This window comes from Embiotoca jacksoni, unplaced genomic scaffold (assembly GCF_022577435.1).
Source record: "Embiotoca jacksoni isolate LCO1_2020_lvr unplaced genomic scaffold, fEmbJac1.0.p SCAF_2, whole genome shotgun sequence".
NCBI classification, from domain to species: Eukaryota; Metazoa; Chordata; class Actinopteri; family Embiotocidae; genus Embiotoca; species Embiotoca jacksoni.
The window spans coordinates 22847958-23114866 of record NW_027185340.1 but is presented as its reverse complement, the minus strand read 5'-3'; the positions used below and the strand labels follow the sequence as shown (position 1 = coordinate 23114866).

Sequence of the window (266909 nt, the reverse complement as noted above, 5' to 3'; positions counted from 1 at the left end):
AAAGTGACACAGGAGTCGTCCCCCCTCAGATTTCTAAGAAACAAAGGTGTGTCAGGGTTAGGAACTGGCTGAGGCACGTTGCATGGACCTCCAGGCCTCTGGGTGTTCCTCTGGAGAGAGAGGTGACAGATCCCTTTTCACCCGTCACTCAGCTTTGGAGAAATTGCTGCTACCAACACCACGCAATTTCCACACACCACATAGCACTGCGAACACTGGCTTTCTATTTCCTCCCATCTTTCTCTCCCCGTATACCTTCTTCACATATAGTACATGTGCTGAATAGAGTACAACACAGGCACAGGGTCCAGTGTATGTGAAGCATGTGTTTGTCTTATGTGTGTCTTCCTCTTTTTTCTTCTTTTTTTTTTTTAATTGAAGTTTCTTAGACCAAAGGGTTGTGTATGATGTAAAGATTGCAAAGCACCCTGAGGCAATTTGTGATTTGTAATATTGGGCTATATTAATCAAATCTAACTTGAATTGACACGCACACAAAACTCGAACCTGATAAGTCAATAGGAAACTGTTTAGTGGCTTACAGCATTGTTTATAGACGTACATGTCTAATGAGGGTTGGACCTCTTCTTCACTCGGGGATTGTGAGTGTTGGACTGAAGCATCAGAGTACGAGGAATGTGTGCTGGTGAAAAACCTGGGCTGAAAACTGTAAATGTAAGGAAGGGAAAAAACAACTTTCCATATTTCCATGTTTGTTTGTCCACCGCCGGCTCCGTTCACCGAATGTCCGTCTTTCACGACTCGCAGGCGTCCCGTCCCCCTTGCAAAGCTGGACATTCAATCAGCCAATCAGGCTCCCCTGTTAGCCCTGGAGAATGCCATGTTTATGAGAGCCAGTGGCGTTTACGATGACCAGCCTGTAAAACCAAACGTCTGCCGCTCTGAGAGCAGAGCCAGCGAGTCCTGTTCTAATCATGTCTGTCTGTCCGTCTCCGTCTCTTCTTAGGCATGTGACACAGAGGCTCACAGTTGGCTTGGAGCATAGCCATGAGGGACGGACGGAGTGGAAGTCTGGAACCCCCCCCTCCTTTGAGCAGTTAATATGCACCTGCCCCCCCAGCCCCCCCCCCCTCACACTGAAAACCACCCAACAGGATGCAGCTGGATGGCACAGCAACTGCCGCGCTGCTCCAGCACGGCATCAGGCCAGCTCTCCTAAAGTTAACCTGCTAGCGTCCTACTGACTCCAGACCACATGGCTACTGGGCTGCAAGGACTGCAGGGTCAAAATCATCCTCAGCAGCCATGAGGTAATGGACTCCATGAAAAATTATAAGGAGTGCAGACGTGGAATATGTGCCAGAAAGAGTCACTGGAATTATAAATCCTCCCACCACACAGACCCGGTTACACTCCCTCATCCAAAACTTGAGCTGGAAGACTATTTAAAAGTGGCTTTTTATAATAGAAAAATATTTGTAATGTTATAGAGCTTCTTGTAAATTTATCACTCTTTTTGTGAAGTATATTTTTGTATCATATGTAAATAATAATTGTTTCAAATTATATTTGCCTTGGTATTGACAGGACAGTCATTAAGATTAAGATTTGACACGTTGACTGGAATAAAGTTGATTAAATGTGAACTGAAAACTTAATCCGCTCTGAAAAAAACTGGAAAGCAATATGTGTATTTAATACAGCTAATGCCTGCCAGAGATGATATTAAACTATGAAATATTGTTCTTTTAGTAACCACTGCCTCTTGTCTTCATTTTTCACTTGCTTCTCTGGGGTTCAGTCACACATCTGAATATAATGTGGACTTCTGTTTTGTCCATTACGTTTATGTACCGTACATTCTGCAATATTCAGTAAATAATAACCAGCTAAATGTGCAATAACCTGTTTTAAATAGAACTTTGGAAAGTCCTCATATCTGTAGCAAAATCAAATCTCACAAGTTGGTATTGATTTCTTCCAGAGTCCAGTGAGCACAGGAGGAGCTGCTGAATTGGAGCGATAGCACAGCGGGGATCTGTAAAAGACAGCCAGCTCCTCACCACCTCAGCACTTTATTAACCCACCGACACCACAATCCTGGTGTGTCCTTCTCCCCGTCTCCCTGTGTGTTTCAGTGACCGGCTGATCTCCCAGTTTTCAGCTTCCGTCTGTAGGATGTATGTAGGATCATTGCCAACAGTCAGTAGAGCTGCAAACACAGTCAGGCAAACCAAGTTAGATCTACATAAAGTGTCAGATGGATTTTTTTAGTCAGGCCTCAGAGTTATTTTCTTGAAAGGTGGTTGCAGTTCTGAACTGTAGTCCACTTAAGATAAACAGTCATCAAAGTAGACTCCATGCAGCAGTGTTGGAAGAGGTGGGACATCCACTTCCTTCCAAGAATGTAACTCATACATGCAACAACACAGACACACTAAAATAGGCAGTACACGTCTCTTACCTTCTGTGCTCATTAATCAACCACTCGACAAAACAGGACTTATGTAACTTCTTTAGCAACAGGGTCTATTTCCAGAGGTGGAGGGAGACAGCAGGGTGTGACCCCCTTCTGGCCCAGCAGCAGCTGTGACTGAAGTATTCTGATGTCACAGGCACCCCTCTGTCTGCTGGCCGCCAGAGGTCAAAGGTCATTAACTATGGGTAGACCCACTTCCATATAGGTTCCATGTAGTGGCAGTGCAGCAGGTGAAGACAGACGAGGAAACACAACAAAAAATGGGTTTCTATTCTGGATCCTACATTTCCCAGAGTGCAACGCAACTTTTTCAAACTCCATGCTACAAGTTTGTAACGCAGGCTGTCTGTTTGAATTCCTTGTCTGCAAGCCAAAACAACCCAGTGCACATCACTATGACATCATCAGTGTTTCTTTCGCTGACCCTCCTGAGCCAGAACAGGCATTACTTAACAGGTTTCACAGGTTCAGTTTCCCTTTTAAACATTGATGATCTTTAGTGCGACTTCATAGTTCTGTGCAAAACTGGAAGGCACTAAAATCAAAGCAAAGATGCTTTCAAAAATAATGTGGTGAGTTGATGTTATTCACTAAGTAACATCCTACAAACTATATGCGATGTTAGTAGAAAAGAAAAAAGAATAAAATTAAGCCTACATTTGGTGTGAGCACATTGTACATTTAAAACAGCACATATTCACCTCGGTACTCTACAGTTTTTCAAGGTATTTAGCATGCAAGTTGTTTCAAGCATCTCTCTTTAAATGGTATTGGGTCACAAACAAGAATGTTTACCATCTAAAGTGCCTGAAAGTTTTACACAGCGCAGTACTGTCAGCCTGTAGCTCGATGTAAAGACTGATGCTCAATGTAAAACAGAGATCATGACCCTCCTTTTCATTCACCAGTTAATTCAATTTAATTCAGTTCCTGGTTGCATCTGTGCTGATTTGAGCTGCAGCTTTTGATTTTGTTTCACATGAAGCCTGATGTTTTGAAGTGTTCAAAAAAACAACAACTTCAGCCCACAAACTGAGAGTGTCTCACAGCTGTGCTGATCACAGTCTGCAGATCCGGCCGGCCCACTCTCACTCCATGCCAGTCTCTATTAATGTGATGGCAGGAAGCTGGCACAGAGACCCCCGTCTCCGGCTTGTTTCTTCAGTACAGTTGTCAGAGAGAAGCTGTGGGTACAATGTCACTGGGAGTCCACCTATCTGCGATGTCCTGCCCTATGGGTATGGTGTTTGCAGGGCGCCTGCCTGAGGCTGGGCAGCTGGTGCTAATCTGAGGGAACATGTTGACATAACACATGATTCTCTATTGGCAGCCGTGGGCATCTTTTTGGCCGCATGGGTCAGTCCACTGAGAGTGTTGGCCTTGGCAGTCGACAGACAGCGTACACACACGGGACTGGAAGTGTGGGAAAGTGGGAGAGTCGGGCAGAGAACACAGCTGGTGGAGGAATTGTTCATAGACGATACAGGACATAGGACAGAGAATTAATCTGGAGCCTTGAGAGACAGAAAAATCAAGGTGAGGGACAGAAGAGGAGGCTGACGACAACCAAACTAAATCTTTCAACCATGTGTCAGTCTTTACATCGAGGTGGATTCCCATGGGAGGCCCCTGAAGACTGCTCAAGTGGTCGTTCTATGAATAGGCTGTGCAGAGATGCACAGATGTGTGTCCACATCACAAAGAGACAAAAATACCCAGTGACAAAATATCAGGTTTAGCTTTCAGCTGGGTTTTTACTGGTGTCCAGATGTCCCTGCTGGCAGTGCAGGACAGGGGGACATCAGTGAGTGTGTTCCCATGTCTTTGTCTATAATCTGCTCACCTTGTTGTTGAAGGTCTGACTGAGGGGTGTTCGCAGGTTGTCAAGTGAACTAGTGATTTAACCCGCCCATCTGTATGAAGAAGAGTCCCAACCTCTAATGCCAGAGGTAACCAGGTTTACTTTGGTCAGGGCTGTCTTAAGTGGTTGAAACCATGACAGAAAGGCTTCACAAAGTTTATTGGCAATCTAGTAATTTGTCAGACGTGAAATGTTAAAGTTTGGAGATAAAAGGAAGAGGATCTAAAAGGATTTTGAGTTGGTTTTAGGAGGAGCTTAAACTTTTGAAAGGCCGAGGGTGCCTCAGTGGGGAGCATTTCATTAATAATGTTAACCAAATTGGGTACAGTTGTAGCATTTCTAAAAAGTATGTTGGGTTTTATTCAACAGCAGCCTGCTGACCAACAGCAGACCAGACTCACTCAGATGTAGATCGACAGGCAAATTTAGCTGTCATGTAAGTAGTTATTATTGCCTCTCACTAATAATGATCTCCATCCCCACTATCAGACTGACTTATCTATGACCTGACTGACTGTAACGTCGACCTCTCATAACTGATTCTGTACCGGAGCAGCTGCAGTACATTGATCCGTGATAACATCTGTCTTCAAATGTAAAAACACTGGAGGATAAAGTATTAGTGGGCTAATGATTGTTAATGCTAACAAAGACGCCTCCGTTCCTCTGATCATCTCTGACAAAGTTTCTGACGAAGTTTAGCCCCATCTACACCTCTTGAAATAGGTCACACTGCTCTAAACGGGCAGATGCTTCACACACACACACACACACACACACACACACACACACACACACACACACACACACACACACACACACACACACACACACACACACTGGGAAATATGGACAATGTGTGGTTGTGCTGGATCTGACAGTGCGATGAATTTACTGCTGTGGATGTCCATGCAGGGAATAGAAAGCTCAGGAGCATTTGGGAGATGGATTCATTACTTGTTTGGTTACCAGGAAACATTGTTTAATGAAAAAGAAAAAAAAAAAAGGTTAACATTTCAAATCTGCACTAAACACAACACTGGTTGTTGTGACAACAGAATGAAGTCTGTTAGTTATGTAATAGCTGTGGCCTTCTTCTCCTTTCATCAGAGTCAGAACACTCTTTCATAGGACTTTGTAAAAAGAGGAATCTTGTTTCTATGATTTTCTGTCCATCTTTGAACACAAACTGAGTCTGTTACTGTACTTTTTGGTTGGTTCTGGGTCAGCTGGCTGAAAGGTTTCACCATTTATCTTTGTCTTGTTTCTTTGAACCCAGAATTAATTTGTAGAAATGCCTGTAAACAGAAAACACTGAATCCCATGTTGCTCTCAATATCAGGACAATGTTACAAAAGTGAAAGTATATGTAATCTTTGGATGAATCCATCTGGCAAACAAATGTAATGCAGAATTAAAACGCTTCATCATTTAACTCCCATCATTTTTACATCCTGGGGGAGTTACAGTAATAACATGTTACATATATCATTGCCACATATTTTGATCCAATAATCATTCAGGAAGTAATTACATAATTCATTATTTCATGAAAACTTTGATCAATCCGAGCTCGTCCAAATTCCCCATTCATGTAATGTGATGGAAAATATTCCTGCGTTTGTCACAACAGCTGAGTGACAACAGAGCTGTTAGGATTAAAACTACTGTTCCTTGACAATAGTACATTATCTAAGTTTGTTTAATAATTACATGGACATGAAACGACCCTATGTGTTTTTTAAGCACTGTACAATTATTAAATGCTAAGTACAGTATAAGTGTATATCTCAGCTAACAGAAACGTTTCCCAGTCGTAGACTTTTAAGTTGAAAACTATGGAAAGTGGACAACTGGTAAAAATGTTGGACTTTGATACGACATCATTGTGCTATTAGCCAATAACATGCTGTCAAAGCTTCATGTGAGCTGTAGTTATTTAATGCTGACAATTATGTTATCTGTGCAGTAGTTGACTCTCATTTAGGCTGAATGTGGATGAACCAGCTCCGATGTCACATTTGAACTTCCTCAGACTGAATAAAGAACCACACTATAAAACCATTGATTACAGTAGGCTACTGCACTACAGCAAGGGTACAGGATGTCAGTTTTTTCACAGTTTGGTTTTACATGCAACTAATTTAGTTTAATTTTAACATGAAACTGTTTACAAATGTGTATTACGCCATGTTGTTAACATTTTGCTCGTCATTGCAAGTTGCACGTGTCTGCAGCAGAACACATCCAGTGGGTCACAAAATGGGAAAATGCTGGTATCCACTGAAGAGAGGTGGTGACATCATTAGGATTTGAGCTGGTTGAATTCCAGCAGCATGCTCCTCACAGCTGTCTAACTTGGCCACTCTTAACTCTGCCTGCACGTGTAACAGGACAGGAAGTACAGGACTCAACAGCACGACTCAGAAACACAGTTTTGGTTAAAAAACGTTCCAGAAGTCAAAACCAATAATCAATCCACTCAGGCAAGAGTAGAGGCAAGGGGAAGGCAAAGACAGATCCAAAAAGACAACAACTCAGGTCATACATTAACAAACTCACAGATAGGAAACGCTGGAACGGAGAGCTAAGAACTGCAACGAACAGGCAAAGAAGTGAGGAGAGAAACAGGTATATATACACAGGAGGACAGAGAGACATCAGGACGGGCTTAATCTTGCTCACGTGGAAGGTGGAATTAACTTTCATGGAGGCTGGGAGCTTGAGACGGACGGCGACGGAGCTAATGATCTTGGAGATGGGGAAAGGTCTAATGAAGCGGGGAGCCAGTTTCCGACACTCAACTCGAAGGGGGAGGTCATGAGTAGAAGGCCTCACCTTCTGGCAACCTAGGTAAGTCGGAGCTGGAGAACAAGGCACTTGCTGCGAGTGCCACTCTTTTGAAGGTTCTGCCAAGCCTTAGACCAGATCCTACGATACCTATGAATGAGGTCGTGGGCGAAGGGAATGTTTGATTCCTTCTCCAGCACTGGGAACAGAGGTGGATGAATGACTGGCACGGGGATTCTTGTGGTCTGTCCAAACCAGAAATGGCCTGCTCAGTCCCCTCCAACTAATGACGCCGCTTCTCCAAGGCGACTTTGATAGCCAGCAGCTCCCTGTTTACCACAGCTTGCAGGAGAGGAAGGTGCAGGGGTGTAACTTGGTATCCAAGGGAGAGCGCTGGGAGAGAATGGCCCCCACTCAAGTATCAAAGGCGGCGACTTTAACCATAAACTGTAGCAAGTAATCTGGGATACTGAAGATGGGAGCCGAGGTAAAACGGTCCTTGAGATGGGAAAAAGGCTCCTCGGCGGCCGGGGCACAGGAGAATCTTACTGAAGGCGACGTGAGAGAGTGGAGGGGAGCAGCGATGGAGCTGTAATTCCGGATGAATCTCCGATAAAAGTTGGCAAATCCGAGAAAACGTTGAAACCCCTTACGAGTGGAGGGAATTTGTCAATCCGAGACCAGCTTGACTTTGACTGGGTCCATTTCAATGCTCCCCAGAGTGATGATATATCCCAGAAAAGAAACAGTAGAAGCGTGGAACTCACATTTTTCAGCCTTCAGCCAGCTTAAACAACTGATTCTGAAGGAGTCTTTGGAGAACCTGACGAACATGATTGATGTGAGTGGAGAGATCCGGGGAGAAGATCAGGATATCATCCGATAAACGAACGCTAAAACATTGAGTATGTCCCTCAGAACATCGTTGATGAGGCCCTGGAAGACGGCTGGAGCATTAGTAAGTCCAAATGACATAACCAAATATTCATAATGCCCACGAGCCATGTTGAAAGCCGTCTTCCACTTGTCGCCTTGTCTTATCCTCACCAGATGGTAGGCATTACAGAGATCCAAATTGGTGAAGAACTTGGCGCCCTGGAGGAGCTCGAAGGCGGAGGACATCAGAGAGAGAGAATATCTGTTCTTCACTGTAATGTCATTTAGCCCTCGATAGTCGATGCAGGGACGCAGAGACTTCTCCTTATTTTCGACGAAGAAAAATTCAGCCCCAGCAGGAGACAAAGAAGGTTGAATTATTCCGGCTACCAAAGATTCTTCATTGTATTTCTTCATCGCCTCTTGTTCGGGAGCTGAAAGGGTGTACAGCCGACCTCGAGGGGGAGCAGAACCAGGTAGAAAGTCAATGGTGCAGTCGTAGGGTCTCTCAAGGAGGGAGGGAAGTAGCTTGTTGAAGACTTCTTTTAGATCCATGTAGCATTCATGTAGAGTTTCAGAATGTCCGTGAGTTATGAGTAAAGTGACAGGTTCTGTGCGATAAGTGACCTGGTACAAAAGCTTTCAAACCAGAGCATTAGCTTGAAGGACCTGAGTCAGAGGGTGGATCTGCAGACAAAGCTTCTTAGCCAAACCCCAGTCCAAAAAGCTCTGATCTGCCCCAGAGTCAATGAATGCCATTAAACTGACCAGTTGAGAGGGGGGGACCACGTCCAGAGGAGTAAAGGAGCGAGGAACATGGGCTCCTCCAAGGCAGAAGGGTGCGCAGGAGGGATCGGCGTCAGTTCCACCGGAACAGGAGAGCGAGGAGCAACCAGAGCTGGGGAGCGAGGGAGTGCACGAGAAGGTTCTCTGGTGGACGGGAGGTGGACTGTCTGTAGAAAGATAAACACCTAAAGGAGAAAAGAAGAGCGACAGGGAGACAAAGTACAATGCATTGTATTGTACTATATTTGTCACACCAATGTTTTATCACCATGAAAAAAATAGACCAGCAAAGTCATGTACGTATTCTATTCAGTGACCTGAATAGCCGGACGTCTACGTGGTCTATGAAGCAGTTGGCAGACAGACTACGTGAGTACGATCCATTAGCATGGAGTGTGACCTTATATTTCCAGATGATGAGTCAGTGCAGTGTTGCACATATGATGGATGTGGTAATCTAAAGAGGAAGATGGTTTCAGTCAGCATTTAGCTGTGTCAGTTAACTGAGCAAACATTTGCGAATTCTATTTTAGAAATCATCCTGTCTAATCATGTGTGTGAAAACAAAAGAATCATGAACATGGGAACACAACAGAAAACAACACACACACACACACACACACACACACACACACACACACACACACACACACACAAACAATAGCCAGGCAGATCCAGATGGGCCTCTGTTGTGAGGCAGCCCTTCTTCTCCTTATTGTCAGTTCAGGCTGTCTGGTTCCCATCTGTTGTTCTCTCCACTTCCTTCCGTTTATCCATCTGTCTTTCTGCATTATCTTAATTGCTCCTTATGATCACATCCATTATATTTAACAAAACCTCCATTACTGCCCTTCTCCAACCCACTTCATCTCATCTGTCACTTCTCTTTTTTATATAGAAGAAAAGTGATCAGTCTTCTCAGGGTGGCAATATTTGGTATCTTTCATTAATATCTAACCAATGAGGGCAGTCAGAAGCATGTTTTATCATTCAGTGTTAGGATGAGCATTAAAGGGCATCACCATGTTTACCCAAAAGATGTGAGGTTGTCTGTCAAACATTAGATTAGATCAGTTTAAGTGGTGGGTTTAGATCCTGCTTTGTTACAGATAATTCAAAATTATTCTAACCGGATTTCCTTGCTACCATCTTGCAATGTGGAGACACTGCTACAAAAAAAAGCCTGATGAGGCAAGAAAAAACAGTGGTGGGACCATCGGAGTTTGGAAGAGAAAACAAAGGTGACCGGTAGATTATTACCCAACGTTGCTATTGAACACTGTTGTAAACGTTACAATTTTCAGACACATTTCCTGGTGAAGCTTTGCTTGGTCATACTTGCAGTAATTGTGTGCAAACACAGCTTTCCTGTGCTGTAACTTATTATATTATGAATCTACACAAATTCAATTAGTCTATTTTTCTATTCAAATACATGGTTTTCCACAACCTGGTTGACCTGCAGGCTTGTTCCCAAACTTGAGCCTCTGTCTTTGGATTGGGGGATGTTACTGTGTTTTAGAAATTATGTTGGCCAGTACAAAGTTAACAATGACTAATAGAAACAATAACAAAAGCTGTGAAAGTAAACCCTTTAAAGGAAAGTAAACTCCAATAGACCATCAGATAAGAGTCATGACAGTCATTTCTGTCCCCTCGGGTGTGAAAAAGATGACTCATCTACGTATGAACTGCACTGATAATGTCGAGGCGGTCGACACCGTAACGTATCAGTCATTTTCAAAGAATGCCATCCAGTGATGCAGTTTGTCCCCTCTTAATTCCTTAATGGCTCCCAGCGGAGCTACAATGAACTCTCTCTTCTCTCAACAGAGCTCTCTGTGGTGCACACTTATCTGTTCCAGTGGTGCCAACAGGCAGATTAAACACAGAGAGAGGGGGGTGGGGGGTGGGGGGGGGGTGTTTGGGAGAAGGGCGGGGGGATGGGGGGGGGGGGTCAGAGAGGCCCTGGGAGAGCTGGAGAGGGAGTGGCTGTCAGGGCAGGAGGATTCCCCCGGTTACTGTGTGCAGATCAGATTCAACATACAGTAGACTCCACTTCCACCAGCAAGGACAGAGACACCCTGAAATGCCAGTAAATGGATCAGTATCCATATACAGTAGCATATGGAGCCCTCGGACAGAGGAGTCGGGGGTAGTGGAGGTTCGGAGGGGGCCGTGGTTGAACGTTCTGCTGAGACAGTGAAAGACAAGCTGTACTTCACAGACCTCCGTTTAATTACATCCTAACCACGATCTTTGGGAACACAGAGCCTCTCACAGAGCTGATAAACAACTCAGTCACTACACTGATTCATTCACCTCGACATAAAAAAAAAACAGCTGCTGCAATCCTCAACATCTCAGAGAAATGAGAAGGGGAATCTACTGTGAACCTCTGATGAAGACTCACTGCTTCAAGCTTTAAATGGACAAACACATGTTTTCCATGGTTTGAAGTTTCAGCTTTACTGTCATTACGCAACACTGGTTTACGCAATGCAATGCAGTTTCTCTCCCTCCATGCTAATAGTGTTAATGCAAGCCAGTATCACGGCAAAGCGTGAAATAGACACGCCTGTCCACGATAGCAAAACGTGAGATAGGCACGCTTAGGGCTGTCTATGCGGGAAAGGTACATGTTTTGTCAGCGTGAAACTTAAATGCATATAAATGTGGCGTGACAAAGGGTCATGTGACAAGGGTACAACAAGATGGGTATTGAAACACAGTTTGAAGAGGAAGGAGAGTGGCTGTATGGCATTAATCAGACTGCCATGCAGGACAATGAAGTTCAAATCCAGAAGGTACAAATTTTGTCCTTCAGTTGTTTTTTCCCCCTAACCTCAACCATGTGCTTTTACTGATAATTTATTTTTCCTGTAAATAAATTTTTTTTTTTAAACTTTCGTACACTACCGGAAAACGTGTAACTGCCACGCTTAGACATCACCAAGCGTAGCTATTTTACGTTTTGCTGGAGTGGACAGGCGTCTATTTCACACTGTGCTGTGATACCGGGTGGCTACAATAAAATAAAATAAAATAATTAAATAAACCAAGACAGAGAAGGAAAAATTCTTAAAAGATAATGGGCCATAAAGTACAACAATGCAAATTTCTCACGTTGAAATTGGCAAAGTATATATAATAAATTAACAGGGACAAAATACAAAATCATAACTATGTAGAGCCCATTGATTATGAATAGCTCCTTAGCAAATGGCAGCTACCCATCGATTTTTAAACATGCTATGGTCCAACCTCTTTTAAAGAAACCCAAGCTTGATCCTTCTGTTTTTTCCAATTTTAGGCCAATTTCTAAACTTCCCTTTTATCAAAGGTTTTTAGAAAAAGTGGTTTCAACACAACTCTTAGCTTTTATGAATCATAACAACATCTTTGATACATTTCAGTCTGGTTTTAGAGCACTACACAGCACAGAAACTGCCCTCCTCAAGGTAACTAATGACCTCCTTTTAGCAGCAGACAGGGGCGAGAGTGCAGTTTTAATTCTTTTAGACCTAAGTGCAGCTTTTGACACTGTAGATCACCATTTTAATCGATCGCCTCAAAACCTGGGTTGGCATCAAGGACGCTGCACTTAGCTGGTTTTATTCTTACCTTTTAGGAAGTCACCATCTTCCACGACACACATTACCTGTGGTGTACCACAAGGTTCAATTTTAGGTCCAATTTGATTTTCTATCTACATGTTTCCACTCGGCCAAATCCTCCAACGACACGATGTATCTTTTCATTGCTATGCAGACGACACACAGATATACCTTCCGCTGAGACCTGGTGACCTAAACAGCCTGGATGCTGTCTTAGATTGTCTCTCCGACATTAACTGTTGGATGGCACAAAACTTTCTTCAGCACAATAACTAAAAATCAGAAGTCATATTGTTCATTAAGAGTCAACTTGGTCCCCTGTCTGCTTATTTAAAACCTGTTGCCAGAAACTTGGGAGTAATGTTTGACTCTCAGTTAAGCTTTGAAACACAGATCAAAAAAATTGTCCAGTCCTGCTTCCTTCAATTAAGAACCATCTCCAGAATCAAACCCATACTGTCACACTCTGACCTGGAAAAAGTAATTCATGCACTCATTTTCTCTCGACTCGACTAGTGCAACTCCCTCCTTTCTGGCATAAACCAAAAATCTCTCTCCCGCCTCCAACTAGTCCAGAATGCAGCAGCCAGGCTTCTTACTGGTCTTAACAGACGACATCACATTACTCCAGTTCTGGCCTCTCTCCACTGGCTCCTGATTGGTTTTAGAATTGATTTGAAGATTTTGTTGATCACTTTTAAGGCCCGCCAGGGTCTGGCCCCGAGCTACATTACTAAAATGTTAGCCCCATATGAGCCAACTCGCAGCCTTAGATCCTCCGGAATCACTTCTTAAAACACATTTTTATAGAATTGCTTTAAAGTGATGTCGTCCTTTTATGTCTTTTTATGCAGTTCTTTTGTTCCCCTGTTTTTGTTTGTTTATTTTATTCATTTATTTATTTGTTTGTTTTCTATTCCATTTGCTCGTTTTGGTTATTTGTTTGGTTTTGTTGTATTCATTACCTTTATGGTTTGGTCTTTTTTGCCTCCTGTTTTCTTAAATGTTTACCGGTTTTGACGTTATTTATGACTACACTTTGCTTCTCTGCAGAGCACTTTGTAAACTCTGTTTTTAAAGGTGCTATATAAATAAAGTTATTATTATTATTAGTATTATGCTGTGTGCAAAATGTGTTTCAGTGGTCAAAGTTCCAATTGTATGACATCAATAATAAATGGAGAGACGCTGTTTAAATCTGGATAAATCTGAGCCAAGTTTTCATTATTTTAACAGACAGGCCATTGTTAATAATTAAGATCCAACAGATGTTGACTTCTCTAATCCCTGCTTCTGCTTTCAATTCTCCTTCTGTTTTATCTCTCCACCCCCCCCCCCCCCACCCCCCTCCACCCGGCTAAGCCTTTCTTCTCCACCCTCCTCCTTTATCTGTGCATGTCTCCTTTTCACAGCTACTGTAAACTGGCTCCAGTCTATTGTCTTTCATACCTTTCTCTGTCTCCTACCGCACCAATTGACTTCCGGCATTTCTTAGAAGGGCGGGTTGACTTGACTACTGTTTCTCCCTTTCAGTTCTCTTCCCCCTGTCAGTCTCTCTGTTCCCTGCCCCGTGGCCGGGTGAGAAAGGTGGGTCAGCGTTTAGCTGTGGGCCAGCGAGCAGCACCCTGTCATTAAGGCCGAGTTTACACGTGACTACACTTTCCATGGGAACTGGACCTCGAGGGGGAAAACCTTACCTTAGCTCACCTGAGTGACGAGGAGACCTTTCTTATTGTGATTCCTGAAGTCATTTTATAGACACAGAAGAAACTGTCCCTGTCAGTGTGTTTTAAGATGTATCTCAAACTGCACCGCCTCCTCTAATAACTCAGCTGCTGTGTACAGAAAAACGTTCCCTTGTACATATTAATAAATCCTCCAGAGTGGGATGAACCATAGCAATCCAGTTCCATCATAACAGCTGAGCCATGTGTAAGTTCAGAATAATATTAAGCTGTTTGCAACAGTTTTTTAATAGCAGCCATATCTTAGGTCCTCCAATAAAACTGAATGAGGGCATTTCTTCAAAGCGCCGTATTTTATCCTTGTGACAATTCATAGAAAACATGTTAATATAACAAATAATTAAAACCTTAATTTTCTGTCCTCTTAGATTAAAAATCCTTCTCAAAAGACACAGATTCAGTGTACACAACAGTATTTTTGCTGGAAGGTCTGAACCGTGTGTGACTTAAATCAAAACAATGCACTAAAAGAGGCTAAAAACACCAGCACTATTCATCTGGTCGACATAACTATCAGTGTTAATGGGTGCTTTCACACTACATTTGATTAGTTGCCTCTTTAGAAACGCTAATGAGAGAAGTTTGATGATATTGAGCACTTAACAAACTGTTTGTTAAGCACAGTTTGAATAGCAGCAGTCATTTCAACAGAGAGCCGAGCAGTTTCTTTAAAGCACTTCTGTCAACACTTTGCATTTACCTACAGAGTTACTGCTTCAGCTGCCACCTCAGGGCAAAGTCTACCATTTTATCCTCGACTGTTTGTTTCATCTTCAGTGGAGCCCAGAGGGCAGCAGGGGATCAGCCCACTTAATTACTGCCACACAAAGGCCAAACAGTGTCCTCTCTTACAAAGGACAGAGGTGCTCGAGGTCCTTTGTTTTAGCCGTCTGCCTGATGTGTGTGTGTGTGTGTGTGTGCGCGTGTGTGTGTGTGTGTGCGTGCGTGTGTGTGTGCGCGTGTGTGTGTGTGTGTGTGTGTGTGTGTGTGTGTGTGTGTGTGTGTGTGTGTGCGTGTGTGCGTGTGTGCGTAGATTTATCGATTTTACTGTTTTCCTTCTATTAGACAATACATTATTGTAAGACAGGTCTTATTAAAATGTGCACGAACTTGAGTTTAGAACAGTAAATCCAGCTGACAGTTACTGTGTGCCGCTCGTCATTCTTAAATCAAACCCCTGGTTGGTAGCCAGGAATTAATTTTTCTTTTTTCAACTCAATGGTGATTGACACTAAATTACTGTGAAATCAAAACATTTAACCACCCATCCTGTGAAAGACAAGATCTCAATCAGCCTGTCCTCCCTCCATAGTGCTAATACACAGTAGAGCAAGTTCCAGAGAAGACCTGAACAAGACACTGCATGCTTCATCCTCTCTGAACTCTCCTGAACAGGAGCAGAAATATATCAACTGACAAAGGTGAGTCAACTTTCATTGCTTATAAAGATTAAAACCTAGCTAGATCGATTTACTATAGCTTCAAGAAAACGTTAGTCGGCAGAGCAGTTTGTTATTTTTCTAGAATTATACTTTAGATTTAACACATAGAGTATACATGCAGTGTACATTCATAACATATTTGATCATTGCTATTTGCATTGTCTCAAAATCGTGGCTCACACTCTCACGAAACATGAATTCAGCACATCATTCCACATCCAATTTCCTGACAAACATCAACATGTGCGTCTGCGGTGTCGTCGACTCGTGTCGAGGCATCTGGGAGTAAAAAAAACCTGCTTTGACCAAGTCAGTTGGCAGAGACGGAAACCGTGCTCATTCAGAGAGGCATTTCCTGACCGTTGGACTAATTAGACCCATCAAGGTTCAGACGCACAAGAATAACCAAATCTAAGTGTGGACACACTAATTAGAGCCATTAGTGTTCGTTCTCTCGTTTTCAAGTTGCCTGCATTTATTCAGTAAATGAGGGAACAGGAAAACCTGATTACTGCTGTACTCCAATGTTTGTCATTTCCCAGGTCCATTAGGCAGGAGAATAATATTGCTGACAATTATTAGATAACAAGAAATCATCGGTGGCAATCATGTGGATAACGACATTTAGAGAGGGAAGCGGGGAGGTGACGGGGAAAGAGAGAAAACGTCTGCCCTTGTTATTCCAAAACAGGCCTGACTGCACTTCCTGTCCTCAGTGGAGTAAGGGTCAGGAAAGACACACACACACACACACACACACACACACACACACACACACACACACACACACACACACACACACACACACACACACACACACACACACACACAGAGAGAGAGAGGTAAAGGAGGAATGTGTGGGGATGGGTGTGAGGTAAACTTTAAGTCGTTTTCAGAAAAGTGTGTGACTCAGCCTTTGTCACGCCACAAATCTCTTTCTACCTGTCACCATTTGTGGCATCATTTATCATCATTAAGGTCATTACTGTTTCTCTTCTAGGGGCTAATGTTGAGGTTAAAAGCTGGCTGAGACGCCGTCTGCATGACTATACAGTTCTGAGGTCAACAGCTCCACCCTTGTTTTGTGGTGTGAGCAGAAAGAGAAAAGTAAAGCCAGATCAACAGTAGAGCAAACCCAATTAAAAACACACAAACAGCACGTAGGCAGAGCGAGGCAAACTTTGCTGCTGGTAGCATCATTCCTTTCGTCATCATTCTTTATGACAGTAATGCAGAAGAGGACGTTCATTTCCACTGGTCTGAGCCGGCAGAATTATCCCACTTTATCTCAGACGTACACTGGAGAGCAGCCGGAGGAGAAAAAGATGAAGAGACGGAGAGAAAGCGTGCGAGATGGGGGTGATTTAAGGTCCTGCCCACAGACCAGCTCGGTTCGACGTGGTGGTGTGAGAGAAAGAAGCAGAGAGGAAAGAAATGAGAGTAATAGAGGGACAGACAGAGGGAAGCAATCTGCAAAACAAATCAGCGCTGCGTCTGTTGTGCAGACACACAGTCCAGTAAACACTCAGATCACCGCACAGGGAGCGCAACACGTCACAAACAACAGTGATGACAAAAAAGACTTGTGCTGTCAGTCACAGCCTGTAGCCACGGCAACAAGTCCCTGACCAGATGTGTGTGTGCCAACATGAGCGCACAGTCAGCAGGAATGCAACATCTTCTCATGTGACTCAGCTTCTGTGGCTTTGAGAAGTCAAGCATTCACAAAACTAACAGCACGGATGGAGGATTTCACCAAAGACGCCCACCTTCAGCCAACCAGGCGGAATGTATGAGGACATTTTACAAATAAATACAACCAATGTGAAATAAATGTCAGTAGTCTACACATATTTTATATTTCCAACTTAAAGTTCAGGAATCTGATAACATTTCCTTTTATAAAACATTCCTGTGCATATAAATGTCAAACAATATTTATGTACAGATTATTGTATGTGTGTGCATTGATCAGTTCCTTCATGTGGGTTTCACTGTTTTTACAGTCTCCAATGCATACATGCATGTTGCATTTAAGTGCTGGTAGAAAACTTTTCAAAGCATTCATGGGAAATTTACCATCAAAAATGGGAAAGGTCCAATTTTTAACAGCAGGAATTTATCACAAAACCACCAAATAGTGCAGCGGTTGGTTGGAGCCACAGCGCTGCCTCGGTTGCAGCTAACGCTGAACTAACGGTGTTAAACATCGGGCCTCCGTTCAAAGATTCGAGGATAGAGAGTGTCTAATATCTTCCAGGACAAAAGTCAAATTTGTGCTGTGTGATTAGGGGCTACATAAATAAAACTGTCCCGTCTTGATTTGACGTTGGTTCGACAGCAAATGCAGGCCGAGGCAGAGGAGACAGATAACGTCAGCAGAGCCGAGAAGGTCACGGGATCTGTCGGAGCCGTGTTGCTTCCTGCCCAGCATGTCCTCTCGGTGTGTCTCCTGGACAAATGCTGTCAGAGGGGAAGTCCCTCTGCACCCCCCATAAATCAACGTGTGTGAAAACGCACATGCACGTAATCACACAAGTGTTGAAAATAGAGCACATCCTCCAAAAATGCCCCAAACTCTTAAATCAGACACCTTTTAGTGTCAGTGCTAAAAGCTGCGTTCCAAGTGAGTATATTTATGAATAAATAACTTTATTGATATTTAAGTCGAGCTCTGGCGACTTCAGCATTTCATACGTCTGTACAATAAGTAGCAAGTGACTCTAACAACTAAACACGAGCACATCAGCAGATCAGCAAAACACTGTTTACCCGTAGTCAAGGACGACAGCATTTTCATATCTGTTCTGAGAGCTGACCTCAGTGAGGCCGTGCCAAAACCACATCTTCCGCATGATGTAAGACTCATCACAGGACTGTATGAGAGCTGCAACTATCTGACTGGGAAGCATTAGTCATGAAGCATTCACTGTCTCTGATGTCTAATTTCAGAGAATGTAATCGCTGTGTAATGGAGAACTTTACAGAACTTCTTTTCCACAAGTTGGCTTATAATTTCACAGCATTTTTTTTAATTTTATTTTGTAATATGAAATAGCAGTAACTAGAGGCAGACATGGGGAGACTCCTAAGAGGAGTCTGTAGCAGCTTGTAAACTGTGAGAAAACGAATGGTGCTCGAGCTCGGTTAAAAGCCCGACATTACACGCATGCACACATAAACTGGTGCTACCTCGATGAGAATTAACCACCTGGGTTGGTTGTCATCGTTACAAATGTTCCACTTTGGCCTGGAGAGGCTTACCCGAGTTACTCAACAACTAAGCACATGGTTTTCAGTCGGAAAAAAAAGACTTTTCCAGAGAGACCGTAATGTGTTAATCTGTTGAAACTTTAACTGCCTGGCAATGACAAATAAAAGCACAGAAAGGCAGAATGTGTGTGAGCATTAGAGTTTTACACATATGTTCTTTACGCTAATGAAAAAAAAGACTCTTAAAGACCTTAACTACAAATTTATTCTTAAAACAAAAACTTATAATATATTTTAAAAAAAACATCACAGTGTCCCTCTTCCAAAATAGATCTTCTAGATTTCTACATTTGTGTTTCATGTTGGTGTTTCTTGGCCAGTTGGAATATGTTTACATCTATCTTCAGGTTCTGTCCTGGGGCTACCTCCCACTTAGTCAGTCCTCCAGGAGGCTTCCCGATTGGACGCCTCAATCATCTGGTTCCCTTCGGCTCTGAGCTCCACACGTCCAAGCTCCTGTTGCTAAAATCCACCAATGGAAACTCTTTGTCCACCTAATTTATGATGTCATTCTTTGGTTGCCACTCACAGCTCATGACCATAGACGAGTGTTGCAACATGGATCGACTAGTCAATAAAAACCTTCCTGTTCAGGCCCAACTCACGCTTCAGCACAACAGTCTGGTACAATTATCACAACATACCAGTCCGTCTGGATGTTTTCATGTTACATCTGCTTCTAACTTCTGAACAAGTTCATCGACACAACTCGGAGGGGAAATCCTATTTGACACCAGACTTGGAGGTGCTGACTTTAAACGCATCTGTCTCCCACTCGGCTGCAAACTGTCCCTCTAATTCAATTAGTTGAAATCAGAGGTGGACAAAAATGTAATCTCCAGCTACCTGGGGTCAAACCTGAAGTTACCAAGCGGACTTAAAAATCTATAACATGTCCCTGTTCTTGGAAATAGCAGGTAAGGCAGGACCAAAGCCTTTAAAGCCAAAGAAGAAATTCATGACCTGACCGATTTCATGTTCACAGTCTTTTTGGGCTCCCAAAACTTCCTTAGGCCTCCAAAGCACAAAAGCCTCCTTCTTTGGCCGAGACCGTCGGTGTTGCTGTCATGAAGGGCACGGATGACACCTGTGCTTTGTTGGGTTGCATTGAAAGTTCTTTCAGAGGTAGGAGTTGAAAACTCGGCTGTCGGAGACCTCTGCCAGACATTTTCTTTTCACCCTCACTACATATTTAGGTTCACTGGGTCTGTCCGACAAATTACCTGCCATCTTATGTGACTCACCAGTGGACGACGGTCTCGAGGCACCAAGTAATATTAGAGTAGATCGGACGATACAACTAATATTCTCTGTTTCAGGTCAGGAGTCCAAAGATCTGTGCAGCTGGAGCCATTCAAATCCCCAAACCTGTGGAGACAGTCCACGCGCTGACCCTTCCTCTGTGTCACGTAGACACTCTGTCTCATTGCCAATGTAAAACCTCACTCTCCTGGTTATCCTTACACTCCTAAGCCTGTGTTTGGCAAAGCTGCACCATCAGTTGCAGCTGAACTCGGATGATGTGCTGAAATATCGTCTTGTAATCCTCTCTATACAGTAGTTTGCTTTTCATCACTCCTCCAACAGTCTGACCCGCTGCCCGTTCATCTGCGGATCAGCATTTCTGTGTGTCAGGTGCTCCGCCACTCTGTCTTTGGGTCTGTCAGCAGCACGGCTCATAAGGCTCCTCGCAGGATTTAATGTGCAACTCAACTAGGGGTTGACAGGGGCAGGTGTCAGGTGGTCACTCTGTGTGTGTGTGTGTGTGTGCGTGTGTGTGTGTGTGTGTGTGTGTGTGTGTGTGTGTGTGTGTGTGTGTGTGTGTGTGTGTGTGTATCTAAGACGTGGTTGTCTGCCAGACCCAGAGAGAGATCTCTTTTAGTCAGATGAGGCCAGTCTCTCTCGGTTTTCTTTTTCAGCTTTGCGACACACACTTTCCCACTGATAGGACCATGCAGCAGCCTCACACACACTCACACACCAACCACCTGGTGATTAGTGAGCACTATTGACTCTGGACTTTTATTACCACCTAATGAATTAGCCATAAAGCTTTGGGACTGCCCCCAGCTGTCTGAAGCCGTTGTGTCTGAGCGGAGTGACCCTTCAATGCTCCTTTCCCACTCGTAGACATCCCAGTGTTGGGATGAGACTTCTCTTCATGTCTGTATTGTATCATGATGTATCTCATCAGCCTGACAAAAGCTTTGTTTTGTTTGCGGAAAACTCTCACACATGGCTGCACACACAAACCGACCCGGTATCACGGCAAGGCGTGAAATGCACACGCCCGTCCACCGCAACAAAATGTGAGATAGCCACGCTTTGGTGTCTCTAGGCGTGACAATTTTGCATTTTCCTGTCGTGGATGAAAATGAAACCTAGTGGATGCATATGGCCGTGTCATCGATAGGAAAATGAAACTTTTAGAAAGAACACATGGTTGGGGTAAAGAAACAAACACAATATACAAACAACGTTGTCACCTCCTGGATTTGAACCTCAGCCTTCCACATGGCAGTCTCTGATTAATACCCCCAAGATACCTCTCCGACTAATACTGATAAAAAATGTCCTTAGTACTTGGTCACATGATCCTTCGTGACGTGACATTTACATGCGTGTTAGTTTCACACAAACAAAACATTCCTGCATTGTGGGTACAATCTGACATACGGTGACAAACACCAGAGCGATCACTCTGCCTCGTCTGTCCTTCTGGGTCGCCACGGGATCAGCAATCAATCACAGTGTACAGTCAATTCCTCCCTGTAGCGTTCAATCATGCTGCAGTTTGGCCCTTGCTCAGCACGAAATGGTCACATTCATGTAACAAATGTGGTTGTGTGTGCTGCTTTGTCAGACACAAGGTCCCGACTGAAACGTGATGACATCAGCCAAAAGCAGCCAAAAAGAGTTTTCCACATGAGGAGTCACCAGCTGACTTTTCCACAAGTGCAAATAAAGAGAAACTGACTCACTCAGAATCTGAACACGTAAGAGATGAGGGGGACACAAAACCAACACACACCAAACACTGACTAATGCACATAATACCCTGCTAGTCTAGACGTCTTATCCCCCTGTTGTAAACATACAGGGATTTTTGGGATAGGCAGAGCAGGTGTGCATTACAGGTAAGTGTGCGTGAATGGGTGCCTTAAGTCAAGAGTGGGTTTGTCGTTGTAAATCCAGGGTGCTAAACAGTGAGTCAATAAAACAAGGAAGTACAGGAAGCAGGGGAAGAAAGTGGAGCAGACAGCAGTATGTAATTATCACCGCAGCACTCGGTCCTTACGGCAGAGAGGGCCGAGGCAAAGGCGGCTGTACACAAACAGTACGTTAAGTGAAGGAAACCATCTGAAACACTTTCATTTAAATGCCTCTGTTTTACAGCTTCTGATATTTTGAGGGTCTAAACTTTGACACGAGTTGATCTTTCAGGTAAAAAAAAAAATCCTGCAACCTACGGGAAGGGATCCTGATGTTAGAGAAAGGTGCGATAACCAGTGTGATTGAACACATAAATAATAAAAACAGATTTACAAATGATTCCTGAGGTGTGACTTTAAAAACCCAACATCAGCGTCAACGCAGCAGCAGAGCGAACAGCGTGTCGTCGTGGTGTGGACAACGTGAAGCGCTGTTGGACATTTTCCTGAAGAACAATGTGAGCATTGGAATTGCGAAGATTTGCATTGTAAGTGTGGAGTTGTTTTGGCTACAGTGAAAACAGTGAGGGTGGGCCGGGCGACTGTGGTCGAGTGAATGGATCATTACAACACATGGAAAAAGTGAGGGAAGCTGAGCTGTCTGGGATTCTGAGAAGTCGCTGACTTTCTAAGAATGAAATGCTTCTTGGACTCCTGCAGAATAAATTAACACAGTATCTCACTCACATAATGCACACAATTATTGGTTTTACTAATAACACTAAGTATGTCGTCGACGTTCAGTATGACTTCATAATTGTTGACACATATTGTAAACACAGAGCGTCCTTTTATCTCTACAATTAACTTATATTGTGTTATTAGCCATTTATTAGATATTTGTAAACTATTAATAACTGTCAGGTGCTAAAAAAAACTGGGAAGCGAAGGCTTTAAAGTGCAATACCACTGAGGGCCACTAGGGGCTGGGTCCAAAAAAGGCCCTGGCTCCATAGACTCCCATTCAAAAATCAGCAACTTCGTTCATGAAATACAAAGTCAGTAAATTTTTTCCACAGGTCATTATTGTGTCATTTGCTAAATTCCCTTCTTCTGACCATTGATGTATTGGTACTTCTGAATATAATGTCATAATTAGTTAAATATTAGGCCTTAAAGAGAGGTATATTTAGAGGCATACCTAGTTTAATTGACATGCAGTCATGTTTCTGGTATCGGTGGGCGGGGCGTATTGTCCATGGGTTCCCAGTTAGCTCCACCCCTTTCTCCTCCTGGTTTGTCCAAGGTCACTTCTGGCTCCAAAACACAAAGATGGCGATTCCCAGCATGCCACAGTGAAGGCTTCAAAACAGCACTTCACAAACCAATGAATGGGCTGATGCCTGGTCTCCACCTTGAAAAAAATACTGTTTTAGTTCATCTGAAATTTTGTTTTTCACATCCACTCTGAAGGGCGGACCAATCAGCGACCAGTGCCGGCGGTTAACCGCATTTGTCCCACACCTTCACTGTGATTGGATGGCTGGTGACAGTGACGAGCGCAGCTCTAATAATTTTCAACTCTCTCTGACTGGAAAAAATTGCCAAACATTCAGTGTGCAGCGCAGAATAAAGGCTCAGCACCTCGTCAAGCTGCTGGCGTTCATTAAAACAAATATGCTGTATTCAGGAAAAAACACTTCGGTGAACACGGCTCTATGTAGTTAGTTACAGAGGTGGCAGAGTGTCGGCCAGTTTCGGTGCATGCTGATTGGTTAAAATGAACCTACGCCCAATAGTTCTCTATGGAGGGTGACAGACCCATATTCACACAATGGAATTGGGTCTGGTTCGCACCAGGCTGCGTTTGGGGACCAATTCGTACAAACTGATTATCCATGTAATAATCAGGCAGCAGCAGAAATCTGATTCAGTCGACACCTGACAAAACAAAGACTGGAGTAATGAGTTAACTTGTTTTATTAACATTTTGTACATTACTTTCACAGTTTATGTCACCATGAATTAATAACATTGTGCAATTAAATAGGATTTATTTTATTTATTCATTTATTTTAACATGCTTCAATGCACATTTTCAAATGCCCTAACATGAGCTTTTAACAAGAAACACTTTTGTTCCGTCAAACTAATCAGTAGAAACGAAAGAGAAGGTCAGGGGGAGATTAAAGTAGGTTAATAATGACAGAAACATCCCTCTATCAGAGAGCGATCAATAAGAGTTAGACTGTAGTTCTATTGATCCCATCAGTCCGGCAGAGTGATGTGTGATCCCAAATGATGACGAGACACAGATAGGGTGTTTGGTGCACGTGCCACAGGCCTGTGTGCACTGAATCTCTCAGCCCACACTGACACACAACCAAGTCACAGACTTTTCTACTTCCACTATCTCGCAGTGGCCGACGTGTGTGTGTTTGAGAAAAAGGCCGAGGAGTAGGAGGTCCTGCAATGAAAGGCGAGCTGAGATTCCTTGCAAGACTGAGAGCGCACAGTGCGTCAGAAGGGCCATCCACCAGGAAGGAAAGGGCCTGTGCCTGTTGACATGGATGCTGTAGGAGAATACACATATATATATACACACACACACACACACACACACACACACACACACACACACACAGCAGGGGGTTGTGCAACAGCGGCTGCCTTTAAAGAGCGTGTGCAGTCAGGTGGGAAATTCCCTGGACACAGTCCCGACATTCCAAAGGAGCCAAGTTTTTGCCGCTCGGCTCATCCAAGGTGGTGCGTCGGTGTCACCCTTCCTGTGTGTGTCTGTGCGTTTCTGTGTGACAGACGATAAACGAGGAGGAAATCCAAATTAAGTGGGGCTGTGTCAAGTTCGTGGTCTTTCCCTTTGAGTCTCTCCCGGTCCATAACAGGACAAAGACGTGTGTGTGTGTGTGTGTGTGTGTGTGTGTGTGTGTGTGTGTGTGTGTGTGTGTGTGTGTGTGTGTGTGTGCGTCAGCTTTCTGTCGGCCAAAAGCACAATGAAAAACAACAACAGGTTAGGCTGCGTGTTTGATCCCCACATGGGGTCTGAGACAGGCTCCAGACATTCATAACGCCTCCGGTATCATTTCACAGCAGAGTGCAGTCATACTGCAGAAGATCACAGGCGTTATGTTGAGCCCAGAGGCGCCTTACAAAGCATCTAAACACTATTTAACCGTGTCACGCCAACACGACACTGTGACAGACCGAAGGCTTCTGGAGTACACTTTGTCGTGTTGAGTCTCCAGACCTGATCTGATAAAAGTCATGTGATCTGATACAGGAAGAGAGTTAAGGACACGTGGTGATAAGTGTCAGAGCGAGCACAACACACTTCTTCTGAGGTTCTGAGTGTGTTTGTGTCAAGCACTGGACAACATTGTAGATGTGAAGATCTGCTGCAGTATTTGGGGGATCTGCTTGGTGTCCATGGCAACGAAGGATCTCCCTGCTGGAAGGGTCTTTTGGAGTCTGAAACAAAGAGCAAAAAAACAGAGATAGACGTTTAGGGTTCAACAGAGGAACTGAACTTTAACATTAGAATCGTTTTCCCAAAATAAAAAGACAGACAAGTGCTTGTTTTCAGTGTGAAATGTTGCTCAACATGTAGTGAAAGAGTACAGTGTGTGTGAATGAAAGCGCTGCATGAACTCTTTGTTCTTTAAATCCTCCGTTTGTTAATGCATTGCTCTGTTTTCCTCAAAGTGAGGACACACACATCCCGCACACAGTCCTAATGTGTCCTAAAGTCAAATTATGAAACTCTGGCTTCTCATAAATAAGTCCACGTGCTCACGTGCATGTGGGACATGTCAGAATATTATTATTCTTGTTGCTATCAGTTAAAGAGTAATTCCTTTTAGCTGCTTTCTGGTCATTTTTCTTTGCTTTCCCTCTTTTATCTTCCTTCTCTCTGTCTTGTTTCTCTCACTCTTCACAGAGTCATGAGCCCAAGAGCAAACCAGGTTATTGTCATTCTAAAGGCCCTTCAGCTCTCCACTGCATTCTAAGCCGGCGGCTCTTCAAAGGCCCCGAGGCTGACGAGCCTCAGCAGGGAGGATGTGTGTCTGGCCGGGAGCTCCAGAAGGAGCCTGGAGCAGAATGACAATAAGAAGGTGGAGCGGACTTCAGAGTGAATTTACTCTCTTTTGTCCTGGCAGCAAAACTCGGGATTTAATTTGAGACGTGACAACAAAGGTCAGCAGGACGAGCAGCAGGCGGGAACATGAGCACACCTCAGCTCGACTCAAGTGGATGGTCATTGTTCCACTTCGCTCTGACGTCTAGTTCGGCTTTAGTGGTTTTGGATGACTGGCTACAGTCAGGATTCATTTTGATGTTTAAATATTCATTTGAAGTTCTTTACATCTCCATGTACCTTCAGTTGTCTGCTCCTCTTTCATTCCTTCTTCTCTTCCCATGAACCTTTTCCCTCCTCTGTCTCGCATCTTTTCTTCCTGTTGGCCTCAACCATGTTTTCATTTTGGCTTCCTCTCCTCCCACTTCACCTGTTCTTCAATTTCGTATTCTCTTATTTCTGACTTGTACTTAACTCCACCAGGAAAGCCTCGTCTCCACCTCCTCACCTTTCAGCCTGATCGCCAAGGGAGCCGATGAAGATGGCAAAGGCGTTGACCTGCGGGTCCGATGTCAGGACGTGGGCGAAGCGCTCGGGCCGGATGCCGTAGCGCTCCAGGTTTGCATCGCTCAGCACCACCACGAAGTGCTCGTCCGCCTCCTCTCGTGCCAGCTCCGTAATGCTGGCCTCCGTGCCCTCCAGAGTGTAGTCGCCGCTCATGCAGAACTGAGAGTGGGCGTGCATGGTCTGCAGGATGAGGCAGATACAACAGGTTTGTTAGAAGAGGAGCTGCAGAGTGAACGCACTTCTTTCCACATCTACACTCTCAAATTTGATTCACTTTTAAACTTGCAGTCTTTCGCCCGAACTGATGCTAATTCAATCAGACTTTACACCTTCAGGAGACACAAAAGCCTCACGCATTTTTAGCAGTTTAACTTCTTATGACCTGTAAACAGACAGAACTGTAAAATCAGTAGAAAAAACCCCGCTTCCCTGGACAAATCAAACCAAAACTATCTGCATGGCTGAAAACCACGAGAAAACAGGTGCAATCAGAGTTCAGAGACTGTTCCAGGCGCACACTGATGTGCACGGAGCAGAAGGGAGCAATAACTTTAATGAGTATGTTTTTTTCCAAATTATGTTGCTTTATCAACATCGGAACATGTGTTCCATGTGTTTTTGTGACCTGTGCTACGTGTGAACTGCTGATTTCGACTCGGAAGAAACCTCTCGCGGCTCGTTGCTTTATTGTTGGAGACTTTCTTTGAAACATTTCAAGAGTCTCTGTTGCTGATTTCCTGAGTTTGACAAAGCATTTGATGTGGCTCTCTGCTCAAGTTTCAGGTCCATGCTGAAAAATCACGAATGTGCATGTACCAGTAGTCCCAAAAACAGGTGTAACCCATCTGCTGATGTTAATCAGGAGATGTGACTTGGAATACATCCTCACAAAAGTTATTGCTTCCCACAGCTTCGGGTTCATTACTGTGCTCTGCTGCATTTATGTGCAACACAAACACGTTTTGGACTTTCTGATCGCATCTCATCTGTTTTTGCAGCTCTGTAGTCCCATTTGAGTGAATATATACTTTTAGCTGCATTGGAACACAGACTTTTGAAGAAAGAAATACAACAATTCACACCACTTCCTTCAGTCTCTCTGGCTGAGTGTGTGTGGGCCCTTATTAGTATGGAATAAGAAAACATGACTGGGCTGATGAGGAATGTGTACCTTGAGGACTTTGAGTCTCTGTTTGTTGTTCTTGGGGGCTTTGTCTGCTGCGACCAGCTCGATGTCGTAGCCGTCACCCGAGTGGCCGACTATGTCGTACTGTGGAGAGAAAACAGTGAAAGTAACACAAGACCTGACAAAGAAAGTCAAATTTATGATGTGTCGAATCGGTGACAATATTCTAATTGTTGCACAACTCGGCCTTTTATGTAACCCCCCACATGGTAACACAGCACCTGGAATAGCACTCTGAAATAAGTGTGAAGACGCAGGTGTGACGGTGCAGAGACGTCAAATTGTAACTTACTCAAGGCTATCCTCGCTCCGACCAGCACCCGCTGCAGCGTGTTAACCCTGTCGGATGTGTACACGCCTCCCATACACCATCCATCATAACGGGCTTACATAAAGCTGCCTGGCACTCGCAGTTATTTCAGGCTGCAGGTATTACGTATATGGGCTATTTCTAAAAAGGGCAGTTATGGCCGTGGTGGTCAGAGGTATGCGACTCTGTGTCTCATCCATCCATATCGCTGTTGCTGGGTAGGAAGTCTGGTTTTGTTGTGTCTTTCCTGTCCTGTCAATTCTACTGTGTTTCAGTTGGTTTTATGTTCTTCAGCGATCAAGAACTCCTTAAATTCAATTTAAAATATGAAACATATCTAAAACGAGTAAATTAAAGCTTTTATGCAGCACTGACATGTAAGTTTACTGATCCATTTCTGGCTTGTGAATGAAGGTTTGAAGGGTGTAAATAAATAAATAGGACAGGAAACTATAAAGTGGCAGTTGTTGCATCAAGCCACCCCTGTTCTCACAGGCAGACAGACAGACAGACAGACAGACAGACAGAGAAGACACACACACACACACACACACACACACACACACACACACACACACACACACACACACACATAGTGGTGGTCCAGGGGCACACAGTGAAGGTATGTGTTATCAGATGCACTTTTATGTAAGGAGTTTTATGCAAAGAGGGCAGTTAGGCTGACATGTGGTGTGGACTGCTGAAATGTGTGTGTGTGTGTGTGTGTGAGAGATAAATGATCAGTATTATGTTGAATGTCACGTAGGGGCCAAGAAGTCTGTCTCCCTCTGCCCCCTCTCTCTTTTCAATGATTGGTGTTAAGATCGACTCCATATTTTCCATGAAATGTGTTGCCGGTGTGAACTCTTTCTCACCAGTAACAATGTGGACAAAACACAGCACAGTGTGCTCTACATGGTGAAGTCGTCAGCCTGAGGACCTTTGTAAGCACTTTGACCTCAATGTGTTTTTATTCAAAAGACCACCAGGGGGGAAAGTGAAAGTTTATTGACCCAGGAATCCCGCAAATAAAGTCTCAAGTGTGGGAAATGAAATTCACCTCAGAAAGAAAAGGCTTAGTTGGTTAGTATTATTTATTTTATGGCTATTTGACACTTGTTACTGTGAAACTGGTTCACAATCATGTTGCAGCTCAAGCACATATCTGAATCTATACAGAAAGTAAAGTAAGTAAAACTAGTGAAATTTCATCTAAAGGCCCAATTTAATTAATTAAGCTTATATGATATTTATGTCCTTGTGAAATCAGATTTTTGTACTTGACATACAATGCATACTGTTATCTATCACCTGATACCGTGATGAAAAGTCCCTTTGATGATAGTGGTACGTATAGGCGCGACAGTCAAAGCTTGTATCGTCTGTAACACGGTGTCTACTGAGACGCTCTCACCTTGAACCTGTGCTCATAGCTCTCCAGCGCCTCCATCACCATACACACGGCCTCCATGGAGCGCTCCAGGCGTCCGTCCACGCCGTTGAAGCGGTACATGCTGCCCGACACGTCGGCGAGCACCCGCAGACGTTTGGGCTTCTGCTGAGGGCTGCCCAGCTGTAAACACGTAAAAACAAAACATTCAAGGAAAATCAGCAGGTAGTGACAATTTAATTAAAATGAAATACTTACTCTGGATGGTGTTTTGTTGATTTTGGTGTAGCTTTCTCAAAATAACATTTGAACACAGGGCCAGGATTTCAAAACTGGCTGCAATTATTTCAAAGTAGACCTTCAGGCCCGACCAAAAATATGCAACACTCGGATCAGGAAAAGTTGGACAAACATGGCATGCATATTATGGTTGGTGTGTGTTTGTGTGATTAGTGTGGGAACTATCTCTGTGCTGTGTGTGTGTATGAAGTCATTCAGGCATACAAGACAGTACAAGAAATGACTGGAAACTGTGTGTGAGCTTGAGCAGAAACAGGGTGTAATAATAATCTCACACACATCACTGGAATGTAGCGCCTGACAGATAAAGGTCAAAAATTATGCGTGCGAGGCCGCGAGTGTGTGTGCGCGTTTGGAGGTGTGCCTGATGAAAATAAAGAACATTTCACCGTGGTTTAAATATATGGAGCAACACACACACACACACACACGCACACGCACACACATACACACACACACACACACACACACACACACACACACACCTCTGGGTCCAGCTCTCCCCTGCGTTTATAGATAGCCTTCTCTCCAGTTAGTCCATCGATGATTTTAGCATCATCCAGCTCTCCCAGAGCCTGGTTCTTCAACCATTGCCGCTCTTTCCCTTTTGCCTGAAAAACAGAGACACACACACACACACACACACACACACACACACACACACACACACACACACACACAGTGTGAGTACATGCTATGTACGAGTCAACAGAATACCATACTTCAAAATCTGTCTGGGGCGATGATTTCCATTCTGCTCTGAGGAGCTTTCAGAGCTGGGAAAGTTGGGAAACAAAGCTAAACAATTAACCCCGACCGTTGACACATTCAGACTACAAGCAAGCTTCACAGTAGATACAGTATGATCATAGTATAAAAGAGCTCATCCAACATCACTCTCTCCTGTCGTCTGGTTTCAGAGGAAGGACACCAATCCGTCGCTCTCCACCCACTTTGGGTCCCACATGATGAGTGCTGATCTTTATTTCTAAGTGTTGAGATTTTTCTTTACGTAATAGATGACGTGCACATACAAAAGAACAAAGATTAGCCAACACGAGACACAGGTCTTATGACTTCACATCGATGATAAGCGTCAATAGTTTCTGTAGATATACAGTTGTGTACTTGTTAACACAATGTACACTTTTCTTTTAATGCACAGTTCAAACAAGGAGACTTGTATGTGTTGTATAAGTTATATTTAGAGCTTTGTTCCCCATAAAACTAAAGTGAAGATGTTTTCATGCAAGAACAACCAGGAACAATCTGCAACAGTGTTCCCTCCATATTTTCCATTGCTTGTGTGTATGTCGTATTGAGGATGACATCATGTGGCGTCGCCATATTGAGGGGGGTCCAGATAAGAGCTTGTACTGGCAGTGGAAAATGTGCTTTAGTCATGCTGCAGAATGAATTTAAGTCTGGATGATATTCAGCACTAAATAATCTAAACATCTTCAGATCTCTAAATCTTGTGTACGGTACAGAACTGTGCACATTACAGCAGAGGCTGATTTTGTTGCCTTACTGCAAAAACATTTTACTCTTGCTGGACAATAAAGATCTGAATTACACTGGGATACAAAATAAGAGCTCTGCACATTTTTCAAGCCTCCACAAAATCCCCCCAAAGAACCGAGTTGGACTTGGACTAAAAACGCTCATCGTAAGTAGAAGGTTAATCATGAAGCTTCCTGAACGTGCTCTCAGCTGCTCAGCTGCAAAGTAAAAAGAAAAGATGGTGTAATGTGGTTTTAATGGTGCAGTTTGAAGTGTTGAAAAGGAACACACCTTTATGTGTAGCGCTGTGTGCGAACAGCCTGTGTAAATAAATGAATCAGGTTAGAGTGTGAGTCATGGATTAGAAAATAAATGTCTTCCTAAAAGTAAATAGTGAGAAATCTGGACTCGTCTAAGTGAAATCATCTGAGCAGGCACGTCTAATCACACTGATTACAAAGCTTATAACAAAGCTGCTCAGCATTGTTATTTCAGAACTTGGAGTAAGGAATGAAAAAATAAATGATCCTGGGCAGTGTAGGAGCAATAAAACCTGATTTATTGTTGCTGAAAATCGATTGTTGTGAGAGACCCGAGACATTTCTATTGCAAAGCTGTTCATCCGGGACACCAAAAGGTGTGAAGCTGCAAGGACCATGTCTTCTGTTGAAAGACAACATGTTCTCTTTTTCTTCATAAAGTAATTACATGTTGCACAAGGACAGTCACATAAAACAAAAAAGATGACTGCCTAATAAACTCGTTGTTATTACACACCCCAGAAGTAGATATTAAATTCTCACCTGTAATTTCAGTATGTTTACGTCAAAATAAACAGAAATGTGTTTGAGATATGGTACTTTAATGTACAGTATCTCAATCTTTCCTCTTACGGCATCTCTGCATGACCGCCATCTGTACAGGTCAAGACCCTCTGAAGCTCTTCTAAATATTGTCAGAGTCATTTGTCTGGTTAATAAAGTTCCTCGTGCCTTAAAGTCTACACAAATATGAACTGTTCAGTAAATCTGGGACCGGTTCAGAGTAGTTTCCTACTCTGAGACTGTTTGACAATACAGGTCCAGGTGTTTATATCTGGCAAGGCGCTCCATTGTTGGGGGATAAATGGAGAGGGCTTTCCCTCAGGGAGACTCCAGCAGATGGAAACAATACACTATCAGTTTATTGACAGCTTGGCAGCTATGGTTAAGTGTGCATGTATGTGTGTGTGTGTGTGTGTGTGTGTGTGTGTGTGTGTGTGTGTGTGAGACTCCTTAAATCACTCTTCAGGTATGGTAAAAAAAACAACATGACTTCACGGCGTCTCGCCTGCAGGGATTGGTATAATCTCCATCATTTTTACAGTGAGAAAAAAGCCCCAGGCTACGAGGACAAATATAAACAATACCCAACATTCTGGTTCAAAGCCAGGCTGCACACACCTGGATGGAAAACACAAACACACACACACACACACACACACACACACACACACACACACACACACACACACACACACACACACACACACACACACACACACACGCACACACTCACAAACACCGACCCACCACAACACATACAAACAGAGCTTCACACCTGGACAGGAGGATAATAGAGAAGGCTCAGTGTCACTGCTCTGTAATCATGGTGGCAGGCTGCAGGACTTTCCTCATACACACACATTTTCCTCACACACACGCACGCACACACCAGTGACGTTCATGCTGATACGCTCAAACAAAGGGAGGAAAGTGCAAACCAAAATAATGAAATGGAGACAATATGACATTCTGCTCCACCACTCCCGACGTGTTTAATCCTCATTCACTCCAGCCAATCAGAGAGCTCCTGGGGGACAGCGACCCCTCCTTCCTGTCCCGATACCATGTGTGGGGTTGCATGAGGTCAACCCATTGTCATCTACTGACTTTTGTTTTCTGTAACTTTACAATAAAAGCTACTTTATCAAAATCCACAGTTTGCATGAACCATGCTAAAAATCTGGATTCCACTGGACACGAGTCCATGACATCACATCTGTGACGCAGTTTTGTATTGTCCTCTGCATGGCTTCATACCTCACCAGGAGCGAAGCGTTTCGTCTGTTTGATTTTGTTGACGCTGTTGATTTTCACTTCTCTTTGACTTTTGTCACAAGGTGTTTTTATTTTGACCGCTGACCTGAAGCTCTAATGTTGTTCCTGTGTCTGACTTCCTGCTCGGCCGATCTGCTCTGGGCAGCTTCATGCTTCTTCTATCAAAAAAAAAATACATTGTATGTATTTTTTAGAGGAGGTGTGACAGACTTCTGGGACGCTCTCGAAACGCACTGCGGCTCGTCTCATCAGAATTGTCTAGAATGGCGGCGATCAGCTCCGGCAGTCGGGTCGCAGCCAGAAGGAGACACAGCCGGCCGTGAGCTGCTCAGATGAACTGACCTGACCGAAGCAGACTGTTGTTCAAACCAGAGAAGAAAACAACATCTTGGCTTTGAATATTTAAGCCATTTAAATGTGACGGGGATGAGCAATATCATGTGTTGACAAAGTGAAATCCTAATCATATGATGGTACTGTGGTTTCATCTTGGGTCCACTGACTACCTGCTGATCATAGCTGCAGGAGGAAGCATTCAAGATAATGCAACATTCATCAAAACAAGGAGGCTTGTGTAAGACAAAGTGCTGAATGTGATGCCACGTGGAGGGAAGCTGACCTGCAAACTGTCCAAGATGATGCGCAGCGACTGAACCTGTCTCCTCACAGCCGTGGAGAAGCGCTCGTACGTAGCAGCATCGTACTCGCTCATATCAATCTCCTTCAGCCTGGCAAAAACACAGAGGGAGAAGAGAAACACTGTGTGTTAGCCATAACTTCACTCTGCAAGCAAAGCACACGTTCCGTTCAAGCACAAAGTACGTTGGATTTGTTGTGACTTTCTGCTTTCTGGAGCTGTATCAGAGTTTGCAGGCCTCGGTTTTCATAATGGTACAAACCAGGTGAGTGAAAGCAGCACAAGCACACAAAACCTACAATCCACTTCCACCAGATCAATGTGGTTTAAAAACTCTTGAATCTGTAGACATGTGAATTTCATGTCCCCGGGAATAAACTAGTCCACCATGTCATTTAAAAACGGTGCCAACCAGGGGCGGGCAGCAGGGACACATTTGCCCAATTAATAAACAGAAGTTATAATTTGATTGAAAAACAAAGGTGCACATTGAGCAATGAATGTGAACAATGCCTGAAATCTATGAAGAAAAGAAGCAAGACGTTGTTTTGAAGAAGTAGCTACAAATAATAAATAGTGAGCTAAAAGTATCAAATTAAAAGTAATAAATATTTAACTGAGTAACATAACCAATGCTTAACTGAAAGTAAGACATAGTTAGCTAATAGTAATGGATTAAATCTAAAAATAGCCTGTCATGTAATAATACACAAAAATATCAGAAGTAATAACTAAAAGTAGCTAATTAACAAAATTGTTAGCTAAAACAAATAAATAGCTAACTGGAAGTAATAATGGATTCAATGTTTGGCAAAAAGTGATAAATGGATAGAAACATTTAAATAATGGATGACTTGTGAAAATATAACATTTTGCCCTTCACATTTAAATGAATTAGGTTGACAAAATATACGGAACATCTGTCAGTGTGACACAACACAGTTCAACAACACCACAAACGCCCGTTTAAATAAATGAACACCTCTTTTAATCAAACTGGACTCATTGCCGGGCTTTTGTATCATACTTTCTGCTCCACCTGTCGGTGGATGTATTGTTGTGGCTGATCGGTCTATTCATGTAATAAATTCTGTTCAAATCAAATTGACACGTTTGAAAGCTGATAGGGGGATTTGATGTAGGCACATTTGGAGCTCATCGACATGTGTTTGTGGGTACGAATCTTCTACAGTCCTCAGGACACCTTTAAATGTCACTTCGTTAGTTTAAGTGATGCAGTTCAAAGTGTTTCACTGTTATCATGTGAACTTGAACATCCTCCTTCTTGGAAATTAAACTTTTAACTTAGCTTTAAAGATTCCAGGTTTTGTGCAAATCATCAAACTCTACTACAAGCATCATCATCTTCTTCCGTCATCTCAATGCCTGTTGTTTTTAATTCAAAATCAAGTAAATCTATGGATGCTAGGCTACTACTCTCTGAATGCAGCAGGGCAGAATAATAACACGTTTTTATTTTACAAATTTGCTCGTACTTCCTCTTGTGCGGTAGGTAAAGAAAGAAAGTGTGAAAAAAGGGACATGTTTTAATGAGCCCGGGACAAACTGACACAGAGGTCAGTGTTGTTACATATGGAGCACTCTGAGTGTGTGTGTGTGTGTGTGTGTGTGTGTGTGTGTGTGTGTGTGTGTGTGTGTGTGTGTGTGTGTGTGTGTGTGTGTGTGTGTGTGGTTATTCGCTCCAAAGCACACCTGTGGACTTGACAAGACAGGTGGTCTGAGACTCCCAAGCCCAGTTTCTCAGTATAATCCCACTGTGCAGGTACTTTAGCATCACTTACACAGAACCCTCTTCGGGTGTGGTAGGGGTCCTACCTCCACCATGTTTGCGCAAACTGGTGTGTGTGTGTGTGTGTGTGTATGTGCGTGTGTGTGTGTGTGTGTGCTGGAGAGAGGTGGGTGAAATCTCTGCCAGGTGTTTGAAACTTTTGGTAACAACCAGACCGTAACCATCACAGAGATACAGAACAGTGACTTCAGAACACAGGCGGAGGATGACAGAGAGCCTGTATGGCCTTATGTGTCACAGCTTGCAACAAATGTGTGTGTGTGTGTGTGTGTGTGTGTGTGTGTGTGTGTGTGTGTGTGTGTGTGCGTAAGCAGGTTCAGAAGAATATATTGTGTAGCCTGCACTGGCATCAGCCATGCAATCAAAAGATTGCACGCACAAACTCACTCAGAGGACTTTATGACAGCAGCCAGTGTCTGTATGAAACCACATTTGAGTGCTTGATTAAATTGTAGATTAGGTCCTCTTTTGAATATTTAGCACACATAGTATGTTTCAATGTGTTTATTTCATTTTACAATGATTGGCCTTGATTGTGGCGTCTCACACACATTATATATCCAGTTATTTTTGACCTGCACACAAGCCTCTCTGTCTGTTCCTCTGCATTCACGTGATGTTCTCTGAATGTGAAAAAGCCCACAAAACGGTGCATAGCGGAGTGGCTTCCTCCACACATTCCTACGTGTGTATATATATGTGTGTCTAAGGATGCATGAAAGTGGATGTGGTCAGTGGCCGTAGCTATTTCCCTTAAATTCCTGAACTTTGACTTAAACAGGACGGAGTGAGTGAGTGAGTGACAAACAGAAAGAAAGAGTCTGCTTTGGCTCAATAAGGTGGAGGCATGCTGAAGTTTCACACACACACACACACACACACACACACACACACACACACACACACCACAAAAACAAGAACGTAGGCCGACACTCCCTGCAGCTAAACACACTAGACACATAGCAGCCTTGCATCCACCGCTATGGCTCCTCCTCTCAGGCCACAGACACTGATGAAGAAGCTCGTTTTCTACTCAGATCTTTTCTTTTAAGATATTATTTTTCTAAATTATGAGGCATTTAATTAGAGAAGCAGAACGAGTGCTTTGTTTGTTACTGTGGCTTTGCACGTCTGTCAAACATCTCAGAGTCCCACAAGAGTCAGACTTGCAGCTCACTGTGGTCGTCCTGCTATTAACTGGCATCTCTGTTCTCATATTCTAAGAAAAGCATGAAATATGGTTCACACTGAGCAATAACAACACGTTTATTGCTGAAGCACGCGTTCCATTTTTTGTGTGTTTGTTACTCTGACATTTAGGAAGCTTATGAATTCACAGCTGAAGGAAACTCGCCTCCATTCTTGTGTTTGTTTGTATGTTGTTAAACTGAACCACAGAATTAGTTACAGTTTTAAAATCACATATTGCTCAACACATCTGATCACACAGCACATTCCTCACTATGGAATCAGAATATAGCAAAGAACGACGAGTGAAAGTTCGATAAACAGGATCACAAACTGTTGTGGAACATCTTTTCTGTTGTGGAGTCAATTTAGAGTTTCTAGGTGAAATAAACAGCCTTTTCTGACATCCAAAATAAGAAAGTACACGTTTGTAAAAACACAACTAGAAACATATTCAGAGAAGTGTGTGTTTGTGTATCTGAGTGTGTGCACGATCACGTGGATATTTCATGTTTCAGGCATACCTAAAGCCTGTTTTTGCTTGTGTGTGTGTGTGTGTCACATACTCAAGGGTTTCTGCAGGGATTATAGTTTGATTGATGTTGAACCTTAAGATAAGTAAACAAAGGAGTCAGAGTGAATAGAAAGATATGGAAGCAGCCTGACAGTCGCTCTGTGATATGAAGAGAAAAAAAATAGCATTCGGTAGGTATTTCTGTGTTCTCACCTGTTGTACTAAAAAACACGCAAGCAGGAGTGACAGCTAGTTAGAAACAGAGAATCAGCATGTCGCTACAGGATATTCTCAGGGCTCAGTGAGGCACTGATGGACGGGCAGGAGGCGGGGAGAGGACAGTTACAAAAACACAGGGAGTGAAATGGGGAAAGACAGAGGGAAGAAGAGAAGAGACAAAACAAGAGGAGATGAAGAGAGAGAGGTTGTCCTGTTGGTGTGAAAGCAGCCAGTGAAGGAACATGAAGGAAAGAGGGACGTGGAGGGGTGGAGGTGAGGTGGAGGTGGGGTAGGGGCGTGAGGGAGAAAAGAGAACAAGACTGTTTGAAGCGAAAGCGAACAGAGACGGCCTTCATGGTGGAGCTAGTGAAAGGGATGCCCTCTCAACCCTCCTCTCTGAAGTGAATGTATGTATACACACACACACACACACACACACACACACACACACACACACACACACACACACACACACACACACACACACACACACACACACACACACACACACACAGAACTTCAGTTCTGGGTATTTTCTGAGGCGGAAAAAGACAACAAGTCCAAAACATGTGCACACCTCACCGAAGTTTCCCACCTGTGGAGTCGACTCAGTTATGATGTTATAAGTTAAAGATCGAGCATGTTTTTCTAAACCGAACAGGCATTTTCAGAGTGTATTTCATGCTTCCTACCTTTCTTTGAAGGCTTTCTCAGCCATGTCCCGAGCTGCTCTGCGGACCTCTTCTGGGACAGCATCTTTCTCAGCCTGGGAAACCTGGTGGACCTTGTGCCCTGCATCCAGGCGATAGGGGCCCCCTTTACCACCCAGACCTGCAGTGTCTCTGCCGCCTGCAGAGGAACCAACCAAAGTCTTATGGAGGCACTAAAAAAAATTCTAATTATGACTTGGAAACAATTATTTTACCCAAAGTTTCTCAAAACTACATCTGGATTCATTTTACTGCAATAACACACACACCATTAATGTTGAACCACTGGTCTGTGCAGTCATAAACCCAAAGATACTATATATTTTTATGGTAAAAGACTTATGATAAAGGCAGTTAAATTTCTGTAGATGAACTGATGGATTAACCGACTGATTGGGTGAGTTCTATTTCAATTGCGCCTGACTTCATCTGACTTGATGGTCGGCGAGATCTGCCGGTGACTGCAGGAGGAGTATAAAAAAAGCTGCTGTCAGGTCGGACACGTTCAACTTCGGGTGCCATGCGCGAATTCAAAACCACGGCTGACCTCCCTGTGTTTGCCTTTCATTTTCAAATCAGTTCAACTCCATTATATATATATAGCTAAATAGCACCAAATAACAACAGAAGTCACCTCAGGGCTCTGGAGACAGTGAGGTCCTCACAAACGGATCTTCCAACGACACAGATCATCCTATCATCATCAATGAGCAACATGCCAACACATTGAAATCCATCCAAGCTGTGAAACAGCAGCTGGTAGTTCATATAGGTCTGTGTGGAAAACCTGCAGCTGCTCTGTGGTTTGTATTTGAAGAATATGAGCGTTAACCTCGATATTTCAGTGTTGTGCTGAACCTGTACACAATGTTTATTCACCCAAACATGTTGTTCTGTAACGTTTTCAGACCAGACACAGTTTGTCTGACACATGAAATGAAATATTGGCATGTTTAATAGAAACATGGGCAGAGTGATGGGTTACAGTGGGGAAAGTCACATGGAACACCTGCTGGAGAGAAAATATTTTTCATTTCTTTCTGTTTTAATGAAAACTATAGACTTACGAAAAATATGAGAAAAATAATAAATACAATTTGGATCATTGTTATATTTCCACCGTTAGCATTTACAATGGATGTGGAGGGTGATCAGAGCGACATGATGTTAGTGACTACTAACACTAGTCACTGTTAGTGACTGTGCAAGGCGATTGTTAGGGAAATTTAATGAGTTTTTAGAGTGGGCTAAATTAAGGGATTAAGTTCACACAGCATCTCCTTGGTTAAAGGAAAGAGTGGCGTTTTTTGTAGGTGAGGAGGAAACTCCCTCTGTGTTAGATAAGCCAGTTAAGAGTCTCGGGAGATGGTACACGAGTGAGATGAGTGATGTTGAGCGAAGAGACGTTACTGAAGGTGTAGAAAGAATCGAGAAGTCAGGACTTCCGGGAGAGCTTAACAGTGGTGTTTACAGTTTGAGACGTGTTGCTGCCATTAAATTCAAAATGAGCATATATTCTTCATAAAACAAAATTTCTCTATTTCAACATTTGATGTTTTTGTCTATTTGGTCTATTTTCCATTAAATATTAGTTTACATGATTTGAAAATCATTGTATTCTGTTTTTATCTACAATTTATACAGCGTCACAACAGTTTTAGAAACGGGGTTGTACAATGACAAACTGCTAAACTGTACAGTGTGTCTGGTGACCAGATGTAAAACCTGAGCAGCAGAAGGAGCAGATCGATAAATTGGGAGCGATAACAACAGTAGATTACTGCTCTGAAGGTCTTAGATTAGAATTAAACACCACAGCATGCGTGTCGATCAAACTTCATACCAATCAGGACAAAGTAGTGTCTTCACAGAGGAGGTTCTTCTCCTCTCCCAAGTCAAGTGCACCCATTGTTTCACCGCTTTGATTACCCTTCCTCAAATTCACATGCATAGATTCTGGCAGCAGCCGTGTGCAGTTTTTACTACCAGCTTCACAGATAGAGGATCAGTGCCTTGCCTAAGGGCAGCAAAGCAGTTGCTGCGAGTATGCAGCACACCACTGCACAAATACACACCTCCTCACATCACGCCATCAGTCATAGTAATGTGTGTGTAAAATGTCATCACAGATTCAATCAGCATTTGGCGGATAGATGGAGGTTCTGCTTGTTGCTGACTCAGTAAAAGAACAGCTGTTACCTGTGCCTCCTGCCCACTGGTTTCCTCCCACATGAGGAGCGTTGTTGAGGTCGATCTTGCCATGTTTGGGGTCGGAGACATCCAGGCCGCTGTCCCTCTGGATGGTGATCTGAAGGGACAACAAACATTCAGCATGTAAAGTGCCGTGGACACATCGCCGGTCCATCACAGGGCCAACACAGAAAGACGGACAGAAACAGATCACATTCAAACCTACGAGAAATTTAGAATCACCAATTAACCTGCCATGCATGTTTTTGGACGGTGGGAGGAGCTCAGCTTTGTAAATAAATGTTACTGAACATGAGTAGCTCTTTCATTTTGTCAAAGTAGCTCTCAATGGAAAACAAAAGCTTGGTGACCCCTGATTTAAACTATTTGAGGAATCTAGTGTTATCAGAAAAGATGCGGTAATTCGACAATAACGGTGTTAAACTAGTACCTGGGAAAGGTTAAAAAGCAAACACAATGGGTGGGAAATGAGACAGTCATCACACTTCGCCATTAAAAGAGATTTATGAACTCTTTTTCTTTCCCAAGCTCACACAACTTCTCTTGAAGCCTCCTTGTTGCACCCTGATGTATTGAATTAGTATGCAAGAGCCATCAGAAAGCCCAAAGACTCTGCTACCTACCAAACAGTCAAAGCACTGACAGAACTAAAGGAGGTTTTTATCTCTAAGGTCTGAGGTCTTCATGGGATGGACAGAATGGGCTCTGTCTTTCTCTGCAGGGGAGGGATGGAGAGGGGAGGAGAGGAGGAGGCGCAGAGAGGTTTGGATGTTTAGGTCCAATCTCAATGGCACCATCAGAGCCAAAATCAGCATCCTGGCTCTCGTCGTGAGGCAGGGCGGCCGGCCAGAGTCTGGCAGGCATGACGGAGCGAGAGAGAAAGGGGCAGTTCAGTGGGAGACTAAGTGCATCCCCTGTGGTTCAGCTGCATTCTTACAAACTGCAGGAATCTGAATGGTATCTGTGGGGGATGAGGTTTTCTCGTAAACTGTGGACAGCTGTGAGTGCTGCTTTTGATTTTTCATTGGTCTGTTATGGTCTGAGCAGTTGGACAGAGACTTATCAGGACGGAGCAGCAGTTCAGTAGAGGAGGATCCCTCCCCTCCCCTCCCCTCCCCTCCCTTCTCTGTACTAACCCACCGTCCACACCTCCAACTGACACAGAGCAGCTCCGAGCTCAGCCCGTTCGTTCTCACACCTACATGAAGCTGCTGGGTCAGCACAGCTCTCTATATTTAGCTCAGATTAGGAGCTTTGGTCTGATACACTCCATGTCAGATTACACAGACAAGATAATACTCACTGTGTGAAGGAACACATACAGCCAGCCTACAATCCTGTTACCCATTAAAAACATTTGGTGCATCATGAAATGAAAAATACAACAAGGGAGACCCTAAACTGTTGAGCAGCTGAAATCCTACTTCAGGCAAAAATGGGACAACATTTCACTTCTGAAACTCTCCTCGGTTCCCAAACGTTGAGAGTGTTGTAAAAAGAAGAGGTGATGCAGCACAGTGGTAAACATGCCCCTGTACCAACTTTTAGGAGACGTGCTGCTGGCATCAAATTCAAAACGAGCATATGTTTTTTAATAAAACAATGACATTTCTCATTTTCAACATTTGATATGTTGTCTTTGGTCTATTTTCAATTAAATATGGGTTTACGTGATTTGCAAATCATTGCATTCTGTTTTTATTCCAACTCACAAATACTATCGGTATCTAAACCACAGGATCTAAATACGCAGCATGTGGAAGAAACAGTGTCCTACAAATATCCACAGACTCAGACTGATGCACAGTCGCAGCAGATCACATCTGAAGTCCAGTTGAGTTGGCTGCTGACATCAAAGAGCCACATGAGAAAAATCTTTACTGGCCATTCCTAACAGGACAGTGAGGCCAGTGGGGACAGTGAGGCCAGTGGGGACAGTGAGGACAGTGGGGACAGCGACGACAGCGACTACATTGGTGACAGCAGGGACAGTGAGGACAGCGAGGACAGAGGGTACAGTGGGGACAGTGGGAGGAGCTGCTTTGGTGATCAGTAGTGTCTCAAATGTAGCTCATTATACAACAAGTAGTTCCGACCCAGAGATCTGATTGGTCGACTGAACATTTGAAACGTGCTCAAATCAACATGACATCTCACGCTGCTCATCTCTAGAAATATCCCTCCGCCTCCTCACTGCGAATATATACCTGGAATTGAATTTCATATAACAAGCAATATAATGTTGTTTTTATTTGTTATAGGCCTATTAAATGTGACCCATTATGCGATATTGGGTCTCTTCTTTGTCGCTCCGATCACCCGTATCGTAACACCATGGATAGTCGTACACTTAAAATCCTCGCGGCGGTTAGCTTGACTGGTTTGGTTTTAACCAAGCGGTTACCAGCAGCGACGTCACCCGTTGGTTTGTGAACGGCCGATATGAAGCCTCGAGTTCAGAATTTGGCCGACGCCATCTTGCTACTCCCGAGTGGTTTGGAGCGGGTAGTGTTGCTATGTCGTTGCTAAGGGTCGGACTACTTCCTGGAGTAGTAAACATTGCATACATTACATTTGCTTCTACTGACGCAACTGATTGTTTCCAGTTGTTAGTCATAACCCATGTATTGCCATGGACACGGAGATCGCATTGACAAAAAGTTGAATATTTTGAGAGCGAATTGCCCGACAATATGAATACATTCAGATTACATATTTGATTTAGTTGGTAACTTGTTGTGTAATCAAAATATTAGAGAGGGTGCACTTTAACGTCATTCTTGGTGCGACAGCAACGCGGTCAGGACCGAGGCGCTTGCGTTAATTTAAACTCACTAACATCCCAAGCGTCTCATGAAGCTGTAAACCATCGGAGCAATGGAGAGCTGTGATACACAGAGAGACAAGCAGAGAGACCTTGGTGCCATAGCTCTGTGGTGAGGTAAAGGGTCAAAGGTCGGAGCCCTTTGCATCACCACAGCTCACCTCCACGAGCTCACCTCCACCATGTGACTGCTCTCCCATTACAGACTAATGCACAAGTGTCTGTGCATGTGTCCTACACCACATACAGCGAAACACCGCAAGAGAACACAAGCTGTGGCGCACACATGCCTGTTGGGAGAAGAGGGTGAGCACCTGATGCACAGGAATGTGACTTCAAAGGCTGAGCTGTACCGGCGAGACATATCAGTGTTTATGAATGTGATTTTGATCTCTCGATAAACACAGCACACGCGTCTGACAACACAGCACCACCTCCATCAGGTCGGGCATCCGCTGCACCCTGCTGTGCATCTCTGAAATCTGTTCATCTGAGCTGTCAGGACATCCTCAGCACCAGCCTGTTTCAGTAATCCACCCCTGTCATCACGCTGTATATAGACAAAACTCTCCTGCTGCTGACAGCATAACCCATGAATGCATCTTCATGCTGGTAATGGACTCTACTCTGGTTCTGTCAAATCCAGTAAGCGGGTGACTAATGTTCCACTTTGGACTGAAGAAAAATGATGAGTGATGCGTTACAACATGCGTCCATTTTGGGCTCCGAGGGGCCACACTCGACTCAGGTTCCTGGTCTGGAGATATGAGTCATTTGTGATGACTTGTGTGTCACATTTCAGTGTCCCAACTTCTCAATATTTTGTAATGATGATTTTTTTTTTGATGGCTTTAAATTAAGGGATTTAAAAAAAATGCTTCATCTATGTTTTAATTTCTGATATTGTACTTTGTATTTCCTATCATGTCTAGGAAGAATTTGGAAAATTGCATTCTAACAAATTCTATAGAAATGTATTATTATTATTATTATTATTATTATTATTATTATCTAAACTGCAAAGGGGCTTCAACTGTGAGTCATGTGACATAAATGGGAAGAATGAATGGGACTTTTGGCCTCTCTCCTCCCACAGCTCTATTACAATCTGATGAGAGTTGGTGAGCTGTTTGGTCAATGTCAGTTAAAATTGGTCAAACCACACACAGAGCTGTTTGAGAAAAATAAGAGTTCCAACTTTTTAAATTAAAAAATGTCAGACTTCCTTGCTCCAAACAAAAGCCAATATTATGTCCACCAGTGACGTCACAGACAACGTGAAAATGCCTTTTAAACCCCAGAGGTGTTTGTTGCTGTGTTGTCGTTGCGCCTGGTCACGGTGGTAATAATCTCACGAGGGCACCTCAACCCTGAGACACAGAAATGGAAGAAGAGGAGAGCGAGGGCGGTGCAGTGGAGAAAACATGAGTTTTATGACTGTGGGAATCAATGTCTTCACCCCTCCCTCCGCTCCTTCTTTTGTTTTTTCACCCAGTGTCTCTCCGTCTCTCATCTGCGGTCCACGCCTTGTCTTGTAGGATTAATAGCCTCATAAATTTCTGATTCTGTCTATAGACGCCTAAAGAGTGATTTAGGAGTGATGCTATTGTGTGTGTGTGTGTGTGTGTGTGTGTGTGTGTGTGTGTGTGTGTGTGTGTGTAAGTACGTGCCTGTACATGACTGTTTGAACATGGGTATGAGTGATTCACAGCCTGTATTGTTGTGTATTTTTGAATGTGTTTGTGAAAGTGCGTGGAAACTAAAATGTAGTAATTTGGACTTGAATCATTATAGACTGTGTGTGATGATGTAACAAGGCCTGTTATTTGTTCAGTCCTGTCAACTCAATTCAGTTTTATTTCTACAGTCCATCATGACACAAATTTGCCTCAACATCCCTCACAATCTGTACTCCATCAACACCCTCTGTCCTTCGATTAATCTGTATAAGAACTTCCCCAAAAAGTCTTGAAGTGGTTATGAATATGAGGAATCTGGGGAGAGATGCCTCTTCCAGGACAGACAGACATGCAAAAGATGTTGTGTTATAAAAATGTAATTTGCTTCTTTCAAGGTTACTGTTAACAACTGTTGTTTGAACATGACAGCAGAAGTCTGCAAGGCACTTCTGCAGATGATTTGAACTTTTAAGAAGTAAGCATGCATATATAAACGTATGAGTGAAGTGATGAGGTATCTTCAGAGAGGAAAAAGCGGGGAAATAATGGCAGGTGGCCAAACATACCACTAAACAAAAAAAGAAAAAAACAAAACAGACACAGAGTTATTAAGACAAAAAAGTTGTACAATTCAGTGTCAGACTGAGCTGCTCTCATTGTGGTTACTTGGATACTGTGGTTACCTGCTGACACTACTTGGCACCAGATAGATGATGACTGATGTCTCCTGACCTACTATCATTGAAGACCCGACTGTCTCACACACTCCCACCACATGATCTTTGCTAATTAAACCTGTTAATCACCCCTGACATACGTAAGTAAAACTGTTAGCAGAAAGATTTCCTCGTTTTTTTTATACGTTGGTCAAAAGCATGATTGTTACATGCTTTCAGTGTGTAATAAAAACAAGGTATTTGGCAAGGCTTGTATATGTGAAATGAGCAAACAGGTAAACTCGTATGGAGCTGTCGTGTGTAAACAGTTTGGTAAAGCAGCAGATATACAGACAGTCTTTTAGGCTGTAGTATGTTTAAATACAGTAGAGCCACTGTTGTTTGCAGAGAGCTAACACAGAGCACAGCGAGAGTCTGTGGAAGTCTGACCTACAGTGGACTCAAGGTGCCCCATCAAACAAGACATGACTGCAGAGGAATCTAGGCCAGAGAGAGGCGCTGTGTGTTTTGCAGGTGTGCAGGTGTATGGGAGTGTGTGTCTGTTAATGACTAAAATATATTTTAAACCCAGTCGTAATAGTCATGTAATATCTTATGCAGCAGCCAGTGTAAAAAACAGTAAAAGTGATGGCTTTTCTTTCCCAAATAAGTTAACAAAACTCTACTTATGTACTATTTCACATTTAAGAATCTCTAAATCATGTTTGGATGTTGAGAGAGAAGTGAATCATCCGGCTGGATGATAACTCTCCTTGGTTTTTCTCATTTCAGCACGTTACGTCTTCTGTCTCAGTGCATTGTGAACTAAACACAGATGTGCAGATAATGCCTGCTGCATCTAGAAGGCCACGCAATCTGAAGAATGTCGCTGTCTGTGTGTGTGTGTGTGTGTGTGGGCACCTTAACAATGCTGTCTCAGTGCTGCGGTCTGAATGTTCTGACCCACGCTGAGGGTCAAACCTATTGCATCATCAGCACAATGTCCATTCATTCATTCACACCCACCCTCGTTGCAGGGTCATAAATCATGGACTGGAAAATATTACGATTACCATGAAATCAGGAATGTTTCCACAGCTAATATATTTTTGAGTGGGGCAAGTACACAGAGGGGCATCCAGTTTAGATTCTGTTGACAGGAGTTACTTTTAAAGTAGCACTGCCCCTCAGTGGTGTTAAGAGGAACTGCAGGTTGAGAGCATTTAAATTATTCCTTTTGAAACCGAGTTGTGATATTACCTGTACGGGTCTGCCATCCTCTCCCCCGATCATATTCCTCCACTCCATCAGTGAGCGCTGCAGGGTGTCCAGTCCTGTCTCCCAGAGCCGGATGTACCCGCCCATATCCACCGTGACCACGCCCCCGGAACCGAGAGCAGCCATTAGCACATCTGACTCTGACACCTTGGACAACCAGCTGGTGTACGGTGACACAGTCATTGACCTGCCGATAAAAACATGGAGGAAAGTCATCAGAGGGGCAACGATGTGCATTTCTATTCTTACACTGATAAACTGGGCCTAGGGTTAAGTTGTCATAAAACACACACGAGGAGGACAACCTTTGATTTAGATGGACAGGTAAAAAGGACTGGTTTACACATTTTACTGGTATTGATGGTTAAGCATTCTAATTCATCAAAAGTCAGTTTCAAATGATTATTCTGCAAGTTTAATCACATAATAGTGAAAAATACAGGAAGATTTCTTTAGTTCTCAGTGCAGTTTTGTCTTTGACCACAAGGTGGTGGTAGAGGATGTAAAATCCTGTTCTAAAGAATCGCACAGGGAGAAAACACACTGCTGTTTACCTTGGGACAGGAATGTATTTGACGTTCTTGGCGGACAGATCAGTCACCTCCAGGTACGCTGCAGTCAGTGGAGGTGTGACATCTGAGTGACAAAGAAAACCGTGTTTACACACAAAATACAGTCCTCTGTCATGATGTAAACAAAACTCATTTATATAATCTGAACTCTGACCTTTGGGGTAGACCTCTTTCAGAGGCACCCTGTTGGGTGGGAGGGCTCGGACCACCTGATTGGCCGAGAGCAGACTGACACAATTCTCCCGTTTGGGAGAGCCGCTCCGAAGCCCACCTCTGAGGAACATGTGAGACCCGCTCTCGGTGCTCTTCATCTCTGATAGGTCGACGGGCCTCTTAAAGCTGTACACCTCATTAGGGGACTGGTCAAGAAAAGACATCAAGTGGAAAATGTCCCCACTTCAGCATCAGTCAAACAGCAGTGTAGCCTCGTTATAAGCACATTCATATTTATCAGTTTAGCTTGAGCACCCGCATCAGAGAACCTCATTCAAGCCAGCTCTCAGCTTTCATTCATGTTCTCCACCCACTTGATTGTTTTTCATGCATACATTAGGCTGAGAGAAAGGAACTACAGTTCTGCCACTTCACTGCTTGTTTATTAGAGAAGACCCACATATTAATATCTGCTCAGGACTCGACTTTGACCAGTAAATGAAAATCCATTTTACCACAGCGCAAAAGAGTTCAACACTCACCTACCTCGCTGCTCCATGAAGGTGGGCGAGAAAAACGTTAAACTTGGTGGCTTTAAATTACGGAGGAAAATATTGAAGCTTGGATAACCTCACTTAAACTTCTACTGAACTGCAGATGTCTCATATTTTGCCTAATATTCTGTGCACATAATGGTGTCCTCCCTTTGAACAGAGCAGATACTATCAGCGGACATCTGAAACTCATCGTTGCCTAATGCAGCTTTAATGTCACAGGATTGGTCCATTTTAAAAACACGCTCAAAGTGGACCCACACTTTTTCACCACACCCTCTGATGATCTCACCATGAGGTCTGGGAAGCCCACAACCACCCGTGCAAAGGAGCCGGTGTCAGTCAGAACCCGGTTTGGAGACGTGATCTTCTGGTCCAGAGCCGCACTGAGGTTCTCATTGGGGAGCTGCTCACATGATAGCATCTGGGGTTCAGACACATCGGCTGGGATGATGGGAGCACAGAAGGTTCAGTAAGGAACAGAGAAAAAAAACAAGAAAAAAATATATACAATAAAGATGTCAATGTACCAGACTGTCGTGCATCTTTCATGTAAGGGATCAAATAAGACTGTCTCCAATATCAGTGACATCACTGCAGAACCCCTGTTAGGAGCTCATATATTACTTCTTTAGATTACAATTAAGTAACTGCGCCTCCCTTTGAAATTGCTATATTCATGACTTATGACCCTTATGGACTGATTCAGTTGCATCATAACTCATGACTTCACATTTTGCTCTCACTACCTTTGACATGGAGTAACATGAATGTTTGGTATTGATTGATACATGCACGGTTCCTTTGATTTCTGGTTTGACTCGAGGCCAGCCGACAGATGAAGTACGACGTCAGATGGCTGACCGGGGCGTCGTTTATTTCTCTGAATGTCTGTCTGAATGGTTTGGTAATGGCGCTGACATCATGTCTTTCACAGGTGAAACAAAGCAGCAGGATAGAAACCCTGCCAAGTGTTGTGAGCCGTGTCCATATATAACGCACACATATATATATATATATATATATATATATAAAACATATAAATATATATATATATATATATATACCACAAATACCTGAGCTGGCTCCATGGCCTGAGCTGACTGAGTCTTCACTGATGCTGTGGAGCTGACACACCCCAGAGTCTTCAGCAGCCATGTGCATTGGCTTGGTCAGCAGGAACTTCCTATTTAGTCAAACATAAAGTTTGTGACATTATAATTCCACCCAAAGAGACTTCGGGAGAGATTTGAGATCCGTCACTTACTTGTTGGTGTTGTTCTCCAGCAGCAGCCAGCGGTCCTCTGCCACCAGGAAGACAGACTTCAGGTTGATGGGAAGGGAGATGGAGTGAACCCGGCCCTCCAGCACATCCAGCACATCCAGCTGGTTGCTGCGCACACAAACACAGAGATCAGCGACCGACCCCACAGTGTGACTGAAACTGTAGTTTAGATCTGAGCAGCTCACCCGTTCTCCTTGTAGAAGAGAAGCCAGTTTTTGTGGGCAAAGTCTCGACACATTTTATGTCCTCCCTGCAAACAACAACGAGTGCACACAACACGTGAACTTCCAGCACTGCTTTGGAATGATCTGTTGCAGTGTTTTCCATAGGTTGAGAATTTACTTTATCTTTAATGAAACTGCTGCTCTACCTTGGCAGGATGCCCAAGTAAAGTATATTTATGGGAAACACTGTGTAGAGTAAATATTCTTCAATATGTAGATATACCAGATATGTAAAGTGTAAATGTTTACCAGTCCGTGTGTAAAACGGACAAACAAGACACGTCTTGAATGAACAGAGAGGAAGATTCCTGAGTGTTTGTGAGACACGGGCCGATTTCCTTTTTTCCTCTGAAGACAGTGAAAGCTCTCACCTGCTGCTCCTTACTGCTCCACCAGTTTGAAGCTCTGGTGGCAGGCTGGTCACCATCTGGGGACAGTAAGAGTCTCCGCACGGCGCCTGTGACCATGTCCAAATGGATCACTGTGTTACTCTGACAGAGAGACACATGGGACAGACAGAGAGATGAATGAAGGCTGCAGAATACAACTGAACAAGCTGTTACAACATTTAAATGGGCTCGTACCTCCAGAAAATACACATTGATATAGTATGTTCATCATTATGTTACAAACAACACATGAATGACGACTGAATGACATACAGCATACAGAGGGTATAGATAATAACAGCACATTTGAGATGTGAGGCTTCAGTGCATTCTAACATCATTTGAACAGTTTTGGAAATATCTTAAGCTCGTTAAACCAAACAGGTGATGGTGCCAGTGTCTCCCTTTGTTTATTTATATGAGCGACTTCTCTGCACTTTCTCATGACATCAGAATATGGTAGGTAGGTAGGTATATACTTTATTAATCCCCGAGGGGAATTTTTTTTTTTTTTCCTTTAAAAAAAAAAAAAAAAAAAAAAAATTATAACATCAGGACTCTTGTTAAGTACAAAGCGTTTAGCGTTTTTAATCACTGCCATAGTGTTAGAGTGTGCACGGTTGTAGAGGCATGGTTGTGGCATGGATAACATTCTTCTATCACTTTTTTAAATCATATGGGGACAGCGACTCGTTCACCTTGTGGCTCTGATGTCCTGCTAAATAAAATCAATGTGAACACTGCACTCAGAGTTAATTCAATTCAAAGACAAACATATCTTCTGTATGACAGTCTGAGCTTGTGTGCAGGATATCTCTCAATGTGTGTGTGTGTGTGTGTGTGTGTGTGTGTGTGTGTGTGTGTGTGTTGGATGAACTGTGCAAAAGGCTTTCGTTGGTGACGCACAAAGCTTCATCTTCAATTGAGTTTTATGAGAAGGAGCCACGGGGGAGCTGGCCCGGACCCCGGCTACCCTGCTTCACACTAATGGTTTCCTTATGGCCTCCCATTCCTGACATACACTGCTATACTGAGGACCGGTGGAGCTATTCAGAGAGGGCAAACCCCATTTCCTGGTTGTAAACATATACTGCCATTCGAGGGACGAGGTACATGGGAGAGCACGTGTGCACGTCCTGTATGTGGATGTGTCCTCTCAGATTGTGTGTACGTGAGTGATGTATGTGTATCTGTGTTTGTTTTTACATGTCAGTGAATGCAGCATTTTCATGTCTGTAAATGCATTCTTTGGTATTTGCATGAAATGCAGTAATGTGTGAATGCCTAATGTAAGTGGCCGTCTGTGTGTGTGTGTGTGTGTGTGTGTGTGTGTGTGTGTGTGTGTGTGTGTGTGTGTGTGTGTGTGTGTGTGTGTGTGTGTGTGTGTGTGTGTGTGTCTGTGTGATGGTTTGCCTGGAAGGCCAATGACCTGCCTATGAACTTCATGTTGTCTGGACCTCTTCATTTTCAGGCAGACGTAACGTGATCCATCACCACGATATTTTTAGAAGTCCTCATCCTAATATGCAGCAGCTGTATAAGTGTTCTGGTTGGAGAAACATGTATTGTTCTTGTCTTACGCTCAGCTGTCATAGGCCAGGGTCTTATGGGGTAAGAGAGATTCAATGGCAAATGAGCGCTAACCACCAGCCATTTTAAGAAACAGACTTATGCACAGCTATTTTAAACCTGTGAAGAATGTGTGGTTGTCCTCTGGAACATAAAACGTTTCAATAACAGTTCTGTGGAAGTGACACGTTACTGGTCTGTAAACAGGGACATGAGACAAAAGAGAGTGGACTGTGATTTCTTCACGGTAACTGTATAGGTGTCTTGTTTAAATAAATAAAACCGAAGCTACTTCAAAACATTTTATTTTCAGTGCCTTAGCTGTGTGATCACTTGTTTACTCTCTACACTCTTAAAGGTGCCCTGTAATGAATTTGACCACGAGAGGCGCTGTACAGCAGCGTTGTGATGAATGACACATTTTTTATTACACATTTATATCAGCTGCAGAAAGCAGTGATGGTTATATTAGACCCAAATTCACAGCAAGGATTTATGGGTCAGCATCGTGGGAGACTCAACCAATCTCTCACACAGCCTCTTCAGCCTCCTGCCTTCTGGGAGGAGGTACCGCAGCCTCCGTGCAGCTCCTCCAGACTGAGGAACAGCTTCGCCCATGAGGCGATGCTGAACTCTCCTCCCTCTCTTGATTGCCCCATAAAGTCTGAACTTTTGCACTATGGACCCATATTTGCACTACGTTGTCTGTTTTCTTGTTTTTTGTTGTTGCATATTTGTGCTTTTCTTGTTTTGTCTTTTTATTTTGCACACCGTGGGACTGTGAGAAGCAGTTTTTCGATCTGTATGTCATATGGTGGATTAACATTAAAGAAGTTGCACACTTCATTGGGAGTTGTTCCCAGGTTTTAGATCTTAATTGACGCAGACCTTGGACTGATTTTGAAACTATTGAAGCAGCCTTCAATCAATTGGCATTGACCACCATATGACGTATGTTTTGCGATGATTTAGAAAAAAGGTAGCCATTGTTCTTGCTCTGGCTTCAATTCCTTGATATTCGCTGGATGGTAATAGTTCGTATCACTTCAAGTGGCTCAACCACCGCCGCCATTGTCAGAAAACAATTAAGATACATCACACTCAGCCACCCTCTTTCGTCCCTGATTGGTCCACCCGTCCAAACCGACCTTCACCACTGACTTGATGGTGATGGTAATGCCTCAATAAAATACTTTTAAACAAAAAGCATCGATGTCTATTGGGCCAACAATATCAAAATAATTATCTTTTAAAGCTGGTAACACATGCATATGCACGGTAAACAGAGAATTTGTCCACTACTTTAAATATTGTTATAAAAAAGAAAAGAAAATTATGAATGAGGTTTTGGGAGTTTAAACTGGAACCATCAGAGCCCTTCTCTTGGTTTGGAAATTTAACTGCTGCTTTAAAACTGACTCCAAGCTGCTTGATGACGACATACAGTTATAAAAACGTACAAGAAGCCTGACCAAAACTGGCAAAAAACTTTACACGTTTCACCTGCAACTGTTTCGGGGCTAAGTTTGACTTTCCAAGATGTGAGCAAGACAACTGTTGCAGCTGCTAAGAAATCCCAGGTTACAACAGACACCTCCCACACCGCACTGCAGCTGATCTTTAAATCAGTGGAAGTCAATGCATTTAACGTGATTTAATCAGTGTGACTGTTTAGACAAACAAGATCATTTTGTGTGTGTGTGTGTGTGTGTGTGTGTGTGTGCCAACCTGTTCCTCGTGCAGCACCACCTGTCCATCCAGAGGACTCCCAAGTGGAGCGACGGTAACAAAGGGCTGCCAGACACCGCTGATGGTCCTGGGGAAGACGTCGTAAAGCTCCACACACTGAATTGTCTCCCCGCGCTCCTTCATGGAGTACACGGACACCGGGTTACACGTGGCCACGTACAGCGTGTCTGCCAACACAAACAGATGTCAGATTGTAACTACTTCTGTAAATTCAGCCATTACTGCTCACAGATCTCCGGGGTGTTATGTAGAAGCCACGGAAGCCATTCTATTTGAGTGTCTGAATTATAAGGGGTATAAATGTGCCTTTTATATTCCATAATGGAAATATCTTCATGGCATAAATTATTCTCTAAATGTGTGAATCCATTTTTTACTAATTCATGTTAATTGCATTTTGTGTTTGTGATCAGTATAATTTAATTTGTTGTATTTTATCTAACGCACAGGTCCACATTGTTTGAAAATCCTCCTCCTCTGTTTTCATCCTTTACTTGAATGGTGTTTCTCAGTCGCCAGGATTCGTCCGAACAACGACGAATCCAAACAAGGAACTCTCAGAGGTTTGGAAAGACTCCTTCAAAGCACTCGGAGAACCCCTCACAAGAAAGTCTAGTGAGTGTGCACGTGCGTGTCGTTGTTCTTTCTCTTCATTTTAACAGTAAAATGCAACCAAGCAAAACATTATCGCCACCCACTGTTGTGTTATTTCAGGTGTGCGTCATTGAAATGGTTTCGAAAGTGCAGTTCACAAACCAATAGACGGGTTGCTGTCTGGATACAAGTGGTACATCCTTGAAAACTCTCTAAACAAGGACTGGTTCCTTGGTAGCATTTCGAAGAGTCTTAGACATCTAAACAGTTCTTTAAGAAAATTGATAACGCGGCATCCTAGAAATGCAGTCCACCAAAGACCCATCTTTGAGACTGAGAAACACGCATGTGATTAGCGTGCAGCAGCTGTGCGCCTATACGCTAGTCTTGGCAATGTCCTTTGTTAATATCTCTTCCCTATCTATTTCATCTGCAGCTCTTTCACCATTCTGTCGTTATACACTTCATCCGCTGGATCCTCTAAAGTTCCCCAAAATGCCCATAAAACTTGAAACCAGAGACCTGACAATGTATGGTATGAGTTTGTAGAGTGTGAGTGTGAGTGTGTGTGTGTGTGTGTGTGTGTACCATCTTTGGTGGTGACATCGCAGATGATGTTAACTTCATTCATGGGAATCTGCCAGTGGGCTTTCTCCTCGCTGAAACTCAAAGCCCTGCTCTCCTGTCTGTTGCAGGGGTAACTCTGGACCCGCAGAAACACAGGACCCTGGAAACACAAGTCACATCAGCACACACACTCACAAAGTATGGAACCAACCCGGGTGTTTCATGTTTATGCTTGAAAGTGTGTGTTACAGTCACTCGGTCACAAAGCTGCTTTTGTTTTGCTACTGAGGGTGCAGAAAGCTGCATGTCAAACTGACTAAAAGGGGTGAATGTGATACTCAAAATATATCTTGTGTGGCAACTAGCATGCATCCCTCTCAAGCAGAGCAGCAGCTGTGGTCAGTTGTAATTCAAATGTCGGTAACAATGGATCTCAAATGTGACTAGTTTTCATGATGGATAAAAAGGATCACAGTTTCAATAGAAACGTCTGAAAGCAGCAGAGCGTCCATATGATCAGTCATAGTTTAGCAACAATATAGTGAATGTGACATATGGAGTTGTTTCACATGTTCATGGAGACATCTTTTGTAAATCTTAAAACCTGGTTAGAGTCTATTGCAACTGACGTAAAGTCAATCACAGTGACTTCTGTTGACATAAAACTATGACTCTAAATGGACTACCGCTATTTAGTTGCTCATCTACCATACATGAGAGATGTGTTCTATCTGTACTTGTGAACTTTTCATTGAGTAAATCTGCTTGTTTTCCTTGCGTGTTTACCTTGATGTCGATGGGGTGCATCTCAGTGGGACAGAGCAGTTTGCGGCGAGCGTTGCCACCTTGGTTTATGGTCCAGTAGCCTGTCATCCTGACCTCCGGCAGGGGCAACCTAAAGATCGAAGGTCACATGGTGACAACTGCCTCATACGTTTTGAAGAATCCCTGAGATATAAATATATTAAGTTGAGTGTCGGTGCCAGCAAACTGCATGTGGCTTTTTTCTGTGCGCGCCTATTTTTCATTTAGGAAAATGATGGGTGTAACCATTTTTGAATGCCAACATAAATCAAACTTATCCTATTCCAGGACTCCACATCGCTGCAATAAAGTAATTTCACATGGACGCTTTATTCTGCTGCGAGCTGGATTTTAGAAAACAAAGGCTTTAATTTGATCTCACTGCCTCTAAAGAAGGTAAAGCCACTGTATGCAGGACACGTTTCTATGTGTGTGTTTGAATCCCTGCTCAGCTTGTTGTGTCTGACCAGATGTTGACTGGTCTTCCCATGAATCATAGCTGGACTGAGGCCACAGGCTTATTGGCTGCAGGTGGGATTAAAGATGCAGCATAACCACAAAACACAGACATTCCAACGGGATTGAAGGAAAAGTTCGAGGATAGACGGTCTTCCAACCATAAATACTTCTATAAATAGAAAAGCAATGAGACACAGAAGAGACACTGTTTCTTGTTTTCCATGTCCAAAATTGGAAATCAAGAGACTAAATATTTGCTTTTATGTACACAAGATGTGGGTAAAGCAGCTATTCTGAAATAAACTGTTCAAGATGGGACTTCAATCAGTGAAACATGGAACCCAACAGTTCCACTAAACTTGGATGATGTCAGTAAACATCATGGAGCAGGTCATCTATATAATAAGGAAAATACTTGTTTCTGCCCTGCTTGGTTTTACTTGTTAAAACTTTATGAATCTGAATTTATAAAAGTGATACTTCAAAATAAAACCACAGGAGACAGGAGAAACAAATGTTTTCCTTTATTTAAAGACAAAGCTGTACATAATGTGACAATGTAGTAGATAAAAGAATAGTATCTTTTTTTTATATGGATATAAAAAGATGAGGTATGTAAATGATGTGAATATCTATTCTATAAAACTTCAGGAAGCAGTGAGAAGACTTCATGGAAGTCTCACAGTTTGATCCAGTCTGAAACCAGTCATACAGCTGGAGGCTACATCAGACAGATTCAAGCATTTCAGGATTTCATGGCCAACAGTCACAAATACTTTAGAATCAGTAAATGACGTCGGACCTGAACGCTCTCAGCAGGGAGGCGACGACAGCTATCACTGACCGTCCACAAACCACTCTCTGTTGACAAGCTTCTGGACAGTTTCTTTTAATGAAGTCAGTTTCAAAACTAATATCAAAAAACATTTAAATAAAGAGGATCAATGTTGAAACCTCTGATGGTGAAAAAGTGATCACAAATTAACGATAATTAAAACTAATTCAGCAAAAGCAATGCAGACTTCATTCTGTTTTGTGATGCTAAATGAAGTTGGTCATGTCTTATTATTCCATTATCTTTTAAGATAATGTTCAAGAAAAATAGCATCTACAGCTTCTGATAAGTTAAAATTAATACTTATATTAATATTTTCAAACTCCTGACAGATTTCCAGTAGTGACCTCTGTAAAGAGTTAAACTAGCAAGAAAAAGGGTTCTCCAGTGGGGATTACTGAGAGCGTACCAGAGTATCAGTCTGTTTGCAGTGTCTGTCCTCTCTGAAGGAACGATCAGCAGACCTCAGCTAGCATCATGTGAAGTCTGATAGCCTTCAAGCGTGACCTGCTCCATCACTGATTCATTGACAAGTACTCTTAGTGAATTTTAGTCCATCTGGTTCTCATCAGAAATGAAAATATACAAGATGGACTTTTGCCTGTGGAGCCCACTGCTGAGGCTCTGCCCTATTTTAATTGTAATCAGATTTATAACAAAGCTTCTCTGACTTCCTCACTGATTGGTCTCTCTGACTGTGTGACAATTTGACACGGTAACTGTGGTGCTTGAAAAAAGTTTCCATGTTTCTGCATGAATATGATCTAAAACATCATCAGATTTTCCCTAAAGTCCAAAAGTGAGAACATTATATCACACCTGGTCATTTATCTACTGAGGCAGAGGATCGTATTGTATATTATTTGGGACAGGAAAGAGTACGTGAACATCCAGGACTAGCGCTTAATATGAAGGTGAAATTAGAGTTTGGTGTTTTCAGTCAATGGGATGATAATCGTGTGTGAGTGGACGCTCTGTGTTATTTAAAGAACGGGTCTTATTAAAAAGTCTGATCTTCACAACATGTTTGTGGAAGACAGACTGTGTACAAATGGAAAAAAGTCAAGACCACTCCCAAGGAGTGGTCAACCAACACAGATCACATGAAGAGCATGGCGTGGAATAGTCCACGAGGTCCCAAAGGAACCCAGGATAACTTCTAACCAACTGAAGGCTTTTCTCACACTGAATAATGTAAAGGTCCAATGCTGTGTTCTAAATAGCCTACTTGTGTACTGACACTCACTATTTTGAGTGCATAAGTACATTCACACTGTCCAGTACAGAAACACGCAGCGCTCTACAAGTACCAGCATGATGCACTTAAAACGGTCTAGAAAAGAAGTGTGAAACGCTGGACACTGTCCACCCTCAACAGTCGCCATCCTGGCTATGTAGAGAAAGGGACGGGGCCACCGATATAAATCATTTTCAAATTAAGGCTTCTGAGGAAGCTGCAGAGAGTTTCTCTACTGCTGTTGGACATCAGTGTGTTTACTGAGTGTGTTAAACAGAGGGCAAGAAAACACGTTGATTTCGAGATAAAATAATTAAAGCTGCAGATATTTTGGCGGTGATGTGTTCACATGTTGAGGTTATTTCCGGTCGTTGCAGTACATCAGTGTGGGATTTGAAACAACACAACCCTGTCAAAGCTCCTGCACTACACGAGAGTCCTAACATGTGAGAGTCCTATCGGTTAGTGCACCGAGGGCAGTGTGTCATTTGGAACATCGCACGAGTCCACCATCAGAATAACAATGAACAACAATGGTGTGCATGACACGGTTCCAAAAGAGAAAGTCTCCAAAAAGGGCATTGCAGACTGTTTGCAGTTTGCTAAAGATCACATGAACAAGCCAGAAAGCTGTTGTACAAACGCTTTGTGGAAGCAGGAGACCAAAATAGAATCCTGGTTCAAATGAAAACGTTATGTTTGGAAAAAGGAAAATACTGCACTCCAGCGCAAGAGCCTTGTCCCATGTGTGAAACATGGTGGTGGTATCATGGATTAGGCCTGTTTTGCTGCATCTGGACCAGGACGGCTTGTCATCATTGCAGGAATAAAACATTTTTAAATATACAGGCAAATTGGGAGGGAAATGTCAGGATATCTGTCCATGAAGTGAATTCCTAGAGAAAGTGGGTCAAACAGCGACATAATTGGATTCCCTTTATCTAATTTTAGGATTTGTAAAAAAAAATAATCTGATGATGTTTTTGGTCATATTTATGTAGAAATATAGAAAATTCTTAAGGCTTCACAAACTTTCACACACCACTGTGTGTGCTTTGATGTACCTTTAGTGTGTGTGTGTGTGTGTGTGTGTGTGTGTGTGTGTGTCCTCCTAATTAATGCCTTGTGCTCCTGATGCCTTACTCCTTAGCCAGTTTGACAGATGTGGGCTTGGCTCCAATGGGAATCCCGTGCTTGTGCAGCGCTTCGATCAGAACCTCCCTCGTGTCTTTGTTGTACGAGTCGAAGTCGAAGACATTCCGCACCACGTTGGCCAAACCCTCGTTGGGAAATTTCTGGATGCACGTAGAGGGGAGCAGGAAAAAGAGGGAGGGTTGAGGGATGCAAGGGAAAAGGGCAGAAGAGAGGGAGAAGTTAAAGTTAGGGAAGGGTAGAAGTAGGAAGGTTAATTGGAAAAAGGAAGAATAAAGCAAAAGGAGGGCCACAGGAAAGAAGGGAGCAGAGAGTTACAGAAAGGCCAGACAGACGGAGAATAGTGGGCCAGATGAAAAGGAGATAAGAGAAATGGATTAAAAGAGGAGGTGGGGTGACAGATGAGATAAGAATAGAAAAAGAAACAGAGGAGAAGGAGTAAAGAGGGTCAGAGGAGGAAAGAACATTAATATGGTTTCAAATTCCTCAACAGGGGTCAATGCAGGGACAGTGTGGAATAAGTTATCTCTTCTCTGGACTCACTGTGGGGCATGTTTATTGTGTCCTTCATGTAGTTGTTATATTGACAGAGTACATTTTCTGTGTTTGACAGTAGGTATGGTGGTACATGCCCTGACGTTACTGTCAACCCAGGAGCAACACTGTGAATGTCTGTCTGATTTAGCTATTATTAAAAGTGTAGGTGAGCCCCTGTGAGCAGGGTAGAAGTGAAAACCATTTAGTCCTAAATGTCGCAATATCGTCTTATAGCCCACTGTTTTCACAGAGATCTGAACTGGGCAAGTTTTTATGTTGTTGTCAATTCATGTGGGATATCGTTCATGCTGTGTGATGTGTTCTGTGCCAAAATTGTGGAACTTTGTAAAAAATCCGAGCACCTTCTCAATTGAACGATTTAATGACTTTCTCAACAAAATGATCTCGGCTTTACCTCCAATAACAGGATGTGCTGCTTCTCTCCACTCCATATCACTGTAAACTGAGTGTCTCTGTGTTCTACTATTGCTAATTAAACAAAACAGTGTTCAGACACTACTCTCAATAACGCTAACTTTAAACAGACTTTCTCGGTATTTTGCACAATTTTAAAGGCGAAACAAGCGCCCCTGCTGAGGCTTGAAACTGTTTGTGTGCACAAGATGCCTGACAATGATTTTTTTTGGTTCCTTGAGAAATGTCTGTTTTTCTCTTTGTACATACTATTTGTTGTTTTTCTACAAAACTAATATCCAGCCACAGTTCTGAATACATTTTCAAACTATTAGATACTAAAAATAGATAAACTGAAAATGGACATAAAAAGTTGCAGCCATGAATGTGACCCAATCCTTCACGTCAAGCTTACATCACTGTAACAGCACTACATCTACAGCGCTGGAGTGAGCAATCTTCTTTATAGAAGCTGTAATTGAATGCTTGTGTATATTTTTAAGACGATACAATACATATCCTGACTTACGTATTGGATCTTGAGACATTATTAGGATCATAATTGCACTTTCACATATTACGGTGTATTTAAACAGTCCTATAAATTGTGTTCACAATCAATGCCAGCCTGACCCGAGCACATCACAGCTGAATGTGTAGAGCACTGGGTTCAATCGATCAGGGTTCCCTGTTACCGCAAAGCTGCAATTATGAGCCAAAGGTCCGATGGTAATTAGGGTTTACATCGGCTGAGGCCTCAGAAGAAGCAGCTAAATCATTCTCTGTCTGTCCCACTCCTGCAGGTATCAATAATGGTGCTGATGGATGACAGAACTGGGTGGCCAGTGGGGAAATCAAGCATGAGGGCTTTTCCCTGGGCACTGAATTATTGATGTACAGGAGTGGAAGCCAGAATCCTAATTCCAGTCTTCTCGGAGTCCAGCTATTCTGGTCTCTCATCGTTATATTTTTCCTTTCTCTTCCGAAGACGTAAAGACCACAAGGAGACACGACGACGTGGTATCTCTGATTAATTAAATGCACAGGAAATAAGCATGTTTGTACCGCTGCATGAAGCCACTGACACAAACAAGCCATGTTTTTTTCCTTTTCCAAGTGTTGTCAATGGTAAACAGCATCTTCTATCTGATGAGGGTGATGGAAGAGGTGAAGAGGTGAAGAGGGGGAAACAGTTAGTGTAAACAGCATGTTTAGACTGACCAGGGCACTGTGGTTCATCTGAAGAAGGATGGAGCTGTTTACTATTTAAATAAAACCACTGTGGCAAAGCAATGAAACATAATCAAATTGTGGTAACCAATGGGATCGAGTTTTGTTTTGAAACTAAACTCTTCAATGTTCCATTACAAATAACTTGTTTTCCACTGAAGAGACTTTACATGCAGATTAAATGAAAAAGAATCCAACAGTGTCAAAAATGTTGCTTTCATGATGCAAGCATCCAAAGGAAATGAAACATGACCATAATTACTGTCAGCTATCTGCTAAGCTGGATGATTGTTCGGTGGTGGGCTCTGAATAATTAGAGGGCTAAACAGTGAAAATGAGTGGGTGGAGGGAGGGAGACACACAGCTGAGGGATGGGGATACTTTAAAACTCAGATGACATACCGTGAGAAATTATTAGGGAGCAAAATAATGTGATGCGTGATAGACAGTATACTTTTCCAATGTCGGAAATCCTGAGGCTGCATCCGACAGTTTAACTGTAACTTTCCGAAACCGACATTTACACTCAGAGAGTGAGCGGGGTCTTTCTGTTAACACTGTGAATGCTGTGCAGTAAGAACTGTCTGATAATCAATGATGATCATGTCTCTACAAGGTATAGATTGTCACCCCTCCTTTAAGTTTGCTCCTTCAGAACAGCTACAGCTGTGTGGTAAGTGAGCAGACGCCCTGCGTCGCAGGTCTTTTCTGGCAGAACCTGGTCCAGGTTCAGAGTGAAAACCTCCTCCCACAAGTGCAGATTATAGCGAGTGTAAGTGGGAACTTTAAGAGGTGTGTGTGTGTGTGTGTGTGTGTGTGTGTGTGTGTGTGTGTGTGTGTGTGTGTGTGTGTGTGTGTGTGTGTGTGTGTGTGTGTGTGTGTGTCTCTAGACTGAGGCGGGAACACTGTCTCCTTTCTGCCGTGTTGAAGGGACACTCGCATATATTATTAAAGCATGTTTCAGTGCAGGATTAAGGTCACGTACATTTTATGAATTATTGATAGAAACTAGTCTGAGACGGTAAGCTGAGGTAATCCTAAAGCAGAACAAGCTTTGCACAGTTTGGTACGTACAGTACTGTATGTGTTCCTTTCAGAGCGCCTCCTTACCTGGAGGTGTTTCACAATGTTGACGACCTCTCGAGTGGAGTAGGGGTAGGTGATGGTGCCCTGGTCAGCCATGGACCTCAGCTCTCCAAAGGCAGACACCAGTTTCTGCAGAGTAGTGTCGGGGACGTCGGGGCCGTACTGTTTCAGCATCGACAGCTCGGCCTGGGGCTTTGGATTGTCCACAGCATGGCAGCTAAAAATGTCACCTGGGACAGGAGACAGGGCGGAGTTTATCCTTATTCTCTCCATATTCAACATTCAGTTGAAAAAGGAACAAAGCTGCATTTCTCAAATGCTCCAGTTTACACACCAAGAACAAATACGGAGTAGGGAAGTTGTTCAGAGGACATATCTGCTCACGCTTTTCTGATCAAATGTTCCAAACCACACTGATACTATACTGCTTCTTCAGTGCTGCTTTACTCTTCTCTGCATCTGTGCTAGCAATGACCCACAATGCCACAATGCCAAGTTAACTTTGGTCAATGTGACCCGTCACTTTACGTGACCTTACATGAACGATTATGACAATACTGAAATAAACCTTTTAAACATGGCATATTTCACTTACATTTTTATCAGTCTTGTCGTTTTAACATGTTATTTATTGCCCTTTTAATAACTGTACAAACAGAGAATACTTATGAATTTATAACTGAACAACGTTCTTACTCCAACATGTCTTAGACAGTTACAGTTTGTGACAAGGAAAAACTCTTTGGAAGTGATTCTGAGGGTTAAATTACAGGTGTTATTGTGTGTATATATCAGTCTAACTTTAAAAGAAATCATCCTCGGGGTGCTCTGATGGTAGGTGCTGGTGATGGGCACAGTTTGAGTCTGGCTGGGGGCATTAGTTGCATGTTGTTGGCCCTGGTCTCGACCTTACTATGTTAAGTGCCCTGTTGTGATTGGGCACTATTGTAAATAAAGCTAAAATAAATTGAATAAGAATATCTATCAATGAAATGCACCCGTTTGTGGACCCATGAAAACAGCCGATGATCTCAGCAGGACAGAGAACAATTAGATCAGGAGAAATCAAATTTCTAATTTCCGTTCCTAATGCTTCATTTTCATTTTTTTAGTTTATTTTTGAATAAAATAGAAGATCGCTGATCCTCTGCTGCCAGTTGTGGAGGTTGTGCATGTGTGTTTGTGTACCTAGAGCTCCAAAAAAGTCGTTGCCCAGGAAGGGAAAGCCAGGTCGGTTAGCCAGGACAAGCATCCTGAAGTCTGGGTGCATGATGACAGTGTTGGGCCTCCTCTCGGCTTCACGAGGATCTTTAGAGGAGACACAGTTAAAGTTAGCACACACGACCAAAACAAGAAATGTTACATCCCATTTCTGCTCCTGTTTCAGTGTAGGTCCTTTTTGTCATTCTTAATGTTGTTATTTGATTTCTGTCACACTTCGTTTCGTCTCGTGTTTGGGTTTAGGAAGTCTTGCGGTTGTGTTTACATACGTGTGGTAGGACGAGCGTCTCAGGAATGGAAACAGTCCAGCATGATTCAGAGTTTACTGTAACCTGTCCACAAAGCCTTTTATCCTCGGCCTCCTTCAGAAGACTACATCTGATCTTTTACTCCTGTTTGCCCTCAATCCTCAACTCGTACATTTAATGGTCCCTCTTCGGTCCACACTATATTTTGGACATGTATACTGTCAAGATGTAAAACCCTGTTTGTGTGTGTGTGTGTGTGTGTGTGTGTGTGTGTGTGTGTACCTGAGATAATTCTGCGTCCATCAGCCAGGATCATCTCTCCGCTCTCCACCAGGGTTTTGAGGATGCAGGTGACGTTAGTTGGAGCTTTGTCTGCCTCATCAATCACTAATATGTGACCAAGCTTCACTGCCTTCACCTAAAGACACACACACACACACACACACACACACACACACACACACACACAGACACACACACACACACACACACACACACACACACACACACACACACACACACACACACACAATGTACCACAACAGTTCACAATCCTTTGTCTGATGAATGGTCATGAGTTCAAAATTACATTATAAACACAGTTTCAGGCTTGATGATTTGCCACGTCAGCAGTTCCCTTGATGAATGCTGTTACATTTATATTATTATAACTGACGGCCAAATCTATGTAAATAAATTACAGTTCTATCACACTGGTCTCACCCTTTAAGGCCTACTATTCCACTATCCACCCTCACATGTTCTTTGACGTATTTAGAATTATTCTGCCTAATTATGGGACTGCGTGGGTGTGTAGCATGAATATATTAAAATAACTCGTAAGTGTAGTTGGAGATGGCACTCAATTCTTTCCTGAAAATGAAAGTTGTTCCATGCACATATAAACTGAAAAAACTCTCAGGCGTACAGAGTTAATGCACTAGAGTCAGTGTGCATGACGCAGTATGGCAACACAAAGCGGTTCCATCAAGCCAATATTGTCTGACAGCCAAGAGTTTTGGTCTTCGGCGTGTGCAGACTGAGCCTGCAGCACCTGAGGGGGAATATTGTTGCCTTTTTCATTCTCATCAATACATTGATTTACAGCAGTTAATTTATCAACCTCATGTAAATCTCCACATAAATTCAAAATAAGCAGTTAGAAAACTAAAAACCAAACTAAAAAAAGACAAAAAGCCGGTTGTGTGGCTTCTCTAAATAAAAAACAATTATAATCAGTATTCAAGCACTCATCTGTGTTAACACTATTCAAACCACCAGGACATAATGCATAAAACTACCTGGCACTGAAGTACAGATTAAATTAAAGGACAGAGTGTGATCACACTGGAACAACAATACAATCATAGAGCTGACCAAGTGTTTGTGATTTACACCCAGACATCATTAGAATACAGTGATACATATTTTCAGTTGTGTCGCACTCAAACAAGAGTTGGGCTCAAGTATTACTTCACCATTAACAGACTTTCCGTCCATGTTAAATAAAAACATCCAATACATTTCTCATGCAGCTCACCCTTTGGTTGACACAACTTCCAGCCACAGTTCTATACCACGAACAATATTGTTCATAATAAAAAAGTATTAAAAGACGACAATGAGGTCTTTCGTACGTTTGCAGAATTACTGAGAAGATTCCTGAACCCTATTAGACATTTAAAATCTTAGAGTATATTCTTGAATGGGTTTAACTATGTGTCTTTTTTTTTCTGTGTCAAAATGTCTGCTGTGAAAAGGCTCCATTGTAGTGAGACATCAAGGTGAGTCAGTAAAGTAAAAGAACATCATGTTGGATACTCGGGCTGCAGCGCTGATGAGAGAACATGCTGCTCTTATTTGAGCTACATTTGATTACCGGAGTGCTTTCTTTACTTTTCAGTACATGACACTTAAAATGTAAAGTTATTTTTGAGCTACTTTGTGGCAATTTCAAAGCTTGTCTTATTATTCACACATTATAATCCGAAGAAGCCCATTTACAAAAATACGTTTTCTTCCATTCTTCCACAGATTTATGAGGCACAAATGTTCACAAAATGAGAACCGCAGCTTCGGGACTGGTGCTGATAAGAGAGGCAACAATGTTCTGTTTCATCCTGTTTTTCTGCATTTACTGAAGCATGTCATTAAGATATTCAGTAATTATACCACGGAAATAATTCTGTGACAGTAACAGAAGTGTCTGAGTTACTGACTGACCAGAGGTGAGTCCTCGTACATGATGATGCCGTCTCGCACTGAAGGCTGCAGGGTCAGAGTCTGGACTGTCGTATCCCTGAGGGAGCAAACACAGGGTGATCTTAGAGAAGTTATCAGTTTCAAATAGTTCAGCTCCTGCTCCTATTGCACACGAATGGAGCGCAGCACCACAGGGGGCTGCAGCAATGAAGCAATGAGCCTGGAGAGGTGTTTTCAGTGATATTTGCATTTCTGAGGGGCTGAACGTGGCTGTTCTAAAGCGAAAAAGCCCATCAGGTCAGGCACGGGGTTGTGCACCGTGAATTCGTCCCCAGGAGGGTCAGACTGTCATCACGGAGCTCTGCTGTGATGTTCTCAGGCGTTGGAGGAAAAAGTTAAAATGACCCAAACTGTGGCGCGATGGCACTCGGGTTCTCCAACATGACCGTGCGCCCGTGCAGAGCGCAATGAAAACGCACAAGTTTCTCGCCCACAGCTACTCAACTGTTGCACCCCACCACTCCCACTCACTGGATTTGGCTCCCTGCGACTTCTTTCTGTTCCCCAATAACTTGTTACAAACTTTGAAGTTCGCTCTCCGCTCAACTTTCAGGCTCGTAAACCATCGCAGCGCACTCGGTCCACGGCTCACAAAAACGAGTGTAACACAGGAACTGATGATGAGGAAGTGATGAAATTTGTACCAGTTCATCTTTAGGGTTCTACTTTTCTCCTGCTGCGTGCATGTCACAGTGCTGTGCTCCGTGCGTGCACACGAGCAGCGGTCTCGGCCCTTATTGAGTTATTACACCTCGTATATCTCTACAGATCTCTATATTTGCATATCTGGTTCCTGTGCAGGGTCTCTTTGCCTGAACACTATCCGACCACCGAAGATGCAGGTCAGTTTCAAATGATATCAGTAACATTGTACTTGAGTTTAACAGAACAGCAACACAAACATAATGTTGAAGCATCTTCACAACAACTTTGTTTCCCTGGTGGCGTCCGGAATTATCCCTCCCTCTGTCTTTGAACATCTCCCTCTCTCCTTGATATCTCTCAGTGTGACCCAGGAGCTGTCCTACTTTCCTTCCTGGCTGGCCGCTCCTCTCTTGCTTTTCTGAGCCACATCTCTGTAGGCTTTCAGTCACAGGCTCCCAAAAGCCACATGCACAGATCTTCCTGCCTCTGCCCTGGTCTAATATTAGCTGCTGTAGCAGCAGCTAACCAGGCCACATCCACGCTCAGCTCCACTTCGACTTTCACAAGACTTTGACCAACTACACACGCATTGACCGAGAAGAGAAATCAGTTGTGTCTGCATGTAACTTGCATGGCTCCATATTTTTAGTGTCATTGCCCACCAAAGTGAGAAATGTTTTGTCACTGATGTCATCTTTTTTGCATTACTTCTACTACGTTTTGGTTCTTCAGGTTTGTACAAGTGATTCTGTTTGTTGCTTGTCTTCCATCAGAGTCACTGACATGTAAAACTATGTCTTCTTATCAAAACAAGGCCCATCTCAGACTCCTATTGATCTCAGCTACATGAAACAGCACGGCTGATTTCACGGCACACAACGCATTGATCTATGGATAAGCAACCCTGACCTAATTTTTCCGAGGTGTGAATGTGTGAGTATTTATAGAAGCACAGAACCGTGTTAACGAGGACTTCTTGAAAAGTTTTTTCTTTAACATCGACATGTAAAGTCCTTGTTCTGCTGAAGAATGGCCTGATTTACTGAGGACCAAATTAGTTTTTGACACCCTTAGATGGAAAGGCCAAGGCTGGCAGGGTAGTAGGAGAAAACGCTGGCTGCTCACATCTCCTTTAAATCTACAACTATTTCAAAGCAACATGTGTGATTATCACAACTGAAACCATCAGAACTGTGTCAACCACAGTAAACACTGGCGACCATGTTGATTACTGATATCCTGCATTATAAAAGTAATCATTGGATAAAGTGCTAAAAAGTTTGTGAATACATGAATTGAAATGATCTACAAAGAACCAATTCTGATGATTTGGCAGAAGATCATGTGAGACCTGGAATGGGGACTAAAAAAGGTGGAACGATTTTGGGTATCACTTGAAGATGTGTGCACAAGAATGACAGGAAACCTGTCAGGAACATGAAAGACTCCTGAGTCCTGTTTGAGGCATCCTTGTTATGACTTTGACCAAGACAACATAACCAGTCATAAACATGTAACTCCAATCCTGACTTGTACCCAACCCACCGGTTTGTGATCCGCTGTTTTAAAACCTCCAGTCTGGCACCATCTTGTTTTTTTGGAGCCAGAAGTGATTATATTTAGATGAGCTGAGGAATCTGCCTGAAAACCTGAGGACACTATGGGTCTGATTCACTAAAGGTTTACGTGTGTAAAATCACGTGCAAACTTCTCACCACCCGCAAAAAAATGTCCCAGCAGATCTACTAACGACGTGCAGTGAGGATTTCCTCTTTCAAATGTGCAATTTAACACACGTTGTCCATTTTGCATGTTTGCCTGCATGAATAAGTAATATTGGCCGTTTCTACTTGAAGGTGCAAAATACTGAGAGGGAAACATGCAAATACATACAGTTAGCACCCGCAATGATATTTACTAAACCTGAAAGTAGAAATAGGATAAGTGATTGTTGTTTATTTTAGTACGACTGAAAGTAACGTATTAATCAGATGTGAACATCAGGAGACGGCTGCTCTTATTGTGGTGAGAAGGAGACGCAGGAAACCAAAGAATAGATAAGAACGTGGTTTTACACCCGTGGAGGCAGAAATGAATCAGACATATTGTTTGTCCAGAGATGACATTTCTGAGTTATTGAAGGAACCGAAGGATGATTGACAGCCAACAACGAGGAGGAGCCACAAAATACCAGCAATTAAAAAACTTCTTCCGACTCAGCATTTTCCTGCCTCTGTTTATCGCTGCTTGGACGTCCACCCAGTCCCGTTATTCAGGTGTGCTGTCACAGGTCCTGAATGTGTCCTGCAGAATTCACAGGTAGCTTCATAAGGTTCCCACTGAATGAAAAGTTACCTGCTCATCACAGAAAGATCTGGACCTGCTGATCGCTGTTTGTTAGAGGATCTCATCCACCGTTCCTCCCTCTCATAATTTAATCTATTGATCTTTTTGTTATTCCTACAGCATTGACTTCCTCGCTGATAATCTCCTATATAACGTTTTGTTCTTGTTATATTAATATTTATGAGTTTCAATGGGATCAGATTTTCTTGCGATCATTCTGTTAGAACGGCTGGAATCACTGGAAACACACACAAATACCTCATTTAAATACATCGATTTGCACCTGATATCATTGATGCAAATACTCTTGGTAAATCACCTGCAAAACAGGTGCAAAATAAATGTGTAAACTTTTGTAATAAACACCCTTTATTTGAGATCTTAGTAAATCAGGCCCTATGTCCGGCCACCTTTACTGGAAACCTGATTCACGCTACACCTGTGAATCAAACCAGCTACGCGCCCAGACACAGCTCTCTGAGGTCTAACGTTTAAACAGTTGAGAAATTATTTTCAGAAGGACCTCACAACACTGATCAGAAGGATTTAAAAAATACGTATACTATTGCGAGAATTTAGCCCTTTTGTAATGGGAGTCTACTGGAACCAAAGGATTTTTGGAACCAGCCTCTAGTGGCTTTCAGTGGTATTGCTCTTTAAGGCACTTCCACACTGGCTTCTCATCTCAGACCCGCACTATAGCCATTTTTTTAATACAGTCTATGCTTGTACTGCTGTAGGGGCGGTCAATGACAGTTTTTATGACACTGTTGGGGTTGGTTAGTTCAGCTATCATAACAGAACCTTCCCAATAATGTAAACTTTGCATCAAAAATGACACAATTAATCAAATGGCCATCTTCATAAAGACTGCTTCATGTTGATGACAGGTGTCATGTCAGTCCTATACACAACCCTTGAAGTAAAGTGTTCCCAGGCCTAGATTATTACAGAGTGACTATTTGCCTTTTCTTAACAGATTTTGGTGCAGAAGGAAAGTTCATGAGTATAAACTCAAAAAACTTTAATATTTTCCCAGCTAGGACGTGACATAGTTTAGTGGATACATCAACAGGTAAAACAGCAACAGGTTGTTTCTCCTCACCTGTGTAGCTGGAGGTATTCTCTGGACCTGTTGAGAAGGTGCAGGAACCGGTCCACAATTTTATTTTTACCCACGCCCTATGGAAGGATACAGAAAATAAAACCAACAACAAACTGCACCATTAAATGAATTTAATCCTTGTATATGAACTGTGTTTGAGTAATGTTGGCAGTAAAGAGAGGTGAAGAGGTGTCCCTATCATCTGTGGAGAGACGAGGGTCCCTCAGGTTTGATGGTGCTACGTTCTGACATGGGCTGTTCTGTGGGGCTCCCACTGGCTTCCCACAGAGTCTTCCTCTACTGGATGACTTCTGAATCTCTCGGCCAGTCTATCAGACGTTCCATTAAGCCGCTCTGACAGCTCCTAATGTCTCAGCTTCACCCATGTGTGCTGATGCGCTCAGATTTGCAAATGGCTTCTCCCCCTCAATCTTCCTCACATGCATGTGCACACATAAACATTAATGCCAAAGCACACAGACAACCTCCTCTGAGCTGGTAGTACACCATGTCTACTTTCACTCACCCCTCCTCCTCTGTTCTGCCTTTAACCCCAGGCTAGACCTGGGGCACAGAGTACCCCCAAGGAAGTGTTACATATGTCCATATGGCCACAGTGAGCGGGTGGAGCCACGGGTGACATCAGGATGCAGTCTTGTCTCATAACTCTTTCCTCAACATGTGTGGTTGACACAGTGCTGCAAAAACCCTCCTCTGCAAACACATGTCTAAACTCTGTTCCTTTTACTTGACAAAGAATTGGGATTGGGATGGTGCATTTTAAGGTAAGTAAAACAGGAAGTTCCACTTCATTGCAGTTAATAACCTCTGATATGTCACTCACCTGGTTTCCCACCAAGAGGAGATGCTCTCCTAACAGAAAGTCTTTCAACATGTCCTCCATCACCATCATGTGCTGCAGAGACATTTAAACAAACACATTCAAACGAATGGAATCAGGAACCCTACTGAGTTTTGAGGACTTATGGACCTCAACTGAACCCAGAGGGATATTGTGGTGAACTGTTTTACACAAACAAAAAAAGCAATGTTGTTTGTGTTTGAAGATAAATCAGCTTAAAAACCACACGGGTTCATGCATAATTGTTAATTTGCTTCTCCTTTTCACAAATGTGCTTCTAGTCTGAAAACAAAAAACAGGTCATTCAAAAAGTAGGACATCCTTCTGCTCTGATCCTATCTCATCCTCTCCCTCTTTTTATTTCAGACCCCAACACAAGCAGGCAAAAGGAGAAGGGCAGAATGAGGACAGGGGGAAAGACAGTGGGAAAGAGATAAATGTGGGTCGCATAGCGTCACAGTGTTGCCAGAGGATGTCAGAGTGTCATTTCCTCCGCTGGTTCCTCTCTGGGCATGCTGGGGTTTAGTCACACTGGGCCACGGTGGCTGACACATTACACAAAACATAGCATATAGATGCTTCCCTGGTAGAATGTAACATCTCGCATAAGGTGTGGTAAGTGCTCAGGTGGGGAAACCACAGGCTAATTAATATAAATGGACATAGTGTCCCAGTCTGTAAAGTAAATCCAACGTGGAACTGCCTTTAAGTGCAATACCACTGAGGTCCACTAGGGGCTGGCTCCAGTAGACAGCCATTCAAAAAGAGTCAACTTCTTTCAGGAAATACAAAGTTAATACATTTTTACACAATTCATTGTGGTGTCTTTATCTAAATTCACTCCTTCTGATCAGTGTTCCATACATAATTAAATATTAGGCCTTAAAGAATGCTTGGGGGCGTGCCTGGTTTGATTGACATGCTTGGGCTGAGGTAGGCGGGGCATAGTGTCCCTTGGTTCTCTGTCAGATCCACCCTATCCTTAGCTCATCCAAATGTGGTCATTTCTGTCTTTAAAAAATCAAGATGGCGAGAGCCCATGGCGGGATATTTTACAGTTCAGTATCTACACCAGTGCAATGTTCCATTGTTGTGGTGAACATCATTGGGAATTCAATCATTCTGAATAATTATTAGGAAGAAAAAAAAAAAGAAAAAATAATTTCGAATTTATCCCAAGCATCTTTTTCTGCATTATATACTGTAAAAAAAAATTCACTGATACCGATATATACGAGATAGGACAATACAACCAGCCCAACGATATATTGGTCGGGATCTATTGAGGGGAAACCTTATATGGATGTGTCTAACTAACAAAAATGTCATCAGCTACAGATATTTTAGTGACTTTCCTTTAGCGTTGTGAGTTTGATTAAAAGCACACAGTCGCTCGTCGTTTAGCAGAGAGGCAAGTGCACTTCAGCAATGACAGTAGACAGCGACAAAAGAAGGACTGTGAAGAAAAAATGTGATGAGCACTTAAGGTTCTGCCCGTTTTCACAGCCACAGCATGAACACTAAAGCAGGTCTGACTTTAAAATTACAAAAACTGAACAACAGACCTGATTTCTAGAAGGAGGGTCCTCATAACTTCCACACTGTCTAAACAGCCAAATTTAAGGAATGGTCTCTGAACCACAACTACGAGATGACCACAACTTTGAATGGAATCATGCCTGCTGCGCACACCAAAGCAGAAATATAGTGGAGAATTGAAGCCACATTGTTTCCTTCTCCCATAAAATCCACCAATAAGAGCAATCAGAGGTCACTCAGTGTACTGGGAAAGATGTTACTGCCGGGCAAACAATGAGATTAGCATCTCTGAGACTCCAGTGTGTTTGATAAGGGCCTAGCAGGAACAACAAAGAGCATGGCCTGTGGAAATATCAGCTAATACCAGAACTAAAAGCAAAATCCTTTATAAAGTAATAAAGTTGTACAATGCAACAAAGACCGAGTGGAAATACAAGGAAGAAAAAGGGAATGACATTAAAAAGCCATCAGAATGCTTTCATTGGTGTTTGACCTCATTTAAATTGTGTGGTGATGAATACAAAAAGGGATCGTTCTTCGTTTGAGAGGAAAAAACCACAACAGAGACTATTGTTTCTAATCTGGTTTTTTTATGTGATCAAATCTGGGTCATGTCCTGGAAAGAAATATCTGCTACAGGCACATAAAGATTGATTTACATGTCAAATGTTTTCTTACAGTTTCATATTTGGTTCATAGCGAGACTGGTGTATATTTACCTGGGGATTATCATAGAAGAGCACATCTGGAACCTTCATTTTTTCTTTGGGGTTGTAGATGGGGGCGGACACTTTGCCAATCGTCAACACACCATCCTTGACCATACCTGCAGATATACAGGAGAGTGTGCGTGTCATAAACATAATCCGGTACTTTCCAATACTGAGCTGATCTTTAACTTCTGGACGTTTAAACTCTCAATCTATCGCAATCTAGAATATAGGCTGCTGGCGCATATTCGATGTGCGATCAAAGGGTTCTGAGACTGATCCTGTTGCATACGAACCAAGCGACAACCAACAGTGACGTCACTTGTTGGTTTTTGCGAACGGCCGTTATGACGCGTTGAGTTTGGATATTAGCTGTCGCCATCTTGCTAGTTCAGAGCAGCCAGAAGTGGCCAAATTTGGGTGAGCTGGAGGGACAGCGAGCAGTGGAACTGACTCGATCTGATTGGAAACCCGACGATACTACGTCCCGTCCACTGATAGCCTTAACCTGACTGTACCACAGGCCTGTCAATCAAACAGACACGCCCCAAAACAAGACTTTGTTAAACTTATTTTCTAATTAATGACGGGATTATTTTCAAATGGACGCCATAAAACTAGTAAGAAGGAGTGACTTTAGCTAATATAACCGAGATAACTTGTGGAAAAAATGTATTGGCTTGAGCTGAATGGGAGTCAATGGGGGCGGAGGCCTTTAGGCGCCGACCTCTAGCAGCACTCAGTGGTATCGCAGCTCAAGGCACATCCGCATCGGCCTCATTTTTCAGGCCTCGCAGCTACGTCCACTTTTATGTACAGTCTATGATACGAATGGAGCGGAGCACGGAGATGTGCACAGAGCAGCGGAAGCTGTCAACGTCGTGACAAAGTATTTTATTCTTCGAAGCTTTAACACACTGATCATTAACTTCACGCAATAGAGCACCATACACTCAACAACCTTCTCTTCACTGATTCACCGCTCTGAAATACATCCATTTTACAAATTATAATGATTGCATGCATGACTCAGAGAAAATCAGTCTTAGTGTTGAAACAGATAAGCTTTTCTTCCGAGTGTTATTCTACAGAATGCTGCATTCGATTATATTCAGTGGTAGAAAAATCAACAATGAAAAGTGGCTGACGTCTCTGTAAAAGAACTGAGGTTTAATCAACTCCATTGATTGAATCTCTTAAAACTCATCTCCCTCCATCAAAATTATGTTTTTATTCATTTTTTTCTGGAAAAAAAAAGTCCCCTAATACCTTAAACAGCTTAACTCTCGACCTTCGTCTTCCTTCAGTACATGCTGAACTTAGAATACAAGGTTCAAATATGGATTTTCATTGGAGGCAGCCAAATCAAATGTGAGAATTGTTAAATCAGTTAAAAGTGAAAGCCATTTTTATCTAATGTCATTAGCTGGGGTTGGAGAAAACATAAAGAAGCAGAAAATTTCAATTAACAGATTTGTATATGCTGTTTTTAATATCTGGAAGTCAGAAATCCAGAATTACTACTGACATGAACAAACACATCAATATTGATGTTGCAAAAGTATTGTAGTGCTGACTATGTACCAGTGCTTTCACAAATACTTATTCCATTAATTTTCATAAATAATCATCAGTAATGTGGATATAATTATTAAGTGGGAAAAGGTAATTAATAGAACCACGAGAACAGTCTGGTGAGATCAACGCTTACGTCACTTTATTGTGATGGACCCTATAAAACCAGGAAAAGAAAACACTTGTGCAATATCATGATATTATGACATCCACAATCTAAGGTGATATCTAGTTTCATATGATGATATCAATATAATATCAGTATATTGTCCAGCCCTACTCATAACTAAATGCAAGGTTTATACTCATAATTCTGATACTGATTCAGTGTGTCGATCCCCAAACGCTCAGATTTTCACAAAATAAAACCCTCAAACAGCTGCAACATGTGATTATTAATTTAAGAAATGTAGCTGGAAACATTTAGTGGTTTGATAAATCATATTTAGATTGGCGAGTGGAACTCACAGCGATGATCTCGAGTGTGCTCAGAGGGATCTGGTGCGTCCTGGATGGAGCAGTTGGCGAGGCTTTTTTCCAGAGAGGCACGTGCCAGGCTGGGCAGGAACCTGAAACACACACAAGTACACAACCATATGGCATTCATACAAAATCAACAGATGAACAAAAAGAATCAAGTGATTGGAGAGTGTGTGTTTGTGTGTACCTGGAGAGACAAGCCTTATTGACAGCGTGAGTGATGCTCTCCTCGGGGTATTCAGAGAGACGGCGACAGATCCTCAGCAGCTGTCTGGTGGAGAGAGATGAGGCCAAAGACTGCGCCTAAAGGCACACACCACACAAATAAATAACTTCCATCTCCATCACACACATGTAAATAAACTGGTACAGGCAGGCGCGCACGCACGCAGACACACACACACACACACACACACACACACACACACACACACGCACCGTGGGGTCGTTCGTCTTGCGGAGACTGTGTGTGAGTTGCAGTAGCTGCTCCGCTGCTTCCTCTGGAACATTAGGAGTCTAAAAAAAATGGCGGAAAAAGAAAGTGAGTTATGGGATAGATGAAGGTGTGGTCTCTGTGTGTGTGTGTGTGTGTGTGTGTGTGTGTGTGTGTGTGTGTGTGTGTGTGTGTGTGTGTGTGTGTGTGTGTGTCGCACCAGTCCCTTGATGAGGCCCATTTCCTCTGCTTTGGCCAGCGGTGTGACAGTGTGGTAGAGGAACATAGTGAGCAGCTCAGGGCCCAACCACTGCTGACCTCTGCTGCTGCTACCGCTGCTCGTACTGGCGCCCACCACGGGGGGCTCTGCCAGGGCCAGCACTCTGAACGACGGGTGGATGGGGAAGATTGACCTGAAAATACACACACACACCGTGGGAAACGGTTGCACATGAGCAGTGGAGGACACACATCTTTTCACCCGTGTTCAAGTAGATGTGGAATGCAGGTGCACATGGTGTTGGTCCCAGATGTGTGTGTGCATGTGCATGTGCGTGTGTGTGTGTGTGTGTGTGTGTGTGTGTGAGAGAGTGTCGCACCCAATTTATGTCAGGGTCAAGAGTAGGACTTTTGACAGCTGGCTGTGAAATCCTCTGATTAAAGAGGACAGCAAAGTCCATTTCTATCAAACCACGCAGACACCCACGCTGCAACAGGATGTACTGTATTTACCCCACTGTGTACCCATCATCACTGTCACTGGATGAGTCTGTGGGGAGACGCTTCATACGCGAAGGTAGACTGTTATTATTGGCATTATCCATGCGCTGTGTGCACATCCCATTTAAATGCATTACACAGTAGGAGGTCAGTTTGCTGTAAATGATCACAGTCCTGTGATGTGCTCTCCATTCAGTTTAATGAGTAGGGTATGAACGTGACATCACACATTATGGAACAAATCTATATTTATTTTCCATGCAGTTTAAAGTCTAACTCGGGTCATTTTCTGTAGCTACAATTTACAAATATCCCCTAAATGTCTCACATGCATGTTATTGATAGACGCTGGCTTGCCAGCTGCAGAGATGCCTGCAGGCTCCAGTTTTCAGCAGCGCACTCAGACAGGCATGTGGCCAAATGTTAGTTTGAAGAAAGTGATGTAAGTTTACAATCCAGTGATTTTATGAACTTGGATAGGCCGCTCAAGTACAGCCGATCTTTGGGAAATGCTAATGCTGATCTACTCCTGCGTAAACGCAGAAAAAGGGTTTTCTTTTTCTTTCTTTTTTATTAATTTGGAAGTTGCTAAAGTACCAAAAAGGACAAGTAATTTTTCAATACTAATTAATATCAAAGCAATTCAGTCGGTGACATGAAAGCATCAAAGTTTGGTACTCAGTCTTCGTAATGAGTCATACAAATGTAATTTAAGCATCAGTGAATGCATCACGACTGCCATCATTAGTACAAATCTCACTGTTCAAACTCTGCAGCATGTGGTTTCTATCTGTTGCTACGGGAAACAGCACCCATTTATCCTTATATCATTATATCTACATAAATCTTACCATGACACACAGACATATACTGTATAAACATATACTGTACATTGGCACAGACACACACATCCTGTTGCCGAGCAACACGCTGTTTCGCTACACCAGCGACCCCACGTGTTGACCTGTATGTTCAGGGAAAATAATTAAACCTGGACACACACACACACACACACACACACACACACACACACACACACACACACACACACACACACACACACACACACACACACACAGACACACACTTCGTCTGAGCCACAGGAGTGGAGGAGGAGGAAGTGGGTTTACTTCAGCCCAGACATCCCACCACAAACATCCTTCCTGCCAGTTTAGGTGGGTTTTTAGGACGCACACACACAAACGCGCGGGTAAAGACACACACAAACACACTTCATGAGTCAAATGCAGGGGACAGATAACGTCAAGACCAACAGCAGTCATTCACATACAGCTGGGGTAGGCAAGTTTTTTTTTCGGATCAACGGACAAAAATGATTAATTTGTAATTCAAGTAGTCTGAAGGAACACTGGACTTCTGCCCCACCTCTTGGCTTTGTATTCAGGGTTAAGAATATCTAGCTAGTGAAGGAGACTAAAGGCCAATGATGGGTCATTTTAGGGAGAGGGCAAATACTATTGGCTGTTCTACAAATGCTGATGCTCGTAAACATCCTCTCGGATTTTAAACTTCATTTAATCTCAGAAAATCAGGAAGAAAAAGTTGGTGTTCCAGCGCTGTAAACAACTGCCTACGCTGCAAAGAAACTCCAAAAAAGGAAGACAGGCTTGTTAAAAAGAGTCTCCTCCCCTCTCTGACCTGAGAGGGGAGAGGCTGAGCTACAGGAGCACAATTGTCTTCTCAGATTCCATTCTGGAGGTGTTTCTTTGTATTTTTTGTCTCATCCAGAACTGCCTGACCCAACTTTAAAATGCTGTTGAACTGTTTTATAAACCACTGCAGTGTTTAGGTGTGTAATAAGCCTCCAAAGTCACAGACAGATCCAAGCTCTGTTTTCAGTCTGAACACCTGGTCACACACCCACCCTGAGAGGCCTCAGAATGAGTTGGGTGTAAGAATACTGATCCAGAACGGAGATATTACAAAAACTTAGAATACCCGGGACTCTCAGCTTTCTTTATGCTTACGTTTTTGTTTTTTTTCTGCCCCGATCTCTGTCCGCACCTCGAGATATACCAGAAACTGAGGGGTGTTAAGGGTCAGAGGCCTCGTGGTTTACCTGGAGTATTATTCTTGTCTTCACTCTCTGCCTCCCTCTCAATTTTGTCTCTCCCCTCTCAGAGTTTTCCCTCCTGTTAAAACACTAATGCTGAGTGCACTTATTATAGTCTTTGAAAAGCAAACTGTTGAGTCTCAGAGTTTCAATACAAATTCAGAAATGCTTCTGAAATACTCCTGACTTCTCTCACACCTGTAACATACTGTGTGCTGTCGTGTGTGTGTGTGTGTGTGTGTGTGTGTGTGTGTGTGTGTGTGTGTGTGTGTGTGTGTGTGTGTGTGTACCTCTCTTGCAGTTGTTGGTCATTAAACTGCAGTTGTTCCTTCAGTTTCTGGTATCTGTCCCACCTCAGCAGCCTGGTCCCATCATACAGATCCAACTCCCGATCCTGGAGCAACCTGGGGCACGAAACACTGGAGTGAGCTGAGAAGTATCTGTGCGTATGTCTATGTCACTTACAGCACCAGTTCCCTTTTTTAAAGCAGAGGAGATTAAAATTGAGCAGCACTGGAGAACTACGAATAACAACCGTCATTTCAAAATATCCCAGCCAGTAAATGATTGAGATGGAATATTTTGTAGCAGAAGTACCTCGACAGCACGGCCAGGGTTCCCAGGTTGACCCTGTGTACACCGTCAAGGATCAGCAGCTTGCCCTCGATGGCGGCAGTGACCAGTGGAGACGGCCTCCACGCCGTGTCTCCGTTTGGGAGAGTGTACCTCTGCTGCAGGAGGTCCCTGGCTGTCATGTCCTGGAAGCAAAACAGAAAGGCATGAATGGAAGATGGGTAAAAGCAAGGAGGAAAGAGAGAGAAGGTGGTGGTGTTGGAGGGGGGGGGGGGGGGCAAAGGAAGCCAAAAAGAAACAAGGAGAGGAAGAGATGAGGTGACAAAGCTGAGGGAAATGCAGAGACCCAGAGCATCGTCAAAGGTCCAGTCAGACTGGATAAAGAAAGATTTTATTACAATCATACACCAGATTTCCACTTTTGTCTCATTTAACTGTCCCCCTACATGATCTGGCCCAGCTGCTAAATCTAATATCTCTGCTTTACAGAGAACAGTTAATGACACATTTCTGTTCAGGGGGTGGGGGAGGGGGGGGTCTGTCGAGCAGGACTGTCATATTCACTATCACGCCACCATGTCACGGCAGAGACGGAGGGTAGATTAGAGAAGACAAGTGGAGTTGCACAGTTTGTTCCAGGCAGTAATACTGAGCTGCTAACCGCTCCACAGCAACAAGACCGTTAGCATCAAATCAGAAACAGGCCCTCCTTTGATACTTGTAAATTAGAGAGTGAATAGCAGCCTTCTGACAATGAGTCAGTGGACTCTGATGCAACAGAAATGAACCACAATTATGTTACATTCATTTTCATCCCAGCAATACTGGGCGGCCTGCTGCAGAGACCACCGTGGTGGGAAGGGTTAATGGGAGCTGACAGAGTGCCTGGTCTCCTCAGCCACCAGGACTAAACACTGTCTTGGTCTCTCAGTGGTTCTGGAAACCAACCAACGCCACGACAACAGAAAAAAAAACAGCAGTCGGTGTTCCGACATGCAGAATATCAAGAACGTAGATGGCACTTCAGACGCCACATACCTACACAGAATACTCAAATACTATAAAATCAATCAGGTCGACGGAGAGAAAAGAGTTATTCCCTGACTGATGCTGGAGGTTTCCTGCCTCTCGCTGCCAGTGCCAGTGCCTGTCGGTGTCTGATTCACCCAATCAGCTGGAACAAGAGGAGCATCGCTGCGCTCATTCCCTTTTTCCTTTCAAGCAAAAGATGCTTAACAAGGCAAAGTGTAATCAGTAATCTGTGGTTCTGACTGCGTACACACGTCGGACATCTTGGTGAAATTCAACCATTCCTGCCTGTTCTTTTAAATGTTTCTGTATGATTCTGTATACAGTACGTAATCTTACAAATACATTCACATTTTCTATTCAAACTTAACCTTTAGCCTGCTCTGTTAGCACTTTTACAGATAATATTTTTTTTATTTCTGCATATACAAATCTATGTTCTCCCCACTGAAGGACAAATGCCAAGGCATAATATATTTATATTCCACTCTAGCCTTACATGTCACTTTGTTTTTCCAAAAATGGGATTTTCAGGGCTGACCAGATGAATTGCCCGGCAAAGGATTCCGCAATTCCCGCAGCACAAGTCACCCGTGACCTCAGCGGACTAAAAATAGCTGCAGCATGATGCATTAATACATAAAGCTGCAGCACACCCGCTTCCTGCACAATCATCACCCAGCGGACTACATTCCACACACACACACACACACACACACACACACACACACACACACACACACACGCACACACACACACACACATACGCACACACACACACACACACATAGTCTTCAACCATAACCTCCATTATTTAAAACTTACTGGGCAACAAGTGGGATGAAGAATTGTGTCCACTCATTAAACAACGCGGTTACTTTTGCTAAATACGTAAGCTTGTGGTTTAAAAGCGACAAGTACAACAAAAGCAGAGCAAGTTTTGGTAAAAGAGAGGAGCTCGTTTCTGCTGATGAATCAGTTTCTATTTACGAAAACACACACACACACACACACACACACACACACACACACACACACACACACACACACACACACACACACGAGAGCATGAACTGAAATCGCGGCTACAGGAAGTAAAGGATAATTTTGGAAAAGAAACAGTGTTCTTCATGTTTTACAATGTAGTTCAAAAGAGTGACAGATGGTAAAAGACATGATTGTTTCATGAATTATTTGGGGTCACAAAAAGGGACGCTGTGTCTTTTGGTTATGCTCCATTTCAGCTCTGCAATGCTTTCACAGATAACAAATGCAGATAGATGCCAACGTGCAAAAACATTTTGAATCTTGAATAGACCGGTCTTCATTTACCTGGTAGAGCATGACGGGCTCCGTGCTGTAACCCAGCAACTCGGCAAACTCTCTGGCAATCACCGACTTGCCACAACCCTGGGAAATACACAACTCCTGTTATTACAAGCAGCGATAACATCCGCTATGTGTACTGTATGTGTGTATGCTGTGCAGTATGTGTCAGCTACCTTGGCTCCTATCAGACATATGTCCTTAACCATGTGCGACTGCATCATCTCGGCCATCAGCTGGGAGTGGCTCGGCGTGTTGATGAAGGTGGAGCTGCTGTTGGGTGGATGCAGCTCCTTGGTCCCTGCTGGAACCTGAAGTTTGATAAAGACAAGAAATCAAAAACAATAGTTTCATGACGATATAAAAGTTGTGGTTAAAATATTCCTTTAAATAAACCATGAATCACAGAATTATCAGCATCACAGCTGGCCACGAAGGAAACTCATATACTGTTCCAACAACTCAATGAGACATACAGCACTGCATATTAGGAGCCAAAAGGATTATTGGCACACAAAGATTAGCTTCAGAGAGTTAATAAGAATGAGATATATTCTTAGAAGAGTGAAGTGGATCTGTGTTTTTTCTGAAAACTCACAAACTCTGAAGCGTTTTCATCCAAGAAGAGGAATTAAAGACTGACAAAGATGTTCTCTTCACAGACTCTATCAATGGTCAAGCTACTGATACAGCGTGTCTTTGTGTGACAGCGCAAATGTCTGTGAAAAGTATGACTCAATGACGCTGTTTTGTAGTTCAGAATCGGAGGAGGGTCGAGTGGTCGCACTGACGGTCAGAAAAATCTAGTCCGACAAAATAAAACAAAAATGTTGCACAAACTATCTGTCTCTGTTGTTTAGTTCTTTTATTTATCAGTTATACAAAATAATAAACAATCCAATAATGTATGAAGACAAAAACGGCTTTGATAGATTTTAGGGATACAAAGAATACATTGTTTTGAGTAATGCTGTATGTAAACATAACTTCTCTGTGTTTACAAGAAAACTCCACAGGGCATCTTGAACTCCCCTCATAGTTCAGACTACATGGTCTGCGTCCCAGACTTGAGTTTTACACGTCAGTCCACTGGTACCTGAAGGGCGACGTCCTTGTCCGCGACACGTAATGCCACATCTGCACGGCCCTCGAGGTCGCTGGTCCGGGACACACTGACAATGGCGCTCGGTGCTGCCTGACGTCGACCGTCCAGCAGCTCGAATCGCTGGGGAAGATTCCGCAGAATCCACGGAGGACATAAATAATCTCATTTTATGGTCCCACCGTAACAAGCATGCACATTATATAGAAGCACAAAGTACACAGAGATCAAATTTTGACAGGCGGTTCACATCTCGACTCACACTCAGTACGCCCTCGACAGCGGAGCGCCCGTCCTTGCCCAGGATGCTGTTGTAGGGGTAAAGTCTGTGGACCAGCTGCTGCGAGGACAACATGGGGAAAGCATTCTGCAACAACACAGAACACACAGACATTGGAGACTGAAATCTAAGGGGATTTTTCTTATTTTTGAAGCTTGTGCTTTTGTTTGGTCTTTTCCCCAGCGCCACGTCTCACCAGGACGTGAAGCGCAGGAAGCAGGTTGTCCACAGGGAAGTCAGGAAGGCCCAGGTTGGATGATTCCTGAGAGCACAGCGTCGTGGCGAGTGACAGCAGCTGGGACACCCTGACACACAGGACACAAAGCAACACTCCACGTGAACAGCTACTAAAAAATACTCACATATCAAACGAGACATTTAAAAAGTTCTGAGCTTCAGCGCAGATCTACTTTTAAATTACCTTTCAACAGCAACATTTGGTCCTGCTGTGTACAACAACTCCAACTGGTCCTGGAAACACAAAGAGGACAATCGCTGCAGGTTTATAATCAAATATCTTGAAAGACATGCTTTTGAAGAGTGTTGGCTGACGAGACGATTAAACACGGTTTTAATAAAGACAGTTCCCCCAGTTAAAGCTTGTCACTAACTGCCAGTAACTCCGCATCATGCTCGACCAAGAGCTGAAATTGGACTCGTGGACTGACCACGCCAGCTCTAAGACATAACAAAGAATGTACCATTTTAAAGAAATTGCTACTTTTTAATGTCAAAAAAGGAAAAATACTCTGAATGTTATATTCTGCTTTTATTGAACATGTCTTAGCCTTCTGCATCATCTGTTGGTTTGGAAATGCCACTGAGGCGGACGAACGGCAACCACAACCAGTAAGCTGCTAGGAATCCCGCTAACAAGTATGGACTGTATCAGTACAGAGAAAGGCTCATTAATAAGGCAAACAGCATTTTTGGGAGTCGAGAGGCACCCCTTTGCCTCATCATTCAAATCTGGTAATGGATGTCTCTGGCATGTATGCTGTCCTCCAGATCCAAATTTGCAACAAGCCATTAAATTTCGAAACAAAGCCCGTGCATAAACCAAGTGGACGTCCAGCTGGTCTGGGCTTTCTTTCTTTCTTCCATCTCTGGTGCGAGGTGTGTGGATATGTCCACTTATGTGTGCTGATTGTTGACTCTATGTTTACTCCCGTATGTCCCCGTGTGTGAAGGGATATGATGATGTGATGGAATGTCAATGTGTTTATGCTGCAAACCGATTCTCCCACTGGGGCAAATAAAGTTTCTGTTCTATTCAAAATAATATTGAACAGTTACATCAAACACTAAATTCAGCTGTAACATATTTCCAGTAATATTATTCACTATTTCTTCAGTATAACAAAACTCCAATAAATGTTTGCTCACAGTGTGTTATGTGAATTATTTGAGACCCTGAGGGATAAAGTTTCGCTCTTCCCCTCCTCTTCCCGTCCTCTTCCCCCTCCTCCCCCCATGTCTCTCCTTATTGAGACATTTTTGGTGGTGGGAAATTTTTGGTATTAGATAATCTGTAAATTTGAGGACTGACCTTGAATGGTAGGTAATAGATGTCTCTGGCCTGGAAGCGGGAGCGGAGAGGAGGATCCAGCGGGTTGCCCTTGTACTTGGGAACGGGAAGACCGAGAGCGATGACCCGAAAGTCCTCACTTACACGGACAATCTTCCAGCCGTCCAGCTCCTCTTTGGTGTGTTCCTGCACAGTATCAAGGTATAAAAAACCCCACAAAAAACAACTTGGTTTCTACAATATGACTTCCTTTCATTTAACACATTTTATTTTGCAAACAATTTGTATGCACAAGGCTGCAGGTGCATGACTCAAAGTAACAAGTACAGATTATGACTATCACACAGTATTTATGGCAACTGCGTCTTTTCCTTACAAACCCAACATGAGCCCTGTAGGAGGGGTGTGAAATGTCTCTGCTTAAGTGGGAAGCCACAACCATGAAGAGGAATTATTTTCTTAAATGTGAAATGTGGTTGCAGGGGAGTGAAGTCTCTCACTCTTGAGACCAGTGTCTTCAACGTGCGTGTTGCTCTGACCTGCAGCAGCTTGTCGTAACGCTCGGCTGACATGAGGAAGCGTCCGTCTTCCAGCTGCATCTCTCTGTTCTCCAGCAGGTTGTTCAGGACGGGCAAGACGTTTCTCTCTGCTTTCTCCAGCCCCTCCAGGACCAGGACTCGACCGTGCGTTGCCGCCCTTACAGCACACTGCAGACAAACATACAAGTGGTCAAGACTGAGCAGTGAAATCAATTTCTACCTCAGAAATCATGTGAGATAATATGCTGGTATCAGGACAAGTTTTTATCTGAAGGTAAACCCACCCAGCACACTCAGTTCAAACTCAGATCAGATCTGCTGCTTCAGGATGACCTCTGACCCTGTCTAAATGTTGACAAGGTCATCTTTAATCTTTAATACAAACAGCGATCTGAGTCTCAATCAGTTCTTACTGCCTGCGTTCTAATGACAATGTACGCTTGCAATGGACCCATTTCTGAGGATGTCCTCAGCTTATTGTGTTCAGAACATCCTCCAAAAGTTTCAAAAACAGTCTCAGCTGCTTTAAGAAGGTCTATTTTCTACCACCAAATGTGAGATAAAACGTCTTGGGTTAGTGTGTGTGTGTATGTGTGTGTGTGTGTGTGTGTGTGTGCATGGAGATGCACATTTCTGCAAAAATCAAAAAGCACGTGTGACGTCAAGAGGCAGGAAACTTTAGCTGTCTGGGTGGACCGCAGATCGAGCGGCCGTGTAATTAGGTTAACATGTAAATACGTGGCAGGTTGTGTGGGAAACAGAGCCATAAAACTATAGTGAGGACCAGATGCTCTAAATTTAACTCCTGATCCATTTTGGGCCCCAACACTGTAATCAGATAATTGTTCGAAATGTAAGTGACGCAGGATGGCGAGAGAGTCGGGGAAGCACAGACGGGTCCTTGTGTTCTGTCTGACACTGACCGCGCAGGAAAAAAAAACAAAACATCCCGGCAGATTCTGAGAGGCTTTTAGCACTTAGGAATGTTTTAGAGAAGTGAATGGTGAGAACAGTGAATAGTATGGATGGATTTGAACAGAGGCTCGTCTCCGGAATAGACTGTAAATACAGCGGATGTGCTTTTAACTTATGTGCATGAACAAATAAACTTTGTGGGACTGGTTTATGTTTTTTTTTTTTTTTGCTAACTGTCTGCAGGTAAGACCTCAATTTACAAGTCATCAGTTGAGCTCTTGTAAAACTGAAACACAAATAGAAGAGTGGTTGCTTTAAGGTACGTTCAGTCCTAAAACACAAGTAAGATTGAAAGGATACGAGCATAAAATACTCTCAAAGATTCTCTTACATTTTTTAAATAAAATGGTCTAGCATATTAGAAAAAAATAACCCCCATGATATTTGATTGAATAAAATACAATAATTCATTCTAACATGCGTTGCTGGTAGGTCTTAGTTCAGGAGTTATTTTTTTATAATTTCGTCAGAGTATAAGATCATCTTCAGTTTTGGGTTTGCTGCTGTAGCCGTACTTTTCTGATGTTTAAAAGTTCTTATGTGACTTTGTTCCGTTTTAGTCCAAACACCTGATGTTTGGTTTCTACTTTTACAACCTGTTTTCACCTTTCTACGTTTTTTGTACGTGGTTCATTCAGATATAACCATGCCAGTGAGACACTTTGTTTCTTTGGCACACTCCAATCCAGTTCTTGGACTTTAAGTAAAATCTAAGAATTCTGTCTTTATTGTTATTAACGTGTTATTGTTGTCTTGTTTTTTTTACATGTTTTGCTTGGCTGGTTTTGATGCTCAGTTGGAACATGTTTGTCCAAAGCACTGAGGGCTTTTACCCTTAAATAGGATCGTGTGGGTATTTAGTTGCAACATGTAACATACATATTGCCAAGAAAGTGCATCCAGTGAAATAATTGCAGAACAGAACTTTGTGCAGAGGCGAACTCTTGGAAACAAATTGGTATCAGTTCTAATTCAGCTCGAGTGGAGGTGGCAGGCTTTCTATTACTGTAATAGAAACTTATTTTCAGTGTGGGTTTGAGGTAAGCTGCCTTACATAAGAGGCAGCTAAATGGAGAGGGGTGATTGGAAATGTCAAAAATGTAACAGGCATGCGATTCCGTCCATGTGACTACATCCCTCGTACAAACTTGGAGGGGGGCGGGGGGCGGGGGGGGGGGTGAAGGAGGAAAGGGAGAGAAAGAATGAGCATGAGCTAAAGAGACCGAAAGTGAGGTGGGGTGATGGGAGGGGAGGGACGGAGCGTAAGCACAGGGACTGACACGCTAAGCCTGAATATAGGGCTCCAAATCAGCACAGGGCCCCGAGGAATACTTGGTGTTCTACTTAACACACAAACACACACCTCCTACGACACCAAACTATTCTCAAAAAGAAAAGAGCTTTTCAAATTTGCACCCACACATCTTCAATCCTTAAAGCAAGCGTTACATACGACACATACGTGCAGTGAGTCATTGCACCCCGGGGCGCATTAACACGCCAGACTCCAGCTCGTAAACCAGCACATGCCAGCGACACACACCCTGCCCATAAGATGGTTGGATATGAGGAAAGCCAGAAATAGGCAAATCCTGTCACACCTATTAGTACCATCAATAATGATGTATCTATGCATGAGCTGTTGCCATGGAAACAAACGACAACTGTTTTTTATCTTGATGAGAGGGTGGGAGGCAGATGAGCCTCGGGGTGTTGGCTAGCTTTGCTTGTTTCTGGAGAAGGCAACCAGTCTTGATAGATTCATTATTGAGTCATTGGTGGATAAAGACCAGAGGAGAGACAGGAAGCTGCTTAATCGTCGGGTTTGGACAGGACATAAATATTAGTATTTGTCCACAATAAAAACAGGGTAGATCTATTACGTCTATTAGGTATTTGAAATTAATGCTATATGATTGTGCACATGTTGACACTCTTGGTCCCCAGTTATCTCAATGAGCGAACGCAATGTCTGATTTAACTTCCCACTGCTACTTTGCTTATGTGTCATGCGAGCGGTGCGTTAAGGGCAGCCAGCAGGGCGGAGGCTGGATTTGTGGTAATAAAATAAAAACATAAAAAAAATCCATTGTTGCATAATGGCCAATCAAATCAACCCATTAGATCTGGAAGTTTCCCTCAAGAGCAAAACAAGGACTGAATATTATATTGTTTATGGCCACTGACAGATGAATGATGTTATTATGAATTATTATTATTATTATTATTATAATGAGTAATGAATTAATGACTGGACTGGTTTCAGTTTCATTTCAACACTGTTGGGTACAAAATCAAAACGATGATCACTAATGAGGGTCACATCAATAATACAGCTCTCTGGTGTTATCGCTACACAAACTGCTGTGACAAAAGCTACATCTACTTCTCAAAGTAATCTGCACCAAGATGTCAGCACATGGAAAACACAGCTGCAGATAATGACACTAACAAATAGTCGACCAAGAACCCTTGATGCATGTCCCACCCTCCTGTCTCTTCTAACTTCCTGTCATCTTTCTAGTGTCACTGTTCAATAAAGGTCTGATTCATGTCATCAGTTGCTGAGAAAGCATTCAAAACAGTCAACGTGGTTGTAAGTGTTTGTTCATCAGACTTTCTCCTGTTAATGTTTTTACGTACAGTGGGGCAAAAAAGTATTTAGTCAGCCACCAATTGTGCAAGTTCTCCCACTTAAAAAGATGAGAGACGCCTGTAATTTTCATCATAGGTACACTTCAACTATGAGAGACAGAATGGGGGGAAAGAATCCAGGAAATCACATTGTAGGATTTTTAATGAATTAATTGGTAAATTCCTCAGTAAAATAAGTATTTGGTCACCTACAAACAAGCAAGATTTCTGGCTCTCACAGACCTGTAACTTCTTCTTTAAGAGGCTCCTCTGTCCTCCACTCGTTACCTGTATTAATGGCACCTGTTTGAACTTGTTATCAGTATAAAAGACACCTGTCCACAACCTCAAACAGTCACACTCCAAACTCCACTATGGCCAAGACCAAAGAGCTGTCAAAGGACACCAGAAACAAAATTGTAGACCTGCACCAGGCTGGGAAGACTGAATCTGCAATAGGTAAGCAGCTTGGTGTGAAGAAATCAACTGTGGGAGCAATTATTAGAAAATGGAAGACATACAAGACCACTGATAATCTCCCTCGATCTGGGGCTCCACGCAAGATCTCACCCCGTGGGGCCAAAATGATCACAAGAACGGTGAACAAAAATCCCAGAACCACACGGGGGGACCTCGTGAATGACCTGCAGAGAGCTGGGACCAAAGTAACAAAGGCTACCATCAGTAACACACTACGCCGCCAGGGACTCAAATCCTGCAGTGCCAGACGTGTCCCCCTGCTTAAGCCAGTACATGTCCAGGCCCGTCTGAAGTTTGCTAGAGAGCATTTGGATGATCCAGAAGAGGATTGGGAGAATGTCATATGGTCAGATGAAACCAAAATAGAACTTTTTGGTAAAAACTCAACTCGTCGTGTTTGGAGGAGAAAGAATGCCAAGTTGCATCCAAAGAACACCGTACCTACTGTGAAGCATGGGGGTGGAAACATCATGCTTTGGGGCTGTTTTTCTGCAAGGGGACCAGGACGACTGATCCGTGTAAAGGAAAGAATGAATGGGGCCATGTATCGTGAGATTTTGAGTGAAAACCTCCTTCCATCAGCAAGGGCATTGAAGATGAAACGTGGCTGGGTCTTTCAGCGTGACAATGATCCCAAACACACCGCCCGGGCAACGAAGGAGTGGCTTCGTAAGAAGCATTTCAAGGTCCTGGAGTGGCCTAGCCAGTCTCCAGATCTCAACCCCATAGAAAATCTGAGGAGGGAGTTGAAAGTCCGTGTTGCCCAGCGACAGCCCCAAAACATCACTGCTCTAGAGGAGATCTGCATGGAGGAATGGGCCAAAATACCAGCAACAGTGTGTGAAAAACTTGTGAAGACTTACAGAAAACGTTTGACCTCTGTCATTGCCAACAAAGGGTATATAACAAAGTATTGAGATGAACTTTTGTTATTGACCAAATACTTATTGTCCACCATAATTTGCAAATATATTCTTTAAAAATCAGACAATGTGATTTTCAGGAATTTTTTTTCTCATTTTGTCTCTCATAGTTGAAGTGTACCTATGATGAAAATTACAGGTGTCTCTCATCTTTTTAAGTGGGAGAACTTGCACAATTGGTGGCTGACTAAATACTTTTTTGCCCCACTGTATGTGACAACAGAAAAATCATCTCTTCTGCATGTGCAGAAGCACAACTTTAGATATTAGTTATTGGGCAAAGGGGATAATGGCTTTTTAAACTTAAAAAAAAAAAAAATGCAGTCTGAGAGGTTTTTCTCCCTGTTCATTTTTTATTTATTTTTTCAAACGTGGATCAAAAACTCCCGAAACGTCTCCTGTTGCACGTGAAGGGGGAACAGTACCGTGACTCATCACCTGAGTTACACACACTTTTCTGACCACTGTTACGGGTGCATTTGAGATTTCACCATGCACATAATAGGAGAGCGCACATCAGAGTTTGTGTAAATCTCAGGAAATCAACGTCAGAGACCCTTAAAATGCTCCAGAAACACTACGGTAACGAAGCCACGGACCCGACGAGGTGATTTGGATGGAAATGTCTCTTCAAGAGGGGCAGAACGGCACCGACCGAGACGGAAAAAGACGCGTCAGGTTAAGAGTGCAACCCGGGCAATTTTTTTTTGGTCATTTGCTGGGTTGTGAATTCATCCTCCAGAATGAGACTGTCAACACCGAGTTACACTGTGACGTCCTGAGAGAAATCATTCCTGCAAACGACCTGAACTGTGGTGCGATGACACTTTGGATCTCCGGTGACAAAGCGCCACATAAGTTTGACACAAAGTTTGATGTGCGCTCTCTGCTTAAGCTCAGGTCCATGGTGAAATCGCAAATGCACAAAATGTGTGCGAGTCAGGTACTGATGATGTTAAAGCAGTATAACTTGTAAAATACTCAATCATGAAGGTTATATCCTCCCTCTGCTCTGTGCTCATCGTGGTGCTGCACTCCATTTGTGCAAAACAGGAGCAGTCTCAGAACTTGTGCATTTTTTTTGCTCCTTTGCATGAAATATAATAAAGTGACACATTGAGAGGCCGTGTGTCTGAATATGCAGAGACTAGAGAATGACACGACGTCCGATGACACAGACTGCTGAGTGAACATGCAAACAAAAAGCCTATTTGTGAAACGTTTTCTGGCTTTCAAAATACTTAAAAATCTCCACTATAATTACATTTTATTGTTTAGAATCATTATGGAATATTAGACAATATTGTTTTGATCTCTCACAATTTGAGTATTTTATGTAAAAAGTACTTTAATAGCGCACAGAAATGTTAATGATTGTGTCCTATGTTACGCCCTGTATAAGGACTGAAGGGTGAATTATATTCAACAGGAAAGTTAGAGATGGGTTTTTTTCTGGAGAGGTCTGTGTGTGAGTTTTCACCAAAGATACTTTGCCATTAATTGTATTAAAATAATTCATGAGCATTACAACTATTAAATTAGAAAAACCTGCTCGAGCTGCCACAACAGCAATGTGACGGCCCTATTGTTTAAAGTGTACTGGCTTAAAGACAGGCCACTTATGAAATTATAAAAGCACTCGGTGCAGGGTACACTCAGGTCCAGTGTGTGCAGTACAATATTTTGTTTTTGTTTTTGTGACCAAAGTATATTTACTTCTGAAGCCCAATACATCGACATTTTACATATTCAAAAAATTACACTTTCTTCAGCACTTCGGCACTGAAGACTGTGGAGTGACACTACAGTAACTGAACTCCCTTCCAGCAGCCGTCTAATTATAAGAAACTCTAACTAATTAGCCAAGAGTGTTCCTGTTCCAGAAGACCAGGTTTATAAGTAAAGGATAAATGTGCTGAAAATAAATCATGAAAAACTTCACCTCATTTCCATGGCGTTGATGTCTGAACTGTTATGCAAGCGATTTATTTTTTCCACACAGATGAAGCCATGTGCTACTTAGTTGTACATAATGACACGACTGAGTAAAAGTTAATTATCACAGCTTATCATCAGATGTCACTGCTGGCTCCTTGAGGCCCGGTGGCAGGTTTAATGATCAGCCTTATCTGGAGGTTTGTTTTCTGTAGCTGTGAGAAATGAATTGAGAGGAGCAGAGAACAGAAAGTTCTCCTTAGAGAAGCCAGACTAGATAATGAGAACTGCTGGTTTCTATGGTTACCTGACTTACAAAATCAACAGAGTGGGGGTGTATGTTTGCATAAAGCTTGATTGATCAGAAGGTGTCATGGAAGGGAACGGAGTGAAAATGGTAAGAGGGCACTGCTGTGGTGACGTGACTTCATGTGTTGCTCGAACACCTGCTGGGTGTCCGTGGCAGCGATGGAGGACGCGCATTTACTGTTCCCACGCTGGAGGTACCGACGCTTCATCACAGACATGGAGCCGAACCCTGATTATTGTGATCTAAAATCACTTTTGATGCTCTGTGCAGACCCATGAAATTCAGCTGACAATGAATTGCCATCCAAATAATTATTAATGATTTAACTGTATCTTCTGTTCATTCTATGCCACTGTTGAAGCCCGATCATAGATGAATAAATATACCTTATGAAGAAGAGGAGGCCAGTGTTTGCTCCTCATAAACAACAATTTCCCAGGGTACATTTAATTTAAATAACGACTGAAATATAAAAGAACATTACTGAAATGTACAACAAAACTACTGACAGTCATAGACCTATCAATAATCCAAATAAATCATGGGGGCACAACAAGATGACATCATCAAAGAGCACCAGTCAAAGCTCAAACGGTGGAAAAAATAAAAATATAACATTTCTGTTAGTTTCATCCAGCTGCTTTTATACAGATGAAAGCAAACATGTCTCACAATTATGCAAAATAATTACAGTTAACTTAAATGAATGTGAACAGGCGACTATGTAGCAACTGGTATTGAACTGGAAATGAGCAATGCAGCTACACAATGTTTCCGTCTGGTAATAAATCCCTTCACAGCACTGAACCTGACATTTTTAAAGGTTTTAACAATCTTTTAGTAGTTATTGGCTCCATTTTTATGTTTTTGGTTCTCACAGCTGCATTCAACACAGTATACCATAGTGCCCTCATTTTTCACCTGGAGTATTGCGTCAGCATTAAAGTTGCTGCTCTGGAGTGGTTCAGTTATTATTGGTCTGACACAAGTTTTTCTGTCAGCCTCTTTGACTCTGTTTTCTCCTCAGTGTTTCACCCTTGTGGTGTCCTTCAGGGTTCTGTTCTCTGGTCAATCATAATTTCCCTTCATGTCCTCCGTCAGGCTCAAGTCTTAGAAAATATGGAATCTTGTTCCACTGTTATGCAGATGACAGTCAACTTTACCTGGAAGGATACAAACTCTTTAAAATCATTTTTGGACAGTCTTGAAGATATCAAAGCTCAGATGGCCCGAAATGTTTTTAATTATAATGAGAATAAAACTGAAGTCTGAGGTCCAATCTAGATTTTTTTTTTCAACTGAGGCTCTTGTCTAAGGTCACAGTCTTCTCATTGTGATGAGATGATTTTGAAAGGGTAATTCATGCTTTCATCTCATGCAGAATTGACTACTGTAATGGGTTTCATGTTGATGTTGGCCAACACCAACTCTCACATTTACAGTTGGTCCAGAAAGCAGCTTGTTTTGTTTTTTTAAACGGGAACATGAGTGAGAACACACTTCCCCCATATTGGCCTCTCTTCGCTGGCTCTTGCATGTTTTAGGACTCATTTTAGATGTTATTGTAAATGGACTAGCTTCAACCTATCTCTCTGACCTTTTACAACCACACGTCCCATCAAGGTCACTCAGGTCCTCTGATCAACCAAAAATCAAGTTGAACCAGAGGGGAACATGCTTTTACAGTTGTAAATCCTCTGCAAATAATCCATCATTAATTAGATGCTAGGCCTAAAAAAACAGTATGTCTGGGGGCGTGTCTGTTTGATTGACAGGTGTGTGGTGCGGTCAGGTGTCAGGTGGGCGGGCGTAGTGTCCTCAGAGAATGAGTCAGATCCACAGATTTCTTCTCCCCAGCTCATCCAAATACGTCACTTTTGGTTCCAAAATAGCACAATGACAACGGCCAAAATACCAACGAGGAGGCAAATCACTTTTGTTTTCTTCATTGTTAGGGCCTTATTGCTTTAACTTGGTGTTTTTATCCTGTCGTTTTATGTTTTTTTGCTATTTTGATTGTAAGGTTTGACCAGCTGTTATTTTAAAATGTGCCCATGTGTGTGTGTGTGTGTGGTGTGGCTCATATTCTTTTGGCTCCAGGATCTCCACCAGCACCCTTGTGTGACTAAGAATAGAGACGCGTCAAGATGATGCGTTTTTCTTTCTTTTTTTTCTTTTTTTATTGGCTTCCAGACAACATGTGTGTAACCGCCACAGGAAACATACGCAGGTGGTGGAGACTGTGTGAGACGCACACAGGGGCACCATAACTCACTCACAGACATCCACATCCACTCAGGGGTCATTTAGTCAGTACACATGCCGTAACAATCAGATGCAAATGTTTTACACCAGCTTGGATTGATTTCAGGCCCTGCTTATTAGACCGTGTACCAGTCCAAAGTAAAAGAGATTTACCTGGTCGATGTAGAAGGCCGTCCCTGATCGGATCTCTCTCCTCTGTTTCAGGTCGGTCTCTGTGGTGTCCCTGGACAGAGCCACATACTCTACTTCCCGTTTGGTCAACTCCTAGTCAACAACAAGAGAAAAACTTGGATTCACACACTTCCAAAACTACTGTTTTAGGCTGATCTGTAAACAGCATGAACTGTAACAATAATGACTACCTCTGTACTTCAGAGACCCAGCGACAAGTAACGTTACAGCATGTTGAATCCAGAGTGTCCAGTGAATATCAACCCTGTAGCGTCTCTCCAGTCATGAACAACTAGAAAAGTATTGAACTGATTTTTCACCTCAGGCTTTGAGCTACAAGTCTGAAGAACCCAAACACGCTCACCAGATTTTCTGTGTTGAGAAAATGATTAAAAAGCAATACATTAAAATTCTGTTTCGCTTTTTTATTTTTATTTGGTAACCCGACTGTGAAAGTGAAATATGAGCTCTGAGGTTTTGTACAGACGGCGATGGAGGTTAAGGGAAGGAAAGAACACCATTCACTGCAGTCTTTGGGACGTCTGTGCTCACAGATGCAAAAAACAGTAAATGATCCAACTCACATCCTCCACTCAAACCAACATCTTTTACCTTATGGTAAAAAAAAAAACCTGTTTTTCCCCAAACACAATAGAGATTATAAACAGCAGTGATTAAATTATTCTATTGACTGTCACAAAGCATTTAGTAATACAACATTACAAATATTGCTTAAACGAGCATTTCAAATCTACTTTTCTAAATGAAACTGCACATATTGAAATTTTCTTCTAGTTTCAGTCCATATTTTTTATTTTTATTTTGGGGGATTGCTGTGCGAACAAATATTTTATTTTGCAGTAACTGTTCTCAAAACCTGAAAAGCAATTTGCATTATTATGTGTATTTTTGTGTTTTGCAGTAAAAGTGTAGGGAAAAAAAAATATTTTTTTACCAATGCCCAAATAAAGAAAGAGATAAAGAGACCACTTCCTATGACAACAAGCATACTGCACATCAAAGAAATAACTTAAATATTTTAGTTCTCACAGTTGTGAAGTTAAAGAAGCACGGGGACGATCTATTGATCAACAGACAGCCTTTAACATAGAACACAAAGGTTTTAGCTTCTGGACAAACAAGTGCTTTGAATCACATACTCCAAGCACAAAAACAAAGTGCAGTCTGAACGCATACTGCATGATCACACTGGCACAGAGATTTCCCAAAAGTCACATCACTTCCTTTTGTGCCATTTTTTTTCCAGCCAACCAGCTTTTGGTTTGTTTTGATGATGAGGAGAGTTTGAACTGACTGTAGATGAGTTATTTTTGTTGATAAAGCATGCTTTTCTTGGAACTGCACTCTTTGTGCTGTGATGCGTTCAGAAGAGATTCTGTTAAGTATTTTTTTATTTGGAGAAATGAAGGGAATTTTGCTAAATTGTAGGATCCTGCTAATATTGCAGAGTTTGCAGGAATTTAAATTATTTAACGTGATCGCAAACTTGCAATTTTGGAAATGTTCAGTTTCTTGATGATAAAATGAGGTTATTGACAGAAAGGTTTGTACAACTCGTGTGTTGTGTCCAACAGTGATGTCATTCATATGTCAGATCAGGTCTGATGATGTAATTGGTTTGTAATAGTCTTGTTTTAGTTTCACAAACAATATATTAAAATGTTTACCTCTTTGTCTTGTGTGTGTGTCTATTTGTGTGTGTATGTAACGTGAGCACTCACAAGGTACTGCATCGCTATGGATCGTCTCAGGGGTCCTGGGGGACCAATGAGAAACACATCCTGTCCCAAAAGGTCTTTCTGCATAATCCATCGTAGGTGCTGAACCAATGTCTGGGGCAGGGAGTCTGAAACTGAACAACCCACACAAAATAATCATTCAGTCATACCTGTATGTTTTGTTTAGATATTTCTAAGCATTCTCACACACACACACACACACACACAGAGAGAGACAGATACATACTGTGTTTCACGGGAACAAGTTCTGGGTTCTTGGGTGTTTTGAGTTTGTAAGAGATCTCGCCGATCGTCACCGTGTCACCTGCAAAAGAACGACCGATACGTCACAAGACAACAGAAGTAATAATAAGAACAGTTCATATTATTCAGCTGATGAGTCATGAGTTCAAAAGCTTTAAGTGGAGGGATGTGATCAGTTCGTGGAGGGGTCATTGAAGGACTTCACGTGTGACGTCACACACCTGCTCTTAACCTTTCACCTAGTCCCAAGTCCTGCTCACTCTAACTCTGACCGTACATTGTTTGTGTGGACCTGAACCAACCATCACCAGGATGTTTGTCTCCCACAGTCCCACTGCTTTCCAAACCAGGAGAGCGAACTATCCACCGAGCCGGTCAGCTTTCCCCACGGACACGAGAAGCTGCATGTTTACTGTTTCCCTTTGAAAACGAACTCAGATAAACACGTGGGCTCTTTGCTCGTTTGCGGTAGTTGTGACCGGAACCGGCCAGGTGAGCTACCTGAGGACGTGTTGAGCAGTTTGACCTCGTGACTCCTCCACATCCAGCCGTCTCTCCCCACCACAGCGCCCAGGATGGTCCGCACTCTCCTCGCAGCGACGGCCGCTGCTGCGCCGCCACATAATATCTGGGAGGTCATACTGAAACGGTTTATGTCGCCATAGGAAGTCCAGTGTGAAATAAAAACGGCACGAGTGTTTTCGAGCTGCGTGTCGACCCCCCGGCTTTCATAACATCTGGCAGCTCGTATTGTTGGAGTCGGAAGATAATAACAGAGGGACGCAGCAGTCCGGGACTAAAGTCATCCGTGGGAGTTTGACGTTTGTTGACAAACGTTCCGTTCATTCGGTAACGCCGTGATGTGACTTCAACTACAAAGTGCCGTTTTGTTCAAATCAATAAAATTGTCGAGTTAATGTTTTGTATAAACATGCTTAAATTCTTTATTCATTTTGCGTTTGATTTATTTAAGCAAAAGCCAGAGTGCCAGTTCAGAAATAGACATATTATAGCAGCCTATTATAATTGTATCTATATCCATGATATGATTTTGATTATATTGATATCTCATGCCACTGTATGTGGTTCACCCAGTGCCCAATTTGAATAGTCCAATATGGTCTCTCTCTAACTAAGAATGGGAAAAGTGAGCCTAGAAGGAAGAATATTGGTGCTCTTCATAATTTTGCTGCAGTTTGTCTTCATCCACACAGGCCTCCCCATAAACCAGATGTTAGTCTATCTATTCATGGAGCATGGAGCATGAATATTGTTCAACTCAACTACGGCAATCAAAATGAAAGAATGATTTCATATGTGCAAAACGTGCAAAGTCCGCGTTGTTGAGGCAGGGTGGTCTGAGTAAGACGAGCCTATAGGAATGGGAGATATGTGGGAATAATGGAGGGAAAAAAATCGAGCTCTCTTCAACTGAAAGACAATAGGCTCCTTATGAATTACGTCATTTAAACTACACTCATATAGCCTTCCTGCATGTACGCGCAAATATTCCGCCTCCACGCAGCGGGTGTGATCCCCGCCGGGCCAGGACAAACCGTGCGGGGCCGCCCGAGTTTGAGCGGGCTTGACATTTATCACGTGGAGCGCTGATAGGCTCGGCCCTCGGAGGGGAGCACCGCGGAGGGAGAGGGAGAGGAGCGGGGCAGGAGGAGCACGGTGGGAGGACAAAGCGGCGCGGTCCCAGCTCGTCAGTGCGCATATGAGCGGCGAGGCAGGTTGTGAATTCCTCCACCTTTCAGTCAGTCGTCTCTTTTCTCCCCGGAGCGGACGCACAGGTCTGGGACTATGGAGGATGTCTACCATTACACCCGCAGCCCTGCCTGGGAGGAACTGGTTAGTAAGATTCAACACGGGAGACTTTAAGAAAAAAAAAAAAATCACTCCGCTTCTTATTTCACGACGAAGCTGCTCAGTTTCCCAAAGAAAAGAAAACAATTCGAGCTCTTGAGATGAATGAAGCGCATGTGTGTGTGTGTGTGTGTGTGTGCGTCCGTTGCCTCCACTTTGGAGGTGTTTCCTCCTCTGGCACGCAGCTCGTGCGCGTAAAGCGTCTTTTCCTGCGGTGATTTGTAGAGTGGACCGTCGTCCAACAACTCATTTACACTCCACTGGAAGAAGTCGTCATGTGTTTCTGAGCTGACCTTTTAGTTTATACGAACAAAACCAAAAAAAGCGATAGTTTATAAGCCTAATGACTAACTGGTTGCGTTTATTGTCGGATAAAAGCTGTGGATGGAACTTTTTCTCTTCTTCTCTTCTCTTCTTTTGTTTTTTTTTATAATCCAGATGCCTGTACTGCCCATTTCCTTTTCAAGTCCCACCGTTCTGTCCGCTACATATAAATACATTTTGAACTCATGTCAAATTAATTTAGTCTTTCAACTGCATCCAGACCAGGAGTCACTTATTACGATATCCTGTCAAAATTAGTTCGACTTTTATATTTGCTCTTAAGCGTTGCCAAACCTGCAATTACGACGTAAGATGAACAGAACAGTAGCTCATCTGGAAAATCGATTAAATTTAAGACAATAAAACGATCGATAATAGAATAAGCCCACAGTATCCCATTTAATGTGATATTTTAGCTGTTACGAGTCACATGCAGGTCTCTATTTAGCATCACAAGTTGTTTTGACTTTAAAAAATACAAATAAAATCAGAGGGGTTTTCCACTTATTGTACTTTAGAGGCACTGCTGATGCACTGTTGTTGGTGTAAAACAGCCGCTAGGGTCTGCCGTGGCACGGACAAGTCCTCCGGTTTACGGAGTGGATGAGGCGGTCTCTAGCCTCAGTCTGGACTGGCCGTGCAGGCTGGAGCCACAACCATCAGCCGAGCACGGACTGGGGCGGGGGGTTATACGCCGTGGAGCCCACCCCCACTGTGCCGCGACATGCTACATGCCCTATGCGTTTACCAGCCGACTCACACTCCAGAAAACACAGGCGTCTTTATCATAGAGGCAGCGAGAGATGACAGCGAGGAGAGACGTTTCCCAGCCGCTGAGCAGCTCTCGCCTCCAGGAGAGGAAGGGAGCGGCGGACCGGCCGAAGGCTAACCCCGACTGGTTTTATCCTTCCCCTCGACAGGAGCCGGAGAAAGGGCCGGCGTCCGCGGCGGGGATCCATGCCCATGTGGTGGGCGCTGTCGCCGGCTCCGGTGCTGCGGACGAGTCCTCCGACAGCGAAGCAGAGCAGGAAGGCCCCCAGAAACTCATCCGGAAAGTGTCCACCTCAGGACAGATCAGGACTAAGGTAAGACACGCTGTCTCTTTTTGTCTCCTTGGCTGTGTGTGTGTGTGTGTGTGTGTGTGTGTGTGTGTGTGTGTGTGTGTGTGTGTGTGTGTGTGTGTGTGTGTGAACGGCGGGATGTGGTTTGTGTCCGCTGGGACAGCAACACTGTGGCAGCTTGTTGATGGACTCTCGTTACTCGAATCAGCGGGTAAACCCAGCGCGGGGTTACCCCTGAGAAACAGCAGCACCAGGGTGCTGGATATGTCTGACTTACAGTCTGACCTTTCTGCTGGCTCAGACATTCAACAGATCTGTGTGTGCGTTGTTGCCTAATGATGTCTCAGGGACCAATGATTGGTGGTCTGCACTGATTTGCTCTGCAGGGTAAGTTTAAGTGTGTACAAATCACATTTTAAGTGTACCAGTGAACACTATAATTATTATTTGAAACGGGATTTTCATATCCATTTTTTATTCCTTCTTTTCTGAACTGCACAATAAGGGTTTGCCTCATTTACCTCATCACAATAAAAACACATGAATCAATCATTTCTATTCTCTTCATATAAACTATTTGGCCAGTTTGATATTACAGAAGATCAAATATTTGCATAGAAGGTTTAATAATAATAATAAGCTTAAATAACGAGTGGTGTTTCACAAAGAAAATGTTGTGATCCTCTGCATCGCTGCTTTAGATGTGCAGGACCAAGTAAGAGGATGCTGTGCACCTCTCACCTCTGACACCTGAGCTTTCTTGGCCCACTTATCTTTTACACTGTAAACAAGTGCCGTCCTCCACCTCCAATAGATCCACTTAATTATTGACTGCTCCACTCCACACGTCTACATTATTCAGCAAGGGGGTATTTTTAGAGACTTTGGCCGCTGGAGTGTCTGACCGTACATTTCTTATGCAAATCCTCCTCTCAGTAGGTCTGGTGCTCCCAAACGGATATGTGGCAGTGCAACAAATAACGATGCTTTTTAAATTAAGCAATTACTCATGCTTGCAGCAGCTTTATTGATAGTTTTGTCTAAAAAAAATTAATTAAATTTTTTTTAAAAGTTACTGGAGCATTTTGTGAAACTTGAACAGTTTTTGTTGTTTGTTCAACATACAAAAAAACTCATTCAGCTTCGTAAGATTTAACACAAAAGAAAGTAAATCACTAGATTTGAGAAGCTAAAACCTACAGATGCTGCTACTTCATACCAATATAACAGGCTTATTATGTTATTGTAAAGACTGCTGTAACATACACTACAGTGCAAGTTTAAACAGATCCAGCTGGTGTCACTCACGTTTGTTGAAATGTCCTGAAGGACTGTTTATCGTCGGTTAATTTTTCCATGCAGGCACTTCTTCCTTCACCTGTTGCCTCTGAAGTTACGGCAGGAGCTTTAAAAGTCAGGTTGATGTGTGTCTCGGTGAAACACTTCTTGACTGCAGTGATGTACATTAACTGAAGGGATGCTGATTGCGTTGGCTGGCAGGGAACCTGATCTGTTCTGCCAAACTACGTAGAGCAAGCTGTAAGTCACTTTACTGTTAGTTACTGCTGTCACAATAGAATAGAAACACTGCTACTATGATTGCATCCGTGTTTTTAGCATGTTCACATTGCACCAACAGAGGTCTCAGACTTGTTGTTGTGTGGGTCAGTGGGTTTCTTTTCTGTGTGTGTGTGTGTGTGTGCTGAGAGTTACTAATGGATCATGCAGGCACTGAGTCACTGAGTGTTGTTCCACTGGGTTGTTTGCTCAGCTCTGGACTGTGTTCACATGTATGAATGTGTGTGTGTGTGTGTGTGTGTGTGTGTGTGTGCGCGCGCGCCCATGCATGTGTACGCTCGGCCGTCACATTGTCTCTGTCCATCCCTCTCCGTCCACTATCTCTGTGGTTCTTCAGTTGCCCCAGACAACCACATCTTTGATCCCTTATTGGTCGACTCCATGGCAATGCTGCCTGTATGACAGCTGGTTTGGTTGAAGGGGCCCAGATGCCACACAGTGAGTCTCATCTGCTCTCCTCTCAGATATGTCTCTGCATCTCCATTTAATTTAGAATTTCAGGAACATTTCTAGAGAAGCATGTAAGTATTTATGAACAAGTCATTTCATGGAACATGAAAGCTTTCAAAAGCCTCAATAAAAATGACTAATGGTGGGTTTGTTTTCTGGTAAACTCCTGTATGGAGATTTATCATACAATTGGGCAGAATTAGACTTCTTGCATTATTAATATTACTATTATTTTACAACATCTCCTTACATCTTAAAATATATCTTACAGGCAGAAAAGTAAATGTAAGACTAAACTCTAGACTCCTGACAGGTGAAGCGCTGTCCTTTCAGGTGCAGTGCACGAGGCAGCTGAACTCATTACGATAGCTAACTTTTCAATTAATCCACCTGATGTCAGCTTTTGTTATAAACCTGTACAGAGACAAATCAATATATATATATATGCAGCGGTGAAGACTTGTCATTGAATGGTTGGAGATATTAGGCATCATTTATGTCTAATATTCAGAGATCTCTGCTCTCCTCCAGACGTGCACTGAACTGTATGCAGAGGGAATCTGATACTCTGTCATATGAACACTTCTCTCTGTTTCTTGCTCATGTAGCGAGTGCAGTATTATATTGTTGTTCATTACACTAAACACACAAAACCATCTGTAAGAAGTGGACAGCATACAGTATTTGACCCTACTATATATGTAAGGATGAATCACAGCCTCCTCTCTCCTGTCATCTCCACTCTCAGCCCCCTCTCTGTCTTTTCAGGATGTGCTGTCGCAGCTGAAGAGAGCTTATAAACTTCTGACTAATACTGTAGCTGTGTGATTGAAAGCAGAACTAATGGCATACCAGGGTGTGCTGCTGCTGTTGTTGCTGTACAAGGAATTGGGAACGTTCTGCAAGCCTGACATCAAATAATCCAGAGCAGATAGATGCTGAGTTAGGGGGAGGAGGAGGAGGAGGAGGAGGAGGAGGAGGAGGAGGAGGAGGAGGAGGAGGAGGAGGAAGAGGAGGAGGGGTGTTGAGGGAAGAGGTGAAACACTGTCATTTCCATTTATGGGATGTAGGACTGACTTTATGGATACATGCTCCCATTTGGTTGATTTATTTTATTTATTGGAGGTTTATTTTACCTCGAGATGCATCATCTCCTTTTGCAACAGAGGCCAAGTCAACATGGTGATAAACTGTGAGGGACATAATGCTTAAGACAAAAGAATCTCCGGTCTCACCTGTCCCTCCATCGGCCTGCATCTCTCACACTCCCACGTGCAGAAATAGTAACTGCACATTACGATGTACCTCTGAAGCTCTGAAGCTCTGAAGCAGTGTCAAGTCGAAGCCTTTTCTGGTCAAAGCTGGCGCTGAATCTACGGAGGTAATTGTGGGTAAACTGCCGGCCTCCACAACATCACTCAACATCGCCCGTAATCACTTGACACAACTACCCGTACAGTATGAGGCCCACTTGCACAAAGGAGATTACAGACAGGGGAATTACCCCCTCCACGCTGCTGGATTGTAATTTTCCCATCACTCTGGTGAAATTTTAGCATGTGGTGGGAGTTGGAGGAGGAAGGGTACACAAGTACAATTACACCCAAACGAGGGGACTGTGAGCCGAGACAGCTAGAGGACAGTGGTGGAGGTTGTCAGGAACTGAGCGACAATTGAACAGAGAAACTGGGTGAGTTCGCGCTGCTCTCCTAAAGACCAGATTGTTCGAGCACTCCAGCCTTACTCAGCAATGACAAATAATTTGGTAATGGATGTATAGAGTCTAACGGCATGGAATGATTGCAAAGACAGTGGGTTTCTCTCAGCAGCCAGCCAGCATCCACTAAGACTGAGGACAGAGAAGTAAGCAGTCTTCCTCATGGACAGGACCATTACAACCGCAGTAGTTTAGTCTTATCAGCCATGAGTCCAAATTGCTTAACAGGGTCACTTTTCTTCTGGCAAACTGAGATATTTCTCTTTTCTTTACTGGGTTCTTTGTCAAGAATGTCTGCAAATGTGTACTTGTAGTTGGTTCAAGAGTATGTATGTGTATTTGTTGTCCGCGGTTCCTGCAAAACCCTGATTCTGCAGTACTGACAGGATAAAAATAAAAAAGATGAGATCTATACCAGAGAGGAAGCACGAGCGTCAGCAGCAGTGCAGGCCTTATATTTGGGAGACAGAGCTCACGAAGCTCATGTCCCTGTACCGCAGTAACTCTCTGAGCCTCCTGTACAAGAAAATGTTGACATGTTGGGAAATTAGCATTATTTCTGAGAGTGGACAAGAAGATCAACACCTATATAATATGGTTACAATCATGAGCTCAAACAGTAAAACAGGTCTGAAATCAGTCAAATTAACCAACTAGAAACATCGAAGCTCATTAATTTCCACCTTGTCTGGTTAATTTGTGCAAACACTGAAGGGTTGAATTGAGAGACCGTGGTTTCACAGATCCTTTCAGTGAACAATGACTTCTTCGAGTCTCCGCTGGTTAACTGGCAGCCACACAGCGATGACGAGACCAGTAATCCACTCTGTATTAAACAGAGTAGTTGTAAACATCCAGTAACAGTCATTGTCATACAGAATATTAATACATGTCTGTTTCACTTTTCATGTTACAGGGTTAGAAACAGTCAATCCAAAAGATGCTGCATTAAAAGCCTTATAGATATTAATCTATAAGCCTATAGTAATGTACATTATTAATAGTAATAATATTCATGCTTCAATTATTCAGCTGTTTTAAGTAATTGTGCAAAGTTATTTTGTTTAAATTCAATATAAACTGAATATATTTTTGCTTCAAGCTATTAGTTGAACAAAATAGCAGAAAACAGAAAATGGACAGTTTTTTTTTTTTTTTTTTTTATAAATGCTGATGTTTTAGTCTAAACAATAAATCAAGACATTAATCAATAATACAATCACTTTCTGCAGCCCCATCCATATTCTAGTTTCACAAAATGACCTCATTTGATCCCAAGAATGGTGATATGTGAAGTGTGTCACAGCAAATCACAACCTACAATCACAATCAGCGTCCCTGCTCCTCTTTAATGTTTGTAATTTAAGGAATCTTTTACCTTTGCTTGTTGCATTAAAGTTCCAATATTGTATAAATTCAAATTTCCATTCCATGTTTGATTATAAAGCAGGTGTAGGTCATATATAAATGCTGTAAAAGTCTCAAAATGTTCATTCCACACAGAAAGGCACAGCTCGTATGCAGCGATTTGGACTTTGGTAAGTTTGTGATGTCACATACAGTCATGCCATGACTCCGCCCTCAGTGCGGCCCCCTGTTTATGGGGAAGAAATAACAGAGCGGAGATAGAAAGCAAGACTGAAGAAAACCTGCGACCTGGTCGTATCAGAATGGAATAAGGCAATCAGAAGAGAGAGTCCTTGCTATCAATGCGCCTCTAAGACACAGACACCGAACAGCCTGTTATTGGTAGAGCTCCAGAGAGAACTGTAGGAGGTGTAAATATATGTATATATGTATTTGGCACTGAAAACCCTTTGACATATCTTCTCATGGATATCAAGCCTGCAAATAAAACACCAGAGACGTGTAAAATATGGCTCCTATGAGCTAACTGGAGAATGAGGTGGAAAGTGGAGCATTTCTCTCAGATTAATTAGATACCTCAGTGAGGCCCAGAAGGGACTGCTAATTGGTTTAGGACACAGAGCTCTGGGGCTTCAAGGTAAGAGAGAGAGGCTCTGCCACTCCTACAAAGGACTGTTGACTCTCGTTAGCCGGAGCCTCAGTTCATAAATGGCCGGGTCGTACATGAAGGTAGTTGCTGTGTGACCGACTGTTCGTCTGGGTATTGTCAGAGACAGGACGTACGTCTGCTCTGGTCTCTTCATTTAGCCTTCCAGGGAACTCCTGCTCTGCTCTTATCCACCAACTACAGCTGCTGGATCCATTTCAACTGCCTGTGCCTTTGTCCATTGTATAAGCATGTGTGTGTGTGTGTGTGTGTGTGTGTGTGCTCTGTTGGGAGTGTGTGTGTCACCCTGTCGGTGGCCAGGCAGAGTGTGGGTGTAAGGTACATGATGCTCAAGTTACTCATTTCTCTCTGGCACAGGAATCGCTCTCCGTCTCACAATTTAGCAGAAGAGAGGAGCAGCCGCACAGTGGCAAGCAGCGCGACTATTTATAGATCACTTCTGGCCTACTTGGCAACAGGAAGGAGATGAAGACAAGGAAAGGAACTGTGGAGGCCAAGGAGGAACAAAATAGAAAAATAGAACGTCCAACTAGAGCAAAGTCACTTCTGCTGCGCTGCTGGCAGAGAAAAGCTAGAAAGTTCCACTTTTTGATACTTTGTAGGCTCAGAGTCTCAAAGTTTTATCTTTGCAGACAGAAACCAGCAGATAGTCCGAACAAAGCTGTGGGGAACTTATCTCAGTTTGGTCAAGATATAAATAGAATATTGAGTGTACTTGGCTCATATCAATACTAGTGCAGCTCAGCTCTGAAGTGTAATGATTCAACTCCCCATCTCATCTCTCTCTCTGTGTGTGTGTGTGTGTGTGTGTGTGTGTGTGTGTGTGTGTGTGTGTGTGTGTGTGTGTGTGTGTTTGTCTCATTCAGTCATGGGGTGTTCATTGTGGTTCTCAGTCATCTCTCTGTTCTGCCTCTCCTGGTTGGATCAACCATCCCAGCAGCTGAGTGTGGAGTCAACAATGTGCATATTCGCTCATGAGATTGTAAGTCAAGAGCTGTCCAGCCACGGAGAACCATTACCAGCCGTCTGCCTTGTGTTTCTTCTTGAATACCGGTTCTGTTTGACTGAGAAACTGCTGAGGAGATGCCCTTGGTAACCTACAGTGTGGCCCAACAGGTCTAAATGAGGGGATGACTTCACCCGCCTCGCCTGCGTTATAGTTCCACTTTGATTGTGGTCGCGGGCGAGCTGCTAAGGCCTTATATGGTAGTCTGCTTTGAGGTATTTCACCTTAATCCGCTGCAGGAATTTAGTCCTCCTGCCACAACCTACGTAAAGGGAAGAAGGGAAGTAACGTAGGTAGACAGCTGTTTCAGAGAATTCACAGTGTCTTCTTCCTGTTGGGTTTTTTTCCCCTCCGCCACCATCAAAACAAACATAAATGAAAATGTAAATTCAGACTGGGAATATTTGGAATCATAGTTTTCTTCCGTTTTAATAACCTTAAATCAGTCCTCACATTTTTTTTAATCGATGTTGTCTTTTAAAGGAGCAGTCCGCTTCTTCTAACTAAAAGTCAATTTGCCAGTCAGACTCTGAAAAAAAGTTATTTTACATTTTCTCTGGTTCTGCAACAAGTCTACTGAAATTACTGAAGTGACATCACTGAAGCCCTTAAAATCCACCACTTTTTGCTGAAATGTGTGTGTGTGTGTGTGTGTGTGTGTGTGTGTGTGTGTGTGTGTGTGTGTGTGTGTGTGTGTGTGTGTGTGTGTGTGTGTGTGTGTGTGTGTGTCATGTTTCTCCACCGTGAGCCTCATTCTGCAGCAGTGTTTTCTGTGTTTAAGTTGACAGTTTGTTTGTTGGACTCTTCCAGTGAAAACACTGCTGGGATTGAGCCCATATAAATGACAGAATGAGTAAGAAAGTACCATTAAAGTGAGTAACTATTTTTGCTGCTATTGCTGCTGTGCTATTGACATCTTGAATGGGAGTATAGCAGTTTCCATTTGGTAGAATCCTGGCTGACATCGTGAGGCTTTGTGTTTTCAAACAGTGGTTCTGAATGGGCTGGTTCAAGGTTGAGAAATAGTTTTTTAATTTTCCTTCGGAGTCGATTACTGCTGGTGATTGTTCAATCTCGGTTTGGGCTTCGCTACACATTCTTGGTGCAAGTGGGCGTTAATGCTACCAAGCTGCAATATGGGAGTGTAGGAACCAGTGTTTTTGAAGACAGACAGAAAATCATGATATCGCAACCTCCCCTGCTTTGAGTTGGACTTTTCTTCTGTGAAATATCTGTCTTGTAAATCCCAGACTTAATGAAAGTGCTGGAAACCATTGCTGGACTTCTCCTCTTGAGGATTGCTTCACCTACATCACTTCCCCCTGAAGGTATTTAACCCTCCAGATACTCTAGATTGATAGGCTTTAATATTTTCCTCCGTTATAGTCAATCTAACTTTAACTCTATTGTTGCTTAAAGCCTAGTGAGAATCTCCCATTCCAGAAACAATGTGCATAATCAAGAGGTGTCACTGTGAACTGCTGTATTTGCACTCAAACTCATTTTTGCATCAGAAATAATCTAATAAAGTTGTAAACTAAGAATTATTTTCACAATAAATTATTGTGATATTTTTTTCTCAATTAATTCTGTAACCCACACACAAGACTCAATATGCTATGGAGCCGTAGGGTTACATTCAACTGAAATTTGTAATAACTTTAACAAACAATAAAACATGAAACTATTTTACACTCACATTTTAGGATCAACATATGCAATACTTAGTGCATTCAAAGTAACAATAACTGCTTAGCAGCTCGAAAACACAACACTCATGAACTTGTTATCAATATCACAGGTGATGAAAGAAAATTGTCTCTTTAGTGCAAACAGTTTAGAGTTCTTTGGATCCAAATGTTTAAGATGATGCCGTGTTGAGGTCGTAACAGTTTTTTAGTCAGATATGTCCAGTCAAGTCAGTTCAGTTCAAAAGAGCTCTTTGGTTCAACACAAAAATAGTCTGAGATGTCGGGCTTTGACTGTCCTACCACACTGGTGTACTCGGATGAAGGGGATGAAGGAATGAAGGGATGGAGGGATGGAGGACCGGACGGTCTCCTCCGTGGGACAACAGCTGATCGTGGTCCAACTCCTCAGGGTTAAAGGTGGCTCGCCATCTCCTTCGTCAAGGAGAATCCAAATCTAAAATCGACAGGGTTTTCCAGGTAACTCAAAAACTAGCCAATACGCTGCCAAACGAGGTTAACTCCTGCCACACCGGTGCTTGGACAACTCCCGTCTCTTCACAGAAACTCTCTTAAAAGGTCGACTTATTGTTCACGCACTTTTTACTATCCTAACCTCCTCCTCCAATCAGAAACCTGCATTGCCTGATATAGCCAATGAGAACTACGTCTGAACGAAGTGGCTACGATTGACACTGTGTTTAGCAAATAGACAACAACAAAGGAAACATACTATAACAATTGTAACAACGGTAGGAAGACACTTAAAACTAACACCACATTACAGACGTGCCAACACACCCATCGCAGTGTTCTTTCTGTCATTTGGGCGAACCAACCCTTTAACAGCAAAGTCACAAACCGCATTTTAAGAGTTTCACTGACAACACATTCATTTACTTTTTACCATGTCTAATAATATATATTATCTCCCATCACGAATGTGTTTGCTTCATCCAGTGTGTGTGTGTGTGTGTGTGTGTGTGTGTGTGTGTGTGTGTGTGTATCATGTTTCTCCACAGTGAGCCCCATTCTGCAGCAGTGTTTTCTGTGTTTAAGTTGACACAGCTGGTGGGCAGGATGTCAGCTACAGGCCTCTGTGTCTGTTTGTAATTCTCCCGAAGAGCAGCCTTCCTTTGCTATAAATAGCCATTGCATGTGTGTGTGTGTGTGTGTGTGTGTGTGTGTGTGTGTGTGTGTGTGTGTGTGTGTGTGTGTGTGTGTGTGTGTGTGTGTGTGTGTGTATGTATGTGTATGTGTGTGTGTGTGTGTGTGTGTGTGTGTGTGTGTGTGTGTGTGTGTGTGTGTTCTATCTTCTGCATGTCCACTCTTCCATGTCTTACTATATTTGCACTGTATGTCCAGTGTGTGTCTGTCTCCTCTGTGTGCAAGATGATGGGGGTCATAATGATAATGAGTGTGTGTATTGTGTGGCACATGGAGATCGATATGACGTGACAGACACACACACACACACACACACACACACACACACACACACTGGCTCCATAAAAGACCGGAAGAACTCTATTTTCATGTCCTATCTGTTCCCTGTGATCCCTCTTGTTTCTCACCCTGTGGTATTCTGCGTTTTCCTTTTCCCTCCTCCTCATACTGCCTTATATACACCATCAAATATAACTACGTGAGAATATGATGTGAATCTCTTCTAAAATGATCAAGCTTAACGCTATAACCCAAATGATTATGAAAGCAGTGAATTTAGTTCTTTTGACACTATTATAAATATCCATAGCCACTCTAAAAAACAAAACAAAACATCTAACGTTAAAACTAGTTAAGATGCATGAAACTAGATTATCTCTTTAAAGTCACTAAAATAAAGTTGTTTTGCTTTGAATGATAATGAGTGGAGATAAAGAGAGGAATTAGGCAAAATAAGGGTTGAAGAAAGATTGAACTTGAGCTTTAAAGTTACTTCCTCCTTAAAGTTATGCAGTCTTTGTCACCATGGGAACGGTAAACACTGTTTTGAAAACCCATCCCACCTCATGGGTGGAAACAGGAAGCGAGCAGTCCGCCGTCGTATCAAAGCCTCCACTCAACAACCATCTTCTAACAAAGAAAAGACATCGTCTGAATACCAGATTGTTGTTATTTATATCACCAGAAGTCACTTAACTTTAAAACGCTGAGGAGGACAGTCTTGAATATGGAGAATAAACATAAAATATTCTTTTAACTAGAGAAATTTGCTACATTCAAGCAAAAGAAAACTGCCTTGAAGATAAATCTAGCGCCTATAAAAACAGCTCACCTTAAAACTAAGCCTGTGCAGGTTCATATAAGCAACCGATTCAAGTTAAAGATGCTTAAACTACATTATAACACTTTATCTCTCCAGAGGGAGACTCGTTTCTTGTAAGCTACATCTTGAAAAATATAGATATCCCTCTTCGACAAATCAATTTACCTCAAAACAAGCCTTTGCTTCCCAACTCACTCTAAAATTCTCCTGATTTGTGGACCATTCATCAGTAAATGGGAATATTATGATGCAAATGTCCTGTAAGATTGTCAAACTTGCACGCTAGAAGACATATTGGTGTTTGTTTGAGAGTTCAACAGATGTCAGCAGGAGCGGTCAATACGAGCCGTCCCTCTTTATTTTTTCTTGCTCTCTCTCTCCGACAACATCCGCCCTCCTCTTTTTTCGGCCGAGTGGTGGAGTGACTGATGTGTGTTTACAGCTCTTTAGAGAAATGACGGGTGCTTTGTGTAATGGGTTTCCTTTCTTCTCCACTTTTGGACCTATTCCTCATCTCCCATGCATAAAATTGCTGCTCTCACACACACACACACACACACACACACACATAAACAGTGGTCACTTTTTATCTTGACCGTTTCCTGTAGATAAATACGAGAGGGTGTTCTGCATGTGAGAGTGAGCTGCAGCGTGAGAGGGTGAAGCTTCGTGTGCCGTCTCTGATATAAGCTCCCATAAACCTGATATTTATCTCTGCTGTGTCTTTTCTGCCTGCAGACGAGTATAAAGGAGGGACTGTTGTTGAAGCAGACGAGCTCGTTCCAGAGGTGGAAAAAACGCTACTTCAAACTGAGAGGTCGAACTCTCTACTACGCCAAAGACGCCAAGGTAGGTTTGCTGAGTGTCTCCCTGTTCGGCACACTAATAGCCGCAGGTCGTCTTTCTATACGTTGATTTAATTTAAGATGGAAAAGCTCAACTGCTATTAGTGTTAATCCTCAATTTGTATCCTGTAATCCCACAAATGACTTCTTTAATGTTTGAAGACAACATGTTTAGAGGTCCAAGAGCATAACTTACTCACCCTTGTACGGAAGATGAGCTGAGAGATACCACTCTGCTGTCTGCTATGTTGCCCAACCTTGCACCTGGGTGGATTAGTTTAGCATAAAGGCTGGAAACAGGAGGAAACAGGGAGCATGGCTCCATCTATAAAGGTAAGAAAATCCAGCTCACATCTCATTGGTTTGAAGTGTAAAAAGCTCATTTTGTTCTTTAACGTGGGATTCAAGTGCCAGACTCTTGACTGGGACCAATGACTTCCTGTTACCTTTGCTGGTTGCCTAGCAACTGATCCCTGTCTGGTAAAATATAGGGCCTGATTTACTAAGATCTCAAAAAAAAGTTAATAAATTGCATGTTCTTTCTAAGATTCAGCACTTTTTTTTTTGCACCCATTTTGCGGGTGATTTATTAAGAGTAATTGCGTCATTGAAATCAGGTGCAGATCGCTGTATTTAAATGAGGTGTTTGCGTGTGTTAAAGTGATTCCAGCAATGGAAAACAGAGCAACCGCAAAAGGAAAAGGAAATCTGATCCCATTGAAATTAAGAAATAGAAATATAACAAGAACAAAATGCTATATAGGAGATTATCAGCGAGAAAGTCAATACTGTGGAGAAAACAAAAAGACGAAAAAAAGGTTTAATAATAAAACGTCTGCAAATCGGATGAGATCCTCTAACAAACAGCGATCAGCAGGTCCAGATCTTTCTGTGATGAGCAGGTAACTTTTCATTCAGTGGGAACCTTATGAAGCTACCTGTGAATTCTGCGGGACACATTCAGGACCTGTGACAGCACACCTGAATAACGGGACTGGGTGGACGTCCAAGCAGCGATAAACAGAGGCAGGAAAATGCTGAGTCGGAAGAAGTTTTTTAATTGCTGGTATTTTGTGGCTCCTCCTCGTTGTTGGCTGTCAATCATCCTTCGGTTCCTTCAATAACTCAGAAATGTCATCTCTGGACAAACAATATGTCTGATTCATTTCTGCCTCCACGGGTGTAAAACCACGTTCTTATCTATTCTTTGGTTTCCTGCGTCTCCTTCTCACCACAATAAGAGCAGCCGACTCTCCAGATGTTCACATCTGATTAATACGTTACTTTCAGTCGTACTAAAATAAACAACAATCACTTCTCCTATTTCTACTTTCAGGTTTAGTAAATATCATTGCGGGTGCTAACTGTATGTATTTGCATGTTTCCCTCTCAGTATTTTGCACCTTCAAGTAGAAACGGCCTATATTACATATTCATGCAGGCAAACATGCAAAATGGACAACGTGTGTTAAATTGCACATTTGAAAGAGGAAATCCTCACTGCACGTCGTTAGTAGATCTGCTGGGACATTTTTTTGCGGGTGGTGAGAAGTTTGCACGTGATTTTACACACGTAAACCTTTAGTGAATCAGACCCATAGTGTATCCATTAGGAATTAATTTCAGGAGGTGTATTTTTTTTACCATTGGACGAAGCCAGGATAGCAGTTTCCTCCCAGTTTCCAGTCTTCATGCTAAGCTGAGTAAAAAAAGCTGTTGTTCATCGTACAGACATGATAGTGGTGTGAATATAGGAACCCAACTCTGTTCCCTAAAATACAGTCCTCACTCGTATCTGTGACCAATCAAATTTAGTTTGATGCTTTATTTTCCTTCCTTAATTACTTAATTTGAACAAGCATCTTTTGTTTTTTTTTCGTCCTGTTTGCTTTTGTTTTATTTTAAGGACATCTTTGTTGAACCTTTTACTCTTGCTGACATCTCTTTCCCCTTTGCTTCTAACCTGACCTTCCTGCTCTGGAACTTGTGTGTGTGTGTGACTGTGTGCATGTGTGTGTCTGCACCTGCACTAGTCCGGCAGTGCCTTGGCACGCTGGCAGGAGCGGGCGCTGCGCAGAGTGTCCAGGAGTCGCGTGTGCTGGCGAGTTCTGTCCGTGTGCTGGACGGGCGCGCGACGCTCCCCCCCACCTCTGGGTGCCAGCGGATCTGAGGAGGGCCTAGTGAGAATTCGGGTCAGCACAGCACAGCCAGGCGCCAGACCACCAGGACAGCTTACCTGCTCACCAATACAGAACAGTACTGCATTCATGTCTTATAGATCCTCAAGACAGGTTTAATATCTTCTAGTGTCTTCACATCTGTTCGGTTCACTTTTAATTTGACACGAGATGCAAATTACCATGATAGACAGTGCAGATGACAGAATCCGATGCTCCCTTCACTGTCTGATGACTCAGTGGAGGAGCTTATCTATTTACTACTATATGACATGAATGCACTGCATATAATGTGGATACAACCGCAGGCTGGGCTGCAAACACGCGTAGAGACTGTAAGGCCACACTGATGTCAATGTAGCTTAAGACAACTCATCCTTAATGAGGACTGTGGCTTTCATTGCTTTACACGTTGTGCTGCTTGTCCATCACAGTAACTTAAAGTCTCTTGATGGCCGTGCTGAAAGAATACCAAAAAATAATGATAGTGACTTAAATACTTAGTGTTCTTGTTTGGTATGAAGAGGTAAGGATTTGTCACTTATGACTGAAACATTACAAGTCAGCGAGTTCTTTCTGTCACGGCCAGACGGTGATGTTTGTCACTATAGATAAGTGCCCATTGTCCCCTACATGTTCATCCACTCTGGTGTCTCCGAGGTGTCCTGGCTGTCTGTGCTGCCCTGTGCTAAAGAAGCCTGACCTCCTCATTGATCCATCAGAGAGGCCACATCTCAGCACTGCAGGTTGTCGTAGGAGCACCTCTCCTCTCCTTCCTGACACGGATGGGTCAGTAAACAGTCCCAACTGGGCACCAGAGCCTCTGCTTGAAGGGAGCTCAGAAACAACATGACCACCAAGAAACATAACCTGAAAGAGACACAAAGTGATCCCGGAAAAGAACAAAACAAAGATACACAAACAACTTCAAATTACTCCAAAGAGAGACAACATGCTGTCATGTATTTTAGGGCATTTCTTTTTGGTTTGTCTACTTGAAAAGTATCTTGATAAAAAGCATCTCATAATCCATCCATGCTGACTCGTTTGAAGACAGAGTGACGTTAACCAGGTCATAGGAGGATTTTATGGATTCTGTAAGAGTTTAAATAGGCAGATGAAACATGAAGTAAGCACATGGCCTGCTATAAAAAGAAGGATTGGAGGAGGAAGGAAAGGAGGCTTGTTGAGGTTGCTGAGATGCTGCCGCTGAGCTAAGCTCTGGATCTCTGGGTAACGGAGGGTCTGACGCTTCCCTTTGTCCACCATTCACTGTCAGCTTTCATTACAGCTTCCCTCAAGACACTGTGTGCTCACAAATACTCTGTGTGTGTGTGTGTGTGTGTGTGTGTGTGTGTGTTGTGTGTGTGTGTGTCCGGGTGGTGAATGAGAGACATATATACACATACAGTACACCCACATGATGAAGCGTAGAGCAGCCAAGAGCGCTTTGACAAGGGGGCAGTATTTGTGTTGGCATACCGTTCGTACTCAGGCCGTGTTGGCTGCCACTCCATACACACATTCACATGCACTTGCAGGCATATGTGGAAATTCTGAGACACACACACACACACACACACACACTGGTGTCCCTCTCCAGCCAGGCCCGGGGGGAGCATCATTAACTGGGCATTCCCTCTGACAGCTGCAGCAGCTCACTCCTCCCACACACTCACGCAGTCAGAGGGCATTCCTTTGACGGCATCGCTTTTTGGCCTGCGGCCCTTTAAGAGCTCAGCTGCGTGCCTTACGTATCGCAGTTGTGTTAGGATATCATGTTCCTGTTTGGAGACTCTCCTGTCTGTCTGGCTGCAGCTCCTCCAGCACACACAGATTCAATAAAGCATATTAACTGCCGTTCGCACTCTTCTCATTTAGGTAGGGAGACAAAACAAAGGAAGCGCAGGAGGGAGCGCCTCTCTGCAGAGCGCGATCATCGTGTAGCCGTGTTGCGCTGAAGTGCATTTCCTGTCTGCTGGAACAAACTGAGTTTATCTGTAAGACCTCCAGACGAGTTGAACTCATTGTTCTTGGCCAGAATGTTTCTTTATTAACTCCTTCCCACCCACACACACTGGAATACATTTAAACTCAGATCTCTGCCGAGGAACTAAAACGACAGAGGACAGTGACTTGTGAACAAACTGTACTCGACATCAGGTTGAGAACAACTATTGCTATACTACATAGCATAGGGATCATTTCTCTAATAAAACACGTTTTTTTCCCCCACTGATATGTTTGAATTTTGAATGATTAAATGGAACCCATAATATTTCACCAACAGAGACTTTTAAGCATGAATAGATAAATAAACAAAAATAAATTCCAGAGATTTGGCTCTTGATTTAGAGAATAGGGAGGAGAATTTTGTCAGAAAAATATATCTTTCGTATAAACAACAAAGTGTGCGATATAACACTTTGAATTTCAAATGTAATGTCAGATGCGAGGTTTCAGATGAGCATATCTCCTCTGCCTGGTCCCAGACGTCTGGCCTGCCGCCCACATCTCTGACATTTGTGACATTTTATTCAAGTAAAAGGAAGTGTGGGGATCATCTGATTATCGGACATGAAGAAGATGACTTCAGATTGAGAGGAGTGGAGGAATTTGACAAACTGCGAGAAGTTGTTTGTCCGTGTTTTAGAAGACGTGAGTCAAACTCTGAACTAAAAAGTGGCCAGCAGACACACTTCTGCACATTTCAAGAAATATCACAATCTTAATTGGCTGTAAAGACTTCTTTATTGTCACTGTTTAAGACATACTGGTTAAAACAACCAGTAAGACATGCTGCACTGTCTCAGCTTCCATTGAAGTGGACATGAAATAACATTAAAAGCATTATCTGACATTTTGATTTACCCTCTTTTTAACGTTGGAGATGGGTAAGAAAAGCTCTTATTTTTTATTCACAGGACAGAATGCTTTTTATCAGGACAGATTTTTTTTTCCTTATTCCCATCATAAAAATAGCTCATTTATTTATAGCCAAGAGGAATGTACGTTTGCTGTTACTTTTTTTTTCTTCTAATCTTTACTCTCCCCTGTAATTTCTCAAGCCTCCCTTTACATTTTAGTCAATCAAAGGATACACCTGCTACTCTTTTTTCAGTCTTTCTGTGGTTTGGAACTCTTTTGTTGTTGCTTTTTATAACACCAAAGACAGTGTGTCATGTTTGTTGATACTGAACATGTAACTTGTATTCTCAGACAGCAGGTTTGCACTTTTATGTTCTGTATGTCTTGACTTCTGCAGTAGCTTCCATTTTATACTGAGAAGTTTCACTGGTTCATTTTAGGTCTGCTTCGCTGTGGCCATGACAACACATTTGTCTCACAGCCAGTCACCGCTGTCCTCATGCTGTACTATACAAGTAACAGTGAGATAAGTTCAATCCTGCGTGTTGTCCAAAGGCTCATTCTCTTCTCCTGTTTTTTTGTGCCCTTTATCTCTCGGCTCTCCTCTCGGGACTCCCCTCCTCTCTGCAGTCCCTTATTTTTGATGAGGTGGACCTATCGGATGCCAGCGTCGCTGAGTCCAGCACAAAGAATGTCAACAACAGCTTCACAGTGAGTGCATCTCTCAGTCTTAACACACACACACACACACACACACACACACACACACACACACACACACACACACACACACACACACACACTGTGGGTTTCAGGGGAGATCACAGGCAGGAGCTTGTGTGAAACAGCGAGACAGTGGAATGTTTCACACTGATTAGGACGACAGTACTGATAGTCCTGCAGCCGGCATCCCCTCCTATGTGTTGTGTACTGTTATGATACCTTCACATGCATTCCTGGCTTTCTTCATCTTTGCATGATTTGCTTACTTCAGTGATTTTAGGTTTGGATGATGAACATGGTGCAGTTTTTGAACAAACAAAAAACATAATGTATCGTTATTTCTTGTTTCTTGGCCTGATATAATGAATGTGATTGCAGTGCCAGTTGGTTTTAACAAGAACTGACACATATTTACTTTCCAGCAGAAAGTTAGCTAAAAAGATCAATATTAGTTTCATACCTGCCCGTTTTTATATCATGCAACAGCTAGCAGCCTGCTAGCTTAGCTTAGCTGGGAGCGAGCCTTGCTCTGTCCAAAATAGGATCTTTTGCACAAATTAGATCTTGATTTTTGTTTTATCACACGAAGCACTGATTAAACTTTGCGCTTGAATTTATATGGTAAACTATTTCAATACCACTCTATAGGCAACCAGCAGAGGCTCCGGGAAGCCTCTGGTCCCAGCTAAGAAACAGCTTGACTGACATGCAGCCCTCAGGTACACTTTGGACATTTCCAAGCTTGATCACTTCAGCAGTCATAATGTAAAGCTAAGCTAACTAGCTTCTGAACAGAGCTTCATATTTCAAAAATTGATGATTGTCTCCATTAACTTAGTGAACAAGTGTTCTCTCCAAAAAGGAATTTTTCCCTTGAATCAAAATTTGATTCCTTTTTTTGCGATGCTCAAATATTTACTGCTCCTTGTGAAGGTCAGAGTTCAAAGTCAGTTGGAGAACAGTCCTCCTCGAGTTGATTCAGTGTCTTGCTGAGTGTCCTATTTGTAGCAGCAGCCTCAGGGATCCTCTATTTAAATAGAAGTACCAGTACAGCAATATGGAAAGTACAAGTAAGAGTCCACACTGTAGCAAATTGTTTTAACATGTAAAACTCTGGTTTGGTCCCTCTGACTGACGTATTATTATATATGGCATCCTTAGATGGTTAATACTGAAACGTCAGTGTGTCAGCAGCATGTTGCTGTTGTTGCTGCTGCAGGTGGAGCTGGTGTGAACACAGTTTCGTATCCAGGGACAGCAGATAGATGTCAGGGGTCATCAGATGATTACTGAGATCTGTTCCACAAATCTCCGTTGTTTGACTTTCCTTCTCATCTTGGATCTTTGTTGAGATGTTGGATCATTTGAACATTTATTGAAATGAAACCATGTGAGAGGTTTAAAAGGGACAATTCAGAGTTTGGTAGAGCCGTTAGAAATCTGAAAGGGGACCCCACATTGCCCTTTGTTAGATGTCAGTTTAGAAACCACTGCTTTAATCTGTAACTGTGTTGTATTTTAAAACCTTGTTATATTATCCATGGTGTCAAATCTTTATCTGAAACGGAAATAAAGCTGTCAAATAAATGTAGTGGTGTAGAAAGTAGGATATTTCCCTCTGAAATGTGGCTTGGCAAAAGTATAAAGTATGAAGAGCAGTTTTTGAGTAAACTAGTACCCGCAAGGATTTTTATTAAACGTCCGGTTGAGTCACATGATTTGTATATTTATAGCAGGCTCTTGTGTTTCTTAACAAACAATCAGTGGACAGCTGATCACAGGATTTGCCCTTCAAGTAAAATGATTCACCTTACATAGTGTACCCCTGAAAATGTCCGTCCTGGTTATATATAGACAATATTTCAATTCATTTCCCATCAGAACTCCTTGTGTTTTTGTCACCAGCTGATGACAAATGGAGGGAACAGGAGTGACGCTGCTGTGAATAGATGCTCGTTCAGGGAGAGAAGCAGCAGCTGCATGTGTGTGGGAGGTGGAGGGAAGCGAACGGGAGTATTACAAGCAGCAAGGATAAAAACAGAAAGTGAAAGAGCTCGTAGTGCCCTGTCCTTTCTATAAATGTCTCTCCTCTCCCCGGCTGTTGCTATAAGAAGAAGCAACGGAGGAGGAGGAGGCGGGAGAAATGTGCCCACAGGAGAACACATGGCTATTTATAGCAGCGCCTTGAAACGCTTCACTGACTGCCTGGCATGGCTTAACGTCTGCCATATTCATAAATAAGATTATGTGTCCTTGCTGCATGTGTGTGCAGCATGTGTGTACTGTTGGAACAGTGTGTGTGTGTGTGTGTGTGTGTGTGTGTGTGTGTGTGTGTGTGTGTGTGTGTGTGTGTGTGTGCGCGCGCGCGTGTGTGTGTGTGTGTGCGTGTGTGTGTGTGTGCGTGCGTGCGTGTGCGTGTGTGTGTGTGTGTGTGCGTGCGTGCGTGTGTGTGTGTGTGACATGATATTTATGTGCTGTCTTGCGAAAGATTTGGAGCTGAGCTCGACATGCACTTATGAACATCAGCATCCCGATGAGATGTTGAGAGAGAAGGGAAGGAGGGAGGAGGACGAACTCAGGGCAAAGATACAAAAAGGGAGGGAAGGACAAAATCCAGCTGAGATGCAGACAGAGGGGAAAGAAAGGCACGACAGAAATAGAGCACGTTACATCTTTTATTGATGGGGAATGACTGCAGGGGCAACTTAAGATGGCGATCAGAAGGAAAGGTAGTGCAGCGGAGGAAATCCTGGAGTGATGTCACTCCTCGCTGACTGCATTCGCACACATACCTCGGGGGAAAGAGAACGAGGGAGGAGGGGGGTAGAGCGAGCGGGAAGATTCATAAGACGAGGGAGAAAGGAAAGACGGTTGCTGAGGAGAAGAGTTGGAGAGAGGCGCTGAAGACGGGACAGATGACTGCGAAGGAGCAGTGAAACAGAAACCTGAAGGTAACGTGACGTGCTGAACGTGCATGCCATTTCTCAGTAATTCACACCAACCAGGACACGGTCACGAACACCGGCGGGGAGACAAGGCTTCATCCGTCAGGATGTGTGATCACAAGAGAGAGGGAGAGAGAGGGAGAGAGAGAGAGCACTGCTGCAGAGGGGATGTTGCAGGTCTTTGGTCTGACTGTGCAGAGTCCGTCCATCCGTCCGTCCGCCCGTCTCTCTGTGTCTGTGTCTCCTGGCTGCTGGTCCCCTGAGGATGAGTGATGTTGCCGGCGTCCTCTGTGCAGGTTGGTGCTACTTGGTCGGATAGTTTGAAGGCAACGGAGCTCTGCGGATGTCTGCTCGGCATGTTGCGTGTGCACGAGTGTGTTTTGATAGAGTGGAAACGTCTCAGAGATCTACAGCAACATCAGGGATTCTCCGGAGTTGAACAGTTGAACCAGTTAGAGAAAGGAATCATTTCAGTTGGACTCCTTTGCAGTGAAGATATGTTATGTAATTACTATAAATTCTTCTCCAGCATCTATTTTCCTAAATGGGTTTACGTTTTTATAAAAATACGCAGCTTTGCGTAGGAATAAAAAAATGCAACAAATGCCGTCTAAAAATAGTTGTTAATAATGAAGTAACATCACAAAGACGGAGATAAACAGCTTGAAGACGCATGTGGACATGTCTGTCTGTCTGAGTGTGTATTTGTTATGACTGGGTGTTTGAGTATGTGTGTATATGTTTGTGTAAAATGTATGCAGCAGTCCAATCTAATAGGTGTTCACATCTTTACAGTTCTGGAAGCAGTATTTTCACTACAGCAGCTGGTGTGAATATACAATGAGGCGGTTGTTGTAGTGCAGAGAGGGAGCACCTTGAAGTCCACGTGAGGGAGAGCTCAGCCCAACCCAGACCTTAAACTCGTTACAGACTCTGCAGGAACGAGCGCCTCTCTCGCTGACTCACTCGTGCTTATTGGATCGGCTCCTCTTTATTACCGTCCGCTTTGAATCCCTGAAATGAATCTCAAGGAAATTCCCATTAGCTGTGAATTGTGCACTTGCATCAGTGCTCTGATTTGGTGTTTTAGACAAACAGTGCCTGGCTCGTGCTTGCGTGTTGCAGGGAGCGGGCAGCTGTGGTGGTTCTGTGCTGCAGGTCCCAGTGGACAGAGGTTGTGTTTGCATCAGTCACCAACGGCTCTGTGTGTGTGTGTGTGTGTGTGTGTGTGTGTGTGTGTGTGTGTGTGTGTGTGTGTGTGTGTGTGTGTGTGTGTGTGTGTGTGCGCACGCACATGACTGGTGTCCCTAATTATCACTTCATCTTCGGTGTTTGCCTCTCTATCAAAAACAACAACTGCTGAGACCTGTCATGGCACGGTCATCATGTGGGTGCTGATCAAAGACACACCTCTTTGTGTCACTTGTTATGACACACACACACACACACACACACACACACACACACACACACACACACACACACACACACACATACACACACACACACACACACATCTGATGTATTCATTTCCGATAGTCAAGAGAGGTTTTCCACACTTGAGGGATGCCTAGAGCCATTTTTGGAAACACCCGTTCCTGTTTCCCCTGGCAACCAATCTTATCGCTACCCTGTTCCAGACACACACACACACACACACACACACACACACACACACACACACACACACACACACACACACACACACACATACAAACACACACATACAAACACACACACTCGTGGACACAGTACACCAGCATAGAAAAGATGATCTATGTCCAAAGGGATCAATTTGCCCATGTGCATGTGAGCACACACTCTAGTGCACAAATGGATACACACACACACACACACACACACACACACACACACACACACACACACACACACACACACACACACACACACACACACACACACTAATCCTGGTGGGAAATGAAGATGTATTGTGATTAACGGCTCAGAGGAGCGAGTGAGCAAGTGAGGAGAGAAAGAAGAACAACAGTTCAACTCTTCTTCTGCAAGCTGAATAAATTGTAAATGGTCGATGGACGACGCCCACAACCATGTGAATACACATGCAAAACACTTTCAGTAATGTGGGAGTAGTTGTCTCCACTTAAAAAAGGAGGAAGGATGCTAATGGGATTAGCTTCAATATTGAGTGAGGGCAAGGAAAGGACAATAAATCACGCACACAGACACACGACAACACATTCATACACACAAGTATTATTCACAGAGAGAAGATAGGATTTGTATCATCTCCTGTCTTTCCTGTGACGCTCTCTTCAGTTCTCAGACATAACCAGATGTTAATTAAAGTTCTGACAGATTGATTACGAGACTGATTAAGGTTATTGATCAGACAACCGGGTGTTAGTCGGGTTTTTTTAAAAGCTCCCGCTCCAAAGTTCCATTTCATCCAGGGCTGCAACTTCTAGTTATTCTTCATTGTTGATTAATCTGTTGTTGAATGTATGAAATGTTTCAGTAGGAATTTGTGATTCGTGCTTTTGCTTTTTCATTTTCAGTGAGCCGGTGCTGTCCAGCTCCACTCTGTTCAGGGAGCACTGCGTGGTCACACATGATTGCAAACTGGTTTGCATTGAACAAATCGTGACTGAGCATTTTACTGCCGAGGTTCTAGTGGGTCGTCCGGTTTTCAGAACTCGCTGTGCTGGTTGCTCTTTGCATCTTTGCACGTGTGATGAGGGGGCTTCCTTATGTGACAGGTTTCCATTGAATATGATTGAAATCATGCTGCTTCTTGTTTCTTTGTAGATTCATGTGTGAAGGCAATCAAACCAACATGGTTATAATACATACAATGTTCTGCATTGGCAAGAAAACCTAAGCGATCTCTTTAGAACTGCCTGGTTTTCTGCATTAATTGGTCATAAAACCTGATCTGATCTTCATGTAAGTCACAAGACAATCAGTGTCCTTAAGCTAATTACCCAAACAATTATTATCTTCCATGCATCCTTCACAGTCATTAAAATGAACAGTTCTGGCAGAAAAAGTAAGTGAACCCTTCAATTGAATAACTGCTTGAACCTCCTTCAGCAGCAATAAACTCAAACAAATGATTTGGGTATCTGCGGATCAGACCTGCAGAGTTCAGGATGAATTATGGACTTTTCTTCCTTCCAAAACTGCTTCAGCTTCAACATTCTCTCCAGATATTTGGTGTGAACGGCTCTTTGGCGTTTTTTCACAGCGTCTCTGTTGGAATGAGGTCTGATCTCTGAATCTGAGAAGGCATGAAGGGCATTATTTTTTTCTTTGAACTCATTCAGGGTCTACTTTGATGTTTGGAGTCATTGTTCTGCTGCATCACGAGCTTCTGAGCTTCAGCTGGACGGCCACTTCTGGAAGGTACTTTGATAAACTTGGGAATTCATGTCCCCCTCAATGACTGCCAGTTTTCTGGGCTCACATGCGACAAAGCCGCCTGAAATCATGATGCTACCTCCACCGTGCTTCCCTTTTGGGATCATGTTGCGGTATGCAGTGTACTTTTTACACCGTATACAGGCCTGTGTGTTCTTAAACAACTCAACCTGAGTTTTAGCTGTCTGTAAAAATGTTCTCTTTTTAGCAAATGTTGTTGTGTTTTTGGAGAACAGATGTCTCTACAATGGTTTGTACATGGTAGACTCATAATGTTAACCACATTCAATGATTCAGACTAGCAGCTTCTCTCAGCCTCCTTTTAGCCTCGTTGAACATTGTGTTGTACTTTTGGAGTCATGTTAGTTGGACACCCATCTATAGTGAGAGTCGTTGTATCTCTGAGATAACTTCAAAGTTTGTTCACATTAACGGAGACTTCATGTGAAAAACAATGTCAACATTTTTGAGGGCCTTTTAGAAGTCTAAGTAGCTCCAACCCACACGTTTTGTTTCATTGATTGAACTCCAGGTTTGCAAACTCCTGTCATTTGTCCCGGAGTTCTTTTTTTTTTTTTTTTTTTCCAGCGACACTGTGAATGTATTGGACTCAGTTAGAGATTTACATACTGTAAATGCAGAAAACTCAAAAAGATCACATTTTTCTTGGTACTGCATATGATAGAGCATTTCACAACAGGTCAAATGTATAGCTAAACGTAACAAAGCTGAGTCTTGTTTTAGTATGTAAGACATGTAGTTTTGCAGTTCATTAACAATCATTTTCTCTTCTTATGTGCATAAGTTGTGTTCTAAAAGAGTTTTGTCTGTGGAAACATGTGGCTGTAAAGCAGATGGAGGGTTAGCAGGCAACTGCAGCCTTCATGCAGAAAGAAAAGCCGTGTTGCAGCAGCTGGATCTTAAACACCCCAACATACACCAACATACACAAACGATCACGTACATTACACACATTATACACACTCACACACGTGTACTCACATTGGTGTGACTGTGTGTTGTGCACCTGCTGTTTTCCACACCTTGTGACAGCCTCAGGTGCTGCTGGTCCACCGGGCCTGTGATTAGAGGGATCAGAGAGATGATCTGAAAGACTGAGAAGCCTCTTGTCACTGTTTCACTCCATTTTTGTTCTTTGGCTGATGGAGTGTTTGGTTTACAGGATGTGTTTCACATTTATCCAGTTATTGCCAAAAAGATAAGAAGGAGCTGAATGTACGGCCTCAGATTATAGAGAAACAGTTGGTCTGAAATCAGTGAGAACTTTGTAGGAGAATAAGAAACACAACAAAGAGTGATACTGAAAACCCCGTCTATTGTTCTGCCCTCTCTTCAGTGCTCATCAGCCAAAGTGTCTTTTGTACTAATAGATTAGAAGAAAAGCTGCTCAACTGTGCATTGAGGCTCATGCAGTTTGTATTTGAAGGTGTTTCCTCTCAGAATATAGTGGAATATGAGGCAGTGTTTTATCAGACACGAGTGAGGGAGCAATCCGTAGAGAAGTAACAGATCATGAAAGCACTTCAGTGATAGCAGTAAGGAATATTGAGGTAAATTAAAATACGCATGAGGTCACCATCTTCGAATGATCGAAGAACACCAGACAAAAGAACAAAAGCGCTGAACGCTTTTATTCATCTCCCTGTTTCCCTTTTACTTGTACACGAATATATGCTCGGTCTAGTGTGATATGACTGAAGATGACAATTGAAAACATGATCAAGAGTCCGAATCGATCATATTTGCAGCATTGATGTCACATTAAAAAGTTTCCAAAACTGTCAAATTTCTCACAAATTGATTTTTGTGCTACTCAAGTCTACCTTCTTAAATCTGTCACTGATCTTTGTGTGGAGCCAAAAGCATTATGATATTAAAGTAGTTGATATGTTTCCTCTTGAGGAAAAGACTGCAGATCCAATTATGTCTTCTCCTCAAACAATATCAGTTCTTCATGTTACTTTCCTGACCTGAGCAAAATGTAACTTAAAGATTTGGCTTCAGATCCAAACATAGCTAAACAAATGAGTTAACCCTTTCCTACTTGGAGATCCCCTTGCAGGCCGTATCTGCTATTAAAAAAATAACTAAGTCATGTTTCGAAGGTTGCAGAGCGAGGTACATTCAGTGATGAGGCATTCGGTATTACTACGAGTAAAATGTGTGCAGCATTGTGCAGAGTTGTAGTTGAGAATTTTTAGAACAGGTTCAATAACATCAGTGTCACTGACTCACTGTTTGTTACAGTTACAATTTTCAGCAGGCAAAAGTAAAAATATATATTTCTTTAACGTGGCCTGTTAATGAGGACACATAAACGTATTTTATTTTAGAAATGACCCCAAGTGTCTCTGATCCAAAGAGCCCGAGGTTGTTCCTTTTGTAGTTGTGGAGTTTCTGACTCAGTCTGGGGATGTTTGGAAATTTTAGCGAATAGCCTGAAAGGCCTCAAGGGTCTAAACGGTTGCACTTTTTCTCTGTTACGTCATGTTGTTTGACGAGAGCATGAAATCATAACAACAAGCTGCATCAAAGTTTTTTTCTAATTCTGAGGACACCTGCACAAGACTGCTATTAACAGTTCACCACATTTATCACAGAGATAACAAAACATCAGGATCATTGCTGGTACATGTTTTTATTAGTCAGGTATTCTTTTATCTGTGTGTGTGTGTGTGTGTGTGTGTGTGTGTGTGTGTGTGTGTGTGTGTGTGTGTGTGTGTGTGTGTGTGTGCGTGTGCACCATGTATTCAGCCTCACTCCTCTCACTAATGTGAGTAGAGATAACATACGGACGTGACGAGTTAGACAGACATGCAGAGAAAGAAGAGATGAGGAGCATGAATAAGTGATGGCGTGTTGAAAGGGTGCTGCATGTCTGCAGGGTTATCTACGGGGACTGTCCTTTAAACACACATACATACACACACACACACACACACACACACACACACACACACACGCGCGCGCGCGCACTCACACTCACACACAGGGACAGGGACAGGGCAGGAGATGGGGAGGCGACGGGGGAGAGGATCTCTTAGCCTTTACCGAGGCGCTTCGCCTGTCAGCACAGATCTGCCTCAAAGCAGCATGAAGAGCGAAGAAAAAGAGGAGAGGGTTGGGAGAAACATGGAGCGGAGGAAAAGACTAACTCACGAAGGTGTGAGTGAGCTAAAGTTAATGAGAGAGAGAGAGAGAGAGAGAGAGAGCGAGAGAGACGAGGAGGGAGGAGGCTTCTCATCCTTCCTCTCCCTTAAAGACAGAGCCGATCGCTCTCTCCTCTCAGTGGCACCGCAGGCTGAGGACCGAAGCACCGGAAACATCCATCTCTCCTACTCGCCCTCTTTTTAGCTACCGTGTCTGTCTTGCTCCCTCACCCGAGCTCACGTCCCTCCGTCTCCCTCCAGGTGATCACCCCGTTCCGTAGGCTCATCCTCTGTGCCGAGAACAGGAAAGAGATGGAGGACTGGATCAGTTCGCTGAAGTCCGTCCAGTCCAGAGAGCACTACGAGGTAAGAGCCCCTTTCCAAATCAACAGATAGACACATCCTTGTGAGTTTGTGTGTGTGTGTGTGTGTGTGCGTGTGTGTGTGTGTGTGTGTGTGTGTGTGTGTGTGTGTGTGTGTGTGTGTGTGTGTGTGTGTGTGTGTGTGTGTGTGTGTGCGCGTGTGTGTGTGTGTGTGTGTGTGTGTGTGTAGCTGGGAGGGGGCGAAGAGATACAACATAAAGATGGGCAGTGTTAAGAGATGGTGCCGCAGCAACAATAGATCTGAGATCAGGCGTTTCCTCTTTTAGAGGTTTGGACCGAAACGTTGCTCTCCTCCAGGGAGGACGTACCTACCAGTGAAAATACTCTCCCAGTGTTGCATGGAAACTTCACAAACTTACAGAAACCACACAGTTTAGCGGTGATACTCATATAAAATGCAGCAGGAATAAGAGTCACATGTCGTGTAGCATGAGAGAAGGGGCACTGAAGGCAGCGGGGGACCTCAGAAGTTTCAGAGCCCCAAAGCAGAGGCACACATGGACCTGCATGTAGGCACAGGTACACAACTCTCACACAGCGATATCATGTGCAGACAAATGTACCACATAAACAGGGAATAAATGACGTTATCTGTTCAGGGAAAATATTATAACGCTCATCTTTGTTATCCAAGACAGTGTCCCCAGAAAAATCGAGAAAAAAACAGCACAGTTTTGTTGACACGATTATCTGCCGTTGTGATAGTTCACAAAATTGACCGCAGCCGTTTCAAGTATTCGTCTGAAGGAAGGATGTACGCAGCCTGTAAATCTGGGCGATGTGTTGACAGTGACGGCTCGGGGGGAACGGCAGCGCAGCAAGGAAGCACTGCTGCATTTTAATGGCTTTGATTTGAGAGGGAAATCTTATATAAGACCCCATCCCTCACCCCCTTACTGCACTGCAGTGCAGCAGCAACCCCAGACACCACAGACACACACACACACACACACACACACACACACACACACACACACACACACGCACACACGCACACACGCACACACGCACACACACACACACACGCACACACACGCACCGCTGCCAAGATGTCAACTGAACCGCGGTTAATTACCGCGCTCTCATATGTGCCTCCGTTATGATGCGAGTGTCCCAGTTTACAAGCACCTGTTACAATCCTACTTATGAAACACAAATTGTATCGAAGGCTGCGCCAACTACTGCAGACGCAACGCCCACACTGGTACAGTAAACACTGTTCACATTAGCTCCCCAGCGGGCTCTCGCTACACAATCATGTATAGAAGCATCCCGTTTTTCCTGACCAGCTGTAGCTTTTCGAAACTCACGGAGCGGCAGAGTCACGCGCATGAGCGCCAGCATGTGAAGGTTTTCTCCCGTCGAGTGCTGATGTACGTCCTGCGGGGGTCTTTTCTCAGTTACTGCTGTCATGAGGGTTCTGTAGAGCAGTGAGGTCAGACTTCAGGGGACAGTGGATCATCATTATTATCAAGGGAAGCTGGTACACAGGGAGTGAATGAGCTGCATGTGGAAAACTTCATTTGACTCTTCATGTTAAACACTTGTCTGTTCATAGATGTGATGAAAACAGCCTGTAAATGTAACATGCAATAATTAAAAACACATTTTTGTTATCATTAGGATGTATTAGTGCTCTGTGCTTTGCCTTTCTGTGACTCTCATCCCAGTGCTGCCAACCTGTTTTAACCTCTCCTTTGCCAGACGGCACAGTTTAATGTGGAACATTTCTCAGGGATGCACAACTGGTACGCCTGCTCCCATGCACGGCCCACCTTTTGCAACGTCTGTAAAGACAGCTTGTCTGGGGTCACATCTCACGGCCTCTCCTGCGAAGGTAAGGAACACAAAGCACACCACCTGTGAATGTTAAGGACAATTACAGTTTATTTCAACATGGCGTGTGCCGCTGTGGATCATGCTAATTTTGCACTCTGTCTGCTCTGTAAAGATTCAGGGAAATGAGGGGTTGCATAAAACGGTGTTGGGGCAAAAGATCGAGCTTCCAACAGCTTCCAAAAAAACGAAAACAAACACAGAAATTGGCCACCTGGAAGTGTCGACTCCAGTTTTATTTATACAGTACATTTAAATACATATAAAGTTGACCAAAGTGTTGCGCATCATCAAACGGAATTAAAACAATCAGATCGAAATATTAAAACCATTAAAGACTAAATAAGCAGTACAAAAAAAAATTTAAGAAATTAAAAACTATATTAAGCCCAAACATCAAGGATATGCATGAACATTAAATAATACTCAAGAAAATCTGGAAATGCCAGTGGAAGTGAACAAGTTTTCGGCTGAGGTTTGCACACTGGTAGTAAAGGTGATGAGCTGATCTGGAGGGAGAGGCTTTTCCACAGTTCTCAGTCGGCCCTAGGAGCCGATGTAGAGCTAGGAAATTCTAAAAGCTGCTGGTCCAATGACTTAAACACTTAAATGTAAGTGTATCTACCAATTACAGCAAACAGTAAACGCTGCAACTCGAGCTAATGTACAAATGACATACGGAGGCATTACCTGTGCTTCTGCACTTGGTCTCCCAACTCAAGGAGCTGCTATCTACTTGAAGAAGTGTTTAACAACATACAACGACAGTCTGGCAGGTGGAGTTCTTCATACTTGTTTTCGTGTAATCTGGAGAACGACTAGCGCCAAATACAGTCTCTCTTTATCCTGCAGCTGCTGTCCATGAAAACTGCTCTCTTTGTATCTTTTCTTCTTATTCTTGCGACACGCAAATTTACAGACACAAACCATTTAGTCTGCTCTGGAAAGTAGCCATTTCAGGCACCGGCAGTCATTTCTGTGTTTACTTTAGGATCAAAAACAAACTTTTAAAGGTATTAATGTAAAAAAAAAAGGTCTTTTGAATGTTGCAGCTAGTTTACGTTAGTGCCCTTTTTATGGTGACTTCTTGATCCCTCAAAGCTTTACAGCAGAGGTAAAGAGTGCATGAACCATAGAGCCACAATAAGCACCTTGATGGGAAATAGAGTGAAATTGTCCTTTAATTGATTTGTTTTACAGTACACAAAGTGGATAGGATCCCTACTCTCTGTTTAAAGATCATCCACACTGTAGCACTGCAACACATCATTTACCACTGCAAAGCCTGGCAGTTGGCAGGTCTGTAGGTTCTTTGGAAAGGTATATGACGATGTTGCGTAAGGAGTTGTGAGTCACTGAAGTGAGAAATCTCCTTTTTTCAAACGTCTGTCCATGTGCAGCGGGTTGGATGTATCGGAGCCAGCATGAGTTTTTGAAATCCTCCACGTTGTGTCCTAGCTGGAGGGAGAGGGAGTGAAAAGAGCTGTGAACTGCCATTAACGCTATGCCAGCATATGAATGCACATCAGCCTCTATCCATAAGCTTTTATGTCATGTTGTGTGTTAGATAAGCGTCGACTCAGAATTTTTTTAATTTCTTCATTTTCCATTAACAAAGAAAAAAGCTGTTAAGGGATCTTGTGAATGACGCCACAGCTCCTCACCTCATCTGTGAAGGAACAGTGAGGTTGGGTGTTAAGAGGGTCGTCATGGGAAGTTCACACTACTTTATGCTTTCTTTTAGCTGGTGTGGAGTGTCAGGGACATGCAGCAGAACATAATGAGCACCATCTGCATATCCTCTATTTCTAATTTTGCTAATGTTTCCCAGTGAGTGAGTGCATGTGGGTCGGTGTGTGTGTGAAGGCAGTAAGAGCCTCTCCAGTCTGTGCTTATTATCCTCTCATATCCAGAGCAGAAGGCAAAGACACATACTGGACACAGAGACATGGAGAAATCATTAGAGTGCCGTCTGACTCTTTAACTGACTCTTTCCACACATCCACAACCAACAATAGGAACATGCAACTGGGATTATAGGTGATTCATTACAACATGGAATCAAGTGTATGATGGATGTGAAGCAGTTAATGGAGCTCTGTATTGGCCTCACAAAGATGCCCTCTCATGTTTATCTCAATCAGATTAGCGACATACACACTGGTGGTGGTGGAATGAAAAAAAAATTGTTTTTATATAATATTATAGAGGGAAAAATGAGCAAGCTGAAAGGACAAAACTCCCTTTTACTGGAGAAAAGAACTTGTACAGTGTATAAAAAAATACATTTTAACAGGAAGTAAAACCTCGTACAGAGTAAAGAAAAAACTCCCTTTTAACAGGAAGCATAACCTTGTACAGTGTAAAGAACAAACTCCCTTTTAACAGGAAGAAACTTCTGGCAGTTTGATAGGTTTACCCAAACCGGTCACAGTCAGGTGATTAGAAGAAGCGTGGGAGAATAAACTGTGGACGAATGAAAAGTAAAAGATGGCATTCCTGATTGAACTTGCGCTTTTACCTCCATTTCAAATTACATTAATTAAAATGCAGCTCCTTGGTTTCCTCTTAATATACAATCCTGATGTCAGAGTTAGTGAGAAGAGGAGGATCACCCGCAAGAGAAGCAGTAGGTGAGAATGGCCAAGAAGAAAAATAAGCAGCAGAGTGTCTCTATTAAACCTCGAGAGCAGCCGGCCAAACAGTTTCACAGCAATCAACGCGGCTTAAATTTCCCTTCGATTTCCTGCACAGGACAGGCAGTGGGAATTGATTTGTGATACCCAGCCGCAAACACACACAAACACACACTCACTCACACAGGAAAACTCTTCTGCCTTTCTGTCTCTATTTCAAACTGGGAGACACTCACAGTCCTAGACACGGCGTTTTCTTCCCGTCTGGTTTGTGAATGCTCAGGGTTCAGCCCGGCCATTAACAGCCAGTGGGATCATGTCCTCTGAATTCTCTTAATGTTCTGCTAATGCTCTCTAACAGCATTTAGTGGCAGACTAGATTGAAACATTGATTGTTGCTCCCGGATATGAGTTTGACTTAGTTTGTAGTATATCTGTGTAGACTGCCTAATGACAAGATCCTGTGTGTTTGTTTGTGTGTGTGTGTGTGTGTGTGTGTGTGTGTGTGTGTGTGTGTGTGTGTGCGTGTGCGTGTGTGTGTGTGTGTGTGTGTGTGTGTGTGTGTGTTCAGCATTGTGCATAAGAGGGGAGGGCTGACTGGAAGCAAAGTTCCCCAGAGTGCAGACATTATTCATGACTCTGCTAAGTGCCTCCTCTCTACAGTAGCGAGAGTAACCTCCATCTGTCTGTACATCTCCATCAGAAATATTCATGCTATACTTACATCTCACTCTTGTTTGGTATTCAGAGCAGACAGCATTAAGCACGCTGAAGTCCATGCTTCTCCTGCTCAGGCACACAGTGAACCTCAGTATGGTTCCAAATGGCGTACTTGTGTACTAACACTTCATATTTTGAGTGTAAAAGTGCATTCACACTGTCCAGTACACAAACATGCAGCGCTCTACAAGTACCTGGATGATGCACTCACAACGCTCCAAAAAAGAAGTGTGAAACTCTGAACACTTTCCACTCTAAACGGTCACCATCTTGGCTCTGTATAGAAAGGGGCGGAGCCACCAACGTAATGAGTTTTCACATTAAGGCGTCTGAGGAAGCTGCAGCTGTTCCTCAATACAAAGTGTTTCTTTTTCACTGCTGCTGCTGGACAGAAGAATCAGTGTGTTTATTGTGCATTAAACAGAGGGCACAAAAACACCTTCATTTCTGGGTAAAATAATTAAAGCTAAATTGAATACATCTAAGGTAAAAAAAAAATCTTATTTAAAAAATGTAAAAGTAAAAAATAATGTTTGTGATTCCGGCACAGTGGTCCAGTAGTTAGGATTGTCGCCTCACAGTAAAAAGGTTCTGGGTTTGAGTCCGGGCCTTTCTGTGTGGAGTTTGCATGTTCTCCCTGTGCCTGCGTGGGTTCTCTCCAGGTACTCCAGCTTCCTCCCACCATCCAAAGACATGCACCTCAAGTTAATTGGTGGTTCTACAAATGTCCCTTAGGTGTGAATGAGAGCATGAATGGTCTTTGTTTCCGTCTGCCTCTATGTGGTCCTGTGATGGACTGGTGACCTGTCCAGGGTGAACCCTGCCTTCACCCAATGTGAGCTGGGATAGGCTCCAGCCCCCCAGTGACCCTGTTCAGGATAAAGCGTGTATAGATGATGGATGGATGTTTGTGATTCCTTCCAACTGTTCAATGACCGTCAGTGATTCTGCTTGGAGGACCGCTGGCTTCATTTCAGTCTGCCTGTGTACAGGATGCTCAGATGAATAAGTGGAGGGACAACATACAGTGTTGGCCATGTGGTCTGCTATGTCCTTAATGTGCCTGCTCTGCTGATGTGTTGGGGCTGCTGAGGATTATGGTGCAGCTGATCACATGTAGCAGACACTCACTTTCACCTGTTCACTAATTCCTCAGAAAAGCAGACGTCTGTACAGACTGAGTGTTCGGACCAGAGGTTGTACAGATGTGTTGTTTTAAGTGCAGCAGGTGGATGTTAACATGCAGCTGGATCAGCCTGGCTGTGTGGTCCAGAGTTTAGGTTTTGTGCAGCAATGTATGGATACATGAAATGAGACCCGTGGTGTGGAGCAAAGTCATCAGGCTTTGCTTCTATCGGTCAGAATCATAAATGCAGAACCGGTTTATGGAGGTTCATAATTACACATCCTGACATCTGGTGAAGGCTTGATTCAGTGGAACACTGTACTTTTACACTGTGTATTTTTCAGCCTGTAAAAAGAGATTTTTAATTATTTTTAAATTTTCTGCACCATTTACCAGGTAACCTTAAATTAGCAAATTAGTACTATTCTTGATTATTTTACACATACATTTTCTGGATGATGTGGATTCAGTGTTTGATTGTGATCAGATTTTACTTTGATTTGTTAGTAGTGTTATAACCTTTATTGGAAACACAAGCTGCACAACTGTACATAAACAATTAAATATTACACTGTTCATTCATAAACAGCTCATATAACAACACATTATTAGAAAGAGTTATTCTTCATCTGTATCCATGTAGTGTTGTGCTGCAAGATGCTGCTGATGAGTAATAGGAACCATTGTTAAAGGCGGAAAACATTGTCACTCTGACTGAGTATTGATTGTTTTGTGTTTTTCAGTGTGCAAATTCAAAGCCCACAAACGCTGTGCTGTCAGAGCCACTAACAACTGTAAATGGACGACCCTGGCTTCCATAGGGAAGGATATTATTGAGGATGAGGATGGGGTAAGCTTGTTGGAATACGTCCCTTGTATTGTAATGCATTAGTTCCCTGTGACTTTGTAAGACTTTGTGACTGTTTAAGAACCGCCTTGTTGTCTGGTGAGTTTGTTACATGGTGGTTAGGATTACCCTCTGCAGGTTTTCCCCTTGAGCAAGGAAACAAGATCAATTATGGAAAGAGTCTGAAACATTCACTTGTTTTACCATAATAAGTGCATGTTTTAGACATATTTCATAACCGTGCAAAGCATGGCCATTTTTTTCTAGTGGCAATAAAGAAAAGTGTTCATGTTAGAAATGACAGACAGAAGTAGGCAGCGTTAAAGTGTTTCCCTTTTCTCAAACTGTGTGTGTGTGTGTGTGTGTGTGTGTGTGTGTGTGTGTGTGTGTGTGTGTGTGTGTGTGTGTGTGTGTGTGTGTGTGTGTGTGTGTGTTCAACCTACAGATTGCTATGCCTCATCAGTGGTTGGAAGGCAACCTGCCTGTCAGTGCCAAGTGTGCCGTGTGTGATAAGACGTGTGGCAGCGTACTGAGGCTGCAGGACTGGCGCTGCCTCTGGTGCAAAGCAATGGTAAGACGCGTCATGTACCAATTAACTGTCAATTAGAGCTCGACCTGCACTGGATTGTTTGGACCGATGTTGATACCAATATTAGGGAGTAAAGAAATTCTGACATATGGGCTGATATTACTGTATATACAATATGTATAGACAAGCGTTTTTTGCAATGATCCCTCAAATATGGTTATCAAACTTTTTTATGACAAAGATGTGTAATGGAGGCAGGGTGTTTTTCAATTTACTGACATTAGTGCACTGAAACGGTGAACTTTACTGAGAATTTAATCATTTTAAATAAGAAAAAACACAATAAGACCAGTTAATATGTTTTTTACAAGCATCTCTTTCTGATTTCTAAATAGAAAGTTTTCATATTGGCCAACATATACACCAATACCGATATATCAATGTCAGCTGATAAAATCAGATTATGAACTGTAAAAAATAGATGTTGGAGCGATCCAGATGTTCACCAGGAGACTTTCAAATAGCTTTTTGAATTGGGGTTCGGGGATAATAAATTCAGGCATTATTTTACCTGTTGCATAATGTGTACAGTATGTGTCCATGAGTGCAGTAAGTCTGGTGATGTGTAGATTTTAGTGTTTTTTTTTAAAATTTGCAATAGAATTTAGTTTTTGGTAAGCACAGTTTATGTTTATGTAACACTATAAATGTACTAGTGTTGGCTAAATGTCAAATTCTCTATGGTTGTCTGCTGGCCAGATGTTAAATTAAACACTCAAATTAAAATGTAAAAGATATGTAACATGTAAAATCAATAATCATTGCTGTTGCACATCTACATGAGAGAAAAATTATACAGTTGGTGTTGTTTCTTCCAGGTGCACACAGCCTGTATGGACCTGTATCCTCGCAAGTGTCCTCTGGGTCAATGCAAAGTCTCTATCATTCCCCCTACAGCGCTCAACAGCATCGACTCAGATGGTAGGCAACACACTCAGACACACACACCCACACACAGACACCCATGCAATTTCGCTGATTCACTCAAAGGGTCAGAGGTTGCACCTGTGAGCAATCATTACATTTTAGAGGTGAAGAAATACGATTTCCCCCCATTTGGTCAGCCGACGTCTGAACTTTGACCTTCTGCTCTGTTACATGGAAGGATGGTGGCAGGGTGGAGGAAAGGGAGAGCGTGATGATTCATTCTGGTTCGGTCAAGGCATCCACATCCATTCAGGCACACAGTAAATCACTCAAGCATGTCTCTTCTCTCCACACGCCTCTCTTGTACACTGCTGGAGCACACGCAGGAATATTATTTTCCCTTCTGATTAATGGTCTCAAATCCATTATCAGCTTCCTGATCATCATATAAGGTGGTAAATATATATACTGCATGTGTTCCAGGAAACTGTCCGTTTCTTAATTAGCGTGCTGGTATTTGCCAGGAGGACACACACGTTTCATGAAATAGATCCTGAGACAACATCTGAATGTGTGTGTGATAAGACCTTGCTGTTAAAATGGTGCTCGTCATGTTCATCACAGAAGAGGAGGAGCTCCTCAGGTGGCTGCAAAACACCATCGGACCCCAATCAGGCTCTTTGCTCATCATCGTATGGTGTGTGTGTGTGTGTGTGTGTGTGTGTGTGTCTGTGTGGTGGGGAGGGAGGTGGGGGGGTGGGGTATTTTGGTAGTGCTCGCTTTGAACCTATACTAGATGGAGATCAGCTCTCTCTCTCTCACACACACACACACACACACACACACACACACACACACTCACACATAAATGCTGCACATATACAGCCCACAGAGTCTTTAAAAAGCAGGCTTCTGCTAATGAGTAGATGGAATGAAAGAGTGGCAAAGAAATAGGTGATGGAGCATGCAGATGAAAGGAGGATAAGACAACAGCGGAGAAACGATGAAGATGTACAGTGGGCTTTGTCTCTCTATCCTTCTCCTCATGTGCCAGGATCTCTGTCCAAATGCAGGCAGAGAAAGGGGGGAGTTTGGTTGTAATTGTCTGGGGGGCAGACTGTAGCATGTGCTGCAGCGTCGTGACTCCCCGCCTCCTCCCTCTCTCTCTCTCTCTCTCTCTCTCTCTCTCTCTCTCTCTCTCTCTCTCTCTCTCTCTCTGTCTGTCTCTTCCACTCACCCTCCCTCCGTCCATCCTTCACTGACGAGAGAGAACCAAAAAGGGAAAAAGAAAAAATCCAATAGCGTAGATGGAGAGATTCAAGAGCAGAAGGAAGAAGTGACGGATGAATTAAGGGAAGGGAACAGAAGTAGTGCCAGGAGAAGATGGCAGTGCCACACACACACACACACACACACACTCACTCATAAACACATGTAGCGTGTGTGTGTGTGTGTGTGTGTGTGTGTGTGTGTGTGTGTGTGTGTGTGTGTGTGTGTGTGTGTGTGTGTGTGTGTCATGCTCTACTAAGGAGTAAAACACGTGTTTTTGGCATGTGCTGAGTTCCCATGTGTTATTACGCTCAGTCTCACGCACGCTTTGATGAGGTTGTTTAACGATGACAGAGTTGTTTCAAGCCACCTACTGCATCCAGCACTCCTGCTCAGGGCGGAGCAGTGTGCCGGTTATCGAGCGTTAAAGGATGAATTCAAGTCAGTCCATTGAGGTCAGCTTTTATTTCTTCAGTCCAGTATCACAAATTACAAATTTTCAGTTTGGGCAGCAGATGACACCTTCTGTCCTGCGACCCTCAATTTGGATCAGATAAACTCCTCAAGAAACACTTTCATGGGTGAAAAATTGATGAAGTCTCGGAAGGAGATACAGAAGAGACAATAGACCAAAACAGCACAATTACTATATGATGAATAAGAGTGAGAAATATATAGATGGATCGTATGGATCAAGGAGGACGTTGAGTAACATCCCAGATGTCCCAACTTCTTTCTTAAGGAGAAGTGAAAGGAGGCCAGAGTTTTTAGTCCTTCAGGTTAATTTGGTCTTTATTCACTTTGAATTTCACAGTGGAGACTTCCACGGAATAAAGCAGAGCTGGGTTGAATGATGTTGGTCGTGTTGAAAGCATTAAACAGTGATTTTCTTACTGCTGTCATGTCTCCTCAGGCTTCTGGAAGGCCACCTGTCCCCCGTCCTGTGCCAGTCCCCTCCTGGTCTTTGTCAACTCCAAAAGCGGAGACAACCAGGGAGTGAAATTCCTACGACGCTTCAAGCAACTCCTCAACCCGGCTCAGGTCTTTGACCTGGTCAACGGTGGCCCACACCTCGGGTGAGGACAAATTCAAACAGCTCCACAAATTCAGATGTGTTTAGATGACCCATAAATATGTATGTATGTAATGCATTCCATAGCATTTTGTTTTTGTAAATCTGACCCTACAGAGTAACTCAGTAAGTGGGTGTGTTTTTGTCAGACTGCGTTTGTTTCAGAAGTTTGACAACTTCCGGATCCTGGTGTGTGGAGGAGACGGCAGCGTGGGATGGGTCCTCTCAGAAATCGACAAACTCAATCTACACAAACAGGTAGTGCGCAGTACAATGAGTGTAGTTACAGAAAGGACAGTGAGCCGCATTTTACAGGGATATTAGTACGGTCCATTGGGATACTGTTCGGATTGTTTCTCCTTTGTTGAACGTAACCTACAATTGCAAACTGTCACATACATGTTCATTAGAAAATCCTGTGTAAATAAATGCAGAAATCAACAGAATATATTCAATTACAAGTGAATAGGAAATGCAATGTGCATGTTGAGGTTTTTGTCTTTGCTCCTGGCCAGCTTACATAAAGAAGCAAGGTCACCGCACACACAGACAGACACACACACACACACACACACACACACACACACACACACACACACACACACACACACGCACACACACACACACGCACACACACACACACACACACACACACACACACACACACACACACACACACACACACAGACCTCCCTCCTGAGTGATGCCAAACAAACCCTTTGCATGCCTTTCAGTGCCAGCTGGGGGTGTTGCCTCTGGGCACGGGCAACGATCTGGCGCGGGTGCTGGGCTGGGGCCCGTCATGTGACGACGACACCCAGCTGCCTCAGATCCTGGAGAAGCTCGAGAGGGCCAGCACCAAGATGCTGGACCGCTGGAGCATCATGACCTATGAGATTAAGATCCCACCAAAACACAGCTGCCCCACCACGCCTGAGGGAGCTGACGACTGCCAGGTACTCACAGGAGCTGACAGATATTCACATGCATCAGTAGGCCCAATCAGACCTAGCAGGGCTCCCAGACAGGCAGACGGGACGGGAGGAGGAGGGAGATGCTGGAAATAGTGCCTGACATTTTCAGTTTTACTTTACCTCAGCTCAGGTTCAAATCTACACTCAAGTCTTGCTCATACTATACCCGCTATAGATTTTATGGTAGAGATCTGATTTAAACTGAAATACTCACCATTAAAACAGTGTTTAGTTCATGTTTTCATGCGGACTCTTTTTTTTCTGTGCTTTGTCTCCAGTTTCACATTTCAGCCTATGAGGACTCAGTCGCTGCTCACCTCACAAAGATCCTGAACTCAGAGCAGCACTCTGTGGTCATCTCATCTGCCAAGTACGGGTCTTTCATTAAAACAGCATGACCCCAAACAAGTGTTCTCGAATCAGCAGAAAATAACCAACAAGCTAAAAATGAACCTGACATTCTCCCAGATCAAAGACAATCAGCGCATCGCACATTACGCCCTGAATCTCTGATGTTATCCTCTGTTTCTCAGGATCCTGTGTGAAACAGTGAAGGATTTTGTTGCCAAAGTGGGGAAAGCATATGAGAAAAGCACAGAGAACGCAGATGAGTGCGACACTATGTCTCTGAAAGTAAGTCTCAAAAACAAAGCGGGGAACATCCATTATCAGCCTGCGCTGAAAGGCGACTCCCTTTATATTACGTTTCTGCTAATGTGCTGCTGTGTGGATGCTGCTGCACCGCTCAATCCAGCCCTTCATCTGTGTGTGTGTGTGTGTGTGTGTGTGTGTGTGTGTGTGTGTGTGTGTGTGTGTGTGTGTGTGTGTGTGTGTGTGTGTGTGCGCTCCTCTGTGCCCGACAGTGTGCCATCCTCAACGACAAGCTGGACTCCCTCCTCCAGACGCTCCACGCCCTCAACACAGAGTGCCAGGCTCTTCCTCCACTTCCCCACTCCACTCCTCCTATCGTTGAGGAGGAGCAGGAGGAGGAGGAGGAGGAGGAAGAGGCCAGCGAGGAGAGCCTGACGGAGCTGAAGGAGAAGCTGGAGGAGGAGGAGACGGAGAAAGGAGGAGGAGGAGGCTCACCGCACCAGCTGTTCAAAAGCAGGGAGCAGCTGATGCTCAGAGCCAACAGTCTGAAGAAGGCTGTCCGACAGATCATAGAGCAGGCAGAGAGAGGTACACACACTGAACACACACACCTCAGCCCTGCTCTAACTTTCTACGTAAACCATATTAGGTAATGTTTATCTAATCCTGAATTCATGCAATACTTCGTGCACTAATACCGCATTAATCATCAGGAAGTGACATGATTTAAAAGTATTTCATTCATGATCTAATCCGTGAACAACTCATGAAGTAAAGCATAACTAAGGTGAGTATATTATCAATGATTAGGATTTATTAGGCACGATCGGGATTTATTCTTTGCAAAAGAAAATGTGGGCCAATTTTTGGATCTGTTCATTTACCTGTAGGTTACAACAAGACACAAACATAAACAAACATGAACATAACTCAGACGTCATAATAACTGCAGAACATTTCGTCTCACATTAATCAATAAGGCACCAACTGCAGTTTTACCCACATTGGATAGTAAAGCTCAAATGTTCACCACTTCACTTCAGGGGTCACAAACGTGATGAACTCATGAGTGACTAATGCTTCGTTAGTGATGATTTAAATATGATCTGTGCTGCACAGTTTGGTTCAGAGGGCCAAACCTTTTTGCAAAGAATTCATCATGAACATGCTTAATAAATGATAATGTAAATATGATATACTCAACTTAGTTAATGCTTTAATTAATGTGTTCATGCATGAGATGATGAATGAAAGACTTTAAACTCATGTTACTTCCTGATCATTTATGTGGTAGTAATACTGATATCCTGAATCCTTGATAAATAAAGTGTTCCCAAATATGAATTAACCACCATTTCAGGGTAAAATACATTTTGAAATATTGTTTTGAAGTTTCAGAAATGAATGCTTTTAATTCATGCACAAATTAATGTCTTATAATGATCAACGGAAGTATCATCATTGTTTCATTCGTCACAGTTTATGGAGATTAACACAGAAAGAATTAATTTAGTCCTTTACACCTTCTTGTATTATCCCTCCTGTGTTTTCTCTGTCCAGTGGTTGATGAGCAGAACACCAACACAGATGACACGGAGCTTCCGTCCCCTCTGGAGTTCAGGAAGGACAGCGAGGAGGAGAACAGAGACAGTGAGAAAGATGAGGACACCAAGGAACTGGAAGCGGTGTCGTGTGAGTGTTTCTGCCGGGGATTCATATCTCAAACCCGTTTGGGCTGTTCTCGTTTCAAATCTGCGTGCGACCTGCTTTCAAACCTTTTACCTGCTTGGCCCTGATACATTTCCATCCTGGGACATTTCCAAAACACTTTACCTGCCCAGTCTCGCTTGTTCAGCATCCAAGTCTTCCACTTTGCCAGCTGGCCGTGTTCTCAGGGACGACGCCCAAAAGATATTTACTTTAATTAGTGGTTGAGGCCTAATTGGAGAAAATATCTCCATAGAATTTAGTTTACAAAGACGTCTCTCCTCTCTCTACTGAGAGAGGAAACATTGGTGTTCCTGTAATATAAGAAAACTTGAGGATGGACAAAGATGCAAAAGCCAAACTTATTCTCAAAAAGTTTTGGAGTTTACTGGACAGAAGATTTAAATGATGCCACCTTGTGGGTGATGCGCTTCCCTGCACCGCAGAGAGCCTGACGCATGGTCATGGAAAAAAGTGCTGCTGACGCAAATCATGTTTCCTGTCATAAATAAACTCAGGGATTAGTGCTAAAAGTGGAAAGAAGCTCTTCTCCCCTGTGATATTCCACCTCTTTCACCCAACTAAGCTGTTTATCTGCCGATCTTCTGTCTCTACAACAGTCTGCAGCAGCAGAGAGCTTCTTTAATAGCAAATGAACATACCCGTTGTAACTGCTCACTATAGAGTCTGTGTGTGGCTGTCTATATATATCTGAATGTGTGCAGCTTTGCGTCTGGATGCGCACGCAGGTTAAATATATTGTGTGTGTCTGTGTGCGTGTGCGTGGATCATCTACAGGATGTGTTATTGTCTTCGGGGCAGAAGTTCTTCCTGTTTATCACGGAGCCGCTTCCTTCCTTCCACACATTTTCCAGCCCTTGGAAGACAAGGAGGTATCACTCAAACCCTCGGCGCTGTCTCCTCTCCTTGTTTCCTCTTCTTGGCTCCTTACTCCTCCATGACCTGCAAATACACTGAGCACCAAGAAAATCTGAACTGGAAGGACTGTTAAATATAATATAAATGTCAGCCAGTCCCGCATGTATCTGTTTCCTCACAGAGGAATTACATGATGTCAACATGAGACAAGTTGCTGACAAATTCTGCTTGAAACGGCTGCTTTGATAAAACGTAACCCCCAAATCCTTCAAAGTGATCATGAGCATGTCAAAATAGTGTGGATTAAAAAAAAAATACATAAATTGTGTCTGGAAAAAAACAGATAAGCTGAAGAAAACTGACCCCATAGAGGGCTTTGGTGAGACAAGCATCAGTTAGTTGGCTTGTGTTCCTGCAGTAAATCTCTCCTGACTCTGAACAGTTCAGCAGCGCTCAGTAGAATCACGGTGTTTTTTTCTATTGGACATTATTTCTGTGGATGTGAGGTGAGCAGGTGCTCCTGCGGTGTGGTCCAGGACACGTTCGGGTTCACACTGCTGAAAGAGTGGAGCCACGTGCAGCCACATAAGTGTCCTGAATGCTTCTCGGGTGCATTCGCATCTGTACTTAGAGCTGTCACTTTTTGATCACGTGTTTTAATGCCATGTGTTCACAGGGCCTTATTTATAGCCATGTGTTGTCTTTCTAACGTGAAGTCTTCTTTCTGTGTGTATCCAGCTGCCAAGAGTCCCTGTTCCCCAACGGAGAGGAGGGTGAGCCGCAGCACCCAGTCCTATGGCTCCTTCACCATCACCCCCTTCACCACCAGCAAGGAGAACCTCCCCGTACTCAACACACGCATCATCTGCCCCGGTAAACACACACACACACACACACACACACACACACACACACACACACACACACACACACACACACACACACACACACACACACACACACACACACACACACACACAGACACTGAACTTATCACATTAAATCAACAAGGAGTGAGTCTTCCTCATACTGCAGCTCAGCGTTGTGTGACAGATGTGTACCGTGTGTGTGTGTGTGTGTGTGTGTGTGTGTGTGTGTGTGTGTGTGTGTGTGTGTGTGTGTGTGTGTGCAGGCTTGCGAGCAGGTCTGGCTGCCTCCATCGCAGGCAGCTCCATCATTAGCAAGATGCTGCTGGCTAACATCGACCCCTTTGGTGCCACACCCTTCATCGACCCCGACCTCGACTCGCTGTGAGAGACGTTTCTCCTTTATTGCCTCCTTCCATCTTTGTCACTGTGCTGCTGTTTGTTTGTCAGGTTCTACTGCGTTTCTTCATCTCACTCTCTCTCCATCCGTTCACGTTTAAATCTATACCGACATCTCTGTTTCTCCTCGATGTCTCTGTGTACAAACTCATTGATTGTGTGTCTGTGTGTGCGGTTGCTCCTCCACCCAGAGAGGGCTACATGGAGAAGTGTGTCATGAACAACTACTTTGGCATCGGCCTGGATGCCAAGATCTCGCTGGAATTCAACAACAAGCGAGAGGAGCATCCAGAGAAATGCAGGTGAGACACGTTTGCAGCCTGAGCTAAAAAAGCAACATACTGTATTTATGTTGTTTCAGTTAATGACACAACAGTCCTTTTCCTGCACACTGTTGATCTCAGCGTCTGTGCCTTCTTTACACAGGAGTCGTACCAAGAACATGATGTGGTATGGTGTTTTGGGCACGAAGGAGCTTCTGCAAAGAACCTACAAGAACCTGGAGCAGAAAGTCCAGCTAGAGGTGAGACTTTAAAACTCTTTAAACTCTGCATTTTGTCCACTCAGATTTCACTGACACTTAAAAGTCCCATACTTTACACTGGTGTTTTACTTGCAGTCTTGATATCCACAAGAAAATATTTTTATGGTTTTAATTACCAAAAACCATCTCAATATATTTGTACATCTCCCCACTGAAGCTTCTCTCTGCAGCTCTACCAACAACAGGTTGTTTTGTGTCTGTGTCGTTAAGCCTCATTGAGATCAGTGACCCTCTCTTCTGATTGGCTGACTATTTTCTGCCCTACCACAGGTTTTCTTCAGCCTTGTAGCTTGCTAGTGCCTTGACTAAATGACGGCTCAGTGTTTTCTCCTCCATAAAAGGTTGGACAGTGGGCCGTGCTGAGCGGGTACATATGACACGGTTGGGAGTTTCTGACATCACAAACTTAGGGAGGTGCAAACAGCTCGTCCAGTGGCTGAATACAGGACTGTGTGAATTTCTCTGTGGACTGAATGTTTTGACACTTTCATAGTATTTATTTGTGGACTGAATGTTTTGACACTTTCATAGTATTTATTTGGCACATAGACCTGCTTTATAATCAAAAAAAGAAATGTAAATATCAACTGCTACATTATGAATCCGGACAAGAAAAACTATCCGGGAATGAGTTGTTGGTAACTGTAAACAGGATCAACGGGCTACCTGTGCGGGAGTGATCTAGATGTGGATGTGACTCGCCTCTTCTCGAGACACTTAAAACTCCTAAACCACGATTTAAGCTCAAGTGTTGCAGAAGTAAGATGAAGCATGGTCCTCCACATACTACTTCATACTTTTTGCTGTGAAATTATTTCAAAAGCTAATTCAAAAAAGTTGCAAAAGGTGGTAAAATTCAATGACTTTGATGTCAATTAAACCCAGAGGCTCCCTGGGTTTCTCCTTTAGACACACACACACACACACACACACACACACACACACACACACACACACACACACACACACACACACACACACACACACACACACACACACACACCTTCCCTACTCCCTGCTCCTTTACTTTACTGCTCCAGCTGAGCTCTGCGTGGTTATTCCTTGTCTTTTTCCAGTGTGACGGCCAGTACATCCCGCTGCCCAGCCTCCAGGGGATCGCCGTGTTAAACATTCCTAGCTACGCAGGCGGCACCAACTTCTGGGGCGGCACCAAGGAGGATGATGTGAGTACATTCACAGCCCATTAGATGTTCACATTAAAACCACCCTCTGTGTAATGTTCCATCCTGCCTGGCCTGCCTTTCGTGGGCAACCCAGATCACCTTTGGAGAGAAGGGGGTTTTCCTCCTCTCTCTGTTTCTGTCTGTCCCTGTTGTGTAATGAACAACACTTTGGATCCTGGTTTGACATGACCCTTATAGCCTGGAGGTGCACGGGGGGGTGGGTGTTTGTTTAAGGCTCAGAGCACATCGGCGTAGAGGGATTACAGTGTCAGTTTGCACACACACACACACACACACACACACACACACACACACACACACGCACACACACACACACACACACATCCCCCTTAGTGAGCCTTGCGGAGGTTACTCTTGGACACGCACATCCAGTATGTACATCTTCTGTTATATAACTGTTGTGCTGTGGAGAGAAGGAAACAGAAATGGGGAGAAGGCATTCAGATAAACTTCGTCATCATCTGCTTACACACAGTGCATATACAACCACGCACATTAAGATCACAGTTCAATAGATGTTACACTTTGACACCTGCCGGCTGATCTGTGGCTTCACTCTGAAACATAAATATATCGTTACTCACACAACTGATACCAAAACCTGATGATAAAATGACCAATACTGCTTGTGTCACAGATCAACACCTTCCCACGTTAGGTAACCTCCTTCTAAATGTTTCCACCTAGTGGCTGGTGCCCGACAAGACAACTGAGAGTCAGCTCAGAGAATCTGTTGGCTATCCAGCAGTTTGTTTTATTTTTATGCTGAGCCTCCCTCCCACTTGGGCTCACTCCTCATCGCTTTGACCTTTTCACGCACAGTTTGCTGCCAGAGATCAATATCCGACTTGTTGGGAGCGTCTTCTTTCAGAAACGGCTCATTTCTCATTCAGGCTCGAGCTAAACTGAGCTGACAGGGCAAAATGTCAGCGTCTTTGTCAAAAAATTTACAAGAGCGACAAAGATGTACGTAGGTCCACAAATCCTCCCTGTCACCGTTACATTCAAGGATAAGATATCCATATCTATTTAAGTATCAATTATTTTACCAATATTATAACTTCTACATTGATAAAATGTGTAGCACTGTAAGCCACTTTATTTAGCATAATATATACTAATATTAAGCATTTCATAAATGGTTTAGACCACACTATAATATCGCTGTCAGCAGAAATACGATATATTTACAGTTTTCTTTGTTTTTTAAGGAAAATGATATAGAAACTAACATGTTTACCTCATTCCCATATGTACCAATGTTGTACATAGTGATATACATTTACATATGTACATTGTACACACACATATCTGGATATAGAATTTAAATAAACAGTGTACATTGTGTGCACACATACATATAGATCCATATCCAGCGTAACAACACTAAACCAAATTTTGGTATATTTATTTTCGTGCCCCTTCCCACTCTTTTTTTCCCACCGCTTGTCAAAAAGAAGAAATTTCACATCAAACAAGAAGAGCTGCTGAAAAGGTGGTCATGGACCATAATAACCGTCGTGGTGTCTCTACTGGTATCATATCATTTGGCTGATGAATATTCCATGCAGCTAAAACATCTAACAGACTCTGAGCCCACTGATTTATTACCACCTTAATGACAAACAATATCTTTGCTGCTGTACAACAAGCAAGCATCAAACACGTCTGCTGGACAGTCATATCACAAGATGACAAGTATCAGTACTGGACTGAATTGAACTGACAGTGTATGACACTGGACAAGAGAGTGGTCACATCGAGCTTAAATTTCTTCCCATTTCATATAACACTAAATTCCCAGCGAATTTAATGCACATAAAGTATAATTTGTTGTAGTTTGTTTTTTAGAATTGTGCGCTTTTCCTGCTGTCATATCACTTAGAGGATGTATTCACTCTATTCATAATTCTAATATATTTTTATTATGCAGCAGCGTTCATGTTTATACACTCATAGACGTGCACTTAAATACATTCACTTCTATAAATTTACTACTAAGTTTATATATACTTACTACTGTAGTTACAACTGTATTATAGTGTGTTATAGACCATCTATGAAATGTGTATGTACTGTTTAATAAAAGCTAAATAGTGCTACTATATGATTAGATTAAAAAAAAAAATTGAATGGTTAAGATCTTGTTGCCGAATATGCATGAACTTCTTTACAGAAATTGACCAATTTCGGTTAAATTTTTTAACATATCAAATTCATGGGATGCAATACATTCGAACCTCAGACACATGAACGTATTGTTGGGTGTCAAAATATAGAATAGCATCAGCATGATCTTTTAATAGAGATTCATATGATCGTACGTATTGATGCAGCAGTGCATAAATGCCATTATTGTGTTGTGCAGATCTTCTGTGCCCCCTCATTTGATGATAAGATCCTGGAAGTGGTGGCTGTGTTTGGGAGTATGCAGATGGCTGTGTCCCGAGTCATCAAACTGCAACACCACCGCATCGCACAGGTGACACGACGCACCAGAAACAATATGAGGTGAAAATACTTCTCAGAACGTGTCTGTCTAATCTGAGCCTCTGCCTGAATCAGTGTCGAACGGTAAAGATTACCATCCTGGGCGATGAGGGCGTTCCTATCCAGGTGGACGGTGAGGCCTGGATCCAACCGCCCGGAGTCATCAAGATCCAGCACAAGAACAGGGCGCAGATGCTCACCAGAGACCGGGTGAGGAAGGGGGGAGGGTCACGGTAAAGCAGCTCGTATCTGGAAAGTTTGGAGAATAGATTAACAGCCCATTACAACAAGAAGAATATATGATGTATGATGATAGATACTTACCTTTCATCTCCTCTGATTTTCCTTGCAGGCGTTTGAGAACACACTGAAGTCGTGGGAGGACAAGTTGAAGTACGATAAGCCTCCTTTGAGGCCTCACCTCTACCCTCAGCAGTCTGTTGATCTGGCTACAGAGGAGGAGGCCTCCCTGGTGCAGATGTGCGCCCGAGCTGCAGAGGAGCTCATCACGAGGTAAACATGTACCGTCAGGAGCAGGTCTCTGTCTGTGGTCCACAGGCTTTCCAGATGTCGTGTTTTTAACCCGAGTCCTGCCCACTGACTCTGCTCTGTCTGATCACAGGATATGTGAAGCTGCGAAGACCAACGGGCTTTTAGAGCAGGAGCTGGCTCATGCTGTTAACGCCGCGTCTCACGCCATCAACAAAACACACCCGAAGTTCCCCGAGGTAAGCTGTCAACACAAATCACACAACATACAGGGGCTCCAGGTTGGCCTGTAGGGGCGCCGCCATCTGCTTAGCTGCGTTGTAGAGTTTAAGATGAGTTTCAACAAACAGTCTGGAACAAGTCTACTTAAAATTGATAGCAGTGTTAATAACAGCTTTAGTTTGAACCTTTGTTGAAACCGGTAAAGCAAGAATGACTTATTAGCCACTAGAGGTCACCATAGCCAAGGTCGAAGACAAACATGTTGGCCTCGATGTTCATCTGAAGTTGATGATCATGAACATTAGTTTCCGTTTATTGGTGGATTTCTTCCGCTTAAGATATTTGAATATTTAAAAATCAATATTTGATGCATGATGCACCATGTAACAGGCAAATCGTTTAAGATGTGTTCTTACAAATTTACAACCAAAGTGACAGAAAGTTTTTTAAAAACGTAACAGTTAGTGAAAATGAAATTATTTAAACCTGCAGTGCAGAACTTTAGTCTCCCGTTTCTGCCAGTGAGAGGATTGTCAGAAAGACTGTTAGCATGTGCTTACATACATCATAAGCTCCACCATAGCCTGTTCCATATGAACTGGTGCAGCTGTAAAACAGTAGATAAATTGTGGCTAATTTAAAAAAAAAAAAAAACATCACAACCCCACAATTTGAACAACAATCAGAGTGAACAATTCAGTCTGATAACATTTGGAAAGTCTAGAAGGGCCACATGATTGAGTTATTTGATCCCCATTCAAGTACACAAAGAGCTAAACCAGAAGTCAGCTGGCTCGGTGGGCACAAGTCTCGGCTTGTTCTTCCCATAGTGCAAAGAGCAACTCCACATACAGATCATACAGAATTTATGTTTGATCAGCATTGTGTTAAGAGAGATTAAATGTAACAGATGTTCAGTTATATGTAAAAGTCTTTCACCATATTTTGATTTGATCCTTGACGAAAGAAAATCTGAAAACTAACTTCATAAAACAAGCCATGTGTGTTATTGTGTTATTCTGCAGCTCATCGTCTGGCTCATCACACCCAGTCAGTTTAGCTGGTTTTGATGAAAGTTTTGGTGTACATTGATCTGTTCATATGATACTCTACATCAGGGGTGTCAAACTCATTTTAGTTAAGGGGCCACATACTGCCCACTTTGATCTCAAGTGGGCCAGACCAGTAAAATCATAGCATAATAACGACAATATTTCTCTATGTTTAAATCACTGGTGAAGGTTTTTGGATGATAAACCCTATTTTAAGGTCTTTCTACAATAAACTAGAAACATAAAGACCAAAAACTCAGACATCAGCCCACTGTTTATCTGCCCGGGCTCTCCTCTACAGATTCCCTCGCTTTGTGACGCGTTTGACGTCAAACGCGTCACAAAACGAGCAGCGAGCGCTGCTGCCTGTGGCACCGAGCGCTTCTGCCTCCGGAGCAGACATCGCATTTACGCTGTTTTTGAAGCAATTACTGGATCGATTAAAAAAAAATAACAAAACGTTTGTACTCATAAACCTCCATATTCTCATAGAAATGCAATTTATGTCTTTCTGTAATTTTCACACTTAGCAAAGTCATCCGGCGGGCCGAGCTGGACCCCCTGGCGGGCCGGATCCGGCCCGCGGGCCGTATGTTTGACACCCCTGCTCTAGACTGAACCCCTGAAAGGACCAGAACACATCTGAACCTGAAGCTCAGCTATTAAAACTGCTTCCGGAGTTGTTACAGAAAGTGTGCGTGTGCGCTGTTAGTGTGTTTGTTGTTCCATAGGTGACGTTATATTGACTCACTGTCGTGTCTCTTCTCCAGAACCTGACTAGGAACACAGCTATAGAGGTGGCCAGCACTGTCAAGGCGCTCTACAATGAGACAGAGTCTCTTCTTTTGGGCCGAGTCTCCCTGGTGAGTTACTATGGCTGAAATATGTCATTTTAGTAATGATTTTTTTTCTGTATTGTTTGTGTTTCAGTCATAGTACAGCTGAAATGTTTTAATTTTATTTTACTATAATTTGGGTTCTCACTTCCGTAAATATTCACAGTATGTTGCTTTGAGTTGACCTTGACTTGTTTTCTCCCCCTTGCAGCAACTCGACCCGCCAGAGGAGGAGCAGCTGTCCAGTGCTCTGCAGAGCGCTGAGTTGGAGCTGGGCAAACTGGGAGAAATCCCTTGGCTCTACCACATCCTGCAGCCCAATGATGAGGAGGTAAGCAGCCTCAGCTAACACCAACACTCGTATGCACACGCCACATGGTGTAAATTAGATGACGCTGGATGACACGAGCAACATTCTGTTTTACTCCTGCAACTCATCACATAAATCTATCTGCACACACAGTATACTGTATACAGTGGCATGGAAAATACGAGAATCCTTTGAAATGATCTGGATTTCTGTGTAAACCTGCCTTAAAACGTGGTCCGATCTCCATCGAAGTTACAATTATGAGTTACACACAAATCACTGTGGTTGGAAAACGTATGTGAACATCTAAACTAATGGAGTCCAATCAATGAAACAAGATTGGTAGAGTGGGCTAGAAGTATTTAAAGACTTGGTATTTAAATACTTTGAGTTTATCTACATGAAGCATCTGCTTTTGCACAAAATAAATCTCAGAAGACCTACAATCAAGAATAGTTGATTTCAATAAAGCTGAGTCACAAAGTCTTATCAAAGATTTGAGATATTTATCAGTCCATAGGGAGGCAAAATTTGATTATGTGGCTGCTCTCCTTTGACGAAGGTGTCCAGCTGAGATGACTCTCAAAGCATAATGCAGAATAAAGCAAAAAGGAAGCCCAGAGTAGCAGCCTGAGGCTTAATGGAGTCATTGCAGCTGATTTACATCTTTGTCATGGGTTTACCATATTCAAATCATTTGTAAAGGCAGAACACGGAAAATGTTGGGCTAAGGGCAAGCAGGGTGGAGGTAGCATCATGATTCAGGGCACGTTTGCTGCCTCTGGACCTGCAGAGCGCCACATCAGGTATCTTCGAGGAGAATGTCCGAGTGCTTGTCCGGCTGAAGCTCAGTCGAAGTTGGGTGAGAAGCAGAACAATGATCCGAAACGTGGAAGTAAACACACTACCAACTGACTTCAGAAAAAGAAAATCTGACTTCACCCAACAGAGATGCTGCAGAATGAGCTGAAGCAGCTCTGTGAGCAAGAATGGCTCCTGAACGCAGCGCAGGTTTGATCTGCAGCCGCGGGAAATTTCCATTTGAGGTTATTGCTGCCAAAAGAGGTTCGGTCAGTTATTAAATCCAAAAGTTCACATACACTATCCACCAGCTCTGGCAACTTTTAACAGGTATTTTCCATACAGACATGAAAGATACACAAAATTGTGTTTAAGCTCAATATATTAATCTGTTCAGTAACTTGGAGGAAGATCAGCACAAGTTTTATGACCAAATTAAGGCAGAAAACCAACTAATTCCACAGTGTTCACTTCCTCTTTCTTGCCACTGTACTGTTTGTGCTTAGTGTAGCATGGCTCCAGGTAACAGGGGAGTTGAGTAGCTAAATGAAAGGCTATAGGTTGACTGTGCTTATGTACCAGGACCCCTCTCTGGGTTACGGCAAGAGGAACAGTCGCAGCAGCATGTTTCGCATAGTGCCCAAGTTCAAGAAGGAGAAGGCCGCCAAGAAGACGAGCCCTCAGTCAGGTAGGACTGTGTCCACTTTTCCCTCAGTGCTGCGCAGAGTGGACAGACACACTGCTTGAATCTGCTCAGGATGGGGGATCAGAGTCCGTCCCGTCTGCCATGGGGATTTCAACAGCACCTGCTCTGTTTGCCTCACATTTTGTTTATGCTATGTAATTGTTACCACCTTTTATTTTCAAGGGAATTGCGGGTCACATTAAAGAAAGTAATTGAACACATGAAGCTAAGTCAGATTTTGATTTAATTTGAAATAGCATAGTAGCCTCTCGTATAGTAGAGGATGTTTTGCTTCCTTTAGCTTAGCCGCTATATGAATCATTTCTTATGGTCGAATACATCACTCATATTATAAAAAAAAAACATTGTCCAGTGGCAAACATGATGATTAGCTGGAAGTGCTGCCGTCTTTTCTTTCATTCAGTGATATCAGATCGTGTACTGAACACGTATTTTGAACTTTACACACAAACAAAACAAACCTGGTTCTGTCACGATGGTCACCTTCCACCATGCCCTTCACTACCCTCATATGTATATATATATATATATATATATATATATATATATATATATAAAGGTGTTCCTGTGCTGTGATCCCTGTGGTAGAAACACAAAGAATGGGTGTGTGTTTGACGTGTTACATCCCACAGTCTGACCCTAACCATCAACTTGCACCCCCTGCCCTCCATTCATGCTCTCATCCAGCTGTCAACATGTCTTCAGAGGACACAACGTCAGGAGAAGAACAAGTCTGAGCGCCGATGTAAAGCCCGCAGCGATCAAATGTTTCGTACGAACTCAAACCAGCCAGAAATCAAAGTGCAACGACAAAAAAACAAAAACACAATCAAGTGGAAATCAATAAATCAATATCAGATTTCTGAAAGACCAAACAGTATCATTTGATTTGATGTTGCTGTGTTCTTCGTGGGTGTATGTTCTATACATGACAGGACTATTAGAAAGTGGAGGCCCTTCCTCTCATTGTGGGCTGGTTCCTGATTAGTTATTTCCTGCAGATCGCCAGGCTTCCGCCTCCCTCTACCTCCTACTTTTTTCTGTGTGTTCTGACAATGCTGGATGACATGCATGACCCCAGCCTCCCCTGAACGACATCGGCCTCTGCCTTGTTCTGACCGGCCTTTGGCCTCTTCATACTCCTTCCTCCTCCGCCAGCTGCTGCCACTGCTCTCTCTCGTGCTCTCCCTGCCTTTTCCACTCTCATCTTCTCTGTCAATGATTTACCACAATTTGTACCCATTTGTGTGTGTGTGTGTGTGTGTGTGTGTGTGTGTGTGTGTGTGTGTGTGTGCGTGCGTGTGTGTCTGTGTGTGTGTGTGTGTGTGTGTGTGTGTGTGTGTGTGTGTGTGTGTGTGTGTGTGTGTGTGTGTGTGTGTGTGATGACATACTCACATCTGTGTGCTGTGTTAGAGAGAACATGCATGAATGATTCAAGTGGTTAAGCGAAGTGGGAGCGTGACAGTTTGTGGCAGTGTGTGCATACCTGTGAGGTGCTCTGAGCCTCTCTCTGCTCTGCTGTGTGTGTGTGTGTGTGTGTGTGTGTGTGTGTGTGTGTGTGTGTGTGTGTGTGTGTGTGTGTGTGTGTGTGTGTGTGTGTGTGTGTAGTGGAGAGGTGGGGTACAGAGGAGGTGGGAGTCTGGCTGGAACAGCTGAGTCTGGGGGAGTACAGAGACACCTTCATCCGACACGACATCCGAGGCTCGGAGCTGCTGCACCTGGAGAGGAGGGACCTGAAGGTACACACACACACACACACACACACACACACACACCTGTTAACACACCTCAGTGAATCTGTGTAAACCCTCTCCTCCAATCGTCAATCAACTCTTTCTCTGTGTGTCCTCTTGGTTTGCTGTGTCTCCGCCTCTTTAACCTGTCAGACGTCTCTCTGGTTTGCCGCCTCTCTCGCACTGCGCTGCATTGCTCTGCTTGGCTTTTACTGTCGTTGCTTGGTGAAGAAAAGTCACTGTAACCCACTAACACTGTATCTGCTGAAGAGGGGGAAGCCTACAGAGCAGGGAGGGGCTAAACCGAACAAAGTCAGTCAGGCAGTGAGTTGAAACTGTCTCAGCTCAGATTGTGGGAATCTGTTCAAATGTTCATAAACTGTTCTGATCTGTGAAAGTCTTGTGGGAGTCCTTCCTTCTCATAGTGCAGGAGTTTACCGTACGTGGGTGCAGCAACACCCATACGGCCTGCAAAGAGCTGAACAATAAACTCTCCTAGTAAAACAAGTTCATGTGACATGTATGACATGCTCTTCTCGTATATCTGTGGGGGATTGTATCGCCACAGACAATAACACTGTCTCACAGTCCTGACCCGGTTCAGGAGTGTTCATATTAAGGCAAATCCTTTACAGTTTCTCATTACATAACCAGTGGGAAAGCATCCGAAATGCTGTCAAACGAAACAATGAAAACACCAACATTGTTATGAAACATAAATGAGACTGAGTCAAACTGGATTTCTAATTCAAATAACCACAGACTGTATATTATGTATAAACATGGAAATGGAGACACGGTTTAAAGGTTTTTAACATGAACACATCCTCAGATTTCCTTTTACAACAAGAAATATATGATAAAAACAAAAGCTAATATTGGCCACCAGGAATAAAAAGTCCACCAGTTTGGTTGTTAAAGATTTTTCTCACATGCATCATACAAGGAAACAGGAAACACACACACACACACACACACACACACACACACACACACACACACACACACACACACACACGACAGTTTATCAGAGTCTTATTTGTCCAAGTAGCTGTGCTCATTTACTGTTTTAATACAGTGGATAAAAGTACATTATATTATATTTAATGTACCTTAATATATATATATATATATATATATATATATATATATATATATATATATATATATATATATATATGTGTGTATTATAGACTAATTATTTTAGCCATACTTTATACAGCTGAAATAATGATAAATATTTTATAATTGATTATTTTAATAATTTTCTTTTTTTTCTTTATCTTTTTAAGATAAATATTCACAGATGGTGAAAAAAGTATACATTTGTTGGTTTTCTGTGCAGGCCGGTCAGTATATTGAGAACATATAAGATCTTCTTCATGTGACAAGATATGATCTTAGATTTGTAATATGACATAACTTACCAGACTCTTATAGTTGTTCCATTATTTGCCTTTTTCCACTTTGTCATTATATCCACAGTACTGATGATCATTTATCAAAAATCTCATTGTGTAAATGTTTTGTGAAGGCAGCAACACCCACACCTACACTATCATCACAATACCAAGATATCTGGTCAAAAATCACATAGCTCTATAAACAAGAAAGTTTCTATATAGACATATGGTGCAAGAAATATTCAAATCAACACCCTGGTGTGATTATGAGCATCAAAGGGTTAAAACAAGCATTTATGAAGGGCTTTAAAGGAGATTTCAAAATATTAAGCTGTATATTGGGTATAGCAATATAGCATACAAAATATTGCAATATTATTTATATTCCATGTCGCTCAGCTCTCTATGATTATAAATACAATATCACTGTAGCTCTGTTAGTCAAGTAAAACAAGTGATCTGAATGACTTCGGCTCTAAAATTGTGATGGTCTTCTTTTTTTTTTTTTTTTTTTAAACCATTTAAAGACTAAATGATTCACCAGCTGATCAAGAAAATAAGCAACAGATCAATAACAAGCTGCGGCCTCTGTTGGAGGATTGTAGAGATGTAATCCTGGGAATTTTATCATAACTATATAAATAAAAAATGATACCAGTGGAAAAAGTCTTTCAATAGAGAGATGCTTCTTTGGTACCCAGATTAACTGTGGCACAGATTGTCCAGCGTTGACCTCAAAAGCAGGTCAGTGGCACAAAGTGGCAAAACTGTGAAGTAAAAAACACATAAACCTCTCAAAAATCACTTCACCCATTTTATTTGTTCATTTTGATACAAACCATAATAAAATAATATCAGTCAGTCAGCTACAGAAAGAATGCAGCTTCATTTTGATTGTACAAACAACGCATGCCAGCAGAACATAGGATGCAGTGCGATGAGGTCTTTTTTCACAGCGGACATTGTGACCCGTCACCGGTGTGACTGAGAACAGGAACGATGGCTCGGCTCGGCTCTGATCAGGTGTCTCGGTAATATGCTGAGTTCAATTTCGACTTCCCATTTTTTAAATTCCACAAGAGGGCGCCGTTCATATGGACTCGTCTCGTGTAGCCACCCTATTTGAACACAGCAACATTATCACTCACTCCTGAGCTTCAGCTCCTGCTGACATGTCAGAATGTCTTCATAAAAACATGGACGTTACAGACATCATCTGGTATTTGATCTAAGTGCAATCAACAGCCACACACTTCTGTACATGTCACATGATTTATGTCATGAACAGTTTCTAAGTTTGCATGCAGAGCCACAAGGCCGTGATGCAAACAGTTTAGAGTTCCTTGAAAAATCGAAGTTTATTTAATGCCCTTAAAATACTATTTAATTTAAGTCAGCTGCTTAATATGAGAATCTGAACTTTTCTGTTAAAGTTTGAGAGTTCTGTCAGTTTTATTGTCATGGACGATTTCCATTTTACTCCGCATACTGCTCGCTGAACTGAACTGCGGGGTTTTTATTTTGAAAATAAGTGATGTGTGTGTGTGTGTGTGTGTGTGTGTGTGTGTGTGTGTGTGTGTGTGTGTGTGTGTGTGTGTGTGTGTGTGTGTGTGTGTGTGTGTGTGTGTGTGTGTGTGTGTGTACCTTCAGGTCCCTCCTCATTCTTTGGGACATTCCCATGCACCGGTCATGGTTTAATATTTGGCTTTGTGGGGCTGTTTGCTCGTGTTGCCTGGTGACTGTCAGTCAACTCTCATAAAACACATCAACAAATTTTGATCGCGGATTAGCTGAGATTTTGGAATGAATAATAATTATTATTTGTGTGTTTTTTTACTCTCACCACTTGATGCAGTCATAGTTCTGGATCTGTTTCTGCTTGGTTTTACAATCCTCCGTTTAATACTTCTTGTTGTTCTGGGTTTTGTACCGTCATGGTTGAAATGCACTTATTGTAAGTCGCTTTGGATAAAAGCGTCAGCTAAATGAAATGTAATGTAATACCTAATAACTTCTTATGAACATCACAGAACTATGACTGATGGCAAGACAATTATATTCATAAGCAAAAATTACTCGATTCTTTTTATCTCCACGAGTGTATGGGAGGATTGAAAACACGTATTTTTGGGATTTATAAAATGACATGGGCGCGGATGTCCTGAGCAGTGAGTCTCCAGATTGGTTCCGAGCTGGCCAACATGTATGTCAATCCCCTGCTCTCTTCACCCACATTTCTCATCTGTCTACATTGTTACCATCAAATAAGGGCATAAAATGCCTAAAAAAGTATTAGAGTGAACCTATTGAAATATGAATTATGAAAGTCTTACTTTTTGTCAATAAATTTACCAAAGTCCAGGTTGATATGTAAAAGTGTGCTTTAATGTACACATAGTGTGCTCAGTTGTATTCAAATAAATTTAGAATAGTTGGATGATGTTTTTTTATTTAGTCAAAACAACAGCAACTTGTTTCACACGTTGCAAAAAAAAACAACAAACAAAAAAAAAAGATAGCGACGTCCTTTTCACCAGAAAAGGATTAAAGCAGCCAAAGCCAGCAATATTTATTACAATAGATCACATTGTTATCAATAAGTGCACGTTACAGTTGCACTTAGTTACGTGTAGGGATGAACCGAGAGACGCTGCAGTTGCCCTCAGCTCTATTTAGCTTCATACTGTAGATGGTTGTAACTCATTCCTTTTATTGCAAGGTTTACCGTTTTGTTTTGTAGTGTCATAGAACATTTAACTGCGAAAGAGACAGATATTTATCACAGGAAATCATGGGGACCAAAAAACAGACTAAAAAAGAAGATGAAAAACATTGTTCTTACATCTCCAAAAAGAATGCTAAAATGAAAAAAAAAAAAAAAAAAAAGGCTGCTTGTTTCCAGTTTGGTGAGGTTTTACTTCGGCACGGTGGTGCTTCGAGGTATACAAACTCACAACATGCTCAGAATGACTGTGGTAACACGCTGATATAAATAAAGCATGTTTGACATGTTCGCAGTCTTAGTTTAGCACACAGTGACATTTACTCATCAACACAATGTTCAGATGAGGCTCGTGGGAATGAGGATTGAATTAAAACGTTGGTGCTGGATAAAGACTAAGAGATCTCTAAAGTGATTCCAGTTCTTCCCGAACCAAATTTCCAGACAGCCAGTCCAACAGTTGTTAGTAAAATCACTCCAATGTCAACCTTCTATTGTACGAGAGACACAGTGAGAGGATCACCGCAGATTGGAAATCTGCCCAATTGTTGTTCAGATATTTGAACCTGGACCAGTAATCTACCAACAAACAAACGCTTTAGAGCTAAAGAGTTCATTCATTCGGCCCCGTCGGAGGTTTCTCTCCTGTTAAAGGGAGTTATTTCTTCCCTGTGTTGGAGGTTTTTCTCCCTCAAAGAGGACTTTTTTCCTCCTAGATTACGTGGGAATTGTTGAATTGTTGGGTTTCTCTGTATAATGTTGTAAAGTTCTGTTGTAAAGACTTTACTGTGTGAAGTGCCTTGAAATAACCAGTGTTGTGATTCAGAGTTCTGAATAAACAGACAGACGCTGTCCTGATTCACCTCACTAGATTTATAAAATGAGCAGGTTGATGTGCTCATAAAACTTCATGAACACTATAACCGATTATTGTAGTTGTTTTCACATCGATCCAGTTCATTCCAGACGTCTGATGTCACATTAACTGTATCACCCTTTATGTTTGGCTGTGATGCAACAGACCAGTCTGTGTGTGTTTTTAATGTGTTGGTCTTTTTGTTTGTCCTCAGGATCTGGGGATATCGAAAGTGGGTCATATGAAGAGAATCCTCCAGGGAACTAAGGACCTGGCCAGGGCCTCCATGGTTGACCTCTAACTGAAGCTACCGGAGGCGGGGAAATGAACCTGACCTCAGAGGAAGCGTTTGACAGCACCGTCGGCGGTGAAGGAGGAGATAGGTATTCCAGGAGAGCTGGATGTTTATCCCTCTGCTGAGAAAGCCTTTGTGATGTTGTGAACAAGATACATCTTGTGTGTTTGTTTGTGCTTTGGTGCCAAAATGACAGTTGAGAAAGCCGACGGAAGTGTGTAAGGAAGTCATGGATCTTCAAAGAAAAAAAAAAAGAAGCCATTTCTAATTTAATAATCATTCATAGCACATAACCAGGTATGCAACTAACCATACTGTCAACAGCTGACTTGTTATCTGAGTGATGATAACAAACTAGTAGCAAAATTAGGACTTCCATGAGGGCGGGGTTCAGTTCAGTTTGGTAGTGCAGAACTGTTTGCTGGATCTCTGCCTCACATGACAGAGCTGCAGATGCATGAAAGAACCTTCAGTAGAGACAGAGGAGATAAACATCACCATCGAGGTGGTAATCTGGAAGCTGTGGGCTCTGAAAACAGTAGGATACTGCCGCATGCTATGCTCGCTCAACTTTAGATATGTTTAATTGCATGATTAGTGTCTTGATTTTTTTGTGCGCAAAATAACACTTGAACAAGTTTTAAATGACTTAAGTATTACGATGCCATTTGTTACTACTGAAAGCATCCTTTTTGGTCTAAATCAAACTTTTTTTCTTGCTTTAATTTATTTTGTTTGCATGATAATGACGTGTCAGAGGTTTCTGTCAAGTGCCATAATTTCAGTCATTTAGTGTAAAATGTGCTTTATTGGTAGACATCATAAGAAGTTTTAAAAAGCTGTTGATGAGGTCTGAATATATGGAAGTAATATCCGTAAGTTGACACGTTCTCTGTGGATGTGAAAATCAGTACCAAAGTGAATGTCTAAGAAAACCTGATCATCTGACGACTTTGCTCAGACTCTCTGTTTAATAGGCCAGTAGGTCTTAGTTCTTAATTCCTTTTTATGTGGGAAGAAGATTAGTGGGAAGAAGATTAGTATTAGTCAGGAAGAAAGTAAAATTGTTGGTCAGACACCAACCACAAATCCTGAGTTTTTTGTTTTTTTTTAAGGAATACTTAAAAGGCACTTTTTACTTTTTACTTCTTGCTTCATGCAAGTGCAAGTCCTCATATCATTACATAGACGTAACAGTTCACCTCAACTTTTTAACTTTTGGCAATTTAACACAGTATTTAACACTAATGAGTTAGGTATGGGTTTGGAATATGTCATAGCCTGCATAGCATTGTTCCAGTGCAGCTTTTCTTTCTTCAAATTACAAGTGAGATGTTGATAGAACACTACTTCTATTTGTTAGTTTCTTTGGCATTACAGGGTATATTTCTATATGTGATGCTAAGTTTGTATATATATAAATGCACTGTATATACAGTATACCAGTGAATGCAAACAATGTTTGTAAGTGTTGTAGTCTAATGCATTTGTAGATTGCTGACATGGCATGCATTGTCAACAGCTCACACATTTGATTGTGTATATTACACCGTAACAATTGTGTATTGTTGATTTGATTCTAATCTCTTGTACATGATAATGCTGTTGTATTCTAATGATGGTGCAATATTTTATCTCTTGTTTTGATACTGTCTTTAAAGCTTTCCGACATGATGTTTCTCAGTGGGGGGGGGGGGGGGGGGGGGGAGAGAGGTTTTTTTGTACATGTACTACTCCTCGAGGTTTGAGGATTGGATTTTAAAAGTTAGACCCATAGGCCGACTGCTTTTTCTTACTCAACTCCAAATTTCTTCCAGGGGTTCACCAGTTTCTAGTTTTGCTCCTCTGTGCTTCCAAGATGATGCATTTAAGTAGGACTTTGTCAGTTAATGGGAAGAATGTGGGCAGACATTACTGTTGTGTTAGTGTGCATCATAATGTATTTCTGTGCATTTGGGTGCATGTACTACAACAGTGGCATAGTGTACCTTTTCAGCAACTGTATGTTTTCCATTGCCAACAAATTTGACTGTAATGTTTTCCATCTCGGAGGAATATTTCTTCGGTTATTGTTTAAAACTCCCTTTTAACTTGGTATTAAGTGCTACAATCTGACAAAGCGCATATGTGTTCAGCATTCTTTAAAGTAGCCTAAATAGTAGCAGAATGTGAGTGAATCTGGGCCTGATCATGTAGAGTGAGGCATTGCCCCTACTATCCCAGCAGGGGGCGATCCATCACATCTCACACCTTGACAGTCCCTGGGTCACATTGTTCAACAGGATAATCTTACAGTTGCTTATGCTGACAATCAGTTCAGTGTCCTGTAAAGTTTCGTAATGGCATGCAGGAATTAACACGCCTGTAAAACGAATTCCAATCCCAGATGAGTTTTTTATCTGTCATGCATCTGATTATTTTTCTTTTTATCCTGTAACTCCCAGCCAAAGATAGCTGATTAAAAAAACCGTCAAATTTATAAACATCACATTCTTTTCCATTTCCCTCTTTGCCTCATCTGCCTTTTATTGATTTAATAGATCAGATTTAACTGTTTAATGTGAGCTGGCCTTGTGCTAACCAGAAACTCTGGACATGTGTCGGTTTTGTCGTTGCCGCCTTTCTGTTATGTGCTTTAAACGGAGCCGTATCCCAGAACTGCTCTATGCTGCCTTGTTCCTGCAGTGCTCATTAAGTTTGGCCTTGCATCCATTTAATCTCCATCACACCAGTCACTGAACTCAATTCTAAAAGATTCTGTTGCAGTTCATCTGTGTTCATGGTTTCTGTGTCCAACTTGTCTGCCGGGTTCTGTAAATCTAGAGGTTTTTTTGGCCCCAGACTACATGCAAGAGATGCTTACCCTTTCCATACCAAGTGGAAGCTGCCACCTTCCTCACTTGCTGTGTTTCCAGTGGTCTGTAAATAATGCTGCAAACTGCCTGGTTTTCAACAACCAACGAAACCCATGCACGGATCTCTAAAAGACAAGTTAACACGTAGTCTTTGACATGGTTATTAAAGTGATGGGAGAAAAGTGAGTTTCATTTGTTTACATTATGTTTACAATGGCACAGTTTCATTTTGAAGAATATATATGTAGGTATAGACAATATTTGCATATTTATTGCCTAAGGTTAAATGATTTGATGTTTATTGTGTTTTCACATTTGGAATATAATGTTACAGTTGTCACCTGTATTACTATCTGGATGATTTTGGTAAAGTAGTTGATCATTTTTATGACTACTAAGTGACTGTTTTCTGTGCCTTTTTATGGTTAGAGTGCATGGTTAACTATTTATTACAATTTGGAGTCACTGAGATGTGTATTTTTGTATTCTGAATAAATAAATGGTTCAGCTTTTGTTGTACATTTTTAAGGTGCCTTAAAATAGGCCACCTATTCATATCTCTCTTCTTCAATAAAACCAAATACATATGCATTGTGTTTCCGTCTCCTTTTGTTTTCATTTTGCCATATAATTTAAACATCTTCAAAAAACAAATTGTCTCGGTACCAATTAAAAAGCAGTTTTATTTATAACAAGTTTTTTTTTTATTATCATTTATTATTGTCTAGGCTGTAGAGCAAAACTAAAGGCATCAAAAATATAAAGACACACAGTATAAATCGCTTATGTTTTAGATTTTAGATTCTTCCAGTCACCTCCATTTGCTTTATTAACAGCTTTGCACACTTCATTCTCTTCACCAGCTTCATGAGGTCATCATGTGGAGCTTTTCCATCAGTCACTTCAAGGAGTTCTTGCGTGTGCTGAGCACTCGTTGGCTGCTTTTCCTTCACTCGTGTGTCCAACTCCTCCCAAACCATGTGAGTTGGGTTTATGTTGGTTTGTGGAGGCCTGCAGCTCTCCATCACTCACACACCCTGGAGGTGTGCTGTGGATCATTGTCCTGCTGAAAAACGAATTCTGGTCCCACTAAGTTAAAACCGGGTCGTGTGTCGCTGCAGAATTCTGTGGTAGCAATGATGGTTACGGGTTGCCTTGAATTCTGAATAAATGATCCACAGTGTTCCCACCACCACCACCACCACCACCACACATGCAGATACCATCTGTTCACCTTCTCTGAGGCTCACAAAGACACAACTGGAACCAGAAATCTCACATTTAGACTCATCGGACCTCACTCTAGATTTCCGCTGGTCGAATAAAGAAGAAGAGGAGCAGTTCTCTTCTTCTTCAGCAGTTCCATCATGAATGAAGTCCTGATTCACACAGTCTCCTCCTGTCAGTGGATGTTGACATGTGTCTGCTGCTGAAACTCTGGGAAGCATTGATATGAGCTAGAATTTTAGCAATGGTTGTTGTAACTGTACTTAAAGAAACTTTAAAAGTTCTTGACCTTTTTGAGACCAACTGCCCTTCATGTCTTAAAGTGATGATGGAAAGTTGTATACCTTTACTGGGCTGAGTTGTTCTTGCCTAAATCTGAATTACTACAGTAGTTGAATGGAACTGATTGCTTTATACTAACACTACATCAACACAACACAACTGATGGTCTTATTAAGAAGAGTCTACCAGTTAACTTAATAAGGTTGACCTATTAACTGGACACCTTTCAAGTTGATGACCTCATAAAGCTGCTCAACATATTTACAACTGTGTACAAAGCTGTCATCAAGGCAAAGAGTGGCTATTTGTGGAATCTAAAATATGAAACATAATGTTTGAAAACAAATTATGTGTGAAATTTCACAGTTTCAAAACCAAAAGCTGACAAGAGCTCGGCACCATGATTTAAGACTGTGGGCCATCTGTGACGATCGAAGGTCCCTTTAAACCCCCACATCCCTGAGTATTTCTCTCCACATCCTCTTTTGTGCAGTATTTCTGGTTTCACTGTATCACCACCCACCGCTCTACTTCTCTACTTCAGAATCCTCTTGATCAATGTTTTTTTTTAACATCATATCTCTCAGACTGTCCATTCCCTTCCACCTTTGTTACACTTGCACCAATTGTCACCAAATAACCACCTCAACCTTTTTTTCTACTTCAAGCAAAACCCGATATAATTTGTATGTGTTCGGATGTGCCCACTGGTAACCAAAGGTTCCTGGGACAATCGGGTTTTATGTTTAAACAAATGATGATATGCATTTTTCTAAAATGGATTATTCAGTGTATTCATGTTTGTATCAGAGAGGTAATGAGCTAACTGCTAACATCATATATATAACAAAAACAATCTGACTCAAATTAAGCTGACTAACAATGTGCAAACTATTCTCAACACACTCGCATTTACATGCTGTCTCTCTGAAAGCTGCAAAAGGTTTTGGTTTATTTTGGATTTCTGTTTGCGTTTAAAGTTTTAATGACATTGAATGTTTAAACCATTTTTGAGCTTTTGTTTTTCATTTTGGTTGTATTGCTTGATTTAAAATGTTTGATTTTTGGTTGAGTATCAGTGTGTGTGCATGATGTCACACCTCGTACCTGCGGGCCTCGGACTCATGTCCTGCTCCGTAGCGGTGTCCTCTGGACTATCTTCAGCTGTAGGACAGTCAGCGGCACAGAGACTAGAACAGGAAACAGCGTCACACAGAGTCCAGGTGGAGGCAGATGGAGGTTTGTTATGACGACGATTCACTTCACTTCCAGGTAGAAGAAACTGTTTGTTTTGGATCATAACTGACTGCAGCACCTTAAGTACAGCTGCAGTCAGTTATGATCCAAAACAAGCTTCCCAGTGAGTTAGCCAGTAGGCGGGTTAGGTAGACAGGTAACGATGCTACTTCAAATCCTACCGTATCCTGTTCATAGTGAGAATTCATAATCCAAGAATTAAAGAAAGACTGACACAGAAACAGTTTTTATTTCCCCCCCGGAAGGATTCGGACACTCCGCATCTTTTTTTCTTCGAGTGAAGAAATAAAATGATCAAAGTTTTCTTGAACAGATTGAAATTCATGTCGGCCTACACGTTTTCAGTGTTTGAAATTGATGTTTGAGGTTTTTTTTTTGAGTTTTTGTTGTCCACACTTAAAACCCTTCTAAAAGTCAAAATGTTGGTGATAAAATTCTGAAAAAGTTTTATTTGCAAAGTAGGTTTTCAGAGAAAATTGAACAAAAAAGTCACAAAAGTGGACATTTTTAAAGCAGAAGTGTATTGGAGTATTTAATAGATTCAGATACATTCACACATTCAAATAGTGAAAGAAGTTTGATTGTAGCCCAAGCCTCGAGATAATTGCATATTTGCTGATTGTTACAGCGCCACCATCAGGTCATTTTATTGACATCTTGTGTTGCGTTATCTCCACTTCACTCCAGTGTTTTTTTATAACTAGTTTTTACCAAATGGTCAAGATGTCATAAGCCACCTGAGAAAGTTTGGGCTTTTAGTACTGAAAAATATTGTTCTCGCCTTAAGCTTTATTTCTTCTTTTCTTTTAAAATATTTTTTTTGTCTTCTACTTTCTAGTTTCTGTCACCGTACACATTTAAGATATCAGATCATTTTCTTGCTATTTGGATTCCTCCAAGAAGTATGTGGAATAGGTCATGTTAGGGACTGAACAGAGAAACTTGCACAGAAAACGGCCTATTTGTAAATAACATGGAATAAAGCAAATATTCACCCTAACTAATGTAGGGAGAGCATGACAGTAGACTCAGGAATAAAGTTGTACAAATAACATTAATTCGTGTTTGTAGTTATAAGAAAAGAAAAAAGTGAATATTATTAATTGCTGATGGAATACAATGTTCACCGTAGCACAACATAAAACTGGATGAGGTATAAAACAGATGTTAAGATCAAACACAGATCGCCTGTGTTGCCCGCGGCTCGATTGCTCTGTGTTTGACAGTCCGGCTGCGACACGAATCGTTTTCTCGGCGTGCGGTTGGTGATGCCTCGCGCTGGTTTCCATGGGACGTCGGGCGGCGGGATGGAGAGCTCGGGTCACCGTTAGGGCTCGTTGAAACCGATCCGAAGTATGTCCGCTTCCTTTTACTCGTAGAGTCGGCCGTCAGCGCGGGACTGGCTGTTGAGAGCACTCGTAACGATGGTGTCGTGTTGTCACGGAGGTCACGCACACCGGCAGACAGCGCGAGCTCCTCCGGTCTGACATGAAGGTCCGTGTTGCCATTTTCTGGTCAGACGAGCTCGAGACGAACGAACCGTTTGCGGATCGCGCATCAGACTCGGCGGCCACCGTCGTCGCTGCTGCCGCTGCTGCTGGAGCCCGAGCCTGAGCCGGGAGGTAAAAAAAAACCCCACCGCATCACGGCAGATACCGACGTTTACAATAAACACGAAACGCGACTGCATTTTGCCGTCAGTTGCGTGTTTGAATCTTCACGTCGCTGTTAGCTCGGTGGCTAGCTGCTGGCTAGCGACGACAGGGTGACGTCACAGACCGAGCCGCCCGCGGCCTGCTTCTTCCGCTAGCCCGGTGATTGACAGCCTGTCAACGAGCAAAAGAGGTTGATTTGGCTGCGGACGACTGTCGTTGTATGTGTCCCAAAGGTTCGCTATCAACTGCGTGTGTGTGTGTGTGTGTGTGTGTTGTGGACATGGCTGCTTGATCAACATCAACATCCGGGGTGTGCGGCTGCTCCGCGGCCTGCTGCGGCGGGGACCAGCCCGGAAACACGGACCCTTCCTCCAAAACACCCAGCGTCTGGACGGGTGCCTTGGATTCAGAGTCATACTTCACATTTACAGTCGTGTGAGCATGCACAGGTGTTACGTCATAACATGTCATCTGTTGTAGGGGAAGTTGTCAACAAGCCCGCATGTTGTCAGGTTCATGGTTCAGGTGTGGATGGAAAGAGGACGTCATGGACGTCATGGTTCAGGTGTGTTTAGAGGGAGAAAGGCTGGTGTTTGAAACGGAAAACGTGCTGGTCAGCCTTCTTTCTTGAAGGGGCTATTTTGAGAAGAGCACAGAGGTGTCACTTAAAGGGAAAGACCACCCTGAAAGGACCTTTTCTTTGTGCTGTTTTGTGTCTCCGCCCAGCACAGGGAGTACAGCTGATCATGTTGTTATCAGCTGATCATGTTGTTATCAGCTGATCATGTTGTTATCAGCTGATCATGTTGAAATGTGTCTGTTACCAATGAAACATTTCATACATCAAAGAAGCTCATCTTGAGATGATGTGTCTGAATAATGTGTTTGTTCTGTTCTTTTCAGCGGAGTGAGCCTGCAACTAATGATTAGTTTGATTGTGAATTTATCTGATTTATTTTGTTCTTATTTCAATAATGCTATCGAGTCTTTTGTTTTGACCAGTAGTCCAAAACCTAACGACATTTCACACAGGATAAAATAAGCTTATGTTCACATGACAAAGCAGAAATGGTGTTGCATGAATGACCTTCATGCTTTGTTGGGATATATATATATATCGTCTGGGCCCATTTTTTATGTTATTTTTATGTTATTGGTAACGACTCTGTGGTCTCACTGTGACAAGCCAAGATGTCCGCTGTGAAAAGGTCCATTAGGCAGTTTGAACAGGAGACATTTTTGTTGCCCTCACAAGAAAAGCACAACTGTAATTTACTCCATTAAAACTGGGCGCATTTCATTTTAGGTGACTCGTCCAGGACACTTGTATGGCGCCATCTGGCTAATGTTTCCCTCGTCATGGTTACCGTGTATGTGAGAAGTGACAATACGAACGCCCGTCTCTTGTGGTATTCACAATGTAGGGCCATATAATTGTCTGAAAGCTCTGAGGTTTTTGAGTTTTTGACGAATATGCTGACGTTTGCAGAAATAGTGGAGGCTATGGAAATTCATTTTTCATGTGATTGAAAACTAATATATTGTAATTTTTGTCAGTGTTTTTTTTTTGTTAATTAATAATATGTCTTGACAAAAATGTTGATGTTCCCAGCAGCCTCATCCTTTCCTTCATGATGTCACCCATAGACATATATACATAGATGTACATGTGTACATAGACGTACATGTATACATAGACATACATATATACATAGATGTACATGTATACATAGACGTACATGTGTACATAGACGTACATGTATACATAGACATACATATATACATAGATGTACATGTATACATAGACGTACATGTATACATAGACGTACATGTGTACATAGACGTACATGTATACATAGACGTACATGTATACATAGACGTACATATATACATAGACGTACATATATACATAGACGTACATGTGTACATAGACGTACATGTGTACATAGACGTACATGTGTACATAGACGTACATGTATACATAGACGTACATATGTACATAGACGTACATGTGTACATAGACGTACATATATACATAGACGTACATGTGTACATGTGTACATAGACGTACATGTATACATAGACGTACATGTGTACATAGACGTACATGTGTACATAGACGTACATATATACATAGACGTACATATATACATAGACGTACATGTATACATAGACGTACATATGTACATAGACGTACATGTGTACATAGATGTACATATATACATAGACGTACATAGACGTACATGTATACATAGACGTACATGTGTACATAGACGTACATATATACATAGACGTACATAGACGTACATATATACATAGACGTACATATATACATAGACGTACATGTATACATAGACGTACATAGACGTACATGTATACATAGACGTACATAGACGTACATGTGGAGGTCCTGGCTGGACCTTGTGGTTTTAAGGATTTCTAACATTTGTGCTTGAACACTGAGAACCAGTTATCACTCAAGATAGCTGCTCGTTTTGAATTCGATTGATTGAGCTCAGCTCATCAGAATATGCCTCCCCAAAGTTTGTTTCCCTGTGCAACCAGCACCACATTCTTGTCTCTCTGCTTATCAGGTAAAGAAACAATTGGTTCCAATATTGAAGAAATAAGTTATGATTATAATACGTACTGCACAGGACACACCTGCTTTATTGTTACCACCTGACCGAAGAGTCACCCGTGCCTCACCAGAGGCTGCTGTTTGGTCTCTCAGTGAGCCGAGAGTCTTTCTCGTGTTTCCCGGCTGTGCTTCTCTCTCGTCTTTGTTTATCTATCCTTCCGGCCACCCACACTCGTGCTCAAAGTTTGGCCCACATCGGTTCCCAACCAAACAAGATCTGAGACTGCAGAGTTTCTACCCTGAGCAGGTTGTTTTTCTGTCACTCCCAGACCCCCCGGTTTGATCTGCTTAGCTCCGTTTCAATTTTGTTCAAACGCTGATAATTAGTTTCATGAATCAGCCCGTGAGGATTTTTGTAAGCCTAAACTTAGCTACACTTAATTGCAGTTTTTACCTAACATGACTAATACTAAATACATATCCCAGTTTGTGAGCACATTAGTTGCATAAGGTGATGATGTAGGCTTATTGAGTTGGTTCTCACAAACTGTACCACTGAATGTTGAAGCTCTGAACTAAAAAATGAAACATCCCGGGATAAAATAACACATTAACCAACAACTTTATGTTGTACCTCTTTGTTCAAGTCAGTCACAGCCTCAACAGACATCGCTGTGCCTGCTTTCCTTGTGAGTGAATCGGGATGCACTGCATAGTTGAGGTTAGGCAGCAGTGGCTGGCTGTGTTGTTTTTGTACAGCCCACCAAAGCCCCCGTGAGAAGCCAGGTGGATCTGGATCACCAGAGGAAGCCAGTGGCATGTTCTCTACCTCTCTGGTTCTCAGGATGCAGGATGGGCTGATCAATAGGACCGCCTGCCTGTGTCTAGACCCAACTAGCTGCTTTGGACCATACCTCAAAGGAGAGGCTTGGATTTCTTGGGAAACTTTTCCTTCTTGTACACTGTAAATATTTTGCCTCCTTACTTGCTCTCTCATGCTGCCCCCCCCCCCCCCCCCCAACCCCTCCACCCCCCTTTTCTCTTGCCTTGCCGTTTGATCTTTGATGCGGGCCTGGCTGTTTAAAGAATACCACAATAGATAGCCTGGCCTACAATAGCTTATCCTCGCCAGCAGGACAAGTCTAGGCCTACTTTTAACAGCTTTGAGGGCAGCCTGTCTTAGCTGCATCTTTAATCTGTTTCACAGGCTTTTACATGTAACCCGCTGACTTTGTCACATTATGCTCCTTATTTTGCCATGTGATGTACATGTGCAACATTTAGACAGAGAGGTGGTGTGATATCTGCTTGTTTACTAATAACACCAATGCTGTCATTGCCCTGTCATGTGATTGTTGCTGTGGTCGAGGGTGTGACGGCTGAGAAGATCACATTCAATAGTTCCGTTCATAGAAGTAAAGAAAGAGCTTCAGAAAAAGCGGCTCAGCTTTGGACCAACGAGCGATACATTTCTACTCTCATTTTAGCAGTCGCTCATCGTATTTTAAAACGTCTTTGCCGTGTTACTCTCTCACTCACGTTCTTCTCTCCTGGCACCTTTGTGTTTACAGGTGAGCGGCCGGTCAGCCAACCAGGTGCAGCCCTCTGTTGCTATGGACGCCTGTGCCCGCATCAGAGGAGTCCCAATAAGGTCCAGGGCCTCAGTCCGGAAAGAGGTCTGTGTGCTGGGATATATTTCTATTTTATTCTCCCCAGTGATTGTCTATGCCTGCCAATACACTGGACGTAGACTTTTTCAGATTGTGAAACTAATTTCTGCAGGACAAAGTGAAATCAGAATTAGTTTGCCCCTTGAAAACCACGACTGCAATGTTTTACTTCTGCTTGTCAATGCAAAACATCATGTCTTAGTTGTTTGTTTTAAGTTTGAGTTTAAGTTTTAAGTTTGAGTATGAAAACTCAGCATGGTGCTCTAACTGTGTAGTGTTCCTGTGGTCTGCAGTGGCTACATGTTTCTTTAAAGTGATTTTGAATGTCAGTCTGAATATAATATGATTACTTTGAAGGAAGCAGATACATAAAATAAAATACACACAATACTGTTTTTTTTGTTGTTTTTTTTTACATTCATCTGTTCTTCATGCTACAGTGCTGAACAAAAAAAACATAAACACTGGTTTGTCAGTGGAGCCGGAGGGTAACCACACTCGTTCTATAAAACCCAACATGTGTGTTTGCAGACTGTGCGTGACAGTGGAGCGCAGTCTGTCAAGAGCCTCTTTAGGAATAAAAAGGAGCTGTGCAGCGTTGGCCTTGACCTGCCGACCAGAGACACCGCAAGACTGACAGAGGTTTGTTACACAAACACGAGTATGAACACATAAATGACGCTCTGCCATAAGACATGTTACTAATGACCATCAACTGTGCTCTTTCAGATTCATTTTGTGTGTCTGCCTGGTCAGTGTGAAGGGGAAGACGTCACTCTGCAGGTAAGTTCTTATAATTAGAAACTAATACAAGAGGTTTGGACGAACATACTGATATTGTAGCGATGGGCACAAGGTCATGTTTCGAGGTTAGAGGAGGCAATCAAATGGTCTTGTAATGAACCATTTGGCCTGCAAATAAAAGGGGTTCTGTGTCTCTCCAGGCTTTGTCATCTCTGCCAGCGGGGCTGTGTGAGCTTCTCAGGTCCCTCCACGTTCACAGCCTCAAGAATGACGAAGTTCTGCTGCTCAAAGACTCCCGCAGGCTTGCAGAGCACAAGGACGTCGGGCTTCAGGTAGCTGAAAGACCTTTGATTTTTAAAGGAATTTGCTCAGTCAGCATGCTGAGTAAAGCAGAAGTTCGCAGAAGGCAGGGAAGTGAAAGGCAAGAATAACAGGAAGGAAGAATGGGCGTCTGTACAGCAGTCAAGCTTCTCTGTGCCTGTAGATATTTATATCCCAACAAGAACAGTAGATTTATAAAGTATTCAGACTCGTTCACTTTTTTCACAGTATGTGTTGTAGATTTCTTTGGAAACTGATGAAACTTCCAGTTTGCCCATTAATGAAGTTTTTTTTTTTTTTTTTGCACATTCGATTAAGAATCAAAAACAGAAACGTCTCATTGAGAGAAGTATTCAGACCTTTTTTCATGGCACTCCAAATCGTCTTATTAATTATCTTTGAGATGTGTCTAGAACTTGTATCGGCATTTGGCAAATTAAATTGATATTGAGTTTAGAAATTCACAGCTGTAGTAATAAGGTCCCACAATTCACACTGCATGTCAGCACAAAAACAGAGTGCTTCACTTCTGGCTGCTCCCGAGTGGCCGAGCCGTAACCCAGACTGAAACCCACCAGAACATCTGTGGAGAGTCCTTCAGATGGCATTTCAGATGCTTCACATTCAATCTTATTTATCCACAAATGTTTAAAAACTTTTCCAAGAGTGTAGTTTGATGTCCAAAAATGGATATGTTATTCATTTGAAAGTTTAAATCACCATCAGAGTGTGCAAAAAGTGAAGGGCTGGAGGATTTTGTAAATCCACTAAAGTAATTTCCATACAAAAAGCATTTCAGGCTCAAAATAGTTACATGAGATCACATTTGTATTATTTTCCTGGAAAACCAAGATGTTTCTACTGCTGGGATAACTGCGCTCCTGTAAATGTCCGTTTATGAAAAGTTTCGTTTATGTACCATAGAATCATGTACAAACTTTCCAGATGTTTTTTTCATTTCCAGAAAAAGTATTGTTTATCACTCACTAGCAAAACAAAACTGTGGCAGTTGTTGATTAACTTGTTTTCCCACTTCATGGCCTTGTCTGTCTGCATGTGCACAGACGGGCCAAGTCTTTCTCACGCTCTTGAAGAAGCGCAGGTGGGACAGACACACTGGTGTTGTTTTTTTAGCTGTGTCCTTCCTGGTCCCGTGTGCCATAATTGGGTTCACACAGGCCCTGTGGCTCAATCTGTGGGTTCACCATCCATTTCCAACAGCGAGCCCTCCCACCTATGTGAACTAAAGAGTGAACTGGCACTAAATAATTTTTTATTCTGCGTATTCACCAACTCTCAATCAGACCAAACAATATAATTCCACCCTCATCTCATCCCATCCCCTCCCCCATAAAATACAAGAGATCCCCATGTGATCTGTCACAATATCAGCATGTCTGTCCCAAGTGATTCTGGACATGATGGCTTTGACAGTTTATCGATAAAAACTGTAATTTTTCTCTAAATGAGATGAAAATCAGCTGCCAGCTCGTCCTAACTTTCAGTGTGTCTCATTCCCTTCCTTTCTTTTCTTGTGTTGGTTTCCCCTAGTGTTTATTAAAGGCCGTGTGTGTGCTGAGGCATAATCCCAACACGAGTGTCTACCCTCAGGCCAGTGTAGCGTCTTTGGTGGGCTTGCTGGGGTGCTACATGGCCGGGGTGCGCTATGCGTTGGAGCTGCAGGCTCTTCAGAGGGGCACAGCTGAGCCCAGCCAGCCAGAGGAAGATGACACCAACCAGTCGGTGTCATCAATCGAGGATGACTTTGTCACAGCCCTAGAGCATCTGGAGGAGGATGACACAGGAGACAATCCCTGTAGGTTTAACATCCAATGCTTTGTGGCATTTAGGAGCCTCTGGTGTCTTATTTACTTTTGAAACATCCCCAAATAGAGACCTGATTTGTAAAACCTCTGTTTTTTATACCATCATCCCCTGTGCACAATGTTTGTGTTTTTATTTTAAGGGGCAGGAGATTATATTATTTAATTTGACTCCTAGATTGCACTAATAAGTTATTTAATAGTCTCTTTCCACTACTTTTTTTTTTTTTTTTTTTTTTTTTTTTTTTTTTTTTTTAAATGATCATGGCACAGTGCATACTTTTTTTTTTTTTTTTTTTTTTTTTTTTTTCACCTTTATCATTTGTTCCCTCCTTGTGCATGCTGTATATAACCAGTTTTCTCCTTTGTCCATCTCTATAGCTGCAGCTTCATATTGCCATTTTAAAAAGCGTGATGTGGCATCACAGACAGTTCCAGCCCACAAGAGAAGAAAGGAATTATCAGGCTCCCGTGTTATTGTAAGCTCATCTTCGAAGAAGTATTCAGCCAAACATAGTTCAGGTCCAGATGTGTCAGTCACAGTGCAGAAGTCATCGTGCGTGGAATCCCAGTGGACGTACTGCAGTCCTGGAGCTCGTCTCCCCTCGCCTCTGATTCATGTCAGTGAATCGGAGGAGTCAGACTGCTCCAGCCCCAGCCCAATCATTTTCCTGGATGAAGTGGGCTACCAGAAGAGCCTGCTGGCCAAGTTGGACATCCCCCAGGTGCCAGGCGGGCCCAGAGAGCGAGTTGAAGACTCAGACTCTGAAGTCAGCGAATTCTTTGACAGCTTTGACCAGTTTGATGACCTGGAGGAGCTGAGCTCAGAGAGCTGCACTCTCACACTGCCTCTGGATGCCACCAGTACCCCAACCACACAGAAAAAGTCTGCTGAGTCTGGTACCGGTGGGTCAGCATCTAAATATGTTTCTAGGGGCTGCTCAACCAAGGGTATGAATCCTCACCGCTTTGACCAGCCCACTCTCCCAGCCAATGTGAAAAAGCCCACTCCTCTGAAACCAGGCTCTCCCTACTCAATTCACTCAGAGGTGCCTGATTCCCCGAGACCGGTGCAGACCTCCTCTGACGAGAACGGGGGCCCACTCTTCAGTCCTGTCAGCTCCTCTGCCTTTAGTCCTCTGGTGGACTCAGGTGGACAACTGGAATACTTCTGGAAGACAGATGAGGACGGACAGGACAGCTCAGAGCTACGTAAACCCCAGGATCTCTGCTCTCTGTACAAGACCTACTCAGACTTTGCCAGCAGTCTCTCCAAAGAAATTCTGGGCTCTGTGTGTGGCTACCAGTCTGCTGTTGACATCAGTGAAAACAAGAACCTCAGCTGTGTCTGCCACAAAGAATTTAAGAACTCATCAGGACACCTAATGAAGCTCTCAGAAATACAAGAGACTGTAACAGTGGACAAGCTGCAGAAGAGGTCCCAGTCGTTGAAGGATGGCATTCAGAGGTTCGCTACTGACCTGGTGGAAATGAGTTTGGGCAGCGCCTTGCGAGACCTCCAGAAAGGTGTATCCTCTTGCACTACTACTTTGTGTCACCTAGCTGCCAGACTGACCTCATCAGTGTTTCAGATGGCCTTCCACGAGATCGGCATGCGACATGCCTATGTGTTGAAGGAACGAGCAATCAACGGATTAGCTGGCTTCCTGGTTGGAGAGGCCGTGTCTGGGGCGTTGAAAGAGTTCCTGACGGTGAAAAAGCAGATTTTTCACAGCACAGTGACACGTTTTGCCGCTGACCTGGCTGAAGAGCTGGTGTTTGAAGGCATAATGGAAGTGTGTCAGTTCTCCCACCCCTCAACTCCGCTCACACCTAGTGATTGGTCTTTTGGCCACGGGCAAGAGGAAGAGGAAGAGGAGGTGGTCTCCTCCTATGCTTCGGACTTGTCTGAGTCTGTAATTCAGGAGGCCTTCATAGAACTCTCTCAGGCTGACGTCGCGTTCACGAGCCAAGCGGCGATTAGTGTGTCACTGGACAACATCTGTTACGTCAGTGCAGAGAACACGAGCACTCAGACCTGCAGTACCTTTGCTAACCAGCGGGTTTTAATTAGCAGCTCCACTGCAGCCGTCCCAGGAACCTCAGGAGAGGATGCTACCTGCACCGTGAAGAAAGCCTTGTTCACTGTATCGGGCATGGCCAGCTGTATCCCTGTGCCCCAAGCAGGCCAAACTCTCTCCCACCTCCAGGATTCGGAGGAGACGTGCCAGCATAAGTCTAGCATATCAGACACTCCACAGGCCAGCCCCAAAAGAGTCACTGTGTCGTCCTCCGACACCACCACAGCTACACAAACTCACCTGAACAGTCATGGAAATCAGACGTCCATGCCTGGAGGAGACTCCTCCCAAGAAAAGACTCCATTCCAAAACCTCTCTGGCAACATGATGGATATGATAGTAACTGAGGCTTGTGAGCTTATAACTGCCTCTAAGATGAAGAAGAGTTTTGGTGACTGTGCTGATTTCCTTACAAAGACAATGGGAAGCCGACGGGACTCTTCCTCAAAGCAGGAGGCAGTTAATTATGAGACTCCAGATTCGCCTTCAAAGCAGGCAGCTGGCAGGGAGAGTTTCAGATATGACTGTAGAGATTCTGTCAAGCAGGGTAGCCCCGTTGAGCAAGCAACAAACCTTCGCATTCCTCCCATTTCCTTTCAGACAGGCTCTCCAAGCCAGGGGAGAGTCCGCTGTGAGCTAGACCCCAGGACCAGTGGTGTGGCTGAAAAACATCCTGTGATGATGGATACTCTTGATGTGCCGGGTACCGACACGGGTGGACAAAGAAAGATATCTGTTCCTGTGGATGACTGTGCTCCAAGCTCTGGCCAAAAATCTGGCGGGACTCCTGGTACTCCTCCTTCCACTCCTCAGCAGCCCAGTGATGTGTCCAAGGAAAAACAGATAAAACAGTTCTCCAAGAAACTGAAAAGCAAGCTGGCCAAGGAATTTTCCCCTGCAACGCCACCTCCAACCCCCCACTATCAGCCTGAGCCTGGCCCAGGCCCAAAAGACATCATCCCTGAAGCAGACAAACATGAGTTTATGCTCAAATTGATGAGGTCTCTCTCTGAGGAGGCAGATGGCAATGAGGATGAAGAGGAGGAAGAAGTAGCGGAAGAAGGTGTTGGTGGCACTAACAGATGTTTAGAGACAGAGGGTGTCCGGCCTGAACTGAACCAGATGTCCTCTCGCAGGATGTCCAACAAGGAGGCTCTCCACTATGCTGAGCGGTTGGCCTGCCACATTGTCTCCTTGGCAACGGAAATGGACACCCTGGGAGTGGGAGAAGAGGAGGAAGAGATGAGCAAGGGCAGCAAGAGAAGGAGAGACAGTGTGGCTCAGTTCTCAGAGCAGACACTAAACACCTTGTGGGTGTATGCCGGGGAGGTGGCAGGAGAGGTCATTAATGATGTCAAGAGGATGGTGAGCTCTGGACAGCAGTGTTCATATCACAGGGCTCTCAGAAGAAGAAGCTTGGACAGATCTAGCTCTGAATGTTTGCATCATCACCACCACCACCACCAGTCTCAACCCAGTATGGACCAGAACAGGGACTGGAGGTTAGGGAGGCTGGCTGAGCAGTGGTCCAATGACCTGATAGCCTCAGTCTCCCGGTCTCCCACCTCCCCTCCGAGCACCAGCTCCGGTTTGTCCTCTGAGTATCCCAGCTGTGAGAGCGTTACAGATGAGTATGCCGGTTACCTCATCCGGGTACTGAAAAAAGAGGGAGGCAGTAGGGAGTTAGTCCTAGATCAGTATGCGAGTCGTTTGGCGTACCGCTCCATAAAACTAGGCTTGGCTCATGCCAGTCGCAAGGTCAAGCAGAGATCCTCCAGCACCCATCTTCACTCCTCGAAGTCGCTGCCAGATGAATGGAAAGCTTCAGGTAATGAGGCCTCGTCACCCAAGGATAGAGCAGAGTCAGTGGGTTTTCAGTCAGGCGAGGATGCTCAGTGTTGTTGCAGAGACTCTGAAGAGCAAAGTAAGAGGGAGTACATGGATCTGGTCAATTTTGCTGAATCTTTAGCCTACAACATTACCTGTGATGTCACACGCAAACTACATCTTTCCTCTGTACGACTGCCTAAGTCCCTTACTGACTCCTGTCTTTATAAGAAATCCAAACTTGGAGACATGGCAGACAATCTCATCAGGAACTCCTTCTCCTGCCCCCTGTTGTCCAAGGAGGGTAAGAGTAGACACTACCACAGTACTGGAAGCCTGTATGATGGAGGCTGCAGCAGCAGGGCGATGCAGGTCATCGGGCATTATGCCAGGAAAATAGTGGATGACACACTGAAGATGAGCCTGGCTTCGGTTGGACATTCGTCCCGGGACCACCTGAGTACCCAAGGCCATGACAGACACTCTCATACCCAGAGGTTGTCTGAGGGGCCGGCACTGGTCCGAGCACTGAGGGAGAGGACGTGTCGCTACTGTCAGGTCCAGGAATGTCCGTACTGCACTAAACTTAGCAGGCACCACTACCAGCCTCTGTTACAGAGGAGGAAAAAGGGGAAGGAATGTCCGGCCAGGGCTGAGCGCCTCTCGAGCCTGGAGATCCCCAAGATCCACATTGACCTGGACAACAGGGCAGCGTTTGCGGAAGGGATGGTATCCATGGCAATGGAGACGGCTAAACGGGAGCTGAGTAATACCAGCCTTAATGCCGACAGTGGCATCGGCCACGATGGCACCAGCTACGCTGAGAGTCTGACTGCTGAGATCATGACGTCAGCCTTGTCCAACATCTGCCAGGCTGCCAACATCAGGTACACACGTCAAAATGAACATTAGTAGTAACTTTTGTGTGCACGGTCATGTCCAGGTGTTCAGTTTTAGGCTCGGCCCGTGCATTCATAGTGAACTTACCTTGTATCAATTGAAGAATCAAAAACATAATGTTATATTTCTTACCTAACTACAATTTCACCACACAAACAGAACTTTCATTGTGAATTTTAAGTATAAAGATATTTGCATAATTTTTGAAACTCTCCCATTTCTCTCCTTCCTGTCCAGCTCTCCAGGGAGGGAAGCCACTGAGTCCACTGTGTCCCAGCAGCTGAGTGTCGGGGATGACAGTCTGGGCAGCTGGTCTAATCTGAGCTTTGAAGATGAACACCCAGACGACAACAGCAGCTTCCTCCACCTCAGCGACAGGTATACAATTACTAACTTTTTTCATACGTAGACATTTACATACAAATATGCAGTCACGTGGACAAAACAGTGCTTTTACCTCGCTTAATGTTCAGGGCTGCCCCCCCCCCCCCCAACTAAAGTTTCTCCTCATCAACTAGCAGTCATTTGTTCAAGCCAATAGTCAAATAGTTGTCTGGCATACATGGCATTGTGTGTGAGTGAGAGAGAGAGGGTGAGGGCGAGAGAATGGGTTACATATCCAGATCTGTGGCTCCTGACTGAGGTATGGGGACCTCTGGTTTTAAGCCAAGTGTCTTTACTGTAGCTTGTCTTGTAGCTGGTAACTAGCTTTTCTTGTCTGGACCAACCCTGCAGTGATGAGGACATGTAGTCACACCGTCGTATCGTCCTTTATTTCCTTTTCAGTGAACACAATACATTTCAATAACATTATACTGAAACTTGGGCCTATCTAGATGCTTTATGACTGATTATAGCAACTTTTTCTAACAAATGTCTGTAAGTTATTCGTAACGTCTCTGACAAGGCGCAGCGTCCAAGTTCGAGGTTTTCTTACTGTGACTAAATAACTTATGAAAACTTGGTTGACCAGGAGTTCTCCAGTGGATGAAGGTTTAATCAACTATTTGGGGGCAGCTCTGTCAATGTCAGTATCTCAACCCCACTTATCTCTCCAGGATATATATTCACAAATGTTGTAATATGTTTATTATTACACTTGCAGTGATATTAAAAATCCTTAATTATACGGTCTGTAGCGTATGTTACGAGGTGGCTAGCAGCTCATAATGGTTTCTCCCCGGAGCAGGACTTTAGAAAACACTGCTGGGTACAGTTTGATTTTCCGAGTGATATTCAGAAAGTGTGCAGCAATTTTTTCCTATTGATTGATTGATTGATTGATTTAATAATGGAAGCTGTTATTGCTGTCATTTCACAAGGCGAGATTACATTTTTCAACTGGATGGCATGTGTTTCTGGATTTGATCTGATAAAGTGAATAATCCCTCCATTTACAGTTTACAAAATGGTACGCAAGGATCTAAGCAGTGACTTAATGGACTGTTTCATTATCCTGGGAATGGTGATATGATTTTAACCTCTCAGTTCGAGGCACTACATTTGATTTCTGTGTGACTTGCGGCTGAAAGAAGGAGCTTATCACTTAGGTCATGTGTGATTTCATGCTGTTTATGTCCTCAGACTCAGAAAAGTACAGAAATAATTGTATTGCTCATGTTGGAGCCTCCTGTCAGCACAGGGCACAGTGTACTGTATGTATTGAAAGCCTTATTTAGACCTCACTGCCAAAAGGCAATTTTCACTGATTTGTGCAAGTGTTGCATTGTACGCGACCTCTGAAGGATATATTATATGCTGCCAAGGTCTTAGTCGTAGTTGTGACAGAATTGGCCTTCTCTTCTTGGAGGGACGTCACCTCTGTTTGTGTGAATTTATTCAGAAAAGAGTGAGAGAGGGTGAGTATTGTCCCTCTCAGGGACGGCGTCTCATAAAGTCTCTGGGAATTAGGCTGTTGACACTTCTGGCCGGGGTTGCCATCTCTATGGAAGCCAAACTGACAACACCAAAAGAACAAAGAGTGTTAGCAGCGAGTTATTTTAGCCATCGGGGCCTGTTAATGTATCATAATATTTTCTAAAGGTGTGTCTGTGAGTGCTCCCCTCACTTCAGGCACCGTTTCTATAGGAACAAAGTCCACCGTGTGTAACTCATTAGACTCTCTTAAAAAGCACACAATCATTCCCACTCAGCAAATGAAATGACAGAGGAACAACAACAACAACAAAAAAAAAAACCCACATTCATGAGCTTAATGGAACAGCGAGCATGATGATTGACTAATTGAAGCATTTCTCAGCATGTGTCACTCAAGTCAAACCACAGGGTGAAAGCTGGAGCTGAGGTAATGCAGATTAATGGAGGTATTTTTAGATATTAGAAATGTTCCTTCCTTCAGACGTGCTGAGATTGTTGCGCGCCACAGTGTGCAGGTTCCAGCCAGCAGACTAATCATTGACTAATTGCAGAGAGAGTGTGTGTTGTTGTGCTTCTGTTGCCAGCTGGTTGTCCTGGTGGAACCCACAGGATTAACAAGATTATGTGAAGACAAGAATGTAATGATCTCACATTTGAGGCCTTTAGCAACAAATTGTCTCGATCAACATTACAGATGATTCAGGGGGATATACAGTGGAAAAATCTGCATCATTTGGAGAATCCTCACCTGACAGTTAAAGGATTAGTCCAAATGCTCGAAAGGGTTATCAACCTGGATATTGTTTGTTGACGGTACATGATAGAAATGGCATGAAACTGCTTATTATACGCTGATCTTTTGTTGCATTTCAGTAGCTCTCATGTGACAGCCACACAGTCAGTGTTACAGTGAAGCGTTACCTGCCTTCTCTCTCCAGCAGCAATGGGAACAGCAGTAGCTGGAGCAGTCTGGGCCTGGAGGGGGAGGCGTGTGAGGAGCGCTTGTCCTTCTCCCCCTCTGACAGGTTGGTCAGCAGCTGGTTGACATGACTAACCGTTCAAACTGGGGTGCACCTAGAATGGGACAAAGAACGAGCTGAGTTACTGAATGTACTCTGAGACCAACAGAAAGTTAAGAAGCGTGTGAATGATCCACCAGTGGAAACTCTCAGCACACAATTGGAGCCAGAGAATTGCTTCATTATATGAAAATGATTTACAATATTGTACAATGGTATTTAGATTTCTACTTTGTCTCATGCTAGGAACCACCAGCCCTTTGCATGACCACACTCTGCTCTAAATGTAAATAAGCTTGACATTGCATGTGCTTGTTGATGCTAATGTGCATACGATGGGTTGCTCAAGTTCTCTTGGTTCTGCATTACTTGCTTGTAATTATAGTTTTTATTATATTTTGGGGCTCCCTGCCCTCTTTGCACCGATGCCATTGAACAGTTGAACCACCGATGGCTTCAGATATCAGTCCCGCTGTTGTTGCAGCAGTGGGCCCCCTTTCATTCACTAAAGAAACACGCGAACAGAGATATACGGAAACATTGACAACACTGCCAGCCATTTATAAACATACCATTGTTTCTCAGGCTGGTCAGTGTTCTTCTGCTTCTTTCCGTACAGCTCAAAACAGTTCTATCAAACAACATGAGCTGTTGGAAAACCCACTATCATAGAGGTCCTACAGGTGCAGATTAATCACTGTCACATGGAGGCTCCACACATAAAATCAAGGTAATGTCATCGTGCTCCTGAAAGTAGTTGTTTAATCTCTCAAATATATAACGCAACACGATCAGCTCCTCGTCCACGACACCAGACAGGAGGGAAAAAGAGACCTTCAGCCGTGTCTTTACTGAACCATTTAGTCTTCGCTCCTCGAAGTAATCCAGTCTCGTAGAGATCCATTCAGGATATGAAGTCACACACTTATGCAATATGCACAAACAATGGTGCGTAAGCGTGGTACTGACGCAACAGAAGAGATACCCAGCTATCGGCGTTTTCCTACTACAAACTATTTTTGTTGATCTTTTTGTTCCCCATCAACAGTTGATTAATTCAGTTGTGTTGGCAGGTGACAACCAGTTATTATCGGTGTCAGATGTCAGAGCCTCCGACAGACGACTGAAGCCAGTCAGTGCCACTACTGACCAAAATATATTCACTGATATTTCAAGCAGGTTTGTGCATGTTGATAATACTCACCTGACATCAGCTGAAACCAAGAAAGCCGGAGGAAAATGTTCCAGATTTGTCAGTGTGAACGAGGCCAAAACCTTCAAAACAACTCTTGTGCTCATTTGGTTTCAACATTTACAATCAATGGAACGTCGTAGAAACAAAAACAAAAAAAGTTGTGACCTCAACCCAAATTCACCTCTATGTAAAACCTGCTGTGAAAAGCAGAGGACTGGACTGACCTCCTGCTGTTACCTGTCGTTAGAGGTCACAGTTTGACTGCCTGACATTGTTTCATGGTTTCGTAAATTTCCTACATGTTGCTCACTTGGCCCTGGCGAACACTAAGTAGTAGATGTTGAGTTCAGCGCCCGCCATTAGAGGGCAGGTTTCTCACAGATTCAGGTCTGTGGTTTAGTTTCTCCCGGAGAATATAACATGGCTGGTCCTTGTCAAAGCTCCCGTATGTCACTGAGCGTGTTCCAATTTGGATTTCAAAGATATTGTTCACCTCCTGGAGCAAGTACTGCAAACCCCTGGGTTTGTACTGTTGGTGGTAGATGCAACTAAAACGACACTTGTTACTTTAATGCATGACTTTACTGTTTATTTGCCCTGTTTGTGTCAGCACTTCCTCCTCCTCCTCATCTCTGCCCTTGCTGCTTCATGATCCTGACCCGTAAAGGGGAAAAGCCTTCTTAGACGTTTCCTCCTGGAAAGAAAATGAGATCCTTATATCATATCGGCAGAGTCGGAGTGTCTGTAGCCGCAGGCTGTGTCAACAAGACTGTGATTAACAATATTATAAAGTGGAGAAATGACTGTTTACCTGTTGGCACGTCACACAGCAAATATTTGAACAATTGACAGAATGGATATCAAGAAGATTTTCAGAGGGGGAAAAAAATCAACATTCAGATGTACTCATCGTCATTGTGTCTTATCTGACAAAAGACACCAAAGCAGAAAGTACATTTAGTGGAGTCTAGAAAAAAACATTGACTGGAAATATGCAGCATCTTTCCCCCAGTGTGTCTAAGATGTCTTTTGATCAGGATTGCTTTGATTGCAGTGCTTGTGGCCTCTTGATATCCTGCTACGCTTACATCAAACACTTTTAGCTTAAGCATGCTCATTGTCATTTATATATCTTTGCATACAGCCTCGTATGCCCGGCTACTTCTCCCTCCTCACCAACCTGTGACATTTCTCTTAAAATAGTGACCATACGGAGGACAAGGAGGCTGAGGTCAAAGAGGAACCCAATGGTAAGGATATTTTATTACCTGCAACTTCTTCTTTGGAGTCGGCCACAGTCAGTGGGAATGCTCGAGTATTCGGACACGGTGAAAGCTAAAGATGCAGATTACGGCAGAAAAGGCCAAATCAAACAGTTTAACATAGCAAACGTTTGGACAGCAGCAGGAAACGGGGGGAGACAGGCCCCTCTCTTAATTTGAGGTCTTTCTTTTTCCACTCGCTGAGACTCCGAACTGTTGGATTCCGGCTGGCTGTGTTCGTCGGTCTGAGTGTGTTGTTCCCGGGGATTTTTACCACCCCCATATTCAGCCTCTCCGCTCCCTCCACAGTCACTCAGTCTGCCTTATGCGTGTGTCAAAATACAGCAGCCCCCTGTGATGGCAGTGGAGGGGGAGGGGGGGGGGCGCTACAAAGTCAGTCTGTCCTGCTGTGGAGCCGTGGGAACGACAGACTCTTACCCATTATGCCTCAGTGGATCTGCCTGTTTTCTTTACCCGTGCTTGAGAAGTGAAGAACAGTAGATAGTGTCCCGCTCAATGTGAGGCTGATTCATCTTCCCATTCCTGTGTGCTGCAGGGACCGTGTGTGTGGACAGGACTCAGGCGCAGCCTCCCAGGACCGCACTGGTCATCGCCAACTCGGATGTCAGGGAGCTGGGGTGCGGCCCTCGACACGTGACCCTCGACCCCCAGCTCAGGAGCCTGCTGCAGTGGATGGCAGCCTCCATCGCCGACATCCCTCAGATCCAGCTGAGTCCTGACAGAGAGCTGCAGCAGGTGATTCGGAACGCATTCACGACCGCAAACAGGTTCCCACTGTGGTATTTACTACTCAACCGGAGGAACGTCTTTAACCACGTCACGCTGCTTCAATGAAAGAAGTCCTTCTTTCTTTCTTGTCATTGTTGACGTTGGTTTAAAATGTTCGCGCTCCCGTGTCCTGTTTCCATGAGCGTTAGCTTTGTTGTGGAGACACAGCTGAAAACCTACCAGCTTCTGCAGTGATGAAACGAGTGGTTTAATGTTTTATTGTCTCACAGCCGTGTCACATCGTCGAGTACCGCTTCATCAACAACATCCAGCTCCTTCCAAATGTGGTCATTTCAACATCTCTAATAATTATTAATAAGTTGATATTGTCAAAGTAAACTTTTCAATGTTTAGCCTATTTTCAGGCAAGAGCATTACTTTGAACTATCTCCTTCAACCATTCATTCTTTACTTTGAGCAATGTGCTGCTCCTTAGTTTGAGTATTTATTTGAAGTGGATATCAGGTAGTCTTAGCTGACTGTTCAGACTTGTCTGAAAGTTGTCTTCCTTTTGCACTCTGTTTCTGCATGTTGTCAGTTTTCCATTGTTACAGCTCACTCAATGTTCAGATTGTATTTATTTTTGTAATTTGTTGTCCACAGGTTTTCAGTGATATACAGGTATCACAGTACACTGTGGTATGAAAATGAAGGGTTATTACACCACGTACAAATACCGGTGTTAAAAATATACACGCAACGAACAAAGATACACATCTCCTGTTCTCCTCAACTACCTGTCAGACTCGGCAATGGGAGACACACACGCACGCGCACGCACACACACACACACACACACACACACACACACACACACACACACACACACACACACACACACGCGCACACACACACACACACACACACACACACACACACACACGCGCGCACACACACACACACACACACACACACGCGCACACACACACACACACACACACACACACACACACACACTTGTGCAGTGGAAAAAGCGAGACGGAGAAAAGTGAGACTGATCATATCACCATCTCCACCTGCAACACAGTATTTAAAATCAGAGATAAAACTGGATATCCCAGAAATCTTTGGGGTTGTCCTTGAGGATCCAGTTCGAAAAAAATGTGGAAGAAAAATAAAAACACATCAAATGTGGTCACGCTCAGATCGAAGTGTGTGTCCTGTTATCATACTGTGAAAAACTCATAGTATTGCAACCTGTGTGATAATGAAGAACAAGATGGTGATTGTAATTTAGAAGTTGTTCTACTTGTCTCTCTTTTTTTTGTAATAGTATATTTGTAATTGTTACATTCCCAGTGAAGTTTACAGTTTCAGTGCGCTGATGTCATTTAGACAGTAAAGTTTATGGTTAAACTGACTCCTTTACATATTTGTAACAAGTGTCTGATGACCACATTTGGATCGAGACACGGATTTCGTACATTGTTTTACTTCCTAGTCATCTAGACATCTGCGTCGGCCCCAACAACCGGTTGGGCTGCACCTTTCATGCCTGGTTGGAAACCTTGAACCATTTCCCCAGGTCATACTAATGCATGTTAATGAGAAGTGATGAGTCTTGCTTGAGGTTGCCTCCTTTTGTGATGACTGAAGTGTAACTGTTCGCCCCTTTCAGCTCCCAGCGGTGGTCCAGAGGCTCCGAGAAAGGAGATGGAGGGTGGGCGAGCTGCTGCACACGCTGCTGCGCTACTGTGAAGAGAGCCAGGCACACAGTGAGTCTCAGGCTCGAGACGAGGCCCTCCAGGCGGGCAGAGAACCTCACTGCACCCCCCTCTTCCAGTGGCTCCTGGAGCACGCCTAGGGCTCCCTCCTCCTCTTCCTCCTCTTCCTCCTCTCTGCTCCACACAGGGCTTTACGAACCCCACAGCCTCTAGAGGGCACCACACAAATCCGTTAATCTAACTTACTCTCATGAACGTGGGCGGCGTGTGTTTTGCATTGCATGCTGTGACCAAGAAGTACTTCTGTTGTATTTTATTTTTCGTTCCACCTTCTGTTTTGTTGCTGCAGTTTCATTATTTATCGGGCTGCGTATGTCACTGTTGATTTAGTGAGCTGTCTCCTCTGTCCGCCTACACTTCTCAATTAAAGGCTTCACAACATGCTGCCGCTGTGCTTGAGCTCCACAAAAGAGAGAGGAGCGAGAGAGACCCAGCCCTTGTGTTTCCAGGCCGAGACAGAGATGCAGTGAGTTGAGAGAAGGAGAATGTGTTTTTTTTTTTTTTTCCCAGGGAATCCCCACAGCTGCTGGCGGATGACGTCATCACACCCACAGCTCACCTCTGTGGTGGTGTTTCCACATGTTAAGAGACCAACTACACACACACACACACACACACACACACACACACACACACACACACACACACACACACACACCCCACATCACACCACACCCTGTATTATCAAAACCATCCTAAGATACTCCAACACAAATATTCCCTCTAGTATTTCATGATTGTTTTCATCAGAATTACTGCGCTTGTCATTCCCAGTTCTGTGGAGCGCTGCATGAGGATACAGTGACTCCTCACAGTTCATTGTGCTGCAGCACATCAACGCTGACAAGACACTGTTAAGCCAACGTCTTCAGTAAATTGTGTTCTGATTTCATTTTGAGTTGATGATCAAATGGGCCGTTCATTTGGCCGCAGAATGATGGAAAGCGCCTGATGAAGTGGCCTCTTGAGAGTATTGGTGTTGTATAATACTGTAACACTACTTGCCTAGCAACAATGTCCGTGGTTGTCAAACTTAGTAAAATATTTAGAGTGGATGATGTTTACTAGGATGGTCGGTATTTAAAAGAAAAAAGAAAAGTATTTGTTTTGAAGGTCACGTATCTAATCAAACATGAGATGCTGCTCAAAGTTATGAAAGATCACCATGATTTTGGCTTCATGCTGCCAAATGTAGCTTTTAAGGTAACAGCCCTCCCCCCTCCCACTCAGCAGTAATATGCTGATGATCTGTGCCCACGTCCATTTGGGGAAGATCCAGTGACGCAGTTAGCGGGTCGTTTGGTAATTACAGACACCGGTCCGGTCTGCACCTCCGAAACCACAAACTAGCAGCATCTGCTGCAGCCTGGACTCACATTGTGTCACCCACGCTCCTCAGTCACCTTGTGTAATCAAGGAGTCCGAATACCACAGCTTCCGCACAGTAACCCCCCCCAGCCTAACACACACCCTCATTACTCACCAGCCCCCATGTGAACGTCCACATGCACAGCACTACCCAGCTACTCGCTGAGATGCACTTTTTCTTTGTATTTGGCTGAGGAGAGACTGGGCATTTCCAGCCTGGCCCTCAGAGCTCTCCCGCTAAGGACCGTCTGCTCTGCAGTCAGTTAATGTACCCACAGTACCCAGACACCCCCCCCCCCCCCCCCCGCGCGCCCCAAAGAACGGTTGTTGGGATACATTTGGATGTTTGTATTTATATGAATTTTTTTTTTATGAGGGACCGGAGGATGAAGTGATGCTGGGAGGTCCTCAAATTTACACCTGGACTTTCCTTCTTGAGTTTGAAACACTGTAATATACCACGACCTCACCTCACGTCTCTTATTATAAACTAAGTGTTGTTGGTGGTGTTCGCCTGCATTGCTGAATCGGAAGCTCGACATTAATCTTCCTGTTGATGTACTGGCCACAGTATGCTACAGGCCGCTGCAGATGCCTTGTTTGTCCCTGCTTTATCCCTGGGCTGCCAAATGGTCACATCATCTTAAAGGTGTGTTTGTCATGTATGATTTGTTTACACAAAAATGTATATTTAATGAAAAGAAAAAAAAAAATTCAAATCCCCAAGTTATCTATGATTGAAAAAACAAGCAGAGATGAAGACAATGAAGTATGAACCTGACAGGTGAGAGAGTTCTGTCGGTTTAAATCGAAGGAATGTATTAAGAGTCATGGACACACATGACTATCAAAGTGTAAAAATCTTCTCCCGTTGTGAATGTTTAGTTCTTCCTGTAGGACTTTCCTCTTCTGTTTTCTTTCTTGATCTACTTTACATTCCTGTGCATCCCAGACGACCCATAGCGCTGTATTGTTGTGTTTCTAAAGCTGAATGTGTACCTGCCAAGACTCCACTCCATGTAGAAGCAGATCCTGTAATTCTGTTTTGCTACCGTTCCTCAGTGTTACTTTCTGCTTCTCTTCAACCCCAAACAGGAACATCAAAAAAAAAAAAAAAAAAGTAAAATGAAATGTACGTCACCTCCTCTCACTTCTGTATTTTCCTGCTACCTTGTAAAATCCTGCCAAATAAATATATTTAATAAATTATGATATAATAAGTTATATAACAGTGAGTTCACTTGTTCTCTCTTGTGGCATTGCTGAATAGTTTACACATTCTAAGCTTGAAGTCAAATCTCTAAATTTGTTTATGTCAAAGCTTGGTGTGACAATAAAGCTTTTTCATGTGCTCTAATCGTCTGTCTTCTTTCAGTGAAGTAATCACGTCCTTGTACCAACATGTTTCATTTTGTCCAGGTGTGTTATTACAGGTGAAGTATTTTATTTCCCAATAAAGAAATGTTTCGTTTTTAGTCTTGTTCAATATTTGGGTTTTTTTGTTGTTGAACATTTGGCATCTTGTAGTAGTTAAGGAAAACAACGAACAATTCATTATTTAAATCTTTGTTTAAGCAAAAATGCTGCATGCAGCTTCTAAATTGTTGAGGATCAGCTGCTTTTCTCATGTTGTACGAGGTAAATTGAGTATTTTTGTATTCGTCAGTACTGCCCCTGTGTACGTTGTTAATGTACTTCCTAGAGTATTTCCAGTTCATGCCTCCTTATACCTAACTACAGTTGAGAGGTACATATTGTATTTTTATTTGACAGCTCGTTTTACTTGGCGAACACAATCAGAAGTCGGTGATGGTACGTTTTTACAGATTAAACCAGACAACCGTTTGTAAAATTGTTTACATGAGCCCCAGCTCCAATATTAAAGCCTACAAGCCAATGTGTCAATAATAGTAATAATAATAATAATAATCTGATATGTAATGATAGGACACTCTGAAAGGGGGCATTGTGAATATTCTCATGAGTATATTCTGCTCCTGTACTTCTGATGGTATTTTAACTGTGGTGCTTTGACTTTTACTCACTCCAGGTTGATCAGTAATGAAAGTAATGATTAGTGGCGCCCTACAGCAGTGATGTACAACAAGCAGAAACAACACCACATCAAAAGCAGTCTGAGAGTCAGCGAAGTACCAGAAGTATTAGTCTCCAACATTTTGATGAGAAATCCCTGTAAATGCTAAATTAGGGTTTAGTTCCCCGCTGATAACAGCCTGCTGGTAACAGAGATTTCTCCAAAGCTATCAAAAATGCTGTCTCTTTATTACCCGAGGCTGGTCCGCTCCTCCTTGCTGCTACAGGTGCTGAAGGAAACAGAGGACCTGTGTATCTATTAAAGATGGTCTCAATAACAGTGCTGCACTTCTTGGTTTTGCCTGGATACAGCCGCACAAAACAGCCATTGTTGCTGTGTGATTAGATTGTACCACACGGGCTCAAATGTATAATTAGGTGATGTTTGCAGCGATGGCTGATACCTGTCAGCGTGCAGCTCTGCAGTGGATGAATGGAGGTGTCTGTCTGACGTGGAGGGGGAGAAGAGAAGAAAGAGAGAGGCAGGGAGGCGGGACGGTGGGGATACCTAATTGCAGGCTGTACTGTGTTAGAAGAGGCGAGGAATGTGTCTGACAAGCACATCTTTGATCTGTTGAGTGGCGGGAAGCCCGCTGACAGACAACAAGAGGCTCTCAGACCAGCCATACGAGGACACGGTTGGCTCAGCTTGTGGGTGACTTGAATGAGTGAAGTCATTTCCAGCAAGCTTCAAATTAAGAGAAATGTGTGTGTGTGGGATGTGTGGAAATCTAAATCTCTTGTGGAAAAGGAAGAGTCAGCTTACTGGGGAACACGGCATGCTTCTGTTCCTGAGCAACATGACATCTTTATCAGAGTCTCAGAGCAGCCTGAGATCCATAACACTAACGCCTGAGTTCAAATATTATATTTACAGTTTTATTAACACAGCCAGAAGCGCTCAGGAAGACATTATGTTCAATATCACTAGTAAAACAGGCTTAATGACAACTTTTTTTTTCATTTTTTTTTTATTGTATTCTTTTCTTTAGCTAATTTCTCATGTTTCAGTACATTTCATGTATTATTCTTATGGCTGGATGAGTGTCTGAGCCCAGCAGCAGGCAAGGAGGCCCAGAAAAGAAAATTATAAATACATTGGGAAAGTCCCATTACTAACTGATGTGGGTACAAACAAAATAACATTTTGGGCATGTAGATTTTCACTGGTCATCGAACCAAGTATAAGAATTAAAACCAAAAAGACAAAACAATGAACCAATCAAACAACAACAGGTGTGTTTAACTCGCTTCATCTGTGCTTCAGACAGAGTAATGTAATAAATGTAATAGGTTACAGATTACTGGTTACCCCGTCAAAATGTAATAAGTAATGTAACTTTTAATTACTTCATCAAAGTAATGTAAAATATGCCATTTGAATACTTTTTTGAAATATAACCACCAAAACAAATAGGTATGATGATCACAACTGACCGCAGAGAAGGAATAATGTTACTGTAACCTTAAACCAAGTCTGTATTCAGGTCAACGTGCTGACGTGCTGCCTGTATACAGTCCACAGGTGTTCACACACCTGCTACCTGAGTGATTCTTTTAAATATCTCTTCGTATTATTTCTATGACATGACCAATGACCTTAGCGTGGTTGTTTTAGAGCTGTGCACATTGATTTGACCTGCAGACGTGAGGCGGTGTGAATTAAAACAAGAGAACCCATCAAAAACAAGGTTCAGAATTTGATCCCATTCTGCCAAATGAAAGAAGTCTGTCCAGACGTAGACACAAGGCAAAAATAATTTATATTATATTCTATATAAAAGCTTTTTTGGAAAATAAATTTGAACGTAACCCTTTTGTAATCACCAACGCTTTGAGTAGTAACTGTAATTTCATTACATACTGTAATTACTGTAACACGTTACAGTTACAGTTGTTTTTTTCAGGCTTTCTTCATCAGTATACAGTATGTAGTGTACTCAGTTGTGATGGTGATGCATATTTAACACACAAGCTCAGAAGCAATAGTTCTGATTTAATCCATTACTGGCGTAAAAGCAACAACAAAACAATCCCAACTCAAAAACCCCTTACAAGCTTTTCTCCAGAGCTTTAAAAAAAAAGAAGCATTTCTCTCGAGTGACGCCCTGAGTCCAACCACTGACTGTTTTTTTAATAGTTCACAAAGTGAAATGATAACATTAAATATAGTTAATCTTGTTGACTTTATGAGTGAGGCCCCAAAAGATCCCATTTATTTGTATTAATTTAACAACACAATAACTCATTTGATTAAAGGTGACTAATAGTGGCTGAATCCCAGGGTACCTCTCAGGCGTCTCCGTTGAACACTGACTTCTTAATTCAGCCATCAATTTGATCCAATTGGGTAATTTTGATTAAATAGATTTTATAATTATCATTCTCACATGTAAAACCTTTTCTTCGTCTTCTTATCAGTGTTAAAGGTAAATATGTTATCCGTTTAGGAACCGGATATTGTGAAAAAGTATGACCACAGTTAGGTGGTTGAGTGACGCAGACCAATTGTTACTTACAGTGCGTCAGTTGACACTTTAGGTAGCCACAGCTGAGTGAGTGGCCACGATAACATTTGGCTCAGGATAATATACTCTTAGTAAAACATGACCACAGAAACCCTGATCGAAGATTGCAACAACTTCACATAATTGAAGCCACAGGAATGTAACTGAGACACAACACAGGTTTACTGAGGGATCAGAGGTTCCTATTAATCTGGTTTCACTCTCACAGACACACACACACACACACACACACACACACACACACACACACACACACACACACACAGTCTTCAGTACAACAAGCACTGTGTGGGGCAATTATTATGCAGAAAACCATCAGTCAGCAATACAGTGAGACAGACAGGAGCCCTTGGTATCACACCACCCTCAGTCTGCTCCACATTGGTGTAGGCTGATGTCTCTGTCTCTCACACACACACACACACACAGACACACACACACACACACACAGTCTGGTCCTGGCTTGGTGCACCCCCCCCCCCCCCCCCCCCCCCGCACACACACACACCTCTTATGATCCACTGACATCACTTCCCTCCCAACAGCAACAAACGGCTGGGTTGTTGGGAGAGTCCACTGGAAGAGGGGAGAGGAGGGGCGACGTTTGAGTCAAGCACATGGAATCCATGATATACTGTACTGGGCTTTGTGTTGGGAAGGGGAAAACCAGCTACATCATCTCTACGAGTCTTTTGTTTACTCCAGGCTGAAGAACACCTCCTTTGTTTTTTGTTTTTTTGATGCATCTGCTCTTTCTTTCATCGCCATGGATGGACTAATAGGTGAGAGCAGTTAATGAGCCGAGGGGCTGAATCACTGAGGTGGGACTCTGGTCACGCTGGATGACCTACCGTGCTGTAGCATGCAGAGCAATGAGGCACTTCCACAGTTTCTGACAAAAAATTATTCAGGAATTCATTTTCTTTTGGATTTTACAATCAATTGTCTTTAGGCGGAGGTTGCAGTCCCGCTGTCCAGAAACCTCAAAATCCAACTGTAATACTGAAAAGTTTTTATGGAGCGGAAAATGTAATCATTACAGACATTTTTTGCAAATTGGGAAACCTCAGGGTTTTCTTTTCTTTTTTTTTTAACTCAGTATCCAACTTTTCCACTGGACGTATGAAAGGAGTTCAAGTCATTTCCGTTACACAATTCCAGCACCTGCACCTAAAATGCTCTCAGTTCAGGACTTTGTTTTCAGGAAGTTTGTTTCTTCTTTCCTCTCCTAGTAATCATGACATGACCCTTTCAGATTTATCTGCTGTTCCTGTACATGAAACTGTAAATAAATTAGTTTAAAGTAGCTCTACGTCCAGCGGCTAGAACAATGACATGCTGCTGACATACTGATGCTTCAGTTTTAATGATCTAACGATGTCATATATGATAACACATCAATCAGAGGGACCAAACTTGTACTTTTACTTTAATACTTTTACAACATTTTGTTGCCAATATTTATATACTTTTACTGATAAGGTTTTTCTTGCATGACTGTTACTTGTAATGGAGTATTTTAACACTACTTTTACCAAAGTAAAAGATCTGAAAATCACCACTGCTGTACACGTGGACAACTTCAGCTGGATACCCGTGAACATCTTGTCAGGACTCACTGATTTAACAGCACACTTGATATGTCCTCCTGAGCTCTGTTTGCTGATGTCATGGTAACAGAAGTTGTGGTGGACTTCCTTAATCCTGTTGACTTTATGAGTGAGGCCACGACCAGTGCAAGATCCCACGGAGTCACCAGCAGGGAGTTAAAAACACTCGTCTTTCAAAACGTGAGGAGAACTCTGCTCCAGACATTTCCACACTATTGTCTGTTTGTTTCCAGGAGTGACCACACAGTGATGCTGCGTGCTATGAGCGTGTGCGTGAGAGCTGGACAATAACTCTGGCACTTCAACTCCCGGGGCAACTCAGACCCTGGCACAATGGAAACTATCAGCGTGGGAGCGGAGGGGAAGACTGTTATGAAAGAGAGAGGGGGAATGGCAGCAGATAAGAGTTTATGTCAGGGGGAACAGCTGAATCATGTTGAAATTAGGAGTGTTTATCTGAAAATGAGCAGAGACAGAGGACCTTGGGTGGAGGGGAAATATCAGTCAAGAAGGACTGCTGGTGTTTCCCAAACCGACAGCTCTGTTTTGACTCTCTGGTGATTGAAAACAGCAGATGGAGTTTGGTGTGGACCTGGTTACGTGGTATAAATAATATTAGGTATTATCTGTGAGTATGAGTAGTGAGCCCATCTGACTCACAAAAACAACAAACATCTCTCAGCTGGCGCACACTGCACATCATTGTTCCCACCCCGACTTTCTAAACAGAAAACAGCCGGGGTAGGCTTTCACTGCTTCATCGAAGAGGGGTTTGCCTCATCTGCTATTGTGTCTCTGCACATCTTTTATCAGCTTACACCCACTGATGTGTTGACTCAGGTGTGTGTGTGTAAGTAAGTTTGAGTTTGACATAGTGCATGAATGAGGAAACATCTTGACAAAATCATTTCCTCTTCCTCGATGACCTCAGGATGCTTCTTCTACATCCACACCCACCCATGACAGTGTGGTCTGGGTCTGCAGGCCGGGGCCGGGCCCCTTTGATGTGACTACAGAGAGGAAGCGTCTGGGAGATCCTGAGATGGCCGAAAAGGAGATGTCTCCTGCTGATGTCATGGCTGGTCCTGTCCTGGTGCATTTCCCTTTCCCCTTTCCCTTTTCCCTTTTCCCCTTTCCCCCATCCTCCCCCTCCTCTTCCTCCCAGCCTGGTTTAAAGGCTGTCAAACTGGCAATGGATGTCTTATTGTCGTAATGGATGCCTCACAAGAGATGCGGTTTGGAGATGAGCAAAGTACAGGAGGTCGTCCAAGATGTCAAACTTACACGGCATGCTTCCCTGATTTGCTCGCGTGGTTTTAGCCAGTTATCCATTCTCGGCTTGTTGTTTCGTTTATCCTGTCTTTTTGTCTTTCAGCTGTTTATTTGTTTATGTCATGTCAACTGTTAAAATAGATCCATTTGACAGTTTATCTTTTTTTTTAAGGGAACTGTTTCAACCATCTTTTAGCTCACCACTATAGCTAACTATTTGAACCATATTTTAACAATGTGGACTGTACTGTTAATGTATTTCATAACTTTTAGCTATTTCTAATGTTTCTTCATATTTAGCAATGTATTTCAAGCATGTATCCATGACCTTGCTTTTCGCAATCCATCAACTCCTGCATCACATATCAATAAAGCATTAGCATAGCAGCCAGGTTCAGTTATTTATACATTATTTTACTTCTTAAACTCTTTTGTACCTTTGAGCATTATTTTTCAGGCATTTATTGAATAGCCTACTTTAAGCTATAGCTATTTCACCTGTTTACAGTTGGATTGATCTCTTCCAGTGGTTCAGTAAACACATGTTTAGAGAAAGGTTACACGTTAACAGTTTGTAAAGTCTGTGAAGTGTACAATCACCTCTATTTCAAGCATTTATCTATGAGCATGTGTTTAGCTATCTATCTTAAAGCAACCTCTGTCAACAGTTCTTTTAGCAATCTATTTTAGGCCTTTATACAGGAGCCTGCTTTTAGCTGGCTGTTCCAACTCTTTATCCATCACTTTAAGTTCTCTTAAGATCTCTTTCAATGATTTCATCACCTTTATTTCAACTGTTTACACATTACTTTTAGTTATCTTTTCAACGAGTTCATCACTTTTATGAATCTATTTCAAGCATTTATCCATTGAGCTTTCCTGTTTGTTTATCCATTACTTTCAGCAAACTCTTTGAACAGTTTTATGACTTTTAGCACTATCTTTCAAGCATCTATCAATGAGCCTACTATTAGCTATTTATTTCAACTGATTATCATCACTAAACTATTTCATGCCATTTATCAATTCGCCTTCTTCTATTTCAACTGTTTAATTCACTGATTAACTACTTCTGAAGGGGTCATTACTTGCCATGTATCCATTTGCCTACTCTTAGCGAATTGTGTATCTAAGCTATTATTTCAACTGTTTCATTATTCTTAGCTAACCATTTCAATCTTATATCCACTACATTTATTTCACCGTAAGGCCTCTCTGCTCACGTGCTGACACATTTTTAATACACTCAGTGTTTGGATATATCTTTAAATTAAATTTCTCAATGGCCAGAACTCTGCCTTTCCGCTTTAAGCTTCCTGACTCAACCTGAGGACTGACATCTAATATGCAGCCTCACTGAAGAGTGCAACAGGGAGATACTGTAGCGACCTGACAAACGGAGGCTGACCTTGATATCAAACAAAAAGTGGAGGATTGCTCTTGATTCTTTGCTATGTCACTGGGAAAAAAAAAAATCCCCACCGGTGGGGTGAAATGTGAGGCTGAATCTCTGGTTTGGACAAAGAACACTGTCTGCAATGTGATGTAAGATGGAGAGATGAGAGGAAGAAAGGAGGCAGGGGAGAGGAGAGGAAGGAGCTGGGTGAGAGGATGTAGGAGCTCTGGGGGAGTGCTGACAGACTGTTTAACGTTAGGCGAGTGGGTTGGGCTGCGTGTGGGGGAGCAACATGTGTGTTCACACATTTTAAACAAGGAAATCATGGCTCCCACTGACTGAGCATGTTGGGTTTTTTTGTGTGCAGCTGCATGTTTGTGTTTGTGTGAGTCTACTTATTTTCAGCCAGTCAGGTGTGCGGCTCTACGGTTGGAAATGTCAGCTGGTTGATCAATTGGTTCATCAACTTTTGGATGGATTGCCCTGAAGGTTTTTTTGTTTTGTTTTGTTTTTAAAATCATAAACCTCAAAGGAGGAATCCTACTGACTTTGTTGACATCCTGACTGTCCTGTAGCACCCAGTGACATGATCGTGTTATATATTAGTTGTCCCTGAATGAATAACTAAATCAACAAGTGTAAACACATGCATCTGTAGTGGTTATCAGTAATTTATATGTTTAAAATGTGTTGAATAAAGTCAGTGAAATCTGAAATTACAGCATATTTCAGCCTCTGTTCTCAGCATACTGTAATTTCTGTGTAATTATTTACTCTGAAACAGAATTACTGTGGTTATATAACTGGCTGTCTGAAAAACAACCTAAGGAACTAATCCTGTCAACCTGCAGCGTCTACAATGTTGTAACGTTCTTTAGGACTTTACTATGTGAAATGAATTGAGATCATTTATTCCTGGAAAACTAATGACCACTGTTAGGTTCACACTAATAAGCAAATACTAGCATGCTGTAGTGAAATTGTCTGTCTGCTAAACACTAGCATCTTAAAATGCTGATATCAGCATCTAGCCAAATATACATTTTCATAACTTCCTTCAAAGTACCTCATCATATCACTCAATTAATAGAAAAGAAGTTTCACAGGAGTCTGTCTTTGCTGCAATTGGCCTACAACCGACAAAAGGGTCTGCTGCTAAGAGGGCATCCCCCTTCTTTCCTGGCAGGTGTGGTCATGTGACCCACCAACAGCTTGTTCTCACACAATGCTGCTTCAGAGGAAATCCAGGGAGCGCCAGGAATATTTCGCCAGTGAGGTACTTACTTCAAAATACAATATACACTTGAATGCATGCAGCTCTGCGGCCAATCCAGGTTGTGTCAATTGTCATTTCACTGTTTCCCTCCACACAGTCCAGAAGTGCCTGCTCTCATAGTCTACTCAGTCTTTACCCCAACTCTCTCACACTCTCCAACCTACACACATCAGCTGAAACAGGATCTGCCTAATGGTCTGGAATATCCCTGTTTAGGCTGATCATCACTCCAATTTTCTTTTCAAATGTGGAGTTTTGATAAAAACCGCAGGACAGTGTGATGTGACGGGAGCATTGGAGGATGAGGTGGGGAGAGAGGTGTAAACATTGGGGTTGCTATGGAGGCGGCAGTCTGAGAAGTTTCAACTGAAGAGCAAAGCAGTCAGAAAGTCAGTGTGTGTGTGTGTGTGTGTGTGTGTGTGTGTGTGTGTGTGTGTGTGTGTGTGTGTGTGTGTGTGTGTGTGTGTGTGTGTTTTATTGCAGACTTGGAGTGACCTTCTTACCACAGAGGATGTGGGAGTGAGGGGGAAGAGACACATCTCTGCTCTTCATGCCGTGAGTTTTAAAAGCAGTCTCAATCAGAAAAAAGAGACCAATAACAAACAGTGGAAAAATCCAGGCACTCGATGTCTTTCTCATGCGTGAGGAATCTCGGCATTCCTCACGCATACTACTGTGTCAAAAGGCTCCGTTAATCAAATGCTAATACAACAGCTGTGCTCAGGATGCGTGCCATCAAATATTTATGCCAGGCAGCAGCTCAACCATTTCCTCATATTTGGCTTTTCTAATTTATGCATCTCTTCCTTTCTGGTTTGAAAACAGGCTGAATCCAGTGGAATCATGCTGGTTGCTTTGAAGCGTAAATAGCCATGGGCAGAACCAGACTGACCGGTCCCTGCTCACTGTGACTCCACAGTCTGTCTGTGAACCCTGAACCTTCACCCTTGACCCTGATACCACAGATGGAATAAAGCGCTGTCATCAGAGCTCATGGAGAAGTGTGAGGTTGCTGATTTAACACTGAGGTGAGTGCGAGGTCGTGGTTAACGAGGAATGCGCTTAAAAACCAGAGATAATCCGTTGCTCACAACAATGCAAGAATTGGCCAATGGCAAAGGTAACCATCCTGTCTCAAATTTAATCTTTGCATGCAGTTGTATGGGCACTTCTCTCTCTCTCTCTCTCTCTCTCTCTCTCTCTCTCTCTCTCTCTCTGTCTTCTGCTTCACCCTTTCTCTTTCATTCATGCTTTGTTTTTTTTTCCCTTCGTACTTCCTCTCTCTTCAGCTACAGGGCTTTTGGCTGTCTGTCATCATCTGAGAGAGCATCAGGTTCCACTCTCTGGAAGGCTTCACATAGCAAAACACAAGGGCATGGAGACCGCCCAAACACTCTCTCACACACATCTATCGTGCACGTACATGCACACTTGAGGGTCTGCCCAACACGAATAAAAGTGTGATACAACAAACACACACTAACCTGAATACTGCCTCTTCTCTGCCACAGTACCGAGTTCCTGACTCCCGGAGGAAATTGCTGAGGGCACAGGAAATCCACAGCTAAACGCTGGTTCTCACGGCGTATTGACAACCCCTGACCGAGAGAAGAGCACTTCATAGTACCACATCGTTTCAGAAGCAAAACATCAACAGAGGCAGTTCTATACAAGCGCTGTAAAAATGAGCGCAATAGTAAGGAGGGAATGTGGTTGTAGTACAACATAACCGAAATCATGTGTGTGGTTTTATGAAGTTAGAGAGCCCATAATGATGGAGTATTAAATGATTGTAGCGCCATGAGGTTTGATGGTTTCAGGCGGTTGGGGGTGGAGAGGGATGAGGGGGGTGCGGGGAGGGGGCATATATAAAAAGCCAGCTTTCTCCCATGAACTCCTCTGGCACCCAGAAATTCATTTGGATTTCGCAAACTCACCCAACCTACTACAACCACCCCTCCTTCCCATTGTCACTGCTCCTGCCCAAAATAACTCCCGTTCCTAAAGGAGGTTCGTTTTCTGCTGGGTTTTCAAATACTACGCTGTTGTTCTGCTGGCAGTGGGAAAACAGGAGAGGTTAGGGAGGTCAGTCTCTGGGCTAACAGGAGCCGCTGCCGTCTTTAGATGCTGCAACAGCCACGATGTGTGACCGCTGGACCGTCTGTGGACACTCAGCCTTAATGAAGTGGTCCAGCAGGACCGTCTAACAATACCTCAATGTTCATGTTTTTAGAGAATGGAAGTGTAAATGGGTTATAATAGGAAATGAGAAGGAATTAATAGTATCCTCTTGTGTTTTTGTTTTTTTGACTTTTTTTAAGCACATAGCTGAAGTGACTTTACTTACCATTTCCACAGGTACACATTGCAAAACTAAATATTATTGTACACTTCCCTCAGTCATTTATAGCTGAATTGTTCCATATTTTATATTAATAGTATTTCAAATGACTGTGTAATGAGAAAGTGGATTACACAACTCCAAAGTTGCCCTCAACTCTACAGAACATTTTTGTGTCTTTCAGCACATTGTTTTGGTTTAAGACCCACAACTGCGTTCTATTTCATTCCCACTATTCTTCAACTATATTTACAGCTGTTTTGCTTTTTTTTTTTTTTTTCCAGTAAAAAAACACTAGCTTTGATAATCTGACTGTGTATGACATGCCCAGCACCAAACTAAAGCCACGTAAAGCCACGTATTTCTGTCGGGGCTTATTTGAGACCAAACAACAGCTAATATTGGACTTAGCCTCATCAGGTGGTCAGAAATACGACCCAAAATAAATGTTTGTGTTTGTCTGTCTCTGAAAGCATTTAAGATGATTTTTGCAAGCATATTTGCCAAAACAACTTTCTCAGGCAATACCATGTTAATTTTGAATACAAGTCAATTAAAATAGCTTTGAACAAATAGTTTGCAATTTCAGAAAATATAGTTGTTCTCGTTCTTTAATTTTAGTGTCATACCTGTGAGCTAAATAAGGAAGAGGCAGTCAAAGACTGGTAGGTTGGCTTTGTCCAAAGATAACAAAAGCTGCCAATCTACCTAAAAGCTCACCTATTAACAACATATATCTGGTTTGTTGAAGCTGTACAAAAAAGTATTAAAAATGACACGTGTTGACTTTACAAGAGGACGACTGGGCCACAGACATTTCGTTGAGGCACCAGGTCAAGGGGGCATGCATAAAGTCAATCAAAAATTGACTGTCGGTGTGAATGTGAGCCTGAATGATTGTCTTTATGTGTTGGTCCTGTGATGGACTGATGACCTGTCCAGGGTGTACAGGTCAGCTGGGATGGACTCCAGCCCTCCGCATGACCCTCTTCAGGATGAAATGGATAAAACCGGGTCTTCTACCTGGACCAGCTGGCCAAGCAGAGCCATCATGGGAACCACTGAGGACAGTGAAAGACAGACCATCACTCTAAGCTCCTTCTGTCTGCTTCCACGAGCCACCTGTCCACTACAGACATGTCTGGACACCATGTATGGACCCTCCAAGCTCATGAAGAGCAGACTTGTCTGTATGTTTACTCTCAGGTTGCAAATTGTACAAAACATACTACAGTCACTGTTTTCCAACCCAGGAGTATTCCTGCTTTTTCAAAAGTAGAAAGCCCCTCTGTTTTTTTTATGCAGCCTTGTACACTTCTTGCAGGAATGTTTGACTTGAGAACTGTTAAGAAACCAAAGTGAGCGAAGAGGACATCTTCCAACTTCAAAGCAAATGTACTTCACTCATTGGAGCAAACAGGTAGATGAACACCGGAGAGGAAATTTAGCATGATTCGTTGATCATTATCATTAGGACAGTCGATGTACACATGAACTGTTATGATTTTTCATTTAAAGCTGAAATACAATTGATGAATTTACATAATCAGACAAACCTGTTCTCATGATAGTGTAGAGAAGTTATGTTTACTGTTCATCCCTTTTGGTAATCATGGGTGATACAAGACAGTGAAAAGGTTTAACTATTGGCTGTTAATTCAAATAATTCCATTCATACAACTGAGGTGCTTCGAATCATGAAAGAGAACAAAGATGAAGGTGAGAGATAATTTAAATCTCTGGTTGTTCATGCAGGAAGCACTTTTAGGGAAGTTTGTGGCCATGATTCACTATGATGATTGGTTTCTGCATTTGTTTCCTCATTTTCTGTAGTAGTGGAAATCCAGGTATGTCGTCATCTGTCCACTGTCATTAAAAAAAAGATATATCAGAAAGTAATTACAAGTACTGCTTTTGCTGTAGATAGATAGATAGATAGATAGATAGATAGATAGATAGATAGATAGATAGATAGATAGATAGATGGATAGATGGATAGATGGATAGATGGATAGATAGATAGATGGATAGATGGATAGATGGATAGATAGATAGATAGACAGATGGATACTTTATTAATCCCTCAGAGGGACATTTTTAAGCAGTTGTTTAATGCCTTCAAACCTTTTTGGCAAAAGTTACAATTTTAATCGTAACATGGGTACATTTTGGTGTGTAACCTTAGAAAAAACAAGGAAATACCAAGTGGTAAATTTAGGAGAAACCTATTGTCAATCACGATCTAATCACCATAAAATGTGATTTCCAATTTGAGGGCAGTGATCATCACACAAATGAAACTGGCTGGCAGGTTGACGAGATCCCTCTGAAAATATTTTGTGACTGTTTCATTTCAAGTTATTTTACCTGAGTAACAATTAAAATAGATTGAGAACAAAACTTCGACTTAAATTAAAAAATATGAGCAAATGAAACAAAGCTAATTTAGATATTTAAAGCAGAGATTAAAAATGTCATGGGTTGAAATGAGAATGAAGACATTTAAGATATTAAAAAAAAAATAGTTTAACATTTTTGGAAAAATGCTCTTTATTGCTGAGAATTACGTGATAAGATTGATTTCTCTCTCGACACAAATATTGAACAGCTAGCAGCTAGTGTCCCCATTTCCAGCCTTTATACTAATGTGAGCTAAGTAGCTAACCCAGTATTCCCCTCTGAGTGTGTATGCTTGTTACTCCAATGAAGATACCGCCTAAGTGTCACGTTTTGTTTGTCCCGGTGTAAAAAGTGATGTGCCATAGGTTTAGAAAAAGATCATGGTTTGGGTTAAAATATGTAATTTTATGTAGGATAAGTAACATTACGTAGCCATGTCAGTTACACAACCGACAAGTGTGTTACGTAAGTTGTTATGTACATAACTTAAAAAGATCTTGTTGAGTTTTGACTTCTTACAGACTCAATTACAGGTCTTGCAGGTGAAAGTCCTGTGTTTATGTTCCAGACCTCCTTCCTATGTGGACTTCATCACTCTTTCTTTCTACTTCATCACGTGACCTCCTACTTTTCGACTTTGGTAATGCTGAAGCCTGTGAGGCCAAACGTGACACCAACACAGTGTCCCCCGGTGGACTGACGGGTATATCAAATGCACTGGGCGGAACCATCTGATCAATGCAAGATGTTGAACCATTTCTAGATCTTCAAATGAAGAATGTGTACAAAAAGGAAAATAGAAAGAACACTAAGGGGAGAAAAATAAATTCTGCTGCACACAGCAGGTTTGGTCAAAATACAGCGGTCCCGATCACCTACAGATGTTTCCAAAACTCGTCCTTTCAAATACACAACAACTACAACCTAAAAGTCAGTAGGTGGTGATGACTGCAACTCCATCACATCTTCATATACACAGATTGTTCCAGTAGAGGGGCCTTGCAGATGTGGGCCTATAACGATTTTAGACATTAAAACATAACGAAGAAGACGGGGCTCAGCAACTAAACACCAACGAATTATTTCCAGCTTCATCTTAGAACAACTGGCAGTGCATTATATGGCTTGCGAGCAGTTTAAAGATCTTCTAATGAAATTCCAGAATTTTTTTTTTTTATTTTTTTTAATTTTTTTTTACTAATATGCTGAACATGTCCTTTTTTGGAAAATTCACCAAAAATGAAAGGTGACGAATCATTTCTTTCGCAATTTACCAGCCGTCTGTTCCATAGAAAATTAACAGTGGGATGTGATGAAAGCATGATAATTTCCTTAGTAACCAGAAAACAGGAATCATCTTTGACCATTTACTGCTTTAAAGTAAACACGACCACATTAGTGTATTAGTCATGCTGGTCCAACCGGAGACCTTCGACAACACAGCCCAGACGTTCCTGCATTTCTTTTATGGAACTATAATTGTAATAGTTAAAAAATGTTTTGTAGGGAATTTCATATTCGAAAAATTATTATAATTATTATTCGATATATTATTATTCTAAGCAGACCATTTATAGAAGGCTGCTGTATGTATTAAACAAAATGTCCCACAAAATAATTGTATTCCTTGATGAGAAATTTCCAATAGATGAATTCAAATGATTCGTTTTTGTAGTTAAGCTGCAGGATTCAAGTCGTTTTTTTGTGTGTTTATAGGCGTGTACACTGATGACTGATGGATTCTCCTCCTTCATTCATCCTCCACTGTATCCCGCTGTGCAAACTGCCTCAGTGCAGTGAGTGTGTCACCGGGGGAGTGGACGCGCTGAGGGGGTGGATCACACGTTTAATGCGTTCGTGTAAAGGGCCTCTGAAACCATAAAGGCATCGCTTCACCTGGGGTGCGCTGCTGGGCGATCTGCTTGACAGTGTTTCGGTCTTGTCGGAGAATCCCGCTGATTGGCTGCAGAGGCAGACGAACTCCCTCAGCCCACCCACCGCTGATTATAGGGACTTTTGCAGACTGAGTTTCCTTCCTTGCATTGAGTCTTGCACCTGGCCCAGGGGCTGAACGGCACACACAGAGCGCGCATCATGGCAGCTACGCACAGTGAGTACAGAGGCTACCTGCGGAACACGGTCGACATCGAGGCAGGGCAGCACCGCTTCCACCCGGTGCAGAGCTCGGAACCCACTTACCGGCCGCTCCTATTCGGGACCCTCGCTGTTATGGGATTGCTTCAGGTGGCCTCCAGCGTGGCGATCTTATTACACCTGACAGGTTATCTGCAAGAGGTAGGCTCAGTGTGGCACCGTGTGGTTTGATTTGTGGTTTGATTTCTCGTGCGCCACGAGGCACACCTCATTCAGCATGTATGAAGGTTTACTCAAACTTTGGTTCTGTGTGTAAATATTTACTTATAAAATATTGTAAACAGCTCTAGGGTACAAAAGAGTTAAGGCAGTCCGGGAATATTTGCGCAATTTTATAAGGCCCTAAAACGTCAGATAAGTGTTTCAGGTCTAGCTGTATAAAGTTGTCGGCTTGTGCTCTTAGAAGTAAAGCAGTCTACACACCTTCAAAAAAAGGAAAACGCAACACCGGTTCTGCAGTTTTGTGCGCCAAAGACTTCATGCACTCTTGGCGTCTCTTTGAAGGCGCAGCGCCTCGGCGGCAGGCAGTTAAAACACTTCTTCCCTCGCTGTAAATACACCCCGGCTGACAGATAGCATCTCACGAAGCCCTGACGAAATTTTCCACGGAGATTAGTTATTTCAGCGAGATATTTTCCAGTGGCTGCAGCTCAACTCAAAGCATCGTGAGTCTGTTGTGAAGCGATAATATCTCAGAAGCGTCCCGGTCGAAGCTCCGCTGCAAATTCAAATGTCAGTCTTGCAAGATGTCTTATTTGCAAAATACAGATGTTTTCACTTGAGGCTGCCAAACTGCAGTTTTTCATGCGCGTGTTTAAATGCCATCTGGGGCTTGTATTTGTAATTCATATGTGTCATAAGTTGTAAACGTTTGAGCATACGCAGAGCTGTTTTCAAGACGTTTCTGAGGCAGAAAAGTCTGGCAAAGTTCAAGAAAGACTCTGTGGATGTTCCAACTTGCTTCTTGTATGACAGCACAGCCAGAGATATCATCAAAATCCTTGCGTCCCTGTACCCAGCTTTTCATAAGTATGTTTGGCAACTTGTATTGCATATCTGCGATCTTGTAAAATAACATTTACATTCTTCCAGAATTGTTTTTGTTACTTTATGGCGGTTTTGGAGCTGAATAATTGTAATGTTTGAACAAGCCAAGAGAGCAGACCACATCTCTGCTCTGTCAGGATGCTCGAAGTTCACCTGGGGAGCATCTCTCTGTCTTTCAATCGCTCTCTGTTTCCCTCTGTCTCTCTCTCGGTGTTTGTGCGTTAAGTTTCTTTGGCATAAACAGACTGCAGTGTGGTACGAGCTAGTTATGTACTGGATGTGAGCCAGAGGCAAAAGGAAAACAAAAGGGAGGAAGGGACAGGAGTGAGAACTAGAGAGCGGATCAGACAACCAAAAAGAGACGGCGTTTTATTTGATGGCTCTTCTGATATTTGTGTAATAATAACAACAGCGTGTGATTGATCGGGGTAGTGACAAGAGGGAGAGACTGAAGCGTTCCCCGAGTACCCAGCAGCACGAGAGGCCCTCTGGTTGGTCGGTGTGAGAGCTTTGATTTTGGATTAACACGCAGCCTCCTCTGAATTCGATGACCGATGCATATGGTAGCACTCTGAGTGTGAGTCAGCAGTTGTGCCGACTGGAATTTGGTGCCGAACCATCGTCTGCGCTCCACACCTGTACCACTTCCTGGAGATGGAGAGGGGAGCTGGCATCTGCACAGTGCCGTGCCGACATAAGAATGTGCTGATGAGAACAGATAAAAAAAATAAAAAAAAAAAAATTAAATGCTGCTCTCATAGGAAGGAACAAAGTGTATTTTTGATTGTTGTGTTTTGGTGCATCGCTCTGTGGGGATGCATGAGCACCTTTTTTAAAGGGTATTTAATCTACATGTAAATATTCACAAACAAAAAACAAGCTAAGGAGGACTAAAGCTCAGTTTCCAAAGCATTCTGACTGCAGTCTGTTGTGGTGAAATGCAGAGTGGCAAAAAAGCTGTCCTCCCACTCACTCGCAGCGCATTCCCACGCACACAAGCACCCTCATGCTTTGCTGATAGCCTTCCTGAAAGTTTTGTGAGAATCCTACCACCCACACCTGTCAGTGAAACATTCTCATGACAGATAGTCCTCAGAGTAAAAATGATGTAACCATGACAGCTTTTACACGGACCCCTCTAACCTCCCTCGTTTCTGTCTCCAGGTAGATTTGTCCACAGCCCCGCATCGGCCCATAGAGGTGAGTCTACCCAGGCAACACACACTCTGACTGGAGCTCAGTCCACCAGATAAACGGCATTTTGATATGTTTCCATGCTGCTACATTATACACACACCTCCGCTCTTCATATCACAGGATGACTGTCACTGATGCATTCAACACTTCGTTATTTTAAATAATCAGAACTAATGATGCAATTTCTTCTTCATCAGCCCTAATTTCTGTAGTTTGTCATTGTTTTGTCATGGTCAGTCTTTCACATGCCACTAACACGCAGTAAAACACATTACAGTGTCTCAGGCCAACAGCCATCTGCTTTAAGAATATGTTGAAGCATAACCAAGTATTTCCTTTTGTCACTGTCACCGGGAGAAGTGCAGTGCACGTAATAATGTTATGTTTTTAAAAGCAAAAGAGTCAGTAAAAAGTAAATAAGATTATCATCTGCACTTTTGCACTGACAGGAGTCATGATTTTCCCATGGGTGTGTTTTCAGAGCTCGCCACAGCTTCTGTAAAGCAAGCACAAAAACCTTTGGTGGTCACCCGGGCTGGAGAGACGTCAGACCGCAGCGGGAAAAACACCTTTCTGCCTTTGATAGAGGCTCAGATAGCTTTTCTTTTTTCCACATTTTTGATTTGCCTTCTCACATTGTGCAGAGAGTAGTTTACAGAATCAGCTGGTGAGTCATTCGCTGGCGTCAGTGGTTGCAGAGTGTTTCTTCGATGATCACCAGTGGCATGAGGGATATAGAAAATAAGAATTCTTAATTGTTGAAGTCATATATATTTTTTGATGTCTTTGTGGGAGTCATTGCCTCTTTTCTGGCACAAGTTTTGCAGAGCAAAAGCGAAAACCCATCCAGGAAGTAAAACAACACAGACTACAAGCACTGCTTTGCTTCAGTAGTGTTTGGTTTCCCATAATGCTTTAATTTCCTTTGAAATGATGTATTTGTGTTTGCCCCGGGAATCCCTGGTGGAGTGCTTACACAAACCACCCAGCCCGTCTTGGACTGAGGAGCTCATTGTGTCGTTAGCCCTCGGCTGTTTCCCACAGAGCGCTGGGAGACGTGCTGGGAGCTTTATGAGGTGTAAGGGTGACAGGTCCACTTGGCCAACGCTGTGTTGTGTTAGGGTCGGCACCGAGACCGTCGGTGATCCCTTCAGACTGTTCAGGGATTTGTTGGAGAGCAGGCCTCGGTGGACGGCTGTCAGCCTCTTTGATGTGAGACAGGATGTGCAGGCCTGTGGTCAGCGTGACCTGGGGAGTGGTGGGAACACAGGAGCATGAATCAGACTCATGATCTGAATGTTTAGAATCTGTGGAGACCTGTGGAAGAAGTCTGAAACACAAAGAGACAATCTGCTTTGGTGGCCAACCTGGAGTGAGAGCCCTTTTGTTCTGGTGTAGCATCTCATCAACATAATAGACATGTTGAATGATGTATGCGGTGCCTAGTTAAAGGGCTGAACCGAAGCCTGCATGCACTGTGGGATCACAGGAGCATGTGCAATCAGGTCAGCCGTAGCTGGATGCGTATTTCAAGGCCGAAATTACTTCTTCATGTAAAAACTATGCCTGCTGCAGAGCGCTGGTCACCGTGCTGCACTTTAATTCTAGATCACAGTGTAGACTAGGAAGCTTTGTTGAAATAATCTCTTCTCTCTGGTTAAGTAGGTATGACATGGTCTCACCACAAATCAAGATGGATCCCACAATGTAGGGCCACTCGGGGGCACGTTCACAATTACTCTGCAACCCTGGCAAGACGTTGTTTACCCCTGTCTCATTCCAAGACGCTGCACTCTAAACATGTTTGTGCAGCAAATTGTTTTTGGAGGACAGACAGAGCTAATGTTAGATTCACATCTGTGTGCAAATTTCTCTGGATTTGGGTTGTGAATAAATATGTAAGAGTAATATTAGCACAGTACAGGTGCAGTGTTGCAACAGGATTTTCACAGTGTTGGTAGGACTGGTTCTGTCATTGAGTTTTTTTGGAAAGTGTAGCAGAGTTTGTGTGTGGTTTTTAAATTGGCATGTTTTAAAAATTCTAGCCCTTTCAAGACTTTCCATTTCTCTGTTGGTTTCTTTTTTGTTGTTTTTTTTTTCTAAATGTTGGCTCAGATTTAGGGTATGATGTTGCCAGGATACCTGGGATTATTGGATGAGAAGAAACTGCTCTAAAGCTATAAAACAAGGTTAAACACCTTCAGGACATAATAACACCTCAATCAGATGAGGCTGTGGCTCAGACGGTAGAGTGGGTTGAACATTAATCGGAAGGTTGGTGGTTCAATCCCCAGCTCCTCCTGTCCACATGCCTAAGTGTCCTTGAGCAAGACACTGAACCCTAAGTTGCCCCTGATGTTGTACCATCGGTGTGTGAATGTGCTCCTGATGGCAGCACCTTGCGTGGTGATCTGTCTCATTAGTGGGTGAATGGGAAAACCATGTTAAAGCGCTTTGAGACCGAAAGGTAATAAAGCGCTATACAAGTACAGACCATTTACATGTATTTTACTGACATTTATAATTTATTATATTTATGTATGGCTTACACATATGAATAAATGCACACTTTAATAATTCACATTGGTACAATTTAAAAAATGGTCATTTCACTAAGCGCTGAGATCTCAGAATAATCATGTTGGCAGAGACAGAAAACAACTCACACCTGATATGAGAACCTCATGCCGACTGTGTAGGAGAGCTGGCAGGAACTGTTTACTTGCTTGCAAACCATGTTTTCCATCAGTGTATATGCTCTGTGTTGCCTGAGGACAGCTTGGATTAGACTGTGGATGGCGTCGTCATCGGCCCTGAATAGAATCGGAGGGGGGGTGGGGGGGGGCAAATCCGTGAGAAGCACAATCTTCCACTCACCAGGAGGCCTCTTTATGCACTGTATGGATGCTCACATAATGTCTTCATATATGCGCACATAATTCCATACGAGCAGACAGTTATTGAAAGAGACAGCAGAACAAAGCTGTGGTAAATGATGTTCAAATCATACTGCTGCTTTAAGAAGAAGTGTTTGTGAGTCTTTAATTTAGTTTTTAATTCAGCAACTTGTCACATGTGCGCACACACACATACAAACGATACACCAGTGATGTGATTTGACTTTTCTTCTGCCAGTCAGTGACTGTAAACTGAGCATTCACATTTTTTCTTTCCAGGAGGTGCAGACGGAGCCGGTGCTGAACGCCCTGAGAGACACGAAGAAGAACAGACGGTGTAAAACTAAAGAAAGCCTCCCGTCAGCCCATCTACCCATCAAAGGGCATCAGGACTTCTCTAAGAGTGAGTTATTCTCATTTAATATCCTATTATTATCTGTTCTCCCAGTCTGTCTTTGTTACAACCACAATTTGTTATATATGACTTCGTATTAAAGCAGCAAACACCAGCTTCTCCTTCCACTCTTGCGTTAGCGTGTTTATAACGTAAATGTTTGCTGAGTGCAGATTAATGCCTCACTAAACAATGTCAGCTAGTTTAGTATGATTATGTACTTTTTCTAAACTCTGAGCACAACTATGGAGAGCCACATTTCTTATTGGATATTCCTAACAAGATAAAGTCATACCCACTTTAACATGATTTTACATTTTTTCAACTTTGTAGTAAAACCTAAAACTGCTACCTATGAGTAGTTAAGTTTAAAATGTAATTTATACCCCTAAAGGTGTAAATTTGGATGTTAAGCTGCATCCTGGGATGCTGCAATGACTCACAGTGTATCTGATTTGTATTAGAGAAGCTGGTTGCACCAGATCTTCCTTGTGGTTTAGTGTTAGTGTATTTGTAATGTACATTTAAAGTAGTAATCACAATAAAACAGTTGCAACACAACTGCATTAATTGCATTCTTACATCCCAGTGATTGGCAGGTGTAACTGTTTTGAACCAAAGGTCGAAGCTAATGTTAACTTTGATCTAATAAGAGTGAAAAGGAAAGATGATCATAATGGAATACAGTTAACATATCTGATCAAAGTACTTTGTAACAATGATGACGCGGAGCTGAACATTTTAAATTATGTGTCACAAAAATAACACCACACAACTCAGTTTATGAAATATTGGCCAAAGAAGTTTGGCTAAATAACCAAATAATATCAGCCAGGTGAGCATAGTCAGATGTTTCCCACTCTAAACTGTGAATACACGCTAACAGAGAAAAACACACATCTGTCTGAGTGTAGAGAAGACTCTAAAGAAGACAGGAGTAAAATGTTGTGAGGCTTCAGTACTAACATCTGATTTAACTTTGTATTAAAGCAGCTGGTTGCAGCAGCTTTTTATTCTGGTTCAGTCGTTATAACATAATGAAGAGGAACTTTACGCACCACTAAATTAAAACGGTTGCACCACACTCATTAGTTCTTACACAGATATTAGTTAGATATTTAAACTAAACATTACCAGGTGTGTCGCTAACTGTATAAACCAACGTCTGTCTGCTAATGTATGATCTGGTATTATTAATATTGGGAGTGTGGTCCAAATGCTATTTAGTAGATTTGTAAAATGGTAGGATTTATAATCACATTTCACAAAAGTAATGTAAAATACCACAAATTACACAAGCTTGACTAAATGACCAAATCATGTCAATGAGGTCAGAATAGTAAACTATGTGAATGCTAACTCTGGAAAACACATATGCAGGGGGAATGTTGGTTTTTAACTCATCAGTTTAAAAATAATGATAATCCGTTTGCCCCCTGAAAGTCTAGTTTTAAGACGTTATGCTTCATCTTGTGATGCTACAGCCACTTGTTGATTTTCCTAAAAGAAGAGTGATGCAAATGTTTCCTTACAAGACATTTAAGTATTAAGATTGCAGTCTGATTTAGGGATTACTAATTTGAAACTAGTTAGTTACTTCAGAATGTGGGAGGCACTTTTCTTCTTTCTTTTTTTTGTTAGTTTGTGACAAACCACAAAATGGATCAACCTAAACCTCTGTTGCTTTCTGCTGCTCTTGCTGTCACACAGAGGGTGATCCGAAGGCAATCACCATCGACTGGGATGAGGAGCATGGAACCTGCCAGAGAATGGTGTACCAGAAGGGAAAACTGCTGGTGATTGAGTCAGGTTTCTACTATGTTTATGCCAAAACCTGCTTCCGCTACTACACGCACGGAGGACCAGAGGACAGCAGTCAGGCTGGGATCCCCCCGGTGGATATTAGCAACACCCAGCTCATCCAGTATGTGTACCACGAGAGCTTCAGACAGAACAACAAGGCTGTGGTGCTGATGAAGACGGGCAGTACCATGCGCTGGAACATCACCAGCTATAACATGTACTGTGCCCAGCAGGGCCGAGGCGTCCGGCTGGAAGATGGGGACGCCTTGTTTGTCAACGTGTCCAATGCCTGGATGCTGGACCCAGAGGGAGAAGGGACTTATTTTGGGGCCATAAAGTTGGGTAACTGAAAGTGAAACACGTAGGGAGCGGACATGCTACTGAACATTTTAAATGCCAAAGAACCACTGTTAGTGATTTATAATGTTGATTTGTCAAAAAAGTGTGTGTTTTGTATTGTAAATGTGTGTTTTGTTTTGTTTCAAATTGTTCTTCATCAAATAGCCTTGAGGTTTTATGAGAAAAACTAATGGAAAAGGTAACAGCATTTTTAGGAACTCATTTTTCCACATTCCCTCCCCCCCGTAGACACAGAGCTCTCTACTTCATCCAAAATAGCACTGGAGTTTTATTGGACTGGGTTTTTTTCTAGGTACTGCGGTTTGTATTGGGACATTTCAATACATTTTGGTTTAGATTACGACATGGAGACTTAAGAATTGACATGTGTTTATGCACTAATTAGACAAACCACAGGGGAGCAACTAAGGAAGGAAGTTTGTTGGCAAGAAGGGCAGCGAGAAAGGATTTATCAGTGCTGATTGGTGGACATTTTTTTCCAAAAAGAGTACTGAAGTTGATCAAGCATCTGCTTGTACTTATCAGATTATCACAGGATATAAATAACAAGACTCCAAGGTCCACAGCAGTGAATGCATAAATGTATTTCTGAAAGTTTTTGGAAGTGTGAACAAGGCAGGCAAATGAGGCGTCCGCACAATAAGTAACTCGGCAGCATAATTCAAAATAAGCAGTCAGATGCCGATTTATTTCATCCTCAAAATCTCAACGGCATCATTGAGAGTAAATACCATGAAAGATTCACTCTGACTCTGACATTGTTTTAAAGCAACAAAACCAGTTTAAAAAGATGTGAGCTCCAAAACTCATTTGTTATCCAGTCTTCTGTGTGAAGTGGCCTCCTTCATTGAAGGCAGTTACCACAACAACGTCATCTGGAGGAAGGCACATCTGTTTTTTTTGTTCATGACAATCAACAAGCAATGCAGATAGCTGGACTGTCTGACCAGAAATGACCTGAATAGACTCTTTGTCTTCTTTAACTCAAGGAACCGAATTGAGTTTGGTTCATCTTTAACTTAAATTTTGTTTTTCATTTGGCTCTTCAATGAGGTAAATGGGAATATGCACTAAATATTTATTTATTAGCTACAGAAGTACAGAGACAAGTCATTGTTAAAGTGGCCTTTCGGCTGTAAAAATCATTTATATTTTATGTGTGTATGACATTCATTATGCAGCACTTAGAGGAAATAGTAGACACGCTTTTTGTTATTAAAACCACAGGGGCTTCATTTAAATTCTATATTTATGTATCTTGATTTTTGACAATTCTGTGTGTACTTGCCTAGCAGCCAAAAGCAATATGGATATATTGTTTCTTCTACAAGATTGTAGCATACATGTAAAGACCTTCATCTGATTTCATCTGATAGATTTTTCCATTCAGTGTTCTTTTTATTTATGTTTGTGTATGTTTTAATAAAAAAACTACTTTTGTAACATTGTTTCCTGTGTATTGAAATGAGCTCATTGAGCTGCTGCTGTTTGCAGCGGTTAAACTTCACAGGATTAGATGGCAGCCGGCGTGCACTGTAACCTGATGAACAGGCCACCCTGACTGCAGTATTATTGTGATGTGAAATATGATAATCTCCACAACCTTTGGAAAATTCAACACCATTATGGCCAAGGAGTGAAGTCACGCTGTTCCTTTACCCCACTGCAACCCCGGTCAGCGGCCCACCAGCTCATTACAGAGATAGGTTGTATAGAGAAGCCGCCCACTGCAGCAGCAGTGGCCCTGCTAACTCACAGCAGACATTTGGACCACGGTGCGGAGCGACCTGCAGAATAAACAAGAAACAGACTGCATAGGACGGGAATAATGACGAGAATTTCATTACTTCACTGTAATGTGTGTGAGGAGTTTTGATCATTGTGGTGATAGATCTCCCATGAAGCCCCACTGTATGCAAGAGAGAGAAACTTTTAATGTTGAACTAGAAGCCAAACAATTCCTCTATTGTCTGTCCTTGGGCGTTCACCAGCATATGGCCAGGGAATGGCTTGGGTTCACACATTTGTGCTGCACACCGGGACCTCACACGACTTTCAACTCATTGTTCAAACATTACTGAGAGCTTGAAATCAAATCTGGGGGTCGGGATGAAATACTTGGCAGAGGTGTCTGAGGAGGTGATTAGTTTTAGAGTTTTGACAGGATTTCCATTGCCATATATTCTGAGGTGTGCAGCACTGACTGACCTGACTGCACAAGGATATCATCGTCCTGAAGAGAGTAATACATCTTGCTGATACATCCTAAAGGTCGAAGACAAGGCTTTTTAGAAAACTACTTTAAGCAAAAAACAACACTTTCGCTCAATTTCGCAACAACACAACAGTTGAGCTGTGGTGTCCATAGGGCTACTCTGTTTCAGAGTTAAATAGCTGAAGCCTGAAGTGTAAACAATGGACTTCTGTTAGTGTGTCACTCTTTTGAAGTAACTTGATTTCTCAAGTCTTGGTCTTGGTCATTCTGGAGAAACCATTAAAATGTGTTGTGTCAGTAAACAATATGGAAAGTTTGGCATCCAGTGGACCCCCACCCTGCACACACACACACACACACACACACACACACACACACACACACACACACACACACACACACACACACACACACACACGCGCGCGCACACACGCACGCACACACGCACACACACACACACACACACACACACACACGCACACACGCACGCACGCACGCACGCACGCACACACACACACACACACGCACGCACGCACACACACACACACACACACACACACACACGCGCGCACACACATGCACGCACACACGCACACACACAAAACACATGGACTAACATTTTAAGACACATACACACATACACACATACACACACACGCACACACATGCACAGGCACGCACACACACACACACACGCACACACACGAGTATTAACATCTATATACACAGACGCATGATCGCATGTACGCACACACAGAAAAAGTACACACAAAACACATGCACTCATTTCCATAGACACACACATACATAGACATAGGCACACACACACACACACACACACACACACACACACACACACACACACACACACACACACACACAAACATACACAAACACACAGATATAGATGCACTCAGCTATCATTCATACACGTGTACACATTCACACACACATGCACTCACATCTATAGACACACACACTCACAAAAAGTCTCACTTGCTCGCTGCTTTCAGTGGTTCATAAAATGGATCCATTTGGCACAAACGGAGAACTTACCGACTTATTTTATTACTCACATATGTAAAAACACAGGGGGCTGTGGTAATGAAAAGAAATGGACCGATCCATGTCAAAGTCGGGGTGGAATTGAACCTACACTACGGGGCAGAAACTGGACTGCTGACTTGTAATTTCACTCCTTCCTACAGGATTTCAGATATTCCATGACGTTCTGCGGCGGACGAGCTCCAGTGGAACATACAGCATGCAGCGCTATACTCATGTCTTCTATGGTTTTATGATGCTGTATCTCCATCAGACATTATTTCAGAGCCCTCTCCCTGTGGCTCAGAGAAGAGGTGGAGCTGTTGATTCAGAAAAACAAAGTCATGTGCTGTAAATTATATCAGGGTGTTTTCCCCCAATAAGCAGCACCAGAGGCATTGGTATAGAAGTGAATGCCATTAGCTAACTATGGGTGCTTAGCTTTATGAGACTTTGTGGTTTGGAGGAAATGGGGGCTCTGAGCAGTCACTTCTACCAGGCAGCTGGAGGGCTTTGTTCTGTGCAGGTTGCTCAGTGTTTCGCACACTTACACACATTTAAATACCCACACACGTACACAATTGTGCTATCAACGAATAAATTGGTGCACGCACACGTCAACAAACACACACGGACGAGGACGACCATACACACGCTCCTCTGCTGAGTCAGCACAGCCAGCTATTTTCACAAGCGGGGCCGTCGCCCTTTGTCTTCACCCCAATATAGCTCAGATATTTCTGGGTTTTGATGTCTGACGTTTTTACCACTTTGCTAATGCTAACATTAGTGTTATTAAAACAATAACAGAGTGAGATTTACAGGCTACGCTGCAGACGCATGGGCGTGAGATAGCAGGAAGGTTATTATTGCAACCAGGCCCTGTCATCTCTTGCATGAGCTGTCGGCAAAGTGTGTTTGTGCCAGACTGTCTGCGTCTTTGTGAAAGTGCGTGGTCGTCAGCTATTGTGAGGTATTCAATCAAAGGACACACCCGTTCAATTAATAGCTTGTCCAAAGGGCATCGTAATGGGTCAGTTGGTTCGGTATGATGTCACCCCGAAGAGATGAAATCCATCACACTCTTTCCCTCTGTTATTTTTTTTCCCTCCACTATGCCAAAAACCAAGCCTCAAAACCAATCTAACTTTGGTTTCCACGGTGACCCCCCTGACCTTGCGCATGGCCTTTTGACCTGGCTTCAGCACCATGGAGAGCACATGTGGAGTCTGACATTCAAGGCTTCAGAAAGTCATAATGTTTTCATATACACCCAGTGATGTCTTCAAGGTTGTGATATTTGTGCTTACATTTTTATTGGGTTTGACTGAAAGAGACATGTCACCGCTGCCGAGGTGCCCCTGAGCAAGGAAGTCAACCTCCAGCTGCTCCAGTGAGGCTTCTGAGTGTCCAGTAGATCAGACTGTGGTTATACTGGGCGGCTTCCAGGGGTCAGAGAGTCGAACTGGGCCTGTAATATGTGTGTTTGTGGCCGTTTGGAAGATATATAGCATAATGAGTGCCTCCATAAGGGCTACTGTTAGCTGCAAACACTAATCATCTCCAAGCACAGAAAAAAGGGCATAATATTACAATGCTTCTCATAAACAAACTCATCATTGTGTTAAGAAACACACAGTAGTCAGTTGCTCTGCTGTTGGCACACTTGACAGACCAGCGAGCCAGCTGAGTCTCACGAGTATTGAGCCAGCAGCTGACCTGAAACCAAAACTATTATGTCTCAATCTGGGCTCTGATTTCAGGAAGCTTTGGGAATATCTGAAGAAAAATTGACACTAAAATGACCATAGCCTCGTTAATAACTGCTGAGGTAATATATCAGTAGGTAATCATTTTAACAAGATGTTACCAAATTCATTATAATCTCATAATTTCATTCAATAATTGAAATTTGATTCAAACCAGTTCTGACACATTTTCTGTCATGTTACCCTTTGTGCAACCAAAATCATGTGCTTAAAGTCACTAAAAGAGAGGCTCAAAACAACCACAAAGATACAAACACTGATCTCAGATCGATGCAAAACAACCATAAAATAACCATCAAATGCAAAATGATCACAAAGAGACTAAAAAAAAAAATCACCACAGACAGATACAGAACAAAATGACGAAAAGAGATGCAAGACGACCACCGGCGTAGTCAAATGCAAAACAACAACAAAGTGACACAAAAGGACTTCACATCAGATGCAAAATAACGATACACATGCAAAATGAATTGTCCTTTTCCTGTCTGAGAACTTAGTGCCTCATTAACTGTCCATGGCTACAAATAGCATTCAGAGATATTATTTCAGGTTAGAATATTATAATTAGTTGTTTGCTTGTCATTTGTTTATTACAGTGAATGATCAATGTATTGCTTCTAATGTATAGTTTATTATCACCAAGATAAATATGAGCAGTAACAGATTATTTTCTAAACCTGTCCCTGAACTGCTCATTCTCCCTTTCCTTATGTCCCAACGGGGATCATTAAAGTTTTACCTAATGCAATGTTTTCTTTTCTCTCTCTTTGCTTTGACCTTGCAGTACTCAGACTTCTGATCGCTGGTTATCCCACAGATTCAATCTTGGGATTTCAAAAGACACCCAGAGGAAGAGGGAATGTTAATAAAGTTAAAAACAGGAAAGACTGTGGTTGAATTTACTCTAATAGACACAGACAATACAGACATGGGCTGACACGCACAGATGCATGCATCCATGCAACCACACTCAAATATGTGCTCAATAACTCACGCACACACATAGACGCAGACACACACATGCACATACAGAGGGAATCCCCATCCCAGTCATGCAGCAGCAATCCTCTGTGTAATCGCTGGACAAAATGTCTCAGATGGTGAGTAGCTTCTATTAAGATGTGGTGACACCTGGACAGAGTCATTGTAAGACCGACTAACACACGGATCCTCCTGAGGACATCTGCAGCTCAGACCCCTCAGTGTTTAAGAAGCTATTAAAACAGGGCACAGTTATTCTTTAGATATTATCCAGATGGACTAATGATGCTGTTAAAATTGGATTGTGTCCTTTCTGTCAATCAATCAGTGTTTCTGATCTATACCGGAGTGATGACAGGAGGATGAGTCAGACTCAGAGGTTGTGCCAGGACAGTGTCAACAGAACCTAAATCAGCCGAGGCTCCCAAACCACCAGCAACAACAAGCAACACACCCAGAGCTTAGACCAGCTGGAATGTCATTCATATGGTCTTCATTTCATCTCTCTCTCTCTTCCTCGTGTATTTTTTCCGACCCATGTCAACAAGATGGATTGACTCTTTTGTTGGTTGGCTGACTTGTTGACCCATGGATTTTTTTTTTTTAACTGGTGCTCAGGTAGTTGGCTGGTTGGCTTGTCACGAGGTCACTGTGGGTGGACCCTGTTGAATAATTTTTAGGATATAATCATATATGATTTAGTAGATTTGACTAATTATTGAGCCATTTTCAAAAGTAATAAGTGAAGAATCATTTGCAAAGTAGGTTAGGTTAGGTTAGGTTAGGTTAGGTTAGGTTAGGTAGTTACTTTATTAATCCCTGAGGGGAAAATTTTTTTCGCTACAGCAGCATACAGGAAGCAATAAGATAATAATAGAATAATAGAAAAGCAATAAAATAGCAGTAAGAGAAAAAGTAAGAGAAAATATAAAGCCTCGTTCAAAAATAAAATATAATACAAAAAAATATTATAGTTCTTTATCATTAATATTGATTTACAATTGCTCAAGCTGTCTTAAATTGCTGCACTGTATTTCATGCCACTACAAGCTCACATCATGAGCATAGCGTTAGTTCAGGCAGGCCACGAAGTCAAGCTCAGCTCGCTTGACAGCTCAATAACTGATCTGGAGACCGAGGAAGGCTCAGGTGATTCCCAGGGATGCATTCATTTGCAAATCTCAAACAGGGCGCCCTATTTAAGCTGATTCAGCCTGCCTACTCTTCCTGCTTCTTCTGCTAGCTGCTTTGACAGCTCCTACATGTGATCGGCTGTTGCTAAAGAGCACGAGTCACTGCCCTCGTTTGCAACTCCATGGACCTGGAGGACAAACTAATCAGGACAGCCCAGTCCAGCATCCAGTCATCGCTTGGCAGCATCAACTCCAGAATCCAAACCCTGGAGTCCGGGTTCGGTACCACCAACATCATCGCTTTCCATGCTCAGCCGGCCGGTCTTCCTCCTCTGCCCATGCCTCAGCCACGTGACTGATCGATGGCGCTCCGGCCAATGTCGATAGAGCAGACCAGCATTTGGTCATCCAGGGCGGGCGCTCATCACCACGCCCCTTTCTGGGAGAAGACAAACCTGCATTGACAGCAACAAAGAATCGGAGAAGGTTGAGACTTTTCTCCAAACTTCTGCTTTAAACTAACTGGTTTAAATAATAACGCTATGCTGAAGAGTTGCTGCGTAGTTACTTGCACCAACAGTGATGTGAAAAACTCTTATCTGTGATTTGTTTCCCTGTTATGTCCTAAAAAAGATCCTGATAGATGGGTTCTATGGCACCACTCTAGAAGGGAAGACTGAAGTGACGTGATTGAGGAGGGATCAAATTAAGCTATTTTTTATCCATCCAGCGTGTTCTCTGGCAGGCAGAGTGGAGATATAAGTCCTAGACATGGTGCCAGTGTGTCACTTTTAAAATAATTTTGATCCGGTGATTTAAAGCGGATAGGTTTTGTGACGCTATTTTACATTGAAGTCTATGACGAGAGTTGTTTGTTTTCTCCTAAAAGGGAACAGGGAGGTGCTGAAAGCCAAAGTTCCTGGATGTGCCGGTCTGATTTATGGCATCACAATCCCGCGGGAACGCTGGGAAGTGTAGTTCGTATATCCACCGGGGCTCCCTTCTTCCCCCCCTTCTGCTGCCAGTCTAAGGATCTAAATCGTTGCAGGTAACGACATCAACCTAATTGAAATCTTGCTGTGCTCAGAGCTAACCGACAGACATGTTGTGGATGGTGGAGTTGTGTCAGTGATTCGAGAAGATAGTGATCCCGGCTTTCCAAATCTCAACACTTGCTAAATTTCATTGTCTTTTGCATGTTCCGTGACATCATATGTGAAGTGTACCCATCTCGTAGAGCTGAGTTGGACACTTATTTAGCCATCTTTTCCGATCTGGCCATGACCTATGGATGGACTCTCTTTCAGGCCATCAGCTCTCTCCTGCTCAATCTGCGGTTCCTTCTCTCACCTAAATCTGTGGCTGTAGGCCAACTACCCAAACCTTCCCCAAGCCCCAACCTGGGAATATCAGGTGTCACATTCATGACTCCCATGTGCTACAGCTTTAATGACCCGATTGTTATAGCTAGTCTTCTGTGGGCTAAGCACTCGTCAAGGAAAAAAAAAAAAATCTTGTTTTCTACCATGTGAGGCAGCCATCTTCCATGAAAGGGTTTATCGCAGGTATTCAGTTCCATCCGTGTTGTTTGGATCCTTCCACCAACATCCTCCTCAAAAACTCCTCATCTGGTAAACAACCTCAAGGAAAGAACCTCAAACTGATAATATAACCACCTCTCCCTTTCTCTCTCCCACTCGTGCAAAAATTAATCACTCACTTAGAAGGTAGGTATTTTTGATCCTTATGGAGACTTGCTGTAAGAAAAAACCATTTCCCTCAAGGCTTTATGGGTTTCTCAGGGGTGGTGAGTTCACTTCAAGCACGCAATCTTTGATCCCTCCCACTATCACACTACAGCTAATGTAATGATTCACCCTCAACACCTATCTCTTAAAGCACTCAGGCTGATTGGAAAAGAACATCTATTTTTATCTGTGAGGTTAATTAATCTTTTGTCCTCTTTGTCTTCGTTTGCCCCGTGGCTGGTTTAGCTGCACATTCTTTCTTAACACGACCAGCAAAAGCTGCAACATCGAAGGCTCCCGTCTCAACGCTGAAGGCTATGCGTCAATTATCATCTGCCAATGTTTTGTCAAACGCTGAGCTCCCCTTGTTCACTCCATGGTTGCCATACTCTACTTGAAGCCGTATAGTTTTAATTCATTCCTGCATGTCATTATAGCCATTGGCCTCCTTCTTATGCTGCTAGCTAGCCCCAGGCTCTCCCACGTAAGCGCATGGGAGGCCAGGGAGCTTTGCAGGTATATGCTGCTGGTCCTTACTGCTGCTCTCCCTGCCTTGGACTCCATGTAGGCACATGGAAGGACGGGGCGGTGTGCTCTCCTCGTCTTAGGCTTTGCACGGACGCATGTGGAAGGGCAGGGAGGTCCCTGAACAGAGCCATCCCGCCAAATGAAAATTACTGCTCATGCAATAAAAGCCTTCCTTGACAATAACGGTCCTGACTGAAATAAAGATCCTGTCTCTGTGTGGCGCTGACAGTAGAGCTGAAACAGTTCATTGATTAGTTGATTAATGGTTACCAATTTTGATAAATAATTAATGGTTTAAGTAATTTGCTGAAGAACACCTGTTGAAATCAGAGATTACTCTCCTTTTCTTTGTTTCAAGTCATTTTAAATTGCATTTTTTTGCATTCTGAACTGTTGATTGGACAAAAACTAGTGATGTGAAGATGTCTCAATTTACACTACTTATGTATTCACAGAGTGAACACTTCACTTAGATGTGGAAATCTCGTACCTCGCTGTTCAGTATATACTGCTGCTACATGGTCACTTTGTATGTTCACAGACAAATTGGTTGTTTTTTATATCTAAATGTCTCGATGAGTTATGAGTTAGAATGAGTTACAACTAAATTACACAATCACGATTTTAAACACGCTGCCACTTCTTCCTGGAATACAGACTGACCTGAAATGATCAGAGCTGGTTTCTATCTGGGAATTTAAGATAATTTAAAAACATGGTGATAATAGTACTGTTGGTCATTGTGACTGATCCTGAAATCGTTTCAGAAAATTCTTCCTGTTTATGCATCAGTACTCTGTCCTCGGCCTTATAGCTCATAATAACTGGATGATGACTTCACTCGTTGGTAGTGTGTGACTCCTTGAAGGCGCCCCGTCACTTTGACTAATAGCTTTGTAGAAGGTAGCTGAGCTAGCGATGACTGTTTTTTCTTTTCATTTCCAGCAGTGAATAAAAGACAGTATTAAAGGCTGAGCTTCAAAGTTCTTTGATGAAACAAATATTTGACTTCCTCAAATAATTCAAGTCCATTTGTGAGGCTCATGAGTTAATGAGTTTGATTGGTTGCTTGAAAACAGGCTGACTAGCTTACCGACTGATTTGTCAGCTCGTCAGTTGGTCCTTTGGTTGGCTGCTTGTGTGATTGGTTGGCTGCTTGTGTGATTGTCCAGTGGGTTGTGGTGAAACAGTCATGGCTGGATGCTCGTGTTGATTCTAAATATTATCATCTTGATAATCCTTGCATTATGTAACACATTATGGAGACAGTACAATTGCCGGTCCTAATGTAGAGTTGAGTGCAGAAGTTCCATGTTTTATGATCTCTTTAGGGTTGTATTTACAGAGAGGAGGGTACTTTTCTATCTCAGTCTACATTAAGGAGCCTAACAAGTTACTCTAGTTAGAAAACAATGTATTAAATTGTGGCTACAGGCCAGTTACCATGATGTTTTGCTTTCCATAACTCAAATAACAAAACTTCCCCTTTACACTTAAATGGAAAGCAATCTTTCTGACTCTGTCAAACTAGGCCGATGTCAGCGGCAATGCATTGCATCAGATTTGATCTTTATCTCAGCTAGAGAACATACAGTATTCTGGTTAGAGCAGCAGTTTTCTATAAGGCTGGCTTTGATACGACCACACAGCACATCCTAACCACCAAGATGTAGCACAACAAGGAAGGCCCTCTGCCTTAGCCACATTCTCTATCTGTCAGATCCACATGGCTTTATATCTATAATCTCATGTCATTAAACCTGCACCCGCTGGTTTTCCCCCTGTGCAGCGCTGTGAACTCGCAGCCTGTCAGCGAATATTTAGACTGCCGGCTGTTTGGGCACATCAGGAGATGAATTCTCTTATTACACTGTGGACAATGAGAAGGGACAGTCAGCCAAAGATCTGTCTGTGCTGCGGCAAGCTCTCCTTGCAAATACAGGATGATGGTGAACTGTGTACAGAAAATGCATGTTTTGTAATGTTACTCTAAGTTAAATGTGACCAGAAATATGAGTTTAATGTCTGTAGGTTGGACACTTAAGCTTGTATGTGAGTTGACACCTTTGGCATAGAGTTTTAGTCCCCGGAAAGAACAGGGAACATAACCGGTTAATCAGGTTTAAAAAGAGAAAGCTGTGGTTGAAAATGGACTTGGAACAAAATCAGGAATAATGGGCCATTAGGAAACATCAAGACGCAAAGACTGCGGTGCTGTTACACAAACCAAAGCCAAAGTTACTTGTTTTGGCACAATGTGTAGTTGAATTTGTACCAAATAATTAATTAGTCCGGAAACAAACCAATGCAAAAGCTGTCACCAATGAATCAAAACACTTGTAATAATAATGTGTATGCAAATTGTTGAAATTCTTAAAATCTGATAATATTTTCAATCTTTATTTTTTTTTTTTACAAAGACAATATAACTCAGCTGCTCTTGTACCTACACCCTCAAAAATGTTGATAGAGTTCAATCAGCACTAAAAACCTACATTACAAAATACAAAATTGTGTTATTAGACTGCATTGGTCTGAGCTATTGGTCAACTTAAACTTAAACTATAAGCAAATAAGTGTAAGTACAGTATGTATATGAAATGTGAAAAGCCACCTAATCTAAGTAGTTTGCCACATCAGATATGTTTGAAGCCTGAATTTAAAGGGGAGCTGAATTGCTGATACAGGCAGGAAACGCACACCGTGCTCAACATCACTGTGTTGTTACTTTAGGTCATGTTGTTGGAAACACACTCATACATTTTGTAAACTGAAACCACTGGATTTTACTCAGATGATATCCATTTACTTCTGGTAAATTTATTCTGTTTCATTTTACTATGATGTGTCTTCTTTTCCGTGATAGCATCACATTCATAGACTGCTATGATGATCTTTATCTTTTAATGATCATGAGACATTATATGTCATTCAAAATTGAAGAGATGGACTTTAGGCTCATGGACACCAAACAGCCAAGGAACAATTAAATAGACAGGTAATTAGTTCACTGTAAATGTGTGTGTCACTATTGTGGTGCTGAATCTGAAGCTGGTAAATCACAATGGGAAATTTAAACCGTGTGCGTTGCGTCTCAGCTCTTTAGTTTTTTAAAACATCATAAAAGCAATGTTTAAAACAAATCTAAATCTAAAGGTCTGTGTGTCTGCTCAACCAGGGAGGTTTTCAATGCATGAATTAAAGCAATAGATAAGGATTATTTCACGTCATGCATCTTGATTATTGCAATTTGACCCGGTCTTGAAGACCTGGGGTCAGTTTCAAAAAGACATTTTAGACTCGTCTATAATGCAAAGTCAATTTAAACATTGCTTTTAGATTAGTCTAATCCAAGGTTTCACAAAAATATATTAAGCTGCCTGATTGTGACCCCAAAGCTGACTCAGAACTAAAACCTACAGTATGTTTCCATAAAAACAGATAGTTACACCTGCTGACAAAATTGTGAATCTCAAGGTAGGATTATTAACATTTTGAGGACCCTATGTTATCAAATCCCCCAGAAGGACCGTTCTGATGTAGAAGATTCCCTCAAATTCTTTCTGAGTCCTTCTTTCGATGATGGGTGTCAGCGGCCTTTATAACACAGTAGTCGGCGATAGCACTCCATCTGGTTGCAGTTTGCCTTTAATAGAAAGATGCAGAAAAATAAAAATGATGCACACTCTCGCTGGACTGTTTCATCATGTGTTCTCTGAATAATTGGAAGGATTCTCACCAAGTTTTCGAGGAAACGGACTTTGAAAGACACATGATATTCTGAAACAACCATTATGCTGTGAAGTAAATAGGGGCAAAGAGCTTTGGTGGTCACAATGGTCTTTTAAAATATGTTTTTCTTTTGTATTGTTGCATTCTTTGCTAAATCTGCAGTAAAATATCTTTGAAACTGTTAAATTCCTTCTAGAAAACATAGATTTTCTGCGGTAGTGAAGGGAGCTGAGTGGTTTGATGACTTTGTTCCAGGGTTGTCTTGAGGAGAACTGGGTACTGAGCTGGAACACGGCGCCCACTCCCTTTGCCTGATAGCTTTCAGGACAAGTTTCGAGACAGAATTACTACACAGTGGATGTGTTAGCCCTTAACTGTGGTTTTTAGCCTTATGTATTAATGCAATTTGCTAATATTGTATTCCAAGGCTTTAAGCGTAACATTCAGTTGCTACTGGGGGTATTGAGCATCTCAGCCTAGCCTGGGATGCTAGAAGAGCAATAAAGTGGACTAGAGAATCATCTCTGTTGCTAGGTCATTACTAATGGTCAGCCTACTTCCTGGAGTAGCAAACATTGCATACATAACATAAGAGTTTACTGACGGGACTGATTGTTTTCCAGTTCTTAGTCGTACCCCTTGAATTGCGTTAGATCACACGAACACAAAGTTTTATATTTTGAGAGCGAATTTTGAGTATATATTTCATTTATTTGATAACTTGTTGTATAATTACAATATTACACTCAAGGCTGTGCTTTAATGTCATCATTGGCACCACAGTGATGCGGTCAGGATCAAGGCGCTTACTTGTGTAATACTGCTTAAATTAATAATCACGTTTATGTTAGCTAATAGTCTAATTAAAATATGCACCACTGACCAAATGAATCAGGTCATATGAGGTCAAATATGAATGAAGGAAAAAGGTTTTCTCAGATTTAAAGTAATAGTCAGAAACAACAGCTTCCATGATGATGTGGACTAAGTTGTACAGATGTTTGTTTAGAGAAAACCTCGTTAACACTAACGACCCCGTTCACTTCCTGTGACATGAGAAACATCCTGTTGCAGAGCGGCTGTCCTCCATTTGCAGGAGCCAGCCTCGCAACCCACACTTGTCCCTGAGCGGCAGATTATTCCAGCATGTCATAAACAATGGAAGAAAACTCTGCCCTCCATGAAAAAGGATTTTCTACCCATTGGCTTTACAAAGTTGACAGAATGGAGACTGTCATTTTTATTACTGCCTGTTATTCTTTGCCTTGAAACGTAGTTATCTGATTACATTCGCTGCCACGCATGGCATTTATAAGCAAGTCTGTTGTTGATTGCAGGTGATTAGGTGCAGCAGTAAAGTATTGTCTAAAATGATAAAGTAGACATTTGTACCTCGTCACTTTGATCACAGCAGCATGATGCGATCTCCTCTTGAGTGTTCTACAAGACTGAGTTCATAATTTTTTATGCAATCATTTATGATTCTGTTTCTTCTCTTTTGAAGTCTCTTTGGTTCTTGCTTTCAGATTCTCCCAAGGCTTTGTTTCTCTATCCAAACTGCATTCATCACTCTTACACTGTTTCAGTGATGACCCTCGCTGATTTAAGTGTTTGTGAAACTGTGCAGATAAACAAATGGCACAGACTTCAGGCACACACACACACACACACACACACACACACACACACACACACACACACACACACACACACACGCAGACACACACACACACACACACACACACACACACACACGCAGACACACACACACACACACACACACACACACACACACACACACGCAGACACACACACACACACACACAAAACTTATACGACAGGATGCACACAGAGAGCTAGTAAAAACTTCCACCCACAGGGTTATTGACATAAGATTGTGCACCTCTGCCAAACATCCTTTTACCAGAATCCAGCTGACCTTGGGATGAGATCAAACTCTAATACCGCATTTATTGCCAGATTAGCCAGCAGTGAGACCACATTTATGAGTTTGGGTTGAGGTGTGTATTTTGCCAGCGATGTATCACCTGAGAGAGAAGACCTTATTTATTCTTAGTTAATCCCTCCACTGATTGGAAGCAAACATGTCATGTGTGCCGTTTCCCTGCAGCGATCCGTCAGTTCGTCTGCTGTAAACCGTGGCAGCGGTAGCAGATTAGAAGACAGAAATCCAGGAATCAACGACCGTCTGTCTGTGTGGTGTGGTGCACTGGGGTTAACGGCAGTCTGGGAGAGGATCTCACACACACACACACACACACACACACACACACACACACACACACACACACACACACACACTAAGATATACACAGGATTACATGCATGCATAGGCACATTTAAACACACAGGCACTTGCACACACAAACAGCTGTTTAGAATTACATAGTCAGGGTGGTGAACTCACTGACAGTGCTGCGACTCATGCAACATTCAGAGACAGAGGAGGGCGTGGGAAAACACATGATATTCATAGATTTCTTGTAATCTCTTTGATGTCTGCGTGTGGAGAGACGACTGCTGGTTCGCTGTTAAGACCATAATCTAACTAACAGGTATCTGTTTCCCCAAATCTGCCCTAAGGGTATTCTTCAAGTTGCAAAATCAACGAAATCCAGGCAGTTTACAGGAAAACTTGAGTCTCAGCAGGGAACGTGGTTTGAGGTGTCAATCATTCTCAATCAGTCTTCCATCCACCGATGGAGCGTTCCAACATCTGTGAGTGTAACAATTTGCTCAAGCCCAAACATTTGCTTCTTTGGTGTTCTTATCCCCCGTCTGTGTTTGATGGACTGACATCACTCATGGTTTTTCCTTTGGAAACCATTATGGAAAAACCTGAGGGATGCTTCAGAAAGACACATCTGGACGGCCAAGTCAGTAACCGTCCGAGTGACACGTGAAACTGAAGGAGAGTTTAGATTCGGGGAATTCAGACTGAATGGACGCACCAAAGACCTGGCAGAGAGCATCAGTGAGGCAGATCATTGACCAGGGACGTTGACAAAGAACACAACTTGTCCAGACAAGTACTACACAATTTACTTTCATGTTTAAGTCTGGAAGAGTGAACTATGAGCTGGACAAACATCTTCGGTGTAAACGACACGACATGTTTAGTAGAGAGTTTAGAATGTAGAGTTTCTGGTCTGAAGCAAAAGAATCAAGGAGATTTGATGCGAAACAAACATACTGCTCACAGCTAGGTTGCATGATGATACCTGTGGTTGCGGTTTCCAAAGAATTCAATCAATCACAGTTAGAACTGGTTTCAGACTGTTCTGGTTAAAGGAGACCTATTATGGTATGTTCTTTTTTTATTTTTTTAAAATCTTTTTAACTCAACTACAATAGCTTTGCAGGATTCATTCATTGATGATTAACTGAACTTATACTGACCCTCTAAGATCTTGGAAGCTTGCCAAACTGTAGCACTCAGCGCTTGTGACCTCCCCTCATCCTCTATCTGGTGTGGAAAACTCTAAACCTAACTGAGATAATTTATTGTTCTTGATTAGAAACGTTTATGGACTTTTAAATAGGTGTACGTGTGGAAAATACTGTAAGCGGTAATTTGACAGGCTTTTGACTTGGGATATCTTCACTGGAGAATACCCGCTTTTGGTCTTACAGACAGACTGATCGGGTGAGTGGTCGTCTCCCTGTTCTTCATCCTGTGTTGTGGCTGAAGCAATTGAGCTGATGTCAGCTTGTCATTAACCAAGAGTTCAGAGCAGTCCGAGGCTATGTTTAATATCAACATTTATCAGTGTCAAATTTGATATATAACAGAAAATAAGATCCCTTACGGAGCAAGTATACTCTGCCCAAAGTGCTTGTTGATCCGTTGGATCTCCAAACGTTATTTTTGCTGATAGAGAAAATTCTATTTGGAATATGATAAAGAGGTTGGTTGAGTTTGCAATACTTATTGTGATGGCAAGATTTTTATTTCCTGGAAGTGATTAAATGTGCTGTTGGTTAGGTTGGTACTGATCTCTTTTAAGCCCCGTTTTTAGCCTTTATTTGTTTACATTTTATCATGTTGGTCCCATTAAAAGTAGGCAGAGATAAATATTAGCAGCCCCAGTTTGTAATGTATCCAGTGATAAACAGAACTTTCAATGTTTTGCTGTGATAATGAAGAAAACCACCCCAAAAAAGAAAACTGCAATGAATCTCAGGCAAGTTCTGAAGCGTCTTTTTTCTAAGTGGATTTATGGATGTTTATTTGTATTTATTTGCTTACGGCTTGCCCTGCTCAATGTCCGGAAAGTGTAAAATCCCAGTGGAAACAGTAGTATAGATTACCAAAAACAAACGTTTTATTCCCATCTCCCCTTTAATGTTTAATTGGGTTTTACAGAGCCTTTAAAGATTTTGGATGGATCTTTTAAAATGTTCGAATGATTCCTTGGAGTTGATTGAAGGCCAAAATTGAGATGCACAAATGCATTTCAGTGGGCCTTGGAAAAAGCATTTTTCACATGTCAAAGTTGTGGCCGATTAAATACAAACTTGAATTTGACAACATGAATAGGGTTAATGTTGAAACGGCCCTTTCTTGATATCTGAAAAAAACAGTGGACTTAAATCCCACACTGCAGCACTTGGCTCTGGGTTTGAGTCTGATCCAGGAAGTGTTTGTTCCACAGCCAGTCAGAAGTAGGCAGTAGCTTTACTGTAAACACAATTATGCCAACTGTGGCAAGATTCAGTGACCACATGAAGGGAGATAGACTCTCACGCAAAACACTCGCTCAGGCACTCTCACACACAATACTTACTCACTCACTTACACACTCATAAAGCAAAACATGGCACTCATCCGCACCTGCAGTCTCACGATACGGACCCACCGGCTTCTCACATGGACACACACCTACACATCGTAAACAACTTCCTCTGTGGTCAGTGTGATTAGAAAGCACCCTGAGAGGATCCAACAAGGCCCCCTCACTGCACACACACTGGAACCACAACAGACGATGGAGGGTTTACAGACCAAACAGTCCACAGGAGGCCGCAACGACGGTGTCCAACGCTGTATCTGCAGGAGCACAATTCACCAAGATGCACACACAAAAACACACAAGCACGCAAGGTGATTCACGCAGAGACACACACACAATGCCCAGTGTCTCACCTCAGGCAAGCATCTGTTTGGTCAATAGTGTCATTTACAGAATAACACATCATTCTTTCCACTGTGGGAGTGGGCAGGGCCCTCTTTGGTTTCAGAGTCACTGTACTCCCTCCAGCCAACACACACACACACACACACACACACACACACACACACACACACACACACACACACACACACACACACACACACACTCACACACTCACACACACTAGGCCATATTCAACCTTACACACACCCTTGCACGACACAACTGTTATTTCTCTTAACTGCAACTTTAAGGGAATCCTCAGCTGGCGTGATCCAGCGACATTAACACTCCTACCTCGCTTCACTGACTTCAGGCAGGCCAGCTGACAGATTTATCTTGATCTCAATTAGTTTAAACAACCTGCAGATTAATACTGCCAGAAGGGGAAAAGTTCAGATGTCTTGGATATGGTGTGTGTCACTGCCGTTGCAAAGCCTCCTCGTCTTGGCCTGTTGACGCTGACCAGACATCGATCCAGATTGGCTGGATGTTTATTGAACATCGTTTGCGGGCTTGACATTTCCCACACAGCATGGTGCATTAACTGTATTATTCACCACAAGTGAAAGGCTGCGTTTAATCAAACAAACCGCAATGACCCTTTTCTGTTTCTGTGCTTGTAAGAGAGCAACACTTGAGCTGGAATGTGGGTGCAGACGTCACTGCTCTCCATGGTGACTTTGTTTCGTTTGGAACAAAAAAACAAAAAAGCAAATAGCTTTATGAGCTCCAAACACGGAATTTAGTTATTTTACATTTGTCTTCTTGAAGTCTTGTTTAGATAGAGGCACTGCAAAGCTGGTTCTGTCTCTGCTGTAAGACACAAGGAGCTGAAGCGGTTTGAGGTTCTGCAGAATAGTTGTCTTTTTGTTTATCTGAATCCGACAGTGTAGTGATAAAAATCTGTGTCACGGATAACCGAAACACATTGAAAGTGAAACTTCGCATTTGCAGCTTTTGTTTACAAAAGGTCATGAGGCTGAAACCGCCCACAGATTACCGAGTAGTGTCCTAGCATTTACTCTCCTGCTTCCTGTGCCACATGTGGCCCCAATAAACAAAAGGTTTGCAGTGAGGTTTCAGGGACATTAAGTTACTCTGAATTGGAGTAACCTAAAATGTTTAGAAAGTGCACCACACTCAACTCAAGATCATGATGACACATAAAAAAAGTTTCATTTTGGAGGTTCAATCAAACTAGGAGATTTCTCTTCAGAGCTATTTTTTAAGTGTACGTGAGTAAAATCTTTTATTCTGATAATTAGCTTACCACAGACACATTGATGTCATTTTAAAATGAATTTAGAGAGAAAAAAAGAGATTATTTGCAGAAAACAATAGTAAAATAGCAGATGTGGATTTTGGTATATACCGCCACCATTATGTGAAAGCAATAATCATGTAAGGATGAACTCATTTTAAAAGGGCTAAAGAGACTAATCTTAGTTGCCTCAGCAGACTAGAATGCAATACGACCACAAAACATTTGAAATCAAGAGACTGAATCTCTCACGTAGCTGTCACCACCGCTGTTGGACACTCTAAACGTTACAAGTTTCCATCTGTGGTCTTGTTGAAAGTCACTCTTGGAAATCATTAACTGAAGAAATGGAGAAGTGAAAATGGTCCCAGCGAGAGTAAACTTAAAATACTTGACATCGCACTATTTCCTCAAAGGCAAAAGATATGATTGAATCTCATCTCTACATCTCAGGGTGGATTTGCCAAAAACAAAAACAAAAAAAGACATTTAGGAAAAAGTACAACACTCTTCAAACAAAAACAGTTTTGAAATCTGTCTTTGCATTAGTCCTTGCTCCAAGTACTATGTTTCATTTTTGTGCTCTCACAAACCAGCACAAGCAACTGGATAATGATCCCAAAACCCCCAACTGCAAATCAACTCTCTGAGTCAAAGTCTATTTCTCAACTAAGGCACTGACAAGTTTTGCGCAAGTGGTTGTCACAGCTCTGCATTTCAGCAGACAGCAAACATGGTACCCACTTATCTGGCTTTTCAAAACCAGCTAAGTCCCCGTGATTTGATTTGTCTTCCCGATAATTGCTACAATTACACACAGCATTAGTGAAGTCCACCCTTTTCAGGTCACGGCTGATGTTTTCATGGAACTGCAGACAGAGGGGGAGGGAGGGGAAGGACGAAGCATTTACTGTAGGAAATGACGAGGGAGTCACACGAGGTGTTAACATCTCCAACCTCAGACAGATTGGTGGATCTTGGATAGACATGTTTCTGGTAAGACTCCCGTACAGAGGAGCAAAAAGCCAGGAAACATTCGCTCATACAGTCGTCATTTGTCGGCTTGTGTGTGTTTGTGTGTGTGTGTTTGTGTGTGTGTTTGTGTGTGTGTGTGTGTGTGTGTGTGCATGTGTGTCAGAGGGTTTAGCCGTGTGGTTGTGGTACAGATCTCACTTCTGAGAATATTAATCTCCTTCGAGGGTGTCACGTTTTTGTCTCTGTTGCAGATTTATATTTATGTGTTTCTGGTCGACACACACAGAAACTAAACGCGTCCACAACCATGTAGATTCTTCACCTTTTCCAAGATGTGGCAATGGAGCACCTCAACGTCTCTGATTCATCAGCCACACAGATATGTAATTAAATCAGAACAGAAATTGAATGAATGTATACATGGTTTATTGGTCATATTAATGATCCTTTTAACCGCAGTCTATTTTTACTGCAAGTTACTGCAAACGTTTTCTATCACTGCCTTTTAATTCATAGTCTTACTACTGTATTTTGCAGTAGTATTGTGTTTTAAATTACAGTGATGTTTGCTTCACTGGGAACAATTAGTACACACCTTATTTTACTTTATTTTACTGAAAAAAGAAAACCAAAACAAACACAAACTACAAATATTAATGACAGTTATTGGTGATAATTTGATTTTCTAATTTAAAGCATTTATTCTTTAAAACAGTTTGGGTTACAGAAGCTCAGGGTGAAGATGCCCTGTTAAAACTGTAAATACAGTAAGAGAGTCAGGGAATAATTCCAGTTCATTGTAGGTGAGTAAACGGACCTTCACTCATTCAAACACAAGCACAGGTGACACACAAAGCAGTAAAACTGGTAACACACACTCAGTGTAAGAATACCAGACAGTAACACACAGAGACACAAAGAAAACCACATAAATCCAAATCTAAAACATTGGAAATCATCACAGTTGTAGTAAAACTCACCTTCAACAAAAACATAGGCATTATGTGTCCATATATATACATTGATAAAAAAAAAAAGTGTTTCCAATAGAAATTCCATGGTTTCTGAATTCAAGTGATGTGAATTCATTTTTTTGTGTTTCATGTTTATAGTATGTCATTATATTTCTACTGTGCTCCACATCCTTGGCTGTATTGTTGTTAAGTGGTGGCACAGTTTTTGTTCTTTTTGACTCCTTCATGGATGGGTCCCTTGGGTGTTATTGACATCACAATGCTGCTGTAGTGGTTCTCTGCCCCACCATCTGCTTATGTTGTGAGTCTGACTGGACTTTTCCTCCAGAGCGCTCATCGACCTGAGTGTATCAGTGTGAGCTGTATTCAAAGTGTAGCCTACATACAAGTCAGGACACACATTACTATGAAATAAAACATCTTTTATTCAGTCATGTTAAAGTATTGTTGACATCTCAGAACTCATGAAATCTCTGACATCAAAGACATACAGTAGACAAATTTTACAATATGGAGCAGCCATATCTGAGCGAGTGTGTCGACAGTTTAAAAGCTAAAAGGTGACATTTTCTCCTGAAGTATTTCAGTGGCTACAAAGCAGCTTTTGACAATTTAAATTTTTTTCTGTTTTATATTTGTTTTTAATTAAAACACCTGCTTTTAATTGACCAGTCACATCTTCGGTCTTTGCTGTGATTACAGTCTGTTGACCCTGTTCACATTAAAGTCACACAGCCAGTCTGAAGAGCGAACCAATCAGTGGGAGTGGCTAAGTGTGATGAAGTTGAAGTTTTTCCAATACTGGCGGCAGCGGTTGAGTTTCACAGTGTTACATACAGTGCATAGTGTTCAATGCCGATCGATTAAGGACTGCTCCAATAGTTTTAAAACTAACCTGTATATATTCACAGTGAATTTGGTTCTGATAACACCAGGCTGCTGATGTAGATATTATGGTTGTTAAATGTACATTTATGAAGTTTATGAAAACACAGTAAATGTAAATTTTGGGTCACAATATGAAAGTTTATTAGCCACCGCTGACAATAATGTCAGCCTGGACAAACAATACATTTAGCAAATCAAATGCTGGACAAGGTGATTTGTTGGTGTATTTAAACATCATCATCAACAAACTGCTTCACAGGAAAAGAATACTAGTAATAAATATGTCTGTACGTCGTGCAGATGCGGTCTAAAATGTGACTTTTGTGCAAATTTTGAACTCGACTGTGTAGAGAATCTAATTACACGAAGGCTCCTGAATCAGATGAAATAAGCGATGACAATTGAAAGAGCAAGAAGCCTCGGTGAGACTCAAGTACCTTTAGCAAAAGACCTCAAACCAAAACCACCCAAAATTAGAGGAAGTGCTCTGCACTGTAGTCTTCAGTAAACCAGTCGCTTGTTTAGTTTTGAGCAACAGACATAACGAAACACGCACACACACACAGAAACCCTATTAAAATAAAAAAAAATAAAAAAAAGGCTCACAAACTAAACAGTCATTTTGTCACTGGTTAGAAGAAATCATCACTTTCACCACAGAACAGTAACTGTATCACTCCACTGCAACAGCTTATTACAAACACTGCAAGCAATGCACACGGGGACTCACAAAAGGGCTTTCCCTGGGTCCTGGGGCAGCGAAATGTTTTCACAGATCTGAACATGACTCGCTTGATGAACAACTACCAGTGAAGAAGGAACTTCCTGCGTGTGAACAAATGTGCTGCAGCCACATTTGCTAATTTTGAGAACTTTTGTCGAAATTGTCATTTCAAAATTGCTTGTTTGTGTTTGCAAGCATCACAGGTGCCTTTGGAAACAACAGTCCATACCTTGGATAGTAGCATTTATTATGCAAATGAGATTTACAGAGCCAGGTTTTTCTGTGTTACGTGACTGTCATTTCCCAAGTACGTTTAAAACGAGGATACACCTCATAACTGAAATCATAATGTCAATGTAAACAAACCACTTTTAAATTCTGGAAAGATCCTCCTGCCCGGTAACACACACCAGAGTAGAATATGGATAGTGCTCTGCACCCATGTACACTCAAAATCTGCCCTTCTTCCCTCATTTGCACACAGAGACAGGTTCAGACACAGAGACAACAGTCTGTTACCCTGAATATCTGATTTAGAAAGACAATGACCGCAGCGTAAACACAACAAAGAGACAGAAGGGAGGGCAGACAGTGGACACGATTTCAAAACTCATCAACATTCTTTACAGAAGTATTTGCATAATGTAGCCAATCTAGTATGGTAAGATGTGACCACAAGAAAATATACATCACAATTATGCTGTAACATCCATGATTTATAGTATGAGATGGGTCTAGTGAAATAAAGCTCTTTGTGCTGAGCAGTTGGACAGACAGAGTCCTGGGAGACCTGTTTTGGTAGGAAGACCATAATTGCTTTGAATTGGCCCTTGCGCAAATGTAGCCGGCTACAGTATGCTGAGAAAGCATTATAGTGTGCAAATGTGTGCGTGTTCGTTCATTTGGGTGTCTCCGTACGTGCATGCGTGAATGTGCCCGAGCTCGTGTGTGTGTTTTGTTCTCCAGTCTCCTGACTTGATGAAGTGGGTCCACTGAGCCAAAGCGCTGCTGAGAGTTCAGAGTCATCAGTGAGGATCCTAGTGAGACAGCGAGCGACCACAGGTTTGGTCAGGACATGGTCAAGCTTGGGTCAGGGCAGGGTCCGAGGGGAACGGCTATATTAAGTCACTGAGTTTGTTTCAGGGAATGTTTTTAAGGAAAGTAGCTGACCCACGTTTTTGGGTTCATTGTACTGTAAGTTGTTTGTGCTATTCTTTCTGTCGCTCCTGAATCAAACCTTTTCTGGACTGCCTCAATCTCGCAAATCATTTTGATTTCAGTGTGCACAATTTGGATGTTTGGAAATGTTATCAGGCTTCTGTACAAGAGTATGTGTACAGTTCTGAATCTTTCTGAATCATTTCTGTTTGACCACAGAAACTGGGCAAATTGTTTTCCCACAGAGGTTTTTCGTATTCCATTAATCCTTCATAATGTGTGGCTTGATATGGAATGTTTCTACTGTGCCACACCGCTGCTACACAGGGAGAAATTAGTTTTATTTCAACGCAGGATATGACACGAAGGTCATTTGTCATATGCCTCTTTTTTAAAAGAACTTTTTACCAACATTTTCTCGTAATATTTGTGTTTGCGTGACTTAATTTGAGCTAACAAATGGCCGGGACTTTTATCTCTATGAATATGCAATGTGTCAGTGCAACAACCAGCTGTATGCTTCATGTGCACATTCGTAGCCCCGTGGGATTTTCCCGAAGCCCCCGTGGGATTTTCTTTCTCAGACTCCGGGACAGCTCGTGTACATTACCCGCTGCAGTACAGTAGGTAGAGTGCTCATCCATTCATGAGGAGGACCTCCAGTGCTGTCCTAACCTCCCATTACACGCCATCAATCTGTCACCGTCATAGCCTTGTTACTGTAAGGTCTGTTCCACTTGAAACAAGCCTCTAATTATCCTCCCAGTCAACTCCCACTGGACCACATACTGTACGCTGCACTAACCAGCCACGCTGCACTGTAGGTCTGCGTCTACAATCAGTTTGCAAACTTTGTCATCTCGTTGTTCGTCTGTCTGTCTGTCTGTCTGTCTGTCTGTCTGTCTGTCTGTGTGTGTGTGTGTGTGTGTGTGTGTGTGTGTGTGTGTGTGTGTGTGTGTGTGTGTGTATCCCTTTCCATTCCAAAACCTCCACTTTGAATAGCACATAGGACCAGCAACAACACAGATTAACACCCTTCTCGACAAGCTAATAGCTGTGGAAACAACAACATACGAAGAGATGAACCCCGTTTCTATGTTTGGGTCTGGGGATAAGAATATGAAGCTGAAACCTGGTTAAACAGAACAAACAACTCTCCCTCTTTTTTTTTTTTTTTTTCTGTTTCTCTTGGTTTAAAGACGAGTGGGAATCGACACAGTGGCCCTGAAATGATTAGTGGTTTTAGTCATTTTCATCCCACCGCATGTGTGTTAGTGTGTGTTTGTTTGTGCCTGAGTATAAGCAATAAAATAGAAACGGGGCACCGGGCAAACCATTCTGTGGGTGGAGGAAACTTAGAACCAATCCGATGATGACATTGCCTTTGGTCGCACTGTTGACAGTTGCTAAGCTGGAAAGATGTTATTTTGGCTTTTTGCATGAAGAGTAAATTGCAAGAACACGTGTTTCTCCAATATCAGCAGAAAAGTTTGTCCTGTGTGCGTGTGTGCTAGAAGCTTTGTCGCAGCATGCCTATGTGTGTGTGTCGGTGTGTATGTCGTCCTGGTGTTGAACCCAGCAGCCTTTCACCTCAGCTTCACCCCAGTATCTGCATCTTTTAAGGAGCTGAACTTGTAACCTGCCTTAACACTGAAGATTAGACTTGAGCCTGCCATTACAAACACAGTGAGTCATGTTCATTAGAACTGAATGGATGCACAGATCAGTCTGAGGTCAGGCCACTGACGATTAAAAAACACCAGCTGACAGACCAGCTCCTCTGTCACAGATTGTTATTCTTGATCCACGCACAGCCGCCATCTACTGTTTGTGGGAACTTCGGTAACTCAAACTGATATTTCTATTTCTTTGATTACATTGCAGATGGAGCAAACGTTTTCATTTTATTTCCTTTGGTCACATTTGATTTGTTATGGATATGTAGTGCAAGTGAAAAGCAGTGAAGCTGTAAAACTTTGTCACGGACTTGGACACATCCAAAGGCCAAGGATTTCAGTGAAAACAGACGAGTGTATATTATCTTACTGCTCTGCTTTTTCGAAGATGTCACAGAGTTATAAATTAGCCCATAAATCATCATTACAGGGTAATATCTGTGCTCCGATCCTGGTTTCGTTTGTGTAATGGATGCTGGATGCAACGAGGCCTGTGTAACACTAGACACAAAGTGTGGACCACACAGGAAACGGTTGCGGATGAAGAGCCACAAGCTGCATTCCTTTGCATCAGGATCCTTCAAGTGTCTCCCAACTCCGAACATAACCACTGTGTCTTTTTCTGTGATTACAGTTATTATTATTTTTAATGTAGTGTCAGGCTTGTGTGTGGATGTTTATTTCTGTTGCTTTTGCTGATAGTTTAAAGACTTTTAAAAATGTACAGTATATGGGGTGACATGGTGGTACAGTGGTACCCGGATGAACCCATATTATGTTACGACTGGCTCAAAACCACAACATAAGGAGGGAGAGGACACCAACTTCGATGCAAAAGAAAGGTAACATTTAAGACAAAACAAATTGGAGAGAGTGGGCGGAGCAAGGAAGCATTTATATAGGCCCAACCCACACTTTCATGCAGGTGCCCTCCACGAGTCATCAGAGGGCTGCACCGAGAACTCAGACAAACACACACACACACACACACACACACACACACACACACACACACACACACACACACACACACACACACACACACACACGCATGCACTGCAACAGTAAATACTGTCGCCTCACATTGTGGGTTCAGACCTGCTGGTCCAGACTGCATGTTCTCCCTGAGCCTGCGTGGGGTTTCTTGAAGTACTTCAGCTTCCTCCGACAGCCCCAAAGAGATGCAATGCTCGGTGGATTGGCGACTCTAAACTGGCTGTATGTGGGAGAGTGTGTTTGTCTGTCTTTCTGTGTGTCCCTGTGACGGATTGTTGAAGTGGGTGTAGCTCGCCTTCGCTCAGTCAGCTGGGACAGGCTGCAGCTCCCTCATACTGGAAGAATATATATAGATAATGGATGGATGGATGCTGAATGTATTGTGTAGACTTGTAATGGTTCATTTGTCTTGACACATAGAAACATTTACACTGGGATCAGACTTAAGTCTGTAAATTTCAATGTACACACCTCCTAGAATAAAAATGGCAGAGCTGGGACATTGGAACATTTCGGTAGCGAACCATTTGTCATCTATCAGTATTAGCATGCTCTAAATCTTAGCCCTTAAAGCTGCAGACCCTGTGATTTGTATGAATCTTGTACTATGTGTTAACTCAATTGACCAATTGACCATGTGGAGTTGACATGGGACAGAAACATGGAGCTCCCTCTTAGTTTGTTCAGTGAAAATATTTAAATTCAAACTGGCTGTGTCGATAAAAAGAGAGAAACGCAGCGTTCCTTGGTGCATTTCGGAGGATGAAGCTGCGCTGATGGTTAATAGGCAAATTAAGTTTATTATGAACATTTTGCACTTCTCTTAATGGACATTTTGATTTAATTTATTTCATCCTTGAGAATAAACAGCTCAACATGTTTTCTTTTTCATGGTAAGTATCATTAGATTGAACTGTCACAGCAAGAATTATGCATAATAATATATATTTTTTTAAGACAAATGGCAAAGAAGCTCAGGTCGTACTGAATCAGGATTTTTGTATACCATCGCACCCATAGTCTACAGTATGAACAGTACCTTGAAAAAAAGGTATTTTAGAAACTCAAAGTAAAAGGTTGTTCCAGCATCTTGGAGAAGTTGCTACAGTTCTTCTGTGGATTAAGTCTGTCTCGGTGTCTTCTGTCTCTTCACATGATCCTCGACTGACTCCTTGACTTTGAGATCAGCGCTCTGTTGGAGCCGTATGATCTGTTGCAGGACTCCTCGTTCTTCCTTTGGCTGAAGATAGTTCTTTATGACTGCTTTATGTTTGGCCCAAACTCCTGCTGCAGAACAAATTTAGGCTCAGTCAGTGATGGTGCTGCATGATGGGAAACAAATGTAGATGTTTAAACTGCCTCAACATTTTTACACAGTAATGTACAGAGCCTGGTGTATGGGAACACACGAGACATGTGCTGCTGTCAGCGCTATCGGCCAACAGGCAAGGAATGCCTTCACTGCCCTCCTTGTGGAGCCAATTTTCCCTCAGGAAGCGAAGTGACTCAGTTGTGGTTTGACATTGTTTGTGAGTGCATATTGTGTGTGTGTGTGTGTGTGTATGTGTGTTTGTGTTTTTGTGTGTATGTGTGTGTGTGTGTGAGAAAGACAGTGAGGGATACAAAGTAAGAGCAGGGGTGCACAATGCATTCTTACATTCAGTGTAATGTGTATCTATTTGAGAATGTGTGTTCAAACATTTTTGGCTGATTACAAGACTTAGTTGCAGGTCTGGCATCTTTTCTCATACCAGTCTGAGGTTTATCGGTGTCCTGAAATACACCTCTCCGTTGGTACAGACTTTGTGCTATATGTAATGTCTAAGAGGAGCATGCAGGGTGCTATCAAAAATAAAATGCACCCAGACGGCACAGGACTTGTCTCCTGGATGGGGAAATAGTCTTATGTTGTGCAAATGTTTGGCCAAGGTCAGACAACTACAACCTGACAGCCTCACACATCAATATTTTAAAGCCTCGGTACTTGAATAACAAAATAGAAGAAAAAAAAAAACATATTTCCTTGCTAAAAGCTAACGATGCAGATAGTTTTGGTTTTATGTGCTGAAGTTTTGAAATAACTTTCTGTGAGTTTTCTGTCACCACCCCAAATACAATGGAGGTGACTGGAATTCTTGCTTGTGGTGTTGAAAGTGTTGAAAAATTACAATTGAAAAATTTAAGAGGAACATCTATTTGTAGAAAGAATGTCTCTGGATAATCCACAGACCTCACTCTGAACAGTTTTCATTGGAACTACTTTCTACTGAAGAAATAGTCCGAGTGCAAGCTGTCCAGTGTGTAACCAGAACATTGTTTCTGAGAAAACCATTGCTGTTGAGGTTTTTCCACCGCTTTTTTTTCCAGTTCTTTGTGTTGGTGGCAGAAGTTTTAGAGACCGATAACTTGGGAACCTGACACACTTTGTGTGAATAGACATCACTACGCTACAGGACTGATACGGGAAGTCATTCCTGCCAGCTGCAGTATACAATGAGTCTCCTCTGTTTTCAATGTTTTAAATAAAATCAAAGCCTTGGAGACAAAGTTTCTGTCTATTTAAACACTAGAAGGATCTTAACTTGAAACACATGCAGGACGTGTTGAGTGTATATTAACACATAATGCAGTAACTTTAACAGGGCAAATGATAGCGGATCAAAACAAGGCTTCCAGTAGATGTCATGAATCAATCAATACACCTTAAGTGTGTTGCTGCCGATCGAGCTGCAGGCGAGAGGCAGAGGGGTGGGTGGAGATAGAGCAGGGGACTATTTGAATATTCATTGACCTGCATGTACAGAAAGAAGTCAAAGGTGTAGTATAGTTACATCTGAGACACTCGAAGGCAATAGTTTTTTTTTTTTTCTTGAAGCAAAACTAGCATATTAGCAGACTGCAGAGACAGCAGACACCAAAATCCAAGCACTGGCCAAGGAAACATTTGTGCAAAATTTGTAGAAATTCCTTTCAGGCTATTCTGAGCTTTTGTACACAGTGACCTTGACCTTTGACCCTCAGAACTAATGAATTAATCCTGAGGTTGACGTGCACGTTTGTGCCATAAATTTGAGGACATTCCGTGAATGCGTTTCTTCAGATATTGTGTTCACAAGAATGAATCGGCGGACCAACGAGAATATCAGCCTCCAGCTGGGTCTCCGGCGCAGATGCTTAGAAAGAAATGGAAATCTAATTTTAGATGATATTGGAACTTTAACATGTTTGATTAAGTTATGTTTGTTTCTTTTAATGGCTAATAAATGTTAACATGAAGAGCTCAGCATTTAGCTCAGAGCATAGCTGTGTCTCAGTACAGCGTCAGTGCAGCTAGCATGACTTTTTACTGTTTGATTGTAGTTGTGATGTAAGTTATCGTGTTATTGCTTTTCTTACCAACTTTGTATGTCCTTATGTTAAATGTTTAACGAGTTGGCCATGATTTGTCTGCTGTAATGCCCCACCTTCCGATTAGGTTTAATAGAATACTTGATCTTTCCATCTAGCGGGGGCTGAGTAGTTTTAGTGGAACTTATTTCTCAAGGTTGATATGCGCACGCATAAATTATTTACTGTTATTGCCGTTCTGATCAAACTAATTAAGATCTCCTTGTCAATCCTGGCTTTGCCGCAAAGTGCCGGCTCACCTTCCTCGGTCTGCACCCAGCGTTGGTCTGGCAGAGGAACAAAGTGGATGTGTGACTCTCGCAGTACTGGTCGTGCATGAGCTCAGACTGTAACTTGATGCGAATAGCTTTTCAAATAATCTCCAGAGCTATAAAAACAAATGGAGGTGATTTGCGACATATCAAGATGCTTTATGCTTCTCAGACCAACATTTAATATTCTCCAGAGCTTCATAGCTGTGTGTGACTGTCGGGGTGTATCTCAAGCGGACATATTTTAGTGTATTTTTCACCCAGAAGTTTTGGGGTGTGTGTGTGTAACACTACAGAATGAGGTGACCTCATCCGACTATGAACCACCCTTTGGGAATCCCCCAACTCTTCGTCTCGTTTGTAGGCCTCTGCATCCATGCATGTTGTGCTGGTCTGTGTAGCTCTGCCATATGCTGAGGCAATGGTTCTCCTTGGGGCACAGCTCATCCTCAGAAACAACAGCTGGGTGGTCCTGTAACTTAAATAGTGACAATGACTTGAAGGTACAACAACAATAGTGAAATAGACCAAACCGTGTCCTAATTCCTTAGACAGCCAAATATTTATGTTAGACCTTAGTACACTGAGAGAAGCTCAGCTGTAATGGGTTTTACAGCCGTGAGTCCTGACAGTAAAGTACCTGGTAATGAAAGCAAGTCCAAGCCTCTGAGTATATTCAAATAAATTCCACTTTTATTTGATCGCACTGGAGGCCATTTATTACACACACACAATAACACATTTATGCAGACACACACTTCTCCACACATGCACACCTAGTGGCTAACGGACGGAAACGGAAGACCTTCACGGAGACTATTAGCACGAAAGTGAAAAGGCAGTTCTTCCTGTGTACCGTGTCCTCTAACTCATCTCTGTTCAAGAACAACAGTATACCACCGCTGGCGATCAGACAGGAAAGGATCAGTATCCCTCACTCCGGTGGGAGGGATGTGGGTGTTTTGTGTGTTTATCTCCACGTATGTCGGCACAGTACATTTGTGTCAAACCTGTTTGTTTTGTGCAGTTTGGATTTTCTGCTGGCAGAAACGGGCCCGCTTTGAAGCTCTGGGAAAAAGTCTGTCTCCTCGTGCACCTGCCCCTTCCTCCCTCTCTCCTGCTGGACCAAACCCTCCCTGCTGCGAGACCGATTCCCTCCTCTTGAGTCTGCATGTGAGAAACAATTGTTCCACATGCAGGGATAAGAAACATGTACTCATACCTACAGGCCCAAGTAGGTCACTTGTCAGGGCCAAAATGACTCATGGGCATTTTTTTTTTTGTAAACTGCCATAGCTGTGGTTGAGGTTGGACTAAAACTGCAAGGATGCAAAGATCACTGTAAAGGAAACCACCTGTGACTGTACCGCACCAATTGTCCAACGTCCCCCGCCGACCTGCACTCACATAGTGCTTCTGGGCCCAAGCGTGCTTACATCATCACTTTCTGACTTTTGAAGAAAAGCGCTCTTGTTTCTAAAAAAAAAAAAAAAAAAAAAAGAGGTAGTAAAAATACAAAATATAAAAAATGTAAATATGCACAGTATATACAAATAAAATAGAATAATATTAAATTCAGAGAGTGAAAACCAGACCCGTTATTAACTCAAATATTCTCAGGCTAATCGAAAATCGATGTAATGAGAGAAGATGTTTGTTGAATGGGACAGTGGCATTATTGGCATCATGTTTGAGTTCTGTGCTCAGAGACGGTTAGAAATCCAGCCGTACCAGTTCATGTCAACTGCTCCCAACTACATACATGCTAAGTTATTTAGAGTGATCTGTTCAGATAAAAGCCAATAAACCATTAAACCTGCACAAACTGTTTTATTAAGCCACTTAGAGGCAGCAGAAACAAACACTGACCTTTTCAATTAGTATGGCAAATGTGTTTCGAGCATTTCAAGGGACCCCTTTTACGTGGTGTCCACTTTGTCATTTGACCCCTTGTTGTAAAAACATTGATGACAGCTGCTGTATGTGTAAGAATTAGAGGTCTGATTTTGAGCTCTTCCTGTCCCCGTGTTATGCTCAGTCATATGTCCGAAGTCATGTCATGTATAGTTATTTTTTCATGTACTGATTAAAACAAGTGTGCAGCTTTTTTTTTTTTTCTTGGTTAGACAACTGTAAGTTGTTTTATAGGAAGGACATCTTAGATACTAACCTGGGTTTTTAAATATGTCAGTTGACCAAAATTGATGGTTGATAATAATTTCCCCTTTAAATGTATTCATGTTCTCCTGTAGATAATTTTTTTCATGTTTTCTGGTGGGCGGGACTGTTTGCATATTTATTGACATGCACTCAATAAGGAAAAGGTGATGAGTTAGGATTAAGCCACTCTAAGCCATGAGGCGAGTTTATTCTTGGGGGAAAAAAAAACTTCTCAATATGTAATTTAGAGGTTTTAGGGGTTTTGTCAATGTGAGGAGAGGAACTCTAAGGACTCATACTAAGGTACTGAAAACACAACAGTTCTTTGTTTCATGTGATAGTACACGAAGAAAAACACAATTATGAATACTATATTCAATTTCTGCCAATATATCCTCCTTAAGCCGACACACTGAACCTTTAATTATGACAAATATCAACTATTTACTTAATTAATCACAGACAATGATTATTTTCATGATAGCATTAGCACAAATATAAAAATTTTATAATTAGTTGCTCAATTTGTTCTTGTTTTTCCAACCTAAAAGTTCCAAGGTATCCAGAATGGTATCATATCAGCGATTCAAATATACAGCTGATATGAAAAAACATAAATATTGCAATTCTTGCCAATAATACCACATCAGTGTCATGATGACACAAAGGTCTGTAAACATTTTCAAACTTGTTCTGCATATTTTCACACCTGCAACAGGAAGATTCATTTTAAGTGAGCATTATTAACGGGTAATTGTCCCAACCTGCCAAAACATTGTATGTTGTCATAATAAGAAGCTATTAAACGCAACAAGAACAGGGAGGCATTGGTGCATATGTTTACTTAACATGACAATGTAACTATAACAGTGATAATTTATATACTTTTTGTTACATACATTTTTTTTTCCTTTCCCTTTGAACAAATACACAATCAAAAGGAATAAAGAAACTTCACGTGGTCCACATTAACCTACCTGTTGCAGCACAGCTCTTCTTCTTCTTGACCTTTATTTATTTTCTAATGAACTTTTACCCAGAACTGTGAGTGAGGTGATGGTGCTCTATTAGCCCATTGCCCACTCTTAGATCACATTAAATGTTCAAGATATTTTAAAGCTGCTCCAAACATTATTTTTTATATTAGTGTAACTGACTCTGCAGAGACGTTTGTTGGTAGCAATGAACCAGAGAAGTATCAGCCAACTGTGCAGTCTCCTCAGCTCTACACATTGTGACCCACAACTTCACTATTTTTGGTTCATTGTCATCACTCCCATCAGTGTTGGTTCCACCTGTCAGTTTACAGCCACCACTGCATCCAAGTTGTGAAATGTTCACTCATGTTTTGGCCTCCAACTTCTGAGACAAAATATTTTGGTCTGTGTCTGCCAGAAGTTGAACTTTTCTTCGCATGTTATTTATTCATGGCCATGTGGTGCAGGGCGAGGATGATATTATGGAGGGAGAATTGGCCAAAGGTTGAAACTGGGCAAGTCGACTGTTCTCCCTGGATACCTTTCTGGTCTGATGTGATGCTTCGTGTGATATGATGCAACCTGACGGTGCTTTGTGTGTTCATCCATTCATCCAGCCCCGTCCCTAATAAAAAAAGTCACACCACCTTCCGCTTTGGCTCTGGCTGTAGACATACTTGTTTTCAGCTGTCTGAACAGATGACTAATGCTGTGATTTTTTTCAGGACAGTCTTTAACAGACATTAATTCATCACAGCAAGCACAAAGAATGCCCGATACTCAATGTTCCCCTCAGAAATACCGTATATGACATCATAGCTTTCACAATCCTGCAACTCACACAAAACACACACACGGCCAAGTTTACGGTTTTACAATTATGTTATTTGGAATCCTTTCCTAAATAAAACGAGTCATTCTACATCCATCCATGTAACAAATCTGAGGGGATTTTATGTTTTTATCCAGATAACTCTGTAAACCTATTTCTTGGAGCGGACTGCAGGTTTGTTTTTCCGGATCTCAGAGCTGTTTCCATTTGAGCTGATTGAACTGTGCTGTCAGAGATCCACACAGCCCGAAGAGACATCATCCGATAGCTCCCCACACCAGTGTCTCATCAGCTCACAGACACGCACTCAACTTTATTGATTAGGTGACAGAGCAATATTTCCCCACCTCACCCACACATGTACGTGTAACCAGTTCATTTCAAGTTCTTCCTGTTTAATTGACGGTGTTACACTTAAAAGGTACCCAGATTTTGCAAAACATACTACTGAAGTTGTGATAGCTAAGGTCTCTCATGGCCTGACCTGAATTTCAGTGTTAACTGACAGTAAACTTGTATCGTATCATTTTGTGCTTATTTGTGCTAAGCAAATCATCATTTTACTGCTACATGCTTAACATATAGAGACACATATAGTGGTATCCATGTTTATATAACAATCAGTGAGAGAAGTGAACACTGTGTTGTCCAAAATGTCAGTTTATTCCTTTAGCCCCGATGCTACATTATTAGTTTCTCTATCAGTTCCATGAGGAAGTAAATAATAATTCTTTATTTTACTGGTTTGTGTTTTCTTATAATTTTCCCAATAAGTTTCATATTAAGAACTTTGTAATTTATTACTCTGTATAAAGAGTATGAAACATTCTCTGTGTTAGCCAAGAGAGTCTTTAAATCAGATTACAGCAGGAAAGCTAAACAAAAATGTACAATACAAGTCAACAGATAAAACAAACAATTCAATAGGAAGAAATTGCCGATAATACATTTATAACTAATTCATATTTACTTGGTTTAAAATAGGGGAGTTTGTACTCAGATATTTCCAGGAAATTCAAATAAAGCAAGACCCCCATTTTTCTACTTTTGTTACTTATCTGGACTTCAGGAGCGCACGGCTGTCAGTGACACTGGGTTTCCAGTTGATTTTCAGAGGGGACACATTTGCGGGATGACTTCAGCAGTAAAACACTCATCGTGACTTAATGCCAAAGTAGAAGGGGATTTTCAGCCCTTAATGCTGAGAGCACCACCCTCTGTTCTCTGCTGCCTCGATCAGGTGATAACCATCTCTGGTGTCCAGCTCAGCGATGTTAAAAAACTGACATTTACAGCCCCAACAGCAGCACTGTGCTCGCTGCCCACCAGAACACCCCCACAGCCTGATTAGTATAAGACAGAGAGGGACAGGACTGACACGGCTATGACTCACAGACTCAAACAGTGATCAACACAGTGAACAAAAAGGTGTTTTGTTGGAGCACTCTGGAGCTGTTGTGATTTTAAACTGAAACTTTTCTACAGACCGACCGTCCTGACTGCATTTGCATCTTTTGTTGTCCTGCTATAGATACATCACACGTGACTTTGATTATAACACAAACAAGAGCGTCTTTCCAACAGCACACACTGATTTAATTAAGAGCCCCAAATATGATCTGACGATTATGAGTCATGGGGATGACCTTTAACCAAACTGGTGAAAACGAACATCAATTTAAAACCCGACATGACTCACTAGTGCTTGCAGACAGATACAAGACACCAAACACTCAATGATTAATAGCATAATCAAAAACAGCCAAGAAGCACATACTGTACTGCTCTGTAGGTATTATTGGATATTGCAGTCAATATAGCTCCACCGCCAAGGTAGATCACTCTATTTTGTCATTTTGCCCATCTTCTAATGTGCCAAAATTAATATTAAGGAGAGACAGTACCCACAATAAAGATAAAAATAAAAAAAAAAATTAAGTGGATGTGCAGAAGAGAAGAGTGTTCGCCTCCTCGTAGTCTCCATTGCACTGGTCAAGGATGTCCTCCAGGAAGCCTTTGCTGCAGTCTGGAAATCTGCTCATCAGTTTCATCAAGGCCCAGTCGTAGTCCGGCTCTGGGTCTGGAAAACACACAGGAAAGAAAAATCCATGAGTCACTTATTGAAAGAGGAGTCTTTAACTGCCTTGACGTACACTATTGTACATGTTCTGCCATTATTGTATATAAGCCAGTTCAGAGCTCACGGGTTGTGGACGGTTGAGGGTTCATATCCACAATTGACAGAAGCTGTCGCAGAGACATAGGAAGAGTGAGTGTAAGAGGTGGGGCACGTGGAGGAAGACGAGGGAGGCGAGGAAGAGCAAGACCGAAAAAGCACATTTTGATTAAATCTGAGCTGCTGTAACAAACCATGTTCTTGTTCATGGAATGACGATGAGAGAAGCAGGACAAAGAGTAAAACCAACATCAGCAGATTCTCTGTCCACCATAATCAAAGATTCAGAGAACAGAACATGTAAACATTTCTTCTGTTACAGTATTGAAAGTTTACAGTGTATACTGTATATATAGATGTTTCAATACATCACTGCCAATATAAAGGAGACTGGGGAAAGTCCATCACTGTTTGTATGGTACTGCCTGTATATGTTTGTAACTGCGTGTTCACTTATTGTAGAATTGAAAGATTGCCATGTGGCGTTGTAAGGACACTTGTGTTCTCCCAGCAACAAGAGGCCCTCATGGAACAACACTATTAGACTACGTGAGAAACAGCAGTTACATATTGAACATTTTAAAGGAATCATTGCCCATGTCCTCCAATGAAACATCTTTTCATTTACATTTTGTCTTTGTCCTTTTCCATAACTTAGCTGCACGCCCTGAACATTGTGTTTACAATTTTTTTTATGCAGTGTGTAATGACTGCTCTGTAGATTTTTAAAATTTTTTTGACAAGCTTGGAGCATGATCTGACAACATAGTTTGGTTTTGAGCGCAGATAAAACTGTTTTGAAGCAAAAATTCGGTTTTGCAAGAGGAGTCAGAGGTTTTGTGAATGTACTTTGAGAATTGGGTTTCTTCGTGCTTACAGTTTTGAGAAAAGGATGGAAGGTTTCAAGAAATATGTCTTAGCAATTGTGAACAAATGTAAAAAACTGACAATGTTAAAGAAAAATAATTTGTTTCAATACATGAAGTATGCACACGTGCAGCAACAGGAAATGCTTCAGCACAGCAGCTGATGAACATTTCTGTCTTTTGTTGTAAACAGCAGGTTGCATCCAGTCAGGTGTCAATCCAGTCAGATTATGAAAGGACGGAGCCGCTCCTCCTCGTGGCATGTCTGTTTGCCTGCGGGCCAACACCCTGCCAGTCTTGCCCGGTTTCAGCGCTCCCGGAGAATTTCTGTCTCCGACTGACAGTAGCGTAAAAACATACTGTTTATGTGCGTTGGCATTGAGCTCTGCTGTGTTCTGTCTGCAAACTCACACGTTAATGTTCTTTTTTATATTGCTTATTAGGAGGAAAAAATCAGTAAAGGAGGAAAAATAAAAACATCCTTACTCACACTTATAGACACACAACATTTCCCATTTCCCACAAACTACAAGTATCAGCAGGATTTGAATGCCAGGAGCTACAGTATCACTATGTACCACGCATAACTTCCTGCCTACATTTCTGAAGTACGTTACGCCTTTGATTTAACAGACTAAACAGGCAATCAGTCTGCTGTAGAGTGATGAGGTGGGAAACTCTCATCACACGTCTGATTTAGATTTGGTTAACCAGCATTGAGACTAAAAAAAGGCGTGAGAAATGGTAGACTGAGGGTTATTCACGCATATATCAGCTCACCAGCTTCTTCTGTCCAGCTCTGCTCTGGATCTGGTTCCAGGTGAACGAGGGGTTCTTGTTGTCCAGCTGTCGTCTGTTGTCTAAAGGCCTCAGTGGTCAAACAGGGACGCTCTGCCTCCTGAACGCGTTCTTTTTCTTTCTCTTTCTCATTCCCTGTGCATCGACCCTCAAGTTTGTCCAGAAAGTGAGAGTTGACCCTGTCAAAATAATAAAATATAAAAGAAATGGTTCACATTAACTTACACATGTTGTACTTTCTGTCTTAACATGCCTGCAGGATCCAACTGGCAGGGAGCGGGAAGTGTTTGACAGCTTTTTAAACTCCTGTACCCACTAAAATATAGTGAGGTCAGTAAACTGCTCACAGACACTTAACATTCACCGACCCGGCCAGCCTATACTGGTTTTATTCCAGAGGGATGAACAAAACAAACGATTCATCTTACTGAGTCCATTTTTCTTTTTTTTGTAGCTTGTATTTAGCTCCAACATTTCTTCATATCCACTCAGTCTTCCATCCGATGCCTCAGTTTTCGTTTTTTTTGTACTTTTGGAAATTGTGTTTTTAATATTAAAGGTGAAAAAATATAGAAATGTTGTTCATACCTCTTATGGTCTTGCGCCACTTCTCGCTCACTTTTCGGCACCTTTTCTCTCTGTTTGCTCGCCGCAGCCTCACTCTGACAAAAAAAAAAAAAGATTAGTCAAACCAATGTTTGGTCAGTTGGAGTAAAAGGAAATTATAGTTTACAATGTAATATTAACCTGGGAAACAAGAAAGAGCTGAAAAACACCGCTTTATCAGCATTACATTAAAGGTCACTATCAGGGGCCGCAGTAAATATATACAGTTATTAAGCTGATAAAAAAGCTTGTAGAGGTGCAGGTTTAAATGTAAAGTTTAGCAGATATGACATGAAACGCCTGAGCTTCTTAACCCACCGACACTTATCAACATGACTAGCACTGACAATGGTTTCCTTATTTCCAAGCCAAGCTGAGTTTAACTGCATAAGTAAACTAATGTGACTGTTCTATGCTACATTTCATTCATTTCAGAGGAACTATGCTGAGGTGGTAATAAGAGTACAAGACCTGGTCTTTTTTTTAGATTTGTTTCTGTTTACATTAGTTTCTGACTTAGTGATCTTACAGAAAATATTTTTTTGACTCTAGTCATATCATTAAGCACTTTTTTAATAAATGTCTTCATGTTCTGTTTGTCATGTTGTAATGCAATTCACAACAGTAATGTAGTATAAAAATAAATATTTTCTAACTATACACACACACCTCATTCCCACTCTGTTTTCCTTCCCAGGAGAGCAAATGGGTCAGAAAGGAGAACGCAGCCCACCTGTGTGAGCACTCTGCTCCCATCAAAGCTGAGCATCAAATCTCCCACTCACACACACACACACACACACACACATCACACACATCACACACATCACACACATCACACACGCCTACAAACAGAGGATATGAAGAGGAGATCAGTCTGTCTTATGGAGCCAAGGTTGAAAGAACAACAGATCCCAGGGTCCCGGTCAGAACCACATCAAGAAGTTTGACTTTGCTGCTTCGCAGCCGCAAGCTTTCATCTGCTAATCTGTGACGTCTATCTGACAGAGCTGCAGCCTGGGAGGGGAGGGGAGGAAGGGAGGGGAGGAGAGGAAGGGAGAGGAGGGGAGGAAGGGAGAGGAGAGAAGGTGAGAGGAGAGGAGAGGAGAGTTTTTAAAGTCCCTTTATTTCACTTTTGCAGGGAAAACAGAAAACACTCTAAAAACATCACTTGAAAGCAAAAATGGGAAAATAAAAACCTTCAAGGAAATCAACCAAACTAAAATACCCAAAATAAACCACCAAAGAACAAAAAGAAACAATCAGTTAATGATCACTATGTTCCGAAGTTCACCACCAGCTCTCCACCAGCAACCACTGAGCATAAAATGCTCCCAATAGTCCATCTGTCCTTGAAGGCCTGTATATTGTCCACCATCTGATAGTAGGCGTGCTCCGCCTTGAGTCGGGCCTTCAACAGTCCCACCAGAACCCTAACCGGATCCTCACTACCGGCACCCCGAGCCCGATTCTTCTGCGTCAACCAGATGGCCAGCTTGGCAGAACCGGATAGAAAGTTTACCAGTGTGCGGACAGCCTTCCTTTTTGCACCTTTTTTACCTGCTTCCTGAAAATTGTCCAGGTGAGGGGCTGTGAATGTCAGCAGCTTGTTTCCTCCCCCTGCCCCTCCCCCACAGCTGGGGCAATGAGCAGAATGGGGGGGGGGGGGGGGTGTACTCACTCACTTGGCGTTCTGTCTGAAGGTGACCACAGATGATGCTGATGATGACATCTTCACCAAATGTCCCAGTTTAGTGCAGCCGGCTTCTCTGAAACTCGTTCGCAGGCTGGCAGACTGCAGCGTTTGAGTCCTTATGAAGCTGCTAAAAAACAAAGGTTCCTCCAGCAGTCAGATGCCCGGAGTCTCATCAGCTACACGCGAGGTTTTAAAAACCCGCCACGCTGCAGAACAGAGCCGTAGAACGGTTCAGCCCGGTGAAGTCCACTTCCTCAGGTTGGAGGAGAAAGAGCTGCTTGTCGTAGCCCGACGCCCAGCTCTCCTCAGCAGCAGTCCAGCAGTGTCCATCCAGCCGGGGCCACGGCCATAGAGCAGCTTCTGGGCTGAAAGAGGCGATCCTGTACTGAATATCAATGAGACCCCGCCCCCCCTCCGCCACAGGCAGATAGAGAGCTGCTGCACGAACCCAGTGCCGGCCAGACCAGAAGAAGTCCACGACAGACCTCTGTATCTCTGCTATGACCTCCTGGTGGCGTCAGAGCGATAAGTCTGTGCCACAGAGTCGAGGCAACCAAGTTATTAGCAACCAGAACTCTTCCCCTATACAACAACTGGGGCAACAACCATTTCCATTGAGACAACCGAGCACACACCTTCTCCTGAACTCCCTCCCAGTTCTTTTTCTGAAAGTCCTCAGAGCCTAAAAACACACCAACACCTTTAAACCTCCTTTTCCCCACTGAAGACCTCCAGGCAGGCGAGGCACCGTCTGATGTCTCCACTGTCCCACCAATAAGGCTTCAGATTTTTCCCAGTTCACCCATGCAGATGAAGCCCTCTCATACAGAGACAAGGTATCCTGCAGACAAAGAACATCTCCCCGGCCCCCAATGAAGATGTTTACATCATCAGCATACACAGCGAGGGGACGACAAAGACTGGAGGACCCAGGCAGTGACGGACCACTGAGCCGACTTCTCAGCCTGCACAACAGAGACTCAAAAGCAAGGCTGTATAGTTGCCCTGAGACAGGACAACCCCGTCTGATCCCTCGCTGTACAGGGATCGGTCCACTCAGCCCTGCTCCCATTTTAACCAGACATTCAGCACCACTGTACAACAGATCCACCCAGGTCAAAAAACCATCACCCAGCCCAAAAGCCCTGAGTGCAGAAAACAGACACGAGTGATCCACCCTGTCGAAAGCCTTCTCCTGCTGCAGTGAGACAATACCAACATCTACATCGTGGAATTTACATACATCAAGCACATCACGGATGAGAAAAATGTTGTCCATAATTGTTCTATCTGGGATACAGTAGGTTTGGTTGCTATTCACAATTACTTCCAAGTAGTCTCTTAGTCTGGTGGAGACTCTGGAAAGCACCTTATAGTCAGTGCAAAGCAAGGCCACTGGTCTTCAGTTTTTAAGAAGGGCCAGGTCGCCCTTCTTGGGCAGCAGGGAGAGTACTGCCCGCTGACATGACACAGGAAGTGTTCCTGTTTTAAAACATTCCAAGAACACACAATGTAAGTCAGAACCGATGATGTTCCAGAACTGCTTAAAAAAATCCATAGAGAGGCCGTCGATTCCTTCCTGAAGCCATCTGGTTCACTGCAGCCGTCAGCTCCTCCAGCGTCAGCTCCTCCAGTCCTGCAGCCCTCTCTGCAGGACTGAGCTGGGGAAGACCCTCCGGGAGCTCCTTACGGCTCTCTGCACAACATTGCTCTTCCCCAAAGAGAGCAGCGTAGAACTCCACGGCATGGCTCCTCATCTCCCTCTGGTCGGTGGTTATCCTCCTCCTGGGAGCTTCAGACAAGTCATCCGCTTCCTCTGCACCACCGATCTCTCCAGGTTGAAGAAAACTGAGCTCGGAGCATCCATGTCCTTCAACTGGAGAAAGCGAGACCTGACCAGAGCTCCCTTCAGTCTCTCCTGCAGGAAGGATCTCAACTCCAACCTCCTCTCCTGCAGTAGTTGGCCCACACTGGGATCCGGGTCTCTCTGGAAGCCCTCCTCAATACTTTTTATTTTTCCTTCAAGGTCTTTGACAGCAGTATTGATTTTGGCGGTGGAGTTTGAGGTGTACTGCTGGCAGAACACACGGATCTGTGCCTTTCCGACCTCCCACCACTGCTTTAGAGAACTGAAGTGACCTTTCTCCGTTTTCCAGTGCCGCCAAAGAACCCCAAAGCTCTGACAAAAAGTGCTGTCCTGCAGAAGTTTATTATTGAAGTGCCAGTATGAGTTGACCCTTTCACCCGGTGAGGTTATCAAGCCTATGCTGACGAGGTGGTGATCGGTGAACCCTACTGGACTTATTATGCTGTTTTTTAGTCTGGAACTGAGATTGTGAAAGATGTAAATTCTGTCCAGCCTGGCTGCACTTATCCCGTTATTGCTGACCCTAACTCATGTGTACTGCCTGGTTTGTGGGTGTTTTACTCTCCATGTATCCAACAGATCTAAGTGTGTGATGATGTTGTGGAGACTCTGAGATGACTGTGGGTGTGGTTCCTCATTTGTTCTGTCCATGGTGAAGTCTAGAGTGCAGTTGAAATCCCCTCCAATGGTCAGTTCGTCCTGATGGCAGTTCTGCAGTTTGTTTTGCAGCGCAGTAAAGAAACGTGCTCTTTCTGGCCCGTGATGTGGTGCATATATGTTCATCAGCAGCCGACCCTTCACCACCTCAGTGAGACAGAACTGCTGCATCAGCTCCTGTTCTAAACAGCACGGCTACTCCAGCACTAAGATTGGTGCGGTGGCTCAGGGTGTATGAGCCCTCCCACCATAAACCCCCGTCTACTTCATCCGATGGAGTGGTGTGAGTTTCTTGCAAAAGGATTATGTCCAACCTTTTTTGATTTGCAACTTCATGAGCGGAGATACCTGCACAAAACTGTCTCTGATAAATACGCCATTCTCTATCAGGTTGTGGACATGAGCCTCGCTCGTCACGAACACAACCACAGATTTATTCACCCTAGATGCAAAGGAAAGTTTGTCATGTCCCACCTGTTCTCCGACAGCCAGCAGGACCTCCTCTACTGAAACGCTGCTATCCGGTGGAAGTAACCGGATTCCCTGCTGGATTGACGTCTCAGAGGACGCCATCCTCCCAACCAACGCCATCCTCCCAACCAACGCCAAAAAATATCACACTAATCACACGTCCCCACGCACATGTCCACCACTCACACGACCACCACGCTCACGTCCACCACGCACACGTCCACCACTCACACGTCCACCACGGACACGTCCACCACGCACACGTCCACCACTCGCACGTCCACCACTCGCACGTCCACCACTCGCACGTCCACCACACTCACGTCCACCACTCGCACGTCCACCACGCGCATGTCCACCACTCGCACGTCCACCACTCGCACGTCCACCACACTCACGTCCACCACTCGCACGTCCACCACTCGCACGTCCACCACGGACACGTCCACCACGCGCACGTCCACCACGCGCACGTCCACCACGCTCACGTCCACCACTCGCACGTCCACCACTCGCACGTCCACCACGCACACGTCCACCACTCACACGTCCACCACGCTCACGTCCACCACTCGCACGTCCACCACTCGCACGTCCACCACGCGCACGTCCACCACTCGCACATCCACCACTCGCACGTCCACCACTCACACGCAACCGGAAACGGAGAGGAGAGGAGAGGAGAGGAGAGGAGAGGAGAGGAGAGGAGAGGAGAGGAGAGGAGAGGAGAGTAAAAGAATGCAGGCAAGAAAAGGACAGAAGACCAGACAAGAAAAAACAAGGGGAGACAGGAGAGACGAGAACGTAAGTGGTGACAAGATTAACTAAAGGGAGACAAAGCAAGACCAGATGAAGTGAGGTGATAAGGTGGAAATCCAGGAATAACTGAGCCTTTGTTTCTCACTGTAACCCCAGAATCACTGTAAACTGTATTAAACTTTATTAGCCTGTCTGTGTGTGTCTGTGTGTGTGTGTGTGTGTGTGTGTGTGTGTGTGTGTGTGTGTGTGTCTCCCACCATAACACAGATACTTCTTTATTACTGTAACTGCTTTCTTTCTACACCATAGTTTGACCCCAGGTCTCTGTTCCCTTTCTGTCTCTCCTTCCCCGCTAACTTGCCCGATGAAAGATTTGCATCAGGCCTACTGGAGAAGTGAAAAAAAGAGAGAGAAACAGAAAAGCGAAGCACGACAATGAGAAAAGCCCTGAAAGAAAACACGTCCTCTGTCCACCGAGGGAGCTGCATGTGCAGTTTCAACAGTTGTCAGTCACCAGACACTCTCACAGTGTGTCCTCAGGCTGTTTCCTGCTCGCTCTCTCTTTGTCTGCTGTAACATCACTGATGGGCTGGGTGGAGAGCGCCTACACTCTGAGCACCGTGTCTGACTTTCCAACAGAAGCTGTCAACACTCTCCAATAACTGTATGTTTTCTGAGCTAAGAATAACTGTGACTTATTCACTCGTCTGAAATTTACATCAGCAATTACCCGAAAAAAGATGGTTGATTAAGAGGAAAGTTATTTACAGCGAGAACAAGTGGTTGCTGCACGGATGCCCATTTGAGTCAGAAAGAAAAAAGAAGTAAAGACGAGAAGAAAATATTTAAATAAAGGTTTTTTTTTTACTGATTCAGAATTCTGAGATCTTTTTCAAATAGCAGTCTCACTCTTTATCTCATTAAATTGACCTGATAAATCCTGATTCTGACTTGTAATCATGTCATTTCAGTTTATCTTATGATGTTATGATCTTATGAGCACGTTTTTACATTTTGTCTTTGTATTTTTTCTGCTTTTTTTATTATTTGGAACTTTTTTATCACAATATTTTGAACCGCAAAGTCATATGTGGACTTTTAACTTATACTTTTGACTTTTTATCTCTTGTTAAGTGCAAATTTTGACTTTTTTCTTATAGTTCAACATAATGTTTATATATTAAATCAACGTTGCTGGAATTTGTTTTACTTTTATCTGATCATTTTCACTTTTTATCTCATAACATTGAAATAGTAAATCAAAATTTTGAATTAACATTATTACAACTTGACTTTTATGGCAAATGTTCTGTTTTTTTTCTTCCCTGGCTTCCACATTGCCCTGCCTGTGATTTTCTCTGACATTTCATTTTATTTTAGTCTTTCATCTCAACTGTTATCATAATTTTTTCATATTTAGTTAACTTTTTGGTATTTCATCTCATATTTTTTTTACATTGAGTCATTATGTTTTCTTAATAATTCAAACTTTAAACATTTTATTTTGTTTTTGACTTTTTACAATATTGATTTGGAAAGTCAAAATGTGGATCTGACAAGTTTATTTATTATAATTTTTTGTTAGGAAATGTTTTCCTATTTAAGTGGCAGAAATTGATCTCCATATTACATTATTTGACTGACTAGGCTTGTGATTGGTTGGTGAGGAGCAGGGGGTTTTCTCCAGGTACTTTTATCAGCACAGGTTCTTCCACTCTGCACAAACCTCACAGTCATGTCATGTTGCGTCTCTGTCTCTGCTCGGTGTGAACCCTGGGAAGTCCCTTGAACTCTGCTGGCCTTCCACTCCTTCCCTCCCAGGAAAACCAACATTTAGAGAGGAAGAGAGGCTGAGAAAAAAGAAAAGGAGGCAGACAAAAAAAAGCGAGTGCAAGGAGCAGACGGACAGACAACACTGAGAAGCAGTAGGGAGGAAAAGTAGTGGCATATTTCTCTGTGTATTTTCTCTTCCTTTTACTCGACTGTTGTTTTGCTGTACTGCTGTGTGCCCCAACTCTGACCAGGAGATAATTGCAGGGGGATCGGGCTCCTCTCGCCCACCCGGCCTAGTGGGGATACAGCTTAATACTCATGCGGCCTCAGATGATGAAAAACTCCGCACCCAAAAGTATTTACTTAGAAAACATCTTACAAAGGCAGATCTACAGGATTGGTGTGAATTACCGCAGAGCTTCAGTCTCCGACTCGCAGCCACAGACATGAAACTCAGCGATGAACCCTGAGACGCAAAGCGCGAGCGTGTGTGTGTCCACATGTACACACATTGATGCACAAAGAGCAATTTAGACACCCAAAACACACATTATGTGGTCGCCGGCTCACCGTGGATGAAGTGTGTGAGGCACTGCTGGATGGACCTGGAAATCTCCTCTCAATCGTCTGTAGGAAACTCTCATTTCTCCTGCAGGAAATACACACATTACATCCTCTGCTTTGCATGTTTCAAAAAGAAAAGCACGTACACACACACACACACACACACACACACACACACACACACACACACACACACACACACACACACACAAATAATAAGGCATGACTCACAACAGGCACTGCACAAGCCTGGGATGCTGACAGTCCCACAAGGTTGACCAAGTTTGTTTGTCCCTGTCTGACACGGCTCTTTCTGTTCAGAGCATATGATCTGCTACGCTGTCCCAACCAGCCCCATTTTCTAAATATCTTCACTGTTTCTTCAGGTTTGCACTTGGGTCTGCTGTCTCTTGTTTTTGTTTCTCTTGTAAAGAAGCCAGAGATGCTACTTGACAAGCAGTTTCCCTCCAAGCAAGCCATGGATCACATTCCAATAACATCACAGCTGTCAGGGTAATTGATTTAAAGTGGTCTGACACACTGTGGGACAATATGGAATGAAAACCTTGTTCATACAGTAGATCTGACATCGTTATTGTATCAACATCCCATATAAAATCCTGATTTCTTTAAAGGGGCCCTCCACTGATTTCATCATGTGGAGTATGGCCGGGTTTCTCAGCCTGTGTTTTGTAATGTATATATTTTTTTTTAAAGAAAGCCTACGTGCAGACCTTTTTCACAGCAGACGTTTTGACTTGTCACAGTAGGGAACGCACAGGTGTATTAATGACAGGGAAGGTCCTGTCTTTGTGCATGCTTGTCTATTGTCACGGCTCACTGGGGACATGTAATGGAACTGGGCCATCATTAATTACACCTGTAATTTCCCGACTGTGACAAGTCAAAATGTCTGCTATGAAGAAGTTCTTCTAAGCTGAAAGCACCGGCTTTTATTTCCGAAGAAATGTGTCCTGCATCCACGGAAAACATTACAGCTACTTAATAGTTGAACGAGGTCACTCAGAGGTGAAACTCATCTATCAAAGTGCTTCTTCTGATATTTACAGCTGATATGCTCTGTTTTTCTTCTTTCTGCTGAGTGCTAAAACTGTACTTAAAGGTGATCAGATGATCCGACACTTGGTGTAAAGGTCGGGCGATCGTGTCATCTGATGCACCTGTGACTAGGATCTATTGACAGCACGCTAAACAACACAACACGCAGGGTTACAGTGATGAGAGCCGAGTGAACTTGATCCCGGGCTGACCTGTGGTGATCCTGACCGAGCTGCTTGCTCCTCCTCTGCTGCTCCTGACGGCTCCTCTCCGCCTGGCGCTCAGCCTGCAATGCATCACAGTCAGCAGTCACAGCATACATCATGCAGCACATACCTGTTTTATTCCAACATGCAAGACTGACATTTTTCTCAGTCACCAGCGGAAGTATTCATGTTGCACTTTGGAAGACCTGAATCACCAGGTATGCATCCAACATACATATACTGTCTACAGTACAGCCTGATATCCAGGCTGCAGCTACTGTTGTAGAACATTTAAGGTATCCTGACATTTTCATACTGCACGCTACTTTTGCTTGTCTGACATTGAGAACGGCTTGCAAGTTCATGTTTTCATGTTCAGTTTTGATTTTACATTATGTAAGTAATACTTCTCCATTGAGCATGAGACCTGAAATCAAACATGGCTAACTATGGAACCGCAACATCTTCCTTAACTATATTATTATAACAGTGTCTGATTTTGTAAGGCATTACATTTACATCTTATTTTCTGGTTAGAAAACAAGCGTATTCGTCTCTGAATCTGTAATTACTTTTTGACATTACATTCTGTCACCACAGATTGTAGTCTGGCCGTGTTGCAGTGAGTATTTACAGTAAAACTGGACATTTCTGTGATAAAAGAAGGCGGGTGAGTCCCGAAGCCAAGATGAACTGTTGAGTTTTTGTGGTGTGAACACTTGATAATTCTCTGCTTGGTCCTCAACTGCCCCTGCATGCGAAACTTAAACCAAAGTGTGTCAGGAAGGATTCATGACCCAAGTGCAGGTTTCTGACAGTCTTGGACGATCACGGCTATAGTCTAAGAAGAGGCTGCTTCACATGCATGTGTTTATTCGCTAGATCACAGTACATTCCTCGGGCCTCGTTGAGGTCAGGGCGCAACAGGAAAAGGTCTGCGGAATACCAGTTTGGTCTTCAGCATTAATCACCCTTCGCCATAACTATAGCAGTCCATTAAACACTATTTGACCAAGAGCCAGACGTGGAGCAGAACATATCAGTGAGGAGCTGTCTTTGGCAGCTAGAAAGCCACAAGCCAATTAACCTCATTGCTTTAAACTCCTGCTCCAGCTCAGGATGCTTGTCTCTACTGACATCTGCTGGCTAAACAGGATATTGTTCCTCACTGAGAAGAACCAGTGAAAAGCAGTGGGGCATCTTCTTACCACCTTCATGAAGTTGGATGTTGTGGCAGGACTGTTGCATTGGATAGTATTGGGTTGTCCAGGTGAACCTAATAATGAGTGTACAGTAGATGTCAAAGATCTGAAGCTGCCCTGCTTTTCTAATTTTATTTACCACCTCATGTTGAGCCAAACTCGCTACTGTTACAACAATTCAACCAAGAGGCATTTCTGAGTGTTTGCATTAATTTTGATGCATATTTCTGACGTCTGTTTGACAAAAGATAAGAACCATCACTGAGCAGGCACAGATTTGATGTTATTTTTGTTTTTTATTTAACTCATAATGCAATATTGCTTTGCTATATTTTGAGTACCTGTGCAACTATTTCCATGAATCCCATAATGTGTAAGGTTTCATTTTAATAGAAATGCTTTCAAATCAAAGGCTTGTTGAGTGATTTGAGGGATATTTTTGTTTGATTTGGCAAATTGAAACCATAACTGTTTTTGATAAAATGCCTTAATAGATATTCTTGTTTTGGTCTCACCTTCTCCCTCTGTTTGTCTTTCACCTGCTGCAGCTTCTCCTCGTCTTCTTGCCTCCTCCTCTTGTCCAACGCTTCCTTCTCCATCTTGAAACAACATATGACATTAACATGTATTTGTGGTTCAGCCGTTATTCATAAGAAAAGCCCAAGTTAAGGTTCTGCTGCTTTCCTGCATCTTAAGCATGCTACGTTTTTATATCCTGCATGCATACTGTATATGACAATAATTCACTGGGATATTTAATATCTTCAAAACTGCATAAAGGGAATGGATGAATCTGATTTTGCTGAAGGACATACCTTCTTCTTCAGTTTGGAGAAACGTAAGTCTGTTTGCTGCTTCTCCCGAGCTGCAGCCAGTGTTGTGTTACCACCTGGAGAAATGAACAGATTGCCACATGTCAGTCAACGGGGATAGTAGAGTTAGAATAATGCTGAAGATAGGAGGTGAATGTGAAGGAGAGTACAGCTGTAGTGGATGTTGGTTTACCCAGCTTCTCTGTAAGGTGCACAGGAGGAGGCCTGTGTGTGTCTTTCCATTGCTGTAAATCCTCTTCTTCTTTTTGAGCCACTAAGGACCAAAAAAACACACAAAAAAACAACAACCCTCCATTAATTTAACACAAATTTCAAACATGCAAGAAGATGGAAATAGAATAAGTTGAATAGTTACTCATTTTGATCTTGTTTCGCCGGGATTCGTTTGGCGGGAACATCGTGAATACATCACAGCTGAGACAAAGACAGACACACAAAGAGCTTGTTGGGAATGAGTTGTGTACACCATATCATTATTACTTCTGGTGTAATTCTTTTTCTGGTTTACTTGCGTTGTATAACCAGACATTTCTTGGTATAGTCCAACATTAAACACTGCATTTGAGACATGCTAAACTCGCTAAGAAGATTCAAGGTTGAAAAAAAAAACCAGCTTAATTTTAAGCTATAATATTGACACTTAGAATTTAAATAAAGTTCTGCAGCTTTAAACAATCTTTGACTGTTGTAAAAGAGGGAAAATTAGACATAACTAAAGCATTAAAATAAGATCCTTTGCATTCCAGGCTTTATGTTTTCACTATTTCCAAAAATGCAGTGCCTTTAATTATTAACAATGCAATGCAATATTAAAATGCTGCTTCATTTTAGCCCCTTTTTTTTTTTTTTTTTTCATACATGTAAAACAGCATAAAATCCATAAACAGATAAGAACAAAAGAATGACACGAGGGGTCAAGAAGCCATAAGCTTCAACTATGGAGCTTCCGTCAGTTTAAATAATAAAGTAATAATAAAAACACAAAAGAAAAGGAAACACCTGCGAAATGCAACATGACGTCAGTGAATAAGAAAGTAACATTTACATCAATAACACTGTGATGCTGCCTTCACGTGCGATAAGACTAAAAATAACAAATCATTACATCTTTATGATAGCTTTCTAATATGTTTTAGTCCGTATTGTAAATTATCCATGTGTTGTTCTTCTTCTTTCTTTCTTTTCTTACAGACTCCACTTTATATTAAAGTGCATGAAAGATCAAGTCATGCAACTCTGTCTGTAAGACGCAACTTGGATTTACGAGGAATCACGAATGCAGCGTTTCGCTCTCCAATCTCGTGAAACGAAAGTGAAAGTGAGCGGCGGTAATTTCTCCAATAACAAACATATATATTATTAAATATAATATAAAGCAAGCTCGGGGCCTGTTAGAGTGGCTAGAGCTTTCATACAAACTTTAATGTGAATATTTTAAAAGCAACACAGCCTGTTTTTTTTTTTAAAGTCAGACTTCATTTTAAAGCTGTAAAATGTTGTTACTCACTGCTGCGGCTGTCTGTCTGCCGCCGCCTGAGGATTTCCACTGACATCTTCAGGTGTTTGGTCTTTTCCAGAAACATCTGACGCGCTTTGTGTCTGGTAGGCAGAGTTTCCCCTGGAGTTCAGCTGCTTTCTGGTGTCTCTTTGGTTATTGTAAGGATCCATCATGCGGACACAGATGAAGTCTGCCACCAACTAGTCGCGCTGTGCAGCCTTGTTGTACCTCTATTCTTTGTGCAGTTTATTTTACACGGATAGTGGAGTGAGGGCTACATGAGTCATCTGCCATCAGATATGTAATTATTCTGCCACACGTAGCACAGAAGGATGGGTTTAATGCAACAGTGCCACCTGCTGGGAAAACAGGCGCAGGACGCAGAGAGTCCAAATATAGAAGGTCCGTGTTTCCCACATCCCTTTAGGGGCGAACGGAGTAAATTGACCATCTTCCATAAACAGAGGACCGACCTCGACTCCACACGTGCTGCAGCTCGGCGTTGTTGTCCAGCTTTGCCCGGAGGAGGAGCCCAGGTTGGAGCAAACACATGCTTTAGTAGATGACTAACATACTGTAGATTAAATGATAAATGATTATCAAAACCGTGGCTTTTGGCTGGACCTCAACAGTGGGGACAGCCCTATAAATGTTAATGTCTGTCTGAGTGAGAAAGTAACTGAGAGATTTGACTTCCTGTATCCATTTCAAATTAAAAGCCCTCTAAGATTTAATTTATGGTCCAGCCTTATTCAAGGTTTTGACCTAGTCCTGATTAGGTTTGTGTTTGGATGGTTGCTGAAAGCATCTTCCTACCAGTGGGTTTGGTTGAGGTCTCCTTTCCCTGCTGGTGTTGTCTGTAGTGTTAGGCAGCCTTTGACTCCATTGTGCGTCCATCAGAGCAGCTCAGCACACTGGTCATCATACCCATAGAGCCGTAGCCTAAAAAGTCACACAAAGTCACAATAACATCAGGAAATCTTTGATGAAATTAAAAGTACATCTTCACTAACGTGTACCAACATTGTACCACAGCTGTTTCCGATGTCCAGAAAGATGTTTCTTTTTTATATTATTATTATTTATTTTTTGTTATTTATGTATCTTTGTTTTTGCACCACTCACAACAAAATAATTGATAACATTGCAACATGTGAAGTGCTGCATTAACATGGACATCAAAACAATTTTTATCTGTCAGTAGGTGATGATGAAATAAACCTTCCAAATCAAATTACTTCATTGGACAGAGCTGACCCATATCTTCTGCATATCTTACTAACACATCACTATTGTATTTATCAATAATATTGAACAGTAAGTGTTAGTCTTCTCAGGGGTAACAGCAGAGGTGAGTCAACAATAAGTTCATACTCCATAATTATCTTTATTCTAGAGGCTGAGATACTAAAAAGCCTGAAGAAGACTGTGAGCTTCCTTTTAACAGAGAAGAGCTGGTTAACTAGATGGAGGCTACATTTGTCAACCAGCTAGTCCAAACCCTTAAAGGGGGATTATTGAAAGAAAGAACTCACTTCCTCAAATTTGGGTGTTAATAAAAATGACTAAGTTTCTTTTTAAGGCCCTCATTATTTCATTGAATAGCCTACTTGGCTTTTCATGTGGGAGGTTTGTTTAAAATGTTTCCTTCCTGTACATCTGATGCTGTGTTCCCACGGCCAGACACCAAAATTCGATTGATGAACTTCAGAGAGACGAGTTAAATGTGATTAGTTGTGCAGGGTCAACCGGAACTGAGCCCGTCTCTGATGGCCCAAAGTGACTAATGAAAAGTTGTGCTGTCTTTCTGATAACATTAACTCTGCTTTGAAAGTACACATACCAACTGGCTGTTGAGTCTGAGTCGGTAAGTATCTTGAATTAAGTTCATCTCTGATTTTCTCCCTCAGCACATAGGTATTCTATGACAGCAAAATCCTCCTGGTTGATGGGGATTGTTTTTAGATTTTTTTTTTTTTAATTTTTTTTTTCTTCCTATTTGTGACTGATAATGCAAAGACACCACAGCAGGTGAAAGGAGAAAGTGCATGCAAATGTTCTAAAAACAACAAGTTTAGTTTTTAGGGTACATTCGGACCAAACAGGAGCTGCTATTGGCTAATTCAGCCTGTTCAGTTTTCAATACTAAACAAAGGGGATCAGGTTGTCGCCTTAATTTAACTCACTGTATCCATGGCAACATTAAATTTCCCTTTTTTTTTTTGTAAAAAAATAACACCTTTTACACAAAGACTTTTAATGTTTAATATAAAATCTTAAAAAAAGATGTGAAAATGTACATAGGCTATTGACTAATAACTATGGAAGTCACAATTACCAGATAAAGTCCCCCAGTAGTGTGTTTTTTTTGTTTTTTTTTCAATGCAGTTCCACAGATTTTTGAACAGATTATTCCCGGACGATCCAGGAACATGCTCTGGTATATTTGTGCTGGGAAATCAGGTCTTTCATCATAATAACTGGGCGTTTCTCCTCCGTATTGTCTGTGTTGTGGTTCCTGACTTTTTCAGATCCTAATGAGAAAATCAGTCCTGTAACCCCAGGCGTGTTACAAAGTGCCAGAGCCCACGTTCCATTTAGAGCTCCAAACC

At 42.6% G+C, this 266909-nt stretch overlaps 6 protein-coding genes across 19 annotated transcripts in view; 4 read left to right on the top strand and 2 right to left on the bottom strand.

Moving 5' to 3' along the window:
- rgcc (regulator of cell cycle) overlaps positions 1 to 1716 on the top strand; it is a 5613-nt gene extending 3897 nt beyond the window's left edge. Inside the window, exon 5 of the mRNA XM_069155087.1 lies at positions 968 to 1716. Coding sequence (XP_069011188.1) covers positions 968 to 975 — 8 coding nt within the window. The 3' untranslated portion in view covers positions 976 to 1716. The remainder of the gene's footprint in view (positions 1 to 967) is intronic.
- Positions 1717 to 23944: 22228 nt separating this feature from the next.
- Positions 23945 to 97634, bottom strand: vwa8 (von Willebrand factor A domain containing 8). The gene is made up of 45 exons (XM_069155086.1): positions 97361 to 97634; positions 96843 to 96920; positions 96599 to 96729; positions 94839 to 94949; positions 85164 to 85331; positions 84646 to 84810; positions 83518 to 83567; positions 83293 to 83401; positions 83079 to 83183; positions 82811 to 82939; positions 81891 to 82025; positions 81721 to 81798; positions 79384 to 79544; positions 79077 to 79190; positions 76213 to 76405; positions 75998 to 76075; positions 75747 to 75862; positions 75548 to 75648; positions 73514 to 73620; positions 71238 to 71309; positions 70394 to 70470; positions 66259 to 66334; positions 64318 to 64453; positions 63755 to 63874; positions 62591 to 62796; positions 59291 to 59442; positions 55599 to 55707; positions 54834 to 54972; positions 53631 to 53818; positions 50316 to 50435; positions 49906 to 49970; positions 49703 to 49828; positions 49512 to 49621; positions 48728 to 48879; positions 47883 to 48087; positions 47711 to 47792; positions 47139 to 47343; positions 40708 to 40816; positions 38491 to 38647; positions 34050 to 34158; positions 30314 to 30439; positions 29553 to 29711; positions 27814 to 27912; positions 26584 to 26822; positions 23945 to 25468 (listed from the first exon to the last, which is right to left on the bottom strand). Exons 1-45 carry the CDS (start codon positions 97497 to 97499, stop codon positions 25360 to 25362), a joined length of 5715 nt encoding a protein of 1904 aa, XP_069011187.1. The 5' UTR covers positions 97500 to 97634; the 3' UTR covers positions 23945 to 25359.
- A 741-nt stretch (positions 97635 to 98375) lies between these two features.
- On the top strand, positions 98376 to 162854 carry dgkh (diacylglycerol kinase, eta). Of its 11 annotated transcripts, none has more exons than XM_069155094.1 (31): positions 98376 to 98713; positions 99973 to 100137; positions 111595 to 111705; positions 113735 to 113893; positions 117377 to 117457; positions 127245 to 127349; positions 129071 to 129203; positions 134428 to 134534; positions 134977 to 135102; positions 135939 to 136041; positions 138170 to 138332; positions 138478 to 138586; positions 139063 to 139284; positions 139581 to 139672; positions 139836 to 139935; positions 140166 to 140481; positions 141454 to 141585; positions 143218 to 143352; positions 143612 to 143729; positions 143936 to 144046; positions 144171 to 144267; positions 145365 to 145472; positions 147862 to 147975; positions 148059 to 148193; positions 148336 to 148496; positions 148606 to 148711; positions 150517 to 150609; positions 150794 to 150913; positions 152276 to 152381; positions 154008 to 154138; positions 159328 to 162854. In XM_069155094.1, the coding sequence occupies exons 1-31, from the start codon at positions 98666 to 98668 to the stop codon at positions 159412 to 159414; spliced, it is 3894 nt and encodes a 1297-aa protein (XP_069011195.1). In that variant the 5' UTR covers positions 98376 to 98665; the 3' UTR covers positions 159415 to 162854. The 11 variants fall into 11 exon arrangements, with proteins under 11 accessions (XP_069011195.1, XP_069011196.1, XP_069011194.1 ...); XM_069155095.1 differs by having other exon boundaries at positions 152254 to 152381; XM_069155093.1 differs by having other exon boundaries at positions 99167 to 100137.
- Positions 162855 to 166260: 3406 nt separating this feature from the next.
- Positions 166261 to 189223, top strand: akap11 (A kinase (PRKA) anchor protein 11). 4 transcript variants are annotated; one of them, XM_069155083.1, is made up of 12 exons: positions 166261 to 166382; positions 170837 to 170941; positions 171467 to 171577; positions 171665 to 171718; positions 171880 to 172011; positions 173552 to 173816; positions 174205 to 178618; positions 178869 to 179009; positions 181448 to 181534; positions 183927 to 183973; positions 184542 to 184741; positions 186393 to 189223. In XM_069155083.1, exons 2-12 carry the CDS (start codon positions 170879 to 170881, stop codon positions 186576 to 186578), a joined length of 5700 nt encoding a protein of 1899 aa, XP_069011184.1. In that variant the 5' UTR covers positions 166261 to 166382; positions 170837 to 170878; the 3' UTR covers positions 186579 to 189223. The 4 variants fall into 4 exon arrangements, with proteins under 4 accessions (XP_069011184.1, XP_069011185.1, XP_069011182.1 ...); XM_069155084.1 differs by having other exon boundaries at positions 166261 to 166651; positions 181451 to 181534; XM_069155081.1 differs by having other exon boundaries at positions 166261 to 166651.
- Positions 189224 to 204647: 15424 nt separating this feature from the next.
- Positions 204648 to 214078, top strand: tnfsf11 (TNF superfamily member 11). The gene is made up of 4 exons (XM_069155080.1): positions 204648 to 205078; positions 207149 to 207184; positions 210358 to 210481; positions 212183 to 214078. Exons 1-4 carry the CDS (start codon positions 204878 to 204880, stop codon positions 212623 to 212625), a joined length of 804 nt encoding a protein of 267 aa, XP_069011181.1. The 5' UTR covers positions 204648 to 204877; the 3' UTR covers positions 212626 to 214078.
- A 33832-nt stretch (positions 214079 to 247910) lies between these two features.
- On the bottom strand, positions 247911 to 264607 carry epsti1 (epithelial stromal interaction 1). Its single transcript, XM_069155079.1, has 10 exons — positions 264307 to 264607; positions 263155 to 263213; positions 262972 to 263052; positions 262782 to 262855; positions 262482 to 262565; positions 260771 to 260844; positions 259506 to 259584; positions 251695 to 251768; positions 251089 to 251285; positions 247911 to 249346 (listed from the first exon to the last, which is right to left on the bottom strand). Exons 1-10 carry the CDS (start codon positions 264468 to 264470, stop codon positions 249201 to 249203), a joined length of 1032 nt encoding a protein of 343 aa, XP_069011180.1. The 5' UTR covers positions 264471 to 264607; the 3' UTR covers positions 247911 to 249200.
- Positions 264608 to 266909: the final 2302 nt, after the last annotated feature.

Coding starts and splice junctions, on each gene's coding strand:
- akap11 (XM_069155083.1), top strand. CDS start 170,879: ATGGACGCCTGTGCCCGCATCAGAGGAGTCCCAATAAGGTCCAGGGCC. Junction 183,974..184,541: donor GGTCAAAGAGGAACCCAATG/GTAAGGATATTT, acceptor TGTGTGCTGCAG/GGACCGTGTGTGTGGACAGG. Junction 184,742..186,392: donor CTGACAGAGAGCTGCAGCAG/GTGATTCGGAAC, acceptor CGCCCCTTTCAG/CTCCCAGCGGTGGTCCAGAG.
- vwa8 (XM_069155086.1), bottom strand. CDS start 97,499: ATGACCTCCCAGATATTATGTGGCGGCGCAGCAGCGGCCGTCGCTGCG. Junction 96,730..96,842: donor ACTTGTTCCCGTGAAACACA/GTATGTATCTGT, acceptor TGGGTTGTTCAG/TTTCAGACTCCCTGCCCCAG. Junction 83,184..83,292: donor TTCCTGCGCTTCACGTCCTG/GTGAGACGTGGC, acceptor GTGTTGTTGCAG/AATGCTTTCCCCATGTTGTC.
- tnfsf11 (XM_069155080.1), top strand. CDS start 204,878: ATGGCAGCTACGCACAGTGAGTACAGAGGCTACCTGCGGAACACGGTC. Junction 205,079..207,148: donor TGACAGGTTATCTGCAAGAG/GTAGGCTCAGTG, acceptor TTCTGTCTCCAG/GTAGATTTGTCCACAGCCCC. Junction 210,482..212,182: donor GCATCAGGACTTCTCTAAGA/GTGAGTTATTCT, acceptor GCTGTCACACAG/AGGGTGATCCGAAGGCAATC.
- dgkh (XM_069155093.1), top strand. CDS start 99,856: ATGACAGCGAGGAGAGACGTTTCCCAGCCGCTGAGCAGCTCTCGCCTC. Junction 141,586..143,217: donor GGAACTGGAAGCGGTGTCGT/GTGAGTGTTTCT, acceptor GTGTGTATCCAG/CTGCCAAGAGTCCCTGTTCC. Junction 154,139..159,327: donor TGGAGAGGAGGGACCTGAAG/GTACACACACAC, acceptor GTTTGTCCTCAG/GATCTGGGGATATCGAAAGT.
- epsti1 (XM_069155079.1), bottom strand. CDS start 264,470: ATGATGGATCCTTACAATAACCAAAGAGACACCAGAAAGCAGCTGAAC. Junction 260,845..262,481: donor AAGACAAACAGAGGGAGAAG/GTGAGACCAAAA, acceptor GATGCATTGCAG/GCTGAGCGCCAGGCGGAGAG. Junction 259,585..260,770: donor CTCGGTCAGGATCACCACAG/GTCAGCCCGGGA, acceptor TATTTCCTGCAG/GAGAAATGAGAGTTTCCTAC.